The 288,358-nt window shown below is 39.2% G+C and overlaps 11 protein-coding genes, 4 long non-coding RNA genes and 2 pseudogenes across 22 annotated transcripts in view; 7 read left to right on the top strand and 10 right to left on the bottom strand.

The window, feature by feature from the left end:
* The window catches only part of ckap2l (cytoskeleton associated protein 2-like), an 8,644-nt gene extending 5,600 nt beyond the window's left edge, over window positions 1–3,044 (bottom strand). Inside the window, exons 1-4 of the mRNA XM_051423833.1 lie at window positions 2,858–3,044; window positions 1,270–1,336; window positions 973–1,027; window positions 1–818 (exon numbers count right to left, since the gene is read on the bottom strand). The exon at window positions 1–818 is cut by the window's left edge and continues 387 nt beyond it. Coding sequence (XP_051279793.1) covers window positions 1–818; window positions 973–1,027; window positions 1,270–1,336; window positions 2,858–2,897 — 980 coding nt within the window. The 5' untranslated portion in view covers window positions 2,898–3,044. The remainder of the gene's footprint in view (window positions 819–972; window positions 1,028–1,269; window positions 1,337–2,857) is intronic.
* A 1,294-nt stretch (window positions 3,045–4,338) lies between these two features.
* On the bottom strand, window positions 4,339–7,138 carry LOC127376719 (interleukin-1 beta). The gene is made up of 5 exons (XM_051423909.1): window positions 7,007–7,138; window positions 6,360–6,583; window positions 5,638–5,802; window positions 5,122–5,255; window positions 4,339–5,013 (listed from the first exon to the last, which is right to left on the bottom strand). Exons 2-5 carry the CDS (start codon window positions 6,577–6,579, stop codon window positions 4,747–4,749), a joined length of 786 nt encoding a protein of 261 aa, XP_051279869.1. The 5' UTR covers window positions 6,580–6,583; window positions 7,007–7,138; the 3' UTR covers window positions 4,339–4,746.
* Window positions 7,139–11,994: 4,856 nt separating this feature from the next.
* On the bottom strand, window positions 11,995–57,315 carry LOC127376701 (metal transporter CNNM4). 3 transcript variants are annotated; one of them, XM_051423830.1, is made up of 7 exons: window positions 55,875–57,315; window positions 41,299–41,442; window positions 40,899–41,033; window positions 38,618–38,787; window positions 25,571–25,667; window positions 18,139–18,317; window positions 11,995–17,282 (listed from the first exon to the last, which is right to left on the bottom strand). In XM_051423830.1, exons 1-7 carry the CDS (start codon window positions 57,286–57,288, stop codon window positions 17,025–17,027), a joined length of 2,397 nt encoding a protein of 798 aa, XP_051279790.1. In that variant the 5' UTR covers window positions 57,289–57,315; the 3' UTR covers window positions 11,995–17,024. The 3 variants fall into 3 exon arrangements, with proteins under 3 accessions (XP_051279790.1, XP_051279791.1, XP_051279792.1); XM_051423831.1 differs by lacking the exons at window positions 11,995–17,282; window positions 18,139–18,317 and adding exons at window positions 18,337–20,680; window positions 23,130–23,192; XM_051423832.1 differs by lacking the exons at window positions 11,995–17,282; window positions 18,139–18,317 and adding an exon at window positions 23,074–23,192.
* Window positions 57,316–59,703: 2,388 nt separating this feature from the next.
* Window positions 59,704–62,028, top strand: LOC127376709 (zinc-binding protein A33-like; annotated as a pseudogene).
* Window positions 62,029–64,029: 2,001 nt separating this feature from the next.
* Window positions 64,030–69,019, bottom strand: LOC127376727 (uncharacterized). Its single transcript, XR_007887560.1, has 2 exons — window positions 68,876–69,019; window positions 64,030–65,013 (listed from the first exon to the last, which is right to left on the bottom strand). It is a non-coding gene; the product is annotated as an uncharacterized LOC127376727 (long non-coding RNA).
* Window positions 65,523–67,852, top strand: LOC127376726 (zinc-binding protein A33-like; annotated as a pseudogene).
* Window positions 68,876–107,200, top strand: LOC127376692 (phospholipid-transporting ATPase ID). 3 transcript variants are annotated; one of them, XM_051423808.1, is made up of 28 exons: window positions 68,876–68,976; window positions 81,432–81,513; window positions 82,743–82,801; window positions 84,804–84,917; window positions 86,134–86,232; window positions 90,135–90,196; window positions 92,524–92,596; window positions 93,263–93,333; window positions 93,573–93,655; window positions 94,057–94,215; window positions 94,338–94,426; window positions 94,884–95,077; window positions 95,253–95,461; window positions 96,032–96,075; window positions 96,267–96,432; window positions 96,677–96,865; window positions 97,095–97,210; window positions 98,379–98,543; window positions 98,684–98,795; window positions 99,614–99,719; window positions 99,835–99,976; window positions 100,277–100,460; window positions 100,712–100,935; window positions 101,737–101,820; window positions 101,981–102,226; window positions 102,360–102,498; window positions 103,164–103,294; window positions 103,677–107,200. In XM_051423808.1, the coding sequence occupies exons 2-28, from the start codon at window positions 81,471–81,473 to the stop codon at window positions 104,004–104,006; spliced, it is 3,633 nt and encodes a 1,210-aa protein (XP_051279768.1). In that variant the 5' UTR covers window positions 68,876–68,976; window positions 81,432–81,470; the 3' UTR covers window positions 104,007–107,200. The 3 variants fall into 3 exon arrangements, with proteins under 3 accessions (XP_051279768.1, XP_051279770.1, XP_051279769.1); XM_051423810.1 differs by lacking the exons at window positions 68,876–68,976; window positions 81,432–81,513; window positions 82,743–82,801; window positions 84,804–84,917; window positions 86,134–86,232 and adding an exon at window positions 87,764–87,940; XM_051423809.1 differs by lacking the exons at window positions 68,876–68,976; window positions 81,432–81,513; window positions 82,743–82,801; window positions 84,804–84,917; window positions 86,134–86,232 and adding an exon at window positions 88,025–88,497.
* Window positions 70,743–71,374, bottom strand: LOC127376728 (uncharacterized). The gene is made up of 2 exons (XR_007887561.1): window positions 71,296–71,374; window positions 70,743–71,201 (listed from the first exon to the last, which is right to left on the bottom strand). It is a non-coding gene; the product is annotated as an uncharacterized LOC127376728 (long non-coding RNA).
* A 4,024-nt stretch (window positions 107,201–111,224) lies between the features above and the next one.
* dapk1 (death-associated protein kinase 1) lies at window positions 111,225–184,544 on the top strand. The gene is made up of 26 exons (XM_051423013.1): window positions 111,225–111,386; window positions 112,086–112,296; window positions 136,712–136,933; window positions 141,895–142,033; window positions 145,321–145,450; window positions 147,110–147,158; window positions 147,362–147,388; window positions 150,879–151,031; window positions 153,751–153,796; window positions 154,018–154,107; window positions 155,389–155,481; window positions 157,803–157,922; window positions 159,221–159,319; window positions 160,409–160,507; window positions 161,662–161,760; window positions 161,864–162,061; window positions 162,972–163,169; window positions 166,474–166,572; window positions 171,097–171,174; window positions 173,711–173,927; window positions 177,069–177,254; window positions 177,460–177,657; window positions 177,781–177,919; window positions 178,303–178,423; window positions 178,759–178,947; window positions 179,721–184,544. The coding sequence occupies exons 2-26, from the start codon at window positions 112,193–112,195 to the stop codon at window positions 181,014–181,016; spliced, it is 4,389 nt and encodes a 1,462-aa protein (XP_051278973.1). The 5' UTR covers window positions 111,225–111,386; window positions 112,086–112,192; the 3' UTR covers window positions 181,017–184,544.
* LOC127376296 (uncharacterized) lies at window positions 178,869–179,779 on the bottom strand. The gene is made up of 2 exons (XR_007887499.1): window positions 179,652–179,779; window positions 178,869–178,988 (listed from the first exon to the last, which is right to left on the bottom strand). It is a non-coding gene; the product is annotated as an uncharacterized LOC127376296 (long non-coding RNA).
* An 844-nt stretch (window positions 184,545–185,388) lies between the features above and the next one.
* Window positions 185,389–189,465, bottom strand: LOC127376295 (uncharacterized). Its single transcript, XR_007887498.1, has 2 exons — window positions 189,330–189,465; window positions 185,389–188,512 (listed from the first exon to the last, which is right to left on the bottom strand). It is a non-coding gene; the product is annotated as an uncharacterized LOC127376295 (long non-coding RNA).
* A 1,016-nt stretch (window positions 189,466–190,481) lies between these two features.
* On the top strand, window positions 190,482–195,388 carry ctsla (cathepsin La). The gene is made up of 8 exons (XM_051423024.1): window positions 190,482–190,601; window positions 191,571–191,705; window positions 191,813–191,935; window positions 192,312–192,464; window positions 193,502–193,726; window positions 194,250–194,418; window positions 194,545–194,662; window positions 194,961–195,388. Exons 2-8 carry the CDS (start codon window positions 191,583–191,585, stop codon window positions 195,058–195,060), a joined length of 1,011 nt encoding a protein of 336 aa, XP_051278984.1. The 5' UTR covers window positions 190,482–190,601; window positions 191,571–191,582; the 3' UTR covers window positions 195,061–195,388.
* Window positions 195,389–197,690: 2,302 nt separating this feature from the next.
* fbp2 (fructose-1,6-bisphosphatase 2) lies at window positions 197,691–209,054 on the bottom strand. Its single transcript, XM_051423023.1, has 7 exons — window positions 208,689–209,054; window positions 207,104–207,266; window positions 205,943–206,035; window positions 205,048–205,188; window positions 203,968–204,105; window positions 199,449–199,568; window positions 197,691–198,244 (listed from the first exon to the last, which is right to left on the bottom strand). The coding sequence occupies exons 1-7, from the start codon at window positions 208,859–208,861 to the stop codon at window positions 198,059–198,061; spliced, it is 1,014 nt and encodes a 337-aa protein (XP_051278983.1). The 5' UTR covers window positions 208,862–209,054; the 3' UTR covers window positions 197,691–198,058.
* A 776-nt stretch (window positions 209,055–209,830) lies between these two features.
* LOC127376291 (fructose-1,6-bisphosphatase 1) lies at window positions 209,831–215,147 on the bottom strand. The gene is made up of 7 exons (XM_051423022.1): window positions 214,883–215,147; window positions 213,864–214,026; window positions 213,218–213,310; window positions 212,835–212,975; window positions 212,596–212,733; window positions 212,400–212,519; window positions 209,831–210,611 (listed from the first exon to the last, which is right to left on the bottom strand). The coding sequence occupies exons 1-7, from the start codon at window positions 215,050–215,052 to the stop codon at window positions 210,417–210,419; spliced, it is 1,020 nt and encodes a 339-aa protein (XP_051278982.1). The 5' UTR covers window positions 215,053–215,147; the 3' UTR covers window positions 209,831–210,416.
* Window positions 215,148–220,442: 5,295 nt separating this feature from the next.
* kank1a (KN motif and ankyrin repeat domains 1a) lies at window positions 220,443–274,518 on the top strand. Of its 4 annotated transcripts, none has more exons than XM_051423014.1 (12): window positions 220,443–220,658; window positions 250,206–250,335; window positions 259,876–262,533; window positions 265,439–265,627; window positions 267,956–268,064; window positions 268,337–268,567; window positions 269,021–269,108; window positions 269,545–269,764; window positions 271,773–271,915; window positions 272,790–272,990; window positions 273,317–273,415; window positions 273,520–274,518. In XM_051423014.1, exons 2-12 carry the CDS (start codon window positions 250,299–250,301, stop codon window positions 273,580–273,582), a joined length of 4,038 nt encoding a protein of 1,345 aa, XP_051278974.1. In that variant the 5' UTR covers window positions 220,443–220,658; window positions 250,206–250,298; the 3' UTR covers window positions 273,583–274,518. The 4 variants fall into 4 exon arrangements, with proteins under 4 accessions (XP_051278974.1, XP_051278976.1, XP_051278975.1 ...); XM_051423016.1 differs by lacking the exon at window positions 220,443–220,658 and adding an exon at window positions 228,247–228,380; XM_051423015.1 differs by lacking the exon at window positions 220,443–220,658 and adding an exon at window positions 245,759–245,916.
* A 485-nt stretch (window positions 274,519–275,003) lies between these two features.
* Window positions 275,004–280,341, bottom strand: LOC127376289 (cilia- and flagella-associated protein 157-like). The gene is made up of 9 exons (XM_051423020.1): window positions 280,125–280,341; window positions 278,870–279,141; window positions 278,411–278,564; window positions 277,991–278,258; window positions 277,633–277,754; window positions 276,876–277,026; window positions 276,430–276,584; window positions 276,015–276,170; window positions 275,004–275,903 (listed from the first exon to the last, which is right to left on the bottom strand). The coding sequence occupies exons 1-9, from the start codon at window positions 280,286–280,288 to the stop codon at window positions 275,807–275,809; spliced, it is 1,539 nt and encodes a 512-aa protein (XP_051278980.1). The 5' UTR covers window positions 280,289–280,341; the 3' UTR covers window positions 275,004–275,806.
* Window positions 280,342–283,234: 2,893 nt separating this feature from the next.
* Window positions 283,235–288,358, top strand: part of dmrt1 (doublesex and mab-3 related transcription factor 1) — a 32,178-nt gene continuing 27,054 nt past the window's right edge. Inside the window, 3 exon segments of the mRNA XM_051423025.1 lie at window positions 283,235–283,453; window positions 284,906–285,080; window positions 286,703–286,860. Coding sequence (XP_051278985.1) covers window positions 283,235–283,453; window positions 284,906–285,080; window positions 286,703–286,860 — 552 coding nt within the window.

The following is a 288,358-nucleotide window of genomic DNA, read 5'->3' on the forward strand; positions in this document are numbered from 1 at the left end:
GATTGATTCGTTTTTGACATCCCAACTCTCCCCAATGGCTTAATAGGGGCAGCTGTGCAGTTGGAGTTGCTGGACATTGATTTCAGTCCACTCAATAATTGACTCTTACAGGATGGATGAGAATGTTTACTCAAAAGTGGTCTAGAGTTAGACTTGTTGTGATCTTGAACTTTAATCCCATCTCTTGCAGTCAAAGTAACAGTTGTTTTATCTATAAGAGCAGTGGTAGGTAATGTTTTTCTCTGAGCCTTGGCAGACTTCGTGGAAACAGAAACCAATAATGAGGTTTTGGACTCACACTTATTAGCTGCTTTGGTAGAGGTCTGTGTTAAGTTTTGAATTAGGCCATTTATTGGCTGGGTCACTGCCGGGATAAGTCCTGTTTTTGTTTTGACAACAGGGCCAAGACTCAATCTGGAACTAACTGTTTTTACTGGAAGTGACGAGGCAGCATTTGAGCTACTGCCAAATCTGCTATTTGATTTTGTCATAGCAGTATGAGCTAAATATGAAGAAGCTTTGCCTAAAGACTGTGCTCCTGTGTTTGGCCGCTTCTTGAGGTGGCTGGCTGCATTCAGCCTGGACTTAGAGGACACAACGGAATTCATTCTTGTGAACACAAGATTTTTATCATGGTTTGGCTGTGCTTGGCCAGTTGTTGCAGGTGGGCGATTGCTCTTACGTCCAGTCAGGATGCTATCTTTTACATTACTTTTGTTAGTGACGCCCAACGGCATTCTGGCAGGCTGCTTTGTGGTTTTTGTGGGGTCATTGCTGAAAATCTGAGCTGGAGCCTTGTTTTCTTTTCCTGTAACAACCTGTTAAAACAAAAACAACTTAAAAAAACAACTTGCACTATCATAGTTCCAGATCTCTGAATCACATAAGCAATCAAGCCTGACTGACAGGCCAACTCAGTATGACATTAATATCAACATTTCTGTATGTGCACAAATAAGGGTTCACACGCACCTTTAGTGCAGAAGTCACAGGCTTCTTAACCTGACTGTCATCCCGGAGATATGGCCTGAGAACAAAAATTTTAAACATTTTAAATCAAGTGTTTTTGTGTAGTATAGCCTCAGTTTTCTTAGAGATGAATGGTATAATGGTATTGTAACTATGCGTCCTAAAAACAATGAACAGGGCGATAAGCCCAAACCTCTCAATTTAAAAATTGTTATTTATTTAGAACATTCTGTTACTTAACATTACAAGCAACCAGACAGCTTTATAACAATATAATATTATATTATAATATTTCCTTACTTAGGGTTAGGCTGTTTCAGCTTTCCTTTTGCTGCCAGGTATTCCATCAGCTTCTGCTTACGCAGCTCTGTGACAGGAAAAAACAGAAAAAAGGAATTCAGCACTGGTCCCATGAATTACTTGATATATTATACTCAACTGTGAATTCCACATACAATATGTAATTTCTGCCACTAGAGGGTCTCCCACATGAAAACAATAACAAAAGACAAAGTATCATTATGCAGTCAGCTTCTCCCGTTTTGGATTCCTTCAGTGTTCATCGTTCAAGAGATTTCTACCAGGAGCCGAATTATCCACAGTGGTCTCTTCCTCTCCAAAACAAACGGGCCCAGTGATTAAAATAAAATAAAGCAGTTTCACCTTAAAGATCAGTGTGTCTCTTACATTGTTCAGCAGACAAAGGAGCTGTTAGCATTTGCACAAAGAGACTGGTGAAACGCACCATAACCTGAATAAAGTTACAGATTTCTCTGGCTTTGAACATTGATTAAAACATTTGGGACAATGTTAGTACACAACCACATTATATTACATACAGAACTACAGTTTAGTTCCTCTTGTTGGATGCAACAAAAAAAGAGCTCAAAAAGTTTAGTAAATCTACTGTCTACTACACTGCGAGAAACAAAACAATGAAGGTGAATATCTCTTTAATCCACATGAAACAGCAGCAGCTGTAACCAACATCTAGAATAAGAGCTCTGGTGGATGTAGACAAATCCACAGAAACTTACTGACATCTGGCTGCGGGTTGGTGACACATTTATACTCTTGTAGAGAATCTAAATAAAGTGACTGCACTAGAGTAAATGAGTAGTCAATTAATTTGTTAGTTGATCGACAAACAACAACAACAAAAGTGTTGATAACTGATTAATTGTATGAATAATAATTAATCTCAGACTTCACACATCTTTTGAAATGTGAACGTTGTTGAGTTTGTTCACTGCTTTCTGACAGTTTAATAAGAAATGAATATAGAAATGAATAGAAGAAGAATCCATGATAAAAGGAATAACTATTAACTTATTTGCAGCCCATTTCATATAGCTAATGTAGCACTTACTTTCACTGTTAACCACTAACCCTAGCGCTGTTCTTTATTATTGTTAAACAATCAGACAGAAATGCATGTTTTCAGATATAACGATTTGATCCACTCTCACCTCCAGATAATGTTACTGAAACGGACGAGGATCTTAACCATGCATTGTTTGCACTGTATTCATACTGTCATCACTGGTATGTAATGCTTATTGACACAGTAACGTAACGTAATTAATAAGAAAAAGCTGAACGCATAGCAGAAGTAAACAGCTTGCGTTACGGCATTGTTTACACCCTCTACAGTTTATACTTTGTCATTACAGCGCAGCATCAGAAGAAACAGAAAGGGAGCTTACACGAGTAACAAATCTAACTTCAGAAGAACTAATATAAAGCCTCGTCGTTAACGCTGTTACGTTATTTAATGTTAACTAGACATGAAATGTTTGCCATCAGTCACGGTTTGAACGAGCTAACCGATGCTAGCTAACGCTAACTAACTGAGCTAACTTTTATGCAACTTAACAAGCTCGCTAACCTTTTCTGGGTAGTATCGATACAGTCTCTCCTTCTTCCATCTCTGTTAGAGTTCAGTTTCTTCACTCGACGTGGTCCAGATAACCTAAATGATTTTAAAATACGCCTCGTTAAACTTCTTAGTTTACGATACGTTAAAAAGTAGCTAACAACTGGGCTCGCGCATCCGGGTTTGAAATTGCCTCCTCTTCTCTGATTGGACCATTTTAAATTCCGAAAAAACAACACGCATGCGCAAGAACAAAGCGCTGATTGGAGCAGAGAACGTAAACAAGGAACGCCGACACGCCCTGTAAGATCCGTTACTTAAAATAGTTCCTCTGTATATGTATCTATAGATATATATTATATATCTATAGATATTTATATATATATTATATATATATATATAGGTATATATATAATATATATATATAATATATATTATATATATATATATATAGATATATATAATATATATTATATATATATTATATATATAGATATATATTATATATCTATATATATTTATATATAGATATTATATATATATAGATATATATATATAATATATATAGATATATATATATAATATATAGCTATATCTATATATAGATATATAATATATATTATATATATATATAATATATATTATATATATAAATATATATAGATATATATTATATATATATATATTATATATATTATATATATATAGATATATATATAATATATATTATATATATCTATAGATACATATATATATATTATATATCTATAGATATAGATATATAATATATATCTATAGATATATTATATATATATATATATTATATATATAAATATATATATAATATATATCTATATATATTTATATATATAGATATATATCTATATAGATATAGATATATCATATATATATATATATATATATTATATATTAATATATATATAAATATATATATATATAATATATATCTATATATATATATATTATATATCTATAGATATATATTATATAATATATATCTATAGATATTATTACAAATGCATCGCTTGTTAAATGATCAAAGATTTTGTATGCAAAATTCCATTCTGCCAAGTAAGTAGAGTTGTCAAGTAAATGAAGTGGAATATTTCTCTAATAATAAGTTAAGTGTGGTGGAGTAGAAGTATAATGTAGCATAAAAGTGTACTAATAGTATACATATTTACTAATTATCATAATAGACGCATAATTTACTGCCGATTCCTAAATATTATTGTGTTTCATCAAATAACCCCCTGTCACTTAAAACTTCAGGACAGTTATGATCAGTTATGGCCTTGATAATAATAATAATAATAATAATAATAATAATAATAATAATAAGAGATAGATAAGGGTACTATAGCTCAAACTCTGTTTAAGATTACTGGCTTCAGAACTGGGCTACAACTAATGTCTGTTGTGAAGTGATCTATCCCTGTTTGAGTGAGCATATAAAACACGAATCCAAATACTGAAAATTAAAGGCTTTATTAAAGATTCATTGCACATTTAAATAATTGTTAGAAAGCAGTTTTCAAAATTGATACATATATATTAAATATTATATTAATTAGTTAATAAATAATTAAAATAAAATAAATTAATAGATAAAAGCAATAATAGCGTTTCATGTCATTCAGCACAATAAATACAAAAGGTGCTCACCAGGCAGCACAATAATGCCACCTTGTGGTGATACTTGACAATGTCAATACATTAAGCATCTTACTTTTTGTACTTGGTACATACAGTAAATAAACAATCTGTAAAACTTGCAGAAGTCGTTCTAGTCAACAGTGGTAGTGATTTAAAACAAAAATAGATATCTTTGTTGCTGATTTTTTTGAACACAATACAAAATATCTGAAGTGCAGTGTATTTTACTGTCCATTCAAAAGGGGACAAACTTGATCCTCAGTTGTTGGATCCACTTTCAGGTTGTCGATGTTGAAGGCTCGGTGGCGTCTGGCACTCTCCTGGCACATCTGCACCGGCCGGTTGTTCTCCTCTGCTGTGCTGATGTACCAGTTGCTGAAGGGGACAGACGTCAGGGTGCTGATGTTCAAACCGGAGTCCTGTTTGTAGAAGAGAAATCGCACCATGTCGCTGTCCGAGGTGATGTTCGCCAGACTGGCTTTGTCCACCACCTGAGGTGTGAAAAGATGACATGTCAGACGACCAGGTAGATCAAATCAGCAGGACTACAAAGTGTGTAATCTTTATGTGAGATTTGTGTAATGAGTCACAGTTTTTACCTCCAGATGCAAGGTTGGCTCCTCTCCATCCTTGTGGCAGGACAGGTAGTAATTTGTGCCCTTGATGCCCAGAGCCACAGTCTGAGCCTCAGCACTGGGTGTACGGTCCAAGTAGGTTGACATGTTCAGTTGGACTGAGGAGAGAAGCAGAGTATAAGGGTTCATTTTCATGAAAACTGAAAGACAATGTCAACCTCTGTCTTCTGTGCACTTCACTAAAAGTTCACATCTGTGTCTATGTAACAGAGCCAAGACAAGCTCGGTATTAGTGTTACTGTGTGTTTTCCATCCTGCAGTAGTGGTGAAAACACTGAATTTTGGGGACATTTTAGGTGTAGGCCTACATTTGAAAAATAAATAAATTATCACCATTAAACAGCTTCAGCTTAAAATCTCAAGCCAACAATTGTCAGATAAACTAAAACCAAACCTGTCAACCCTTATTGCAAACATCTACCATGACCCAGAGGATGATTTTCCAACCATCTGAGCTATCTGTCACATGCAGTTAGTTACCTTTGCATCTGTCCGAGCCTCCCTGCAGCATCACTGCGTGGAGCTCCATGCTGTTCGGGACCAGAACTAAGCTCCTCTTTTCGCTGTCGGTCACGCTGCATTGGACCTCGCGTCGCTTGCTGTACTGCGCTGTTGGAGTTGTTCCGCGCTCAAACACAATTTTCTCTGATGGGGGCAAAGAAAAATTGACATCTGTTGAGTTATGTTTTTCAGAGTATGTTTTCTTTTTTATCAACAAGCAGCAGGAATCGCAATAACAGCCATAGACTGTGTCTCTTCATGCGCAATTGATTCTTGAAGGGCCAAAAATCTGAGTAATTTACTGCTGTTTATCAACAACTTCATCACCCCACTGGAGATATACAGAATATTTTAGTTTATGGAACAGTAAAAGTCCTTTTAACAAACCCTAAACACCCACATATTAGTTACAGCAGACAACAGGACAATAATAGAGATGTATAGAGATATAGCAATATACAGTCTGACTGAGTGTGGGACATAAGGGCTTCACTCACAGGTGTTACAGTTAGTTCAATTGGTTTCCAGTTACAGAAAATAATAAACTTTAAAGTTAGACTAACAGGATCTGTAACTGAACTGTTCACTTCCCTTCAACTTCCCACAGTTCCTTTAGGAGGACTTACGGCAGGATGGGTTACAGAGAAAACAGTCCAGGGCTTTTTAATGCAATAGCGTTTAAGTCTTGTCTGTGTGATTACCTTCCACTATGCTCTCCAGCATGATGTTTAGCAGGTTTTCATCTCTGAACTCAGTGCTCATCAGTGTCTCTGAACTGAAGCCCTTCAGTCTCTCCATGGCAATGATGAGGTTGACCACGCGCCTCATTGTCAGTGGGTGGTGGGTAATCTCCAAGTCCAGTCCCTGGGGCATCTTGGATCTCCACATCTCGCTCATGTTGCATTTCATCTCAGATTCCATGTTTCTGTAGGAAGACAGAAAGCAACTTCAGGCAATGTAGCTAGATTTTCAAATTTAACTCTACCTGTTTATTAGCCTGTTTCCATTGTTATTACATTTCCTTTCCTTGAATATAATTATTTATCCTTTTACTCTCTGTTGTAAAGGCTACATCTATGTCTGCTGCTGCAGTGATTCATGACTCACTACTGTATCAGCATGTGACTGCAAGGTGCTTGTACAGCTGCCATATCATAGTAAAAAGGTTTTCATCCGACAGAATAGATCTTCTAGCAGTTTTTAATGACACAACAGGCTGTAAATGTTAAAGAAACTGTCCTGTAACAAGATTCAATCCACAACTATACTCAAAGTAACTTAAAAAAGCAAAAGATCGTGTTTAAAATCTGCTCCAGAAAAAAAGAAAACATAAGAAAAGTCATTTTACCTGTTAAGGTCAGTAGATTAGAAGTTGCTTTAGTGTGTTTGGTTAAGATCCCAACAGTTGCTCTGTCAATGTTGATCTGCCTGTCTGTGCTAACCTGCAGGGTTTTTGTACACATTACTGTCAAGAAGGGATTTCCCCAGGAAGTGGGATGGTCCTCTCTGCTGCGTACAACGTGATGATGAAATACTGCAATATCTGCTTGAAGTTTCTGCTTGAACTACCCCTTCATATACAATTAAAATAAATTACTAATAAATAATAATAAATAAATAATAATGGAAAGAAAGGTCAAACGTGCTCATAAATGTATGCAAATGGTTGATAAGAAGAGAGCAGGTTTCAGGGCTTTATATATATATATATATATATATATATATATATATAAGAATGTATAGATTGTATGCATTTTCTTGTTTAGTATGTGAAAAAAGTAGCCCTGACAATACCAGCAGTGGCCCTAAAATTTGAGTTTGAGACCCCTGGTGTAAAGGGTCTAATAATGATAAATATTACTTAAGATATTGCTTAGTCAAAAGTTTATCTCTGAAATACACAAAAATACACAAAAAGTACAGCTTGAAATGCTTATCACCTATTTCCTAATATTACGTCTTTGAAGAGGCCCTTTGGGGTTTTGTGGTTCTTTACATGGGAAAAAATTCCACCAGCCGTAGTAGACTTGCTTGTATTTTATAATTGCGTAACAGTGGCAGAATTGGATATTTCCTCACTTCCCTGTCATGCTGTGTTTCAAAGCAAAGCTACGTCACTCACAGTTGTAGTCAACCTGCTTCACAGGATGTGGATTTACACTGTCTGGAGGGGGAAGGGCTGTAGTAATGTAATGATATTCATATTATATACTGAGTAGGGATGCTCGATATTGGCTTTTCTGCCAATATCCGATATTCCGATATTGTCCAACTCTCAATTTCCGATACCGATATATGCAGGCTTTTTACACCAAAACTGTTGTTAGGCAACAACATAACATATCTCCTATTGTGGAATTAACACATTATACCTGATTTTATTGTGATGCCCCACTGGACGCATACATAAATGCAACATGGCTTTCCACATGTAAACACTGTCTGTGCAAAATAAGAGAACAACTTCAACTTTCATTGTATTAATACTGAAAAGAGCGCTAACGCTAATCGCTAGCTAAGTGTTAGTTTTGGTTAATGTGTTTAATTGTATTATTCACCTGAAGGAGTGCTAATGTAAATTCTAACCAATTGTTAGTTTGGTTAAGGAACAGCTCATAGCAGGGTAAAATATTTAAGGTGCATTGCACTTATTTTGTGTTAATATTAAAATCATTCAGCTTTAAATTGTTTGCTTGTTAGCCACGGTTAGCAACCAACCAGTCCAGCGTGTAGTTGTTGTTGTTATACGTCATCTAGCGTCTTTTTTTTTGTTTAAAAGTGTGTTTGAACTCATTGTGCCTATAGAGAGACAAAGAGATACCTTAGAAAGTGAACAGGCTTCTCTGTTGTTATTGGGTATTCAGTGTTGCTGAGTTTTAAGTTGTGTTTTTATACACTTATTACCAATTTAATTACCTTTTTAGTGTGGCCCTATTCTTTTCAAATCCTCTTCATACTTCCTTGTGTTTCTTTAACATCACGTCTTAATGACTTTTATCTCTCATATAAAACACTCAATGTCCAGAGTTTACTTCTGTTCTTCATTGTTGAAAAATCTCAAAATCAAACAATGACTTTCAAGCTTTTAGAAACGCTTATTTTTATTATCAGACTTGTTTGGGACATTCTTTCTAAATCAGGACTACTTTGTCTTCATCTGATCCAATGTAGCCGGATCAAGAGAAAAGCAGTGGAAATATTTAATTGGTATGAAGCTGCGTGTGTCCTCATACCTAATAGTGAGGGTGTGTTTTAACCACTTTAACATGTGTATTCCTCTGTGAATCACTCTCTTGTAATTGCTGTTTCCTGTGTGCATCAGGGATGAGTGTTGGAGCAGCACTTTCACATCCCATTCATTATTATTTTCTTTATTTAGCTGGAGTAAGTGAGCAAATGTAAAAAATGCCACTATGGTATTCGTGAAATAAAAAAATCTATGAAGTTGTGATATTCTTGCTGAAATGCTAAACAATAAACACGTTTCACAATTGTGTACTGCTCCTTTGGCAAAACTCCACTCTAAAAAAATCCACCTCAACATAAGCCTGGCCTGAATGATCAGAACTGTGAGCTCAATTCAGTGTCTCTTCTGTTTGGCCTTCTAATAGTTCTTCTTCTAAAGAATAATGTTTCCGTCAGTGCATTACCTCTTACGCTACCACAGTTTGCGTTTGGTGTAAAACACTAACACTAGAGTATACTTTACTACATTTCTTGACCTGCCAGATATATTCAGATAATGAATGCAATAGAGTAAAAAAAACACAGTTGTGATAAAATAAATTATGTCTTCATAGGAGAAGTTATAATTGTTGATAAGCACTGTGCAGTGCAATAATGTATTAATAGACACTTTAAAATGACCTCATATCTGCTTGCAACTACATTATGTGTAAACCCTTTATTAACTGTTTAAATACTGTTTAAAGCTAAATATGGAGGCTTAAAGTAAAGTATTACATTACTTGATTATTTTGGACACTGGGCCTATATCAATACACACAACATTGGCAGACTACCACCTACTTGTATCAAACATACAAGCAAATAGACACAGAGCAAAATTAGCACTTATTTGTGTTGTGGCCACCTGGCGAATGTAAGTCCAATATGTTTACTCTTCTTTTCGCTCTGTTTTGTTCTCCACCAACTCTTGAGAAAGAAGTCTGGCTCTTTAGTTGCAACTGTGTTGATCAGCTAGTCTCTAAGTTTGTCTGTATGCCCTTTGGTGCTGAGCAGGTACAGTGGCTTTATCAGAGCATTTGAGGCAGTAACAGCTGGACACCATGCTGAGTGTGAGAGTGGTACAAGTGAGCCAAAACAATGAGCTGAAAGATGCTAAAACACTCCATGAAGCTAAAGGTTTGTCACTATGAATGACCCCTTTCACATTACATGTAGTCATCTAATCCAATAGATAGATAGATGGCAATAGATAGGGGGGTTCACACGCTGTAGTTTCTCCTTTGTTTTTAGAAGGGGAGGATGACGCGAGGGAGTTGCAATATGCAACTACACCGATAAATGCCACTTTTGAAATTCTTATACTTTACGTGAGTATTTGGATTTTCTACAACTTCTACTTCTAATTCCAGATAGAAATATTGTACTTTTTACTTCACTTCATTGATATGACTTTGTAGTTGATCATTTTACATACAAAACGTATGATCAATTTATTAAATATAATGTATTATTATCTATTAAACTCAAAAACCAAGAACGTGAAAGTGCTTCTTACATCTTTATGCATTTATAACACTTTGACAGAGGCCATTCTGCTGTCTAATGGGTACTTTTGGTGCTTCATGGGCAACTTACTGGTAATATTTCTTTACTTCTACCAAAAAGTAGTAAAATTATGATGGCAAACGAGTATTTTAACACTGAGGTAATGCTCAATATTTATTCCTGCTGCTCTATTTGGAGGAAGGAAATGGTGGGTTGGTGGTTCTCTATCGCCCTAAATCGTCTACTGAGCCCTCTGGGGGAGTTGTGGTGGATGTAATTTAATACAATGAAAACAATGTGATGAGAGGTGTACAAATACAAAACACTTTCTGCCAAACCCTTCATTCTCTGTCTTCTAACAGCAGGTTTCTAAATTGCCCTTGCCCCAATTATTTTAAAAACAGATTCATCATATCCAGAGTAGTTAGCACACCCTTAGAACCAGTTTGACAAAAAAATTTCCAGTGATGTAAGAGGACAGTCGCAGGAGCATTGGGATTTCTCAGCTTCAAAATTCAACCCACATTCCAGTTTTACTTCCTTTTTGTGTGGCCCACAAACCTGCAACACTGGCAGCAATATACACTAAGTAGATGTTTCATCATCATGTCGTGTCATTGTCCTACTGCTTATATGATGTAATAGCAGTTAACGTTTTACTGCCTCTAAGGTGAGTCAATACTATTTCACTGTTTAAGATAAGAGGAAAGGAAATAATAGTGGATTGCTTAACATGTTTCAGGAAGAAAATATAATCTAAGAACCTGTATACGTTTTTCTAACCTCAAAAATCAGTTTGTAAAAATAAAGGGAACCTTTTACACTATTTGACATAAATTATACTTGGTATACACCAATCAGCCATATTGTTGTGAGCACTGACAGGTGAAGTGAATAACACTGATTATCTGGTTATCATGACTCCTGTCAGTGGGTGTAGTAGTCATAAACTACCAGTTTCCAAGAAGAGATATTTGCATGACTACGTTCCAACACCTTGTACTTAAGACAAAGGCACTGGTATGTATAGGCCACCGTAGTTAATTACACATCTGACGGTGATTAGATAATCATGTCCCACCATTAAGGTAACAACTAGGGTGTGGCCTATACGTACCAGTAATCACTATGATTGTTGATCTTGAATAAGGCCGGAGGGCTGAAACACCATTATCTGAATTAAAGAAAAATACATATGGAGCCAGTAATCAGCAACTCACTACGATCACAAGTGTGCATTACTTTTCAATATTAGACATTACATTATGTATAACATATTATATATTAGTTTGTCACCGCTTTGAATGGTAAATAGATGAGTTCATCAGTTCTACGTGATTAATCAAAAGAAAAACTAAACACTAGAAAAATAAAAGCGTTTAACAATCTTGTTTGATCTACTTCTATGTAACTATACTGAATAGTAAGTGAGCTTAATGTTAGTTTTAGGAAGTATGTTTTATTCATTTACATGTCATTGCTTTATTTATTGGCAAAAGGCGTAGTTTTCTTTTTTCATAAGTAAAACTTTCCATATGCTTCCAATAGGGATCACAGTGGGTTAACAAGAGTCCTCAGATAAACAAGATAATCACAAAGGTCCATAGAGAAATATATCTCAGGTTTATTAATAACTTTCTTCATCTTCAAAACTCATTAAGACAGAAATTATAAAACAGTATTTACACCTTGTTTGTCTGTTGTTGTTTTTTAAGTTACAGCATGCCAGAGAGAATGAAGGAGAATCAGTTTATTTCTTCCCCAACGCCAGTCGCTCCATTCGCTCTGTTCCCAAATTAAATTCCATGACAAATTAAAAAAAAAGATTGCGGTTTACCACAATTACTGACAGTGTTCTGAGGTACAAAAAATAGCCAGACTTGATTCACAAACATTCACACACATACATAATGAACCCAAACCCAGTACAATTTAAAACAGGTGGGGGTACACAGGCACGCACATAAACAAAAACATTAGAACAATCTCAGCCATAAAAATCTACAAAATGAACAAAAACAGTCCTTTGAAATGGGTGTGTGTGTGTGTGTGTGTGTGTGTGTGTGTGTGTGTGTGTAAAATATAATTCAGGAATGAGCACAAAAAAAAAAAAAAATCAGCAGTCATTAAAAGATAGTAGGCAAGAGAACGGTGAGTCAGTGAGTTCCTTAAGCTTTTCTTTTTGTTTCTGTACAGGCCGTAGACAGCAAAACTTTCTTTAAAACCCCCTGTGTCATGTAAAGGAGAAGAAATTATTATGAAATCCTGGTCAGTAACAGTATTGCAACAAAGTCACTGAGCCGGCAACTTTGGCAAACTTTGGTCTTTTGGGAAAAATACTTCTTTCCTTTGCTAAAGTGCTTTAATCACAGAGGAGTCTGGGCTTTTTAAATTTTCTTTGCTCACAAAACAACAATGAGGAGCTATAATCTAAAAATATAGACAGAAATATTTCTGCTTAATGCAGATAAACCCCATTAGTTCAGTTAAACATCAGTGGGTGGTGATTAAGTACCTTTAAAAAAAAAGCTATTTTCATTACATGACACTAGCTTTAACTTACCAGGATTTTCTCAAAAAGGTTTTCTTTTTCGACATTCTCAAAAGATTACACATGTTGGTGCTTTCAGTCCCTATTATACAAGATAAATGGGTATTAACTATTTAACTGGATAGTAAAATTTGACTTTTTCTTTTAAACAAAGATATTGTCAGCATTTAACAACATATCCCATGATTCTCAATACTCCATACATTTCTCAATGATGGAGTAAAAGAGAGCTGAGAGGAATAGTCAAAACAGCAGCAGATTGTATCTTGAAAGGGAGTTTCATGAACTCACAGATGTCCACAGGCTGCCCGAAATCATGCAATCTCTCCCCAAGAAGAAACTAATTTTTCCACAGACTGCACCGGACCACACAACACTTTATCCTTTGGGGAAGGTGAACATGTGTGGGATCACAAATAATACAAAATGAAAACCTGCTGCTGGATAACACATATGAAAAACAACAACAAAACACAGTGACTTTTCCCCTAAGATCTGCGTTAGGTTCACTCTGTGACTGAATCATAGAGTAACACATGGAGTTAGCATGTGCTCAAGCTTTACAGTACAGTAGATACCCATTTATCTTTAGGACATAGGAATATGGATATTTAACCTAAGAGATATTTTTCAAAGTTAAAGAAACCTCTTCACAGAAAGACACTGAGACGAGATTTTAGCTCGCTGAGCTGATGTTCCAAATTCGAACTAGCCTGAGTAATTCATGCAGGTAACTAGCCTCCTGACCTTTTTAGTGACTAGTCTAACAGACAAAGAGTTACCAGCTGCAAAAAAGCACCGTAAGCAATAGCTGACTGAAGAATTGTATTCGGCTTTGGTTTGATTTTATTCAGTGATTAATCGACTTACACATAACACACTTATACACCGATCAGCCATAACATTATGACCACCAAGGTGCCCAGGTGGTCATAATGTTATGCAGCCCCATACCAACAAACCGTGATGCATTGTTTGCCTCCTTTACTAGTAAGCTAACCAAAAATAAGAACAACAACAAAAAACCCTGTATCCTTGCCCACTGAGGTTTAACTCAACCAAATATATTTGTAAAATCCATTCTGCTGGGATTTTAGTGTTGTAGAATTCCACATTAAAATATGATTAGGGTAACTGTGAACATTTGCCAATTAAAGAAAATAAATGGGAAAGTACCACAACATATAAAAGATCAGGTAAACTGGACATCAGACTCAAACTGAAGTGATTTTAAGGCAGTGTGAGGCACACTGTGTTACAAACTCAAAGTTTAGGCTAACTGACCACTTAATAAACTGGATGTAATATAAAAGCATCTCCATGTAAAGCAACTTGTAGATAAATCGTTGGCATACTGTTGAAGAGACAAAACACCAGGACAGGCGAGCTCAGACCCATAATGCATCAGCCCATCGTGACACATTCAAACAAAGTGACATACATTTTCCTAAAATGTTTGTGATATTTTAGCTTTCTCGTGAAAAGTATGAAAAGGTCAAAATAAGATTCCTCATAATAACAAGTCATTCCAATTCATTTGAAAACAGAAATGAAAGTTGGTTTCAGATCCATGCTAAAAGTGGAAACAAACAAAAGTGTATTAACAATGTCTGTTGGAGAGAGAACACCACATAGCAACCAAAACAATGCTTCGGTAGTTTTACATAAAACAAAATGTCACACTGTTCGTTCATTGACAGAAGTGGAATTTAGTGATCTGAAAACATGTCAGTGTTGTTGATTGAGAATCTGATACTGTTGATCTCAGGAAAGCAGCAACATTAAAGGAAAAAAATCCACCTTCATAAACTAGAGGAATCTTCAATTTGTGATGATCTGTGCCTTTTGAAATTAAGTGTTGTATTTGGTGTACCCACTTCCCATTAGTGTGTATTGTCTACTCTTACTCCTGATGTCCTACGCTTCCCAGAATCCCATTTCACAACACTAAAAGAGCAGATGGATTCACCTGTGATTTAGGTGTATTGAAAAAATATGTAGCGATACTGAAGAGAGATGAAAGTGAGAGCAATGCTTACTAAAAATAAAAAAAGGCTGCATTGCATTCTGGTACATGTTGTTACAGAAATAGCCAGACAAGAAAGCAGCCCTATTTCTTTGGTTTTAAAAACAAAAACTTGATGTGTGATTTACTTTTCATGCTGTATATCACAAAAAATATATATAATTATGAAACACCAATGTGGCTCTGCTAGAAATCAGGCAAAGAAAATCCGTCACAAGATAGAGATAGATTTTTTTTTTCTCCTCAGAAGGTACAGTAAAATATAATTGGAGTGTGTGCATTGTGATAATCAGAAACTATACTGACAAAATTTGGCTGATGCCAGTGTTGAACGGTGTGTTTGGCTGCAGAAATACAAACAACAATAAATGTTAAGGTTCGCTGTTCAGTATGCTAGAGAGGCCCCCCCCAGATCTGAATTACAAAAAAGGAAACCCAAATGTAACCTCTGTACGCAAAGGATTATTTAACATGTAAAATCTCACAATGAGGCAAAATAAAAACCACATTTCTCATCCCCTCATGGACATCAACGTATCACACACACACACACACACACACACACACACACACACACACATATCGAACTCAATAAAATAAATAAAGTTTCAGATATCTAAGTATGTTCTAGTCAGAATGTGATCAAGTTTCCCTCTTTTGGTTTATGTTCCCACCAAGTCTGTTGATGGCCATTTTGGTCACATACACACACAAACACACATATGCACCCTCGCTTATAAAGTAGGAAAGGACTCGCCACGTCTCTGTGCTCTCAAATACCGTCCACCGTTTGTGAAAACTGATTCCTACGCGACCTGATTCATCTGAAACCGAAACATCACGTCTTTTCAGATCTGTCGTTTGTGAAAATCGAAGAGAAGCAAGCAAAAGATTTCACAAAGCGGAGGCTGTTCGAGAGCACCTTGGCCACAGTTAACGTACCCTACACATTTAATTTAACACATTCATAATAATCATATTGATTGTCTTAATCACGATACAGACTGGCTGTCTATCGCTGCTAAATCTCTTAACAACTCTGGGATAAAGGCTCTAGGCTACACACTGCTTCTATCAAGGAAAGAAGAAGGAAAAAAAAAAAAATATATATATATATATATATATGTGTGTATAGACATCCACCCCGAACCCCCCAAAAAAAAGAGTCAGTAGGAGTTTTGTGTGTCCGTCGCACTCTGAAGTCATCAATAAATATCTCACTATAAATTTCTACGGAACATATATTACTTTGAACTCTGCTGACATGCTCGGGTCGTCTTTGTCTTATAGCTGTATGGATGGTGAGGAGGGGATGCAGGATGCTACACATGCGGCGTGGGTTGTTTGGCGGCTTTCGACTGCACTTGCATGTATGTACGTGGGCAAAGGAGAGGAGGGTGGGGTAGGAGGGCGGAGTCTCCCTGAGTCTCTGATTAGGGACAGTGAGTTGGAAGCGATGCGTACAGACACACAGACACACACACATTTAAAAACACGCACGCACAGGAGGAGGAAGAAGAAACTCGCCTCTGAACGCCGCTAACATTGAGAGAGAGAGAGAGAGACAGAGAGAGAGAGAGAGAGGGAGGAGCTTTCTGGTCCAGACGAGCAGGTCCTTCAGATCTTCGTCATCAGTTAATACATTAAGGAGCATGTGCAAACACACACACACACACACACACACACACACACACACACACAAATACTCCTTTCTGTCGCTGAACTACCATAAATGAGTGTTGGGTTTGGCATGTTTATGATGATGGAAAAGTAGATGTGGCAAGTTCCCACAATACACTTTGGTATGTCTGTGTGTGTCTGTGTGTGGGTGTGTTTTGATAAATCCTTGCATATTTACACAATATGCATGCACATGGCTTTTCTCTTTATGCCTTGTCAGTTGTACTAAGGCATGTATCTGCATCCCCACTCACACTCACACACACACACACACACACACACACACACACACACACACACTCCTCCCCTCCACAACATACATTCGAGCGTAGTAGTGCATGCGTGCAAACGTATGGAAGGGGGGGTGGGTGGGTGTCAAATGCTGTTTTCCAACTGGCTGTGGTGGTTGGCTGTGTGCGGTGAGTTCTGCTCATTGAGGAGGAGAAGCGTTGTCTCGTCTGGTCCGTTCTCCGTAGGGGTGGAGTCCGCTCCCAGGTCCGTGATGGTGGTGTTGGCGGTGGCTGGGGGAGGGGTCTGATCCAGGCGACCCATATTGTGGCCGCTCTCCGGGGACTGGGGCGTACTGTCCAGACGAGATGCCATCAGGCCGTTTTGGTACTGGGCACGCGTGATCTAAAAGGAAAGAGGGGGTAGGGGAGATAAGATTGAGATCAAAATTGATGTTGGCGTTCTTTAGTCTTTAGTTACAGGAACAGTTTGAAATTTTAGGAGAATTGAGTTAGATAAAATCTATACCACTCTCATGTCTGAATGGACAGATATGAGAGTTGTCTCTCCGAACTCCGAAAGCGAATAAGCAGAACCGTCAAAACGTCAACCTTTAAAGGGGTGAATAATTAGTCAAATAATAATCTATCTCTGGACAAATACACAGTAACAGTAACTGTTACACATTTGCCTTAGAGGCATCTAGGGTTAAATCTCTCTATATTTGATTACAGTTTCTTAGGTGTTTTAATCTACTTATAACTTGTTTCAGCAGCATTTAAATTACATCAGTGTAAAGCAGGTCCGAACGTCATGTTGGATTTATGGCACTTTTCATTTGGTTTTTCACCGTTCTTACAATTCTAGCTCACGCCTGCCTTGCTGGTAAATAACTACTATATTGTGACAGTTGCTGGAGAAAGCAACGTTGGGACAGCCGAGACAGACAGTGAGAGAACAGTATTTGACCCACTATACTTGAAACCATATCCACTTTGACCAGACATTATAGCATTAAGATGTTTCAATAAAACACAGAGACAATAAGAGCCAATCTAACAAAGGCTTTATTCAGACTGGGGTTACAACTAACTATTTTTCAATTAATCTGCCAATTATTCTAACTCTTGATTAATTGTTTGGTCTATTCATCTATTATCACAATGTACTAGTGTGACATCTTCAAACTGCTTTTTTTGTTTGACCCAAAATCCCAAACCAAAAGTTTTAGTTCTATCAAGATTAAAAATGTGTAACCAACCTTGACGAACTGCAGGTCGGTGAGTGCTCGGACGTAGAAGTCGGGTGTATACTGCTGCAAGGGGATGCTGTTGTTGAGCTGGCTGTTGCTGCCGCTGACGGAGAGCGACTCTGTCCGGTCGGCTCCGCTCAGAGAGGATGTACGGTTCAACCCGCTTAAGTGGGACGGTGAACGAAACTCTACACACACACACACACACACACACACACACACACACACACACACACACACACACACACACACACACACACACACACACACACACACACACACACACACACACACACACACACACACACAAAAGGTTATTAACAGCTTCCTATTAGCAATTAAAAGACAGAATTGTGTGATAAAGATCTATCAGGACCGTCCTGCATATACATAAAACAGGAAACTGTTTATCACTACAGAGGGCTGCGGTGTGGGTTTTACACTGCTGTTTCAAAGCCATTCATGAATTAATGGCTCTATGATGCAAACACACATCAGTGGAAGACCTTGAGAACACAAGATGCAGGTGTAGGTTTAAATGCAGGTTAATATTAATGATATGTATGAATAAGACTAACTAGTGCACAAAATAACAACAGAAACATCTAAACAAAAGTGAAATCCAATCTGTGAGAGCAAGAGAGACAAAGGGGTGGGGTGGTTAATGTTCAGTTATTTCAAGCAAACTCATGACCGTCTCTACTGTACATAACCTGTGTTTCACTATCGTAGTGGTGCTTCTCACACCCAAAGGCGGTGACACACAAAATTTCCCAACAGCACAACAAGCAGTGACTCGATTTGCGTTTGTAAGAATGCATCACGCCAACCAAACTTGTCATACACTCACATATTCATACAATATTTTCACTGAATGTTGCGCAGTGCAGGATGCAACCTGAGGCTTCTTAACAGAGGTGGAAACAATAGCCAGCACCGCAATGCCTCAAAAGTAAATTCTGTTTATTCAGGTTATGGGAGGATAACTTACTTAAGATTTGCAAGTGACAACATGTCCAAAGAGGAGAATGAACTGTCAAAACTTGAACCTTTTACCATCCACTGTTCAGCCCTGAGACATTTGCACTATGTGGAAGTTAACTTTGTAACACCACCCGCTTTTATGAAGTGTAACATGAAGATTTGGTCATTTTCAGAAAGAATACCCAGTTTTAAAATGATCCCGGTACGAGGCACGGCACAGCCATTTTCTTTTTCATAGTTGATTAATCTACCAATTATTTTCTTGCTTAATTGTTTGGTCTATACAATATCAGAAAAATGCTGTTTACAATATCCCAGAGCTCAAGGTGACAGATTCAGATTACAAAGAAAAAAGTAAATTCCCACAAACACTCTTCTTAAAAGGACAAACCCCTGCCCACACCACCACTGGCTATAACACGTGCATGTTCATTTGAGGGGGACTTTTCTTTTTAATATATATATTTTTTTATTAGACAGGACAGCTTGAGAGATGGGAATGCCACACAGCAAAGTGCCACAGGTTGAATGCAAACCAATGGCCGCTGCAGCAGCAAGGCCTTGGTATATAGGGTGCAAGCTCTACCGGTGAGCAACTAGGACGCCCCCATATTTTGACAGTTTCTTGAAGGGATCTTGAATGAATAAGCTGCTGTATGTGATCATGGACACATCTCCAACACAGCTGTGGAAGATTATTTTATAATGGGCTGTGTCACTTTATGATTGAGCTGTTATGACAAAGCTCCTTGTGACTGAGCTCCAGGTCAACCTCTTAATGAACCAACTCAGAGGTTGTGAGTGTGTACAGGAATTTACTTTTTGTTTTTCTGATCTGGAGATATGACTCAAAAGACACCAAGCATCTGATACAACTGTCTAAAACCTAAAGTGATTCAACTTTAAATACTCCCATTAAAGAAGCCAGGAACAGCAAGTGTTTGCCATTATTGTGGTCTCAAAAGTGTCTGAAACAAATAATAAAAACAGTCGCTAGTTTAATTTTTGTCCATTGACTAATGGATGAATTGACTAATCGTTGCCGCTTTAGATTAAACAACTGAAACCGTGAAAACATGTTGTGTCCAGGGGGTTGGGTGTTAAAGGATTAAAGAGTCCAATATGAAAATTAATTCCAATATCAAGAAAATACTGAACCAAATACATTCAAAGTTAATGAATAGTACGTTTTTAGTAAAAATCAAAACAGGTGGCACTAGTTCCAGCAAGTTAAGTCTGTTACTGTAAGACTCTTAGTCATAGTTATTAACAGTTCTCGTCTCATACAACCATAATAACTGTCTCAAAGACTTCCTTAAGTACCATAGTTATTTTCCACCTCTGCTCCAACATACTGAAACCACAATGACTAACATCGAAAAACGTCATCCAGCTGGCCGCTTATCTCTTAATCTGACATGCTCAGTTCATCCAAAAGAAACAACACTTGTCACACACACGCACATGCACACACACTCACTCATGCTCTTTACCAGCTGTGTATTATTACCATTAGATGTGAATCTTCCAGCAGGGGGCCTCAGTGAGTCATAGGAAACTGTTTTACCTGGACACGTCAACTGCATTAGTGTTCAAGGAATTAAGCTAAATTAATCCTGGGTATCTACAGCTAATTTTCTGGTTAGTGGTTAGATTTCATTAAGTCATGAGGCAGTCTTTATTATGTTGATATGAAGATCCAGTAGGCATCTTTCCTTTATTTAGACCCTGTCAACAAATTCATCTACAACTTAAAAACCCTTGGCTAACCAAAGCACTTGGTACTTATTTAACTTTTTTAGCTAAAAACAGCCAACAGTAACAGATTACATCATGTAAACTTTAATAAGATGAATGAGATTTATCAAACAAACAATTTGCTGTTTACGACATTCTGAAAAACAGAGTGCAGAGTTGTTTACTTTGTGCAAAGCATGACGTAGGGTTTCTTGATGTTCCATTTTCTCAGATTCAGTCACATTGTTACCCAAACGAATTAGCGTAGTTTAGTACTCACTTTAGTAATATTTACGTAGATTTCACTGTGACCTAACATGGGGATTTCACAGTGACGATGGCTACAGCTGCAGAACCTGAACTATTTCCATTTTTAAAAAACATATTCCAGTTTTTATTTTGAAATATGGGTGGACACTGAAGTAAAGTTGAAGAACATACTCTAGTAATAAAAGTCTGTACCAAAACCGTGTGTGCATTTTCTAAAAGTATGTATATTTCATAGTTTTAAATAGTGTCTAGTGTTAAAGAACAGTGACCTACTGGATCTTCAGGTCTTTAAAAATCAGGTTTTAAAGCAACCAAACCGAGCTGGTGTTCGCAAAGGGAGTTAGTGTTTTTAAAATGAAAGTGAACGAGTGATCCCAATTCCAAACAATCCTCAGCCCTACACTAATGCCACATCTCATAATGAAAATACAATTATTAAACATTTTCATTCATAATCACAAGACTAGGATGGTAGTGGGATTACATTTGGAACTGGGCATTTGATACTAAGTAAAGCAAATATACCGGCCGCAGATTTAATGAGTTTTTAAAACTAACTGTGCTCTAAAAAAAACTACAATCTATTCCAGCAATTAATGTACTTTAGTTTTGAAAACTAGGGTTTATACTACACCATAAAAGTGAGCGATAGGACAACAATAAACAAAATAATTAAATATCTCAGGTTGCATCTCAATAGCTCCACACTCTCTCCTTAATTCTTTTTATTGATTTAACAGCTACAGTGCTCTTACACTTTAATACTGATATAAAACAAGCAGAGGAAGAAACCATCTGAAGCTATTAGGATGCATCCAAAGTTGATGCTGCACAAAGTGGACAGCTTAACCGCTCAAGGGGCTTCAAATTTCATCTGGGTGTCTCGTGATGTTGTCCTATCCTTCTCCATTTTATCTTAGAGGTGCCATGTGATCATTTTCTGTCCCCAAGTGCCCTGCCGGTTTAAGAACTGTGCTGACATTTTGGCAGATGTGCTCTTTGATCAACTCTCTTACTTTCTAAAACAACTTCCTCTCTGCTTTTGTTCTCCCATGAATATGCACATTGAGTGCATACTTTAGGCTTGTGAAGGCACTGCTACCAAACCCTGTTTACACCTGGCCATAAAATCAGGTGATCAGGTATCAGAGTATTTTGTGTGGATAAGAAAAAAAAAAACAGTGCACACGGATCGAAATCTTAGACTCAGAAAAATGTTTAGACATTTCTCTTTAAAAGATTACTTATATGATCCACACATTAGCAAAATATTTGCAGATCATCTGGATCCATCGACAGTGTGAGATTTTATAGTTAAAAAACAAAAACTTGAGTGCTCTCTTTCTAAATGACCATATATTATGACATATTTTCAACATTTTTATACTGCCATTTGTTACTGACAAACATGTAAAGAATACTGTGAACTAAACTAAAAGATATATTTATACTTCAAATTGATTTTTCTAAAGGCAGAAACCAAAAAGTAGAACATCATCACTCTGCCTTCTACTAGAGTCAAAGCTCAACATGCAAATATAATGCTGGCTCAATAAAACCAGGTGTAAACGAGGTCGTTTTGGTTGAACACAGAGCTTATTTGCCAGTAAGAGTAAATCTACACTAAATCACACAGGGAGGAAACTGTTGCTACAGTGCTGTCTGTCGGGTGGAACCTTTTCACATGTTGCACCTTTGGCCACAAGCAATCAGTGATGTCATAGTAGGTATTTTACATCACAGATTGGGGTGCACATTGAAGTGCAACTAATAATCCATTGTTTCAACCCATAAAGAGCAGTGCAAGAGCAATTTCCTTCAGTCTGTGATCAGGCGTTAAGTTACATTTAACAGATTTCTAAGGCGAGATGTACAAACATTTTAAATCCACACCTGGCAAATCAAAAGCCAGGCCTGCCCACCCAATCAAGCCCCACCCAGCAACCCACCCCACCCCCTTAACCCTGACCGTCCTCGGTGTTAAAGGACCCAGACATGCCGAAGTTTACCTGGCAACCGAGAGAACAGAGAAAACCTCTTAAAGGAGAGGTGGCGAGGACGAGGTGCAGCCACTGAGAGGAGAGAAGGGAGGGAGGGACGAGGAGGTGATCGATGAGACAGAGGGAGGACGGGGGATGGAGGGGAGGAAGGGAAAGTGAGTGAGACAGTGGGAGACAGAGAGACAAATCTGTATCCAGACTGGGATCATGCAAAACCACAGAGATATTCTGCTCCAGGAACATCACACGTCAGATTACACTGTTTGAAGGTGAATTTTTCAGGTGTGACGATTGTTCTCGTTACTGAGCTGCTTCTGAAGGTTTGATCGATTAGAAGTTTGATGAAATGGGTGAGTGAAGGTAAAGCTGGTGGGAAGGAAAGGTCGGAAATTAAGAAATAATGCTTCACAAGTCTTCCTCTCCACCCGATGGCCCTGAAAGACTAAGCTGTCGAGCGTTGACATGAAGAAGAGAATAGAAATAAAGGAAAGAGCAACGCTGGGATCAGACAAAATGTAGGGTTTTCTTCAGGTGGTCACAACTTACAAAGTTCATCAGACCGCTTTCTTTTTCTCCATGTTTAAATTTATGCACCAATTCATGCTCTTATTTTTATCATTTGAATTTTTTCTGTACTAGTGCTGATACAATACCTGAGTTTTTTATGCAGAACTCCTCTTTTATTTGACAAAAGGCATCGAACTTGTTAAATGTTAAATATCTAAACATAAGCTACTATATCAAGAACTTTCCCTGAATAGAATTCAGACTACAAAGTTGAAAATGTAGGATTCATATCAATAAATATTTATCGAATAAGTAAACAGGCTTCCGATTCTCAGTAGCCTTCAATACTTGACGTGTAGGACACATTTCAGCCTGCACCCTAACAGTGTTGTGTTTTCATAACCCAGCCCTTTTGGTCAGCGTCACAGGAGAAACAGACATGAATGGAAAGATGAAACTGACACAACAGACAAGCTGGCAGCTGAGTGTCAACAACAGGAACAACCAACACAAAATGTAGCAAAACTGGCAGAAAAAAAGAGTAAAGTTTTGTATTTACGGTAATGAAAGTGTGTGTGTGTGTGTGTGTGTGTGTGTGTGTGTGTGTGTGTGTGTGTGTGTGTGTGTGTGTGTCAAGAGGAAGGGACACAGGGGGGAGTAGGGGAGGAGTTTCAAGGTCAAAATCCATTTCCGCATCCAACACATGAGCCCTCCAAACCGTCTTCCCTTGAAACTAAAACGCTATTTTTTTAATATCACTTAGTAGAAGATCGAAGATCAGAAATTTCCTGTTGGGGCTTATTTAAATTTTATGACTGATTTCCAAAACACACTCTCTATGTAACTTTTATTATATTTATGGAAGTTATGAATTGTGTTTATATTATAAATAGTATTCAAAAATAAATTTTGCCAGTATTTGTTTTAAGCATAGACCAATTTTCCCATGTTCACCACTAGTTTAGATTCAGATTAAAATAAGTGTATCACATGGTGTTGAATTCGACCCAACGGGTAGCGCAACGCATGTACAACAATTTTAATAGTGACTTAATCTTAACTGTTTTCTGCTGCATTTTCTTCCATTTTGTTGTCTGTAAAACGTGCTGCTATTTTAGCCTGTCTCAAAAAAAAAAAAAAGAATACCCTGATCTCAATAAACTATTCTGGCAAAATGAAGGTTAAAAAAAAATCTACAACTATGGTGCTTTTTTAATATCTAGCCAAAAGACAACAGATGAAAATAAGCCTTGTAGGCTGACTTTGACCCTGTCAAATAAACCAATAAAATAAAGAAAGAAACAAGCTAAATGTATCCATGAGGAGCATTGGACTCTCCACACACAAACTCTACACACTGTTTCATGTAACCTTCACACCTATCAGCAGATAGGGCTGCAGTTGGCCTCACCAGCATTTCTCTCCACTGTCTCCTTTAATCTGCAGCTGTTCCATCTGCATTATATATCGATGAGTGATAGCTACATGTTGGCAAATTGATGTTTAAATAAATGTCCTGCAGAGAGATTATATCTTGAGGGCAGTGTATTGTAGTTATAGCTTTAACAGATGACCCTATGTAGCACTTACAGAACTCCTAAAATGATATGTTGTTCAAAAAATGAGGCTACAGCTGCAGATAAACTTCAGCATGTGCTCTCATGCTAGTGGAAGACATTTTGTTAATTAACTACTGATGCTCCTAATACAGAAAAATATGTACAAATATTTTAGTCATTTGATTTCAACCAAATATTTCACTGTCCACTTCACATTTTTAATATTGCAATAGGCTGTTGTACTCCAACATTTGTCACTAGGTGGCAGTAGAGGCATTTAAGCCTTAGGCAGTACACAGGAAATTATACAATACAAATTTAACCTTCATAGATAGATTAATAGCGTATTAATAATTTGGAGAGGAGAGGAGGTTTTTGACTCACCCAGTGTGGGAGCATTGAGTGCCATGACACCGTAGAACGAGAACGGTCCGGTCTCAAACTTCATGTTCTCATTACCGGCTTCCACCTCCACATGTCCCTGACAAAAAACAACAGAAACAAACATAAATTCCGTGTGAGAAATCACATCTGTGGCAGAAACAACATTCACTGAGTACATTTCTTATGACTCTACAAACCGCAAATCATCATTTCTGTATCAGTGCAAGCACAGTACCGTAACAGTGGTAGTGAAACAGCAGTTCTATTCATTATTATTATGTTGGCACTAAATCTTTTGTTCATGTAGTCTGTGAAGTCATCAGACTGAAAGAAATGTGGTGGTAGGAAATATCAGTAGGTAAAATCCCTTTACTTGCTCTGTTATTGCTTTAACTAACTTACCAATTGTTGGTAAGTACTACATAATACATTCACAAAGTTATTTTGCCAATCATAATTAAATCAAAGAATTGACTACAGACGTTTTGTGCAATATATTTACTTTAAAGTTGATATTGCAAAAAGTTGCAAAAGTTAGAGTTTCCAACGGTCTGTTACTCAAAGTGAAAGGCCACTGAAACATCACAAGACATATATAAAAAAAAATCCCACTTAAAGTCATGTGAATTACATTTTTGAGAAGCTTCTACAGCTCATTTAGGGTCCAGAAACTGTTGAGTTATCACATCACATCCTCCCCTCCATCATAACAGAACTAGCGGTATAACAAATGATTATTTACCTTATCAATTAATGTGCCAGTTGTTTTAAGTGTTGTCAATAAATTGCCGAGAAAATATCAAATGCCAAGTGCAAGGTGACATTTTCAAATGCCTGATCCAACCACCAGTTCAAAACCCAAAGATATTAAGTTTACTATAATGTATGACAAACAAAATCATTCATTTCTGACATTTAAGAATCTGGGACCACCCAAGTTTTTGGTAATTTTGCTTAAAAACTAAAACAATTATCACAATCTGATTCATTTTCTGTTGATCAACTAATAGATTCATCTACTAATCGTTTAAAGCTCTGAAAAGACTCCAACCACACTGAACTAGACGGTCACTAGTTCTTATAGAAAGACTGACACTGCCTTCTACTGTATATGTACTGACAATGCTTGTCACCCTGACTTTCGGTTTTTAGGAAATTACATTCTTTGGCCTCTAGAGGGTGGTACAATCACAGGTCAAAACAAGGTAGCATACAGTATTTATTAGTGATTGTCCTCTGGAGAGTCTTTGCATCATTTGTGGGAGGAAACATGTTTACTTTATTGGCCTTTATTAGACACTAGTACGCACTGAATCAGATTCACAAATTAGAAAAGAGATGTGACTGCATGGGGACGGTGTGATGCACATGAGGAGAAGAGGGAGGCAGAGCTGCTAGAGGTTCTTTGTCAAATTAAAATAAAGGTTACACTGATATGGGATGGAGAAGTTAGAGTCAAAGAGGGAGATGTGGGGGTGAGAGGCCAGAGGAGAGGCCAGAAGGGGGTTAAGGAGGCCTCTGTGTTGGTACAGTGAGCTGGCCTGAATCGGCTGGCTGGAATGTGTGAACTGCAGCAACAACACAGCACAGTTAATCCACACTGTCATCCCTCCTTCCCTCCATCCCTCCATCCTCCCATCCCCACACACGGGGACAGGGCTGATGACAGCAGAACAGGTGGTAAAAAAGGACAGGAAATGAAAAGGACAAACAAGAGTGCAGGGGGCTCACTGTATGCAACAGTGACGACTTCATTAGTAAAGGCAATTTAAGACCTTTAATTCCAAGGTGTCACTTTTAATTTAATTTAAGTTATTCCTCTGCTGAAGTTTGGCTTTGTCTGACTGGCTTTAGCGTTACAACATTATGGTGTGCTACCAAGTAGTCCTCAAACCTATATGACATACATTTATTTGAATTTTATTTAGGATTTGAAGGTTTTCTAAACATATCAAATATATCAGAATCAACAAGAGATCAATGTATTTTACATAAAGAGGACAAAAAAATCTGACTGTCATAATTTAGTTCTGTGTACATTTCCCTTTAAGACCTCCTGGAATGAGCTTATATGACAGAGAGCGAGCCTTTACCAACATAAACGATCTGATATAACCATCGCTCGTGCTATTTTAGGGTGCGTGCCAATTTAGAAACCTGACTTGGATGCTAGAGGAGAGGGAGCGAGTGTGTGTGTCACTGAAGTTACCAAGTAGGCTGCTCCCATCACAGACGCTGTGCTGAATTAAGCTCACAACATCTCCCCACGGCTCAACAGCGAGCGCTTCACAACCGATGTCAACACTGATCAGAACTAAACTCAACACTACCCTGACAATGCAGATACATTTAAAGCACAGGTTCGACTGTTTGGCAGCTTTTATTTCTCATAACAATCAATTATGTTTGTCTCATATCATCCCTCCAACAACCCTGTAAAGTTATTTCATCCACCATGCTGATGCTTACTGAGAGTGGTACTTCCTTACTTATCCTCCCTAGGGTTTCAATTTATTAATATTGTTGATTTTGTCTAACAGTCCCAAAAACATTTCATTCATGGTGATATAAAACAGACAAAGCTAGCAAATCCTCACTTCAAGAAGTTATTTTTGCTTGACTTTGCTTTGACTTTGACTTACATAATGATCGATCATCAATATCAACTTTTGAATTAATTGACTAATCACTCAGCACAGCCTCCTTGCTAACTGCAACATCCTGTCTATATACAGTATAGTGCTGTGTCCAGTGGAGCAAAATAAAGAGTTCAGTTATCAATGTAATAATAAAATATATATGTGACATGGCTGTGCACAAGAGAGTGTCCAATCATGTGTGTTCAGGTAATAAACGTCCCTTGTCATACCTTTAGGCTTGTACTTACTCTAGCTGTCCCTCCTAACATGAGCATGTAACATGCCACTCTCATCGCTGTTTGTTCTCTTTTCGGGCCACTGCTTTCTGCTTTCTGTTGTGTTTTGTGAAATGCTTTGATGTTCAAAAATAGATTTGATCCTTCAGCTGTTTTTTATGCATAAAGTGAAAACACGTCTCCTTAATGAGGACAATCCTTCCATCTATCAGCACTCAGCACTGAGCTCCCAGCGTGTGGAGATGCTTATTTTTTACCTTTATTTGAACAAAGGTAAATTCACAGGGCATGAATGCCTTTGCCGCAACGCACCAGACCGAATTCATCCAGTTCCACACATTCACACCTGCTCAATAGAACCACAGGCTTCTACCTTTGGCTGCTGAGTAATCAGAGGTCAAATGCCTTGCTCAAGGACAACCTGCTGCTGACAGGAGCAGACATTTACTGCAAAATTCTTCTTTTAATACTTTACTGTAAAGGTAGACAGAAACAAAACTAAACAATTAGATGGAGACTTTTAATTTGGCCTACTGATGTTTCTTTCATAATCTCTCCAACATCTACTCTACTGTTTTCCCCTCCAAGGTTTACGGCTGGGTGACTTCTTCATTTGACCCTTAATGCAAAGGTTAACCCTCCTTGGCTCTGTCGCCAGCTTTCTGCAACTTAAAGTATATCAGCAGATTTGGAAAGAAGTTAATCACCTCTCAACATATGGTCAACTCTGTGTATGTGAGCATCGGCTGGGGTCAAATACTTGGCCTGTAACATGTGCGCACACACACAAACAAAAAGAACTTCATACATGCCTCACGAGCATGCAGAGGGCAGACTCCGGGGCAATCTGCAGCCGTCCGCGCTGCTGCATGGCTGGTGTTTAATTCAAAGGGAGGCACAGGGGAGGGAGGAGAGAAATAATAGAACCAGATGGAGGCGGAGGCCAGGAGTGAGAGGTGTAAAGCTTGCCGGTGCTCCGGTCAGACCGGTTTTCCCAGATCTGCACTGACAGTACAGCCTGCCAAGATTGGGACGATATACTGCACCAACATTGGGCTTTTTCTATTTTAAAAAAACAGGCCATGGTCCACCACTGATACTGTGTTACAGACAATCAATGTAGATCACAGGATTTTAGCATTTCTCATTTCTCTGATATCAGTAATAACTGTGGAGTGTGCAGGAGAATTTTACTTTGCAGCCTCTGTAGTCTGCAATAAACCTCTGCCTCTGTCAGTGGTTACCAATCTTTATTCATTAAGGGAGCCTTTTTTATCATTCCTTAGACGACCCCTGACTAAGTAACACTGATGATCTGAGTTGTGAGATCGTTTGCTTGTTTTTGTTTAGGAGTTTAGTGTTATGTGATGATCTACATGTTTTTTCAAAAGGCTTTCACCTAGAATACTTTTTTAAAAAAAAACATTTTTACGACCAACCTATTATTCTGCAGTCCTAGCCGTTATGTGCTATCAAAGTCCACAGCTTTATCACACTGGAGATACATGTGCAACCTCAACACTACTAGTTTTTAAAGGGAACAGTTAAAAAAAAAAAAAAACTAAAGCCAAGCGTGGTAATAAACCTGAGACATGATACTCTGATCATTACAGTAGAGCACTGCCTTACTTATTTCTAACTCAGATCTGTGTTTCAGCTTAAAGTTCAACAGGAGTGTGAGTTTTAGCTAGAACATGTGCAGGACTGTAGGTGGGTCTTGGCCAATGTTCAAGTTGGTGCATTATGACTCAACATGCGAGAGAACTTTGTATCTCTATCCATCAAACTGACACACACTGAGGCGCTGATGTATGTTATCCTAACACCTTTCAAACACAGCGCTCTTTGTGACCTTGAGTGATCATTTATTACTGAACTGTGACTGCTCAACAGGAGGCATGCATTGGAGGAGTTTTCTATTTCAGTGATGAAACATATCAAGGTCAGTGAAGCCAGAGAGAAAGTCACAACCAAAGGATTGGGAAAGGTAGTGGAGTCAGTGACTACTATACTATATTGAGTAAAATTATAACTTATGATTATAGTTTTGGTCATTGTTTCTCTCAGTTAGGGCAATTTAATACTCACTAAACAATTGCAGGGATTGGAGACATCACTATGATGAAGTCTTACGAGGCAAGAAACATGAACAGTATTTTAGCTTGTTTATCTAAACCACTTCATTTGAAGGTGAAACTGAAAGAGGGATGTTTACAGCGACAATCTGGGTAATAATTATACTGTTTGCCTTTGTTTTCTCTTCCAATTAAGTTTAAACAGCCTGTAAGTTTGTTTACAATCTGCTCCTGTTGTCTTTTTTTGTAATGTAGCCACATTCCCCTCAGAAATGAATCTAGTTAGCACAATGTTATTATTACCAATAGAAATGATGGCCACAACTATAAAAATATGATGCCGTAATGAAGTAAAGTTCTTTGATTTCAGGTACCTTTCAACAGGCATTCAACAAGTCTGCATATACTCAATTTACATTACACATACTCACAAAGAACAACAACCAAGCAATGAACTGTCAATAACAAAAACAACACCATGGGAGGGGGCAGGCAAAGAGAAAATCATTTTTAATACGCATTCAGGTTAGTTATTGATGACATTCCCAAGAGCTATTAAAAGATGATTCACTAAAGGTGAAAATAAACATAATTAACAGCCTTGATAATAGAAATCCAACATCCTTATGTTTGTTTCCAGGCATAAAGTCTTTTTCTGTTGTCATTTGTGTGAAACTGTCACAGGTTTGTTAATAACTAATAAACCAGGAGGGGCACCCTGCCTGAAACCACACACACTGTCAGGACATGTGTGTGTGTGTGTGTGTGTGTGTGTGTGTGTGTGTGCTATGTTTAGTGGTTTGTGACCATGTGTTTTGTCATAAAAAGGGCCGCTGACTTCGGTTAATGGCTGATGTCAAACTGAACAGTTTTCTCCAACAGTTTCTGCAAAGTCACTGAGTCATTTATGCTTTGACACACACACACACACACACACACACACACACACACACACACACACACACACACACACACACACACACACACACACACACACCACAGATTTCTTCAGTGAGATGTAACAGTGTGAGTCAGTGTCAACGTAGATCAATCTAAAGCCCAGTCTGACTCTCAAGTGCCGAGGGTGTGAGGTCACTCACACACACACACACACACACACACACACACACACACACACACACACACACACACACACACACACACACACACACACACACACACACACACACACACACACACACACACACACACACACACACACACACACACACACACACACACACACACACACAAACACAAACAGAGCTGCCTCCTTTTAAGTCCAGGAATATTTCTTATTCTCACAGGACTGACATTTTTCCAGCTCTTGTCCACAACAGGAAGAGTTGCTCACAAATATGTTCTGACGTAATTATCCTGGAATGTAACTACAACAACAACAGTGATTAAATTATCAACCACATAAGGAAAACTACTAATGACAATGCTGATAACTGATTAATTAATTGTTTGGCTCCTGCTTCTTAAATACGAGTTTCTCAGTTTCATATTATTAGAAATTTAGAAACCTTTGGGGGTTTGTTTTTGTATTGGTTACACAAAATAAACAGTAGAGCTGTGCAATTTGAACCAAAATCTCAAATCCTGATATAGGTAATTTCCATTTTAGATAACGATACATACTGTATCACAATATGGCACATTTTCTGTAAGATCAATGAATAAAAAGTATTATATACAATATTTATTATATAATATAGCCTCTTGCAGTGTCTGAGTTTGTTTTGAGCACTCGACTGTACTTTTTGTGGCTCTCATCTGAAAACTCTGCCATTTGATAGGATTCTTGCATAGGAGGTACAAGAGGTTAGTGGTGTTTGAGTCTGTTGTGTGTGATTTGTGACACAACGAAATAAAGGAGTATAATATGAAACGATAGTCGTGATTCTTGCGTCACTCAATATAGATTGTTATATCGCGCAGCCCTAACAGTCAGAAAACAGAATTTTATTATTGATGATTGGTAGTGAAAAAGATCATCTTCCAGTTAAAAACTGCCTTCAGCCCTTCAATTTGTAGATTTCAGTTGTCTACACTATTTGATGCTTGGTACTAACTTGGGAATCTACTGCAGTATGACTGTCAACATGGAAACTTGAAGGAATCATTGAGGAAAATAATAAGCCTCACCAGTTCAAATACTAGCCTCCTAGTATCCCAAAAGTTTTTCCGGTTTATGACAAAATAACCACAACACAGCTAATTTAGTATGTGGGCTGAACGTCATTCCTTTTATCCAAAAAATGTTTTAAGGTCTTGAAATGACCAAGTTCAAATTTACACACATCCAGAAGCTGAATGACCCTGTGAACACAACAGTGATCTAACTGTGTCTCTGTAGACGGACTGTGTTCTGTGAGAATCACAGAGCATCTTTATAGACGCATGAATCATGCTGGTCGTAAACAAACAGCCTGTCTGCTGACAGTGAACATCTCTACCAGGAACACACACACACACACACACACACACACACACACACACAAATGTACACACACTATAAATGGAATGGAACAAGGACAGTGAATTATCTTCATCTGAGGTTTTTAGTTCTCATAAGTGTACTAGACCGCCATAGATCACACATACATACACATCATGCTACAATGCAAACAAACATATAAATACACACAACCGCACAAACAGTCAAAAGCTACATTCATTCATTCCCCTCTGTCGCTCCACCAGGTCTAAGTTTTGAGTGCCACAGCAAACCTCTGTGTCTTATTAACAGTATTTACCAGCAGAAATTCTGTTATTCTAACAGCCTTAGTCACAGCCAGAGTACTCATGGTTTCTGTTTAAAAGAATACTCCATAAATGTAGCTTTGCACTCAGTGTTGTTTTTAAAGGGTCAAAACCGATGCGGTAGAACCAGTGTTACCATCTTTATTATTCAACGCATTCTTCTCCCTTGTCAAAACTTGGTGCCTACATTACCCACAATGCAACTAAGTCACTGACAGCTAAGAGATTCTGGGGTTTTATGCTAGTTGCAGCTAGTAGTATGTAGCCTTAAGCTGCTAGCCTCAAACAGAGCTAGCCGCAACCGATGCTGACTCAAGTGACATAACTTGAGAAAAGTTATCAGACCATCTAGAGCCACAAAAGGCTTTATACAACTTTTTCACATATAGAGTATCACTCCCCAACACCTGTAAACAAACCTTATCGTTTAATACTGTACATTTGCTGCAGTAAGCAACTTAACACCTCAGGTATGTGCTTTATTATACACGCCTCAAAGTGGAGGCAGTGGGTGGTCTTTACTAGGAGCCACCTTGACAAATGTTCATATGCTTACTAAAAAACTAAAGTTTTTCCAACAAAGCAGGATAAAGATCAACATGACACCTTATTAACAATTTAACTTTAACATTTAAATGAACTTCCACATTGGGGCTATGAAGTTTAGTTTCAGTAGTTTCCTTTTTTGAGTTCTCAAACATGCAAAAAAGTTGCAAGTATACTCCCTCCACACAAGCATCAACACATCACTATTAAATCGATTTTTTCTAATCAATAAGATGTTGTCCAAAATAAGTAGTGTCAAATCAAAACTATTTCTCTGCATCTTTCTCTTTCTTCGCACTCTCCCTTCTCTCCCTGCTTCCAAATAAGCACTCCTGGAATGCGTAATTTTGTTTACAGGAAAAATATGAGCAGCACACAAACTCACACACAAGCCAGTCCAAGACTCTTCAGAGAATCTAGAAATTAATAATTCATTGAGTAGTCTGCAGTCTATCTGTAATTATTGAAATAATAGTCCTCTAAAATAATCCTCCTTCTATTCTAGGAGAGGTTAAGTTGTTGTGCAAAACCCTAAACTTAACCTTGTATTACCCGAATTAGATATTATCTAAGACGAACAAAACCCAGAGGATTTCCTACAGAGTCACACTCACTATCCAGAACTATTCACAACTACTGGCTCCAGCAGTGTCTTTCTATCAAGTATGCAACGGTGGAAAATTCCCTCCCTGGCATGCTGACACTAAATGCCGCCTTCTCCAAATAGGTCTCAGCGGATTATTCCACATGTGGGGTCTCTCCACAACATCCTCGATATCCGGCCTCCCATGGGGGAAAATCTCCACCGAGAGGAGCGGCAGGGACAAAGTCGAAAAGATCCCCTGGATTACTGGACCCGGCTAATGACTGTTTGTGGACAATGACATAACTGACATGTGGGAAATAAATGTGTGTGAAAGGGTAAGATTAAGACAATGAAGCGTAATTTTCCCACCCTGTGGGATTTGGGCACACGTGTACATGTACACAGAGCGGATACAGCAGACGTGCAAAAGCAGTGCTGTGTTTGGTGTGTTTACAGTGTGTAAGGAGGTCGAGATTCTCAGGTTGAAGTGGGTGAGTGTACTGACAGCTGAATGACAATGGTAAATGGTAAATGGACTGCACTTATGTAGTGCCTTTCTAGTCTTCTGACCACTCAAAGCGCTTTGCACCACATGCCACATTCACCGATTCTCATTCAGACATTGATGGCAAAGGCTCATGACAACAGAACTAATTCATTTTGGGGTTCAGTATCTGGCTCGTGCTCCGGGGGGAGTCGGAGATTCTTCTTATCATTGGACAACACGCTATACCACCTGACCCACAGCCACAACCTTCACTAACATCTTATATAATGGCGGTCAGTTAGTCAAGAGCATCGGACCACCACTCTCCTCTCTGTCAATCTGTCCAAGGTCACAGTTGTCTGAAACCCACTCTCCCCTTTTCAACTTCCTCCAGCCTTCACTTGAGCCCTTTTCAGACATGGAATCTGGAAGATTGCTGACTTTATCTGCAGGTTCAAGTGATGGCATTTTGTCATTCATGCAAAAGTGACTTTCACATTTCTGTTCTTACAGCTTAATTTCTTCAAAACAGCCCATTTATGGAAAAAGCTGCTTAGTAGCAGCAGGCTGCATCACTGATGGATTTTTTCGCTCATGGCGGTCATGTATCAGTTTTAGCATCTAAAATTATTAGAGTGAATTCTGCTGCCTGTTTTGAAGCATCCGACTGTGGAAAAGCATTGCATGACATTATGTTGATTTAATTCCTATTAACTCACATCCTGATGTAAAGTGTTTTGCTGGATATTCATTTATTGATCCACACAGCTGGCATGAAAGAACACTGGAAATATATAGAGTGTTTGTGCTGGTCAGATTATTGCTGAGGTTATAGTGTTTTTAATCTCTTTTGCACCAGTCACAACACAAGGGGAAAATAGTGGAGTAGAGTTTGGGCATTAGAGATGATCACTGACATTACACATTTATTACAGTGATCTTAGTGATATTTAACCTAAATCCAACCTAAATTGACGTCTTGACTTTTATGTAAAAGTGTTCAGGGCTGTTATGTTGAGACCATAATTTAAATTGCTGTCAGATAAAGGCAACGGGGTGCAAGTCTCAAATGGGATTTTTATTGTTGCTTGTCATAAACTGGAGGAGTCACTCAAGACTGGAACCAGGAGCTAAAGCAATGACTAGAGCTGCAAGTAACAATGGTTTTTATCATCTCTTATTTTCTTGATACATTTTTTGTTCAATAAGATTAAGAATAGTGAAAATGCTCTTTATAATTTCTCATAATCCAATGTGAAAGAGCACCAATAACCTTAAAACAACTGCAGCATTTTTGGCTTTTTCAGATGTCGAGTACAAATTCTACAAATTGATTTGTACAATAACTCACAGCCCACACCCACAGTATGACTACTTCTTTGTTTGTGTAACTTTCTGTGTGCATTCTTCTGTGAATCACTCACATAATCACTTGTACATTTTTAAAAGAAGTTAGATTCAAATAAGGTTAATATTTACTAAACCAAATATCATGATAATCACTGCTCCAGTAATAGAGCATGGTGGTGTTCATGCCTGATTGCTGTACAAACAGCATGAGAGCAAGAGCATGCTGTAATTCACCCTGAAGCTACGCTTCACCCAAAACGGTTTCTTTTTTTTCTTAACCATGCTCCACAACCTTTTTAAAGCCACCACTAAAGTTTAGAGGTGGAGAGTGTTTGAAAAGATTTTGAGGGGAGGCTTTAACCTCCTGCAGCCTGTCACCAAATCTGGCTCCTAAAACCCTTAAAGTAGCCGGCTAATCTCCTTGTAGAGTTGATTGACTTTGGATCAGTTGTGACCTCCAAACTGTTGCTGTTGTTGTTGTTATAGTAACACACAGACTCACACAGGGTTTTTGACATTTTCTCTCAACAGACTGTACATTAATGATAATGTAATTCCTGCTGTGTGCTTTCTTGTGCCTAATGTACGTGAGTAGTATTCTGTATCTTGAGAGTCCAAAATCAAACAACAGCTTGGTGAAAAGAGGGGCTTAAAAGCCTTAGGAGGGATTCAATTCAAGTAAATTGTAACAATATTTCGTGTGTGTTATATTGTCTTTATTTAACAGCTGTCTGTGCTCTGGCAAAGAGAGCTCAGAGGAAACGGTGAGAGGGACAGATTTAGGAGAAAAAAAGAGAAATTTGTGTCTTTTTCTTTAACTTACAACTAATGTGTCATAAGGCAGAATAATCGTTAGTGGAGGGTCTTACTTTTTCTATTCAGAATTCAGATAAAGTCAGCTGCACTGACCATTGCAGAGTTACATACATTCAAAATTAAAGATGACAGGAGTACATCGGTTTCAGGGGCGATCAAATCTTTTCTAAACCCTGCCTGGCTCCTCAGTACTAAACGCTGATCAGAAGAATCCAAAATCTTGTACCTGTAAGGCCTCGAGAGAGCACTGAGCTTTCCTTTTATCACATTGAATTTGATGCATCACAACTGACTCCATGTAGAAACTTTCAGTTAACAGTACTCTAGGAAGATCATTTTGTTTTGGTTAAGCAGCTCTTGTTCAGTGAATCAGCTTAATTCTGAATGCTTTTAAAACACACAAACACAGGCAAACACCAACACACTCTGCTTTATCAACAGTTTCGGGACCACTGTTGGGTCGGCGCTGTGAACGACGCCTACCGCCATCTGTCACAAGCTGTAGCTTAGAGCCACATTTTAACAACCAGGCAGAACGTTCAATGCCACTAAGCTCCAGAAGTACTCGTTGATGGGAGGACTCGACAGGTGGAGAGAGAGAAGAGGAGGAGGTGAGGATAAGGGTCAAATAAAGAAAGAGGAAAAGTGTGTGGGGAAGGTCAGTCTCATAATATGCACAGCTCTTATCCGGTCTGAAGCAATGGGAGTTTGACATTTAGAGGACGGGATATGTTCATGACGGTGACTCAGGGTGCTGTTATACTTAAGTATGAACCTGGTTTTTAGAAGTTATTCTGACATCAGGCAGGGAAAAGCATGTTAGTGTGTTATCATTTAAACTTGAATAACCTCATTGCATGTCCACACCAGGTCATGACAGACAGCTGTTATGTTTCTTTTGTAAATGTACATATGCCTGCCATTACTCCCTCTTTTCTTTACAGCAAGAGTTTAACTCTTCTCAAGGACCCTTTTTTTTATTTATTTAAAGACAAGAAACAAAATCAAACTCAGCTGTTAAACCAACGGGTCCTTAAAGTGATCAGTAACAATGCATATTTGAATATCTATAGTTCCGTGGCCACCAGGCAAACTCCATCTGCTGTTGAAGATCATCTGATATAATCAAAATCTTCAGAACAGCTACTAAATGACTTTCTTGACTTTCCATGGTCAAGAATGAACTTTTAAACTCAACCGATGAATCAACTTCCAAGAAGGTTCATATTTGCACACTGGAGATAAAACAACAAGACAAAATGCCAAAGAATTACTGTGGTTGAATCTGACAGTAGAAACAGAGACTATGTAAAAGTTGAAATAAAAGTATATATTCTGTGTGGGAGTTTACATTAGTGTGGGAGGATGGAAGAGCATGTGAAGAGAAAAGATTTCAAAAAGAGCCTTTCTATCGGCTTGTGAAGATCAGGCAGCAGTATGAGCAACTTTGGTATTCAGAGCTCCTATTTCACCCACACTGATGCTACAAGCAGCCGTGAACCCAAGTCAAGCTTCACACCCTCTTCCCTAAATCACTGTGTACCTGCAGGATGAGAACGAAGTAGTCGACAGGCTTGCCCCTCTGGTAGACGTAGTGATGGGACGAGCGCTTGTCGCTTTCGTTGAACTTGATCTCCTGGATCACATCGGGGTGACGCAGGATCCGCAGCAGCACCTTGTCTGAGATCTGAGACTGGCTGAACAAGCTCACCTCTGCAGGAAGACCGGAGGAAGAGACGTAAATAGTTTTACTTTTAGAACGTTATAACATTGACCATAATACATTTCTGGATATTAATATAGTTAAATACACACAGAGGTATTAAAAAAAAATCTAGAGATGCATCAACATAATTGAGTAGCAGGTCTTCTTACTGTAAACTAATTTACTGACATCACTGATACAGGTGCTTATTGAATTAGTCACTCGTGCTTTTGCTTTTAGTAAAACATGACAATAAGTTACATAATCGGTTAATATTAATAATAAACTTTGCTTTGACAACCTGAATTAATTAAAAGGATAACAAGTATCAAGTGATGGAGTAGAATTGAAAAGTACATTAAGCCTCTTTAAGTGACATAAACGGAGATTAGATTAATTAGTATTAATCAGGGCTCCCAAATGCATTCAAATGAAGATTAGTATTATTTTATTAGTTATTTCTTATATTCTGATATTGTGGTTTGCTTAAGTGTGAGACTCATGCTTGGTCTTTAAATGTTTGTAGTGGACATCAGTGAATACTTACGTATTTTTGTGTTAATACTGTATCTATTTGTTCATTTTCTTTGTCTATTGTTGCATATGTTTATGCTAATTTTTACTTTATTTAAAGCATTTTGAAATGCCTTTATGGAAGAAAGAATAATAAATATTCTTTGTTTTATTGGTATTTCTTTCTTTTTGTTTGTTCTTTTTGGTGACCTGAAAAAAGTGGGCTCTTATTGTGTGTTCACTGGCACATTTACAGTGATTTTGGTTAATGTGCATTGTCACTGTGAAAAATATAACTGTTGAAAAGTATTTGGTTTACGTGCATTCACCAACTGTCATAGGCCAGGCTGTTGCAATCAGAGCTCCACCATAAGTGCCTTCGACCCCACCCAAACTGAGAACAAAGAAACAGTGCAGTCTGCAAACAAAGCCCATGCAATACACAGTGAGAGGTGAGGCATATATATGACCAATGTTCACATTCATACTCTAAAGGGCAAACAAACTCCTTTCACCCTGGTTTACATATTAAATCGACAAGTTTGTCTGGTTTACTCAAAAAGGAAAAAAAGAACAGTGAGTTCCTTCAGTGGCTCTGATGAAATGTTACATTATTTTTTTGTATGATTTTCAAGTCAGCCAGTACATTTTATGGAGGAGATTAGCTCCCTAGAGAAGCAAAGGGCTTAAGTCAAGTTAAGTCTATGTATTTTATATCTTCCTGGTTTGTTATTGTTTTTTTCCTCAGTTCAAAAAAAATTAATCTACAGACTGGCAGAGCTTGCTGTTGTCAAATACACAAGTCATTAAACTCTTGTAATGAATCATTACATTATGGTGTTGTAATGCATTTTAAATATTCCTCATCTGGAATACATCTCTCAGTGATACTCTCCATAACAATGTCAATGGAGATCAAGCACAGCCTAAAAAGAGCTTGATAATGACCAGTAATGTGAACAGGAACAAGATAAGGAACCAGGAAACGCTAACGTCTTGGACCGAAAGCAAAACCTCTAAAAAATTAAAAATAAAAGTCCTGGGTAATAAATTAAGAAAAAAAAAAAAACAACATCCTGAGAAAGAAAACAGAAACACACCAACATTATGCCTGCAGAGGAGCAGACCCTGGTTGGCTCATGTGTCTGTGTGAGACGAGGAAGTGCTACATCATGCTAGCAGCAGCTAGCGCTAACTGTTTCTGGCAGAGCGTATCAGCTAACGCTCACTAACCGGACCCACTGCAACACGTTCTCAAGTGATTTGTAGCAGTGGCAAGTCATCGCATCCAGCTGGCCAAAGTCCAGTCTTCTTGTGGTTGTAAGCACAGGCAGGCACACTGCTTAGACCAAGTAAATAAACACATTTAAACCTCGTCCCAGCATGTATGGACCTGCCTTGCTAGTCAGATGGCAGATGGATGACAGAAACCGTCACATCCCTGACAACATGAGGATATTCATGCTGTGGTTACATATCGAAGACATGGTGTAAGTTCACATGTTTAGTTAACAAGTTATAAATGATCTACTGGCTGTGTTTAGGTGATACTGTGATGAGTGATTGTGTGTCTGTGTGTGCATGCTTGCATCAGTCCATTCCCCACCTGTAGCCAGGAAGCGATGGGCGGCCAGCAGCAGCTGAGGAGAGACCTTCACTTTTGATTCGCTCTCGTGTTTGAAGGCAGAGAAGTCTCTCTTATTCTTATTAGGTGCCACCTTTTCCCTGTGGCGGTTATCAGCTGTGAAGTTACACACACACAGCAGACAAAGTTATGTATTTAAAAAAATTACAATTAAAATCATCCCAACTTAAAGTTATATCAATGTCTAAATACCTGAAAATAGTCTGTTTACATTTATCTCAAAGAGAGAACAACAACAAACTAGATATGAATAATAAAGTAATTAAGTAAGATTGAGATGAAAACAGCTGGCAGTAAAGACAAGCTGAGTGGTAAATCAATGAATAACTAACATTTTACACAAAAGCAAGGCCAAACTTACTGTAAAGGTCTGATTCGTCCAGAATCTCTGATTTTATTATCTCCTCGATCACGTCTTCAAGGGTGACTAACCCCAACACCTCGTAGAAAGGATCTCCCTCCCCCTCGTTGTTCACCTTCTGGACAATGGCCAGGTGGGATTTTCCTAAGTGGAAGAGAGAGAACCATGAGTGGTACTTTCAGCTGATCAATTCATCCATTTAACAAGGCCTTTCCATCAAGTACACAAGACGAAATGTTTTCTGAGATAGGAAATGCATTTAACTGTATTTATTAGACCATATGGACACATGCAGTACAATTTGTTGAGAAACATTCAATGAAATAATGAATGAAACCACACAGCGGAGCTTCAGATGTTGCCATTATGTCTCTATTCTAATAGGATTAACACTGTCACCTAAAACCGAGAAATGTGGTTATAGATACTTGTTGTTTCATGATAACAAGTAAAGCACATCTACCAACAATGACATCTATTAAACAAATCAGAAGAGAACGGTGTTTCTTTCTATGAACAGATAAAGACCAATGTAAAGCTGGATGCTTTGATTTGGCTCCTGAAATTTGTTGCACCAATGCTACCGCTAACTGAGCTACAGCTATTATGAACAGAATACCAAGTGACAATGTTATATCAACATCACAGTCATGTCTTGCTCATGATGGGATGTATGGTAAAAGCTTTCTTTAGGTGCTTGTGAGCCCTCACTGTAGTCAAAATATTATTGTCTTTGCTATTTATTTATTGTTATTGTGCTATACCTGTAGAGTTACTTGGTCATAGCCACATGTCACAGAACTCATGACTGAGGCCAGGTATGTACACTCCAACATACAAACCTGGTCGAGCCCATCAATCATGACAAACAATCATATCATGATAGATTCCTATCCGATGGGAGCACATTAACTCATCGGCCCACTCCCTCTCCTTGTACCACTAATAGCCTGTTAATGTGTACAGGTCGTTACAGCTGGGGTTGGGTCTGGACTTTGGCCACGAGCGTTTCTATACAACACGAAAACACACATGTACACCAAGACACACACACACACACACAGACACCCTGCTTCAAATGACACTCTGTTCAAAGAGCACATGGACGCTGGACAGCTGCAGATTCTCAGCCCTGGTGATGCTCTGAATTATTAATTCCATTGCCAGGATATCTGGGGGTTGGTCCCCGGATGGATGATAATTTCCTCCCCCCGGCCCAGGCAAACATACAGTGCGGGAATGGGAACAGACATGAAAGCAACTGGTTTAAACCACCCTCTGTCTCACACATCCATGCACACACACACCATTAAGAGTTTGGATTTGAACAGCAGGCCAGCTAAGGCAGAGTGAGACAATTTGATTCCCAAATATAGGAGTAGCAATCTTCATTGTCAGTCACAACAGCACCTTTAAGAGCATCTGCTGTACGACACAGACACTTTGTATTCTCATCATCCCAAAAACCACTAGCGATCAAGTCTCAATAAAGGATAAAACGAGAGAAGACATGGTAGAGAGAGAGGGGGAAATCAAAAAGGTCCAACGACTGCCTCTGTTTCCAAACAGAGAGCAGCAGATCAATGGGATTTACAAAGAGCTCCTATGACCAGCAATTATAAAGAAGACCAAAGGCTATAAGTGTTTTGTCTGTGTGTGTGTGTGTGTGTGTGTGTGTGTGTGTGTCCTTGATGTCTGCCTGCATGTCCCAGCAAAGTGGGCGCTGCTGGCACGATGACACAAACACACTCCACACATTCTCAGCTTTGACCTTGCTTGGTTTCACTACATGAATAGAGCAGGGGGACATTGAGGAATCTATTTCCAACAAGTCCGGCTTTAGTGTGGGAGCCTGTGATGTCGTGAGATGTCAGGGTGGGCGGGTGATGTACTGTATATTTTGTCTGGACGCTCGTCTTGAAAAGAGGAAGCGAGGCTGGATGGCATTGCTGGCTAAGTAACAAGTTAAAAAAATGGCCCAAACTGTTCCAATCATGGCATAAAGTTTATTTATCCATTTTTTAACCTTTTAGTTAGCTTATTCTGTCTGACAAAAAGTCAAAAAGGTGTTACATTTACAACAAAAACTGTGAACAGCTTAAGTTTTTACTAAATGAATGACGTGTACGATCTAACTCATCATTCAAGCCAAACATGGTAGACTACATTTAAAGAGCTCATATGGAGCAACATGAGATTCAACTAATTTCTCAACACATATCAACAAGTAAAGACAAGAAGTCAGGGATCCAACCGGGAGGTCACTTCCTGTCATTTTGAACCGCCGTGCATCCTAGTGACGTCATGTAGATTCACTAAACTCCGAAAGCCACCAAATCTGTTATCTGCTACCTCTTTCTTCCTTATTGGCGAACAAAAAAGTCAGGTAGCAGTTTCTCATTTATAGCCGCTGCTGACTGTCACTTCTCCAGTTACAGTGACCTGCTGGAGCTGCGGGTCATATTAGCTGTCCCTAATTAACATCTACTCCATGAGTAACGTGATGACAGGCTGTTGTCAGGAGTATGCATTTATCTAGCCACTGTTTGTGTTTTATAGTTCCAGCAATACACACAGATTTTATACCTCTTATAATCAAACGATCGCTTCTCGTCAGTTTCAGGAGTTATATTCTCCCAGTTAACCTTCATAACATATCAATAATTTAAGCTGTTCAACATAATAGTGTCACAGCTACGGCTGTTATTTTAATGTACCAGATGCATACAGTATGTAGTCAACATTGCATATCTTCTGCTACTATAGATATAATAATGTAGCCTTTACTGAGCATCTCTGTCACAAACATTTCTCACAGGATAAATTAAGACCTCATGGTCAGCTGTGTCATTTAGGTAAACATAAGTACTGGATCGGGACCTTGTTAATTGTGACATGTATTTAAGTGCATGCATCTACAGCAATGCACTTCAGTGGTGCAACACCCTCGGGATGTGCTGTGCAGCGTTGCATCATTTGACACATGTAGCACGCACACGGTCCTGCAGACAGTACTAGTCAAGGTTCATGGAGTAAATGTGATTAAATTGGTGATATTCAGGAGCAATGATGCGTGTCGACACTAGGATGGTGGCATTTCCTGTCGTAATGATGTGCATCAATACGCCTAAACAATAAATGCCACTAGTGTGTGTTGCCCTTAATGCTGCACTAGTGAGGGTAACTGAAGTCCTAATAATGACATCATACATTTATGAACAGTCCTATCTTTTTTACTCTCATATCAAACCAGACTGTCCCTCTCTAGATACTTTGTTTATTTTTACTTACTGTGTCATCTCCCACCCCCAAAATCCTGTTTCATCAGAATGACATCACATAAGGGGGGGATATAATTTCAATGGGACCTTTAAGGTGTGATTTTACCATGATGGAGAGTATTAGTCAACAGTGTCCCACGGTAAAAAAGCCTCGGAGCACATTCATTAGCTGATCGTTGTTCATTCCAGGCAAAATCACTGTAGCAACGAAAATAGAGACATCATGTAATGGAAAACGCAGTGAGTGAGTGGTGTGTGTGTGTGTGTGTGTGTGTGTGTGTGTGTGTGTGTGTGTGAGAGACCTCTGCCTGTGGTGCTGAGTCAATATTTCAGAGGAAGTAGGACCCCGGGGGACATACTTACCCCCAGTTACTGGAGAGTCACTTCAGCGTCTATTGACTCCTTCAGAGCGCACACACACACACACACACACACACACACACACACACACACACACACACACACACACACACACACACACACACACACACACACACACACACACACACACACACACACACACACACACACACACACACACACACACACACACACACACACACACACACACACGGACGTCCAGCCAAGCACATGCTGCTTCATTCAGTCAGTGTATGACCTGTGTCAGCTGTGTCTACAATTAAAAAAAAAAACACAAAGTCACCCAGCTCCTGTGTGTTTGTAGCTGCTGACTTTGAGGCGAGATGCGAGTTTGTCAGTGCAGCATGCTCACCTCAGGCTCACACAGAAATACAAACAGCTGTCACTTATCAAACTGAGAATCTAACGTGACAAGAGTGTTTTTTGGTAAAAATCCTTCCCTCTACCGCTCATCCTTTCTACAGGCTGTGAGCTGAGGTGGCAGTGATTGCCGTCAGTGCTCCTTGACTTTGTAAAATGTTTAGACTGGTCACCTCTGAAGTCACTCATGAGGACTCGCATTTTTTTATATAAACCTTCAGTGTACTAACCATTTATTAACGGCTCTAAACTTATATGTATGTGTGTGTGTCTGTGTTTGAGCCTCAGGAGCAACTGGGGTTTAGTATATTGCTCAAGGACACTTCAATATCTAGACAGGAAAAGGCGGGGATCAAATCATCAAACTTGCAATTAATAGATGAAGATGATGATTACCTTCTCAGCCAAACCCCAAAGTTGATAAGGTAATCAGGTCATGTCAGACTGATTACAGGAACTGAAACTACAAACAGAAAAATAAAAATAAATTCTAAACTATGAAAGGCAGCATCTTGCTGGACCAGTACATGATCTCCTTGACTCCTACGTACTTACACAGAGTACATATATTTGGAGCCAGAGTAAGATGCTAGATTTAGTTCAGCATTTATTATTGCAATCCACCATGTTATTATTGTCATCATTTGGAGCTTCTGTTAACTTTTATAATGGGTGAACACTGAACTGTAGATAGATACATTACGCTATTGTTTTTTTGTTTTTTTTAAAGATTACTGCAGGCATTATGTGCTTCAACCAAATCAACCACAGATTTTATCTAAAGAACACACACAGCAAACTGAGAGCAGAGGAAGAAGAACAATTTGCTAAAACAGGAACCGAGAAACACATTGACCTTTGTCAACACTAAACTCTTCTGGCTGCAGTTTTTGACTTCACATTACACAACATTAACAAACAAATGAACCACACCTTTCCACACATAAACCTCAACATTTCAGGGTTCAGTCTTCTGGGTTCTCACAGGTTATAATATGAGAAGATTTGTTTTGCTTCTCCCTTTTAAATGAACATTAATTGAGCTGAATCCGCCCATCACCGGTCTTTGCCCAGCGGGACGGGTGACCTTCCAGTCTATTTCTCTGCCCTCTGGCTCTTCCGTCACCAGCCTGTGAGCCGGCCTGTTTGTTGACATGAAACATCGGCGACAAAAGGACAAGGGGGAGTGCGACGAGTCTGTATGGGAAAGGAATGCCACACACATACCGCCCACGCGCAAAATACAACTGGCCGGCCACATATCAGCAGCACCGACCACTGCCACCGACTGCAAAACATGCACGCTGTAAGGGGATGAAACAAAAATGCATGGCTGCAAATATGCACACTCATACACACACACAAACACAGACACTAAATATAGTATACACATACACAAAGTCTTGTTGTGTGGGACAGGTCAAGCTCTTCTGTTTTTCCAGCTAACAGTGCGGCCCTGTGTATATAGAGGTACTCTGACCTTAAGGGACAGAAGGGCTGGAATTGTTATATTTTGCTTTGTATATTAATTACTGGTTGTTTCAGAAGCAAAACTACTTTACTGCAACTCATGTCAACATACTTACTCCTTTGCCATGTTAAGTTAGGTTCAGATTTACAGTAGCACTGCATGAAAAGTAAAAACCTGTGAGGGTTCATTGGTGTGGATGCTGCCAAAGAGCATCAGTGAGGAGATTAAATACATAAACCATAAAGTCCAAGTTTGAAGGTTTATCAGACAGTTTAACTACCTTTGAGTCAGGATTTTACAGCTCTAGGAAGTTATTATAGCACCAATCTAGGGCTGCAACTGAAGCTCATTTTCATTATCAAAAATCTGTTGATTACATTACATGTCGATTGATTAATTGATTAGTCTATTAAATGGCCATCAAAGTTTCCAAGAGCCCAAGGTGACTTCTTTGAATGTCTCGTTTTGTCCGACCTACAGTCCAAAAACTTAAAGATATTCAGTTAACAATGATACAGAACAGCAAATGCTTACATTGGAGAAAAAGTATGGTTTGCTACATATTTGGTAATAAAAAACAAAACAAGGATTAATCAATTATTAAAATAGTTGCCAAATAATTTTCTTTTAATCAACAGATTAATGAAGTTCTTACTTTAGAACAAGCAATTAATTGAGATATAATTGTGTATTAGTTAGTAATCATAAAAATAAGTGTTAGTAGCAGACTGTTAGCTGTACATTTTCTGACCTAACTTAATTCTCTTTGTGTTTGTTGTAAAAAAAGCCAACTTTATTTAGTTAAAGCTTATACGACGCTGTCTGTGAGACAATATGAAACAATGTACGTTTTCGCAGATAATGCCTAAGTAAGTATATATAAAGTATCTTTTTGTCGTAAACCGAAACTTGGACCCCAAGCCAATCAGCCCATAAATACTAAAACGCCTCCAGCCCGACCTGCTCATCCAAAATAGCTTTTGCAGGAATCCCACTACTAAGTTTATACTAGGCCCAGTATTATGTTATACGATGTGTAGCAACACTTCCGTTCTGACAAACAGACAAGACAGCCGTGTGCACTCGTGTTTGGGACATCCAGTCATTTCTGCTGAGCTGCTCTTTCTTCATGCTGACTGATATCATTATGGCACACAGTCTGGAAGTGTTGGTGTGACACACACAAGACATGCACACTAAATTGAAGTTGAGAGGACTGCAGTTGCACCGTCAGCACTTTGAGCTACAATGGCGACACAGGAAGAGAGAGAAAAGCAGCAGGCCGCTGATAAGAACGTAGAGAGAATCAGAGAGAAAACTGGCGGATTCTGATTTTCAGCTGCTGATTGTGAGTGTTGATGACGGACTGTGTAGCTCCACCCAGCTTTGGTGTCAGAGCACATTTTTACAAAGCACTGATACATCAAGGGCGGCAAATGATGCACGTGGTGTTATATAGTAGGGGTGCATGATAATTATTGGGGCTGATCAATTATCAGCCAGTAATGGGGAAATTTATATTATTTTGATTTATCGGGATAATCAAATTACAGCCGGTAAATTATCGGTCCATAATAATAATAATACATTGATTGAATTGAATTAAATTATTATACAAAATGATGAATAGGCTTTATGTTTTATGTTGTTTATTATGTTTATGTTAAGTTTTTTGATTAAATTAACATTTCAAGAGTCAGGACTGTTGTTTGTTGTTGCTGTTGTTGTAGCTGTGCTAGCAATGGTAATGTCAGTTAGATTTGGTCAGAACAATTAAATATTAAATCATCTATCTATGCTCATCTTGCCATTAAGTGTGTAAAAAGATTTTCCATATCATGCATCCCTACTATACAGCGATAATATGATCATATTATGTAACACTTCGAAGCCAACATGGACTAAGAATACTTTAAGGACTCTATATGTGACAACTGTGTAAACACCATCTGCTGAAGATGTGTGACAATCAATCAATTCATTTGTTTTTTTAATAATTTGCTTTAAAGAATGTGCTTCTCGTAGAAAACAAATGTGCTTTAAAGCCAACACACTGCAACAAACGATGTAAGAATACATTTTCTAGGCTGGCACTGAATCCATTTAAAAGATAAAGGAATGATCTGTGTTTTAGATGAAGCAGAAGAAAGGTTGTTTTTAGATGCTGTCATATGCAAGTGCTAAAATATCTGAATCAATCATGCAAGTTTTATCTTCCACAAATGAAATCACAGAGGCATGAGGCACTACAGACGTCAGCTGACAGGAGTGTTTACTCTCTGTGACTCAGCAGAAAACCTGAGGGGTTGTCTCTTAAAAATAAAAAGTCTAATATCTTCGTTGGCACACACACACACACACACACACACACACACACACACACACACACACACACACACACACACACACACACACACACACACACACACACACACACACACACACACACACACACACACACACACACACACACACACACACACACACACACACACACACAGTGGCAGAGGATGCTTTTGAGAGCCCACTGGGATGTTAGTTGGTAGGTATTCTGTAAAGAGCTGCTTTCAAGAATTACTGCTGCTAACTTGTTTGAAAAGGACAGAACATGACACAAGATCCTATCCATCTTCCTTAAGAAACACATTTAAGGTCAAAATTCATCATGTCCTCGAACATTTTAGATAGATTCATGTCTTAACTGATGCTTAATTCAAATGATTCCTCTTTCATTTTAGAGGATGCAACTCTTTTCTCATGTCAATGTGACCCAAAGCTGGTGTTGAAAAGACAAAACAGGCACACCAAAAATATACCACACACATTTCTACACGTGTCTATCTCTGTTTGTGTCTAACACACTAACACGGCCAAAATTATGACATTCCTCAACAAAGCACCAAAAATGTCCACTTTAAGTGATCAGATCTGACTTTAAATGAGCTTAGAAGTCCTCTCCAAACTCGTTTAACTTTTAACAATTAATTAAAACAAAGCACGATGCTACAAATGGACAGCCTATATCCTGCTTTAAATGTATTCATAAACAGCTTTTAGGTAATAGTTTAGATGGGATTTGACGATGTTCAGTTATCTGGTAGATTCTTGTTTGGCAAGTCCTCCCATGTTTTCACTTTACTGGCACACCTTCAGCTCTGATGTGAACACAGTTACATAATAACTGCTCTCTGTAAAATTGTGAGTGTTTCGTGCACCAATAAAGACTATTAGTATTTTACAGCAGTGAAACTGCTCTTTCCTGGATAGTCAAAACAAAAAACAGGAGAACGAAGACAGATAGGGACAGAAACAGGATAATTGGAGGTAGAGATGGAGGGGAGAGCAAGCGAGCGAGCGAGAGAGAGAGAGAGAGACACCCATTATACAAAAGGAGGAGTGGAGATTCAGGCCTGCCCTGTGACAACCCCTTATCAGGCTGAGATTGGGTAATCTTTTACTCAAAGTTGTAAAACTGTGTGTTATTTTATACAGACAGAGTAAATACTGCTGGTCCCCGGCTTCTTAAAAGGAGTCAGGTTCACAGTTAGGATTTGGGATAAAGGTTGAGATTAGAATTGAGATTAGGTTTGGGTTAGATTAAGAGTTCACACTGGGGACTGAGGAAGGAATGTGGCCAGGTTCAAATGCATGTATATGTGTGTGCGTGTGTGTGTGTGTGTGTGTGTGTGTGTGTGTGTGTGTGTGTGTGTGTGAGTCAGGGTACAAAGGTTACTGAAAGACAATGTGTCAGAACACATGACCAAGTCAACAGTTAACGAGTGTGTTAAAGAAATAAACCAAGCTTCAAAAACTACAAATGTCAAGATTCCTCCTGACCCAAGGATATGGATTCTGGGAGATATACGAATATATATACGAAGATATACGAGTTCTTTCCTGGCCTTACTACCATCATTACATCAGTTTAACTCAGTATATAACTTGCTCCCCTTTACTATTTTGTCTACCAAACTTCTATGATTTTATGATAATTTGGGACCTCATACAGCACTTGATTGTATTTTATTTTGCTTTTCAGATGTAACTAAAGGTGAACTCAGGCAATTGTTTATTTATTTCTTTTATTTTTTACCGTACCAGGGCTGAGGGTGGGGGTTGGTGAGGGGTTCTGATTTTGTATGTCTGTTCCTTTGTTTGCCTTGTTTGTGATATTATACATATAAAAAAGGCTTCAATAAAAATATCTTTGAAAAAAAAAAAAATTTAAAATCTGCTGTGTTTTGTAGCGCTGCTCTCCTTTCAGCTCCACAGTGCGCACACACCAGAACACACACCATGGTGAGCAAAATATATGCATTTACTTAACTCCAACACGAACAAATCTGTTTTCGCTCCTCTTTCTTTCTCATTGGTAAAGCTCAGTGTACAAAACATTCAAGTAGCAGCTTCACATTTTTAGCCGCCCCTGACTGCCGCTTTCACCGGTTAATATGACAAAACGTTGTTAGCAGTAGGTCATCTCTGCTGTTGCTAATTAATGTTAATTCTGTGAGTAAATTGATGACAGGCCAAATAACACTTGTCTGTTATCTAGTTAAAGTGATTGTGAGGGAAGAAGCTCCACTCTGTAACATGCCAGAGTGTACTCTCACAACGCATAACAAAAGAGTGAAACCAATGTCAATTTCTCCCAGTTAAACTTCCAGTCACATGCCATCTGTAATTTAGGCACATAAACATAATTTAGATTATGACATTAGAGGCAAATTTAGTGGCTGCAACTATTTGAATGTGTCAGATATATATATGGACTTAGAACTGGGCCTAAAAAACACACATCAGTAACACATGTATATGATACAATAATAAATATATAAAAAGCCAAAATTGTAGAAAACTAATTTTCTGTTCATGAATTAATCCACTTTTTTTTTTTTACAACACTCATCTCACAGTCTTAGAATCAGAAGGGGGTGTTATGAACTACTTTTAAATAAATATTTGGTCTGTACAAACATTGAACCACTTGTTGCAAGCTGACTAAATTTCACTGAAACCTGTTGACAACATTCTGAGATATACTGCTACCAAACAGACAAACTGTCATTAAACCATAGCGCACATAGCCGGGTCCTAAAGGTTGGGTGGGGTGGCCAGATAAGTGCCCAAACACTGATAAACAGCAGACAATGCAGACGGTCCTGACAACCACAAACAAAACACAAGCTGCTTTATTTCCTGAGAGGCTCAAAGTGTTTAAGGTTCAACTGGAATGTTGTGTTTAGTCTTCGTCCTTCATCGGCCTTCTAACTCACATCCAATCTAATGTAGTTTCGCACTATAATAAATGCTGCAAAATAAGTGCAGTAATTAACTACAACTAAAATATCTACAAAAAAGCCATTTTGTCTTTGTCAAGGTTTGGCATATCAATATAATTCAGAATTTCTCAGATACAAGAAAAAAAAACTAATTATTTAAACGTATTCAAACTTTTACAAGGTTTGATTAAAAATGCATCAAATGGTTATGTTAAGGAATAAAATTCCAATAGAAAAGGATGTTGGCTGTCTTTTTCTTACTACAATTGCTCTGTGTTTGGGCCGTGCCTTTTTCTTTATCACTCTCAATAAGAAAAAAGTGGCAAAACTAGTAAAAAAAAAAAAAAATAAGCTTGTCTTCCATGTTTTTGTCTTGATCCTATGCTGGTAGTATTTAAGGGAGGCAGAGTCCCTGAGGCCACAATGTAGGCTAATACAAAACACTACTTGAGGGTACAACATGTGACAGTCAGTTGACAGAGTGCAACGGGCCTCCAGTGAATTCATGGTTCACTTGTGTTTGTGTGTTTTCTAAATTATGTCCATTGTCCATGAATTTAAACCTCCCTGCATGTAATGATGATTACACGAGAGGCAAAAATTGATGCTATAGATATTATAGAAAGATAGAGTAATAATAATTTTTTATAATCCACACCCTCTTAAATTAATATATACACAAATCTCTCAAAAAAAGTGAGAAAATCATATTGTAAACTCATCATGAATTGTATCAAAATGTGTCTATATATAAATATTATATCAGTACATAGTAGTTTATGGTTAGCTTCTCAACCGTATTGTACCTGTGGGGTGCTCTGGTAGCTCACCTGGTAGAGCTGGCCCCATGTAACAATGCTGAGTCATCGCTGTTGCCCAACGACTGACTCCAACCTGTGGCACTCTCTCTCTCTGTCTCTCTCTCTCTCTCTCTCTGTCTCTCTCTCTCTCTGTCTGTCTCTCTCTCTGTCTGTCTCTGTCTCTCTCTCTAACCCCCAAGAAACATAAAAAAGGGTATCTTCCTTGTTTTCTTTTTCCATATGTATGTACATTAGGAGCAACATGACACAAATACCTTGTATGTGTACACATACCTGACCAATAAAACTGACTAATACATTTATAAATAAAGTTTCCTTGCTTACATATTTTCCCTTTTATCTTTGATGTCTTCTGTTTCTATTTCCAGCAATGACAGACAGCGTATCATTAAAATTTCATCTCATCTAATAAGGTCACTTCATACACCATCTGAAAGGTCACATCATGTTGACGGAAAAGGCTGCTGAGTACACACACACACACACACGCGCACACACACACACACACACACACACACACACACACACACACACACACACACACACACACACACACACACACACACAGTGAAGGAGAAATGCCAGAATATACAGGGTTGATGAAATTCAATCAATTCAGAACTGAACATGTCCCTCACCAGATCGAATCTTGGGCTGACAGGGTACATTTGATTATGTACAGCACGACCAAAAGACACTGTTGGATGCCATCGCCGTGGTAACTGATGCCAAGCGGCAAGTGAGAGGAACTTGAGATGTGAGCGGGGGGGTCTGGTCAGAGAAGAGGCAGGGGGCCGGCGGCTAATCAACCCTGTGCGTTACCACGTCAACATGGTCACAGCGTGGAGGCCGACGTGGTAAAAGAAAAAGTGATTTGAAACTTCTTTGTAACAAAGTACTGGTTGCAATGGTTTTGCACTACTGCAGGAATCTGTCTATCAAACAGTGTCAGCAAGCAATTCTGACGATGTGGATGATCTTGTCTCTGGCTGTTTGGTTACATTGGCTGTTGCCAATTATTTATTTGAAAAAAGATCACTAAACTTCGTCGGCGGTCAGCGGAAGTGTACAAGAGGCTCAGTGAATATACAGAAGACAAATGTCAAGACAAAGATAAGATCTGCTATCACAGCTAAGAGATGTTTCAAGATTTCAAGACTCACCACAGTTGCATGTCAACCCTGTAATTTTTAGAACATCGTGCAGTCTCTCCTCTGTACATGAAGTGCCACTCAAACTTAGAGATGTGCATTTCCGGTGTTTCTGGGAGCTGAAACAAACCTAAACATTCTAGGCCTTTGCCCAAAACTTTGCAAAATGTAGCAACAACCCTTTTATTTTAGTATTATTCGGGTTAATGTGTCTTTAATAATGACTTTCAGCAATGTTAACTAAAACTTGAGTACTTGATGTCTAAATTCAGCTGAGCTTACATGGAATATAGTCGCACTCTTATTAAAGTAATCCTATATTATTGTTGTATGTGTGACTACCAGTAACGAGAGACACTGAGGGCTTTCTCCACTTCAGTGACCTTCAATCTCAACACTTTATACGCAGCAACTGAGTGTATTCTCATTACTACATACGGTAAATCTCTCTGTCAAGCTTTAAACCAATGTAGATTGTTTTCAACTATCCATGCAGCCGCCTGTGTGTGTGTGTGTGTGTGTGTGTGTGTGTGTGTGTGTGTGTGTGTGTGTGTGTGGGCACTGCAGCTTGTTGCCAAACCCTCCCACCTCACCAGCCAAGCCTACTAAAACAAGCCGCAGAGCCATTTCTCGGCCAAATGTCCCACAGCGCCGTGCACCACCACTACAGCTGAGACTGTTATTCTGTTGAGGTGCATTTAGTGAGACAAAATCATACTAGCATAAACAAAGTTCAGCAAAATGTTACCGCCCTACAGTCGGATACTGATGCTACTACAGAGACAGAAAGACAATCAGGCATTCCTCAGTGTGCTGAGATATAAACACAGTGTGTGTGCATGTGTGTGTGTGAGTGTGAGTGAGTCTACTGTCTGTGACCTTGAGACGAGATGCCTGAGAAAGGAAAAATATATTCCTGCGGGGGATGGCGTCAGTGTGTGTACGTCCTCCTGAGAGAGGGAGGGTGCGTGTGTGTGAGTGTGTGTGTGTGTGTGTGTGTGTGTGTGTAGTATGTGTGCATGTCGAAAGAGGAAAAGCAGCAGGAACGTAACAAAAGGAGAAGTAAAACCGGGAAGTGTTTCTGATATCACCAATCAAAAGTCTGACTGAGGTTACATCTGATTCCTCAACAACACTTCTCAGAAGGCAATACTCCATTGTCTTACTTTGCTAAGTGCTGTTTATACCTTGAAAATAAACCTACTTTCGTTTGGTGGGCGGAGACTGTCTCTTAATAAAATGCTTGATGCACAGAGTAACCAACCACATCATGTCAGTTTCATTGCAAGACACTTAATTTCATCCTGACACTCCCTCGCTTATCTACTATCAATAGTAAACATTTTGGGGGTTTTTCTAGGCTATGCAGGTAGGATAAATCCAGACAGGTCAAAGGTCAAGCTCAGCTATAACTTCCTTGTTTGAACACAGCATACTGAAGATCTGTGCAGCTGTCTGAATTGCCCGCATCCATCGTTAGAAATACAAAATAAGATAATCTGACAAAGGGAAAGGTTTAAATAATCAGACAGACACAGGAAAATCGTACTAGCAAAGATAAGCAGTGGACGTAACAGACACTACTACAAACAAAAGGTTCAGCCAAAACCTCTGACCGACTCATAAACAACCAAATACTATGAGCGTAGATGTCTGTTCTCTCTCTCTCTCACACACACACACACACAGATCTTGGAGGGAGTAATCCCTGGCTCTCTGGGCCCCTGCTGAACCTGTCTTTGACAATCAGAAAACTAGTGCTGGAGTTTATCCTCACCCTCTTGAGGGGTCTCTAACCTGCACACAACACCATAAGACTTCCCACAAACCTTTCTTGAACTCCTCCAGCATGGAGTCCAGCTTGGTGTCGTGAAACACAAAGTGGACCGGATGGTTGTAGAACTTGGTGATGGTCTTGAGGGTGGTGCAGTCGTCCGGGTCAACGAAGGCCAGGTCCTTGACAAACAGGATGTCCACGATGTTGGACCGCTCGTCCTCGTACACAGGTATCCTCGTGTATCCGCTCTCCATGATCTCGGACATGGTGTTGAAGTCCAACACAGCGTGGCTGTGGATCATGAAGCAGTTGCTGATCGGGGTCATGACATCCTCCACCGTCTTGGTCCTGAGCTCCAGCGCGCCTTGGATCATGTTGAGCTCCTCTTTCACCAGGTCGTTGTACGGCTCGGTGACTTTGAGCATCTCCACCAACTTCTCCCGGTTGTACACGGTGCCGATCTCCTGGCCCAGGACGTAGTCGAGGAGCTTGCTGATGGGCCACGACAGAGGGAAAGTTAACAGCATGAACAGCTTGGTGACCATGATGGTGTTGGCCCCGACTGCCAGACCGTGCCGGGAGCACAGCGCCTGCGGGACGATCTCGCCGAAAATAACGATGCCGACAGTGGAGGCGACCACAGCGCCGATCCCGGACATGGTGAGGTCGTCCAGGAGGATGGTGAGGGTGGTGTTGACCAGGACGTTTCCGAGGAGCAGCGAGCACAGCAGGTAGTTGCCCTTCCTGCGGATAGGCTCGATCTTCCGCGCGTACTTCTTCTCCTTCTCGGTGCCGCAGCTCTGCACGATGCGGAGCTCCATCGGGTCCAGCGCCATCAGCCCCAGGTTGAGCCCGCTGAACATGCCGGACAGCACAAGGAGGAAGGCGATGAGGATCACCTGAAGCCAGATGGGCAGCAAGGACTTCTTCTTCTCCACCACCCGCAGTCTGCCGTCTTTATCGTCCAGCAGGTACCACTTTGGCTCCTTCTCGTCCTGGTCTCGGACGCACAAGCCGAACACCTTCACCACCTCGCTCTTACGGAGCTGCTTGATCTTGAGGTTAACCACCCCGGAGGTGTTCTGGTTGCTTACCTCCATGGACTCCTTCACTACTATATCCTTCGTGAGCTCGGCACAAGTCCTATTGAAGGGGATCGTGACTGCGTCGAAAGCATCATCCTCTTTTTCGCTGCAGTTAAGTTCCGTGAAGCCGATGAGCTTCCAGCTGTCCGGGAACAAGTGGAGCCCGTAGAACCTGAAGAGGGTGTTGCTGCCCTCGGTCACCTGAATAACCCCTCTGTCGGTGGTCTCGGCCGGCGCGTCGCTCGTCTCCAGCCTCATGCCGAGTATCCGAGTGTCGCCCCTCGACTCCGAAACCACCGCCTCGGTCTGCCGGCCCGCAAAAACACAAGAAAAGACGAATAAAGTTAGCGTAAACCCCCGTCCGCTCGAGTCTGTCGCCATGTTTGTTTCGCTCTCTGCGAATGGGGGAACTGACGTCAGCTACTCCTTTCCACATGCCCACCCACCTCATTTGCATAACCGCATACCTCGGGAATCCAGCCAATCAGCGTCCGCTACGTCACTCAAGGAACTTCCGAGCCGAGCCCCCTCCGTTTTATTTTTAAGGTGGACTGACATTTATTGTTTTAAGGTCGTTTCATTGCCTTTTTATTCGGACTGATTTAATATATCCTGAAGGATCAACGAGGCCTGTTTCAAAAAACACAACAACACAGCAAAAGAACGAATTTTATTAGATTATTATTATTATTATTATTATTATTATTATTATTATTACGATATTAATAGTAGTAACGTTAGTAGTACTGATTTTATACTTGATTCATAAGAGCTGAACGATTTGCAATCAAAAAGAAGTTACATAAAATGATACAGTCTCTTGTTGTTGCATGTACGTGAAGAGTCAAATTTTCATTACAAAAGTACATTGAATTACGTTCAATAAATTAAATGTAAAAAAGGTTTTTCGTCTGATTTGATCAGATTAGGACACAACTGAAGGCTATATGAGTTACATGTAATGGGCAATTAGTTCAGATCCATTAGTAGGCTACAGAAAATAATAACACAACAAATCACAATAACTGAGCCTAACCCCCTGTTAGCATCTTAGATTTACAATGCAAGGTAATTCCACTTTTGTATGGCTTTCTAACCGATTACAAACGAGGAAGGAAGTGTTTGTTTGTTGTTTTGCAGCTGAAAGAGGTTCTTTCACTTTTTTTTTTTTCTCTATACATTTCTGATCATGCCTTTCAACGTGACACCACTGTGATGAAAAATATGGGACTATATGAACCTATTAATGTAAGTGTGTGTCAGAGAGAGATACAATAGAAACACACAGAAAGGAAGGCACTGGGGGAGGAAACTGATTTCATATGAGTCATTGTGTCAACTCTTGACCTGTGCATTGTCTGGAAGTCATTACACCATTTTCTTTTTTTTTTTTTTTTTTTTTTTTTGTCCAAAGACACTAAATGCTAGAAGACAAACTTTTAGAGGTTTTTCTTCAACTTGCAGACTTTTAATTAACACTGAATACCTGCTCTGTTCTGTAGCTACACCTAAAAGGAAATACACTTAACTACTGCTAAGAACTTTATATGAAAAATATTTAAAAGATGAGTTATCAGAGTGAAGAAGACACAGCAATCAAACTGCAGTGATTTTATTCTGAGTATCTTCTTTTCCTTCGGTAACAACAGTATATAAATGTCTTTACTGAGACCAGAGCTCTATCTTGTGGTCAAAGTACCACAGTGCAGCCTGATGGACAGCTGTGAAAACTGTGAAATAGATGACATTCAGATAGAAACCACCTCTACTTTCTCACATAGTGGTAATGAGGCTTAAATTGTCCTAAGGATACAGAGCCATTGATGCAGTTATTAGCGTCATTCAATGGCATAAAATAAAAATGAAAAATAAAAAGAGCACCACCATGCAGCAAATTGTGATGCATTTGGTGACACAACTAAGTCAGGGTTAGAATTAGCACCCAGAGGGCACTTTATCATAGATAGATAGATAGATAGATAGATAGATAGATAGATAGATAGATAGATAGATAGATAGATAGATAGATAGATAGATAGATAGATAGATAGATAGATAGATAGATAGATTGGTTGTAGTCTAATATTCAATATATTCCCAATAAAATATCATGGTTTACTGTGTAGAACAGACCAAACAGTGACTGCTGATGTAATAATTCACCTGTTTACTGTATGTGACATGAAACTGAAATTACTGTTGACTGTCAGACATTTATATATTATTTCACTTTCATCCAGATGAGCAAACTGAGTCACCTTCTTTATTTGTGTTTCATTGACTGCATTCTGCAGAAATTGTTTGATTGTTACATCCAGTGATATACCGGATGAACCGGTTTTAATTTCCTGTATGATATACATTTTTCATATACCACCATATGATGCATAGTCGAAACAACTGCTATAGAACATTGTTTTTTTAAATATCTCCTTGAATATTTAAATACTTTAAGTATTTTATGTTCATTTTATGCTTATAATCTTTGTACTATTTTAAAATATTTTGTTTTGAAAGGGAAGTAATGTTAAAGTTGTTGGTATGTCAACTTAAGTTCAGTTTTTACTACGTTGCAGTTTGCTCAATAAAAATCGATTACATTTGGATTCTTTCACATATTGTATCATTTTGTCTCTAATCAAAGTCTTCTGTATATACGTAATGACACAAGGAAATTGCCATTCTAAATCCAGAGGACAATGACATCCTGACACCTCCATCTGCTGGTGTGAAAATGACATGACAACATTTCTTAAAGGTAATAATTAACCCTGTGACTGGTAAAAGAAAGTGAAAGCAGAATTTGTCATTGTTGAACAGAGCTGAGGCGCCACTACAGGGTGTGAGATTTCTGCTGGAAAACACAAGTTTGGAGTATTTGAAGTAATCAAGAGACAGTAACTTGGTGAGTCCGACTGTTGAAAATATCTTCAATAACAAATGGCTGAGAGAGCTCTTTTTGAAAGTTTCCTGAACTGCCATGTGTGTTCAGAGACTTTCAGAGATCCTGTGTCTCTGAGCTGCAACCACAGATCTGTTCAAACTGCCTGAAAACATTCTGGGAACAAGCTAAAAACAAAAACTGTCCAATTTGTAAAAGAAAATCTTCAAAAGAAGATCCTGGGGTTGACTTTACACTGAAGGAGCTGGCTGACTCCTTTGCTGGGAGAAAGAAATCTGGATCATCTGAGAAAGAAAAAGGAGAGAAGAAGGTGGAGGTGGTGTGTGATAAACATCAAGAAGAGCCTAAATTGTTCTGTAAGGATGAAGATAGAGCTGTGTGTACTGTCTGTGATTTTCCTCCCCACGTCGGTCACAAGGTGCTTCCTATAGAACAAGCAGTCAGTGACCTGAAGGACCAGCTGAAATCTGACTTAAAGTCTCTACAGGACAAGAGGGACAAATACAAACAAGTGGAGAAAACATACAATGAAGTGATTCAACACTCCAAGAAGCAGCTGTTGTCCACAGAGAGGCAGATCAGAGCAGAGTTCAACAAGCTCCACCAGTTCCTGAAAGAGGAAGAGGAGTCCAGACTGGCAGCTCTGAGGGAGGAAGAGGAGCAGAAGAGAAAGACTGTCAGCAGAGCGATGAAGAGGATTGAGGAGCAGATCTCCTCTCTGTCAGACAGTATCTCTGCTGTTGAAGAAGAGCTGCAGAAACACAACGTGCCATTCCTCAGCAGTTATAAACCCACTCAGACCAGAGCCAGAGTCCAGTGCTCACTGTCAGACCCACAGCTGGTCTCAGGAGCACTGATAGATGTGGCCAAACACCTGGGCAACCTGTCCTTCAGAGTCTGGGAGAAGATGAAGGACAAGGTCCACTTCAGTCCTGTCATTCTGGACCCAAACACTGCACACCCTCGTCTCTATCTGTCTGGTGATCTGACCAGTGTGAGAAATGGAGACACAAAGCAGCAGCTTCCTGACAATCCAGAGAGAAACACTAATTATGTCAATGTTCTGGGCTCTGAGGGTTTCAGCTCAGGGAAACACAGTTGGGAGGTGGAGGTGGGAGATCATCCTCGCTGGAATATAGGTTTGGCTAAAGAGTCAGCTGACAGGAAGGGGGAGGCAGATGCTTCACCAAAATCTGGAATCTGGTGTTTATGGCATGGTGATGGAAAATACACTAATGGTCTTGGTAAGACTGTCACAGTGAAGAAGAGACTCCAGAAGATCAGAGTCCAGCTGGACTATGACGGGGGAGAGGTGTCCTTCTACGACCCTGAACACATGACTCACATCTCCACTCTCAGAGACAATTTCACTGAGAAACTCTTCCCATATTTCTGTGTTGTAGCAGCTGGTGATGCTAAAACTGCTGATATCAAAATCTGTCAAACTGATGTTTCTCTGTGAGGTTCAGGGAGGGCAGTGAGGTCTGAGTGATTTATTAGGATTATTATGATGGTGATGGTTTCTTGTCAGTTATAGACTGATATAGATTTAGTTCATTAGATGAGAATCTTGTCATTTGAAAATATATGAAGAAAATATAGAGATCCAGGTTAAAGACAAATCCGATTTGATCTCTTTCAGCAAATTACATGGAAACACATTGACTGGTTAATAATTAAAAATATATTTCCTATGAATGAGAAACTAAAGCATGGAGTGAATGTTGATGTAATAATTCACCTGCTGTTTGTTTACCATGTGTGTCATGAAACTGAGATTACTGTCAGACATTTTTGATATAGTATTTCAGTTTTATCCAGACAAACAAACTCAATCTCCTTGTTGTTTGATAATGTTAGACACAGCTTATATTTTTGATATAAATTATATAAATTAGAGTAGTACAAAACTGTAATATGATGTAATAGATCCATCAAATATTGACCTTAAGGTAATGTGGATTAAAACTGCAACTAAATACTTTCTTAAGAGTTCTTAATCTGTTGATTTTGTTTATCAATAAAATATCAGAAAATAATCATCAAATTTAAGCAAATGTTTTTTTATAAATTACTCTAACGATTAATCATTGTTCAAACTGGCACCAATATAGATTAGTTAGGATTGGTGGCAATTGATTAAACAACTTCATCCACATTATTCATGTCAGGAGTGTCATTCCCAATAATATGTATTAAAATGTTGACTGTAAAGACTTGACCTTGTCTTTGAATTGTAAATGTTGAACTTTAGAGGTTGTTAGCAGTGGTCACCTTCATCTTGATCTCATTAACATACATTTTTATCTTTATGATTTCATATCAACATTTTATTTAATTATTGGTAAGCAAATTACTGTACAAAACTGATCTTTATAGTTTGCTTCTTCACAAGAACAATACAAAATATTTTGTATGTTGGGTACAAAATATTTTAAATGCTTTCCTTTAGCTAAAAGTAAGTAGAACTACATTTATATTACAGCACTTTCAAAACCAGGGTTAATAAGTGCTTTAGAGTTACTATTAAAACTAATTTAAAAAAACCTTGGGATAAATATTTAAGACAAACAGGAACTGCTAAAGAAAAATACTCACTTCTCTCTTCATCTGCATGTTCACTTTGTTCCAAACTGTTGCTGTTTGGCCAACATATACTGTAGATAACACACAAGTCATATTTTATACAATACATTATACATTATACTGTATTCTCCTGCTCAGAGCTCAGAGGCTCCACAGTGTGTGATGTATTTATCTATATTTTATCCATAAAACTGTACAACATGCTGAGGATATATGAATAGAGAGTGAGGATGTGGATTATGCTGCAGGAATTGATTGAGATGTTTCTGTGGATACTATTGAAACTTTTCCAAGCCGACCACAGTTCTTTGTGTTTTTCATGAGGAAGGAAACAACATACTCTTACTGCAACTACATGACATGAGTATTTGAAAATGTGTTGTTAATGTTCATACTTGGTCTATTTTGACTGTTGATAAGATTATAAATAAGGTGGGCAAAATATGAAAACTCCTCTCAGTATAAAACAATGCTGTTCAACAGCACCGGCCTCTGTAATTAAAATATTTATATATATTTTATTTATATATTTATTTAACCTTAATATTGAAGATTAAAATTAAACTCTCTTTTCTGATAAACTGAAGGATTAAATGTTCCTTTATGTATTAAGAAAATTCTCCTACTCCTTAATCAAAATAAACTGTTTACAAACTGTTGAATTAGCTGGATAATGCATCGTCACTAAGCTAAAACAGGGCTGTTTCTCTGAGATCATGAAAGTTGACTTTTTAGAGATACGTGGTTCTCAAAGGACAGCGATACTACAAACTTGTTGCAGATTAAACTAACCAACAGTATCAGAATCAGAAATCAGAATCAGAAATACTTCATTGATCCCCGGGGGGAAATTTGTATATAAAGTAGTTAAAATGAGCTCAACCACAAACATCTACAGCTGTAAAATGGACCATACACATTAATGCAGCCATAATATTCATCCAAAAACATCATAAAGAACAGTAAAACACTGGCAGGGAACATTTTACTGCATACTGAGAACCAATACTTGAGGTACATTTTGTTGATAATACTTTAACTATAAGTTATATTTTGAATGCAGGACTTTTACTTGTAGCGGAGTATTTTCACAGTGCGGTATTTGTAGTAAAGGATCTGAATGAAGTTTGTACACTAATAAAGACTACTCAAACTCATTTACGCAGCTAATCAGTGGTAACTAAGTATTTACCCAAGTACTGTACAAAGTACAATTTTGAGGTATTTGTACTTTACTTTTATTATTTCAATTTTAAGACACTTTTCTACTCCACTACATTTTGGAGGGAAATATTGTTCTTTGTACTTGTTTCTGTGACAACTTTGGTTACTTACAAATATGGCATTGTGAATACAAATATGATTAGCTTATAAAACATGATGCACTACAGTAGTAGGCTAGATCTAGAATGATAAGTTGATTAATCAATAAGTGGACTGACAGAAAACTCAAAACTTGGCGCAATATTCTGGCAGTTATCTTTTTGAAAAAAAGCCAAAACATTTCATAGTTGCAGCTTCCCAAATGTAAGAATTGCTGCTTTTCCTTTTAATTATTTCAATAATTATATTTTATTTTTAATTATTTTATGTGTTCTGAAGGATCTATTTTAAAAAGAGCGTTGACAACACTGTAAAAGAACATATTTATTAGAATTTCCTATACTTAATTCATTAGAGCTGAATGATCTGAAATAAAAAAGAAGTCACATAAAATGATACAGGGTCTTGTTGCTGCATGTTGACGTCCTCCCAAGGTTCTTGTTTTTGGTGAAAATAAAAAAATCCTAAGTACATTTGTTTGCCATGGGACAAAATAACGATTACATTCACATTCCAAAAAGATTAAATTAGTCATATTTTTAAATTAATTATTTGATATTCAAAAAGGTTCAAATAAATTCAATCAAAAATAAATGAAAAGGCCTTATTGTTAACAGTTTTTTATCATGGTTCCTCTTCTGACATGTCAGATTAGGGTACAACTGAGGGCTACATGCAACGCAAAATTCAGTTCAATTAGTACTGAAGATAAGTGAGCACACAACAATGATAATCACAATAACGGACCTAACTCCCAGCTAGCACCTCAGATTCACAGTGTAACTCCATTATTGTATGTCTCTGCTGATGAAGCATGTTCTGGAGTTAAGGCTTGCTAACAGATTACAAAGGAGTGAGGAAATTGTTGGGTTTTTTTTCCTTTGGTCAGAACAGTAATGTCTTTACTGAGAACAGAGCTCCATCTTGTGGTCAAACCACTACAGTGCAGCCTGATGGGCAGCTGTGAAAACTGTGAAATAGTTTACATTCAGATAGAAACCAGGTCTCACATAGTGTTAATGAGGCTTACAGTTGTCTTCTGGATGAAGAGGGTTAGGGTCAGGATAAGGATTGGCACCCAATAGAGGACACATCATCATGTTTTCTCCACTTGAAGGGCACCCAGAGGGCACTTTTATCTACCATAGGGGCATCCAAGAGGTCACTTTTGCTGTTTTGGTTTTTTTCAAACGTGGGCACAATACTGTGTGAATCCATTCATCTATATGTGACGCTTCCTTTGTCCTTTCTAGACTTTTGCTCAGTGTTCTTCTGGTCCTGTTCTTCCCCCTTGACTGATGAAGAGAGAGAGAGAGAGAGAGAGAGAGAGAGAGAGAGAGAGAGAGAGAGAGAGAGAGATGATCAGATTGATAAGCAGGTAAAACTAAATCTCAACAAAAAAACAAACATTCCTAAGCATGTTAACGATTAAATGTTAATGAGTGTTTTAACTGGATGAAATGAACACAGTTTCCTGTTACAGTGGCTGAAAAATACAACTTGTTTACTGTTACTCAGTCTGTTAAAATGTTCAGTCTTCTTTACATTAAAAAAGTGTGTGGTTTATTTTTATTTAGTTATAGGTCTAATAGAGGGTCATAATTGTTTACATGTTGCCTTTTTGTTTGGAAAACAACTACCTGTACAGGGAATCTTTTCTGAATTAAGAGGAAAATATTAAACTTGAACGACATCCTGACACCTCCATCTGCTGGTGACAAAATGACATGACAGTGTTTACTGCTGTAACTCAAACCCACGACGGAGGTAAAAGAAAGTGAAAGTAAATTTTGACATTTAACAAATGGATGAGAGAGCTCCTCCTGAAGGTTACTTGAACTGCCATGTGTGTTCAGAGACTTTCAGAGATCCTGTGTCTCTGAGCTGCAACCACAGATTCTGTTCAAGCTGCCTGAAAACATTCTGGGAACAAGCTAAAACCAAAAACTGTCCAATTTGTAAAAGAAAATCCTGAAAAGACAATCCTGGGGTGAACTTTACACTGAAGGAGCTGGCTGACTCCTTTGCTGGGAGACAGAAATCTGGATCATCTGAGACAGAAAAAGGAGAGGAGAAGGTGGAGCATCGAAAACATCAAGAGGATCCGAAATTGTTCTGTAAGGATGAAGGTGGAAATGTGTGTACTGTCTGTTAGTTTCCTCCCCACGTCGGTCACAAGGTGGTTCCTATAGAACAAGCAGTCAGTGACCTGAAGGACCAGCTGAAATCTGACTTAAAGTCTCTACAGGACAAGAGGGACAAATACAAACAAGTGGAGGAAACATACAATGAAGTGATTCAACACTCCAAGAAGCAGCTGTTGTCCACAGAGACGCAGATCAGAGCAGAGTTCAACAAGCTCCACCAGTTCCTGAAAGAGGAAGAGGAGTCCAGACTGGCAGCTCTGAGGGAGGAAGAGGAGCAGAAGAAGAAGACTGTCAGCAGAGAGATGAAGAGGATTGAGGAGCAGCTCTCCTCTCTGTCAGACAGTATCTATGCTCTTGAAGAAGAGCTGCAGAAACACAACGTGCCATTCCTCAGCAGTTATAAACCCACTCAGACCAGAGCCAGAGTCCAGTGCTCACTGTCAGACCCACAGCTGGTCTCAGGAGCGCTGATAGATGTGGCCAAACACCTGGGCAACCTGTCCTTCAGAGTCTGGGAGAAGATGAAGGACAAGGTCCACTTCAGTCCTGTCATTCTGGACCCAAACACTGCACACCCTCGTCTCTATCTGTCTGGTGATCTGACCAGTGTGAGATATGGAGACACAAAGCAGCAGATTCCTAACACTCCAGAGAGGAACACTAAGTATGCCAATGTTCTGGGCTCTGAGGGTTTCAGCTCAGGGAAACACAGCTGGGAGGTGGAAAAAAGGTTTGGCTAAAGAGTCTTTTTTTGGCTTTTATTTGATAGGACAGCCAAAGACAGACAGGAAAGGGGGGCAGAGAGAGAGAAAGAGGGAATGACATGCAGCAAAGGGCCACAGGTCAGATTCGAACCCTGGGCCACTGCAGCAAGGACTCAGCCTAGGTACGTGGGTCGCCAGCTCTACCCACTGAGCTAACCGGGCGTCTGGCTAAAGAGTCTTTTGACAGGAATGGGGAAATATATATCACACCAAAATCTGGAATCTGCTGTTTATTGCATCGCAGTGGAAAATACCTGAATGGTCTTGGGAAGACTGTCACAGTGAAGAACAGACTCCAGAAGATCAGAGTCCAGCTGGACTATGACAGAGGAGAGGTGTCCTTCTACGACCCTGAACACATGACTCACATCTTCACTCACAGAGACACTTTCACTGAGAAACTCTTCCCATATTTCTGTGTTGGAGCAGCTGGTGATGCTAAAACTGCTGATCTCAAAATCTGTCAAACTGATATTTCTCTGTGAGGTTCAGGGAGGAAAATTGAACAAATCCATCAAATATGTAAATAAAATATCAGAAATTAATCCTCAAATTTAAGCAAATGTTTGTATATTTTTCTTGATAAATGATTTTCCAGCTAATAATTTTTCAAATTGGCACCTATATAGATTAGTTAGTATAGCTGACAGTTAATTAAACAACTTCACCCATATAACACATGTCAGAAGTCTCATTTCCAATAATATGTATTAAAATGTCCTGACCTTGTCTTTGAATTATGGATGTTGAACTTTAAAGATTGTTAGCAGTGGGCACCTTAATCTTGATCTCTAACATTAATCTTTGTGTTTATGATTTCATATCGGCATGTATTATTTTATTTATAATTCTTGAACATTCATTAAAGGTCCAGTGTGTTGGATTTAGTGGCATCTAGAGGTGTAGTTGCAGATCGCAAGTCCCTTGCACAGTGACTGTTTTATCTATTTTACAACTCAGAAATACAGAAATAAGAATGTTGGGTATACAATATTTCAAATGCTTTCCTTTAGCTAAAAGTATAAGTTAAGACACATTTTTACTTCACTACATTTTGGAGGGAAATATTGTTCTTTGTCCTTGTTTGTGTGACAGCTTTGGTTACTTACAAATTAGAAATTGTGAATATAAATATGATTATTAACCATGAAGCACTACAGTAGTAGGCTAGATCTGAAATGATAAGTTGATTCATCAAAAAGTCGATTGAAAATGTGAGAATTGCTGCTTTTCCTTTTAATTATTAAAATAATTGTATTTTATTTTTAAGGATTTTGAGGTTTGCACTGTTGGTTGTAAACAAAACAATAAACATTGTGAATGTGTCAATTTGGGCTCTGGGTTTCTCACTATTTCCAGAAAACAGTCACAGGGACATTTTTCTGGATGAGAACTTTAACACTTACTTATAACTACGGTTATGTGCATCAATGAATATGTAAGTATGCTTTATTTGTGCGTTCCTCATAAACATTGGTTAAGTAAATATTAGTGAATTAATGTGTGTAACTTGACTCACCATGTGGCTTAGCAGACAGTGCCAGTAGGAGGTTAATTAATCTGTAACTTTAAACATACAAGTTCTCACTGTAGTGCTGCTGGTTTATAATTTTTATTTTGTGACAATTTGAGATAACTATGAGTCGCTGTGTTAATCCTTAGTTAATACTACAAACAAAGGCTGTTCAATTTATCCTTTAAGAGAGTACTATATCTGTACCTTATGTTGCACTGATAGCCCGTGGACAGAATTTATAGGACTGTATAGGATTGTAATTTGTAGTATACAGAGATTATGGTTAATTGTATTGGTATGTCGGTTATTCTATAACCCACAGAACAGCCATCCAGTAAAGTACAAAACCCAACTGAAGCGTCCTCTAGTGACATTCATTAAGATACATGAAACACTAATGCAGGAAGTTGGAGCGGTTGTTTCACTTATAAGTTCTCCAACTAGGGGTCATAGTTGACTCATAAATCTTAATTAGCGCTATACTTCACGTGACTAGCTCGTTACCTTGCTTGTACTCGTGTTAAATAGTTTTTAGTAAATGTAGGTTTCCATGTTTTCATACCAATAGTTGAATTATGAGTAAACGCTGCGCCCACGGAGGAGGGGAGTGGAGCGAGAAGGAGGGAGGAGTGGAGTCAAAGGAGGGGAGAGCATGAAAGAGGGAGGGGAGCGGAGTAAGGGGAAGAGAGGCGGGTGGTAGTGGGAAGCAAGGAGGAAAACATTACATTACCTCGTTTCTTCTCGTAGTTGAGAGTTTTTCTTGGTTATTCCCGGGATCGCTGGCGAAGGCGCAGCTCAGCCAGGACGCACCGCACCGAGCCAGGACGCACGGTAAGAAGACGCGCCGCTACTCGCCTTTTTACCGACATTGGAGGGTTCACGGTGAAGCGGGGAGGGGGTTTTCATACTGAGATGGATTTTGGGGGAAGAAAGGAAAGAGATGGAGGAGGAAGATAGAAAGCCAGACAGGCGAAAAGGAAGTGTAGTGAATGGGCTGTCTGCTCTCCCTTTCGCTCTCCTTGTCTCTGCTGCCCTCCAGGGAGTCCAAGACCAAAAAAAGTAACGGAAAGAATGAACGACTGTGGCAAAGGAGGAGAAGAAAGTTGGCGATAAACTCTGCTTCACTTTCTTTTTTTCCTCTCAGACAACATGTACACTTCATTGTGGGCTCTACGGCGAGTTTAACAGAGCTGCTTATCCAGAACTTATTTTACCTAAACTCTCAGTGCGTAAGACTTTACTATAGCAGCACAGTGTGTTTTATAATTCTTGTGATGGTGCCCAACCACTGCAGCATAAAGCCTTTGCTTAGGAATGAAAGTTACAGTACTGTCTTTAATGTGCTATAGATGAAGATGACGACAGCCGCAATTGTTTGTGGGAGTAGTGACGATAAGGATGATGTTTATGAAGACAATGATTGTACAGATAATGTAGTGAAGACCATAAACTGTGCGGTTTGGCACTGGTGAATTAGGCTTTGAGTCATTTCTACATCATTATGCAGCGGAAGACTGTGAGGTACTTATTCATATCCTGTATCAGCGGTGCACATCAGTTTCAGTTCACAGTAAAGTATGAGACTGAGTTGTAGTGTTGCAGTGGTACGTGATTATCACAGTAAGATATCTGTCTCTTATCACGGTTTCAGGTATAAAGGTGTCTGTTACACAGTTGTTATTATTATCAGTTATAATAAAAGGAATAACATGTTTTTGTTGAACAATTGATTTATTATAATTTCACAAAATATTATGTCCTATATTTTTAATTACACTAATACAATAGCATTCAATATTTAGGGCCCCTGAATTGTCTAAGATATAAATCATTCAAATGTTTTTTGTTTTATTTGCCCTCATATAATGATCACTATTTTTGTGTGCTAATGACACATGTACTCCTCCTCCTCCTCCTCCTCCTACTACTACTACTACTACTACTACTACTAATAATAATAATAATAATAATAAACTTTATTTATACAAAACCTTTCAAAGCAAAGTGCCTTACATGGTTGAACTAGGGTTAAAACATCTCAGGAATGCAATGAGGCTAACAAAATCAGACAATTAAAACAACACAACAAGAGTAACAGTGATAATAAGACAATAAAACCGTTTTCTAACATTAATGAAAGTTTGAGTTTTGAGGTAGGGTGTGTCAGAGCTAAGGGGTGCTGACTGTAAAACCAGGTCTCCTGAAACCAGGATTTAGGAGCAGCTAACAGAGCACTGCCTGTAAGTCTGAGGCTCTGGCTAATAGGGGAGCAGCAATTCAGCAAACATAACCCAACATAACCCAACATAACTGGGAGCTAAACCATTAAGTTCTTTAAAGACTGTGTTTTGCACTAGACATGTAGGTGAAATATTTGGCTTTAATCCCTGAATACGGACTAAAACACAATGAGTTACAATAATCTATCTAAAATGAAATGAGTGACCTTCTCAAGATTGCCTTGATAGAGACAAGACTTGAAATTAAGATGCCCCTCTATTATTAGAAATGATGACTGTGGAATATTAAACCCTGGATTCTGGCTGCAGGTTTTACGTTTGTGGGCAGGGAGCCAAGATGTTTTTGTGAAATAGGAATGGAAAGAAAATTAGTTTTTTATTTAGCTGGGTACATTTTTGGGAACAGACAAGATAATAACATAAATCTGCATGTCATCCGCATAATAATGGACATGACATGTTAGCACTGTTTACATGTGTGTTGATATTGATGCTGTGGATTAATTTTGTTGATGAGGAATTATTTCTGAAGACAGAAAGAACATGTTATCAAATTGAGATGTTTTCCTACTAACACAACAGATACATGGAAATATTTTCTTTTTTTAAAGAAACATTATATATTATTCCTCTCTTTAACATTTAAGGGACCAGTGTGTAGGAGTTTCTGGTATCTAGAGGTGGTGTTTCAGATTGCAACTTAATGAACACCGTTGACATCTGTATTTGACGACCTGGGAATGAAACCAGGCTGTGAGGTGTGTCGAGAAACTGGCAGCGAAACTGGGCAGTGTCTGGTTTGTCCGTTCTGGGCTCCTGTAGAAAAAAGATAGATAAAACCGGCTCATTCTAAGGTAACAAAAATACAACAATTCCTATATTCATTTATTTTACACTAATAAAAACATACCTATGAATACTGTATTCCATTTCTGCCAATGAGCCTCCTCAATGTTACACTGTAGTTTCCTGACAGCTGTATCTAACTTTTTACACCTGTTATATGCACACTGACGCGTCTCAACTTGGTCAATATCTTAATGCTGTAATTTGTGCAATGTCAATGAAAATGCAGAAGTTAAGTGACAATGTGCAAATACTACTGGCCCATTTTTGGGTGAGCTAAATATGCAAGAATAGTCATGACACTGTTCCTAACAAGATGTTTATTCTTTAAAAAGTAAATAAAGAGAGAAATTATTAAGGGATCACCAAAGTTATTACAATTCATCGTCCTACCAAAATTCCAAAGTCAGGGCTTCCCTTAAAGGTTTTCCGGGGGATTTAATGTCAGAAATAATTTTGTCACCTGAAAATAAGAATCGTTGTTGATGTTTTTGTTACCTTAAAATGAATCTGCCATGTTGAACTGCCATGTTTCTACAGTAGACCAGAAGGACCAACATTTTTTGCAAGTTTCTCCTACACACTTGGAAAGTGAGCCATATTCAGTTGATTGCAATTTGCAACCTCACCTCTAAATGCCACTGAATCCAACACACTGGTCCTTTAGGTCAGTAGGAAAAACAGTAAATATGAGAAACATAAATGAGATTACAAAAGCAACCTGTTGCAAAATGAGAAAGAATGAGGTGTGTGTGTGTGTGTGTGTGTGTGTGTGTGTGTGTGTGTGTGTGTGTGTGTTTGTTACAGGAAGAAATTGAAGTAAGGTTAATTAGAAAATGCTGAGAGATGTGAATTAGAAACTTGCATGTGACTGCTCCATCTAAACTGAACTAAGATGTCTGAAAGGGTCATGTAAGGTTATTCCTTGAATTTGATCTCACTCAATAACTTTGTGCCCTGCACAAATTAATTTAATGTGGGTCAAAATCCAAGTTTGTGTCACAGCTTGAAGGTCGTTCATTGTTAGATGGATATGACGCTGCGTCTGCCAGAGTGTCTGAGTCTTTATGGTGCATGGATAAGATTATTAAGCTTAAAAGGTCAATCAAAATGTCAGGGTTTTTATCAGGTAAGATGAGAGGAGGAGTGGCTTTGTGGCCTAAGAGGTCAGGTGAATTATTCAGAGGTTGATTGTCCAGGTCTTTTGGTGCGGCGCTCGGGGCTTGATACTGTATTGTGCCCTTGTGTCATATCTGCATCTCACTTTTCCATTATTGCTTTGTTAATATTTATCATTAGTGGGAAGAAAGGTATCAACATAGGTGTACATCTGTATATACATCTCTATTCATACATGCACAGTTAAAAATCAGTTCAATTTCTCAAAGTAAAAAAATATATATATATCCTTTTTCTCAGGCCACAATTTATGAATCGGAGAGAACTGAGAGAGTTTGTAAGTGATGACTTATCCTGTGATCACAAGTTCCCATAGTAAACTACCTTGTTCACTTACAGTCAGATCTACTGAGGAAAAATTAATCAGTAACCCACAGGAACCTTGACAAAAACTGAACATCGTCAGTCTGTTACCTTTCATTTGTTTATTCAACCTAGTTGTCAGTTAGATTGAGGCTGATTCTGTGGTAACACACAAGTGACGGATAAAAGGAAAACTGATAAAGGGGAAATTAAAGGGCCAGTGTGTAACATTTAGGAGGCTCTATTGGCAGAAATTGAAGATAATATTCATAGGTATACAAACTGTAAGAGTTTGTTTATTCCTATAGGAACCTTAATTCCATGGACCCTGCCATGATGAACCACCATGTTTCTACTGTACCCCAGAAGGGACAAACTAAATGCTGGCTCTACCCACTGGTCCTTCAAACAATAGTCAAAAGTAGGCTTCACTGTGGCTGCCTGGCTGATATGTAAAAGTAAAAATACAAAAATGCAGAGGCACTCGATTAGAAGTGAAAGCCCTGCATTCAAAAGTGTACTTAAGTTATTTAAAAGAAAGTATGCGAATACGCTTCGAGGGGAAATATCTCTTTGGTGGAACAATTCATAGACATCTGGAACCTATGACAAGTGACCCCAACTAGACACTGCTTTTTTTGTAGGAGCGTGTGTTTTTTAATGTAAAATCTTAATGTAATCTTAACAGCTGCAGCTGTCAATAAATATAGGGTAAAGTAAAAAAAAAGATCTAGGATTATAAAGTAGCATAAATTGGAAACACAAAAATATGCAGCCTTGTTTCATTGATTTTAAGGGGAATCTGACTAAATACGACCCAGTGAAAGGCATTAAGAATAATTACATAGAAATAACTATAATAAGTCTTCTTGCTGATGGTCCATATGTTTATGAAGTTCATAAAGAGGCTTTCATAATAAGTTCAGACTGGTGCATAACCAGTTTAAAAATCCTTGCAGTAGGTTTAAGCAGATACTTAGTTACTCTCCACCTCCAGGAAAGTGCACCAGGCTAGAAAGCCATACTGGTCAAACCATGTAATGACAGCAATGGCAACGTAACGTGATAAACAAAAGATTTCCCATAAGGCTTCATCTGCCACTGAGCAACTTTAATAGGAAAGAATAGAGACCCACCTTCAACAATGTATCTAGTACTCCCGTAATGCAATCATTGCATCAAACACAAGCTCAGCATCTGACTGACATCATTACTCACCAGAAACTTTGCTTCTTTCTGTTATTTTTTACAGTTTGGGTATTGGGTATAGTCTGGAGTTAGCATGCACTTTGCAAAAAGTGGGTTTTTTACAACACCTACAACTGTGCAGACCTCCACCGCAGACCAATGGCTCAGAACTCAGGGAATAAGGGCGTAAGTTTCATTTCAGCTGTGGTTGAACTGTGGGCAGGTGAAATCCAGAGCAGTGAAAGTTTTCTGTATTTAATGTATGACCTAGATACACATTTAGAGTAACAATATACTGTATACCAATCAACTATAACATTATGACCACTAAAAGGTGAAGTGAATAACACTGATTATCTGGTTATAATGGATCCTGTCAGTGGGTGGGATATATTTGGCAGCAAGTGAACATTTTGTACTCAAGTTGATTAGTGTTAGAAGCAGGAAAAATGGGCAGCGTGAAGATTGGAGCGACTTTGACAAGGGCCGAATCGTTATGGCTAAACGACTGGGTCAGAGCATCTCCAAACCAGCAGCTCTTGTTGGGTTTTCCCTGTCTGCAGTGGTCAGTACCTATCAAATGTGGTCCAAGGAAGGAAAAGCAGTGAACTGGAGACAGGGTCATGGGTGGCCAAGGCTCATTGATGCATGTGGGGAGCAAAGGCTGGCTCGTGTGGTCCGATCCAACAGACGAGCTACTGTAACTCAAACTGCTGGAAAAGTTAATGCTGGTTCTGATAGAAAGGTGTCAGAACACACAGAATGTATTGGTTGAATAGAGAAATGTTCTGTTGGGAAGAGACACTTAGAATGGATTATGTGGATTGTAATAGCTTTATATAATATATTTTATTCATTAATGGAGCGAAGCCTGCAAGCTAGTTCAGGCAGGTCAACTCGAGCTGCGCTGATTACACACATGACATGCCTTATTCCATAATCACTAACCAAGCTCTCCCTTCCAATCTGGCGGTCTATTTAAACTGCACAGTTTCCCAGCTCTCCCTCTGCTCTGTCAATGCTCTGTCTGTATTGCTGCTGCTGCTGCTGCTGCTGCTCTGTAAGCTATTGCTGCCGAGTGGGGGTTAAGGTATTTGCGCATCACTCCCCAATATCTCATGTAAACATATCTGCGGGGAACGATGAGGTCGGAGCCTAGACGGCAAAATCTAAATATGCTACACTGCTTAATAAACATTCCAAACGTGAGTTGGCTGACTGAAATGTATGTTATCTGCATGAAAGCTGCATGTTGGTCTGAAAAGATGATTTCCTCTGAGTTGGCTCACAGGCCCTGTATTTAATGGCATACAAGCCTTGTTTTCCACAGAAGTAGCTGTTAATGGCAATTAGCAAGAACTTGTTATCACTCCAACTTCCTGCAATTGTGGTTAATAGATTTATTCACTGAAATCTGAAGGCTTTCAAGATATGGTGAAACAACACTGACGCCCAATTTTAAGTGTTTACAAAATCAACAGTTGCAGTTGCAGTTTTCACACATGAGCGGGGTTTGCTAATATCACCATGAATGGCATTGGCATTATTGCATTGGCCAATTATCTGGAATATTCAGTCATAATACAGGATGCACTGTGTAACACAAGGAGAGAAGCTGACTGGAAAGTTAAATAAGTATTTCTTCCCTGTGAGCCTGCAACTATTTTCAGCAGTGATTTATCTGCAGAGTATTTTCTTGATTAATTGATTGATCGGCCTATAAAACTCAAAGTGACATCATCAGATGTGTTTTTGTCCAACAAACCAAAGCCAAAGATATTTTACAAAGATAGTTTACCATGATGTAAGACCAGCAGAAGAAACAAATTCTTCCTTTTGAGAAGCATTGGTATTTTTGCTAAAAAAAACCCACTTGATTATCAAACTATCTCTTCTTCTGTCGACTTACAAATTGAATAAATCTATTAATATTCCCTCTGGAGGAGGCTTTATTGCTTTGAGTTGGCGTGCTCTGAAAAATACAGTGTGGCCTGCCAGCTATTATTAGCTAGCAACCTGATAAGACAAGTACCTGTTGATAGAGATGCAACAGAAAATGTAGGCTGGTGGATTCTAGAGTGCTGAAGACTTCAAAAAACCAAACCAGAATTTTGTAGTTTAGGATATTTTAGATATTTAAGATTTAAACAAACACATCACAGTTCCTCACAAAAAAGCATCTGCAAGGTTTCTGTAAGTTTGTTACAGTTTGTGGATGCTCCGTCAGGCAACTTTCTGTGGTTCCCTTAATCGTGGATGGATTATTGAACCAAAGGGTCTCTGGGCCAGAGGCTCTGTTTGAAGTGACATTTGTTGTTGGAAAGTTACAAAGCCCAGTTAAAAGTAAGGCTGTTCTGAATCAACCACAATCAAAATGACTAGAAAGAGATTTGAAACGATCACAAAGGGATGCAAAATGAATACAAAAGGACTCAAAACACTCAAAAAGAGACTCAAAAATGACTACAGAGACTCAAAACGACTACAAAACGACTCAAAACAACTTTTAGAAAGTTATGCCCCATTGACTCCCCTTGTCTTGACCAGTAGTCTCCTCCTACTTTAAAATAGACCCCATTTATCAAGAGCTCTGTTTGCTATTAGACAAAGCACACAGAGAGAGGAAACATGCTGAGGCCTCTGAAAACAGCAGCCATGCTCATTGGCTTATCTTTTACTATAAGTCATTATGTGATTGGCTGATCTATGGAAACTATTATGAATCAGCTCCTTTCTTTCCCCAGTTGTTTAAAAAAATTTTTGGGCTTTATTCAAGTCAAACACAACACTCAGTACATGATTGTGAGTACAACTCTGTTTCTTGCTGGGCGGGGGTGTGTGTGTTTCATGTCAGTGTACTGGTGTAATTTTTGATAAGACCAGTAGTTTGGATGTGGCTTGTACAGCGTGCTTCAAGGGCGATAGAACATAGCCATTAACGATAGTAATATGCTTAAGGACCGAATATATTAGGCCCTTAACATGCAGTTCTAAAGGAGCTTTAAAATGGTAGAATACTGTATTATTCCTCACTGTCTTGTGTAATACTAAAGCTTGTTCCAGGTCTTCACTGAAGCCCTATGATGTTTACACTGACTGAAATATTCAAACCCAAGACTCCCTGTTTTTCCAGACTGCACAAAATTGAGCCAAACATCTTTCACTGGCACTGGTTGCTGTTTGTTAACAGGGTAAATATATCTTCAGATATGGGATCAGTGGCACTTTGTGCTGGTTTGACAGGAAAAGGTACAAATGTACAGCCACTTGAAGAAAACCACTCAACCCACTCACTTAGCTTAGCATCAAGACTGGAGGCAGGGTGAAACCTGTTCTTTCCAATGTTTAAAAATTGGCCAACAAGCATCTCTAAAGTTTACTAATGAACACTTTGTATCTTGTTTTTTTATTTTTGCACAAATAGAGAAGCTAAAAAATATAATGTGTGGTTTCAGAAGGAGTTACAGTACATGTTGCATTTCTTTTCAGTGACCAATCAGGGAGCTTTAATCTGATAGGTTGTGGTCATTTTTCTGAAAGTTTTCCAAAATGTGGCAGTGTTGGTCAATAGGGTTGGTCACTATACCATAACATATACCAAAAGAAGATTTTTGTCATGACAGTTAATGTTGCAAATCATAAAGCAGAACTGACTTAATACAATACTGGATTCACAGGATTTTTGTCTTAATATGATACATTTTGCCAATACATTTCCAGAAAATGTATTACATATTATAAATGTATTATTATCACATCCTTTTTAAAACCATACAAACACAAAAGGGCTTTTCAGCCATTTGGATACACAGGCATCCACACACACACACACACACACACACACACACACACACACACACACACACACACACACACACAGAGGAAAAGCTTCTTTCTTTCAGCTGCAGTCAGTTTTGATAATAGAGCAGTGTTCAGTTGAGAAACCAGAGATCGCTAATCGGACAAGACACTCATTCATCTTTGTGACCTCTGACCCGTCAAGCCAGTCACAGGTGACTGTGACACTGGGATAATGTTACCCACCTTTGTTTGCTTGGAATAGCATTAATTCCAGTGTTTGTGGCCTGCACTTTAAAAAGTAAAAGACGTGTGTGTGTGTGTGTGTGTGTGTGTGTGTGTGTGTGTGTGTGTGTGTGTGTGTAAAACACAAACAGTTAAGTAGAACACTGGCATCACTTGGTTTCATTGGTAAGGTTTAAGTTAGACCACAATGTGCTCTCATTCAACCTCCTCCACAACCACATTTTTCCACTGAGACTAATGTGAAACTGTTTCTACCTACCTATTTAAACACCACCAACTGCATATCGGAGTTTTGATTATATTTTATTTGTATGATTTATGTATTTATTTTTGTTATTATTATTAAGTATTCAAGCTTTGGGGGTCTGCTAATTGCTTTTTTACATTGTACAGAAAATACATGGAAATCAATGGTTTCTTGGAACACAGATCAGATTTGGTAGTTGTAGTTATGTGTTTATAATGCTTTACCAGTTTAATGAGTTAAGAGGAAGAAACTATGGTGTTGTAATGAATAATGTGTTTTTATTAGTGTTTGGATGACAATGTCATCGTAACTTACTTATAGATATATCAGAATGGAAAACTCTTGTATGGTACATAGTTGGTTTTGATCATTTGTTAAATGTTTAAATAATCAATTATACTTAAAAGTCAACTAACACAGGAGATAGTATATGCAGCAGCAACTCCTCTAGAATAACTTTCTTTACTTGAGAGCTGTGTTAGTCTCTCCAGCATCTCCATAACTCATCCTCTGGAACCAGTTCAGTCTCTGGTGTTCCAGCACTGTAGTGAAGCCTGGAAAGTCAGAGAGTCTGCCAAGAGCATGAAACTCTGAAACAACTCCCCAAAACTCAACAGTCCACTTTGACATTCAAAGTTAAAGCCTTGTTAAATCTTCATGATGGCTCTAGTGAGTTTAAATGTCACCTTTTCACATGCTTGGCTCTGGAGTAAACTGGGTGGTTAATTTAGTGGGGTTTTAGAGTGAATGAATAGATGGACTGTTTGCTTTAGGGTGTTTTATGGTGAGATTTTGTCAAAAGAATGGATGTGTGGTGGGCGGTTACAAGTGTGTATTTGTGTCCTTGTGTGCATGTACTCTCTATATATAGGTATGTTTATGTGTTTGTAGGCTAATATAAGAACGCACCCTAAAACAGCTGAGGGAACATAAGGACACACGTAGAAACAATGATGTAGACAAAACACACACTGTCCTGCTCATGTGTCCTGGCACAGGGGGTGTGTTTTCCAGGGCCTTGGCATTCCTGTTAAAACACACACATTCCTCAACAAACACATGTGGTTTATATTTATAGCCCCGCTGCTGACGTCACCTTAGCAACCAATGCTGGGGGTGGGATCTCAAAAACCAAGGCTTCCTGTCTGGGAATCCTCAACATGAACAGAAGGCACAAACACACTTTTTTCCCTCACTTATGACCACATTTGCACTTCATTAAGTTCTTTTCTCTGTTGGGTTTTGTTATTACAGTTTGTGATTTTCATACAATTTTCCCGGTTTCTGAGTTAATATCACGTCTGCATAAAAGCAGAAACGCATATACAATCAACCTAAACCGTACATTATACCAAAACATTTGGCAAATAGCTTAATTGTCTTCAAATTCACCAAAAAAAACACACACAGTAGTTGAATCATCCAAGTTCGCTTTTGTTTTGCTTACAGGAGTGAGGTTTAATTGGCATTGTGAGATTTAACCGCAGTTATCACAGAGTGGCAGCCGTCAGGTTGGAACGGCTGGTTGTGAAAAATAACTTTAAACATGTTTATGAATATTTATCCTCGAGGCAGTGCCGTCCAGGAGGGAGAGGCGAAGCAACAGGGTTTATGGGAAATGTGGCGTTAACGATGAGAAACACCAGCACCAACATGCTGTGAGAAAGAAGTCATCATGGCCATCTTCATGGTGCTTTTAGAAATGTTCTTGCATCATCATCGTCTGTGAGTTTATTCAGATTTTCCCACAATAATTTTAAGATTCTTTCATGTTACAATTTTTTAGAGGCCTAAAGTGGTTAAATATTATTTAACAATTAAGAGTTAAGTTTTTTTAATCATATAATTTTATTGCTTCCTACCATGCTTCCAATCATCTGGACACTATTTACAATTCAGCTCACAACCCCTCATTAGTTGTCAACAGCTCAAAAATGGCTGATAGAAAATAACTCAGTTTTTCTCATTTGTACAAGATTCTTTTTCATATCTTATTATGCCATAATTTTTTCTCCTTATCACTATATTGTTTACAACATATCTTGTTAGTAGTTTAGCTTGCAACACCTCATGGGGGTCCTGACCCCCAGGTAGGGAGCCACTTGGTTTGGAACCGTTAATGTATTGGGGCAGTTAATGTTTCATCCTTGATCTGTGTTGGTGCATTCGGCATTTGAATGCTGATAAAGAGCCATGGTGGCAAGTGATGATTGATGGCTTGGTGTGTCAGGACTGCAAGAGAGAAGCCACTATAATAACAGTGGCATACCAACAGCCACTTTTCGGTCTCGCCATCACTCGGCCGAGACAGACCACAGGGCCAGACTCTTGATTTTGAACTCTTACTGTGAGAAGGAACAGATAGCTGGCCTGAGTGGGAGCCTCCCTCTGAGTCACTCTGCCCTACATGGGAAAAACATTAAGAGGCTCAAGAGCTGATGCAAACCTGAAGTAAGAACTGGATGAATGGGGAAGTAGGGTCAGGAGTCTCCCTCTCTCTCTCTCTCTCTCTGTCTCTGTCTCTGTCTCTCTGTCTCTCTCTCTCTCCCTCTCTCTCTCTGGCTCTCTCTCTCTCTCTCTCTCTCTCTCTCTCTCTCTCTCTCTCTCTCTCACATAGACACACACACACGCTGATACAAATGCATGCCCCTGTAGTGGAGAAAACATAGACACAAAGCTCAAAACTTATTTTCTTTACATGATTTTAAAATAATTCCTTGTGGCTATTTGTTCAGTATGTTCCCTGTATACTGACCACTTCCCTATGCAATCACACACACACACACACACACACACACACACACACACACACACACACACACACACACACACACACAGTCTGCTTTCACTACCATTCAGACCTTCTCTACTTGTTCCTCAAAAACTTTTCCAGACTGACATAAAATGTTGTTTCTTTTTGTTTTCTTTAAAACAAAAACCTAAAATCTGCTTTAACCTTAGTTTTAAAGTAGTAGGGCTGAATAATTACCTCATAGAGCACATTATGGAAAATGCCCTAATGGCAGCTGGCGGGCACTCATTCTCACTTTAACAGCGATGATGTTCTGTTTCCGGGAGTAAGCTGATGTTTGACTTGAACAGTTTTGTGTGTGTGTGTGTGTGTGTGTGTGTGTGTGTGTGTGTGTGTGTGTGTGTTTATTTCCTGGTAATGAAGATAATGAGGTGAAAGAATTATCATTTGTTGCCACAGTGTAACAGCTTTCTCTCCTTCTTCTCAGACCAGGATGATGGATAGATAGCAGAAGGAGGAAGAGAAGATGTCGTTCTTTGGCATTGACTGTGTCAGGAAGAAAGAGAAAGGTGAGCCAACAGATGGATGCTCTATATTCAGATGTCGTCAGATGTCATGATATTTAACTTCAGTAATTTCACATTTTCTGAAACATGAAACTAACAAAATAGTAGCGCCTTATAACATTTTCTTTCTGCTACAAGAAGCAAACAAAGCATTTTCGCAGTGTTGCACTTTAGCTTAAAACTACTTATGGAAAACTTAAAAAGAAAGGACCACCTGTATGTCCCAAATCCAGTACATACTGTTTTTAAGCAGGTTTTTAGTGTCTTCACACTGTAAAAGTAACAAACTAAAGTACAATCAAATCACACTACATAATGAATGTGTTGTTGATGTACAAAGGACAGAAAGGAGCAACTCACAGTTGGTGGTGCAACAGCTCAGAAACATCTTGGAAAAAACTAAAGTAATACATCTTAGGAAAAACATTTTGATGTCTCTTTGTGAAGTTGGCAGTAGCTTTCTAAAGCAGCAATTTGATTCACATCCATCAACACACATTGTATTGGAGCCTGTTTGTGTGTTGATGTGTTTGTATACTAACTGCTAAAACTGTAAAAAAAAAAAAAAAAAATGAATGTAGTATATACTGTATAGAATTAGTATGTATTATGGAGTTGGGACACTACATGAGACTGTGCTTTGAGCTAAATGCTAAGGTCAGCACGTTAACATACCCACAATGACAATGCAAACATGATGATGTTATAATGGTATAATGTTAACTATGTTCACCAGCTTAGTTGATTTTTCCTGACATTCATTTTTTTTAATATTCAAAATGAACTATTGTGGTTCTATATATAACTTTCAAAAAACACTGTTCATATTGACAATGCAGTCAGTATCATGTTGCTTGTATTAAAATTAAGAGCCCTTCAAAGTCAAAAATACTGTTTAATGAAATACTCAACACGGGTCGACCGATATGTTTTTTATTAGTCATCAAGGAGACCCATTACTAATATTTGGGAACCAATATAAATTTGCAGTCAAAGAAAATCTAAGTGTCAAAGTTTACACATTAATACTTGAAATGAGTGTGTAACATATGATTATAGTGGTCTTTTCTTTGTGGAGAATAAGCCCTACCACTGCTGGGGTTTTCTGTTCTACATCTGTACTGTGATGAGCTTTGGATAAAACTTTACATTATAGAAAATTTAGGACCACAATATCATCACACACTTGTAAAATCATGTAAATAAATAATTTTCCTGTCTTTTCAAATCAGAGCTGGAGAGGAAACTCCGTGCCAACGACCGCGAGTACAACCTCTCCTTTAAATATGCAGTAAGTATTAGTATGTGAATGTGTGTGGTTATTACTGCAATGAGTATTCCACTCACACACTGATGTGAGGTGCTATTGTCCTCCACAAATGAGACTTCTAAAATGGAGAAGGGGATGTACAGCGGATGCAGCCCATGTACCTTTTAGACAAAACAGTTCACTACCACATTTTGTCAAAACAGATACTGTATTGTATGTACAAGAAAAACCCTCCCTCGGGGTGTGTGTTGCTGTTATCAGGAGACTGGATGTCAGCCAAAGTCCAAGAGCTGAAGTTGCTTCTGGGTAAACCCAAAAATATATTCATGAATAACTTTTAGCATTTAGCAAATTGCATTTTTATGGTTTCTGATTTGTTCTAAAGGGGTTACAAACTTCAGTTCACCATACCTGCAATAAGAGGTGTGACTTATCCAATGGTGAAGTCTGCAACGTCTATATGGAGGATAATTTTATTCAGAAAGGGAAAATATAAAATAAAAAAAAGTTTTAATTATTATTTTACTCTACTACTAAGGAAAAAAGAAGAACAGGGGGAAAAAAACCATAAACCATAATGTACACCAAAATAAATACATACATAGATACATTCATTTAGTCAGTATATACCCATAAATGTACACATACTAAAGGCACATGTAATATGAAACTGAAAAACCTGAAATGGAAAATAAATCAAAGTTGAAAATGTCAATGGAAAACGTTATAATAAATACAGCTCATGGGGATAAAACTAGTGGAAAATACCAAAAAGGCTGTAAACTCTCATTTTTCCTGCTTGTGTATTTAAACGTTTACTGAACAAAGTCTGTCGGCCGTGTTGTTAGTAAAGAGATCCGGTGATAAAGTGACATAGGAGTCATAGTCTGGCTGGCCAGAGCTTTCAGCCTCCTGATAAGATCCACCTGGTGCAGAGTAAACGCCTCCCACCAGATTAAACTCTCATAAAGTCAAACATCTGCAAGGAACTCTTCTTCACATAACCTGAGAAACCTAATGTAGGGTTTTATAACAGATTAACAAAGTTATAATCCAGAAATGTATAACATGTGGGGAATTCTGAATGATTTCTTTAGGGATAGTTAGGATCCCCAAGCTGCCCTATTTGTTTTGGTCTTCAAAGTACCTCTAATTAACCTCATCTTTTTAGAGTAAGCAAATACATCCGGAGACAGCCTTTGGTCTTTTATTTACCAAGTATTCCTAGGAATTACATATCCAAGGACTATTTCATTTTCATTTACTATTTCATTTAACTTTAACTTAAACTTTTACTGACACACTTATTAGTTATCTGTACATTACGTACTAGAATAGTCACGTAAGCACCACAAAAATGAGTATGAAATAGAAACAAAGTAGATTACCAGCATGAGATTTTTATATATTTGACTAAATATTAGCAAGTCACAAAAAAAGTAAAACACTTTTAAAGCAGAGCGGGGAGACCCAAAAATTAGGTGTTAAATTGTAAAACAAGGTGGAAAGAAATACCATTATATACACCAAAATAAATATATGCAAAGATACTTATACACATAAATGTACACATACTATAGGCACATGTAATATGAAACTCAAAACCTGAAATTTATTAACCCACTGATTAACTCATTCCACTGAAACATTTATTGTGAGAATTTAACTTGAACAACAATGACAGCAACCACTAGAGTTAGAATTTTTGTTTCCTGTTTTGAAAGGTGACCTCATATTGTTACAGACAAAACCTAAATTCAGCATGTCAGCATGTTAACCACGTACACACAAGAAACTTGAGTCTAGTTTGAAGTTCCGACATTAACTCACAACCAATAAGTACCTTTGAATTTCTCACTGAAATATAGATCTTAAAATCTCTTAAAAAGGTCCATACTCGATCCAAAGATCTTCAAAGAAATCTTGTGTATTTCAACATTAATCCTTTATTGCTTTAACACTCAATGTATATATAATATATCTTTCTGTCACTTTATTCTCCCTCCTTCCACACCTCTTCCAGACGAACGCCATCAAGACCTCCAAGTACAACCTCTTCACCTTCCTACCTCTTAACCTATTTGAGCAGTTCCAGAGGATCGCCAACGCCTACTTCTTGTTTCTGCTGGTGCTCCAGGTGAGGGAAACAAGCGCACCCACACACACGTAGGCACATACAGGTAAAGCTTCCATCCAACTGCCAAACAAATTTTAGGTGAAATTTTTAAATGTCTCAGGTGATAAAATGCAAAATTAGAATTGTTGTTCTCAGGTTGGTTGAAGTCACACTGAATGTTTGACATGGAAGAAAAGATTCAGAAAGAATATTATTAAGCTGCACAAGGATTTTGACTCAAATATGGGAATGTTTATGCAGTATAATGGGTTCCTTCAATAATGTATAGTTGGATACAACAATGACGAGTCAGCTTTTGCTTCCAGTTTGTCCCAGAAGCTGACAAACCCTTTTCCCTGTAAACAATCTTTAAAAAAGACGTTTCTAAAACTGTTGAAAGAATTGCAAACAGATCAGTTATTACTCTTAAAATGAGTGTGTCAATGTAAGAAATGAACCAAGTACTATTAAATGGCTGTGGCTCAGAGGCAGAGAAGGTTGTGGGTTCGATCCCCAGCCCCTGGTGCCACATGTTGAAGTATCCTTGAGCAAGATACTGAACCCAAAATTGCTCCCGATGCCATGAATGTGTATGAATGTTAGTTTCTGTTCTGTTCAATGGACTTTGCCATCACTGAGTGAATGTGTGTGAAAGAGTGAATGTGACACGTAGTGTAAAAGCGCTTTGAGTGGTCGGAAGACTAGAAAGGCGCTATACAAGTACAGGTCCATTTAAAGTATTCTCTGGAACCATACTAAACATCCGCTGACAGACATTGTGACATTCACTGTCACATACTGTTGCAGACATACAATCCAACATTACACGTCCACAGCAAGCAACTGCCTTTTTTCACAGTGAAGCTGTATGTTAACCAAACAGGATGTGGATGAATCAAGTGCAATGAGATTAAGGAAGTGTAATATCCAGTACAGGAAATTGCCTCATCGTGTGCAAAACATTCATGTTGCACCACAGAGGTTGTCTGCAGTAGCAGCTGTCCTGACAGACAAGGTGGAACCAGAGCAGAGCAACAGAAACTCTATTAGGATTAATAATAAGAGACAACTTTAAAAAGTTCTTGGATTCACACCAAAAACTAATCACTAATGAAATTTCAGACACACAGTTTGTTCTGTATTTCCTCTCACTTTTGTCCCCAGCTGCTGTATCCAAAACTAAAACAAACTAAAGTGAACTAAAGACAGTTTTCTCTGTTGTGTGTGTGTTCTTCAGGTGATTCCTCAGATCTCCTCTCTGTCCTGGTTCACCACTGTCGTGCCTCTGGTCCTCGTGCTGTCAGTAACCGCTGCCAAGGATGCCACTGACGATATTGTAAGCACTTTTGTGCAGTATTTCACCTTTACTAAATTCTACCACTTTGGTTTTAGAGGTATTAGTAAAGTAAACAAACTAGAAAACACTGCCTCTGCCAAGGCCAAACAAATAATACTCCTATTTATTGTACTGATCAATATATATCTGAATTTAGGTCTGTATCAAAATACTCATACTGATAGAGAAGAATCATCAATCAATACATGTACTGTAATTGTTAGTTAGTTAGATGTATTACCTACATTGATCACAAAACAAGATGTTTCATGATCTGTCTGATTCAGCTCACTGAGTGACACTGACTGATTGACTGATTCATTGATCACTGTGTATGTTCTCTGCCCAGAAATTAATTAACAAAGTGAACAAAGGCTGTTTCTGTTTTTCCTAAACTTAACTAAACCTTAACTATAAAGGGACAAGATCAGAAAAGGCTTTAAAAATAAAGTTTTTGGGTCATATGACCTACTTTGTCATTTACAGTAGGTATGAGTAAGATGTTACACGGCCGACTCCTCTGGTCAGTCAGCTGAAACATAAGTAAAGATAAGATATTTTCCAGGTGATTAGGTAGTACTTTCTATCAGATCTGATGGAACATGATGATATTTAGTTTTACGTATCGGCATCGCCATATATAGTAAAAACAGACATAGAACTGTTTATTATTTCCTGTTATCTCATGTTGCTGATAATCACCATTTACTCTCTGACTGTGGGAAAAAAACTGTTTCACTAACATCAGCAGTCTCATGTACAAAACACTTTGCATTTTCATTTTCAGTGCACTTTGTCAAACATAACGCTCATTTGTTTGTTAGCACACACGTTTATCAGTCTGCTCAGCGTCAAATTAAGGTTGCTGTAGCGACCGTGTCTCTGTTTGATATTGATTCAAGCACATTTTAACCTCAGTTGACCTCAGGCTGACACTGAGTTTCCATTATGTCAAGAAACACCTTGGCAAATAGGAACCTAAAATCTGAAAAACAACACACTGCGTTCACTTTTTGAGGCGAGAGATTGGTCCGTTATTGTAAAATGGTTGCTCAACAGACAGTTTTCATCAGCCAGATAGGTAAAAATGTTGTCATGTAGTGCTCCTTTAGCAACAAAAGATTATGTCATAGTTAGTTGAGGCTGATTAAGAAACAACATAAATTCCCCTGTGTCCGTTCTCATGTCTTTATCACAGCTGACCAATACTGCATATAGGTCAGTTCATCAGGAAGTAGATTTTTTTAAGTTGGTCTGACTGTTTTCTTTTTCCCTTTTCTGTCATCATTTACGAGAACTGAAACAGAACATAATGTACCTCTGAAACAAAGAAAGAAAGAAAGGTGTCAAGTTCAACTGAACATGTGTGTGTGTGTGTGTGTGTGTGTGTGTGTGTGTTGCGCACAGTAATGTCAAACCACAAAAGGAAATTAGTGTTGTCATGGGTTAAACATTAGCTCCAGGAGGCGAACAGGAGTCTTTTTGTTTGGCAGTGCTGCCGGTCCTGAACGGTCCTCGCCGCCGGTACCCATCTGTTCCTGCAGTGTACTCACTGGCTTCAGGCTTGATTTGATCTGAGCAGGTACACAGCAACTCAAGACTGACCATCTATGGCAAGGTGGATGACCTTGCAAAACAAAGGCTGAAATAACTGTCGCTAGTGTTGGGAAAGGTGTGGTAAAAGGACAGTTTAACAAGCAACTGCGAGGTATAGTTTTTGTATTTCATATATTATACTGATGAGTGAAGATATATATATATATATATATATATATATATATATATTCTGCATTTTACATTATATAAATATATGTATATTATATATATAAAAAACAGACTTTAAGGATTTAGATTAGGCCTCACTTTCCATTAGTTTTATACCTCTTATCAGCTCCCAAATTGAGGTAAATGTGAGGGGCTGGAGATAATTAACAGAAGAGGGAAGCAGAAAAACCATTAATACTACTAACTTGGTTGTTCCTTTCCCTGAGGGCTTTAGCGGTCCAGCGTGTGACATTTAGAAAGGATCTATTGGCAGAAATAGATTAGGTATATTTGTGTATAATCACCTGGAAATAAGATTTGTTGTTTTTATCTACAGAGGATGAGGGTCCTCTTCTTCTACAGAGGCCAACATGTAGAACCACCATATTTCTACAGTAGCTCAGAAAGGACAAACCAAACACTGGCTCTAGATAGGGCCATTAGTGTTTTTCTTGAGTTTTGCAGCCACCGTAGTTTCTCCTAAATGCTTGGAACATGATGGTGAGCCAATGGGCCTTTAATTTGCAACTACACTGCTAGATTCCCCTAAATCCTACATACTGGTCCTTTAAGTCAACCAGATTTCATAGAAACAGGTTCAGATGGTTTTTCATTAATGTCACAGGTGAAAACAGAAACTCTTTGACCTGCCAGAAAGTAGAACATAAAACCCAGACAGAACAACATCAGGGTTTGACACAGGAAGTTATTTTTAAATGTTTAAATTTTAACTGTCTCTGATACTGTGTGTTACATTCATTCATGCATTTTCACTCCGCTTGTTGGCAGTCTAGACTTAAACCCTTTGGCTTCGGTACAGGAAGAAATACAAGAGAAATTCTGCTCTGGGCAAAGCTTCAATGGCTCTTTTTAATATTTGGCCTGTGCAATTGTAATGACTAAATCAGTAATGGTTAGTAAATTAAGTAGTAACTATAAGGATGAACCTAACTTGTCTGTTAGGGTAGATAAACATTAAAATAGTTTCTGAACATGGTGAAACGTTGCCCAAATTTGCACTGCCTGACTAGTTACCACCATGTCTTGCTCACAGATTAAAATAGTGATGAGAAACTTCACCAAAGATTACACAAGACAAAGGAGGCATCATCATAGTGGAGACTCATCAGTGGTTAAAAGGGGAGTAGAAGTTTCTGAAAAGGTCAAAGGTATAATTCAGCTGATGAACTGTAAGGTTCCTGTTTGATACTATAACTCATCCACTGATCTCCTCCCACACCCCACTGTCTCAGTCTGTTAGTTCAATTCAATTCAATTTTATTTTATTTGTATAGCGCCAATTCATAACAGAAGTTATCTCAGGACACTTTTCAAATAGAGCAGGTCTAGACCGAACTCTTTAACATTAATTACAGAGACCCAACAGTACCACCATGAGCAAGCACTTGGCGACAAGGGCAAGGGAAAACTGCCTGTTAAAAGGCAGAAACCTAGGACAGATCCTCCGGCTCTAGGTGGGTGGTCGTCTGTCTCGACCAGTTGGGGTGAGAGAGAGAGAGAGAGAGAGAGAGAGAGAGAGAGAGAGAGAGAGAGAGAGAGGGAGAGAGAGAGAGGGGGGGGAGAAAAAAAAAAAAAAGGGACCACAACAAAAAAAATAGAAAAAAGGGAAAAGCGCTCTGCCCCCCCCCCTTTTTTTAATAAAAAAAAAAAAAAACACCCACCCCCCAAAAAAAAAAAGTAATTTTTTAGTTAGGGGGGAAAAAATAAATAATAAAAATATAAAAAAAAAAAGGGAAAAAAAAAAAAGGAAGAAAGAAGAGAAGAAAAAAAAAAATAAAAAAAAAAAAAAAAAAAAAAAAAAAAAAAAAAAAAAAAAAAAAAAAAAAAATAATATTTTTTTTTTTTTTTCTGAAACTATTGGGGGAGAAAGAATTTAAAAAAAAAAAAGGGTTTTAAAGGAATTGGGGGGGCACCTGATAATAAAGATTGCGTAATCCTGTCTCGACCAGTTTTAGGGTTAATGAGAGAGGAGAGGTTAGAAATCGGTCTATAGTTAGCTAAAACCCCTGGGTTGGTTGGTGACCTTATCAGTATTCAGGAGTCAAATTGACTTTCATGTGACCTCTTGTTATTTAGTACTACTTCATCATGTGTTTTTGTGTGTGTCTTCTTTCCAGAATCGCCACAGGAGCGACAATCAAGTCAACAACAGAAAAGTTCAAGTTCTTATTGATAGAAAGTAAGTTGTGTAAATGCAAGTTTTTTGTTAATGTGCTATGAATCATGGGATATATATCTGTCCCTTATAAATGCAAAGTTTTACGTAACTACATCCTAGTTTTGATAGTGTAGATGCACCATCAGCCCTTTACTTTTTTGTACATGCAGGCGTTCCTCAGGGGACATTCTTAGGTGTCCTTTACCTTTATTACGAAGAAGTCCCAAAAGAAATCCTTAAAGTAGTATTTGCTTGTTTCAGCTTTAAAGGTGGAATAATGCCATCAGATGTACAAATCAAGCATTACTCACATATTTGACATAGCAGACATCAACAACAGGATACAAAACAAGTGTTCCTCACCATCCTGCAGCTGCTTCCTTTGGCTGTACTAGAGAGAGTTTTGTTATGTATCACACAAGGAATACACAGAAGGGTCGAAATACAGGAATAACATTTGACTTGAAAGTGGGCTTGAAATATGCATCTTAGACATTAGGGTTCAAACATACAGAAGCGTATTGCATTCACTTGAAAAAAAAAAAACAAGTAAGCAACAAGTGAGTAATTAATTTCCTGTTTTTCTGAGTAATACTTTTCCTGTTTTACAGAGTGATTTTTTTTCTGTTTTTTGTTGTAATTTTTTTCTGAATTATTGAGATACTTCAAACTCCCACGAGAACCTCCAATCTGCAAGTGACTCTCATGGACCTATGGTGACTCCTGCCCGCACATACATTCCCCATCTTCAACTATCTACCGTAGTAAAACTTGATTGAACTAAACAAGCCGGTCATGTTTGTTTCCGTTAAATCGAGCTCTCAATAAAGGAATAAATGTGAGAAAAAAATATTCAGAAAATCTGAAAATAATTACTCCGAAAAACAGACAAAAAAAATTACTCCGAAAAACAAACCAAAAAATAAATGTTCAAGTGAATGCAATACGCTTCCGTACAAACACAACCACACCCCATTGAGAAATATTTGACTGGGCACCAAAAACTTTTTCCTTACCTATTAAAAATGTAATTTATTTTATTTATAAGTAAATCCCAAAAGTAAAGTTCTAATGGCTGTATCAAAACTTGTCTCCACATTGCTATGTATATGACCTCAGTGTCCTCACCCAATTGATCAATCAATGATTTGCTTCAGCGTTTCTGTTCAAAAAACAGGAACAATACATATGATTACCATGTTATGATTAACATTACTGATGAGCTGAGATTAGAATTTTTGTTTTGACACTGTGTGTCCCTCAAGACCCCAACATCACCCCAATGTTTGGGATTTGATTTCCACTTCAGGCACAAACTATATTTTTAGAAATGTGTGGTTCAGTAGATAAAAATATGTGCATGTATGTGGCGTCTGTATTTCCTTTTGGTGGTGCTCTTGTTGGCTACTCCGTGCCCACTGTTTGGGGCGCCACAGGAAGCAGCTGCAGGTTTGCAGGAAGAGTCTGTTTTCTTCCTGTTGACTTAATGCCTGCTTTTTGTTAAATATGGAATGGTTGCTTGATTTGGCATGTGTTGGACCTGCAGTTCAAACACAGATTTTCTTTTCATTTTTTGTATTTTATTTAAAAGTTGTTTTTTTTTCAATGAAACGCCTTTAGGGTGAATAGACTATTTTATCATTGATTGAAGCAGATTGTTTTTTGACCCAAGAGTGTAAATGGGTATTATTATCAGAAATGCAACTTTGAGTCAATATTGATTCAGGTGTGAGGTATAAGAGCCCCATTGGAGGGAGAAATGTAGAGTTATTTCGTGTATTAATTACTTTTTCAATATAACAGGGGTGAAAAGAGTACAAAAACATTTTCCTCATACTGTATGGAATTTCAAATAAGTAGAAGTCAAATAACGAAAATCTACTGAAATGTAAATGGTGCTAAACTTTACTAAGTAAGGTCAAATTGATTGTACTAAATTGATTAAAGTAAACAATCTACTGCTCTTATTTGAATTACCGACATGAACTGAAACATGAAATGGAAATCCTTGAAAAGCATCAAATATTTGTGATCCTGCCAAGTTTTAAAAACTCTTGCTATTATTGTCAGACAGATAATACAGGAAATGGGCAGGAACATGCAGTGAAGAACATTGACTAATATTAGGATGACCTTGGTGTTCGGTGCTTATTTTTGGTCCCTCCGACAGTTTCCTGACAATCCTGAAAGAAAAGGGAAAATAATACCTTTTCTCTGAACTCTGCAGTACAATCACAAGTCTGCACACACACACACACACACACACACACACACACACACACACACACACACACACACACACACACACAATCCAAACATCCACTTACCAGCCTGTTTCCTGTTCTCAGACTGCGGAGTGAGAAATGGATGGACGTCCAGGTGGGAGACATCATCAAGCTGGAAAACAACCAGTTTGTCACTGTGAGTAATTTGGTGAAAATAATATTTTTTCTTATTCCATTTGATGCTCCATTACCCAACAGATTTCAACTATTTCCTCTCCTTTTCTTTTGGCATTGTGTTTGATTGTTTGATTATCTTGATTTATTGTTTTATGTTTTTTCACCTCACTGTCAGTGCATTCCTAATATGTGTGCGCAAAGAAAATAAAGGACTGTGTTTGCCTAAAATTTGATAAAATTGAAATGTTACATCATTATATTTTTTGGAGTTGGCAATATTCAGTGTTTGGACAACTTCTCTTTTTTGTTTTGAAACTCCACAAAGCCGTTAACATAAGCAACGTTTTTAACCACTGGTATAAGTTACAATAAATTGCTGTAGGGATTCTTTGATAGGACCTTTAATCGATAAGAGATTATTTGTTGTTATTGCCAGAAATCACTGCATTCGTCTCTTTTATTGATCCCATATTTACTATAATGCATGCAGCCAGCTGTAGCCTAATTATGTTTGACACTGTACTACAAACTATAGAATATACTTCCAGTTGCATGCTGAATAAGAAAACTGATGGCCTCAATCTGTACAAAGTATTAGGCCAGATCAGAGTTGCCTGCATATTTGATTTGTTTATCAGAATGACAAACTAACAGATTTCAGTGAGTAATCCCTTTGTAATTTCAGGCTGACCTCCTGTTGCTCTCCAGCAGTGAACCTCTCAACCTGGTGTACATCGAGACGGCAGAACTGGATGGGTTAGTCTCTTTTTTTGTGTAACATCATGACGTGGGCTTGTTTAACTTACAGATAAGTGCATCAACAGGTCTGTACACTGTTATTCATCGTCTCCCATTTTTGTACTGACTCATCTCTTCCTCCTTTTTTTTTGTCATCATCTGCCTTTGCTTCAACCTTTCCTCCTCCACCCTACCGCTTTCTCCCCTTCTCCTCTTTCTGTTTTACTTTGTCATCCTCCCCCTTCTCTCTTCATCAGAGAGACTAACCTGAAGGTGAGACAGGCCCTTACTGTGACAGGAGACCTGGGAGACGATATTGAAAAACTGGCAGACTTCAATGGTAAGACTACGACTACTACAAGCATGCACAGTATTTAACACACACAGACTGATACAAATGAAGTGCCTTTGACAAAGGCAAACAACTGGAGAAGCTGCACAGTCACAAAATAGCTGTGTTAAACTTTTTGCAAATTGAAGCATGGCAGTAAACATACAGCTCATACACAAGGCATAGCATAAAAACACTGGCCAAAATGAAAATGTACATCAATGTTAATGTGTTTATATAAATTTTAGTCCATTTTGATTATTATGATAAGAGCAAACATTTAAAAAAGAGAGTCAAATCCCACTTTATCTGGCCAGGCTTATGGTTACATTTGTATATATGCTTTAATATTTCATTTGTCATTCTGAGCACAGCTTCAAACCTATTGTGTCACCTCTCTCTCCTTCTAGGCGAGGTACGCTGTGAACCCCCCAACAACCGCCTGGACCGCTTCACAGGAACACTAACCTACGCTGGTCAGAAATACCCGCTGGACAATGAGAAGATCCTGCTGCGAGGCTGCACACTGAGGAACACAGAGTGGTGCTTTGGACTGGTGCTGTTTGGAGGTAGGAAGGACACTAGGAACTAGTGGAAACTGTTAACCTTATAACCATAGTAAGAGATATACAATACAACACAATTAGACTATACTGAGTATTGCTTATTTGCTTCTGTTCCTCTTCTGCAGGTCCAGAGACGAAGCTGATGCAGAACTGTGGAAAGAGCACGTTCAAGAGGACCAGCATAGACCGTCTGATGAATGTCCTAGTCCTTTGCGTGAGTCCTCAAGTTTCAGGACAGCCAACAGTTAATTATTTTGAAATTAGAGGTGTTGATAATTTAGCTGTCTATTTTCAGTTCAGGTTGTCATTGTGTTGAGGGCCAAATAAAGGACATTTGTCAAATACAGAAAATATAACTTCATCAAGTTATCACCAATTAACTACAACTGATCATAAATATCTATATACTGTATATATATATATATATACATATATACTGCAGCTAAACCTGTATTTACACATCCCCAACATTTCAGAGGCATCAGCAAGCATAGTAGTATAATAATAGTGTAATAGTTTAGTTATTTTCTAGTGTTAATATGTTCAATTTCAGTTTTTGGTAGTGGGTTGAACCTTTTCCTTTAACCAGGGCTCAGTTGCCTGTCTGTTTCTCTATTAGCTCTCCTTTTTTGACCCTAGACTTGCTTTGATTCTGAAAACTTTCCATGCAGATTTTTGGCTTCCTGGCGATCATGTGCACCATCCTGGCAATAGGGAACTACTTGTGGGAGCTGAACGATGGCTCAGAGTTCACAGTGTTCCTGCCCAGACAAGATGGCAATGATGCTGCCTTCTCCGCCTTCCTCACATTCTGGTCCTACGTCATCATCCTCAACACAGTGGTGCCCATTTCTCTCTATGTTAGGTAACAACGTGTGTGAAATTGTTATTTACTTTATAATATACAAAACATGGAGGTTCTAAAGGAACTTAATGACATCATTCATCTAATCAATCCAGTGCAAAAAAGTTAACAAAATGTAAATTATAATAATTATTAATTATATCAGCTTTTTCTTAATTCCTACATCTATCATCAGTGTGGAATTCATTCGGCTGGGGAACAGCTTCTACATTGACTGGGACAGGAAAATGTACTACTCACGGAACGACACCCCCGCCGAGGCTCGTACCACCACGCTGAACGAGGAGCTCGGCCAAATCAAGTACGTCTTCAGTGACAAAACGGGAACGCTCACCCAGAACATCATGATCTTCAACAAGTGCTCCATCAATGGAAAATCTTACGGTAAGATTCAAAAAATTCTCATTTAGCTCTATTTCTATAATTATGTTGCTTTCTGGGTCCATGAATGCAATGTATCTGAATGCATGCAAGTGAAGAGACAAGGAGTTTTTTGGTTCTTCTAAGATCGAGTTAGAGGCAAGAAGGATTTTTTTTCTTTCTCCGTTTTTTATTTGCACACTGTCCCTCATTTGTTCTCACTTACTCACAATAGGGCCTTGAGGAACATTAGGTGAAACACTTTTTTTAACAAATCAGTGCTGTATTACACAATGAAGCCCTGTGTTTCAAATACATACATGAAAACAGTAGTGGAAGTAATATAATACATAAAAGAGAAATTAATCCTAACAATAAAACACAATGAGTATTTAATTTCTCATCATTATTTTCTTCTTTCAAATTTCCTCCTTTTATAAAAATAATAATAATACATCTTTATTTATAAAGCACTCTCAAAATCCACATGACAAAACACAAGTCAAGTATATCTCTCATGCAACTGGTTTATTAGTGTTTTGGGGTCTACATTCAGCATTAATGAGTTTCCTCTATTCTCTTTCTTCTTTTCAGGGGATGTGTTTGACTACACAGGTCAAAGGCTAGAAATTAGTGAGGTGAGTTGGACTTGATGTGATCTAAATTCAGTCTTCTTACTGTTCTTACTGTAAATGGCAAATTAGCCGATCTATTAGTTAAAAGGCTTAATTTCACTGAATTAAGGCAATTTAAGTCAATTTTGACGGCACGTTTCTCGAACTCGTTGTCACTCCTCCTCCTTGCCCTCCTCCTCGCTCTCTCTCAACAGCACACAGAGACGGTGGACTTTTCCTTCAACTCGCTGGCTGACCCAAGTTTCATGTTCCATGACCACGCTCTGGTGGAGGCGGTGAAGCTGGAGAACCCGGAGGTCCATGCCTTCTTCAGATTGCTGGCCCTCTGCCACACCGTCATGGCCGAAGAGAAAAAAGAAGGTCAGGAGGGATAAAGTGTTTCTTCTTTGACGTTAAGAAGAGCAGAACGTTTCATCACCCAATGGATTATTGCAAATCACATTCCAGCAAAATTGCAAGTTTGGGAATTAATCAGCTGCAGTTGTAATGTTACAGCATGTTTACTAGCTTTCTAAATTGTTGTCGCTTTACTTAACTAGAACTTAGAGAAGAATTCTTCTTCCTCCACTGAGAAATAAACAAACAGACATTTTTGCTCCCTCAGGTGAGATTTTCTACCAGGCCCAGTCTCCAGATGAGGGAGCGCTGGTAACAGCAGCCAGAAATTTTGGATTTGTCTTCCGCTCACGTACACCAGAAAGCGTTTCTATTGTGGAAATGGGACAACAGCGCAGCTATGAACTCCTGGCCCTCCTGGATTTCAACAACGTCCGCAAGAGGATGTCTGTCATAGGTATATAATATACTGAAAACAGATTGCTCGGAATACATTTTCCTATTTAGTATGATTTTTAATAGACTGCAGAGCCAAACTGTGGTCAGATTTTTCCTTCTTTTTTCTTTGTTTGTTTTTGGGTGAAAATTGAGTTTGCTGCCTTTTTCTTGCTTTGAATAAATAGAACACATATTTGTTCTCATGTATGTGTATGTGTGTGTGTTTGTGTGTGTGTTTGTTTATACAGTTCGGAGTCCAGAGGGGAAGCTCTCTCTCTACTGTAAAGGCGCAGACACAATCGTCTATGAGAGGTTGCATCAGTCCTGCAGCAAGCTGATGGACGTCACTACAGAGCACCTCAATGTCAGTAATATATCGGTGATATTTGATTCTTAAACTTTATCTGAATCTTTCTTAGGCTTTTTCTGCATTTTTGCCTGGTGTTTGTCTCTGCATGCCTGTGTGTTGGATCAGTCATCGTGTGTCAAGTGTGTTTGTGCGTTTAGGTATACAAAGTTCATCCTAATGCGCATGCACTCCATCCAGCTGTGAAAATAAAGTTGAAAAAGCCTCTGGCTGCCCTGGAAGCATAAATAATGTTTGGACTTTATAACTATGATAATTATGAACCCTTAATTTGTGTAGCATTTTTGAATTTCAAAGAAAGAAGAAAGAAAACTTAATTAGTTATAATACTAAAGTTAATAAAAATACATTTTAAGATAGAAGATAGAGATAGAAGATAGAAGAATCCAAATTGGTACGAAAGCTCACAAATTAATTGTTTAACTTGACCGTGGAGTGTTTTCAAAGTAATGAGTAAAACCTTAAAATCAACTATATTTGAAGCCAATGCAAATGTGGGTTATGTGTGTGATAGCTCTTGTTTATAAAGCTGTAAGAATTCCATATTTTTCTTATCAACAAATCCCATAATGAGACCAAAACCAACAATGCATTAGTCCGTCTCGCAGCCCTTTCTGACTTTCCTACCCTGGAAGTTTGTGACACACACATTGATTCCTACTGAATAAATAAATCTTTAAAAACACGTTATATAGTTTATGAAATATCACCAAGTGCAACATTGAGGCTAAATGGACAACAAAAGAGCTCTGTGGAACAGAGGAATAATATGTATCTGGCTCTAGATGCACAGGCAAAACTAGTTTGCACTATCTATCATGTCATGCCCTTCCTTTCTCCTTCTCTTCTGAATTCTCATGCTGTTTTTTATCCGTCTATTCCCTCTCCTCTCATCTCACTTTATTTTTGTTCCTTTTCTGTTCAGTTCATGTTGTGGAAAAGAGAAACAACTGATTATCTCCTGGTTGTCTGTTTGCCTTCACTCCTCTTGGAGTTTATTGCCTAGATTGCAACATTTACACAGCCGGGCACATTATCTATAGCTTCAACTATCATCAGCTTGTGTGTGCGTTGGTTCTTCCAGGATGTGTTTGGTGTATTTATATGTGTGTATATGTGTATGTGCAGCGTTCATCCATATAAGTATGTCCTTGCTGATCTGCAGGAGTTTGCAGGGGAGGGTCTAAGGACTCTGGCTTTGGCCTATAAGGATCTGGATGAGGAGTATTTCAACCAGTGGCAGCAGCGCCACCACGAGGCCAGCACCGATCTGGACGACCGAGAAAGCAAACTGGACCAGCTGTACGAGGAGATAGAGAAGGATCTGTTGGTAGGGAAAAAAACAAGCAAAGAAAAATAACTCACTTCTCAGTACAGTTAATTCTGTAAAACCAAAACTGGATTTTTTGTCATTTCAATATTTGTCAAATACGCGACATGTTGATTATGTGTCTAAATGTGTCTGTCCAGCTGCTTGGAGCAACAGCCATAGAAGACAAGTTACAAGACGGAGTTCCTCAGACTATTGAGCAGCTGTCCAAAGCCGACATTAAAATCTGGGTTTTGACTGGTGACAAGCAAGGTATATAACATAGAATTTAATTTACAACACATTTTATATGTTTTCTTGATGGAGGGATCATGGAAACAAGTCTGAGAAATGTTTGTCTTGTGTGATAATTCAGTATTTATAGTAGTTTTGTATTTCAATTAATTATCAGACTAAATTATTATAACTTGGGTCTGAATTTTGTGTTGTGAAAGTAATTGCTGAGATATGGAAACAGGGTGAGATCAATACAACAAAGGGATCATTCATATGTGTTGCTTATATCGACTGCTATCGCTTTCCAAGGTCGTCACTGTAAATGAGAATTGGTTCTCCATTAACTTATCTAGTTAAAAAATTGTAATGGGGCGGACAAGCAAACAATTTAACAGTCAATCTGATTATGTAAAACACTTTACTTAGCGGTAAAACATAAAGTTATTAATAATCCCCGAATATAGAGGAACACTGTGTGCACACAACTTTGTTAGGTCAGGTCACAGTTGAACGAGAAAGCGTCTGTAATTTGTTTACTATTTGCCTTTGTTTCTCTTCCTCATAAGTGTGTTTTGTCTGACTGCTCTTTTGTCTTGCATCTGACTTCTTACCAATGTCCAGTCCCAAGTTTAGTTCCTCCTCAAAACACAGCATCCATTTGGCCATTAAGCATTTGTTGAAAGCTTGAAATGATATCTTAGAAACCCTTTAAATCCGACCACAGCACCCCAAATGGTTCAAATGTTCCACTGCTATACTTGTGGCCTATTCCACCTTGGCCTGTTTGAAATTGACAAAATGACCAAAGGTCAAAGGTACTGTCTGCTTACTGATGTGGATTATTTGTGTTGCAGAAACTGCAGAAAACATTGGATACTCATGCAACTTACTCAGGGAGGAGATGAACGACATCTTCATCATCTCGGGCAACTCTCCTGAGGATGTCAGACAGGAACTGAGGTCAGAGGAAGTTTTCCAAAAGCAATTACAGTTTAGACTGAACATGAGGAACAAGCTGATTATGCATGATTATTTTTGTACGCCTTCATCCATTTTTTATTTTCTTGTGGAGCAGAAATGCACGGACCTCCATGAAACAAGACACAGTGGAGGATTCGGTGTTCCTGCCAGAACAGACTCCGGGTGTAAGTCCGAAAGTGATCACAGACGAGGTGGCAAATGGAGAATACGGCCTGGTTATCAACGGTCACAGCCTGGTACGTCATAATACGTTTTATAATAACAATGCACTTGTCTTGGGTATTACTTAAAGTGATATTTTGATATTGCATAAAAAACACATTAAATATCCAAAATATGGAACATTCCTTTATGGAAGTCCATCAGATTTGTTAGTCAGTCATGATCAAGTGTACAAAAGTAACCCAACCTTTGTCAAATTGATCTTATGGAGGTATCATTAATGCCTTAATTTCAATTTGTTTTGTTAAGAATCATAACTTATTATTATTATTATTATTATTATTATTATTAATAATAATAATATGGCCCCTCAGGCGTACGCCCTCGAGTGCAGCATGGAGCTGGAGTTCCTGAAGACGGCGTGTATGTGTAAGGCAGTGATCTGCTGCAGGGTCACTCCTCTGCAGAAAGCTCAGGTGGTCGAGCTCGTCAAGAAGTACAAGCAGGCAGTCACACTGGCCATAGGAGATGGAGCCAACGATGTCAGCATGATCAAAGGTATCAGTGGGGCGACAGACAGCTTTATGGGTGGTTAAAAATTAATATGTTTTTCATTCCACGTAGGAAATCTGTATTGGAGGATTAAGAACTAAAAAAGTGTGGATGATAGTGTTAATTGTTCCAGACATTTTTCTAACAAGAGTGGCAAACATCCGCTTTCAGGGTCTTCAAATGTGAGGATGGTAACAAAACAATAAGTTTGGAGAACTAATACTGACCATTTCTGCTTCCTCTCTTTGTCTACCCAGCGGCCCATATAGGTGTGGGTATCTCAGGTCAGGAGGGTATGCAGGCTGTGCTGTCAAGCGACTACTCTTTTGCCCAGTTCCGCTTCCTACAGCGCCTCCTGCTGGTGCACGGACGCTGGTCCTACCTGCGCATGTGCAAGTTCCTGCGCTACTTCTTCTACAAGAACTTCACCTTCACCTTCGTCCACTTCTGGTACGCCTTCTTCTGCGGCTTCTCTGCACAGGTGAGAGCATGAAGAAAGAGTTGTCACATTTGTCACAGTTTCTTTGATTGCGCCACGGGAAGATGGTGTTCCCATTAGCTCCGACTGGCTGAGCACCTCAAGACACCTATTCTGGAACCAGGTTACAAATTGGCTTTAGTTCAGTTCAATAAAGATCTTTATTGTCCCACAAGAGGAAATTATTTTTGCTGCAAGGCAACTTAAAAACACAAACATAAAGCACTAAATATACACACCTAAAAACACTCAAGAAGACATTAAAGGTGTTGTGTTGTGTACATAATTCAGAATAAGAAAAATAAATTGGGTGTGGAATCAAGAGGCAGTTTATAATGTATTAGAATTAAAAGCATTTATTGCACATAAATAAATCAAAACCTGATGCACCTGTTTCTTTCACAAAGTGAGGGAATAATATATAGAAATCTTTTTTAAAGAGCAATACTGTTACAAATAGAGGTGTATTGTTTTTGAAATTCAAAAAGTTAAAAGAAAATAACTATAATAATAATAACAAATATTTTTTAAATTAAAAAAATTGTTCATACACCGATGCACAGCATCAGGAGCAATTTGGGGTTCAGTATCTTGCTCAAAGACATTTTGAAATGGAGCAGGAGGAGCTGGGATCGAACCTCTGAACCTTCTGATTAGTGGATGACCCGTTCTACCACCTGAGCCACAGCCATTCGACTATATCTGCCAGAGTAAAGTGAAAATCATCAGAATGTATTGTATTTTATTTGAGAATTAGGGTTGTGGTTGATTAAAAGATGAACTGTTTTTGACTTTGCTTTTCAGACGGTGTATGATGAGTGGTTCATAACACTATACAATCTGGTGTACACAGCGCTACCAGTACTGGGAATGAGTCTGTTTGATCAGGTAACTAAGTGATGTATGTGTATGTATTTATGTGTGTTTGTGCCAGAGAACGAAGATCTTTTTTTATACAAAGAATAGAGCTCAGCGTGTTTAAGCTGACAGAACAGAAAATATCAACACTCACACAGACCTCATGTCTTTGTCTCTCCCTGCTGGTCAGGATGTGAATGACGTGTGGAGTTTCCAGCACCCTCAGCTCTACGTCCCTGGTCAACTCAACCTGTATTTCAGCAAGAAGGCCTTCTTTAAGTGTGCCCTCCACAGCAGCTACAGCTCCCTGGTGCTCTTCTTCATCCCCTACGCAGCCATTTGCGACACTGTTAGGGACGACGGGAAGGACGTCGCCGACTACCAGTCCTTCGCCCTCCTCACCCAGACATGTCTGCTGTTTGCTGTCACCATCCAGGTATCCTCCAGCATCCTTTTCTATTTGGATAATCTTGTCTTTTGTTTGAATAAAAAGAGAGATATTTATTCATTTTCATTTACATCATATTCATTTTTTTTTTTTTAAATGTATTTTCTCTCTGTGTCCATAGTTGGGGTTGGAGATGTCTTACTGGACGGCAGTGAACACTTTCTTTGTGTTGGGAAGTCTAGCCATGTACTTTGCTGTCACATTCACCATGTACAGTAACGGCATGTTTCTCATGTTGCCGTCAGCCTTCCCTTTCATAGGTGAGTGGTGAACACACGCAGCACTGGGCAGGTGGCTGCAGTTCATTCAAATTCTGTGTACATTTCCACATTCATATTGGTTGCATCATGTCTGATCAGAAGAAAAGCTTTGTTCATTCTTTTATACAAGGTTATAGGTAGGATAAAGGTGCCAGTATAATTCAAATGAGTTGAATTATACTGCCAAATACAGTCTATGAATTGAGTGCTGTTTGCACTGGCAAAATATCTGGTTTATAACTAAACCAAATACCAAAACTGCATTCAACTAGGATCACTGTAGTGTGTGCAATAGGCTAACAACACCTTTTTTGGATAGTCTCATTCTTACCAACCAAATTGTTTCTCTACCACAGAGCATAGAAAGCTGTCAGGTACTGAAAGTTGTTACTGAATGCTTGGTCAGACTGTACTGACTGTGTTTTATTTACACTCTGTGTGCTCATATGAACACGATGAGTACACTTCAACCGCAGTTTGACATTTTACAGAACACACAAAATTCAATTCCACTTAAAGTATAGTCACTCACCACTGATAAAACTTGTCTCCTCTAACAGAACTGACTCAGGCCCATCTTCAGTGCCGTGCATATATGATTTTAGTCAATAGAAGATCCTGACATGTGTATAAATACAAACTTGTGTATATGTGTGTTTGTCCAGGAACAGCCCGAAACTCTCTGAACCAGCCAAATATTTGGCTGACAATCCTCCTCACCTCCATCCTGTGTGTCCTTCCTGTGGTTACCTACCGCTTCCTGTTGATTCAGCTCTGTCCCACCATCAATGACAAGGTACAGATGGAACTATTTTACACTTTACTATGCATGCTTGCTACAGCTGTACTTGTAATACATCAATTGCTTTTAAAGCTCACGCCTCTCTTTTTAGACATTGGATTTTTCAATCCCCCACTTCAGTGTGACTCTTTTGTTTTTCTGTATTTCGGGTGGTACTAGCTTTCTGTGAAGATATTTGCCCTACATCACCTAAGCAATCACAATTCTTTGGTTTGATTTCAGGAAAAGTCTGACTCAGTACAGTAGGTTTAGGATAGACAAACATCTGGTTTCTTGTTGACACGGCAGCTCACCAAATGAATCCCAGCGTAAATGTTTGCATAAGTGTGCCTCTATCCAACATTTTAACTTTGTCACTATCTGCCCAAACTTTCAGGTGATGTTCAAGGTAAGACAGGCCAAAGCAACACCTTCCCCTCCACCTCGACGCACTCGCATTCGCCGCACCAGTTCCCGTCGTTCAGGCTACGCCTTCTCACATGCGCAGGGCTACGGGGACCTGGTTACATCGGGACGGTTCCTACGGCGTCCCGCTGTGTCGCGTTCTTCAGGTTTCAGTCATGTGGGTCGCACCACCACAGGCTTCAGTCCCATGGGACGATCGGCTGGATACAGTCCGACAGGACGCCCCCAGAATGCCAAGGTCCCAGATGTGGAGGTGACATCACTGCAGATGTACAGGACTATCAGAGATCCTGCCCTCTGACAGTAGGATGGTGTTTGGAGAAGATCTGGGAGATAGAATAATGCCAACTGGACAGCTGTATCCCACTGGCAGTCAGAAGTGTTTAAAGCTCCCATTTGACCTTTTGTTACCATGACACACTTGTTCATGCTTTCCAGAGAACCTCACGTCAAAGATTTTTCATGATCCGTCTGCCCAATCATCCAAGACGAGGTTTGAAAAGTACATGACTTTTGCTCCAAGCATTTTATTTTGTATTAGTTTATCAAAGGGAACTACAGCTAAATGTGTAGTCACTTCTGATGGGTATACAGATCACTTTCCTTAAATTGTGAGTGTTCATGTTAAACATGCCTCATGCAGAGCCAAGAAATAAAAGGTTTGACAAATTAAATCTTTCTGACTCTAGAAACAGTAACAGGGTCATTCATAGGACTACCACAGAAGGACAAAGTGTCGCCATGTTTACAGACTACCCAGATTGTCTAACCTCTGGGAGATGCACAGCAGAGCTTTGTACAGAGGATATAACCAACAAAGCCATTTTGCTTGAGAATATTTTTATTTTGTACTTTAAGTGTCTTTTCAAAGCATTTTATTTTCCTATCTCAAAAGCTGTACAAGTTGTTAGCACTTTGGCAGCGTCACGTGTCAGCTGCCAACAAACATCTTCTCAGTGGTTCTGGGGAAGAGAAGATACAGCAAAAAAAATATTTTTTTGCAGCATCAGCATTGTTGGCCTTTTGTTGGACTTTTTTATAGTATGTTTAAATTTACAAAAAAGGAGAGGGACATTAAAATTACAATTTTCAGTACTACTATGTAACGAGACATACTTTATACTTTTCAAAGTTGAAAGTAATATTGGTTAGAAAATAATGAATTATTGATTATTGAAACGAGATAGTAGTACCACACAAAGAAAATAGCTAATAGATAAAATAAGTACAATAAAAGCTAATACATTCTTAATAAAGGAATTTTGGTTTGAAGCTCTTCAGCTTTGTAAGTGTTCAACCTGTTCTATGGATTAGTCTTCCTGTGTGATCACTTAAAGCACCAGTGACAAGACATCTATCCATCCACCATCTATACCCACTTATCCTTCTTAGGTTCACACACTCTTTGTCTTTTCAATACCTGGCAAGCCAAACATTGTTCTTTCTAATGGCTTATTCCTGATTTGTCTATCCATCAACTATTTATAACGCCATTAGTTATGACTAATGAACGATTTATAAAGAATGTCTCATTAGATAGTGGTACCAAATCTTCTATAGTGCAGCTTTATAGGATCACGGCCTAAAATGTTTCGGGTTTTACTTTAGGTTGTTTTCCAGTTATAGCAACTGAGAGTCAGGGGCCCAGTTTAAGCCGACTGTATTGTACATGCATATAGCCAGATCATGTCTTGATCCAGTTTGGATGGATTGTAGCTCAATACGTGCACCTGAATATGTCTTAAATGCACTTTGAGTGACCAATTCAAACCAGTTTTAGCATCTCCCAAAACAACGTTTCAGTTTGTTTGCACCTGAAACTAACAAAAAGGAAAAATGCACATTTGACCTCATTAAGCAGCAAGAGAGAGATGAACTGCACCGGCTGTGTAAGAACTAATCTTGAATACAGAATTCAAAATTGTTTTCTATAGGAAAATCAACCACATCTACCTGTGTCTGGGAGGTTTGTCGTACAGTAAACACACTACAAAGTTAACTGGGTGATATTTTAATCCATTAAGAAACCCAGGTGGATTCACGTGTGTCCATGTGTTCTTGAATAGCCAGTTCATGTGCAGTTTTTAGTCGGAGCAGACGGATCGCATTTTAGTGCCAACAGGGCCTAAAGAACACTGCTTAGGCAATTCCCATGGGCTTTTAATTGGGTAATAATAAACTTAATGGTGTTGTACCTCATTTTAAATTCAGTTTTAATAATATAAAAAATCATGCTTAGTAACTATTTCAAAATCTTGTATTTAGCAACAAGCTCACTATTGTATGTTTGACAATCAACTTAGTGGTTAGCAGTATTTCTACAAATTAAAAAGAACAAATTCAAAATACCATGTATTTTAGCTGTCATTTGTCTTTCTCTTTGAATGTTGAATCAGCTTACTGAAAATATGACCTGATGTAATAGTAATAGTTATATTTAGAAAAAAAAAAAAAGGAAATTCCTATCATGCAACACAATAATGACAGTCATGTGTGTTGGTTCAGTACACCCTGAGGTCTGTGGGATCAATCTTAATTTATTATGGTGTGTGAAGCTTTAAAGAATAGTCCAAATGGAATTGTTTTCATGATTGCACAAAGATTCATAAACATTTCATCCACAGCTGAATTCGAACCAATGAGACAGCTGATGGATGCCTTTGATGTCATAAACTTGTTTAAGCAACTGTAGTGTTTGTATCTCAATATCTGTTATCACAGTGTGAGTCAGTCGGTTGTTGAATTGAATGTAGTAACCCCTAACCCTGCTGGTGAACCAAAGATTTTTTCAAAGCTTTGTCCGTTATAACTGTTGCTCATCAAACCAAATCTGATGCTGGAGGTCAGTGTGGTGAAGCTGGTTTGCACCACTGACAGCAGTAAGGTGTTCTTAATGGAAATATTTCAAGGTTTGAATATACAGAAGAAACATTATTTGCTTGTTTGTAAAATGTTTGCTTTTGTTGAATCTTTTTTTTATTAATCTTGTTTCATTCTGTCTTTTCACTGTTTTAAGAAATGGTCTGGTAGCTAGTCCTGTTTTTTGTCCGATGTTATCAGTTTTATTGTACTGGGGCCCATTTGACAAAAGCAATTTCCGAGGACTGCTTACACACAGATCACAGAACTTGAGCTCCTGTTGCAAAATTTGTGAAGTTAGCCCCAATATCACATTCAGCAGAGTCGGTCTGCAGTGTTAGAATAAATTAATTGAAAATGCACTGTCCACTCATGTATTGCAAGTCTTTTTCTAGCATTTCTGTGGTACTGCCCAAAATAGCCATAATGAATACTTTGGATATTTATCAGTATATTACTAATATTATATCATGAAGACTGAAACTGAAACAACATAAGGGATTTTTGATAACTATATCTCAAATATGACAAAAGAAATCTAGTGATTCTTATCACTTCTCTTCCTGATGATATACATTTTGTATAACTTTGTACTTTAAAACATTTTTACTGAAATAAAAAGATCTAAAAGATCAATATGTCTCATCTGTGCATTTCCTCATTCACAATGTGCAATTCTCTAAAACAAAAAATATCAATTTGAGTTTTTTTCTGGGTTTGATAAATATCTGGTGGCATTAACACTGAGGCATTTTTAAACAATGTTGGTGATTTATGGAGCTCCAGTGGCATATTTATATTTCAGTAATGCTGTAAATGTATTAATACCTATTTGGTACCTCCACAAGCCATATTTTCCCCACAAAAGCTCAGTAGGCCAGAGACTGCACAGGACTACATTGGACTTAGTAAAAGCTATCTGAATGTGCTTTATACTGCAGCATAATAGCTCTGCTTTTAAAAAATGTAACCTGCACCATGGGTTTCCTTTCATAGATCTCTATAACATTTTATACAGAGTTACTTTGTGTGGTGTCTGTAAAGAGAGTGTCAGTGTGAACCCACTGGTGAATGAAGCTGTGGACAAGAATTTAACCTCTCTTTATCTGCAGTATAAATAAGCTAAAATGAAAGTCGAGCAGCACTTCACGGTTTATGGTTAACCTGCGAAATGTTGCTAAATAAACAGGTGTAAAGTGAGAAGCTGCTGTATATCTCTTCAATCTTTCAAGTATCAGGACACAGGTCTCCATTTTCTCATAACCCATCCATGTGTTTACTCTAGCAGTTGGAAAGAGGAACAAATGTGAAGTAATATTGCTAGGCCATATTTGTTCTTAGATAAATGTATCATATAGAGAGCTACTAAAGTAAAAAGAAAGTAATTAAATATGAATTTAGACTTTATTTAATAGCAGTTTGCAAGATGAGGTAAGATCAGTCCTGTACAAAAAGGACAGAAGATTAAATACTGTACTTTACATTGTATACATTAGCAGCTATGATGTTTATTTATAAAGCATAATCTTTGTCTAATAAAATGCAGAGCGAGATGCTGCTGATAAATGCTGTTTTACATGTGTGCAGCTCATCACCAGCAGATGGTGTGATAATCCTTTACACCACAGCATTAACATCAGTGCCAAACCACATAACACCAGCCTGATGTTTCCACTTATTGTGTAATACTGAAAGAATCTCATTGTGTCGGAACACAGCAACTGTGGAGATGTATTATAGTTCAAACAGTACATGTCCCATTTATTATTTACATACACAAGCAGTAATATGTGCAGTGCGTACTACAATATGATTTATGAGATTATGCTGTGCTGGTCATGACACTTACAGTGGTAGAGGTTGTTTATTATGTTGTGACTGAAAATGAGCATCATATATAACTAGAAAGCTCTGACTATGCTCAATCTGAGGACCAAAAGAGTGTGACCATAAAGAAAGTTAGAATGAAAAGAGATCTTGTGCAAAGGTGTAGCTTCATGTTGTTGTTAGACTATCTTGTACATTTTAAGACAGGGACCAACACATTGCAACTCACATCAATCTATAATTGTGTATGCATTCATTAAATGGATATTATGTAGGATATATAGAGTTTTCAAGCCAAGTTTATTTACAAAAGCACAAAGAGAAATCATGACAAGTGATAGGGAAGGGACCATTGACTGAGTATATATGGATGAGACAGGGAAGAAGATCACCAAAGCTATTCAGTTCATCTAGAGCCATTATTTTATGCACCAAATTTTCTGCAATCCATCTAATATTGTAGCTGAGATATTTCACAGGAAGTTGGAAAACTTTGACATCCTGGTGGAGCTAGAGGAAGAGGCACAGTGTGTCCTCTGGGAACCATGAAGCTCTGTATAAAATATCATGCCACTGCATCAAATAGTTGTTGACATATTTCACTCTGGACCAAATGGTGGACCGACCAACACATCCAATATATGGCCAAAAAGAAAGCAGAAAACATTTCATTTGCCTCCTCTTCAGCTGGTGGGAGTGAGTTTTGCTGATTTCTTTACTAAGTGCAAAGTGATGTAGTTCAGCTCCTCCACTAAAGCAGATGGACAAATTATTCCAACCCTAAAAGCTAAAAGCTCTGTGTGAATGTCAACACCACAGCCCCTTAAGAGCAGAGTGTGCTTACTCCCTTAAACTGACACTAATATTGGAATTAAAACAGTTATGTCATTTCAAGGTGTGAAGGTCTCCGTTGCACTGTATGTGCTTCACAACATTTCAAAGGAGAGTATTGTACTTTTCACTCCACAACAGTTCACTTTACACATCAAGGTTTTACATACGAAGCAAATGAAGAGCTTATAAAAGACGACACATCGTAGATTAAAGGTGCAGTGTGTAACAGTTCTATTGGCAGAAATGGAAGATAATATTCATAATTGTGTTTTCATTAGTGTATAATCACCTGGATATAGGAATCAATGTGTTTTTGTCATTAGAATGAGCAGCTAGTCACCTTCCTTGGAGTCTGCCATGTTGAACTGCCATGTTTCTATGGTAGCCCAGAATGGACAAATCGCTGACTGTAGATAAGGCCTTTTGTGTATTTTGCGAGTGTTGCAGTCACCATAGTCTCTCCTAAATTTTGGGATATTTTACAGACTAAATGATCTCATAAATAATTGACAGAATAATCAGTGATCAAAGTAAGTATAGCTGCAGCTCTAGCCACCATAGATCTCATATCTTTACAATGCGCCATCTGAAGGGGAGCAGACCAGATCAGATATGATGGTTGCACCATTTTACACTTCACCTTGACTGAGCATGTACAATACAAATCAAAGTCATAATGAGTCTCAGAGAGTGGAGGATCAGCAGGGGCCTCCTGCTCTAATTTGTAAAATGTGTTTCTCAGTAAATTGACCAACCTGCTTTTTTCCCCAGTGCATGCTGGGATAGGCTCCAGCCCCCTGCAGCCCTTGAAGAAAAATGGCGCAATAGATAAATGGATTGATGGTTTATCTGTGAATCGTTTATTCTCACGCTCTGAGACCATGGGGATGATATTGATTTGTTTCTCCACCAAACTATCATCATGTTTAGTCCCAGAAAGAGAAACCTGGAGCCTTATTTGGAGACTTTAAAACTAGATGCCCCCTTTACCGTTTTAAAGTTTAGTTTAAAAGTAAAGTTGCCTTTTGTATTACTCTGATGTTAGAAAGCCTATGATAAAACAAATCTAAAATCAGTTATTGAAAAGATTATTGTGTCTCTATTGTGGCAAATGTCTGTTTAATGTTGAATGCAAACATAATCTCTTCAAAGGAGTTTTATCAACAAAATAGATACTTTGTATTTAAATATCTTGTAATTTTATTGATCTAACAGGTTTTTTACATTTCATAATGTATTATATCTTTACTTAGACTGGTTTTCTTTCCTGCTTTTAGTCTCATTGTCCCTTCACTCTCTGTTGTGTTGTTTGTCATCATATCATTGTCACAGTCAAGTCAAGTTATGTTCATGAACCAATGGATAGAAAATAAGCAATCTAAGCAATACAAATATTTGATAAACATTGGTGTGATTCTTTAATTTGTGGTGATGGGAATGAATATGTCATACAACTGGGATTTGATTATTGGGTGTTCAGAGTGATTCAAGCATGTGCATTCCCTAAACTTGCCTTAGAATACTATTATTAATAATACTACTACGTTTTAATGTTTTAAAAAAGCAAACAAATTGGCTTAATTAGACAGTTTTGCTTTGAGGATATGATCTTTCTAAAAAAATTAAATAAACAAATGCATTACAATTAACATTTTAATGCCAAAAACACGTCTGTTACACACATTACACACAAATCCTCTGCTGAACTGTGATTACAATAAAAGTGAAAGCTTTGCTGCCCTCCTGCGAGCACAGCAGCTCCTCCAACAGACACACACCGGTGTGGCATTTACTGCACGCACAGATACGGTAATTTACGCTTCCTCTCTTAAAACGACCGTTTTGCTAACATTTCTGAAGACAAACAGACGACAGTTTTAATATGGAAGGACACAAGTGTTTCAATTTGTTTAGTATACGATTAAACGTAATCTATCCGAGCCGCTTCCTCTACCCGAGTCAAGTCGCTCTGACGTTTATTCCCCAAATTCCCATATAACCTGAACGCAGCAGCAGGACCAGACTGCCTTACATTGTTAACGTTGATTTCTCCCGTTCAAGCCAGCATTTTGTCTTCCGTGAGTCAAACCGGGGTCACAGGCTCCCACAAAACGCATGAAATCTCGGCTACAGTTGGCAGCGGGACCCGCACCGGCAGACTGTAAGATACTTTACAGTGTATTCATACAATTTGTCTCAGTTTTAAGGAGCAACAGAGATGCAGTGAACACGTTAATGTTCACGACTGTGAATATTTCATACTGCAGAGGAATATACTGGGGCGAGTCAGGGCTTTTAATTCATGGAGCAAGAAAGCTTAACGGTTTGGCTTTTAAATGAGGTTTTACAGGTAGGGGTGTGACTTTTTAATACGGAGTCAAAGTGGGTTCAAACACCTGTCCGGGTGAACCTCAGGTCCTTTTATTTAAAGAAGATAGGCTCGCGATATGACCACTCAGCAGTCATTTTTCTTGCTGGACTGAAAGGAGGAGGAGGAGGAGGAGTAGGCTAGCGTGTTTCCCATGGCTACACCAAGCTTTCACTGGGGTTTATTTGTATTCCTAACCAGCCGGCGGTGACATGGTTAATGGTTATATTACTATTATCTTTAAAAAACAAACACACTGGCAGCTGTTATAAGCCCAGTAATTCAAACGCGTGTCCGGATACATGAGCAGAGATAGTGGAGTGGGGGGGGGGACTCCAGGAGTCGTGACGTCGCCCTGGAGGTGCAGGTTCGTTGCTCAGTCAGTGTGGTCTCCTTTTGTTGACTGAACGCCCACCTTTCTCCCAACAACCGCAGTCAGGTTTTCACACAGTCAGGTCTAATGGTTTAATTTTCTTTATCTCCACTTGGAAGCTCTAACATGAGCTGGAGGATTGTTGGCTGTAACCCTGCCCAGACCGGAGGCTGCTGGTAGGGATGGTGCCGCTGTGAAGAGCCCCGGTGTGCCGTTTTCGGAGGACATGCCTGTGGTCGGGGGAAAAGGGAGGAAGTGCCTGGACAACATGACTGTTTTCAACCAGGAAAATGTTGAGGAATTTTATGAGATTGGAGACGAGCTAGGGAGGTAAGTTTGACTGAGATCCAATCCTTCATTCCTAATGCGTATGAACTTCCTCTTTCCGTGGTAGAGGTGTGAGAAGGAGGGTGGGAAGATACTTTATTTTAATTTGTACATTTAGATGATCTTCACATTTAGGTGCAGCATTTTAACCCATCTATCCACAGTGTTCATATGTTAGTCTTAAATGTATGTATGTCTGCCATGCTGCACCCACAACTCTGCATACAGATGGGTTTAGTCCATAAACACAAACACTAATGCACTCTCTTATTCAAGCAAGCATGCACCCATACTATGCTTGTGAGTAGTCTGCAGGACATACATCCCCCCACTGTGAGTGCATCTGATAGGCTTTGATTAATGCAGTCCATAATGCATTGTTGTCAGTGATGAAGAGGTTAGCGTCTGTTACTGTAGCTGGAGATTTATTGCAGGAGGGGGCTGACGGTGTCTTTACAGGGGAGAGGATTTACATCGTGTCACAGCCTGGTTTCACTTCATCATGACTGTGTTTGGTCAAGAGGTGACTGCTTCACAATGGGGATGAAGAGGTTGAATGTAGACAATACAATTTTGGTTCTTGGGGTTGTTTTTTGTCTGGAAAGTTGTTTAAATGACAGCAGGGTGATCACATTAAGGCTGGAGAGTGAGTGACATCCCTGATTTGCTGTGCTGTTAAATATGAAACCCCAGTGTAAGACACCGCTTAACTTTACTGCTGCTTTGATCAAAAACTACATTACATAATAGCAATGGTAGAAATAACAAGTAAGTGTGCGTTTATCCCCACAGTAGATTGCAGACACCTTCTCAGGTGACAAAAAACATGATCTAAAACATGGACAATGGATTTTGTGAGTTTCTGGTTATCAAAGGGACACATGTACTCTGTATTGGTAATAATCAGCCATGTGTTTTCTGCTCTCCAGGGCTCCTTTTAGCGCTCACCTTCCAGCACTGTAGGGGAGAGCTGAAGTTGCTCTAGCTGCTTCACTATGCTACTTTGGTAATAGAGACGATTGGGGAGCTTTGTGTAATGGGATTGAATTTCTGGCTCGAGGTAAAGAGATGACTATGTGAGTGTGATAGTCTCATTTGATTGTTGTTCCAACACCGGGATCCTTTCTCTATTGCGGTTTGATTAGGGGAGTAAAGATTTTAGATTGGGTTGTCGATCATCGTAGCGTGATCATCACAAATTCTTCAACATTTGGAGTGTTTAAATATGGTAAACGCATGCTTTTTCTTGTTAAACACCTCACTGCAGTATTAAAGGCACCCATGGAAATTTAATTTCTTTATGAGACATAAGAATTATACATGGCTCAAAGATACATCTTAATATGGAGAAAGGAATGAAGCCTACTTTAACTCTATAGATACAAGTACACCTGCTATGCAGTATCAGTCCGCCTTTATTAATACATGTGATACTCATGAGCATAAATAAATCATCTGATCGTGGGAGACACACAGATTATTTATTGCATTTTACATTGGCTAAAACCTACAGCTAGACACTGGGCCCAGTGCCAACCTCATACAAATGCATTTTCTCATAAGTGGCATGCACGAGTGATTTAAGTGAACTTGTTTGTACTTTTTCTTGTGCTTAGAATTTTCTCTTAGGTAGACTGTTCCTTCTTTATTTCCTTTACAGTATGGCTATGCTCTAATGTCAAAAAGTTGAAACTTTATGCCTATTTTCAGTTTGTTGATGGTCCTCTAATGCTGCTGCAGACACTGCTGAATTTGTTGTGTCAAGATCATGTCTTATTGATCGAGTTGAAATGAGAAATTTATGGCAGTTTTGTGCAGTTAAGACCGTTTTCTGAATCTGACTGGTGTCACTCATACTTGCAACCCTCACATACAGAAAATGTTTGATATAAAAATAAGAAAAACTTTCTTGTATGAGGCCCAATGACTCTGAATGCCGTGCTGTGTTTACAAAATTTTTTCCCCATGTTTTAACTTAGATGAACTTTGGATAAGCCAGAGTTAGTTTATGATGAAAAACTGGTGAGTCTGTCTATTCATTGGCTAGATTACAGCAGCATGACCTGCGCTGCAATTCTTTGCCTGCTCAAAGACAGAGAGGCTTTTGATCTAACTGTACACCAGGCCCGACTCTGGTTGGAATCGGAATGAGGCCCATACGGTTTGGCAAAATGGGAAAATGGAAAATCACCCAAGCAGGGATTTTATCCTTCCACTGACACCAACACTGCCTGCTTTGGTGTATATGCATGGCAGACCCGAAGGCTGGTGCAGCCAAGCATCTAACCTTCATTAGTATCTATCCACAGTGAACATGCAAGCGGTATAATGAAGAGGGGAGTGTGGAAGAAGCAATGCAGCTGCAGAATTCAGTCAGCCAGAGGAAATGTGTAGTGCTCATTTTAGGGTGTGCAGTCTGAAAAAAATTATCTAGCCACTGGAATCACCTGCTAAAGCCTTTAAAGCCTTTACTATAAGACTTGATTTAATCACTGTATGACCTGGAACGGTCTTTCTCAGCCATGTCAGTGCAGTTTGTATACATATGGGATAACTAGCTAGATTTTTACCAACCCTACACATACAGGTACAGACTCAGGTAACTGGAATTATTAGTGAAGAACAAATTGTCATTTAGAGCTCTGCTGGAGTCACAGCAGGTTATCTGTCGAGCCTCCATGTGATGCATCAAGTTGCTACCTGCAGAGCCGCAGTGAAGAAAATGTGATAACCCTAGGCAAATCCATCAGTCGTCAAGTTTTCCATTTTGAACTGTGTGCAAAAAATGGCCAGTTAGTCTGTATCCCAGCAGTGTTTTAAAGGTCTCCTGATAGAAATTGCCCACTGATGCTGGTCTCGTCTCAAACCCTTTCCTTTAATAAGTCAAGCCCTGGCCACGTCTGTGCTCGGCTGATCTCTCTAATTGCCTCACAGATTGGCAGAAAATTCTCACTTCATGCCTGAGATCAGCGGGGGAATTGCTGAAGACATTACAGCTACTGGCATCTCAAAGGATCTCCTATTTGATACCTCCTCAAAGGGATGGCTAAGTGAAGGGAGAAGCATCGTTGAAATGTTTAAGTGTTTTAAGGGTCTCACAGTGGCGACGATGTGTTGGGATTTTTTGAGAAAATACTCAGCAAATTAATCAACAACAAAAATAATAATTAGTTGCCTCCCTAATATATCCATATATATATTGTTTATCTGAGAATGTTATTGCCATGAATGCTTTAAAAAAACATCTTTATAACCATAATTTGACAGAAAAACACTAAACTGAAACCCATACTAATTAAATTCTAATGTGGCCAAGCAACTCTCAGATGACTTGATCCTGTTGTTTGGGGGTGGAGGAAATCTGGGACACTGTACAGCCTTTATAATCTAGAGAATTTTTCCATTGCTGTTAACAGAAAAGAAACCCCCATCACATCAGCAGCAGACAACATCGACTGGCTGGTATCTGATCTTTCATACGAGGTCATTATCAGTCTAGAATATCAGCAAACCTTTATAACGGTCTGACTAGAACATGCAATCACTTAGTATTACCTCAGCTTGGATCTTCAGCAGAACAGAGCAGCATTTTAGTCTGCATGAAGAAACAGAATTAGTTTGTGTCGTTTGAGTTGAATTTGTTTGGAGACGTACTGACTCAGCCACTTTCTGGCTGATTTTGGAGAGAGATGAACTAAGACATTAGCTGACTGTGGTGGAAGGCAGTTTGTGTGTGCTTTTCATCTGGTCCACAGGGCAGTTTTACACTTAGCACATTTTTGCAGTGCTCTGCCTCCATCATTAGTCTGCATTAATGTGACTGCTGTGTGGCTCTCTACGGATTGTCCCTCCTTTTGTGTCTATGGTATGTGTGTGTGTGTGTGTGGTGTGTGTGGGTGTGTGTGGGTGTGTGTGTGTCTGGGTGTGTGTCTGGGTGTGTGGTTGCCATTTGCAGAGGAGGAGGGGTCGGTGTATTTCAGCAGGGATTTTGCAATGCAAATGAACATAAAAAGCATTAAACTGGGACTGCATTTGGGTTATTCCTCAGTAAAAAATCACCCCAAAGACAATTTTCTATGAATACAAAATAGGATTATATGCAAGACATCCACATGGGCTCCTGTATTAAATGATGATATAATTTAGAATTTATTTTTCCCTCAAGAAACTGCTAGTCCTAATGCAGACCATTAAAAATAAATCTACTGAATATTCACTACAGCAAACTGTGACACCCTTTTTTCGAACACACCAGCACTGTCTAATGCCATGCACGCAGTCCATGCAGACTGTGCCCCAGCTACTGACCTAGATTTACCCTCCTAGCCTGGGTTATTGGGTGGAGGGGAAGTCTGGGTAGCAGGAGTGGCCTTGATGAGGCCTGTCACTCACTCACACACCCTAACCCGCCCCCCCTGGACCCCAGGGCGCGACAGCACTGTCGCATAGATGCAGTGTTGCCACCACTTGCATTTTGAGTTCAAGGATTTGGCTTTGAGTATATTAGTTTTTAGGTTATTCTCTTATTTATTAATAAAATCTTATAATAACTAATGTTTAACACCTTTTTGATTTGATTAATTTTATGATGATAGACAGTGGAAAAAGAGGAAATGCAGAGTTTACACAATGTGACTTAATTATGTCATAGTAGTTCCTATTTTGACCCCAGTTGAATCAAACAGTTGTAAGGGTTGTCACTTTTGATTTGATGCCTGTTTTACCCAAAACTACTGGAAATGGGTATAATACTACTACTAATAATAATAATAATAATTGTGATTTAACCTGTATCCACTGCATGAAAGCTTGTCTAATAAGTCACACTCTTTTAGGCAAATCCAAAAAAAGCTAATTGCCTCACAGGAGGTGATTAGCTATTTTGCTGTGATGCATTTGAAATGAAAGGCCATGAGTGGTGACGTTACTCAACACCTTGACAGCTGACTGTCACATGATCTCTGTGAAGAAACAACCCAGCAATTATCACCTGGTAGTGAAGGTGTCGACAACATACCTGCCCAATGTTTATTGTTGGGGTCAAACGGAGATTTGATAATATGGATGGATGCCATTTGATAACAAGACATATGTTTCTTTGGTTGCCACCTTTCTGTATTTACTCTTTAGTCATTTAGTTGACACACTTATCTACAACACCGAGTACACAGATTGCAAAAGCACACTAAGCTTCAGTCTGTATTGCCAACATTACCTAACAGTACTAAGGAGGCTATGTGTCAGAGAGGCATGATGATATTCCTGTGACTTAGAGATCATCATGTAAGAGAGAAGTGCCAGAAAAAGCAAAATATGAAAAGAGCTAAGAACAGTATACCGTTTGTTTTACTTGGAAATGAGTGAAGTAGATTATGGTGCAGATTTCGGGGCTTGTGGACAGTATTCCTGCAGGATTCAGGTTTTAAGTGGGTGATTTTCTTCCCTTATGTCTCGAAGGCCAGTCTGTCCATCTTTGCCACTGGCTTAAGCCCTGTGATTGTTCCAGTCAGACATCTTCAAACTGCGGTCAGCTTACGAGTCAAATTGAAATCGGACTCATTTGGAATCTCCTCGAGGAGCGTAATGAGTTATTCTCCATTAATCTCTGCAGTCAATGGAGGATAATTGGATCCCCGCCAACTGTGTTAGCGGGTGAATGGCAGGGGTGTCACACTCTGTGTGTGTATGTGTGTGTAATGGGGGTGGAGGGGTAGGTGCAACCCTTTGTGGTCAATTAGGAGAGATGTGCAGGCAGTGAAGCGGGGAAACTGAGGGGCTATAATCATCGGAGAAAGCCAACTTTTCCCTTTTCTGTCTTTCATCCTCCTTGTATTACTTTTGCACTCTTGCTAATAGTCTGTCACAAGATCTTCTCCCCTGCAATTAACAATAATGAATATTATGACTGTAAGTAACCTGTACATTTGCATGGAGGCTGTTTGTCCATTAACAGTACATAACTACATCTATTGAATTACATTCAAAGATGTAAATTTGTTATGTAACACTCCTTCCAATGTGTTATTTTTTTTTTTGGGAGTATCTATTCTCTTATCACACATGCTCGCCCACTTAAATTGAGACGTTTCCCTGGGAAGATGCAGCACTTGATTTCATACTATATTTACGTGCAAGCATTAAGCAGTTTCAGTGATATCAAGACCAGAGCTGTGTCTGTAGGATTTATGATGTGTACTGTGTGCGCTTATATGTATACATGCATCAGAGAATCCATGTGGGTTTGTTATGGGATGTTAAAGACAAAATATCAAAGTGGTGGTCATCTGTTAACAGTGCTGGGCCCACAAGCAAATTCACCTGTCAGTGAGTACCTGCAGGTATTCAAGACATACATAAAGGATGTGTTATCGTGTATACAGACAAGCTGAATATACTATAACACATCCTTCTGCTGTCCCATTTCATGTTTTGTTTGCCGTGTCTTTGTTTAAGTACCAACGCGGAAGATTTTTCACCCATGCAACTTTAAAGTGCATTCACTTTGACACACTGACCATTTCATTGTTAGTGGTTGTGTGCACTGTTTTCTAAAATGTGTCCACATCTTAACACTAACATAAAAAAGCCTTTTGCTGCCGCTACACACTCTGATGGATGACGCGTTCTTTTGCGTGGGTTTGTTTGCACACAAGATATTTTGAAGCGCTATCAAAATATCATCAGCCCCCAGAGGGATTAAAGATCATTGTTGAAAAATATTCTGGAGGCTTAAAGTATTGTAAACATCAATATATTAGCTAAAGCGTCAGTCTGGCTCAAGCTTGCCTGGGTGGAGCGGTGCAGACGGAATTACTAATTCTGCTTGCTGTCTGGTTGGGAAAGTTTTTGGTCGGTAACTGGGCAAAAATGGCAGCACACAATGTTGATTCTGTTGTTCAAAACTTTTTCTTTTATGTCCAGGGCAGTTTAAATTAAATATAGTCATAAAATATCAAAGGCTGTTCTTGTTTCTCATTAAAGAGCCATCAGAGCCATATTGTTTATAAAAAAAAAAAAAAAAAGCTACAATGGGGCAAAAGCCTGTTTCTATTCATGAGCTCAACACAGCAGGATCTGCACTGAGCATCAGGTTGCCAAGCCTCAGAAACATGATAAAGTTAGTTTGTGGAATTCCTGTCAGACTTAGCGTTAGTCTAGTCACATCCGCCTAATGGCCAAACGCAGTTTCTGCTCAACCTTTGACTAAACAAAAGCATGTAGTGTGTTCAGCCAACCTTGTACTGACCTACACAATAAGTTTCTCATATAATCAATTAGGAAATTGTCCTACTTCCACCCTGCCTTGCTTAAGGAAGTGCTTCTCAGATCAGCTGTGTTTTTTAAATGAGGTGGAAGTAGAGAGTCCCACCACTACCAAAGCTTTAAGACCTCGAACCTGGTCACTGCAAGCACATGGACGCAAATGACAACACCTGACCCAGCCAACGCAAATGTGACACCCGGCCAAACATACATGCGATCGTACACATCGGTGGAGGTAACAAACCTTTCTTCAAGTGGGCAATATGAAGCTAATCAGAGCATTTCCGTGACCACAGTATATTTGTTTTCAGTTGCATTGCTGTCTGAGTGACGAGGTGTCGTAAATATGCCCGTGCATACGGAAATGTTCAGCCAGAGCTTCATCAGACTGGTTAGCCATGTTTGTTTTGAGTGGAAGTGAAGCCAAACAGAAGGGGTCGGTTTCATGCTATAGTGCCCCTTGCTGCAAGACTCAGACTGCGGCTCACACTCTTGCGTAGCTCAAAGTGTCTGCGTGGCACACTTATGTGGAGCAGGTTTGGGGCCTAAAGCTGAGCAAGTGCACCATGCACCTGAGTGCTAAGACAGATTCATTGTCTTTTTAAGAGTATGATCTTTCTTGCATTCTAATTGACTCATCAGTCGGTCTTAGTGATGCTTAAATGTCACTTACACTGGATCATATCATGTATTACACAAACAGGCTTACAAATTAAATCTAGTCATATTAGAAACATTTTAAGCCATTTTTTTGTTTCTGTTAATCCATGAAAACTTGTGGCAAACATTTTCTGTTGCTTGTTTCTAGGTGGACCATTGCCGTCACTCTGAGTTGCCTTGGCAATATTCATATACACAGTCTGTTATGTTTGATTTCCTTGAAGGTGCTTTCCTTGAAGATCAGCCTTTTGTGTTGTCTGTGATGTGAGATCATGAAAAGAAAGGGCAGGGTCTTTCAAAACTCAGTTCAGTTTTAATTAATGTCGCCAAGGTCAGCCTGGAGGTGAGGAAAATCAGTTCTGTTAGTCATTACCATAAATCATTAAGTGCAGTCAGTATTTGAATGTCATCTTCTGCAGATTTGTCATTTTATAGTCTCATAACAACAGGGTCACATCAACACACTGCGTCTTTGCAAAACCTACAGAACCAGTCTGCGTGCCTGCTGACTTTCCCTGAGTCATGACAGAGTTAAGCACCTCGAAACCTGCTGAATGTCAGTTTCACCAGACATATAGGGGCCCTGTTTTAAAGAGCAAGCGCAAAATAAAACAGGAGACGATAGATGGACCAGCTGAAGCACCAGCAGCCCCCCTCCTCACCTCCTACCACCGTCTCCTTGGTTGTCAGTACAACGGTGCTGCGCCTCTCTCACAGCCTGATATCAAGTCAGTTTATGTAATTGCCTCTGTCTTTCTTAGTCCTTCTGTTACGCTAACTGAGCTCATTAGCTACAGAAGACACGTACATTAGACAGGTATATTTCGATCAGATTTTCAGGCATGCCGGCATTCATGTCAGATGGTGGGTTCACTACTTTGGTTGTTGAAATATCTCAACAACTATTGGATGGATTTGCCAATTTTGTACAAACATTAGTGGTCCCCAGAGGGTAAATCCTACTGGCTTTGGTCATCCATTGACTTTTCCACTAGTGCCACCATGAGGTTGACATTTTTGGTGTTGAGTGAACTACTGGATGGATTGCCATGACATTTGGTAGACAGTTTTGTCCTTCACAGGAGGAATTATAATAACCTTCCCATCAGCCTTGTGGGTATGCTGATGTTAGCAGTTAGCTCAGCGTCACAGAGCTGCTTCCTTGTCTGTAGACTTTCAAGCATTTTCAAGTTTCTTAAAGTAAGATATCTAAAAGAGTTTCATTTTAAGAAACATATCATATGGTAATAGTTTTGTCAACCATACCCAGGCCAAATTAGAATAATATTGGCCTGGCCGTTCAGTCTTGTCCAGATTTGAGAAAAGGTGGCAGCATGATTTTACTCAGTGACTTCATTATCAGAAGTGTGTGAAATCTGCAGTGATGTGTGCCTCACTCTGTCTAAAACAATAATGATCAGTCCTGTATGAATATTAACATGGACTTCAATAAGGATTTAGTGTTCACTTCAGCTTTCTCTTGCCAACCAAGAATATAGAGAGAGTTCTGTCATGAATAGGTTTTCTGGCATTGACATATTCAGAACATTTGCATCAATTATGAACTATAGTAAGACAGCATGGAGAGCTTTGCAGTTCACCAATTCATTCCATTGTTTTACATTCAGTGTTTTTATCAGGCTTTCCTAATTATCTCTGCATGATTAGTTGATTCTCTAGGAGCACTATTAGAGCAGGTGGCACAGTTATGACCATTGTTCATTACATTTACACATTGTCAATCTTTCTAAAAGTAGCACAGAGATCAGTAGAGGGTACCAGGATTATTATCTTCAAATCTGTTTACTGGGAAGACTGTCTGTCTGTTTTAATCCACACCTGTGTTTCTGTGATGAATTATACCAAATCAAATCCCTGGGATTTTAATAACAGTTTTTGGGCTTGAGGAATCTCTTCAGGGGCTCTTGACAGTGAAAACAGGGAACCATGGTGGCTGTAGATCATAACAACTCTGAAGATGGTAAAGGAAACCTTTCACCTCTCTTTACCTCTTAGCACAATGTATCCATTGTTGGTGCTGCTTTAAAACCTCGGAGCTGGGGGAGGTGAATGACATTCCTCTGACATGTTGAATGGCTTTTCACTGTGGCTACTAGACAAGGGCAAACACTGCCTGTCGCTCATTTAGCTTTCTGTCAGTAATCTGTCTGTCAGTGCTGTTGCTTATAGTTTTTGAAGCTGCGACTGTGACTCCTCCCTCCTGAGTTCACATTTGGCTGCCAGACCGTAAAACAGTCTATGCACCTGGAGAGAGATCTCAAGTGATAGAAAGCCTCAGCCATGTTGGAGGTCTTGACAACAATTAATGTCTCAGCCATTTCAATTTTTGAAGTAAATATTGTAAAATAATAAATGATAATAATACATGATATTGGTATTGTTTTTAGCTGGAGACATTTTACTGATACCTGTCATCACTTTTGTTGGTAGTTTGTTAGTTCGCCAGTGAGAGTTAACAGTTAATTTAACATGAAGGATACATAATGTTGCTGTGGTTACCTGCAGTGTAATATGCTTTTAACCAATGGTGTCCTGGTGACTGAGGGTGCTGACCATGTGATCTTTAGAAATGTTTTAGCTAGGTTTAGGCAAAATGTGGGACAAGCCAGCCCGAAACTAGTAGTGTCTGTAGCCAAGGCATTATTAATATTAAATAACTTGAATAAGGTTTGGGATCAGAAAAAACCCCATCAGGACATCCTGGTAAAATCCATATCTGCACACAAACACTCGCACACGCACTGTTTACGGCCACCCAGGATTATCACTCTTCCTTCCTCCAACCAGCGCTGGTTCCTCTGCTCAGTCTCTGAATCCTGTTGCTGTGGTTACCCTTCCGCTGTACACAATGGCATGGTGGTTGCATAATGTTTTTCTGCCGGTGCAGTTTGTGGCCCACACTACAGCTGAGTGGGCAGGGAGCACTTCGAGCCGCCCTCCCACACTTCGCTCCATGCTAATGAAAAGCTTGGCCTCACCAGGGAGTTTTCACACTGAATCATATCGGACAGCAGAGAGCCTCAGAGCCTGTGGTTGCTGCCCTGCTGCAGAGGCAGCGTCCTTTTCACTTCTCTGTCATTGGTTGAACCGCGGGAATGGCAGTTCGTTTGATATTCTTGTCTAAAGTTGGTGGGACTCAACTGGCGATAGTTGACCAAAACTGATGTGAAAGGTGCATGAACTGAAACTGATGGAAAACTGAGGTATCATACTGAATTGTTTCAGTAATGCGTCTTAAGGTTCCAAAGCCCATAAAAGTACACAAGAAGGTATCAACACATGCCTTCTTTTGTGCATGGACCACTATTAGCTGGAGTGATATTCAGGAGCAGTTGTTCTCAAGTTTGTTTCAAGAGTTGGACAGATGTTTTGGGAATTAATGCCAAGAATCAATATGTGTATTGTATTGTAACTGTATTTGTCAGTTGGGAATATTAAAAAGTTGCACTCAGAGGTCTCCTTTGTAGGGCACAGAATGAGACATAGACACAGATTACTGTTAATCATTTGTCAGCAGTCTGTAGTTTCTGTTCTGGTTTTTATCTGCTCCGTCATCTGTACTTACCATTTCCTTTAGCACATAACCAACCAAGAAGTGTCAAACGTAGAGGAAGAGCTCAGAGCTGTATCATCTGCTGTTCTGGAGGAGTAGACTGATGTGGTGAATTTGGGCACTGACAAAGGAAGTTCTGCACTGCTCTGGGACTTTATTCATCCCCCATGAGCCAAAGACAATTTAATTAACTGGAGAAGCAGAACTGTAATTGTAGTGACTGGGCATCTCACACAAAAACAAAGACTGTTGGTTTATTTTAATGTGAAGATGTAGATGGAAAATTACCCAGAATTCTCACTGTGGTATATTGTTGGAAATAATGCTCTTGTGATTGTTTTTAAGGGACCACATATAAAAGTTAAAGATTTTCCTGGCAAGTAAGGAAGACCAATAGTGAATAACTGGTCAAATCTGATGCACATTTAAGCGGAGCAATTTCCCACTTTCACAGTCATACTGCTCTCCTCTCACTCTCAGTCTGTCTCTAGTTTTTGCTCTCTTAAGTGCCAAGCAATTTGGCTGAGATGCAGCAAAGATGAGTTTTATCCACATGAAATATTAATCTCTCATTTGAAAGGCAAAATGCACCCTTACACAGCACATCCAAAGTTTTTCTGAATGCTGTTTTTTTGGACTTGGCAGTCCTGTTTAAACCTCAAATTCATCACCAGATCGATAAAACTTGGCAGCAGACTGAGTTGCTTCTTGTGTAAGTATGCAAACACTTAATGAATCAAGGTCATTCTCTGCAAAGTGAAAAGGCAACAAACTCATGAACAACTAATGGACTGGCTGGCCATAGCCTCTAAGTGCTAATTAAGGGCCAGTACAATTATACATTTCAGTTTACCAGAATGAGCATTCATTCATTGTTTCACTTGCGTACCCTCATTTGTTAAAGTTCTAGCATATAGCATTCATACCGTATATTTATGTTTGTTTTTAACATTCTTAGGATTGTGTATAAACCTTAAAACGCCACTTCATCTGTCCTTCACCTAATAAAACAGTCTTTTCCAGTAAGCAGTAGCTAATTTTCTTTGGAACGCATATTGATTTGCCGAGAATGGCTGCAAACTTACTGTGAGTGGGCACATTCAAGCACTTCTGCCTGAGAGAAGTTGAATAAACGCAGTGCAAGCAGTTGAAAGAGAGGTTACGTAGTGCTGTTTTATACTGTATCTCCCTGTTTTTTCCACTCACTAGGGACTCCAGGCTTTAACATAAACTGTGGAGTAATGTAAGAAAATTATGATTGTAACTCCTGCAGGATTTTGTAATGGGTCAGATCAGATGAAAAATATGCATTACACTCACTTAACCGGGGTTTACTCTGTGATAATTTTGCGAAAATGCTGCTGCACTTGATTTCTGGTGATCCCATCAGCCAGTCATCGGGCTGTATAAAAGCTGCTTTGTCACAAAGCTGACAGGGATTGAGACTCATGCCAGATTACAGCACCTCTCTTTTACAGATGGCTACATTATCCAACCTGAAACGTAGACCTGTATTTAATGACATCAAATCCTTTTCAGCACACCATCCACAGAATGTATGTCAGACTATAGAGTAGATGTATGTGAGACAGCAGTGTAGATGAGGTATTTGCCGAGATTATCACAAGAATAACAACAACGGGATGCAAAACATAGCATTAATAGGTGAAAGACAATTGAAGAGACGCTAATAGTCATTGTTGTGTTTCATTCCTTGTCAATATTCTGTCTAATACTATTTTAGTCCTGTTGGAACTTGATGAACATATGAAATATACAGAATATAGAGTGTTTTGAGGGACTTGCTTGTGCCTCTTGTACTTTTTTTCATTTGGGGAGATAATAATAAATATTTATGTTGTAGCAACGTATCAAATGTCATTGTGAAAGGGGTGGCTCGTAATGCCACTTGTTTAGAGAATTATCACCTGAATATGCAGCTCCCCTCTGCTTTACAGAGCTTAATTGCAAGTATAGTGAGCTCATTGTTTGGCTGTCTACAACTGCAAATTTACTGTTTTTGTTTGCACTGTTGTTTTCAGCGAAAAGCTCTGAAAACTCACCGAACACTACCTGCTCAGCACCAAATAGCAGACAGACAGTTAGAGACTAGCTGGTGAACATGTACAACAGATAACAGAACAGATATTTTCCACAGGAGTCGGAGGAGACCAAAAACTGAGCTACAAGAAAGTGAATATACAACATACACATTCCTCAGAATGGCCAGAAACACGACTCCAAATACATTATTGCAGGTTTAAACAATGTCATAGGAGTTCACATTATGCGTCTTGCAGTTTGTTTTGCTTGGCAGCATAAACCAAAATGAACAAAATACAACAAACGCAACAAAGCAATCTTCCACTGTGGTTCACACCAGAAGAGACCAAACTGTAGGTGAGATCACACTCATTGTGTTCATCCTCGATCAGTCCATGTGCATCGGTTTCAGATTTGACAGAGAAGCTTTGTGCGTGCGATGTGTGCCTTCCCCGAGTTCTGCTAGCCTGCCTGCTATTGTACTTAACACTTTTCAACTTTTCAGCACCCTCTTCTATTTCACAGTAGTAGTGCACAGAGCCAATCAATAGCTGGCCCATAGTAGTGAAAGGGAGATGATACACGGTGTAGTACTGGCTACTATAGCACAAGGACAATGTTTCTTATCCTTGAAACTAAATCAAATATTAGTACCTTGAAAACGCTGCTTAATTTAGGAGATTTGTTGTGTTATTTTTTTGTCGTTAAACATTAAACCAAAATGTAGTCCTCTGAACAGCAGTCAGTTGTTTATTGTGATATAGATGAGATGCAAAATGTGGAAATGAAATGAACTTTTGGGCACATTACGTTGTTGTTGTACAGTATGTACTTCTTTATAGCCGACAATGAAGCTGTGATGGATGAAATGGATTTGTGTTTTATACCATTATCTGTGAGAAACAGTGTGTATCGCACAGGGTTTAATACTCCGCTGCAAGATGGGCTTTTATTTGCTTCCCATTCATTGTGAGGGATATGTTTTTGGGGTGTGTGGGAGTGGTGGTCTTAAAATGTCATGATACACATTGCATTATACTCCCACGTGTGTAGGCTCTATTTAACAGGCTGTAATGTATAGATGGATTATGGTGAGATTGAGGGCAAGGATTAGAAGGGTGAGTATCATACTTTCCTTTTTCAGTCCAGTCTCCTTAAGAATTACTTACATATTAGATTGTTCTGCAGTAAAGGATTTACATCTAATGTTGTCTAGACAGGCATAAACTTGGTCTTGGGGAAGGCTTGGTCATACACTGTCTGGCTGGAAAAAAGTGCTATTTCTGGTAAAACACCGGGTTTATTTTCTGCAGATGCATAAAGATATCAAGTAGATTTCTCCCTGCCTCTGAGATCTTAAAGCCAGCTGGAGCATGTGCTGAAATCAGCTCTCAAGCAGGGAAAATACTGATTTTCTAGGCAGGTAGTGATGCGTGTGTGTGTGCGTGTGTGTGCGTGTGCGTGCGTGTGCGTGCGTGTGTGAGATAGAGAGGGAAAGACAGAGAGAGAGGAAAGTAGCTGTACGTGTGTCATCTTCAGCTGCTGTCAGCCCAAGCTGTGCCAGACACCCTGCGTTGACGACTTAAGCTTCAGTCTTGTTATCACCCCATTCTTACTGGGGAAGCTTCCTTTTCAACACACCCCTGAGTTTACTTCTAAAGCTAAAGATATGGTGTCACAAATAAATAAGGAATGCACATTGTACAAATTTGCTTTGATCAAATAGTGATGTAGTTAATTAGAATTTTTTTCTTTTGTTGTTTGGTGAATTTTATCATAGCGCATCAATAAAATAAAGACACAGGTCTGTTTCCCATCAGCAAGAAATTATGTATTACTGCAGTGTGTGCCAGGTTTTATTCCAACCAAACAGTTACTTGGAAGATATAATTATATACTTTCTATCTACTTTAGGTGTCAGCTAATGCTTCCTCGGTACTGGAGTGTTAAAAGAAATGATAAGCCACTGTACAAATATTGATTAGTATTTGGTGCTTTATGACCCAGAGTCACTCTCAAGCTGTCTTACAGGGAAAAACGCATGTTGCCTGTATGCTTGACATTGTTGTCTTTCCTCTGTCTTTCTTATTGGCAAAACGCAGTGACCAAAACATTCAGGTAGCAGTTTACCATTTATAGCTTTCACTGGTTAAAATGGCACCAAATTAAACTTGTCTGGTGGAAGTGATCAGCCAAAGATTATTTGTGAGGGAAGAAGCTCCACTTCTTACTTCACGTCCTTTAAACTTTTATTCACATATCTGCAATCTAACCTCATAAGTTTTTAAGTAGGACCTCCATTATTTGGATCAATAAGCTCATGAAAATTAAGGTGAGCCAAATGTACTGGGCTACATTTCAATAAATCAGATATATTTAATCAATATTTAGTTAAGTATTGGATTACAGATATCTACAGATATCTACAGGTACCTGTATTGGCAGATACGAAAAGGGCTCGGGGCATTGCTACCTCCAGGTTATTTTCTTTTTCTTTGTCTTGCTATGTGTTATCTCTAGATTCTACATCAACAGTTATTACGTTCTGGTAAAGAGCAACAGCTGCTTCTACTCCTGGGTGTGTCTGTATTTCCCATGGGGGGGGATACACAGTAAAAATGTGGACGCAGTCATGTAGAAAACATCTAGCTGCTTTTTCTCTCCACACTTTGTGTTGTGTTGTGTTGTGTTGTGTGCTTGTTAGCATCAAATGTATTCCTCACCACGCCCACTCGTACTTCACTGATTTTTTGTTTACAAGGCCTTTCTACTCCTCATTACCGCTGCACATTGTTCATTCCAGCACTGCCTCATCTTGACAAGGCCAGACTCCCAGTCAGGAAACAACCTCTAACTAAAATCATCCAAGCGAGGCCTCGCTGATGTGACAGCTCACTAGTGTCCAGTGGTCAGTCTTCTTACTGAGTGGAAACAAACTGTACTATCACAGCTCTATGCTTTGAAGCTGTTTTTATTGATTTGTACTTTAAACATTACCTAAGCTCTGGATTGCATTACATTCATTTAGCATTTGCTATTGTATAAAGCCTGATAAGTTACTTGATTCGACATGTGCAGTGTTCTCGGAAGGTCTGTCTCCAGCCAGAGCTTTGAAGCAACACTTTAAAAGACATAAAATCAAATTTGCCTTGGCTGAACTGATGCTCTTAGTCTGGCTTTTGTATGGCTGTTTGCATGTAAATTGACTAAAAGCAGGTATGTTTTAAGAAGCAGAGTCAGCTACTTCATGCTTTGTATATGCAACTGTGCTTCCTTGTGTGAACGTTCAACAGGCAGGGCTGTATATAGTAAACCTGTGATATCATTTGATGAATGTGGAGAACTGAACTGTTTCTGTCATGCAGACCTGCTGGATCGAGGTTAAAGAGAAGCATGCGGCAATAAATCTGTTAACTGCTGCAGCAGTATCTTTCCACAGATAAACGGTGTTAGGTAATACAAGGCTCTGCAAGGCAGTGTCACACACCCAGGCAGCTCTGATAGACACAAACAAACCTCTCCTCTCCTTTCCCAACCAGCTCCTCTCCTATCATCCCCTCCCCTCCAGTTGCTTTAGAGAAACAAGTAGGCCAGAAGTGGGAAGCCTTGTCTGTGCTTTAAGCACAACAAAGGGAACCGAGCAATTTGATCCTGCAGACTATCTGGGGTTTTGCACTGCACAGGGTTTAGGGGGAGAGCTGCTCTTGAAAAACAGCCTCCCTACCTCTGTTTGTCAGACGATTCCCAGAAAGGGGTTTTTCTTCTCTGCCTGCTCATTATTTCTGCCCCATCTTTGCGCTTATTCAGCAGCATTCGTGCAAGTCAGTGCTCTCCCTCGACATCCCTGGAGGATGAGAGGGATTTCCCAGCTAGCCTTTGCTAGTGCATAAGGGCTCTGTCCTATACGGGGCATCCAACACATTAACTCCTGTTAACTTGGCTCTTAGCTAGTTATTTTAGAGCTAACTTTAGCTCTCAGAAAGAGAACTCTACCAGGGAAAGGGTGTTTGATTTTCAAGGCAGTGTTGGGTTTTGGTTTCCCTCCACTACCTCACCAAGGGAAGAGAGCTCAGTTGAACCGCTGCCATTTTCCCCTTGTTTGTATGTATGTGCAGCTGGTGTTGTTAACAAAGGGTGGGCTCACTTTCTCCTCTCTTTATGTGCTTACAGTGGGAGAGCTTTGGAAATAACAGAAGTTTAGAGTTTGTGTTTGATTCCCACAGGCTTCATGCCGTCACTCTAAATATGTAGTTGTTTTCCTGATGTACTTTTTAGCTATGTTATTGTTACCTGTGAAACACAAAGACCATTTGTGACTAACTGGGTTATTGGAAACTTGCAGTTTTGTTGTCATTAGATAGGGCAGATTGTTTCCAAATAAAAGCAACCAGTATTTATTTGTTTATCATTTTTCATATTCCTTCCCAATCGCATATGGAAACTAATGCTAATTCACATACCGATAACATCTGCCAACTTATCTGCAGTTGTAAATACACATTTTATTGGGTTTTTGCAGAACTGTACATTTTGATGCGTTCGTGTGCAAAGTTTTTACGTTATTCCATTTTCAAGCTGTGTTTTACTTGCCACATCATAACTTCACATCATACATCACATCATCTTGCTGAGTAGTCAGTAAAGAAGAAGTGCAGTGTAAAGGTCAGTACATTAATATTGTCTAAACTCATCACACATGAATTATTGTATTATCAGTAATTAAATTAAAATTTACTCTTCTAGCCTTCGAAAACTGACTGCAATACAAAGTAATTATAGTCCCTCCTATATATCGTTTTTTGTTTTTACTGCATTGCTGCAATATCCCCATTCAACAAACAAACAAACAAACAAACAAAAGAGAATTTGAAGTGGCCTTGCTACAGGCCAATTATATGTTGGTTGTGAAGGGAAAAGCTGAGCATCAAATGATTCTTTGACCTTGATTTTTTTATTTCAAAGCCTCCATGTTCACACTTTAAAAGACCTGGAATGCTTTACTGCCCTGCCCTACTACACTCGTAGGGCTTTGGCTTTAAATTCAAAATAATGGCATTGCTGAGACTTGAATCTGCACTGTGTATTCCAGCCTACTCATCCTTCCCCATCATGAAGCAATCCTCCAGAGTCACTGTTGCGCTTCATTGCGGACTTTGTCAGAGCATGCTCGACCTTACATCTATTAGGTGCCTTAACATAATAATACATGTAATAAAGTACCATTATTTGTTTTGTTTTTTTCCCTTTGTTAACAGTCGTTTGAAGTTCAGGGAAATCTAGAAAAGGTTAATGTGAGATATAGCTGCAGTGAACAGTGAACTTTTTCAGTGTATAGTGTGAGTGAATTTGGGGGTGGTTTGAATTGAGCGAATTGGCTTGAATTTGTATGCGAAGGCTCCACTTGCCTATTTAATTGTCAGGCAGCATAAGAGTACTTAGAAAATATCACACAGGATATTTTCAAGTGTCTGCAATGATTCATTTTGTGTGCACAGAACTTTTCAATGTGCTGATTACTGAGCTCCAACTGTCTTACATTTCTCACACAAGATTGATCTTAATTCTTCATAATCCTTTGCCTTCAATCCAGATGCATCATGGTACATATTTTTTGTGTCACTGCAGTAGATGAAGGGTGCTCTCTGGACAAGCGAATAAAACAATTCAACCATTCTAAGGATTCAAGAGTGCTGCACTGACAGGGCAAAAAAAAACTAGAGTGTTACAGGATGACTTCAAAACTGCACAGATGGTGTATAATCAAGAGCAGGAAATCAGTTGTGTTTTCCTTTCTCATCCTCAACAGTATTTTCACACCAAGTCCCACGGCTCCACAGATCAGTTTTCCTCTACATGAACAGTGGAAAGTTTGACAGCACAAGAGCTGAAGGATGTCCTGAGCAAACGGCTTGCCTCTGTTAGTTCGTTACAGTTGGAATTTCAGTTGATTAGATGCCAGCGTCTTTCCTACCTTTCCAGTTGGTTAGCACGTGATGTTACATGTTGAGCTGTTAAACTTCTTTACTTTATGTTCACCTGGAGGTCTGTTTGTGTAACATAGGGGCGAATAATGTGACACATTTTTTATGTTTGCCAAGAATATGCACCTTTTTTCAACTTGTAGGCCTCAGATCCTCACATATAAGTACTGGCAGCTACAGGGTTGACAGTGTTAAACAACAGTAGGGTCTCCTATAGAGGTTATCATAGATGCTGGTAGCATCAGTTATATCAGAAAGAAGAGCACAGAAGAACGGCACTGAAGGCCTTTCTCGATGGGAAAATACATTTCTGTCTTCTCCTGACTGGCTTAGATAAGAGGTTGACCATGTCATACGGTTCGTGTATCTGATTAGTTGAAGTTCAGCTGTGACAGATTCAGCCAATCACCTATCAAATATTTGGCAGTGCCTACCCTTTTCCAACAATGATTTTTGTGTATTTATCTATTTCTCATCACCTTAGCTGTCAAAATTTTATTAACAGCAGCACATTTGTCATTTGTGATTATCCCCTGAGGCACGATTGCATGCATAATTCACTCACTGGCTTATTGTGGCTTCACCCGGCCAGGCATGTGCGTAACAGGTGTTCTGTCATTTGAATTGTGTGTGTGTGTGTGTGTGTGTGTGTGTGTGTGTAATATTACATATACACAGTGTGTTTGAACAGCTGTCCATTCTCTTCTGTCAATTTCTCTGAAAGAAACCGATTCAATCTTGATATTTCTGTCCCCTGTATCTTCGCAAAGGAGACCTGACTGACAGAGGTGGGAACCACAACAGGGTGAAGCTGGACTGAATGGGGGTGGAAGTGCTATTAGCATGAGAAAGCCCTCATCCTCAGCTCTCTCTTCCTCTTCACATTGTCTGCTTCGTGTCTCTGGCTCAGTCGTGGGACAAGTCACTTCCTTAAAGAGACATCATTCCCTTTAGTTAGCTTGTATTTCAGTTTGTCAGCAAACAATTTTCCAAATGTCAGAATCAAATCAGTTCCCTTCAAAATATGTCCATTTAATGTAGTTAATAATTTATACCTTTGACCTGTTTCTTGCCTCGATATAGGCCTGTGATTACTTATTTTGTGTTTCAATATAGCCAATCAACAGTATCAACATACCCTAGAAGTAATTGATAGCTTGACAGCGTTTCCTCTATGTTGATTTTGGAGCGGCGGCCCACCGCTGTGAAATTTCTGCCGCCACGGTATCAGAAATGGGGCAGACGCACAATGTGGTCACGGTTGCCTTTTAAATTATCCTGCCGACATAATGCACCCCCGTTGGCTGCCGCTCACATTGCAATTTAACAACAAGTAGAACTATTCAGAGGTTATTGGGGCTGTCCAGTTTAACTCCACATACTGTTGTGTTGATGTAGCTTATTGTCAAAACGTTTGCTTTCTTCCAAGTTGACTATTAAACTAACAGCTCCACCAAAAACGCCACCGCCGTTTTAATTGGACAACGTTCAACTTGTCTGTTGCAGCGAAGTGTCAGTTCTGTTTCATACGTAAAACGTTTGCCGGCGTGACGGGGGGGCAGTTGTTCAGACAGGCCTGCCCCCACTGCTAAAAAAAATCCTAGAGGAAACACTGCCTTTAGTTAGTTTGCCAATTGTTTAGTCCATACAATGTAATGTAATGTTTAGCTGTTGTACCTCTATATCAATGACTAGATTGTGACAGATTTTATTGAAACACAAAATAAGCAATTATAGAGAGTCAAAGGAAACTGATTCAAGCTTTAACTTGCTTTAGGGCCTTGTCTCATAAGCCTTTATAAAAGCAATTTCAGATCAAAATAATTTATTTCAAAGGGAATCAAGGCGATCAATGGATTCACTAATGGAAGTGAAGGACTTTGTGCAGTGCTTTTGTGTAGATATTAACTTTGGTGAACTGTTACATGCAACCATTTTGACTGTTTACTTTTGAGGAAACTGAACTAGAGAGTCCAAAATGGAGGAAGCTATCGCATTGGCTGTGTCGTACATTTTAATTTGAGATCGATTATTGACTAATTGTTATAGTCCTAGTGTAATCAGCAAACTTTTACGATCGTCTGAAACTGTTAACATGGATGCAGAAGTTCTAAACAGATGTATCCACGTGAATGTGGATATGGCTTCAGACGCCACTGAATCGGCCCATGGGACACACTATAGCTGCGGGCTAGAACAGGGCAATGTTTTTGTCACTGATACTCCCTGAGGGAGTTTGTTGTTGCCTTACATAATTTTTCCTTTAAAGCTCCTCTGCAGCTGGCAGTGCTGTAGTCTGGATCCTGTATTTACTCATCATATTGGGAGACACATTGTAGAGGATTAGAGTGGGAACGTATAGCTAAATCACTATACTGTTTCCTCACTACTCTGCACTCTAGTCTTGGCAGGACAGTGTAAGTCAGTATGAGTGTGGCCATTTAAAAAATAATAATTGCCAAGGCAGAGGAAGCTTTTGCCAGATAGCTTCCTCTCTGCTGTAAATCTGCATGGAAATCTAAAAAAAAAACGAGACAGAATGTAGCACTCTCTCATTTTCTCTCACTCTTCTTTCTATCACCCCCTACTCCCATGTTCTCTTCCTCCCTCTGTGGGTGTTTGGTACACTAAGTGCTTCATGATTGCCAGGGCCGTGAGGAGGCACAATCGGCGGAGGCGTCAACAGCCCTCAGCCAAGTGTCCTTGCTTCCCCAAGTGGTTTTTGTGGCGGTGTTTTGGTCGAGTGACAGTGGAGTCAGCGTTATCCAGTCAGATAGCTTGCGTTCAGTAACAATGCCACATGGCAACATGATGGAGGAATTTCCATAACAACTCCTGTGTTGTTTATATAGAGTAATTTTTCATGCCAAAATGTCACGCAGGCTCACCACATTTGGATTGCCTAGACAGTACAAGTGCTTATGTGTGCATTTCAGGTTTTTTTTTTTTTTCACCATTTATCGAGGACCATCTCTGCTGCAGCCTGTTAACACTGTAAAGGAAACAACAGCTGGACAGAATAATAGTGAAAACTCTTCAACAACTTCATAGTTGTTGTTTTCTTTTTTTTCAACCAACAGTATAAAACTCTAGTTAGTTAATAAACTTTAGTTTATTATAACAGAAGATGAAAACCATATTTAAAAAGCTAGAACCAGGGAACTTTTGTAATTTGTTTGGTTTAAAATGATCTCTTGGTCTGAATTTACACAAGTCTGTTCAAGTGGAATTTGGTTTGGATCATAGAAATCATACATATTTCACAACTTATATTTGTTGGTGAGGATGTAGGTACTTCTGTAACCGGTACATTATATAAACATAGCAATGATAAGCACTCAATCCTGTCAAAATGTACGTTTTTCAACAGGTATGGGAATTTGAACTGTGGAGGTAAAAAAAATCTGGTGTGATTTCTGTCTCATTTATCTCTTTACTGAGAATTTATTACCTTGGAAAAAACCCAGAAAATATATTGACTGTTTAGCCTCAGTCACTCCAGAGAGTTTCATTTTAAATCTTGATGGTAAACCTCTGTTACTTCATATAAAAGGAAACTTAACATATTAAACTGATAACTGTTTGTACCCAGCTAAAGTTCAAACTGTACAAAATACTAATATTCTGACAGAGACATGGTTTAAAGAACTGCATCGTAGTAAATAATGCTTTTTATAGAAGCAGTAAAGGTCTTTGCTTTCTTCTGAAACTAGTTTCTGGTGTGTGGGGCGTAGGATTACTGCTTGGACGTTTATCAGCTGTGTTGATGTTGTGCTGAGCTGTGATTCTTATCGGTGTGCTGCTGACACTGAGAGTTGTGCTGCCTGGCTATAATTTACACTCTGTTGTCAAACTGATGACGAGGGGTTGCTGAGGGTGAAGGCAGGTGTTCTTTTTGTACTCTGTAGGGATGCGCTGCATATAGTGATTCGGTCTCACTTGGCTCACTCCTTCTTCTGTAAATCAGAGACAGACTTGGGGATCAAAAGAGGAAAAAAGGATGGATGGTCACATTATATATGTAAATTGGGTTATGATATTGGAGAACGTCTCTGAAATGCCTCCAAAAGTTGATCTGATGTTGGATTTGAATGCATAGTAGTGTCTATTCAGCAGTCATTGCTATTTCAGTTTCTAGGCAGTGTTGGCCAGGATGCATCAGCCAGTTATTAATTAAAGCTGCCATTAGCTGTTTCAACTGTTTTTAATGCCTTATAATCCCAGCCACTCCTTTTTGTCTTAGATGGCTCAGTGTTTACCACTTACCAACTGATACATACAGATATGGCCAAAAGCTTTTTAGTGTATTGGTAAAGTGGTGAACCTTGTGGGAACAATTGAACCTTAGTGTCCTAGCAGCTGGCTGACTATTTTTGTGACACATCTCTATTGTCTTTTGTTCATTTTATCAGTTTGTTTTGTTTACTGTCATTATTTGCCATTATATTCTGGTTTCTGTATATATTGCATCTAGTCATTTACCTATTTTTAATGGACCTATGTGTAAACTTAGTTTGAAAATGTGTCATTTTGAAATTAATTGTAATTCTTTGCTGACATCGTTGTGTAGATGAGTGTTAGTCATGATTTCTTCACTGTCCTAACAATAATGTGACTATAACAGTAATTTAACAGATGTTAAAATGTTTAAGGAATAGTTGAGAAATTCACTTATTTACCGTCTTGCAGAGAATTACGTGACAAAAGTGATACTACTGGAAAATATGTCTCAGTAGCCAGCAGCCGGTTCGCTTAGCATTAAGACTGGAAACGGGGGGGTGGAACAGATGTAATGTATTAATTAGTGAGCTTTAGAGGTGCTTGTTGGCAGATGATTTAGTCTTGATGTTTAAAGGCTATATGCACTTTTGACAATCCCCTCTTCTCCCATCCCCAGCGGTCAGTTTGCTGTGGTCAGAAGATGTCGGCACAGGAGTCTAGGTGTGGAGTTTGCCGCCAAATTCATCAAGAAGCGGCGCAGCAAGTCGAGTCGACGAGGGGTCACGAGGGAGGACATAGAGCGTGAGGTGAACATCCTGAAGGAGATCCAGCACCCAAACATCATCATGCTCCACGAGGTCTTTGAAAACAAGGCAGAGGTCATCCTGATCCTGGAGCTGTGAGTGGTTCTTTTATTTTTTTGTACTCATTGTAAGTGGGCAAAATTTAGATTTTTTTATTCACAAAATGGTATAATAAGGTTCCTAAAATGTATTGGGAAAGAAATCATAACTTACATAAAGGATGTTGCTAATGCAAACAAACACATGTTGCCATCATGTTACCTGCTTGATACAAGACAGATGACAAAATGTCATTTAGGATTAAAGCTACTATCTGCAAATATAGTGAGACATATAAATCAGTTGAGAATAACCCTTCATTTTCTAATTATTATGGTCTTTAAAGTATGAAATTCAAAATGATCATAGTCCTATAGTCTCATCAGGGTAACTTTGTCTTACAGTTCAGTTTACAAAGTGGGCACTCCAGTGATTTAGTATTGCATTTCCATACAACTGAGAGACTTTTAAGAGCCAAATTTTAAAAAAGGATGGTCAAAATTGAAGCTGTAGAGGCGACAATATCTTGACTTTTAATTACTTGTATAGGTGTTTGAATTGGGCCTTCCTTCCTTTCTCTTAAAGATTGTAAGTCTCATGCCAGACATCAACAGGGTTGTTATTTCAAACACTGAAAAGCTCCCGTCAAAGCCTTAAAAAAAACCTACGTATAGTTTTTCAAAACTAAAATGATTGTCAGATGGCGATCACAAGTCCTCATAGAAACCAGTAGTCAGGGTAGACTGATTATAAGCTGTGACTGTAGCTGTAACCTGCTAGAGGCGTTGTGTTGCTCAAGGACACTTTTTTTTCACTAAGCACCGGTTAGACCAGTTTTACCAGGTTACATGGAACTCCGAGCACTATAAGATCATTTATGTTTACATTACAAGTATCCAGCTGACACACTTATTCAGAAAAAATAAGCACAAAAGCAGTATAGAGTACACCTCCATTAGTAGGTCACCTTACAGCCGGTAATGAGTATAATGTTGAGAGCTGCAGTTGCTGGACAACATTCCTGACCAATGATACAATTGCAAGGAAGAAATAATAAGCACAAAACCTGTTCAGGCCCATGGTACAGCTTGTGTGTGAATAATAAGTCAATGGCTCATTTCCAGCCTGATATAGTAAACTGGTAGAGCAGGTCACTGAGGCTGGAAATAATATCTAAATATTTTTAATGCTTGATTAAATGCTTCAGTAGAGAATTCTTAAACTTAAAAATAACAGTGACAACAGTCTTTAATGAACGGCATTAGCTTTTATCATTTATCTTTGTTTTACAAAATGGTAGTTTAAAGTTCTTAAAATATAATGCATAAATGATATTGATAATGCAGACTTATTATTCATTTTAATGACGTTCTCGACAACACAGAATTAAAATTTAGAAATTTTAGCAAGCTGTCCGTAAGCACATCTACAAACTTGGTGTTTTCTTTGTCTCAAACATTGTTCTAATGTTTCCTCATTCCCAAAACACAAAACAAGTGCCATTGTTCCAACTGGCATCGACATGAAGCCTTCCTGCTCCTGATTTGATTAATGCACAACTTTCTGGGCCCTTAAGTTTCAGTTTCAAACAGTAAAATCTGGTCCCATTTCATATAATAACCCAATTCAGTCAATTTTCTGCCTACATTTGTGTACAGAAATATGCTGTTCAGTTGCACAATGGTGCTTAAGTCTTTATTTTCAACGTCCAGTCTAAAATTGAAAATGTATCCAGTTAAACACACTTGCTTAAGAGCAGACAGTTTTCAGTGTCTGGTAATGCCACCGCTGGTAATCAGCCTATTAGATTATCGATTATCTTTTCTTTTAAGTTAATCAGAAGATGTAGAAGTGGATTTGTGAAGGATTCCATTTTAGATGTCAGAGAAAATGTAGCTGCGAAAAGTGCTATCACTGCTGACGTTATAACCAACAGCTGCTGGTAAGAGCAAATATTCTTCTCCCAGAACAAAGGTTAACAGGAACAAGAAAACATTCATTTCACTGAGTAATGGATTATTTGATCATTTATGAACTGTCAATGTTTTCATGTCAGATTTGTCCTGAATTGAAGCCATTAATCCTAAGAGGTTGTAACGATTATAGAAGCAGCTTGTCACTGGTTGGCGGTGATGCTCACAACAGCCGGGGGGGGATGGTGTTGGTTTATTACTACTGTTTTTTTGGGGGATGGAGTTGGGGGGGCTGTCAGACCCAAACATCTCACTTGGGACGGTCATCAATGCCTGTGTAAGAATGGCCCGTTAGCACTGCCTCTCTTCCAGCTGGCATCCATCCTTGTATTGCTCAGTTTGGCTCCATCTAACACCTCCACAGCACATACTGTATCTCACACATTCAAGCTTTGCTCTGACTGATGGTATTGCTCATTTCTACACTGCATTGTTAAAATTGTGTCAAGTTAAGTTTAAATAATAGCTTTTTGTGTAATCAACCTCTTGCTGGACCTGGCTCCGTTACACTCCCCGAGCTGTTTCATGATAGGGGGAATCGGGCCTAATATAGTGGTTCATACTCCATTTTGGTTTGAAAATGTATTACACAAGCGTGAAAGTTTGGATGATTCTGTGAGGTAAATGTCCAAAGATATCAAGCAAATATCTAATAAGCAATGAAGGAAAAAAAATTAATTATCTACAATTATCTATATTGGCTTCCATTCTGGTCTGTGGAGACTTTGACTTTCAATCTTCAGAGCGGTCTGTCACAGTGATTTAGCCCATGAATTTCCTCACTTATTCTTGTCAAGCACTCCCTGAAAGATGCAATCTGAGCCAGTGACAGCCATTTGAGAAGATTTCCTCCCAAGGAACTCTTATCACGGGATGTTTGTCATTGTCGTGTCAGTCAGGCTGTGTTTGTGTGGGCATGTTGAGATGGGGAACTGATAGAAGATGAAATATGAACCACGAAGTAAAGTTTGACTTTTATTTAAAGCCAAGACATCACACAGGCGTCCATACTTCCTGTATTGGATTGTTTGTTGTCACAGCAGACTATATTCACCTCTACCTTGATGCCTGTGAGGTAAACAGTAAATGATGACACATGCCTTTGACCGGGTATGGGTGCTTGCGCATTTTTAGTAGAACCAGGACCGACTTTTTGTAATGGATAGAAGTCCTGACGGCGGGACCCCCACTCCACTGTATTAATGGCTTAAAATCAGGGTTTATGAATTAATGGGATCATGTTTTGTTTAGGGAGTGTTATCCTATTGCAGTAGGCAGGCGATGACTCAGTGTTAAAGCCAAGCTTGTACCATTAATGCTCTATGGCTGTTGACAGTTCACACAAAAGAGGACAATGTTGAGACATTCATTAACTATTTTTTCTGCCTGAGACTTTTGTAATGGACTTGACTGAGAGTTGTGACTGAGGGGGTCTGAGTCGTCTGACACTATAACTTATAAAGTGGTAAATGCTGGGAGAATTTGTCTCTGGGGGTTATTTTATTAAAAGGTCATCTACTGGAGGAGATGATAAAAGATAAAAGTTTGCCTGCTTTATGTAGAATTTTTGAAAAGTTAATAATTTCAGTTCAGCTGTAGTTCATAGTATAAATTACAACACCAGAACATCGACTGTCTGTACATTACAGTTAGCATTCAAAGCTGGTGGTGTGACATAATGATATGTTTTAGTTTTTCCACCCCTGGGCAGGTAAAACAACAACAACAACTTACATGTGGATGCTAAAAATATCTGGCTTCATACTGTGCCCTTTTGTCCTCCACATCCTTTTCTCCTCCTACTGAACTCTGGGTAAATACAGCCGTGACAGTAACTGTCCTTTGGCGTAAAACATTGACCAACCTGTACCAAAAAAAAGGCAGAGGTGACATGTTCAGGCAGAGACCTTCTCTCCTCTCCTGTCTGTGAGTGCACGTTTACACCCGGTTAACCAATGAAGCAGATGATGAAATAAACATCCGAGATGTAGAGTGGGTGTTTGGTGGGAGGAGGGGGTGGGGATCCCAGCTGTGCAGCTGGTCGGGTGTTTCCTCCCTGAAGGAAGGAGTGGTGTGTGTGTGTGTGTGTGTGTGTGTGTGTGTGTGTGTGTGTGTGTGTCTCTGTGTGTGTGTGTGTGTCTCTGTGTGTGTGTGTGTGTGTGTGTGTGTGTGTGTGTGTCTCTGTGTGTGTGTGTCTCTGTGTGTTTCCATTTCTGCACATAGATTTGAGAAAACTTTAATTGGTGGTAATTTTTGTACAGCAACATAAAAGTAAAACATTTTCTATGTCACATGTTATATAATACATCATAATGAAATGGTAGTAACGGTTAAATAAATGGAAATTGTAATATGGAGAATTGAATACTAAAATCAAAGTAATTTAACTGTGACATATACTCACATATACTGTAAGACAAACACACGTGTGTATCGCTGAGTGAACACTTAACGACTGGATAAGAATGGCGGTAATTATAGTTATCTGCACTCTTCCTCTCTCTTCTGCTCTCTTTATCACACTTCTCCTCGCTGCAGGTTTTCACTCATGTTATCATGCTGTGACCATGACAAATCCTCCGTCTCTTCTTGTCTTTTCTCCCTTTAAGTGCTGAATCGCGCCGTGGTTTTATTGAATGGTCTTCACTTCTAAATTTGAAATGCACCCATACCGAGCTTTAGAAGTTTCAATAGATAAACTGTTGGGCAATGTCTTGACAGTGATTAGTAGCAAGCAAAGTGTTGAATCTCCTTTGCCCAAAACTAGCCAGATATTGATGCTTAAACTTTACTAATCCGAACAATATTTAGGAGGCATTATCCCTTCTCTATATCCTCCCCTTTGTTATTTTTTAGTGGAGGTTTTTCACCATTTAAACAGTGCTGGTTAAAATGTGCTTGGGATGTGTAAATTGGTCACGCTCTAATGCACCAGGATGATTAGATTACATCAGCTGAGCTCTGTTAAGCAGGGATTTGTAGCTGGCTCTGGTCTGAGACATCTCACATTTTAATTCTCTCCTTCTTTTTCTCTCCTCGTCCAGCGTGGCCGGTGGCGAGCTCTTTGACTTCCTGGCGGAGAAGGAGTCGCTGAGCGAGGAGGAAGCCACTCAGTTCCTCAAGCAGATCCTGGATGGAGTCTTCTACCTGCACTCGAAACAAATTGCTCACTTTGACCTTAAGGTATTGGATTAACTAAAGACAGTCATGTATTCCCAGCTGGCGCACAGCAAGTGTTTGAGATATTGTCCATTTCATCAGAGTGTGTTGCACACAATGATAATATACTATAAACCTCTGTCTCAATCCAATCCCACATACTAATGCTAAGCAGGTTTTGAGCGCACCGTCCTTAAAAAAAAAAAAAAAAAAGACAAATAAAAGTGTTAAACTGTCCAGCTCCAGCTTCTCAAATGTGAGGACTCACAGTTTTGGACTGATAGTAAAACAAATAATCTGAAGATGCCATGGCCTCTAGGAAATTATAATGTAATCAGTATTTTCTGATATTGACAAAATGATTGAGAAAAAACCAGCAGAATAATTTATACAGAAAGTTGTTGTCAAGTATAAGCTGAAAAGTCAGTACACATGCTTAATCTATTTGATTTTTAGTGTGCTGTTGGGGACACTGCTGTCCCACAATGTAATGCACACAGACATTTTGACTTTTCATAGTAGTAATGTTCTATTCAAGTGTCTCAGTAAACCATGAAAGAGAGCAAACTTGCACAATACTAGGACCATAAACTGAAGCAGCTACATGAAATTCAGCCGTTTTATTATTTACACCTGTGCTTTACCTGTTCTGCTATTGTGAATGTCTTTAAAGAAAGTCATTTGTTGTGCTTTCTCTTTGTAAAGTTGAATTGACAGTGGCATCCCAAGGTCGCAGTTTGAAATCTGTTGCCTGACTTTCTGTAAACAGAAGAGCACTGTGCATTGACTTCTTGTACACTAACTGCAAAAAGTTATATTGTGCAAATGAGTATGTTACATATACTAGTATTTAGTAGAGATAGAGACTAAACTTGTGCGTTTGTCGTTCATAGATCCTTTGTTTCAGCCGGGTCAACAAATGCAAATAAGACTTTTCAAGTGATTAGTCTTGATAATGTCCTCAAAATGAGAAGCAAAACAAAATAAATTTAAATTTTTAGATTCACTCTTCTGATGATTGTGAAATTTCCATGAAAACACTTAGGACACAGATGATAATGACGGCGACTCGTAACAATGTCATGTTACATTTGGACGACATAGTTGGATATTTTCTTTTAAGAGAGTCCTCTGGCACATATGCAGGATAAAAGCCCCCAAATGTGTCCCTCTTATCAGAGGTCACAGTAAAGTGCTGCCTGTTGTTCAGTCCTCATGGAGTAGTTCACAATCATTTACCTAAATGCCAGCTCACTGGAGAACTGCATTTGCAGCAATATGTTATTCTTTTTTTTTGCATCAGCTGGCCTCCATTGGACCTCTCCTTTTTATATCAGTTTCTCTTTGTATCTGTGTTTTTGGAGCCAATGTATCTGAGGCTAATTACAGTGACTAATATGTTTTTGCTTATTTTTAGATTTTCCTTTTTATCATGGAGCGTGTGTAGTTTAAAACTCCTGAAGGAAAAAGATTAAAGGTCATAGTGTACTCCCAGCCAAACAGCACAGACACACCATAAACTACAGGAAGTTCTGCCTCTGTTTGGTGTATTGTTGCATTATTTACTTAAATCTCAATCCATATCATTGATCAGTTGTCCACTTACAGCTGCACATATGGCGTCTTCAGAATAAACAGCCCAGACCGACTCCTCCACTTACAGAACAATCTTCACAGGTCATACATCTGAGTTCAGGACATTCAGCCTCCAGGTCTGCAGAAAATAATAACCTCTGTGCCCAGCCAGTCACTTCTGATCAATGCTGGAGCTTTTACTAACCACTGCAGCCTCCGCTTTGGATATTAGCTGCTGTTATTCACTGTCTAGCAGTGGCTCAGATTAAGACATCATTTGTTTTAGTTGAATTACTTTCTGCAATACTGCAGTATTTCACTCCAAAGGGTGGAAGTTCAGTGTCTTCATTTGCTATATTAACCCTTATTCTGATAACATCTTTTTTTCTCGTGTTTGACACCATTTAAAAGACACTTTTACAAGTTTCGTTCAAGATGATTTATATCACTTTTTATGTGGATATTGTGCAGCCATAAGCATACCATGACAGCATTAGTAGCCAATGACATTGAGGGTAATAATAAAATAATAATAAAAGCAACCCAAATGTTCTCTCTGACCCTTTTACACTGACATTACACAGTTAAAAATGTGACTGCCTGACTGAAAAAGGCAGTCTTCAGAAAATAATTTCCTTTTTAGAGTGAAATCAATCCTACGGAGACAGTAATATTGCCAATCAATGTACTTATTAGGCTCAAGAGCTTAATACTGTATGTGGGGCAGGACAGACTAATGATGTCTGGCTCATCACCAGTCATCTAAAATGCAATTTGTATCTGAACTGAAGGACCCAAATGATTCAAAGTCAGCTGTTTCAATGGAACACACTTGGAACAGTGTGACCTAGCTTGTAAAAATTCTTGATCTTCAGTCTTTTACTGTATCATTGTTTACTAATACTCTGATTGATGCTCTAATCCTTCTGACTGTCATTATGTCATGGAGAAATCTGTGGGGAAACATGTCTGCTGCAAACATGCTTATCGAGCTCGCAGTACAAGTGGCCATGCTTCCTCAGTGAAATTCCCACTTTTTAAAGTTATTCAATCTATCCAGACAGAGAACTAAAACAGTTTGTAACCCACACTTGATATCATGATCCTCCATTCCAGCATTAGCATAAGCATATTAATGTTTACAGAGCAGAGAACAAAACCAACGAGCTGAGCTGGAGTTTGATTGTATTTTCTCAGCGCCTCCTGTTACCACTGCTGCCCACAGCCAATCTGTTCTTGTTCCTTTCCAGACTAAATCCTCAAGCTCGGCTCATAGTCAGTCTGAAAGGATGAGGTTTGGAGGGAAGATGGCTTCGTCTAAAAGAGGCATTGTGTCCTTAGGAATGTCCGGCTTTCTGTTGTTTGGCTTTGCTTAAAGCGCATCTTTGCCGTCCTTTCCTTTCTCCCACTTCCTCGAGAGGTTTTTACTCGTGTTTTGCATGGGATTTCCATGGCTGATGAGCCTCCTTCCTGCCAGCCTGTTCCTGGATTTGTGTCTGACTCTGCCGCTCGCTGCCTTGTTTACACTTAGTTTGTGGCCTGCGTTGGGAATTTAGGGGATGTTCATCCTCTAATTCTCTGTGAGCATTATATTTGTTCCTCATTGGAATCATCATGAAAAAAAAAAGAAAGAAAGGGTCAGTAGAGTTTGGTCTCTGCCTCTGTCTCTACTGTCTATCTCCTCTTTCTATTTCCGTCTCACCTTTTTAACAGTCTCTCATTTGCTTCCTTTCTAGCCGGAGAACATCATGCTGCTGAGCCGCTCAGTGCCTCACCCGCGCATCAAGATCATTGACTTTGGGCTGGCCCACAAGATAGATTTTGGCAATGATTTTAAGAACATTTTTGGAACTCCAGAGTTTGTCGGTCAGTATTTCTTTGAAGAATCATGTCTTTCATCCTTCCTTATTTTCTTCTTCCCCGTCTAGTTTGATGTCTTGTTGAACAGATTCTGCTGCTGATGAGTTTGCACAAATATGTTCTCCATCCTTTCTCTACTGTATGTACACAAACACACACAGATTCACTGCACCACCCTGTTTCCCTGGCTTTATCCCAGGGGTTGCGTATTGTGAGAGCAGGTGCCAACTGTGCCATAGGGACTAAGTGAGAGAGACCTGATAATAGACTGGAGATTATCAGAACTGCTCCCTCTTGCCAACACAAACACACACACACATCGCTGGCTTCGTCCCATCTCCCTTCACCTACCCCTTTGCCCAGACTGCCCACCAACACTCCCAAGTCTCCCCCTGCCCAACTCTAGTGCCCACTACCAGCCTCATCCAGGCTAAAATCAGAACCTGTTCCCAGTTCAGCAGGGTGGTAGCAGTCAAACGGTCTAAATAAAGATGAAGTGGCAGAAAGCCGAAATCATGATTTGGATAGCCGATGCTGGAAAACAGTCCTTACAGCTCTGAAATTCATCAGGTACAAAAAATTTAATGATTTAGGAAATGTGCATCGTAAATTCATAGCAAATATAAATTATGAGTCTTGCTTTTTCATTTGCCTCTCCAGCATGTGGTTGAGGTACTATAAATCATTAAGTGTCAAATATCTGTAATTTGCATTGAAGCCATACTCCTTCTCTGAGCCTTTACTTAGTCAAAATTGAGGATGCAGGCATGATGCATATTTATAGATTGAGTGTGACTTGCACTTCCAGATGATATTATTGTCTCTGTTCAATGTGAATACATTTCCATGAATCTGTTTAGAAATAAAAATTGAAAAAGAGAGAGAGCAGAATGGGCCTAAGAATGATCATGTTTTTAAATTTTCTTCAGTATCATAGTAACCAAGCGATATCGTCTGTACGTACATGGGTACATTGTAAACAACTGCTTATTCGGCGTATTTTCAATGGTGCCAATTTGCTGAACTCTAGACAGATATAGGCTTAAAAATGTGCCTCAAGTTGCAGCCCACAGCTGACTCTAAGGCAATATTAAACTTGCTATTTACATCCCCCAAAGCCATCGTATAAAGGAACCCGTAGTTTCAGTACTTAAAGTCTGATAACCCCCCAAAAGACAAAGAATAATAGCAACTTAAAACTTTATGTTAGTGTCATGGGGAAAGGGGGTCCATTTTTGTCTGAGGGTCTTCTCACCAACATAATTCCTATTTCAAACCTGTTTTGTTTAAATTTCATTAGAAATGAATGTACTGATTCACTGTTAATTATTCACGTATCTGACATTAGAAAAGAAAGAGATAATCACAGTTCCTGCAGGTGTGAAACAGTGGCTTATAAAACAACAACACCTCTAAAGAAACAAAGAAATTTGTGAACCCAACAGAATGAAATAACACGCTCAAGCTAAACTTATCAAAAAGGCATTGCAGGTAGAAAAGAAGTAAATTAATTAGTAAGGGAAGGAAGAGAAAATAATGAGAGAAAATTTAATCAAAGGTAAAGTTAGTGTGTGTGTGTGTTGTGTGTTGTGTGTTGTGTGTGTGTGTTGTTGGCGTGTTGACCGGAATAGGAAAAAACTTCTGTTTTGTGCATTTGCCTCACAGCTCCAGAAGTAGTCAACTATGAACCTCTGGGCCTGGAGGCAGACATGTGGTGAGTAAATAAAAACTCTGTCTGCTCTGCAATGAGCATTGTGTACAAATGCTGTTTGCATTTGTTCCTATTTCTGAAGAGCATCTGCTGTTAAGTAAGCTTGAGTTTTCCATGATGCACTGCTGTCAAAATGCACATCTGCTCTTAATTATTTGATGTTAAAAATGTGTCGTCGTTCTCTCTTTCTCCCTGCCTCCCCTCAGGAGTGTTGGTGTGATAACCTACATCCTGTAAGTATCTGAGATGACACCAGTGATGATGTGAAATTTGAAACACGTATGAATCAAAAACACGCATCATCGCAGAGTTTTTACAACAACCTCCTTCACCTTTTCTGTTGACATGTATTTACAAACCCCAGGGCGTCGTCATTCACTCAACATGACAGTCAGTCAGAATGTTTGTTGAGACGTAAAGAGGGTTACTGGCTGCCCTTCGACCTCTCTGTCGGTCAGTTTGCTGTAATGTATGCTGTTTGTTGTGAATAATGTAATAGCCTGCAGCAAGGACTGTCAGGCATATTAAAACTGCATTTTCAGTGCATTTGAGTGTAGGCTTCATTTATAATGTTGACATTTGAATTCTAAATAAACTTCCACTGATAAAGATTAGGATACATAATATTAATAGTATTGTATATTTAAAGAATTAGATTCCAGTGGTGGTTGCAAAAGTCAAATGTTATTGAAAAATATGTAATTATTTCCATGCTTGTTAGCATTTAAGCTTTTAAAGACAACTTTTTCACTGCAGTCAAAAAACTGTTGGAGGCAGATACTTGTATTAACAGGGTGGTCTAGCAGCAATTTCACAGCACCATTAATTACATTAATTTTCCACTGCAACAATTTACAGTAAGTTCTTCTTGCAATGTTGATGGCTATGAAAATGCTTCCTGAGGTACATTTTTCAATAAAAAGCTAAAATAATTAACTCTTAAAAAGTGCACTGTTTAGGCTGCTAGAGGTTAGTGTAGCTAGCTGTCTTCTTTGATCTTGTTGGCACGTTATGCAGTTAATGAATGTGATGTGACCTCAGAACATTAGCCCTGATTATATCACAATCTGTAGCTACAACTCACTGTTTCATCAAATCAGCGATAGCCAGACTACTGCAGAGGCTCTTACACCGAGGTCTCAAAATGAATGCCATAAGTTAATATGTTTCACCTGTATGGCCAATTTTCCTGTAATTCAGTTAACAAACTGATCTTTAAAACATCTTTGTTTTCTATAGCCAAGGGCTTTCATTGAACTAGCGAGTGTTCTTGAAGCAGCCGTCTGCAGACATGTCAGCACAGTTTAATTCAGCAGCGAGAGAAAAGTTCATGCCCTTGGCGACCCACAGATCAACCGCTGTTGTTCTCTTGATGATGCTGTCCTCCTCTCTTTTATACCCGGTTTTCTGAGCTCCCACACACCGTTATCCTTCAGAGAGACACCTACACAAGGCCAAACATAAAATATGTGCACAAAACTTGTAGCACAAATGTTATCTCATCTTTACATAATACCATAAGTAACTAAGCAAGTAAAATTTTGTTTATATAGCACCTTTTTAAAACCTAGGCTACAAAGGATAAAAGGTTTAAAGAACGAATCACAAATCAAAATAGTGTACATGGCTCTTCAGCTGTGACTTAAAACACCCATGACAGGTTGCTGACATGACTCCCAGAGGGAGACCGTTCCACAGCTTGGGACCCAGGACAGTAAATGTGCAGTCCCCTTCTTGTTTTCAGTCTTGAACAAGGTATAACTAGCTGGCCTCATTCAGAGCACCTGAAGGGCCTGGCAGAGGTATAAGGCATAAGTATTTCATTAATGTATTCTGGGGCGAGATTTTTCCACAGCCAGCCTTATAGATGAGAAGGAGGATCTTAAATTGAATCCTAAATTTAATCAGAAGCCAGTGTACTGACATCTGAACTGGGGTGATTTGAGAGCAATATGCAGAGTTTTTGACTAACTGTAACCAGTTATAGTGTCTTGGCTTAGGCAGGAATAAGATCATTACATGCAGCAGGACACAAAGGCATAAACCCTTTCCCACTGCTGGAAAGTTAACAGCAGGCGTATTTGACGTGTTTATCAGTTTCAGCTGGTAGTCATTAAATTAAGTTTTTGCAACATTAGCTGCAAACATTACACTCTTCTTTTTCGAAGAGTAATATGTAGATGCTGCTAAAATGATGCATCATTCTGTCTCTACATTACATGAACACACTCTACCGTACACACACGATCTTTGTTCATGCTGTCCACCCCCACAGCTGTCACAGCTCTGCATGGCAAGGTAGAAAATAGATCGTTCACTGCCTATTATCATAGCTGAACAGTGAGGTGCACTTACTGCTCATCTCCTATTGTAAAAAAAACAATGTGATGGGGGGGAAGTGGCCAGGAATAATTAAACGATTTGGGGTGATTTTTGGGACCATCTCCAAACTCTAAATGGGAGTTTTCTGCATGAGTGATGAGCCGATTGCTTCGCTGCAATGAAAGATGCACAAAAAGCTCCATTACGAAGAATTAGCTAAAGATACTGCAGTACTGTTTCCATTTTTGAGAGTTTGAAAGACTTCACTTGTTTGAGATAATGTAACCTGAAATCATTTGGCTAAGTGTGGTGAATCAGTGAGTGACGATAATAACTACCCTAATTTGGGTTGCAGTTTGTAAGACGGGTCTGTTTCAGCATAAAAAATTGTACATACTGCATCTTTAAGTTGCATTTTGGGAATACAGGATGGATAAAATGTCACCACAGAATCCTGACTTAACACTTTCCTGCTTGCTTGGTGAATAATTGACTTAATTACTTGTTTGTTGTGAGCAGCTGCACCTTTATACAGTCGATAAATTCATACATTTCCACTCAACTTGAGCTTCAACCGCACCACCTCCATGTCTGTCCCAGCTGGCATGTTAATTAGCGGCTGGTGCTGACGAGCTGGAGTGGTTTCAGTGGAGAAGGCAAGGCCAGAGACCGGTGTTTGGTTTAACTGCCTGAGCTCTTAGAGACCTCATCAACACACATGACTGCTACAGCCCTGTGTGTGTGCTGTACTCTATCTTGGTTTATCCATTAAAACGTGCTTTTGTTTTGTGCTGGTGCGCATGTTATCCCCTCAGTACATCTGCTCATTTTTATGCACGCATTCAATTAAGAGGTGTGTTAAAATTCCTGCACCCAGCTCAAAAACCCCCTCGCATATTCAGTGGGACTGAGAGCCGGCCAACTGGCTTTCCTGTGTTTGACTAACACACCAAATACTTCAGTTTGATAGCAAGGCTTGACTAATGAGTCACTGTAATCTACACGGCTCCGTAATCACATTCCCACATCCACGAGTAGTAAGGTCCCAGTTTCGGTTTCGAGGGCCAAGGCTAATCAGTAGCGGGTGAGTTGGTGTTTGAATCAATGTATTCCCTTTCCTTGTGATTGCAAGACCCACTGATACAAGTTAGATGATGAGAGAGCGCTACTGTTGTTAAAGTGGATTAGGTTGCTGGAACTGAAGTTGTTGAGTTGATTAAAGCAGACATGTGGAGCTTAACATGCAGTCAAAAAAGAAATATATTAAATTCATATTACTTTACAGTGTGTTTATATTTTCAAAACTGTGTGTTTGACTGTGTTGTCCTCATTGTCTCTGTTAAACAACAGTCAGCGTTCACACCTCTAACCTTATTGTTAACCCTGGCCCCCATCTTGCAGTCTGAGTGGTGCGTCCCCCTTCCTGGGTGACAACAAGCAGGAGACTCTGGCCAACGTGTCGGCCGTGGATTACACGTTTGACGAGGAGTTCTTCAGCAACACCAGCGTCCTGGCCAAAGACTTCATAGCAAGGCTGCTTGTCAAAGACCCCAAGTATGTATGATCTCTCTTTCTTTTTTCTTCCATCCATTATTGTTTTTTTCGTTGTGTGTGTGTTAACTTTGGAAAGTTATACTTGATAGAGGACTTAAATGATTAATCAGTTGTCTAAATTGTTATTAAATAATGGATTAATCAACTAATATTTTTAGCACAAGATTGTGAAATCGCTATCTGAAGTTCATATTTCTGAATACATCTATATGGAACAAATGTCAACTAGGGACAGCAGCCAGATCACAACTCAAAAGTAATACAACATTATAAATAAGAAGTTCTATCTTGTACCTATCTCTACATACAATCTATAATCATATCTTTTAAAAGACATTATTGTAAATATCTGCTCTGTGATTGGTCTCATTGGTTTAGGTCTAAAAAGCTGACAAGAAAATAGAATATATGCCCCCCGCAGATGTTATAATAAATCTCCTTTGTCACTAGAGACTATTCGTTACCTAAAAATCTCTTCCTTATTACCGAGTTGCTCTAGCAACAGCTGAATGGCTGCAGCTACACTTAAAGACAGTAATGCCATCAAAACTCTTTTCCTTTCTCCTGTTTCTTCAGAACAATGGAGCGAGAGCGAGGGGGCTAATAGGGGTGAACTATTATAGGTGTGGAGATAATTTCATTTAGACAGGATAAAGTAAGAAAGAAACATGTTTCTTTAAACTGCAGTGGGAGAAAGAGGAGACTGACTTTACAAACTTGAACTAATGGGGCTTTTAAAAATCCCCGACCAAGTGCATCAAAATGGAACGGCTTTTAATTGATCTACATAGTGAGCAGACATGGATCCACTCAGCTGGCAGGAAGATTAATGAAGGCTTCCTTGAAGAAGACACACACCACTGTATACTAATGTTTACCATGACACTGGAGTGCACCAGCATAGCCACTGTATTGGAACATTTCCTCACCTAAAATGTGGAAAGACAGTATCACCCCTTAAGTTCACTGTTACCTCAGTCAGCAGTGTAAAGGTTTGTGGTACTTTGACTCAGGGGTGTGTGAGAACAGAATACCCTTTAAAATAGCCTCAGTTAGAAACAGGGATGTGGTAGACGTAGAGGAGGAAGTGATGTACTGGACTACACCAATTTCCCCAGTGGTTATGTCGGCGCACATTGAGCATAGTGAAACTTTTTTAAAACAATGTCTCGTTGTTTTCAGTGTTAGTTGACAGCAGTTGTGATACGGGATGTGGTTGTGAGGGACTAAGGGAAGTGGTGTCTGTACTTTTGACCACACCAGTTCCCTTAACGACTACCTTGGCTTCTATTGAATATCAGATGGTAATTTAATATAGATTATTGACATTCAGAGCGTTAGTGATGTTAATTAAATATAGCCTATATGTGAATGGAGTGCTTTATGTTTTGAAACATCTTCCCTAACTTAAGTATCCTCTCCGTTAAGATATATGTATCTTGGGAAGTAGTACACAAATTGATTGTCACATCAATTGCTCCGTTTACTCGGATGTTCCTGATAGTTTGTCTCAATGCGTCATTTGAGGTGTTGTTATTTGAGAAGCATGTGTTATTTGGATAGTTTCAAAAAGGAAATGAGATGTTTTAGATCAACATAGATCAATATAGCAAAAATGGGGATGAGTTAAGAAAAAATGAATGAGTTACTAATCAATTTTATAAAAGTAGTATTTTCACTTGGAGGAAAATTTTTTATATGTATGATTTGACAGTTATTGTCACAATTATAGTTTTCAGTAAGGCTGCAACTAATTATACAATTATTTTTTTATCAATTATTGGTGATTAATGATTTATTAGGCCAAAACACTGCAACAAATGTTGAACTAGGTTTTCGCCAGATGATCGTTTGTTTTTTGTGTTGTGTTACCCCAGTGGTCTTATTATAATGAATGAGAGGGCTGCATGTTTTCATGCAGTGCTAATGTCAGTCTGAACACGACTTAAGATTCACCACAGTTTGTTCCTGTTTGAGTCACACTACTAGAAGAAAAGGTTTAGAAAGAATTATGACAAATTTATATCAAGATGGGATATTAGTATTTCACAACTGTATCATAATCATTTCTTTACAGCTACATTTGAGTGACACTTTCTTATATTGATCTGCACACAGCTGTGTTTGCTGTCTGTGGTAATGTGATCTCTCGTTTAACTTGTCCACAGCTTTCATGGGCTGTTGACAGCGGTGGCATTAATACATTTAATCTAGTTTTGCACATATAATACAAACAGCAGTGTTTCTGGTGCCATTTACAACTTCTGGTGGTCTTGGAGGTGAAAAGAAATAATTTTAAAGAGAAAACAATATGTCCTCATTCATGCGTGGGACATTGCATCCAATTCCGGTTACATCTGACACATAATGACTGTGTGTCAACGCACCTTGACAAAGTCAAGTTTGTCAATGTTTGTCAGTATTTTTGCCCATATTCATTAAAGGCTTTATTTATTTTTAACCACCCACTTGAGTTCCTGGAACTGGATTTTGAATGCCACACACAACACATGGATGGGGGCATATTTTCTCCTCTTTGAAATTAAAAATAATTGACATTAATTTATAGTTTCCTGCCTCTACCTTGCTTTGACCATTAAAATGCTGTCACACCAGAAAGCACTGAATAAGGCTGTTAACTATCAACTCTGGAACTGCTAAATATCTAAAGTCTAAAATGTCTCTGTCTCCTTAATCTTTATACTTTTACTGTCCACAGAAAAAGAATGACTATTCAGGACAGCCTCCAGCACCCTTGGATCAAGGTTAGACTCTTTTGATAGCTGACTGATGTCATCTCTATTTAATTATAACATTTTTAAACCTGTAAAATTTAAGATATTTGGTTTTTATTTTGTAGTAGTAGTTGATATTGAAATAGTTTCGTTTTCTAAGATGAATATTGTGTTAAGGCTCAACCAATTGATTTTGTACTTAATGTATTAAATAATAATTTGTCTATCGAAACATGTGTTTGTGAAATTAGCCAAAAGACACTCTACAAGCACTGAGCAGAAAGGAGTCGGCTGTCAACATGGAAAAGTTCAAGAAGTTTGCAGCTCGAAGAAAATGGAAAGTAAGTGCATGTCTGTGATACTATCTCTGATTTTTACACACCGTGCTGCTTTAAAAGGTCGTCTCCTTGTCTCTTTTGGTTCACCATGGCTGACCCACCACTGCACCCAGCCTGCAAGAAATGCTGGAATCTGTGGTGGTTTGGCAGTGCTGTCACGCCATGTCTCTGTCTTCTGCTAAGAGTCTCACACACTGAACCGGCATTTCAGTAAGCTTAATTTGACTTCAGGTTTATTTATTCCCACATATAAAACTGTAGCCAAAACATGACGAAGCAGAGACATGAATATAGTCATAATTTAAGTTAAAGTGAGATTCAAAAAGTCTGTAAGGTTTATGAAATATCTCACCATATTAGCAAATTAGGAGTGAAAATAAAAAAACCCAGCTCCATTCAAGGCCAGATTCTTGTGATTCCCAGTCTGAAAGACCAAGCAAATAGAGCCCATTCAAGTCTAAGATCTAGAGTATTAAAATATGTACAAATCAATATATTTGTAAGTGAACTTATATGCTGGTTTACGTTAATTTGGCGAAAGTACAAACACTAATTGCAAGGTTAACCTCAGCTTTTAAATTACTGACAAGACACAGAGGTCCCTTCCACAGCTCCGTACAAGTCCTCAAAAAGGCACATAAGAGTACATAATCAGTTACCCCGCTGGCTTCAGTGACTGCTTTAACATAATGCCCTGATTCTCTGTTTGTAAAACAAATAGCAGGAAGTTTGGTTTTATTTCAGAAGCCTTTGGACTTGTGAAGATGTGCAAGAGCGGGTCATTTTATTGTGTGTACAGACTGATAAATGCACTTGCCCCTTTTGAACCTTTTGCTATAATGTGCCTTCGCGGCATTGGATGTCGTTGGCCAGTAACAGATGGACCACTGCCATTTATCCTTGTTTATTTCAGCTCTTTATTTTACCTTACTATATTTTGTATTTTATTTTATTTGTCTTATTTGTTTTGGCAAACTGAATTCCCTCAAATTGCTTCTTGAGGGAGCAATATAAAATATTCTGAATTAAAATTTAATTTAAGGGAGTTGTAGAGAGCAGGACTCTGTACTGTAAGGAAAAAGTAAACTCACTTAACAGTATGAAAGACAATGGGGTTATCAAAGAGTGAATCACAATGAGAAAAGCAACTGAAGTGAATTTAAACAGCAGAAAATTGCTTTATGTCCACACCTGCCTGCCTGGTCGTGTCCCCCTTAACACGACTTGACATCAACTACTTCTCGTTCTACTCATTCATAAATCTCCATTCTTCTTCTTTTCCAGCAATCCGTCCGACTTATCTCCTTATGCAACCGCCTGTCCCGCTCATTCCTGTCCAGAAGCAACATAAGTGTGGCACGCAGTGATGACACGTTGGTAAGACCTGGAGACCTCTACATATTGTGCTTAGACTGGCAGACATAACCTCTAAACAAATACAAAAAGACATTAAATTCAGGATAAGCAGGACTGTTTAACATTATTACAGCCAGGATCTTGATCCAAATTCATTCAGGTTTATTGGATGTTCAGCTATTAAAGGCATCAGGGCTTTAAAGTGCACTTGAGTAAAACATCTACAACAGAAGAACCATTACTTTCATCTCTGCAGTTCTATTCTATCTTTAATACAGGCCAAATAAACATAATTGACAGGAGACTGGCATCTTAATTAGTTTCAGATTGCTTTTATTGAAGTGCATTTTCTTATTAGGACCCCAAGGTCTCAGTTACAGCTCTGGTATTTCTAACTCGACAATCTCTCTAAGAATCTTGAGCTCCTACATGTAATTGATCGGTTCCTCATTTCCCCTCCATAGGCCCAGGTCAGGTGTTTGTCGAATTGTTGGAATTTCAGCGTGTGTGACTTTAAAACCAGGTTAAGCTTCCAGGGAATGGGCCTCCAGAGAAGGAACTGTTGTAAATGTACAAGTCAGTTTGTATGAGTTCAAACCCAAATGGTGATCTATAAGAAAGCTTTTATATCATTTGTGTGTCTTTTGATACCGACAAGCCTGTGAGATGTAAACACTGCAGCCTCAGTGAGAGGCTTAATCATTTACAAAGCATTACCAGCAGGCCAAGGCCAGGTCTGTTCCCCCATCAAAGGATTACGCTGCAACTTCCTCTTGTCACAGGTGAGCTGGCAGGTAGAACTAAACACGTTGAGGTTGCTGCGCCCCCCATAGTCCATAAACAGAAGTGCAGCAGCGTTTAATGTTTACTAGTAGACGCTTCGTAATAGATCTTTAGAAAGCAGTTCCAGGGTTAAGTGCTTTACTTAAAGACTCTACTCAGAGGTGGGCTTTAGTGCAGCCACCCCTCTGTTAATTTTCTGTGTTAGAGGCTTTGTGTCAGATGATGGAAGTAATTCAGGGAATGGGGTGTGAGAGCTGAGAAAGTATTAGTAGTAGGGCTGCAAATCATGAATATTCACTTGGGTGGAGTAAAATACTATAGTTTTGTGTTATCACCACCCATTTTTGTATTTTAACTTTATTCTAAGGAACCATGTTTGCTACGGCTACAATACTCACCAGCCTCACCGCTGTTGCTATGGAGAAGAAGCCAATCACAGATTGGAGGCCCAGAGGCTGTAGAAAATTTTAAATGCTTTGTTATTGCAAAACACAATCAGTGACTCTATGATATATCTTAGTTGCTATTGTCATCAAATGTGGCTCAACTCATTTGTGCTTGATGAATGACTTGAATGAGTTGTAACATAAATGAATAGTTAGAGAAACTCACAGAGAAACACAGAGTAACTGTAGCTTAAGATGCCCCAACAAAAGAACAAATTTTGGAGAGTTAGCTTGTCATGATAACAAGCATATAAAGTTTAGCCACTTGTACAAAACAACTCCAAAATAACTTTTTGAGGGACAGAAGAGCATCACTTATTCCCAGTGCCAATCCTAGTTGTCCCAGTCTATTTAAAAAGTTGTAACTGCCGGACATGTCCCCCTAAGACCGCATCTTTATTTTCCAGATACCAGCCTCCTTGTTACTCTTTTTAAATAATTTTTTGTGAAGACTGTTCTGCAGGACCACGTGTCACATGTGTCACATGTATCACACTGTATTCTTTTGTTGGAGGTTCTTAAGCTGTTAGCAGAGGCCTGCTCTGGGAATAGTACACTTCAAAGAGAAAATAAGGTAGATTGGTAAAAACCTCTCCATCCTGTGACATGAATTACAATTTTCAGAAGGTAAAAATCCCAACAACAGCTGTGTTGACAGCGAGTCCCCAGCAGGCGGTTTGCTGCTCATACATATTTGTGTTGTGTTTGCAGCCCTCTGAGGTGGTTTAGTCATGGCTCCCCCAGCAGGGAGGTTATGTTGAGGAATGTAGCTGGAGTATCACGCTTGGCCGAACAAACGCCACATCAGCCTCGCCTCGCCTCCCTCCCTGCCTTCCTCCTCCTCGTCTCTTTGTGCAGCAGAGCATCACAGCTGATTTCTGTGCCATCCGGCTGAAGGTTGTTGGGTCATGTGTCACAGACTTAAAAAACGTCTTTGTATGTTTTGAACCTCAGCGACAGATCCAAAAGAAAAGTATGTTTGTTTCGGTGTGTATTCATGCACGATAAAAAAGATGAAAGAGAGATTTAGGGGGCATGTGATCAAAAGAATTCACAGGATTAATGTTCATCCTGTGAACAGTAGAAGAGTAACTATCTTTCCCACCCTTCTAGGATGAGGAAGACTCTTTCGTGATGAAGGCTATCATCCATGCCATAAACGACGACAACGTGCCCGGTCTGCAGCATCTGCTCGGCTCCTTGAACAGTTACGACGTCAACCAGCCCAACAAGGTGATAGACACAGACATAGTGTACATAAAACTTGAGATTATTATATGCTTTTAGGGACCAAATGGGTCCTACAGCCAGTGCAAAAAACAACAAAAAAATAATAATAATAAAACTCCAGACAGAGATGTAGATATGTAGGCATTCTCCTATGACATAATATTACTCACAAAGAGGACGTTGCATGCTGGAAAGTCATATTCTTTGACAGTTGTTGTTTCCAGATTGACATTTTTCAGTTCTGTCTTTTCAAATTTCCCTAAAGCATAGTGAAGAGGTCAATTTCTTCAAACACTGTATGAAAACAGAAGTGGGTAGCAAATCAGCATCTGAACAGCCAGAGAGAAACAATGTGTCATCTACATTTATCTCCATGTATAAAATAGTGGATGACATTGAAATGGAAATCAGAAATATAGATGATACGAGGTGGAGCACAGGGACTGAAATTGGCCACTAAAACACAAAGAAGTGAGATTTCTCAAGAAGTAAAAATGTCAATGAGAAACAGAAACAAGTTCAAGTGTGGCAGTTCCCACTTATTTAAGATTTTTATAGAGAGAAAATTACAGAAATGAAGCCGAGTGAAGGACTCACAGTTGTATACATTTTATGAGAGTATGAATTATGAAGTGCAGAAAAGACCCAAACAGTTCCTTAGTTTTTACAACCTGGTGGTTGGGTACATATTCCGACTTAACAACTCCCTCATCGTTATTCTGCTTGCTGCTTCGATGGAGAGATGCTGTTTGTTGACAGCTGATGGGGGGGAGGGGGGGACGTGATGTTATTAAACTCAGTGAAGTGTAAAGCAAAAGAGGAGAGTATGCCAATATAGCAATATGAAAAGGAGAAGGAGAATAACACTACTGTTAGTGACAGAGCACTTGATAAAGGTTTTTAAAGAACGGCAAAAGAAAAGATTTTGAGTTTACAGCTGGTAATTCTCTCTTCTAGCTTTGTTAAGCTCAGTGACATGTTCAGAAAAGGTCATCTTGCTATTTTCTTCCATCCGCTTTCCTTCATTTCTATAAACTAAGGTTGTATTCCCATCACCATGAGACACATACGAAGCCGACACAGTCTGTAACCTGATATATGGCGATCTAATTTAATTTCCTGAGTGCCTGAACATTTGTAACAACTTGTGGGAGAAAATTGGCCTACTTCTTAGTATTCTTTATGTATAATTACGTGCTGTCAAACTGAGGTTTACAGCTCCATTGTTAGCACACGTTAAAGATACATAAACACATCATGGTCGCTGAAAACTGAAATTATAGTGTGTGTGTACATTTCAGCACGGGACTCCTCCCCTCCTGATTGCAGCCGGCTGTGGCAACATCCAGATTATCGAGGTGCTGATGAGAAAAGGTGCAGAGATCCAGGCCCATGACAAGGTAAAGACTCATCTGTTTGGTGTAAGCAGTGTGGTTCTGACAGCCAGCGGTGGAGTTTAGTAGACATGCTGTAAAGGCGCTGCAGTAATGAAGACAGAAGAATGTGACAGGCTGTCATTTGGATTATGATGGGGTAGCCATGAACTCATTGCACTCAGGTGTACTGCACAAAGTACTGTAGTACTACTACAGCATATGCTCCATTGATATGTTTTATATAGTCCCTTTAGAAAGATATATACTTGTTCTGTACCTGCAGAACAGCTTCAATATATATATTTAATTTGCAAAATAAATATAAAAAACTGAATATTTTCATGAAATAAACTTTACTGTCACTGTTTTGTGGTTTTAGCTTAAAAGCACAAGTTAAAATATTGGGGCTGGGAAATAATTCAATATTATGGTAATTCATATTTCAGTGGAATTGTATTGTGATTATATGATTTTATAGTGTTATAAATTTACAAACTTCTGTTGGCCAAATTCATTATTCTAAGTGATAACAAAATTAGTGATTTAAGTTGTTTTATACAAACAGGAAATATGGCTGCATCTAACAATTATTTTAATTATTAAATAATAAGCTGATTACTATCTCAAATAATCGATTCATTGTCAAAATGTCAAAACATATTGAAAACTGTCCATCACAAGTTCCCCAAGCCCAAGGTCATGTCTTCAAATATCTTGTTTTGTCCAAAAAAAAGAAAAAGATAATTGTTGTCTAAAAGAAATGACACAACAAAAGGTGAAATAAAGTATAAACTGTCAACAACTGGCAACAAGTCAGCACTTGTTAGACTCACCAATCTTACACTTGTTTCCTGTTTTGTTTGCTATATTGTAAATCATCACAATGCAGTCAGGATAACAAACGTCAGTGTGTTATGTGCATTTGGTTAACTGGGAAGGCAGGATGCTGACACGCCCTCTAAACAGTTCCAAGTTCTTTGTCAGACATATGCTGTGCAGTATTTAGAAGGATGTGTTCATATCATCTGGCTGCAGACGCAGTCCCAGAGAGCGTGATTTTATAGTAAAGGTCAGGGATAAATCCGTCAATTTGCTTCTCTCCTGAACCTTCAGAGTGGAGCCAACGCTATCTACTACGCAGCGAGACACGGCCACGTGGAGACCCTGAAATTCCTCCATGAAAAGAAATGCCCTCTGAATGTCCAAGATAAGGTGAATCAAGTGTCTCTTTTCCTTGCCCCACACACACACACACACACGCAGAAACACACATACATACTACAACTCACCATACTCTGTTATCTCTCAGCAATTACTCACACACTCCTACCCATCAAACCTCTTGAGAAGCGTTACTTTGATTCTCCATAATGCCCAGATACACACTCTCACACACACAAATTCGCATGTTCAAACTCACCACAGTCAGCACCTGGGGAGAAAACCAGTTATTCTGCCATTTTATCAGCTTATTTGCTGTTGCTATAGAAACAGGTCTTGCTGAGAAAGATGGTGTATGTGTGTTTGCTTTTGATGCTGGTGTAGCCTCGATCACAGAGCTCGCTCTGGCAGACGAAATCCCAAAAGCATTTTCCAATCTCCTCAATCATTTTACCCGCTGGTGATGTCCTCTTGTGTCTGTGAACAGTCAGGCAGAGAGTCCTCCTCCACCAGAGCTTATCTGCACTCCAGGCACTTTCCTGAATATCTAGTTCCTGTCTTAGGATCATTAAAGTTTCAGCTCACTTTATTACTTTATAACCCTGGAATCACAAGCTGAGGTGTCTGTGTGGAACCAAATAATCGTCTCATGAGAAAGGGAAACGCCTTTTTAACAAGGTGAATCTTTGTCTCTCTTTTGTGTTTTTATGTAAGTCCCCTAATTAAATAGATCTGCAAAGTTTTTTTCCCCCATTATAAATCCATTAGCTGCTATTTTAAGCGCTTCAATTTCCCACACAAGCGAACACAACGTCTTGGGTGTTGTTTCATATACGCAGCTTCTCTGCTAACGAGCTGCTCTGACTTGCAGCCATAAAGTTAAAGCTGATGGATCGATGTCTAACGAGTCCGATGTCTGTGCGTGCGCACACACACACACACACGACAGTCAAATCTGAATGCCTTGTTTAAGTGGAAGTTTTGGAAAGTTGTTGACTCAGAGGAAGTGGCATGACTAACAGGAATAGGCATTTCACTTGCCATAGCTCAAAGTAGGAACCACTGTATCCACCATACCATACACTCATCATTGTAAAAACTCCAATATATCTTTTTTTATTTAAAGTTGTGGTGTGTGGACATAAGTGTTATTATTTTTATTTATAGTATAACTGTTGATGTTAATTCAATGTTGTCTCCTTCAGTCTGGGGAGACTGCTCTTCATGTGGCGGCTCGGTATGGCAACGTGGATGTGGTGAGCTACCTGTGCAGCATCAAGGCCAACCCAGATTTGGCTGACAGGGTAAGCACAGGCACACAGGCAGCAAAATGACCCTAGTGGTTTTTAGAGACCTTTTTTCAACAAAAGGACCCAGGTTTTTAATTCTTTTACGTTCCATCTCCAGGAGCAGGAGACCCCGCTGCATTGCGCCGCGTGGCACGGATACTCTGCAGTAGCCAGAGCACTCTGCCAGGCAGGCTGCCATGTGGATGCAAAGAATCGTGAGGGGGAGAGTCCGCTGCTGACAGCATCTGCTCGGGGGTTTGTGGACATTGTGGAGTGCCTGGTGGAGCACAAAGCAGATCTAGAAACAACTGACAAGGTGATCAGCCCCAAACACTTCAGCACAACATACAGTAATGTAACCATGCAGAGACAATTACACAGTTTTTTAAGACACAAAGATGTCACATTGAACAGTTCATCAAACATTTTGTTCCTCGTTCGAGTCAGAAGTCTTTATTCCTGCTGTTTTTTCCGGATCCTTATTGGGGATTCTCGCATGCCTCTAGTCCAACCTAAGTCTCTCCTCCCATTTGTATGTTCCTAATGCACCTCTCACATAGGCAGCACATAACTCTATTCATTGCCAGAGGGTAAACCAGTGTGGTTACCTCTGCACTGAGGAAAACAAATGAGAAAAAACAAGTCAGACAGGTTACAACGAGCCAGTGAAAGACATATAGTGCAGTACTAAGACTTCGATACTAACATTATGGCCTCGAGCACTTCTAGCCTAAAGTTTAAAAGACTGAAACAGAGCATGCTGGTGGGCAAGGGGTTTAATACGCTGAACCATGTGATGGCAGCATCCCCAGTTTGTGTCTGGCGGGGAACCTTTGTTACTGTTACCTTTGTAACCTTTTTTATGTTTGTTGTTGCTTTCTTTCTTGTTTCCTGCCATCTGTCTTTCCTGTGTGCTATCTAGTAAAGGCAAATGCATCCAAAAAATATATGAAAAAGAAATAAAATTGGTACATTTTGATCCTCTGATTAAAGGCCAATCAAAATGGTGCACCTAAAACAAGACCAATAAAGAAAGACAATACATATGATAAAACCTAAGGGCATCATTCAGCTCTCAGGACATCACAGACTGAGACATTCTGCATTGCTTTTACCCTGCTTTTAGGTTCACACCAACCAGACACACAAACATGTTTAAAAGCACCGACGATCAATTAGGTGACGCTGAGGATTTTACTTTGTGTTTTGTGCGTGTGCCTCTCCAGGACGGTCACACAGCCCTCCACCTGGCCGTACGGAGGTGTCAGATTGAAGTGGTCCGCTGTCTCCTCAGACACCACTGCCACCTGGACCAGCAGGATCGCCATGGCAACACGCCGCTGCACATCGCCTGTAAGGACGGAAACCTGCCAGTTGTCACAGCGATCTGCAGCGCCAAGGCCAGCCTCGACCTCCCCAATAAGGTGAGGAAAACCCCTCCCCGCCACACCCCACGCTTTTTTAGAATAAGAGCAGCAATGTGGCGCCCAAATACCGGACTAATATCAACAAAATGGTTAAAGGCTCAGTTCACTAAAATTAGGGAAATAACATTCAACTGTAGTGGTATCTACCTTATCCACCTTCCAAAGTTCTGCCTCTACCCCTAAAAAAAAAAAGTTCTTTCTGTTTTTCTTTCCAATGTAATAGGAACTCTATAAAGGAAATTCCATTCACCTCCATTGTATATTGGAGTTTGGGAAGTGACATTACATTTGACAGACTTTTTTTTTTTTTTATCAAAAGCAACGTGTGTGTTATTGTGTGGAATAATTTGGGGAATAATGAAGCAAGTAAGAGCATTTTGACATGTGGACAGAAGAAATTGGGGATCAAACCACCACCATATTACTGTAGGTCTTTGCCCCTGTAGGATCCTTGAGTGCTTCCGGGTCCATTATAATATGTCACTTTTGAAATTGGGTGAACGAACACTTTTATTTTTCCTGTTGATTTTAAAATTATTTTAATTTTATGACTCAATCTACAGCTATTCAGTCAAAGTCCTTGTTTATGTTTGTGTTACTGGCATTCCTAATATCCAGATGTTATGAGAAATGCAATGACTTCCACAAAATTTGAATAGTGCATCACTGTATTAAAATATTCCTGTTTGCTCTATGAGCAATTTTGACACTCGTCTTACATAATATGCAAACACAGCTATTGTTTGTCAGCTGCCAGCTACACACTAGCAGCATTATGTGATGCATTTCACCAGCTTGATGAATCAACTCGCATTGTAAGCAGCCTGGCCAGATTACACTAGGTATCAAAAAGTGTGTGGATTCCTGTCCATTCCACACTGCTTTTGGCAAGGCCCCTTAGCTACAATCAAGGGAAATGTTTATGTATATTTTATAAGATAATATACAGATATTTTAAACAATGGTGTGCTTTCAACTTCATGGTAACAGTTTGGTTGGCACATTCCTGTTTCAGCTTGAGGCCCCATATGCCGCGACCCTGTTGATGGAGCTCAATTATGGTGTTTTGGCTGAATGGGAAATAATCTCTGCAGCCAAGATCCAAAATCTGTTGAAAAGCCTGCCCAAAAGTGTGGAAGGCTCTTAGAGCAGCAGATTAATGGTCACAACAGTCACATATGCCTTCAGTGCTCAGGTGTCCACATACTTTCGACCGCGTAGTGTAGCTGTTCCATCCGAGCTAAACTAGCACTAATCACAGGCCAAGCCGAGGGATAAATAAACACAAAGCAAACATATTATAGGGATTAAAGGGATTGCTGTAAGTGTAAATACATGCAGCCTGAGGATTTTTGCTGTGTGATCCAATCCAATGGGCTCATAAATCTAGCATTCAGTATATTTCTTTATTTAATGTATCCAATCCAATCCAACTTTATTTGTTAAGCACTTTAAAAATATCTACTCATAAACTCAAACTTATTCAACATTTATTTATTTACATTTGATTTACTGTGGAAAAAAATGGTCTCAAGTCTGATATCTTGTAATATGGCAGTTATCTTATTTGGGTGAACTGGTCCTTTAAGGCAGCTCTCACGTACCTGGTTTATATTTGAAGATCCCATCTTGCGTTCCCTCTCTGCCAGGCACAACTTCCCACACATGTTTCTGCCTTTGGTGATTTCACAATCTATTTTGACACCATCCATTTTAATGTATTCTGCGATGGGTTTGCTTTGCTTTTCTGAGACGCTGGTAGCCCCTCTCAGCCTCTTGCGCATACAAAAAATGTTTTTCCCAGAGTAGTTCAGGGAAGTGATGTGCATCAGGAGCAGACAGCGCTGCCAGAGACGTTGTGATTTATTCATTATTTTCACTTTCTGCTTGTTTTTTTAAAGCTTATCTAAAGCAGCATATCACACACAGCTGAGTCTGTGCATGTATTTGTCTTCACTGTCAGCTGTTGACGGAGAAAAATGAGAGGGCTGGAATTGAAAATGTCTCCTGTTCTGTATACAGTAGAGTAAATCAGGATGAGTCCTGCCTTATTTTTTCAAGTTGTAACAAAGAGGAATTGATTGCTTTCAATTATGCTTTTGTAGTGGATATTGATATTTTCCAAAGCTTTTCTTCTATCTTCTGGCAGAGAAATCTGTATATTGAGGTGAAAGATAGTGATGGTAATAACACATGATGATGGTAACTATGGGCACTGTGAGCCCAACACAGCGCTCCTGCTTTATTTATCATTTTATTCATTTTTCTCAACCCCATCGGAGCACCTTGTACCAGTCAAACAAAGGGAGGACAACTATAGCAGGACCAGCAAGTAGACTCCTTGTCTATCTACCTCTAGCTATTATGGATTGCTATGCTAACAGTAGGCAGTCAACTAACTCATTGCATTGGTGTATTATGCAGATTGTTCAAACCCAAAACAAAACATAGGTTGAAGCACGAGCAGTATTATTTCAGGAAAGTTTGATGAATATCATGATAATACAATTTTGATGTTTTTGACCACGTTAATTGTCAGTTCATCCATTTGTATTTGTTTTTTAACCTTTATCTGCCTTCCATTTCACTTCTATTGAAGCTTGTATGATTGCCAAATTGAAGTATTTATTTCCTGTTTCTCTACAATCGCCCCGCTTCCACTTTTTTCACTTTAAATGTACAAATGTGCACAGTCAGGCAATTGAAATTGGAAAAAGATGCATAAATGAATGCTATAAACTGTATCTTCGCTCTCATACACTGTTTACTTTTTGCAATTGCTTTCAGTATCTATTTAATGCCATCCTAGCTGCAAGGATCTGTCTAACAGCAATTTCTACCCATATCCAAGATACGCACTTGTGCAAGCCAACAAGTGTGTGAATATATTTGTATATGCAGACAAGCAACATGGGTGCAAACCCAAACTGTACTGCCCATATCCATATGACCATGTTCTTGGGCTCGTGTCCTTTTTCAATTCTATCCGGCCCTTAAAGTAGACCCTCGACACTCTTCTCCCAGCCATGTCTTATCTTGCAGGATCCTTGAACTCCACTTGTGTAAAACTTTAAAAAAGATCCTTGAGTTACAGCTGCGTCAGTTCCAGGGTTTGCTTCTTTTTTTTTTTTTTTATATGTTAGACTGTCGATTTTAAAACCAAAAGAATATTTTAAATCTTTTGTACTACATGTTTGAGGTCAGGCTGTCCAATACTCAACAATACTATGGATGCTTTTATTATCATGTCACCTGATGCTGTCTGAAAACTCTTCTTTGATATTTCTCTCTCTTTATCCAGTATGGCAGAACTCCACTCCACCTGGCTGCTAACAACGGGAGCCTCGAGGTTGTCCGCCACCTCTGCCTGGCTGGAGCCAACATTGACGTTGTCACCAATGTAAGTCATCTCACAACTTTGTTCTTCTCGCTGTTTCCCTACACTTTATACGAGCCGTAGCCTAACATATGTGATCATGCATTATGACGAGAACTTATCTCACGCCCTGCAGGTTATTGGGAAAGCTATTTTTTTCTCCACAATTTCAGTAAAATCAGTGCAGTGTCTTGATTAATTATGCTGTGTAAACTGGTTTATATGAACACTGCTGCTCTCAGTAGAGCTAAATGCATTAGTATGTAGAGAGCATTTAGCACCATGACAGGTTGTACAGTGTCTTCAGAGGGATGTTGCCATGGCCCAATGAAATGGATGACATACGTGACATAGCTCATACAGTATTCAAACCGAAAACATCTCTGTCTCTGTTTGATCCAATAATGGTTTATTTCTTGGTGAGTTGTTAATTTTCTGCTTGAGCTGCAGAGCAAGACACTGCTCACTTCATACACACATTCTTAATAAAAGCAGAAAAGCTGATGGCAGCTTTTTAACTCAAACTAGATTTAATCTGCAGAAATTCATTATCAGCACTGCCCTCCTGATACCTCCTGCATCGCCTTTTTTCTACAATCTCTTCCTCTGTGGATTCAAGGCTTAAAATTTTTAATGTGGTTCCTCTGTTTTATTATTGAAATTGATTTAACCTCTTGAACCTGACACCCACCTTAGATTTCCGTAGTTTAAGTAGCTCTAAAGTTTTGACAGAAGTATTTTTTTTCTCAGAGAGTATTAGTGGCCCATTCTGTATCTGTGTGTATGGGGAAAAAAAATGTTAGCTCCATATCCTTCATATATATTGTATGAATAAATGAAGATTAATTGATGTTTTAGGAGATACAGGGTAGAAGATCTTAGCACAGCTTGGATTTATAGATTTAAAGGGAAAAAGTTAAAAATATAAATAAAATAGTACTGTTTTGAAAAATAAAGTTTAATTAAACATTAAGTGTGCACTGACTAAAAGAGTTTTGTAGCATTTAATTTGAATTAATCAAAGGTGTTGAGCACCTTTGATTAATTCAAATGCAATGCAGCAGTTTTTCCCCTCGATCATTAGTACAAAATGACACAGTTACTTTCCAAAAATGATTGGCACGTTCGACTTTTCAGGAGAAAATATTCAGAAGATGTATTTTAAATGCAGTACATTCACTGAACTTATTAGTAGCAGTCTTATATATTACAGTAAACTTTAAGTCATCTTGAACCAAATTTACAGTGGATTTCTCTTATGCTCACAATAAAAACAAAACACTCACCGGGCCTGTCTTTATTATAAAGTACAATGAAGTAGTAAATGAGTTGTCAGTCATGAAAAACAGTATAATTACTGTGCAGAGAAGAGACTCTTACATGACTTTACTGAGTTGTTTCTGCAGAGACTGAACACTAGGTAAGGTGTTGAGTGCTCCGACAGCCTCAGGCTGAGAGCTTTTATCAAACTATTGAGGATCAAATAGAGAGCAGACTTGGTGCGAGGAGTCAGAGACCTGATTCACTCATTTTATCTGGATGCAAGTGTGTTCGACCTCTGAGGTGGGTAGGAGTTCAACTCCAATGATTTTTTTTAGATGCTGCACATAAAACACTTTTCTTTCCCGCTGCACCATGCTCTCCCCTCTGCTGTAATGGAGAATTTAATGGTGTTCCTAACCTCAGCACTGTCAGCTGATATTTCTGCAGGCGTTTTGAAAATCTGTAACCCCAAATCAGGATTTAATTGTACTCATGTTCAAAGAGCACATAGATTATCGTTTGTTTTTTATCTCTCCTCTTCGTATAAAGGAATTTTATTATAAACGAGCAAGGCAGCAACTAATACTGAATTTATTAAGCTGATCTGGTATCAGACCAACCCACATTAAATACTGTTTCTTTGTCAGTGTCAGTGAAGTAGAGCTGAAATGTTTTGTTTCAGTTTTTCAAATGCGACTGATGCTTTTGTTTGTCTTGTATGGTAACAATTTGATCATCTTCAGGGTTTGGACTGTTGGTCAGATTAAACTCCACATTTGAAGATGTTAACATCTATTTTAGGAAACGGTGATGGGCGTTTTTCACTTTTCACTTACGTTTTATTGACAAATACTCAGCAGATTAATGGATAATGAAAATAATTGTAAGTTGCATCCCTAAAATATTAAATATACTGTAGGAAATAAAGAGCACTGATATCACATACATGATATGATACAAGAAAAACAGACAGGAGAGAAAAAAGGCATTAGATTAACTAACAGTCTGGCACTGGATTTACTGATTGTTCAATAAAATCTTTGTCTTTTTATGTTTTAACTCGTGATCAACCTGTAATTCTTCTCAAAATCTAAATGTACTCCTCTGAATCTCCTCAGACAGATCAGATAATCTGAAGTTAGAAGGCATGTAAAAAATGAAAACATTTTTCCAGAGGCTGCACTGCCAGATGTCCCACACTGAGGTTTCCTTTTCTGTCTCTGCATTTTCTGGCTGTTAATATTGTATGACAGCTGATGTGCTATGCATGTTTAATCTGGAAAGCGCATACTGAGATGTATAATTCATTGTCCAGTGGCCTGCGGTCAGTGGTTAGTTGTGGAGCCACTGAAGGAGGAATACAGTTAGCTCAAGACTCTATGGTTGGCTCTGTTTTAACGTGTCACTGGATAGTGAAAGAACACATTTGTTGCTTAGTAGGGTCGGTTACAGGGAACTAATTCATAGCTTTTGGACAAACGGTCCAAATCCATTTCAGCAGATATTTAATCTAAAGCGAAGATACTACCAATGATCTAATATTCCTCTCTAGTTTTGTGGCAAACACATAACACCAGCCGTTCACATCATCTGTCAGTTGCCAAGCAGCGATAGTAATGGTCGTAACACCCTGCCATCTGTAAGAGCAAGTCCCATGAATTTGCAAGTGAATCTCACTAAGTGGTCATTTTTTGGTGCAAGCTGCACTTCATTTACATTCACATCTTTGACATTTAGCTGATCCAAGCAACTTAAAGGTCAGTCCTCTCAGTGCACAGGTGACCTTATCAGAGAGGCACTGTGGGAAAGAAATACTAAAACTAAGAAGAGAATTAAGACAGAAAATGTACTAGTAAGACTTCAGGTTAAAATTCTTTATTGATATTTCCAGATAAAACAATCGGTAATCAATATCTTTTCATAAAAGATACAGTTAAAGATCTTTTGCCGTAATGTTGTGTAAAAGAAGGAAGCGCTCTGTGGGCGTTTCAGGCTGTCAATGCAGTTTTTCCCTGTGGAGCAGCAGCCAGAGCCGGACAGTGACAGATGGCAGCGTTAGTGAAAGACACATGAAACTTGTCGGGTCCGTGGTGTTTCTGTGTCAGTGTTTTCAGGGGAAAATGAAGAGAGTAACAAATTAGGGCAGTTCTGGAGCTAGACGGAGGGAAAGAATGAGACTGCACATACTGTGTGTGTGTGTGTGTGTGTGTGTGTGTGTGTGTGTGTGTGTGTGTGTGTGTGTGTGTGTGTGTGTGTGTGTGTGTGTGTGCGTGTGTGTGTGTGTGTGTGTGTGCGTGCGGGTGTGTGCGTGCGGGTGTGTGCGTGCGGGTGCGTGCGTGCGTGCGTGCGTGCGTGCGTGCGTGCGTGTAGACTCTGCAGCTGTACTTAATCTGCTGGAATCAACTGTGAGAGTGCAGTGCTTAAGGAGGACCTCCACCAATTTTACACATCCAAGACTGTTTACATGTGTTTGAGAGTACTCCTGCATGTCAGATTGTGTTTTTTATTGTATAAAGACTTTTGTGGCTCCAGAGGGTCTGATAAATTGCTTCAAGTGATGTCACTTGAGTCAGCATCTGTTGGTTGTTAAGACTACAGGTTTGAAATGAAAAAATCAGTGGGTGTGGCATTAGTAAGTAGTGATCTTAGCAGGCCTTTGTTGCCCTCTAAATTTTCCTCCACTAGCATGACACATCCGAATCATGTTATCCGAGGTCAGTTTAGTAATGTTGAGAGTAAATATCCAGGTAGCTCGGGAAACAAAGCACCTCCTGCACTGCAGTGAACACCTCACGGTAGTGGCTAAAAATGGAGGACTTTGAGAAGACAGAACAGGTCAGAACAACCAGCATGACTTGTCCTCATTTCAAATTTTTCTGGTTGTCTCTTAAGTCTCTTGAAATCAGTGTCCTCTCTCGTGATCTGGCGAAGCCTCTTGAATCTCACATGACACACAGCTTGAGCCATAATATTGTCAAAACTGTGTTTGGTTTGGTCTCAAAAAATCTGATGTTTGAATGATTAAACAGCACAACACAGTAAGATATTTCCATTTTTCTAACGTACTGTATGTCCAAAGGGCTGCTTCCTCCAGTGGCAGTGTGTGTGTAGCACAACATAAATTACTTTTTTCTAAAATTAATGAAAAACAATGAGATGTTCAGCATCCTAAATTAAATGTCAACACAAATGTACAAATTAAATATGAGGGATTATCTGTTTGATCATAATTTCTCACACATTATTTATTTATTTCTTTTTCTCTGTTTTTTCTTTCTCTCTCAGGATGGGAAGACTGCAGAGGATCTGGCTTACGCTGACCAACACAAGCTCATCGTTTCTTTGTTGGGCAAGCTTAAAAAGGTAAAAAGTGACACACACACATACTTAAGCCTATCAAGAAATGTGAAACCGGTGAATTCTTCAGTTCACTGTTTAAATGGAAAGAAGTGGAAAGAAAATACCTAAACTCTGTATGACGCAAAACCAGGTTTCACAAACACTCATCACACTTTCAGGTCTATTTCAGTGCAGAGGTGTGGAGAGAGATGGCTCCAACTAGAAGGTGTCAGATTTTAGTATTCCACCCCATCCCTTTAGCACACTGTGTGGCAGTGCATTACACAACACATACAGGTATATTAGATTGTTGTATTTGATTTGTTAGTTGCTATATTTGATAAAAAACACAACTAGAGACATAAAACCTTACAAGGCTTTGTGGATGTTTTCGTGGTACATTTTAGCCATTTTTATTCAGAATGTGCAAAGGCACTTCAACGCAACAGGACACATGCCACCTTCTAGTTACATGATATTAAGCTTTTCTACACTGGTTTGTTCCAGAGGTGTATGGGGAGTTCAGTCCAGTGTTCCCAGTCTGACTCGTGTCACATCTACCACAGCGCACCTAAATCTAAATGTTACCGACTTCTCCTCCAGTCCATTTTTCCAGAAAACCTGCTGAGATTCAGTGCAGAGCGTGAAAACATGACAGCAGCAACTGTGAAAACAGTCATCCTCTGCATATGCTGGGATAATTTAAGACACTTTGGCACATTGATGCCACTTTTGAAAGAAAAGCTGACTTCCCAAGAACCCAGAGAGAGAAAAAAACAGTCCTGTTCCTCTAACTTTAAAAGAGTACATGTGTAGTTCAACGTAACTTATTTCAAAAAGAGAAGTTATATTCTGCTCAGATGTGAATCACACTTATTGAAATTAGAAGCTTTTTTTTATTGAATGTGTTAACATAACCCAGGTGGGAGTAGGGAGTGCTTTCAGATCCCACACAGCCACTCACAGTATTTGAGGCCTCTTCTGATATATGACTCATCTATTGGATGATTAAAAAAGTGTGTCACATGTTAACAAATGTTATCTGTTGAATTGGCAGATTCACAGCATGGTACAGAGGAGCCATCCATCTTTGGAAATGGCTTTCAATGTTTATGTGCCTGAGTGTACAGGATGCCCTATTTCTTTACACAGAGAAATGTTGTATATTAGTGGGTTGATCCTTTCAGATAACATTAGAGGGTTATTTGAATGTCAAAAAATAAAACTAATTTACTGTGGCTCTATAAGGTGATTTACGCACAGCATACATTATGGTTGTTCAGCTTTAACAAATAACAGTCACATGTTGCACTTGCCTGCCTATACCCTTCACACCAAGGTGTTTCACTACATTGGAATGACTCCAAATTGCATTTTTAATAGTCTGTATTATCAAATAATTTCAGTCTAAATCAAGCAAATTTAGAATTCCAATAGTGAAACCCTGATCATCCTACAGCCTGTTACATTTTTAAAAATATCAGTCCACATGTATTAATCGACAACAGCAAGACACATACGGTGGTTCCCAACCCTTAGGATGTGGACTAGTTCCAGGCCATTAACCTTTGCTCCCAGGCTGTGTTGAACCAGTATACCAGTATAGGTTTTTTAGCCATGCTAGTGGCTGTAAGGATGGTAATGTTGGTCGGTCGTCGGGTGGGTGGTCTGGTTCGCAACTTTGGTCCAGACTAAAATATCTTAACAATTATGGGATGGATTTCCATGAAATGTAGTACAGAATTCATGGTGACCAAAGGATAATTCCTAATTACGTTGGCGATACCTTGACTTTTCCATCAAGTGTGATTCTCAAACACCCCAACAACTATGGATGGATTACCATGAAATTTGGCACTGACATTCAAGTTCCTTTCAGGATCATTTGTAATAACTTTGGTAATCCCTTTACTTTCCAAAATGCAGGTACCTGCAAAAGTAATGACATCAACCTCAACTATACTTAAGCTCTATTTTGCAAACGTTAGCATGTTAACATGTTAAACTAACTAACTCTTAGTCTTGTTTTGTGGTAGTTACTTTTAACTTGACACAGTTTGTCTGTGCTGCATCTTTCATTATCATTCCCTGTCATGCCCCCAAAACAGAAGGCTGATTTTGAGCTGGTGTGTCATCATTACCCAAGGTAATCAATGCCCACAGCTACTTGATTACAGTGAGAGTTCTGTGGTGCAAAAACATTGGGAACCCCTGATCTAATACATATACACCCTACTGGGATGGTACAATTCAAACAGCCATCTACAGTCTGTGTTCCCGATGTCTGAAAACCTCCCACAGCTGCTGGTTCACTGTTGTTGGTTGCAATGTATGAAAAACATAGTAGGAGTTCTGCTACTACAGTATCTCTGGTGTGTTTGGAAGTTTCTCAAAAGAAAGATGCAGTATGTGGAACAAAATCTGATAAATTGAAGTCTGTCATGAAATGAAAACATGTGGGAGTTCATGCCATACAGGAGATAATGGTGTATCTCAATGTGACCTGAACTGTCAGTGGTTTTTTGATAAATCTGTGTGGGTGGGTTCTTTTTTGGGTCAGGACAACCACAAACTGAGCTACATCCAGCAGCTGCGGCCCACTCAGACCGTCCAGCCAAGGATCAAGCTGAAGCTGTTTGGACACTCCGGAGCCGGGAAGAGCAGCCTGCTGGAGTCTCTGAAATGTGGCATCCTGCGTAGCTTCTTCAGGAGAAGGAGGACACGCATGACCAACACGGCCCGCCACCCCAACTCCCCCATCAACTCCAAACCTGCTGGTAGGTGACAGACGGCTCTGGTGAAGATAAAATAATCCTTGACAAGATTAAGCTTTCACCTGCCAAGAACCAGACTGATTTGTTCTGCCAAAACAGGCTAGAATTAATAATTTGCCGTTCTGTTTAGTGCATAGCAACAGTGTTTAGTCAATGCTTGTTCCTCTTTTCAGACATTCAGACGTTCATGATTCATCAAGTTCATCTTGACATACAGTTTTCACATTTTCTTTCACATGGAAGCATGAAAACCATAATTCCAGTATGCCACAACTTGATTTTTTAAGTTTGTGGGTTTGACCATCTGTTATTTTTCACATTAAAAAAAAAAAAAAAAAGAGCTAAAAAGATTACAGATGGGGCTAGTTAGTGAGTACAGTTTTGTCATAACCAATAGAAACAATGGGCAAAGACACCAGATAGATAGGATAGCTTTCTATTCTGTCACATTATATTGTCATTGATCATATAGCATTTTGGTCACTTTGAGAAATAAAAAATGTCAACAATTCCTGCAGTTAATCCACATAGTTATATTTTTAGTGGTTTGCAATTCTTTTTTAAACTGTCTACATTAGTGGTTGCATTTCAGAAAGTTTTCCAATAATTGTTCCTGTTAGCTGTACACGTATTTCCAGGAACTATCTGCTATTCGTCGTCCAGTTTAGTGTCCCTGTGTTTGTCTAAGCTTTGTGTGTAGACACATAGGATTTTTTATATAGAATGTCTGACATTAGTGACCCATAGTGAGAGTGTCAAAAAAGATGGTGTGGCAGTTTCACTTCCTCTTTTCACATATCTAATCCATGTTTCTGAAAACAAAACAGAGAGCACCCATGTTCACCAGGATGTCTCATTTCCCTACAAACAAAACTAGTCAAAAATAACACCACACAATCAATGAAAAGCACCAACACAAACATCACCCTGCTTCTCACCTTGTTCACTTAACATCTAACCCAGTAACCCTTAACCACAATTCCAGTAACCCTTAATATTAACCCCATTACTGCAGGAACCTTAACTGGAATCTTAATGTAAAAAAGGTCTCTCCTTTTTACTGCTGCTGGTCTGCAGAAAAGCTTGTTTGCAGAGGTCAGTCCTGCACACAGCGACAGGTCTGTGGTAAGACTCCCTGACATGTTCAGTGTAGTGTAAAAAAACACGACTGAGCACACACTCACACACACTTTGTGTTCAATCTTTCTGCATTTGCACTCTATCTGCCCTCTCTCACACACACATACATACCATTGTGTTTTCGTTAAGCGCTCTATTTTGTTGCGCTCTGAGCCATTACCTCCCAGACAGACGTGATGCTCACTCAGATAATGGTCAGTTACGTGAGCCGTATAGTGTTACCGATCCCATCCTCTATACTATCTGGAAATCTGTTGCCTGTGTCAGAGCTGAAAGGAGTTTGAAAGAGCTTTTTCTTGTTTCTTTCAATTCTAGCTGAATTCAGTAACGGTCTTTATCGACTCTGTGTTATATCTGCAGCAATACGTGACATGAGTCCACAGTGAAACACAAAGAAGCAGGACTGAGAGGGAACAAGTGCCATCATGATGTCCATTTGTCTAGTTTTTAGATTTCTATAAAAGCAAACGTAATAAAGGCATCAATTATGTACTTTTGTAAGCCTGTCGAAAGTCAAAGTGTGGCACGTTAAATGCATATTTACCTTTGTCTAGTGTCAATATTTGTAACTTTATGATGCCGTTGGCCACAAAACTCAACTTGACACCTGAAATGGCTTTCAGGCTGTTCATGCTTCAGTTGTTTGAGAGAGACTGATCTTCTTTTATTCATTCACTCACACAGAACAACACTGAAGAAAGATTGTTAATACAGCTTGAGGTTTTTATTCTTTGTCCGTTATGAATCATGCTCTCTTGTAAGACACTTAGGACTGTCATAAAGAGAAAAGGTGTTGACACAGACATATGAACAGCTTTGCATCCCTGAAGTCCAAACCTGCCGCAGATGTTATTATTAAAAACACTGTCTGACCTAAAACCAGACAACCAATATGGCATCAAGTCCATATTTCATGTACTGTAACATTTTTCTCACACTTTTTGTTGTTGATGCATAAAGATGTCTCAGAAGTGGCCTTTACTTCACTTGACATTTTGTCATTTGATGCTTTGTTTTTATGATGTAACCAGTTCCGTTCTGCAGTGCAGTATTGTTGCCAGTGTTACAGCTGAATATTTGTATTATTATTATTATTATTATTATTATGATTATTATGTTTTGTCATGGGGGTGCAATTACACCAAGCATGCCTGGAACAATTCAACATGTGTTTTCTTTTAATTCTGTTTGTTTGACCTGGTAAGAAGCTCCCTGATTGGTTAAGGCCGAGAAAATCAACTGGCTGCAAGAAATAGAACATTTTGCAGATGGATTTCAACCAGACGTTTCTCAAGCTTGGAAAGCTTTAGTGACAGGTTACTAAACAGTAACCAGTAGACTTAGCTGTGGATCCATGTGACTTTTGTTTACAGCCTTTGTCAAAATGAGGCAGTATGGACCCAAACAAATACAAAACTGCAGCAAAAAAAGACCTTTTGTCACTGTGGTTCAAAACCAACTGTAGGTGTGGTCCTGCAGAGTGTCAAAGAAATCCAAATGTTGTCTGCATAGTGGATTTATTTGTAATAAAACAGCACCCCCATGTGGTAGCAAGTGTGCATTTATTGGGTGAAAAATAACTGAGGATCATCAGTGGATAATCTAGACAGACATAGTTCTAAAGGCCTCGGTTTGTTCCACAATAAAATAACCTGGAATATTTCAACATTCAAATGTTTATTAACATACAGATTGACATTATACATACATTATATAATATACTTTGATTATATTGGACCAGTTGAACATTTATAAAATATCTACTACTACAACTTTATCTAAATTCTTTTTCCTCATGTTGTAGTGTTATATTGCACTACTTTAGTCATCTATGTGATGTTTCTCCTACTGAAGAAAGCTGTTTTTGAATAAAAAATAAAAAATTGTAGTTTGAAATGCATAATGCATCAAATTCCCTGCTCCTCATTTAAAATATATACTCAAGTTCTCCAAAATCTAACCCTACTGTTTCCCTTCTCTGTGTCTCTTTTCCTCTGTGTTTAGTGTCAGTGAGCATTTCTAACTTGTACCCGGGCTGTGAGAATGTGAGTGTGCGGAGTCGCAGCATGATGTTTGAGCCCAGCCTGACCAAAGGTGTCTTGGAGGTCTTCTCCCCCGTCCACAACGCTCTGTCCACGGCTGATGAACAGGCCACAAAGGCCATCGACATCCAGCACGCCAACATCCACGGTGAGAGCCCAACTCACTTAGATTTAACCAAAACTGGAACATTAAATGTCAAGGTTAAATGTACACTTTCAAAATAAAATAACCTTTATTTACTGCGATGAATAAGATATTGCTTAGTACAGAGATGTGCTAAAGGCAGTGATAAATAATGACCTCAACAACAATATTAACATGCTGTTCATGTCACTTATTTCACTCTCCGTAGGTGTGGGGGATTTCAGCGTGTGGGAGTTTTCTGGGAACCCGGTCTATTACTGCTCCTACGACTACTTTGCAGCCAACGACGCCACAGCGATCCACCTGGTCCTGTTCAGCCTGGAGGAGCCGTATGAGACCCAACTTGGCCACATCACCTACTGGCTGAACTTGCTGAAAGGCCTCACACTGCCACAGGACAACATCGGTGAGGACGGGGAGGGTTTGAATGATGTCCATGACTGCGTTATTAGTGCTTTTCATTGGACTGAGCATAATCTTAATAGTAGATCCTTGCCTAACTTCTATCATGTTGTGTGTGTTTCTCCAGCTTTCGGGGGTCGGATCCAGCAGCCTCTGATGGTCGTCCTGGTGGCGACACACGCTGACCTTGCGGCCGTCCCCAGAGCTTTCTCTGGAGAGTTCACCTACGACAAGGAGAAAGTGCTGCTCAAGGAAGTCAGAAACAGGTTGGGACTCGAACACACGGCACAGAGGAGGATTGCCTTTATATATTTGTTGTTGTTTGTTTTAGTTGGATGATTTTATTGACCAGATGGCACCTCTTGCAATGCAGAGGCAAATTATTCTGTATTAAACTGACAAGCAAAGTGTTTTCGCTAAATACTACAGTACCCATGAGCCTCAGCGACCATTGCTATGGACAACCAAATAAGACACCATAGCTGCTGAGATAACATGACCTAAATGTTACTAGTGGTAATTACACCTCTGTTACAGTTCAAAATGTTGGCATCAGAACGTTTAGGTGTAACACTTCTTCATATATTTCAGTACACCTACAAATAGATTTAAATTATTAAAATAGTGGTGTTGTGTTTTTTGTTTTCAGGTTTGGGGTGGACCTGCAGATCAGTGACAAGTTGTTTTTGATGGACGCTGGAGCCTCAAACTCCAGAGACTTGAAGCTGCTGAGGAGTCACCTGCAAGAACTTCGCGCCAACATCATCTCTGTGAGCTCTACAAACACACACACACACACACACACACACACACACACACACACACACACACACACACACACAAAATGTCTTTCCCACCCTGATTTGTGTTTTTATTTTAAACCATGTGCACACAATACAATTAATATATAAATTTATCAAAAAACATATAAAGGTATATGTTTCAGTCGAGTATCTTTATGGGGACAACACTGAATTTGTCATGTGAATTAACAACTAGGATACTGAATTAAAGCATCAGAATCTGTTTTTGTCAGTCAATCTTAAGAAATGATAACATACAGTAAATCCACTTATGTACTGCTCTTACTTCTCCATCGTTGCAGAGTTGCAGTCCCATGACGCTGCTGTCTGAGCGTTTGCTGACCACTCTGCCGGCCTGGAGGAAGCTGAGTGGACCCAACCAACTGACATCGTGGCAGCAGTTTGTCAGCGACGTCCAGGAGCACATCAACCCTCTGGTCAGCCAGGACCATCTCCGCACACTAGCCCTGCAGCTCCACAGCATGGGGGAGGTGGGTGTTTGTTCATCTGCTTCAAAGCAGACTGTGTGTAGCTACAGGATAATAGAATTATAATTATGTTGTTTTTTGAAAAGCTTTAGAAATCACACAACCTGCGTATATAATCCCACATATAACAATAACAAAAAATATATATCTATTATAATAGCAAGACGAAGAAAGAAACCTATATCAGTTTTCTGATTCCTTTTTTTGTTTTTATGGTTGCTGTGAGATTAATTTAAAGGTTTTGTTCTCTCGCCTGATTTACTCATCAAAGTTCGTCTTCAGCAGCTGATTGTCAGTTCACCAGAGTACCACCAGGGTGCGCTTTTTGTTCATGAATGAATAAAACCAAAACTTTGTTGTCATCAGTAAGCAATTACTCAGAATGACTCTGCAGCAGGAACATGTTGATTCTCTGTTTATTTACTATAATGATTCAGCTCAGGAACTCAGATGAGGAACCATACTGAGTTTTGAAAAGTGCTTTTTTATGAATTTGCTGTTTTAAATTAAGCACACTAGGTGTCATATCTTACTATGATTGCAGCAACTTTGCATCCTTTTTTGGGGATCTTATTTTCTTATGCATCTTTGTCGATATGTTTCACGACATTTAATTTTCTTCACATTTTCCTGAATATGTTTAATCCATACCTATTTCCCTCTGTTTCTCCAAACCTTTTCTGACTTATATTTTGCTGTCAACTCACTCCTTGTTTCCTGTCCTCTTCCTCTCTCACCATCTTTCCTCCTCATTCATTTCCTTCCTCCTCCCACAGATCAACATCATGCAGAGCGAGACGGTGCAGGATGTTGTTCTGCTGGAGCCTCGTTGGCTCTGCAGCAATGTCCTCGGGAAGCTGCTCTCTGTGGAGACACCCAAGGCCATCCACCATTACAGGGGGCGCTACAGGCTGGAGGAGGTGCAGGCTCTGGCTCCGGAAAGTGACGTGGACGAGTTGCTGCAGATCCTGGATGCCATGGACGTCTGCGCCCGTGACGCCACCAACCCCTCCATGGTGGATGTCCCCGCTCTCATCAAGACAAACGGCCTCCACCGCTCCTGGACCGAAGAGGAGGAGGAGGAGTCTCTGATCTACGGTGGGGTACGACTTGTCCCTGCAGAGCACCTTACCCCCTTCCCCTGCGGCCTCTTTCACAAACTGCAGGTGAATCTGTGTCGCTGGAGTCACCAGCAGAAGCCCGAGGAGGAGGGTGGGGAGGATTTCGATGGAGATATCCACCTGTGGACCAACGGAGCCAAGGTGAGCCAGGCAGGCGTGGAGGCCATGATCCTGCTGGTCAACCACGGCCAGGGGGTGGAAATTCAGGTGCGCGGGCACGAATCAGAGCGGGCCAAGTGTTACACCCTGTTGGACACCGTCTGTAGTATAACGGAGAACCTGCTGGCCTCCACACTTCCCGGACTGCTCACAGCCAAATATTACCTGAGTCCTCAGCAGCTCCGGGAACACCACGCCCCCATCATGATCTACCAACCCAAAGATTTCTTCAGGGCCCAAGTCCAGCGGGAAACCTCGCTCACTAATACCATGGGCGGCTACCGAGAGAGCTTCAGCAGTATTCTGTCTTTTGGCTGCGCTGAAGTGTACCAGCACGGGACTCTGGGAACGGACATCCACATATCAGACGTCCCCCTGTTGGCACGCAGGAAGCTCTGCCGCATGCTGGACCCTCCTGACGCTCTGGGGAAAGACTGGTGCCTGCTGGCCATGAACCTCGGACTCACAGAGTTGGTGGCCAGACACAGCAACGGGACTCCAAATGGCACCCCTGAGTTGGACTCGGATCCGGACTCCCAGCAGAACACGCTGCAGCCCAGCCCGACAGCGGCGCTCCTGCAGGAGTGGAGCGGGCGAGCAGACAGCACAGTGGGTGTGCTGATGGCCAAACTGAGGGAGCTCGGCCGGCGAGATGCCGCCGACTTCCTGCTCAAAGCTTCTCCTGTTTTCAGGGTCAACATGGAGGCATTAGCAGGGGCAGCCAACGGCTACCCCCCCACCTGTAACGGCGGCACATCGTACAACTCCATCAGCTCCGTAATATCCCGCTGAACTGAACAGGGCCGGCTTTCTGTCCTCACCAAACGTCAGATAGTCTGATGTGACATTTCCCCCGAAACAGGACAGTCACAGACTTGTGTGTGAATGAACATGAAGTGCAATCGTTACCAGAGAGTCCAGCTGCTCGTTCCTTGATCTCTCCATTAAGTTGGCGAATGAACCAGATGTTGTGTTTGTGCTCTCCACACCTGTACAGCTGACCTTTCCTTCCACTATGAATGTTGTGAAAGAGGTGATTGTCCTGAGCTCCAAAGAGGAATCCTTTATTCTGTTCTTAATCTTGTTGTGCTGCTTCTACTCTACTGCAAGTCTCACTCATCTTACAGCTAAAAGACAGAAAAGATACATTTTTAAACAACTTGACAACATGAAAAGATTGGACGTGGTTAAAAAGATGGCGGCCTCATGTTTGGACCTTTTACATATCCATCCTCAAGTGAAAAACTGAGGACTTAATTGTATCAGTATACATGTTAGAGGCTGCCATCTTCACTCACTCCATCCATCACAGTTTCATATGACATTATCTTCCCTCCTTGCTTCTGTTTTACTGATGTGACGTTTGGCCATTCAGCTTAGTGTTTAATAAATTAACAGCATTTTTCAGAGTGCCTTTGTGGCCTTCTACCTCCCTAAAGAGCACAAATAGTCTTATTATAAAAACAGTAGTTCTTTCCAAACATTTGAAGAACTGTGCCTTGTTGATACTAATAGTAAAATAAATTTCAATCTATTGAGCAAGTTACATTTTAGACAAAGAAAAAGTTAATGAAGAAAGAACACGGAAAAAAAAAATGAAAGCTTGGCTCATGTTACAAAGTTTTGAAAGTTACATTTTACTAACACAAAGCTGAAATCAGTGATCAGATTTCTGCTGTGTTCTGTTAAGTGTCTGAGAGTCAGTGCTAGAGATAAAACATGTTCAATCTTCTTTCGTATTCGAGTCAGAGTGGAGTCGATGTGTTGCTCTGTGGGAGTCAAACGGAAACGTCATTCATGTTTAATTGGTGTATTTGTGGGCTTATACACATTATTTCTTCATTAATCCAACAACAGAAATCTCATGATCTTTGATTCATTTACAGTGACACTTTATTTTACGGGTCCGGTAATTTTCTAGTGACAGTAGAGACAATGTCACAGCATTAGCAGCTGCAGCAGAACCCACTGAGAATTATTACCCGGCTCTGCAGACATTTTGGATCATTGATTGAACTCTTTTCTAATCGACCCCTCTGCCACCATCAGGGGGCAGCTGTTGTTAGTGGATAAACACATGGTATACTAGCAGCCGGGCACCAAACAGCTGGACCGAGAATGATCATGTTTGTTGGTGAAAATGGTGGAGCAAAACAGACTTACATTAAGAAACACGTCTCCCGATAAATGCTAATGTTGCTTTGTGTCTGCTGTTTGTGAACAAGTTCATTATATCAACCTTTATAATGTGATAATATTGTTTTCAGCTTGTTCTGCTGCCCCCAAAACAATCTAATAATGCAGCTTTAATTGTAAGTATACCAATTTGAAGCCCAAGTACATGTTACATATATGTTACATTTTATAGTCGTTATATAGTATGTTTAGCAGTTAGTATACAAGAAATCAATGTAATTTACCATTTGATACCACCAGTTAAACTAAAAGTCTCAGTTTTATAATTATTACTAAATCACAAGACTTCCCTTTCCAGGAACTTCTCAAAGACTTTACAGTTACATATCAGATTCTTTCTTGGAAATTTTAGCCAACTATGGGACCTCTAAAATAAAGTCAGACTTTTAAGTGATAATATTTATAGTAAATTTACTCAATTTTGATTCACACAAAAGGACCTTTAGCCATTTGAACAAAGTTTTTTCCACAAAGTACAGTGTCTTATTGAAGGATGTGGATTCTTTCAGCAGAACGTATTTGCTGTAGAGGGTCACAGAGATAAAATCATCATGGGAGACAGGATGGAGCTCATACTGCTGAGCTTCAGGGTCCAACGGAGACCCCCAAACTGTGCACTCATGCTAATTACTTTGAATAGAAAGTGCCACCAAAAATGATTAAAAAAAACAACATAAAGAACATTTTTAACATTTTCTACTAAACTAAAAGGTTAGTTTTATCCAGAGCCATCTGACGCTGCACCTTTTTTAATGTTTCCTCAACAGGGGGATCAGTGAAAAAATAAGACGTCAAAAAATCAAGTTACCGTCCACAGTGTCAGATTTTTACACCGTGGCATCGACGCCGCTTCTGTCGAGCTAAATTTGAGCTTCTGTCAGTGTTGGTCGGCCATGAGTGGCTTCACATCTTCTTTCAGTTTGTCTTTTTATATCACGAAGCTGCAGCCCGGCTCGGTCAGCAAAAGCAGGGAAAAAGATGGCGTGAAGTTAGTATTGTTAGCTGAATAAAAGGCCAAAGGCTGCTGATGACAGAAATGTTCCTAGAAAAGCATTTTCACTTTGTGTAAGCTGGTACTTTATAATGTGTGTGAACCTGAATGAATGCTCTTTTTATCAGTGCATGTGTTGATGTTGGGAAAGAGTCTTTCATTCCTAAAAGGTTGGACTTTGTGGATGTAAAGGGCCCTTTTCAGGATGCAGTTTGATAGAAAACGATGAGCTCTGTGCCAGAGTGCAGTATTTCCTGTCTGCTTTACTTCCCCAGTGTTACCATCTGTTCACAGAGATACAACTTTGAAGACTATTTCACATTCTATACTTCTCTCACTTTTTTCGTCTCAGCCTGAACTTGCCAATCGACACAGCAGACTTCTAGCTGTGGTGTAAATACTCGAGGCCCATTTCCTCAACTTCATGCTCACTTTTCTGTTCTGCTCAATTTAAGCTTTTTTTGCCCAAATATGTTGATTCCAACAAGGCAGAATGAATGTACTACACATATTTCCTAAGAATATGGTTATAGGTAAAAAAACAAAAAAACAAAGATATGGTGATAAAACATGATGAAATGAAATGTCCCAAACTGGTCAGATACATCATTTTATTTTCCTTGTTTTATTGAAGCTTTTGTTGAAGTTGTGTATAATCATTGCCAATGTCGTGTGCCCAAAACACACTCGTTCATTCCTATATTATCGCCTTGTACAGTACACAGGTTCACAAGTGATGTTTCAGAAAGGGAAGTGAATATTATGTTTCTCTTGTTTCAGAAAAAGAGGCAGATTTCTGTAAAAGTTGGGAATCACTTATATTATTATCAAATTTGTCACTGTTTGGTGTCTTTTTTTCCGGACGTTCCGACTGCGAGTCTGACCGAAACAAGTGGATTTAAAGGTGTTCTCAAAAATATTTTCTGTTTGTTTTTGTTCGGTGAGGAAAGATGTACTCAATATTACTGTTGAGTGAATTTTTCCCCTCTTAGACTCTGGTCTAATCGCCACATTGCACAGTCTTTTTTGTTGCTATTTATGTTACATTATTTTAGCATGTCTTGGAATGCCATGTTCTTAGTACTTCTGACACTTTATAGTGTAACACATTTTATAATAAATTCTTTACCTAATACCATTGTATCTGTCCTCATTGAAGACACACTATTAGATGTTTTAAAAAGATTCCTGAGATAGCACATAATCGTTACTTTATTGATTTTAGACATTAGTAAACAATAACAGCCATATAAAGAGGATTGAAAGACTTGCACTAAGTTAAGGTTACACACAAAACTCTGTTGGCTTTACGGCAGTAAAGGGTTCTCCAGATGACGAAAAGGACAAAAACAAAACATTTCTGCTACATAAAATTGTAAATCTTTTCAGGCTTTCTTCCAATATTAGCTTTTTTCTTACAAATTACTGCTAATACATATAAAAGCTATTGGTCACTGGTCACGATACATGGATACAAGCAACTGGTTAATGTTGGGAATTCTTGCTTTACGGCCCAACAACAGGAAGAGGGTGATGTTCTTCTATTATGAACAACTAGCTTTTTACAGAGCAGGCGTCGGTAACAAAGGTCAGGAGAAAAATCAATTCCCACACTTAATTCTCCTTATCAAAGGCAGACAAACATGATAGGAGGGTGAGGGACATGACAAACTCTTGCTTTTTGCTGTACTAATGAGATTTTGGGAAATGTGGTCTTCATTTTTTTGAAACATGAGCACTTAAAACATCACTGCAGTGAATGGATATCATTGTTGACTGTGGTGTTACAGCTATTTGTTAATGCTTAAAAAAACTACAGTGTATAATTGAATAAAAAACATTATTACATGACACAAACTTCCAGTGTTTGGTGTTGATTGTTGTGCTGAGGTGCTGTAGTAACAAGTCAACTGTGTGTATTTTATTTTTTTCTGTAAACAAGCAAATTGTGACATTGAGGTGAGATCAACGCTCCAATGCAGTTTGTATTTTTTAGTTTATTTTATACAAATCAGTGTCATTATCTTGAATCAGGATTGTCGGAAACGGGTGAATGTATCTTATCTACCAACATAGATTTGTTAATTATTTAAGAAATAATATTTCTCTGTGATTTTTCTTTTTGTTGTTTTGTACTTTTTCAGATCCAGTAAACTGCGTTCATATGTTTGGGTTCAATTATCAAGTAAACATGAAGCAGGGTCTGAGTAATCCTGAGAATCTTACCTGAAATCAAGTCAAAGAGAGAGAAAAGACACAAAGCAGGATTTTTAAAAGCACCAAAAGATGCAGATCTTTTTTTGGTGTGATACCTGCATGGCACTAAATCTTCAGACTGTGTGATGTATAGCAGAAAGCTACTAATCCTTCTGACTTATTAACTTAACCAAGATAAGATTAAAACGTTATACACCAGTGTTAGTTTAAAGGACGGCCTCACCAATTCAATCTCTGATAAATCAGGGACAGAATAATGTCTTTTGGGTGTTTGTCCTCTACCAGATTCCAGGTTGTTATTCACACGTCTCTGGGCTCATTGTGGAGCTGCAGAGCTGCAGGGACCAACCACCCACACACTCACATGACCTACTGCTGCCTGAAGCACTCTGCATTTGTCTTAACTTGTTCCCAACTGCTCACGTGTTGACTGTCATTCAAAGATATTTGTACAGAGAGAGATTAATGGAGCGCAACTCATGATGTTTAAATCACGTGGTTCTTATTTTGCTAAACATGAACTTGGTGAATTGGGTTAATTCGAATCAAATACACTGTATGTCTGGTGTCTTCACCATCAAAGTGACCTGTAGTTGATTCCACATTTAACATTTGTTGTTTGGATGCATTTTCAACTGAAATAAGTTCATAAATACCTAAATGAATATATCAAAATCTAAAGACAGTAGCCTCAACTAACTTCTGAAAACAAGTTTGTTGCTAAATCCTTGGAAGTTTGTCTCAGAAAACACAGCTTGAACTTTTAATCATCAAGACAATGCATTCATTTTCAAGCTGTGCCTTAAAATAACAGTTTCAGTGTGAGCACAAGCTCAAACATCTGTTGGAATCAGTTCTGCCTACAAACATAAATAGCAGTCCACAGATACAGTAAAAAATGAAGATATACAGCATAGTCAATAGAGCAGACTACATTACACAAACACCAGCATAAAGGATCAATAAATAATCGATCATTAACAACAGCATGTAACTAAAAGCTCTAACATGTTCTCTTATTCATTGCTTCTTCCAGGTCTACAACAAAAACATCCAAGTACATGTACAGTACATACCATGAATACATTCATCAAACTTCTGTCACAACACGAGGGGACGCAAATAATTGTCAGTGTATAGACGAACAGGTTGAGGTTCATTCTTCTCTGTGCACCTGTGAGGAACTTTGTTGACAACACAAGAAGAGACTTTTACCAGTAATTACCTTACATACATTTCCTTACTGTTAATATTTACACTGACATATTTTCATATGTTTAAAGTCTAAGCTCTAATCATGGTTTTACTACCTGTTACTAGTCCAGCTGATAACAAAGCCTGATAAACTGAATATAGGATTGTCGAGAAAATACAGCAAGGGAGCTGTTCTGGAGCTTTCAATCACATCACATGATCTTCATCGGCTTTTGAAATATGACAAACATTATTGTTGATCTTGAAAACAACAGTTGAGAACTTAATCTCACCACAATGTCCTTAATAGGGCCTAGCTATTCCTGCACTTTTAATCTAACCACATGATCTTCGTCATCTTTTAAGAACACAGTGTTAAACTGCATTACGTTACATTTTTACCCCTCTAGTGCTGTAGAATCTTTCTGTTTTGTAATGAGTATTACAGCCTGACAGGACTGCTAGCGGGGCTACCTTTAGTGTTGTTGTATCATATAATCCAATACCTCCTGGATCAATAATGTTAACAAACAATTGAGGCTGTTATTTAAAAAACAACGTGGTGATAGTGACCCCAGTTTGGGGACGTGTTCATCAGTTTGGGTCTGTTAACCTTTGTGTCTGGATGGGAAGACCAGCCGCTGATAACCTTTTTGTTGTGTTGACTGAGCAGCGTGCTAATCTGAGGAATGTAATGTTCACACAGTACTCCAATGAAGATACACCGAATATTCATCAAATTACAGACAGCAGGAAATCCTTTAAATGCACAAACGTGTTACCAGAGGCCTTACGATGGACTGTATCTTAATTTCACACAGGCTATAAATAAAGACATTTAAAGGAATAGTTTGACATTAACACCACTGCTGTATCTGTACGGCAAATGTAAAGCTACCCAGCGGCAGGTTAGCTTAGCTTAGCACAAAGACTGTAAACAAGGGGAAACAGCCTGGCACAGTCCAAAGTAAACAAAATACGTCCATAACAGCACCTATAAACGTGTTGTATGGGGGTCATGTGTCAACAGCGCTGATGAGATATAATGTGTTAATTGGTGAGCTTTAGAAGTGCTCGTAGCCAGTTAGCTTAGCAATGCTTAGCTTAGCTTAATGACTGGAAACAGTGGGAAACAGCTAACCTGTCATGTAAACTACACGTAAAACTTGTTTTTTGTACAAATTAAACTAAGTAAATATAAAACATTGAGTTTTAGATGTGCTATAAGTTGGATGTTGTTGCTTTCAGGGCTAGGCTACCTGTTTCCCCCTGTTTCCAGTCTTTGTGTTAAGCTAAGCTAACCGCTGCTGGCAGTAGCTCATAAGGGTGGTGTTGATCTTCTCATCAAACTCGTGCCAAGAAAGTGAATATTTTAAAACAGAAACAATAAGCATGTTCTGTCATTTGCATACCATCCGATTCATGTCAAACCTAATTTTCATTTTGCTGATAAAGCTTTGGCATTTTTATATTTTGCTACTTTTTGTGAATACTTCCACTCCTTCTGACAATATTCATTCATCAGACAAATCCAACTGCAGTTATCTTCTTTTTAGGTGACTTTAAAAGACGCATGAGGTGACTGACCAGACTTGCTCATACAGGAAGTTTTCAGTCATATGTCGCTCTGCTTGAGCAACATGATCCCATTACACATGAGCTGCTGAGGACGCAGTCTGCTTTCTGATTTCTGCAAATGCAAGGAAAGGATGTGTTTTTTACCACAATGTAAATTAAGATGCCATGTTAACATTACGCAGAGTTGCACCAAAAAACATTTGGAACATCATGCATCCTTCATGTGACAACATAAAGACATGATGCATCGGACAGATGTGGATGAATCATGTCACATTACATCACTGTTAAGCATTTAATGTTAGCATTGTGTATGTGTATGATTTATATTTAGTATCTTGGTTTTAGCAGCCTGGATTTGTGGGGGTGTATTTAAATAGTTATTATTTAGTGTATTCAAAGCAGCTGTTTGGCATTATGTACACTTATTTGTTTTCTTGACAAGAGTAAGATGAAAAGATTGATACTATGTTTGGTCTGACAGTGGTATCAATTTTCTCATTTAATTATTGACTAGAAACCCAGTCGTGCCCAAAATGTCATACCATTGTTATAAATTTGAAACTTTGAGACAAAATGTAAAAAAAGAAATGAGCTGGGTCTACACTTCAGCCTGTGTGAACCACAAGAATAAAAATACTGGTAGTATTTTCATCCCTTGTGGTTCAGACAGTAGTGGAAGTACTCAAATGATTTACGTAAGTAAAAATACAGAACACTGTAAAGTATCACAGTAAATGTACTCTAATGTATAATGCAAAATAGCTCCTGCTGTCATATATTATTTATTAATCGTTGGTTTTGTGTATAAAATCTGAACCTGACAAGTAGCTGAAACTATAGATAAATATTCAAAAATAATGCCCCCCAGAAATGCGGGGCAATGGGAGTATAAAGTAACTTTAAAAATAAATATTCAAGTAGCCTACCCATAAACCCGTACTTGAGCAGAGTAGATGAGTAAATGTACTCGGTTTACTGTCCACCGCTGGTGTCAGACTATCATCATCACAAATAAGCAGCGTTAGGAAGTTCAAAAAGAAAAGGTTTTGTTCTAAATGCATAAACAACTGTGTCTGTTCACAGTCTTATCAATCACATGAGCATCGACCCTGATTAACTCAGACTTTGTGCCAGCAGTTCCTGGAAGACCTGCTGCACATTCGTAACCTCCCACAACCTTGATGATGAAAGCATTGACTGATAGTATCATACATCTAATATCCTTTATAGAGATCACTAGTCAACCAAAAGCAAAACAATCTTCTCTTTTCACACTGTAGGAGCAGATGTCATATTTTTGATGGCATGCTCCATTTCAAGATAGGACAGTTTAGAAAATGTTGGGCCGAAGGTTTCACTCTCTCTGTTATCTCCTCGTCTACAGACAAAACAAAAACAAATATGCCCTCATGTCGGTGTTCCCTTGCGTTCTTAGTATAGTATTATAGTAAACCTGAAGAGGATTACTTTAATTTCCCTGATAGGCTTCAATACCACAGCTAAGAGGCAGAATCAAACAGATAATGGGTTGCTGTGCAATGCATGGATTTTGAGCATTGTCAACTTTAAAGTGCTGGTGTTGGTTGAGAACTCCACATGAACTCAGAGAAGTTTCCTATCACTTATTTTATTGTAGGTGCTCTGTAGTGCGTGTATGCACATATGTAAGATAAAAATACAATAAATATCAGGTTGAACTCTGTATTGGTAGATACTCAATCGATCTAGAGCAAAAGATTCTTCACTTTTAGATCTCTTTGATTGTCCAACAAGAAATGTTAATTACAGTAATTTAATACAGAGGTCTCTGGCTTGAGAACCCTAACCCTAAAAAAATGTCTATCTTCTCTTTTAATCAGCTGAACAGCATTGTAAGTTACTATGGACATCTTTACGGGGTCCTTAACATGAAACAAGTTAAAACAATCAACCCCGAGTTAATAAAATGTCTGTTTCCCCTGTTTTAGCTGCAACAATCCTTCAAGAAACACAATGTCCTCTTCCCGACACCATTCCAGAGGGAGGGAATCACGTGCTGCCATGGTGACACATCGGGGGCGGGGCCTCTGTGCAATAAACAAGGAATGGACCAATCAGAGAGCGCGGTGGGGCGTTATTCTGCTGCCATACGGGCCTTTATAAACTTTGTCTACCTCGACCCAGGAGTTATTTTCTCCTCCTTCGTCTCCAACAATACAGTAAGTCCTGAAATGTTTCATCTTATCTGCTTTATGAAAGAAAAATATCTAAACTTGACGCATAAATTCAGTGTACAAAGCAACACTATTGATATATCTGTGCGTTTTCTTCGGGTTTTGTTTTTAATAAACAACGTCCCAGCGTCCGTTTAAAAAAATGTATACCTCAGTCAATGTTTATTTTAAATTTATTTGGAGAGTCAAAAATTCCCTTTTTTTTAAATTGTTATTTGCAATCTTTAGCCATCTTGTTTCATTCGGCTGCCTTTGTCGTCGTCTCCCCTCCTTTAGCAGAAAGCAGCCATTGCTATTTTCTCTCTTTCCTTCGGCTTAAATTAAGCAACAACATCCACCAGCAGTGGGTCCATTTAAAAATGCCGCTATCTGGTAGCGGTTAACATTAAGGTTTTGTTTTCGGTTTCCTAGTTGTAGTTTCAATGTCCAGGTCGGTTTCTTGGCTCTCCGCCGCCTCCACAGCAGATCCCGTGACTACGAACAAAACACAAACAGGCTCGGGTTATTGTCGACTTTCTGCTCAGCAACTTACAGGCAAACAGCCACAAACAAAAACAATCGAGGCCTCCCGTTTTCAAATCAGACATCAATGTATTATAGTGTGCAGGATCCTGTGCTGTTATTTCGCCTATTTGTGCCGTGTGATCGGGAACTGGCTGTACTGTCGGGAATGGGATTTACTGCTTTAATGCGGATCCCATTTTTTTTGTATGAATCACGGGAGTCGACGAGCTGCATTATTGGATTTGGTTGCATGACAAATATCTCGATGGCGAAACATGCGAGAAGGAATTTCGATGGTAAACTTGCATGACTAAGCGTTTTCCCCAAATAAATGACTGTCTTTTGTAACGGAGTCTGTTTGCCCAGTCAGGACTAGAGGCCGCTCTGTCAGTGATTAACCCACTTCGTCGGAAACCGAGTCCTAACTTGTGTGTTTTTGTTGTTTTCCAGTAGGAAGCAACAATGCTGCCTCTAGCAGTGTTAGCCGTGTGCCTGAGTGCAGCCCTCTCAGCCCCCAGCCTGGACCCACAGCTGGACGACCACTGGGACCTGTGGAAGAGCTGGCATACAAAGAAGTATCATGAGGTGATGTGTTGTTGTTTTTCTTCCAGTAAGCTGTTCATACTGCATTAAAAAAAAAAAAAAAAAAAATGTTTAAGTCTGACTGGTGGTTTTGTTTGTGTTTTTTGTAGAAGGAGGAGGGCTGGAGGAGAATGGTGTGGGAGAAGAACCTGAAGAAGATTGAGCTGCACAACCTGGAGCACTCCATGGGCAAACACACCTACCGTCTGGGCATGAACCACTTTGGAGACATGGTGAGTCCGCAATGATCCATATCTCACTTGGAAACACATATCAGGGTTCTTTATAAAAGGCCTGGAAACCAAAGAAAGCAAAGGAAAATAGATTTGATAGCTGGCAGAGTAGACAAGAGTGCACTAAGGTTTGGAAAAAGAGTCACAAACCTTCAAACAAAGGATAGATGAATCGAGAACTTGAATAGATTCTGGTTTGGGGCATGGACGTAAGAAAACACAAACAAATAAATAACAACAATAATAAATAACCTCAGTCATAAACGACAGCTGCTCTCTGCCTTTCTTTTGTCTCCAAGTCTCATTAGATTATCTGTGAAATGGTCTAATTCACATCGGCGGTGTGATTTACTCACTCTGCTTTGTCTCTCCACAGACTCACGAGGAGTTCAGGCAGCTCATGAACGGCTACAAGCTCAAAGCAGCGAGGAAGTTCAGTGGGTCTCTGTTCATGGAGCCCAACTTCCTGGAGGCCCCCCGTTCTGTGGACTGGAGGGATAACGGCTACGTCACTCCCGTTAAGGACCAGGTAACAAACGTTTATTATCTCTCGTGTGACCTCGGGGCTCCCCGACCTGGCGAATTATCAAGGTGTGGTTAATTCCTGTAATGAGGCGTACCATAAAATGTAGACAGGAGTTGGCAGTCACAGTGTAGGGAGAAGACATTGAAGACATTTTTAGGATGTTTCATAAACATCTTTTTAAGGACAGATCTGATGACTCATGGTAACATGCATGAGCACTTATAAATAACTAGCATGTAAAATTGATTCCAAAAAGCACATAAAACACACAAACAATCCTCTGTTCTCCAGTGTTGTAGTGTTTGAGTCTTTATTGTGAAGAAGTGTTGTTACTGTCAGTGTTGTTGTTCCAGTGACAGGCACTCTGCTGGTGTAAACAAAGTTACCACAAGCTCTTATTTTTAATGTTCGCATGACAGGAGAGCCAGAAGCATGAGCTAATATCAGCTGTCGAAGAAACTCTAAACACTATTACGTAATGTACAACTTGAACAGTTGCATCGCTACAAATTCACTTATTTGAAGCAGCGAGGTCACGTTGTCCACTGAAGTGAGAGTTTTGCTTGAGCAGAAAGATAAGATGGCCGCTTGCAGGTTGTTTTTGTTATCTACGTGGTCCACACACACTCCTCCCTGTGTGCACAGTCTGGTCTCTCCACCCCCATGGCGTGCTGTACATTGACACCCTGTAAGCTAAAACCGGTCTCGCGACTGACTGTAAACCAGGGCAGGGCAGAGCAGTATACATTAGTTCAAAGTGTCCAACGTCCAATGTGACTTTTATTTATGCCACTTTATACAAACAGAAAAACTATTAGTCTGTACAGAAGGTATAAATGTATAAAATGTTTTTGAGGCAGCATTTAAAAATGGTACCAGCACAACAGACAGAAGTAATGGAAACAAAATGGCCGACATCAGAAGAACCTGGGGAAAAACTGTAAATCTTAAAAAAATAAATGAATGAAATTTAACTCTCTTTCTTTTTTCACTGTCATCCAGTCTTAACACAACCTTCAACCCCCCGGTGTCTCTCTCAGGGTCAGTGTGGCTCTTGCTGGGCCTTCAGCACCACCGGAGCTCTGGAGGGTCAGCACTTCAGGAAGAGCGGCAAACTGGTGTCGCTGAGTGAGCAGAACCTGGTGGACTGCTCCAGGCCCGAGGGCAATGAGGGTTGCAACGGAGGTCTGATGGACCAGGCCTTCCAGTACGTGAAGGACAACCAGGGCCTGGACTCTGAGGACTCTTATCCTTACCTGGGAACAGTACGTATCTGACGGGAGGAGGGACAAAGTCAAGTAGACACGTGGAAAATGGGTTTTATATAGTTAATAGAGGCTGTTTTACTGATCTTAGAACGTGTTTAAAATTCCTACATTTAAGTTTTAATAGTCTTGAATTTAGGTTTGTAAAACAATGGCTGCAATTAATGTTTTTTTCCCATTATTATTGATTTATTATTTTCTCAATTGTTTTTTTTTTTTTTGGAAAAACACCAGAAAACCTAGAGCACAAGGTTCAGCTTCAAGTGTCTTTTGTCCAACAGAGTCCAAAAACACTCACTTTTCTGTAATCAAATGTTTTGCTTGACACGATTGATGGATATTCAGAATAGTTCCAAATTAATCCCATTGATCAAGTAATTGTTAAATCCACTAATCAATCATTGAAGCTCCTCAATAAACCGTTTGGGCAGTGTTTAAATGGGATGAAAAAGCTAAGTAGAATACTTTGGATTAGGAGGTTTGTGTTGGCGCTCACCCTCTTCTTCTATGTGTGTTCCTTCAGGATGACCAGCCATGTCACTACGACCCCAACTATAACTCTGCCAACGACACTGGATTCGTCGACATCCCCAGCGGCAAGGAGCACGCTCTGATGAAGGCAGTGGCCGCCGTGGGACCCGTCTCAGTTGCCATTGATGCCGGGCACGAATCCTTCCAGTTCTACCAGTCAGGTCAGTTCGGAACTTTTGAAAAAGAAACGCGATTAAAGCTTCTTTTTTGCTAGTATCTGTTTTTTTAGGATGCCATGTATGTAACTGAGTGAGATTTTATTTATTTATTGTTGGTTTGTTTTTTAGGAATCTACTATGAGAAGGAGTGCAGCAGCGAGGAGCTGGACCATGGTGTGCTGGTGGTCGGTTATGGCTTCGAGGGACAGGATGTGGACGGCAAGAAATACTGGATTGTGAAGAACAGGTCAGTGTGAAATATTGGAATTTGAGCACTTTACATTTTACAAACATTTTGGTTGATTTAATTTTACTACTGCATTGACCTACAACTCCTGAAATGAACTTCTCAGCCTAACATGCAACAGGGTGCTCGATGTATAGGACATTCATTATGGGGGTAACGGTTCAGAGGAACGTTGTTACAGAAGTAATTCAACAAGCTCACGTCCTTTTGATTTTTATACTGCAGATTCTCTGTCAAAGAATCTAAATCAAATCTATTGCACTCATTTCCTGACCCTTTGTTTGTTCTCGCTTTGCAGCTGGAGTGAAAAGTGGGGCGACAAAGGCTACATCTACATGGCTAAAGACAGAAAGAACCACTGTGGAATTGCGACAGCAGCCAGTTATCCTCTCGTCTAACTTTTGCACAGTTCCACTAGTTAGCACCATAGTGTTTTTTTATTGCAATAGTTCGGCTGAAGAGGAGGAACGAGGCTTCGTTCAGCGCGACACGTTGAGAGGAGATTCTGTGATGTCTGAGAAAAACACTGTTGTTTTTAGGGAAATGGCGCCATTTTGTTTTGGCTGGTTGTATGCCACTTTATGAAAAGATTTTAGTTTTAGTGTGTTTTATTCCTTGTAAATATATGTATGCTACTTGGTAAGTGATATGTTAACACTTGCTTCGGTCATTGTAAATGATTTTTTTTCTACTTTTACTGTGATCAATTAAAGTTGTGAAACACTAGTTTGATGTTTGCAGTATTTTATTGTAGCTGTCCTGTGAATGCCACGTACGTCAAACAGGTTTACGTTCAGCTCCATTACTGTGTGTTTTTCAGACAGTCCAGTGGGTGTTAAGCTGAAGTCATTATTTTTTTATATATATATATATATATATATATATATACACTATATAAAACAACATTTCAGTTTATCTGGAAAATTTCAAAATCACCGAATGTGGAGATGCACACATTTCACAGTGACAGTGTACATAAAACACTATAGTGCAGCTTTTGTATTTCTGTTTCTCCTAAAATAAACAACCATCAAATTATATCTAATAACATAAGTCATGGAAAAATAAATTTCTAAAGTAAAGTTATGATAGCTGTGGAAGCTGCGTAACAAACATTAAGTAATCAGTCACCTCTGTTGATCTTGTTGCTAACTGCTACAGACTCACTGATAAAAGAACAAACAGAGGGGTGTTTGTTTTCATTGATACATTTGGTGATCAGTGTCACTGTATTAGCTGTTACAGATAAATAGAATTGATCACATAATCACTGGTTTTTAATCTTGTGACTAAACCAAACAGTTCATGTTTAATTGGGATGTTCATGGCACTAAATGAGGTGTCAGCTGTATTCTGTTGGTAATCACACATGCTAGTTTGACATGCAGAGCAAAGACTGAGTCATATGATCATATGTAAAAGCTGCTGTGCTCCCTGTTGATTGGTACTGGGTTCTTATAGGATTATTGATTCTATAACAATGGTGGTGATTCATAAGCAAAGTGGTCATAAATGTAATGTTAGGATATCTATCTCTTAGTATATTTCTATGCTGGTAACGCAGCACTTTTTATTTGTGATACTTCACCTCAGAGTTCTCTCCACTCTGATATGCTGACAGCGAGAGCAGCTGGAGGAATGTGTTGTTGTTGTTATGCAACCTAAGTAAATGGAGCCAGAGGGAGAGAGAGTGATTAAAGGGTCAGTTCACTAATCGCAACAAAAACCTAAACATATTCTCTCACTTACCCATGGTGGTGTCCAGCCTTAGTTTTATGTTCTGACATTTTGAGATATCTACCTCTGAAACCTTTTCCACTGTGAATGGAATTACGTTTGTAATGTTCACAGCAGTGAAAAACAAGTTCACAGAAACAGTTTCCTGGTTAAAGTCCATTACCATTAAGGACACAGTGTCTCCGTCTGCGCCTCTTTGTTTTCTCTGTGAATATTTTGGGGTTTTAGTAACTTTAAAACTCAGCACATGGTGTAAATCTTACAGTCCGATTCCAGTAGTTTTAGATTTAACTTATTTAAACTTAAAACATTAATAAGTTATTAATAATATTTTAATTATATATCAATATGAATATATTTTCCCACCAAATGTTTAACCTGGTATTTCATTATATTTACAGACAGTGTAATTGTACAGGAAACTGAATAAATAAAAAATAAAAGGGTACTTGTCGAGGGTACTTGGACTTTATTTTTTATTTTTTACTTAATGTGTATTATTTTTATTATGTCATTCATTTCTTAATTATTTATTTATTTACCCAAGTAAAGGAAACTAAAGAAGACAGGAAACAAGGAAGAAAGAAGGAAAGATGGAATGACATTTTCCGTCACTTTCCACCAAAATAAACAGATTTGATCTGATCTGAGCTACGGCTCATTGGGCCAACAAGAGGAAATCCTACATGGCAATAAACCTAATCCTCTTGTGGCACCATATAAATATAAACTCTTGATCCAATAACAGCAGTTCATTCACACTTGAACTCTGAAAAGTCTCCCATTGACTCTCATTAACACCCCCTGAAAATTAGTATTTGTTTTATTCCAAATCTGACTCCAGAGCCAGACAGAGTTTCATGTAGAGGCACTTTAACTGTAATTTGTGACAAAAATCCTGTTATATTCACAATCAGGATATACTGAATACATAACTATTACCACTGATTCTTAAAAAGAGTGAATAAGATATGAAAAATATGTAGATTAAATTCTGTTTCTTTTAATTGTGCATTAGTTGAGAAACTGCAGGTAAAAGAGAAACAACCTTTATCAGCAGCTCAAAATGAGAATCTCAGTGCAGCTCTTCCCAGAGTCAGTAAGATTCAAAAATACATCATTAGTGAATAAGAAACAGATTCTTCCTCTTTCTTCTTATAGTAAATACCTATTGTGCAAACCAAGAATAAATGCTGTGATTCAGGTCATTTAGAAACATTTAGCAGTATTAATACATCTTTATCATGTTGCTGTAACTTCAAAAACATTTGACTGAACAAAACAAAAATCATTTGTTTTGAAAAATGTTAGTTTAATGTCTTTTTAATGTAGAAGTACATGAGATTTAGTTCTAAAAGAGGTGCGAGGAGAAGCTGAAGTCTATGTTATCTAATCTGGTTTTGATTGAATTATTTGGATGAGGAATTCATTTTATATTAAGATTACTTAGTGATATGTGACCATGAGATATGACAACTCATACATTTACAGAAAAATGACTGAATAATTATCTTCTGATCTCAGGAACACACACATTAAGATCCAAAAATAACTTTCTTGGCGTTGTGAGAAAACAAGATTTATTCCTTCTGTCCTGTCTGCCTCTCATTCACAGAAACAACAGAAATAATCCTAATCTTAAAGTAAACTGTCGCAGCTTTACTGGTACTTCTTGACGAAGGACAGGTACTCGTTGACGTCATCAGGGGAGCCGACCACAAAGGGCACCCGCTGGTGGAGTGCTTCAGGCTGAACGTCCAGTATCCTCTGAGTGCCGGTGGTGGCGAGGCCTCCCGCCTGCTCGATGAGGAAAGCAATGGGGTTGCACTCGTACAACAACCGCAGCTTCGGAGAGAAGATTTAAAGAAAAACAGTGTCAATGTGTTGTTTTTTGTACTTAAAAGCTTTGTACGCCGGCTTTTTTCACACAGTATATTACAGAAGAAAATATTTCCTCTTTAATGAGCACAAAGAATACATTTTCTCCATTTTGTCTGAGTCATTAGATGTTATCCAACTGTTAAAAAAAGCTGTTTCAAAGTAGCATATCCTGCTATCAGGTACCATATCTATACAATGTGAAAACATTTATAGATTCTGAGACCATGTACATGTGATAGGTACACATTGAAATTTAAAAGGAACAGTGGGTTTCATATGACTCTGTTTACACCTATATTTGATCTTTTTCCAGCTTTGGTTTTACCATTTACAAACCCTAATCCCTTATTAATGCTTTAATTGTGTTTTGGTTTTTATTCTTAGGTCTTATTCTTACTTGTTTTATGCAATTTGTAAAGCACTTTAAACTGCCAATGTACTTAAAATGTGCTAAATAAATAACCTGCCTTGCCTACATTCAGTATGTAATACATAAAGTTAATAGTCAGTAATTAGGATCTGGGTCATTATGAGACAAACTATGCTGTAATGTTTTCAGGAGCATTAAGGTCAAAGACACCATCAGAAGCTGTTCCACTTCACTTAATCACACGCCGTTATTAAAGTCAAAATTAGAATGTTATTTGAATGTTTTGTTTTGTAATGTGAGCACATGAATAATAAAATACAGTTAGATATGTAAATAATGGCAGTATGTCCTGGATAAATGGGTGAGAGGTTGTCATTTATCTTTATGACCAGCCTCGACGGTCTCTGAGCTTTATTTATCACAGGACGAGAATAACACCTCCAGCCTCAGGTTACAGTACTGCCAGAGCCACTGTACTGTTTGTCAACAAGGGCCTGAAGCTGTGAGGTACCTACAACCAGTGCCCTGTGCTGTGGAGGTTCAGAATCAGTGGCACACTGGAAATATGGACATGAAGTTCGTACTAGTTTTGAGTTAGAGTCAGATCATCTCACAGTTGGGCTGATCATGCTTAATGCTCATGATTTAATAGGAACTATATAGTTGTTATAAGTTTTTGTAGGCCACTCTGAGTCAAACATTTAGAGCCAGTACAGCCCCGTTAATAACTGGCATTGTTTAAGAGGCTTATGAGGAAATCCCAAACTCTGATGGTTTGAGGTGAGGGTCAATGTGTACCTTTCCTTTGGGGCTCTTCTCGTTGGCGGGGTACATGAAGATCCCTCCGTAGGCGATGGTGCGGTGAATATCAGAGACCATAGAGCCCACATAACGTGCTCCGTAGGGGGCGCTGCCATCCTGCAGAAAACAAAGGTACATTTTAAATATTAGCACATGACTGTAGCAAGAGTCTAGTCTGTGTCTCTGCTTAATATAACTTTTATGTATTATAGGTGATATTCCTTTCAGTATGTCCCTCTACTGGCTTGAACGTTGGTTGTTTTCTCCTTCATAGCGAAGAGCAGCTGTGGTTCATGTGATTGGAATCCAGTGATAAAGCATTACCCACAGAATATGCCTGTATAAAGAATTTTACACCTAAATTAAAAACCTCGCTGTATGTGTTGGAGTAGTGAAGATCCACTCAAAGCCTTTCTGTGAACTCAGTGTTCCCTTCTCAAGTCACTGTGATAATTGATTTTTTAAAGGCTGCTGTCTACAACACTTTTTATAGATACACATGACTGCAGGTTATCTCTATTCTCTGAAGCTCACCAGACAAACACAATGCAGACAGTCACTTCTAAACAACAAAGTTACATAAAGTTGTTTTGTGTTTTGACTGCTTAACTTGATAACATGCTCTCCAATTTCCTTCGTAATTCTTATGAAAACAGTCGACTCCACACAATACAGACAGACACTTATATGGACATGTCTCTTGTTTTGACTACTTAGATAACCTGCCTTTTATTTGCCTTCTTACTTTCCATGAAAGCAGAGCCATCAGTCGGCTTTAAAGGTCCAGTGTGTAGGATTTAGTGGCATCTAGCTGTGAAGCTGCAGATTGCAACCAACTGAGTACCTCTCGCGTCACTATTTGACGACCTGGGATTGAGAACTGGTTGTGAAGCATGTAGGAGAAAATACACTGGCCATTAACAAAAACCATAGGCTATATCTAGAGCCAGTGTTTGGTTTGTCCGTGGCGGTTCATCATGGCGGCCTCCGTGGAAGAGGATCCACTTCTTCTGCAGGTAAAAACGGCTCATTCTAAGGTGACGAAAACATTATGATTCTTATTTTCAGGTGATTACACACTAATGAAACATTACACATGGTCTATACCAGTTTGGTCACAAACACTGGACATGGACACTGTGGTTTTACTGACAATTAAGACTTCAATTTCAGCCTGACAGGTCGAAATAAACCGGTACCTTTTATAGGAACTGTTTGGTACAAACAATGTTAACTCTAGACAAGTGTTTTACAAGAAAGAATTACCATTCTACATGTAAAAGGGAAGGCTGGAGCTTCGCTTACAGGGCTCTTTCTCTGTTGACAAAGACAAACTGAATTATTTGCTCACTGATAGAGAACTAAATGATCAACAACAGTCTTTTTTGAGGGATCAGTTACAAAGCAGTTTTGCAGAGTGAGACAGGACATAAAATATTTGGTATGAGAGAAAACTGGTTTGGTTACATGCATTCTGTGCATTGTTGTTGTATAGTTACACCACTGTTTCATTATAAAGGGTGATGTATAAAAAGGTCAGGCGGCTGAAAGTTGCAGCTTCAGCAGATCTGCATTTGTTCAGAGATCATGAGCCGTTCTGACCTACTGCTGAGGAAAAACAGCAAACAACAGACGGGTCAAAGTCCATCTGCAGCAGCTGGAACATACATTAAAGAAGGGACTCACTGCATTACACACAACTCATTCCTACTACAAAGACAGGCTGTTTCAAGTGGACTTTCCGAATATGAAACGTTCAGTGTTTGATCAGTTTTATTTGTGGAAAGTGGATCTATTTCCACCAAGTTTAATGCACCAAAGTCAAAGTGAGCAAAGCGCACTAAAACAGCAGTCTGTGTGAAGTAGAACATGAGTTGAGACTGACGGGAGCTTCGTGTTCAGACCCGCACAGCGTGATGCAGAGTCATGTGCTTGCTGAGTCACATCCCAGTCATCCTGAGTGTGTGTGTGTGTAAGTGTGTTTGCATAGTATTTCTCAAAAACATACCCACCCAAACTATGCAACACTCACAAACACAAAAAACACATCCAGCTGGCAACAGTTGAGACAACATGAAAGTTCCTTAAATAATTGAAGTGAAAATGAAAAGGAAAGAGTAGAGGAAGTAGCAAAAGAGCATGGGGACGTTGTTAATGGAAAGATGTGCATAGAAATGAACCTCAGCCAGAGTGCACTGATCAGGTGGTGTTAACCTGACTTTGCAAGCAGGAGTTTGCAACCAAGTGTGAGTGTGAACCAGGTGTCAGTATTATACATCTAGTGTTAAAATCATCTGCTTGTGGCTCACACACTTACATCTGATTCATCATTTTACTTGTTTTTAAATGGAAATCCAACCCAGAATGATACATTATCTTATTTTACATTAATGTTGTATCCATGGCGGATGGTTTAGGAAGTTATCAAAAGATTTGTGGACTAATCAGATCCGATTTCCCAGATTTCAACCTTGAAAATCGTTCAGGATTTACAACCTGTGATAGCGAGTTGCCAACTGCAGAATTTTGTTTCAGCAGGTGGAAGTCCCTGTCTTTAAGCACACCTGGTTTAGAAAAGAGAAGAGAGGATTGATTCTAATGTTGAGATGTTTCACAAGGAGAAAGGTCACCACCTTTAAACTAGTTTTAAACTTCCTTACGGGTCTTTCCAGCAACTTCTGCATTTTTAAGTTCAACCTCGTGCAACAGGTGTTTGCTGTGTCATAATACAACATGCGTACGACAGTGAGTAACACTGGTCACTGCTGCATTGTGCTGGGTCATGATGGTTATGTGTGACATGATGATGAGTGTTCAACCAGTGTTTAACTGGTGGAAGATGTCCTTTCGTGTCGACACTTTCGACAAAATGTACTTTCAGGAAAGGTGACTCATTGATAACCGCACGAAAACTTACATTTGCAGAAAAAAATACTGAACCACTAAATTAACTAATAATATACAAATAACCCTAATGTTTGTATTTTATTCTAGCATTAAATTAATAGCTGTAAAAGAATAAAAGGCAAAGCAAGTTTATTTCAAAAACAAGGCAATGCAAAGTGCTTTACACATATAAGACAAACACATGACAAAATAAAAAGACACATTAAAACTTTCTTTTGTACCAGATATGTGGTGCATAAAAACTGAATGCTGCTTCTCCAACACTCTGCAACCAATATCAGCGAGCGCAGCTGCAACATGTAAACACATATAAACAGCTATCCGTTATAATGACAAGCGGAGGCTGTGTATTATGTCATAGTTTGGTGGAAGTGCTTGAAACATACTCATAAACAGACAGACAGACAGACAAATAGTATCAAATAAATTTATCAGATTTTTGAGTTGGACGGACATTTTAGCTGATATTTCATTAAAGTGCGGTTTATCAGTGAACACATTACTGATGAAAAGGATGCTGATGACGAAACTAACTTTGCACTCATGTTTGTGACCATGATGGAGAAGTGCTGAGTGTGCATGTGTGTGAAGATCAGAGTTTCCAGATGAGACGCTGCAGTTTCCTGAGGAACACGTTGTTTCCTGCACTGTGTCACCATTCTGCAGCTCAGCTGACCGAGCTGACACCCTTCATCCTGTCTGACCCAAGTGTCACGCTCCACTGACTGTTAATCACATGTCTGGGTTAGGATGGTTACTCTTTGCCCACTCTACCTGCGGTACCTGGATGCATGAAGCATCTTTACTTTTACTTTTAAAACTCATGATTTTCAACTAAAATGTCATCTTGCATTTCCTTACATTGGTTTATTAAATAAAGCTATATGACATATTTAAACTGTGTCTTTTTTAGCTAGTGCGCTATGCTATCATAACTTTCTGCCATTTTATTTGAACATGTAATTGTAAAGAGCAAAGATTACCCCTAAAACAACTGCAAACTGCTAATAATTAGTAATTGATCTTGCTGTCACTCAGTCTGTTTGAGCTGCAGCGAACCATACCATCAGCCAACAAGGGCAAATTATTTAACATCACTATTCACTTTCACAATAAAATCAAAGGAGGAGAAAGTGAAGGAGGCCAATTCCTAGCTTAAAAAGGACAGTTCCTTCGAGGAAAAGTTAAAAAGTATTTTTTCATTTGGAGGTTAACAGGATTTTATATTATTTCTGCAGTTGAGAAACATTAAAAGAAGTCCAATCTGCTGATACCCTTTGAAACAAACAGCTTTTTTTTGTTCTGCAAGCCAAAAGTCCTCATGTAAACTCATTCTACCGGAGCAAACGCTTGGTCAGGATTCACATGATGAGTGCGAGAGGCCGCTGGTGTTTGAAATCCTGCCTCAGGGTTGAGCATGAGTGTCGCTGTGTGTCAGCAAAATAGATGAGGCTCATTTCTACTGTACAGCTTTGGTTAAAGATATCAGATTCAAAACCACAAACACAAAGTAGAACTGATCAATGTCAAAACTCAAAGTTAAGGTGGGAATTTTTTATGTTTGTGTGGTACTTTTTATATGGTGTTACATTTTGTAATACGCTCTCACCTCTGGGTACTTCTTGTGCTTGAGGTACTCGTTGATGGAGGGGTGGAAGTACTTGGCGTAGCCCTCATTTATACTGTAGATCTTCCCCTTCTGCTTAATCTTCACGTTCCTCTCAGTCAGGATGAACTCACCGATGGCCTGAGGAACACCAATGTACATTGTGTTTATTTTACTGTGTAAGAGGAGACCTCTCTGGATTCTGAGGATACTGAGGCATCACATTTTACTCTGATGTTTCCAGGGAAAGAAAATGTGTCGTATTTTGCTGTCCATTACAAAATGCTAGAAGTGTGTAAAGATAGATGTTCTGTATTATAACAAAGGTCTTGTGGTTTGTAAATTGTATGCTTGGAAACAGTAAAACACAGGTTTCTGGATGCATAACAACATTACTACGGTGAACCTTTTCATCCTGTAATAACTAAAGCTGCTTTTCCAAAGACAAATTCCCAATGATTGGCTGTTGCCTCTGTGCAAAAGAAAAAATGTTTTCCTTGTAGATTTCTATTTGCTGGTAAATCTCAATCTGGAATAAGATGAAGAATATAATATGGGTAAGTGTGAAAGGTGATACAATGGTTTTACTGACTGAAAAGATGACTAAAAAGTGATTAAATATTATGTGAAAATGAAAAAAGATGACCTCCAGTCAGATACTGAAAATGGAAACAACCACCAATACATACAAATAAGGCTGATATCCTTAAACCAGTCTTAAATGTATGCACCTTTTTTTCCCTTGAAGACCTATATACTGCATCATATGAGTTATACTTTATACAAGGATAGTTAAGGTGGCACACTTTCTGCCACATAAAAAGGGATTTATGTGTTTACAGTCCCTGCATCCCTGGGTAGACGGGCAGCATGGAGGCATGATCGACAGGATAATAAGTGTTTTCTCAAATAAAAGCAGCTATATAGAGCAATAAGAGCATATAACAGTAAACAGTGAGAATAATGAAAGAAGACAGCAGTGGATATCTGAGGGTACCTCACTTCCTCTCAGTTCAACCATCACAGAGCACTACTGACACGCAGGTCTCCACAGAAAACAGGGAGGGAGTATGAAATACTCACAGGGTCCAACATGAAGAAGTTGAGGCCAGCGCCGGTGCTGAGGGCCACCAGGGTGGCACTGCCGTACAGAGTGTAGCCTGCACACACAATGTTGTTTCCTTGCTGCAGGGCATCTTTGTCAGTGGGCTCCCCGTCTGTTACCTGAACCACCCGGGGGGATATAAACCAACAAAGAAGAAAACATCAACAGTGGAATCATTTAGTTTCTCAATTGCCACTAACCTAGGAGTGTTTGTTTCAAGGACTGTATTAAAACAGCAAAAAGTGTTCAATCAACAACTATAATGAGGGTGCTAAATGGAAACAACAGTCTGTGAGTTATGATATACCCAACTAGATGTGAATATACTGTCTGAGAAAGTCACATTCGTAAACCAGACTGCAACTGTGCAAAGGACTCCCTTTGGCTGCAGTGTAGGAGCAGATAACTGGATTAGCTGGACAGCAGTGCCCACTTGTGTCTGCAGAGCATTACTGCACGTTCAGCTGTGTATTTAAATATCCTGATGTATCGTCACCATGAAACTATTCACACTCACTCACATACTCATGTTTCATAAAATGTGATGAATATCATTATTATTTGAAAAAAGCTTATCTACATATTTTTGTTATGTAAAGAGAGTTTTGCTGCAGGGATTTTGTATCCTCTCCTAGTACATTACATGCTTTATCTGATCTGATTTACTCTATCTGGAACGTCTCATGAACTCTAAGTCCATGTTACATAATCTAAAAAATGGGGCATTCGCACTGTCGCAATGTCATTCTTTTTCTTATTCCTGAAAATCTTTTTTTACTAAACAACAGTAAATATGAACACTTTGTGATATGAGAATTTTCTTTTCAGTGCCTGCGTGCTTTGTGTATCTTCTCAGAGGTCAGTCAGACTCACCCGTTTGTAGATGGCAAATATAGTGCCGATAGAAGCCAAACAGTCGATGTTACTGGAGCCATCCAGAGGGTCAAAACAGACCACGTACTTTCCCTGTGACGAAATAAAATCAGGCCACGAAGTTATGAAGAATTAGGGAAAACACTCCTATTAAATTGAAATCAGAATCAGAAAACAGTAAGGTTTTGATTTACTACTTCTGATCTTTTATTTCTGTAACCTGCACATCACTAATGGCCTCTGCCCAGGGACCACAGATGAAAATGAGCTTTTAGCTATATTTGGCACTTTACATGTATTGAACATTGTCCCTGATAAATAAACAATGAATAACCAAATAAACATTTATTTCACACTCTTTTTTAAATGACAAATAATGATCACTGCCAGGCTCAACATAGGGATAACAAAGTCACAAGAAGACCTAAACAGCACTGAGTTGTTAGTTGTTGATATTAATTTTGATACTATATTCAAGACTAAACACTCACAATATTCAGTGTGTGATGAATTACCCTAAAATAAGCACAAACTAAGGGTAAAGGTTGAAAATACACAGGTATGATCAGTAATCCAGAACAAGCAGTTCCACCAGACTCAAAGCCACTGAATGGTCGGTCCATCCTCCAAAACTTTATTGTATACTTACCTGTATAAATAACCTCAGTTGTCATATTATCTCACACGTGGAATCTCTGGACATTTTCAGGAAAAATCCAGGATAATAAGCAATACTTAGATATAACTAATACACAATAAAAATATATGCTGAAATATTTTGTTCACTGTAGTGGGTCCACCTACAGGCCTACAGGCTACCATGCAGAGTTTTGTAAGTTGCATCTTGTAAATTCCCACTTTCGTGGCACCAAGTGGAAACATGACGTAACTGTTTCAATTTCTGAAAGACTAAAGGACCGAGGATCATCTGGAACATTTTTCTCTTCTCAGATGTGCCAAACTTTCTCACTTTAGCACTCACTGATATTAGTTAATATATGAGTGTGGAGAATATTTCCCTTCTCCTTCTCATTGACTCAACTTGTGAATTATAGGACAGGTCTATTCCTACACAACATGTCTGCCTAATGCAACTTCAAACATGAAAATCTCCTAGTATCCATCATCATCCAGTGTTATTGCATCGTGTTCTCCTCTCACCCTCTTATCTTTGGGAGTGATGATGAGCTCCTTGTTCTCCTCAGACACCATGCAGCAGGTGCTGTAGGAGGCCTGCAGCATGTTGATGACCAGGTCGTTAGACAGCACGTCCAGCTTCTTCACATCGTCCCCCGTCACATTCACTGAGCCTGCCAAGCCCTGCCTGTGCGGACCAATGAACCAAAGCTTCAGTCTCACACACATAGAACTGAGAGGCAACATGTTAGCATGTCAGCTACTTGTAGGAGCTAGAAGAGCTGGTAGAAACAAAACTCTCATCACGACTCATGGAATGACAACAAAGACAAAATGGATCATGATCAACTTTCTTTTTCTTTCAGTTAAATCAAAAAAGCCAGTGTAGCAGTCAAATGTAAAATATGGATCTAGCCAGCTTGTGAGCATTAATTATCTTCATTTGGTTTCAAACAATGTTGATTTGTTTTTGGTTACGTAACTTCAATGTGTGTGAATAATGATTCATTCTTCTTGAGTTGGCACTGTTTCAGTAATTATCTTTCATATTGAATATTTTCTAGGCAACACTTCACGTAAAACCCCCCATTTAGCATTTAAAGGAAGTATACAAGCATTTAATAGACAGCTCATAACAGTATAATATAGTTGTAAGCAGACGTACGTGTTTATTAAACCATTTGTCAACAACTAACTCTTCCTGTGGGCACATATTACAGGAGGTTGCTGTATAACCAGCTAAGAATAGTTAAATTATTAATTTATAATTGACTTAAGTTTGATGGTACATAATGGTCTATAGGGGCTGGTGCCTTTAAGGGCTGAGCATTTACACTCAGGCTGTGTATCCCTCTCAACAAGCTCCAAAAATCAGGCTAAGATTAGAGACAGGGACGTGCTTAGATGTAAAGATTTGTATGCAGCCTAAAGGGCAGACTCGCCTCACAACCACAGCCAGAAATTGACCCTCTTAATGAATTCATATAACCCTGCAGTACACCGGCTTCTCTCCAGGGCCAATTCCTGTCATAAATAACTTGTTATTGTGTCACTTTTCAACAAATAAAAAATGTTGTGCAATCACAATTTTATCATTTTATCTCCTGCTCGACAAAGCTGCAGTCTTCTATCACTTCCAGATTAGAGTGTTGAAATGCAGCTAAAATCAAACAAAGCTCACTGTCTTGCTTACAATACAGCAGCACTACACAATCAATCATATCAGCACTACTGTGTCTCTCCACTGCTTCTATGGTTGAGTGTTGAAATCAGACAACTTTTAAATTCTCAAGTAGGAACACAGCCTCCCCACTAGTCACTCTTGGCTAAATCTACTGTGGGAGTGAAGCGAAATGTCAAACGGCCAGCTTTAGCAAGTCACCAAATTCCTGAACCTGCTGTTCTGCAGCTGACCTTGACCTCTGACCTCTCTGTGGAGGGATGCAAACAACACACGTCTTACAAAGTTCAATAAGGTATCATAACATTATTATTTCTTATAAAAGATCCGATCTGCACATTAGTCTTTGTTTACTCACGCACACTATGATAATGTAATGGTGCATATCAATGGTTCACAACAAGCCTATTGCAGTACCTCAGTACTTACAGGTGGGCAAGGCCTGCCTTGCGTACAGCAGAGGAAATGGCTTTGATGGCGGTCAGAATGGCATTAATGAGCTGGGTCAGCTCACCGGTCGCCCCCTTAGCCTGGCGGCCGGTCTCGATGACGAACCGGGTCAAGGTCCATACGTCTGTGTCAAACGCTGACTGGTCCGACATGCTGGGTTCTGGTCCTTCTGTCCCTCCTGGTGGGCAGCAGATCGGGCCGACGACGGCGAGAAAGTGAGGAACCTCATTACCAGCCAAGTCCTTTTCATACCCAGAGCCATGAAGGCAAGCCAGGGGATCTATTTGTGTGTGCAGTCGAGTGGAAGAGAGAGTGGGTGGGTGTGTGTGTGTGTGTGTGTGTGGTGTGTGTGTGTGTATTTGGAGATGGGAGAGGGGGTGTCCAGTGTCAGCTGTAGAGATTGGCACAGTTTAATCCTGCACAAGACAAGCACCGTTCGTTTAAGTCAAAAGGCTTGCAACATGTAACATAACACTTGTGTAACATGAGAGCTATGAAGTAAATTCTCGGTATTTTAACCACATTTCTTTGCAAATGAACCTGAGAACAGCCTGTGACAATAGAGGAACAAATTTCTATATATCCAAGTTCATTTGGTTACTAATGCTAAAGCATCACGCTGGCATGTACATAATATCCTGTAATCTATTTATTCCATATGCTTAATTTAACCTACTAACTAAAAACAACTTCTATCATTTAGGTGTTTTAATTCAGTATTTTATGTTTCTGGGCTACAACGCACTTTGGTTAAAGAGTGAAGAAGAAAGAGATGTGAATTTAAAATTATTAGAGTAGAAGAAGACTCATCACAACGGCAGCTCAAGTGAGCTTTAAATGTCATCAGGGCTACATGAGGTTCCACTGACCTTTAGCTTAAAGGTCAACTGCTCTGGATAAAGTATCTCATAACTTTTGTAGACAGTACATATTCTTCCTTTTTACATTTATTTATTTAGTCTCCCATTCAGTATTTCCATCCACATATGTAAAAGGCTGCGTGTTTCTTGGAATACTTACATTTCTTTAAAATACAAGGATTGCATCTGTAACCGTCATTGAATACACTCTACATGTTAGTGAAAGGGTGAGTTAGTAAGATGACACTTTACAAACACAGATTTTTCTTCTCATTTAAATTTATTGAAACTTCATCATACCACAGTAATTGTTCACATAACAAAAAAGCATCCAGTTTTGTTGCATAGAGGTTTGTGTTTGGTCCTTCACGCATGTAAAATGCATGTTCATTCTAATAAGGCACAACTGGAGGTAAATTGAGGAAAAGTCTTCAGGTTTTATTTATTCAAAGTGCATTTGTCTGTTTTTTTGGCACATTTTCGGTCTTTGGTATTTGTTTTGTGGAATGTGTGTGAGTTAATGTGCGTTTATATTAAGCTTATAAGCCAGAGCTTCCATGTTTCCACTGAACCACCTTCTGTCTATCATCCGTCAGCTTAATAAAACATAAATATTGCTGGTATGACATGAAAACCTTGTAACTCCAACTTTGGTTATTTTTGTGTTTTAACTGAGAACACCCCAAAATGTTTTAATCCATTTCAAACTCCATAAGACATTATCAAAAATACATTTACATCAAGCTCAAAGGAGGCCGACATCCTGAGTCCTGTGAAAGCAGACATTGTGGAGATACAAGGTTTTTTTGCTGGATAGTGAAGGTTGTGAGAGTGAGTCGGTGCACTCTCACTTCTTCTTGGCATGTTTCTTGTAGATGGCGATGTACTCCAGGACGTCCTCGGGGGAGCCCATAGCCACGGGAGCCCGCTGATGGATGTCATCAGGCTGGATGTCCAGGATGGTCTCGAGGCCGGTGGAGGCCATGCCGCCCGCCTGCTCAATGATGTAGGCCATGGGGTTGCCTTCGTACAGCAGCCGCAGCTGTGAGGAAGGGGTGGAGTTTAGTTTCTGGTCCTAATGTCAAACTCTCCAATGGGAATATTCTAATTTAAAGTGTTATTATTAGTTTACAATGCTCTGAAGGATTTAGCTCTTTCATACATAGTCGACTGGCTCTCCCCTCATATGATGCTATACTTCTGTAACAGTTTAAGTCTTAAAACAATAATCAGGTTCCTGTGAGAGAAAGTTAAAACAGGTTTTTCTTTCTCCAATAATTTCTCATGTTCATACTGGCCATGAAGATCTCTCTTCCTACTGCCCTCCAATGTAAAATATGGGGGACATGATCTGCAGTCCCATTGAATGTATATTTTAAAGTTTATCTGAAGCTAATATAAGGCTTCAGCAGTCAGTTAGACAAGTCAAGTAGAGATCTAACGGTATAATGTTAGTATAAACTGTTCTCTCTTTGTCACTATCCCTCCAAGGTAACATCTAAAATGCATTAGAAAGAGATCTCTTAATGGCCTGTATGAACAGGAAGAATGACTACAGCAAACTAAGCCTGTTTCAACATTCACATGGGCAGCTGTCTATTGTTTTACGACAGATTTTCCAGAAATAAACAAAAATCATATCTTTTAAATCTTTAGTTATTTTTTGTTGGCTTGACTATTTTATTTTCTACTAGTTTTATTGTATTTAAAATAAAATCTGTAAATTTGAGATAAATCTAATGTCAGTCGTGATCATAATAAATTGCATATTTTACGTTATTTTTTTTATTTCATCATTATGCCCTCTCTCAGTCTCTCTCAAGTCAGCTGCTTGCCATCTTTTAAAAATGTGACAACATCTTGTTAGGCTCAGTCTTGCAAACACTGGGAGGATGTGGAGAGTGAAGACACAACATTGTGACACTTTCTTCAGTATGGTCTCATGTTACAAGTGACAAACTGTTTTTGGTGGAAGTCTCCCCTGAAAATGTCTCAAAGCATCAATATCACAGCAAGTGGGTTTTTTTTTAAAATAGCTTTTGGTTATGTTATTCAAGGTTAAATCTGGTGGTATTCTCCACTTTTGTTAATATCAACAAAGCCCATGAAAAGACACAAACCAACAATGAAATCATCCTATTAAGTTTTGTCTGTTTAACCAAAGCCTGATATATCTAATTTTTCTGTGTCATAGACCTTTGTTAAACACATCAATGAGCCACACTGTTGCACTGGGAGACATGCTCATTCATTATGATGAACATAGACACTGTAGTTTATTTTGAGTCTACCCCATATACATTGTACTGCAGCTGTAAAAACTTGCTAGCATACCAAACCCGGGGTTGAATATAGGCCAACATTCAAGGTCCAGTTTAAGCCATCCATAAATATATGAAAATGACAACAAACACACTATTTACACCTGTCTGAGTAACATTTGCTAAAAACTACAGTGCCAGTGCTAAGAAATTATTTGACCCCATTTTTAAAAATGAAGCAGTGCATTCATCCACCTCCTGTATTTAATAATGTACGTCTTCAGTAGGAACCAATGGCCTTTGGGTGGGAGCAACGCACAGATTTGATTTGTCGATGAACAAACCTTTCATGGGATGTACCAACAATAACAAAAACATGGAATATGGATAATGTACAAGTTTTACCAGCCACTCAACAGATTACCATTGTTTTGTTTTGTTGCTTGATGAGGAAATCTACTGGACACTTGTATATTTTGCCATTTAGCTGGTGCTAATTTTGTGCCCAGCTCTCAACAGTTTAATACGTGAGGGAGCAGGAGCAGGAGAAAGCAGCAATGAGACCTTACCTTTCCTTTGGGGTTCTTCAAATTTCCTGGGTATAAAAAGATGCCCCCATACATCAGCGTCCGGTGGACGTCTGCCACCATGGAACCGATGTAACGGGCGTTGTAGGGCTCAGTGCCATCCTACAGTCATTTAAAATGTTGCGTTAGTACAAACTCCAACTGCTCCAGTAAAGCAGTATATTTGGTTGAGTGTTACCTGAGGAAACTTCTTCTTCTGCAGGTACTCTGTTACAGCGGGTTCAAAGTGCATTGCGTAACCCTCATTCAAGCTGTAAATCTTGCCTCGCTTCTTGATCTTCACGTCCCGATCAACCAGTATAAATTCACCGATTGCCTGATGAGCAAAAAGCAGAAAATGTTATGAATAACCTCAGAACCGCGTGCTTTGTACAAAATCAATTTGTAAGGCACAAAGGCCTTCAAGAGAGTACTAACTGGGTCGAGCATGAAGCAGTTGACTCCGTTGCCGGTGGAGATCACCATCATGGTGGCGCTGCCGTAAAGGGCGTAGCCTGCCGCCACGAGGTTCCTTCCAGGCTGCAGGGCGTCCTTCTCACAGGGCTCATCATCTGTGTTCTGATGGAAACAATATGAACTAATGTCATGATTCATTTATCATCAGTGTAACATTTTTGGCATGATATTGGCCAAAAGTGAAGACAGTGACTATCTTCAGTCTAAGTGACATGTCTTGGCCTAAAATCTTAGACTAATTCAAATATAAAAGCTCATTTAAAAATGGTAAAATTATATCATTCTGCTTGTAAATCAAGGATACAAACACTCTTCATTATGGGAACTTTAACCTGTGTTAGTACCTTTTTGTAGATGGCAAAGATGGTTCCGATGGAGACGAGACAGTCGATGTTGGAGGAGCCGTCCAAAGGATCAAAGCACACAATGTATTTACCCTGGAAGACAAAGAAGAGTGGTAGAAATAATCGTGATTTCATGTCTGTCATTAAAAGGTGCCCTGTAGAGTTTTCTTGTAAACAAACAAAAGTTATGTTTACATTCAGTTACTGTGTCTTCAAATACTGTCCCACAAGCGGGTTACATATTCACAGGAAACATTTAAGTGTACCCCCCCCCCGTGACAATGAGTCACAAGTTTGATCCCTGTTGTGCAAGGGGACTGTCTGAAAGTAGTTTCATATAACAATTATTTTGGCAGAAACTGAAACCCAATCACTTTTTTGACTGAACCGGTTTAACTTAAAAAACACATTTGATTTGACATTTTGATTAAGGCAAAAACAGGAAAAAACTGGATGATCCTGTTTAAGGGTGCTGACGGGTCACACCAGGGTTGAGATCCCAAATAAATGAAAGCAGGTTTTCCAGGCTCAGCAATAACCTTAAATGTTAATCTCACTCACACGCCTTCAGGAGTAGCAAAGACCCCTGGTTTAACATTCAAATGAAAAGACAGTTTTTCTCCACCAGCCACCCAGACCCACTTACCCTCATTTCTGGCTCTACAATGATGGCGTTTTCATTCTCTTCAGAAATAAGCACACAGGTGGTAAAAGATGACTTGATCATGTTGATGAACAGATCATTGGACAGAATATCCAGCTTCTTCACCTGGTCACCGGTAACATTGGTGCTGCCAGCAATGCCATAGCTGATGTAAAGACATAAAAAGATAAAAACAGGGAGAGTGAAGGTGAAAACTAATGAAACTGAAAGCTGGCTGAAATGACTTTCACTGACAGAAGAAATGTCACTTATCTAAACACATGATACCAGATCAATTCTACTTTTGTGAAACCTTTATTATATAAAGATATTTTAAACACAAACAGCTCTTCAGTTTTGTACTGGGATGAGTTTGATTGGATTACAAATCATGGTAACTACAGATTCCAGTGTAGATGTAAACAATAAAAAAAAAACTGCAAATGATGCATGACTTTTAACTTTTAACTGCAGATGTTAGTTGGTGATGGAGTAAAATCCTGCATCAACCCCCGAGAGTGAAGTCTGAATCAGACTCAGTCTCATCAGCCACAAAAGGTTTAGCACATACAGATTTCTGCTCATGTATGTCGCATGAGCAGAAATCCACCACAACAAATACAAACACTAGATTGTATATATTTACTAATAGATACTTCATTTAAACATTAAGTAAACATTGCATGGGTTTCTCTTGCACATGCTTTTCGAATGGATCCTGGTAATAAGGATGCAAATAACCGACACTATATAGATAGATATACATAGTGGAAATAAATAAAAAATAAATACATTGCATGCAGCCTAAATCATATAAAAGTGGGCGTGAAGGTCTCAGGTATGCGTTTCCTGATTGGCGCAGAGAAAACCTGAATCTCCTGCTCAGTGTGTGCCAACGTGGATGCATGGGACTGAAGCTTCTGTCCGTGGTACTTATGAGCACTAAAAGAGCTGTGCACGACGTGCTACCACTGTTATATTATAACCGTACATCTTCTGCTCAGTGGCGATTGTTTACTCACAGGTGGGCGATCCCAGCTTTGCGCACAGCGCAGGAGATGGCCTTCACCGCCGTGCACATTGAGTTCAGCAGCGTTGTAAGCTCTCCGGTGCCTTTCGCCTTCCTGCCCTCCTCCATGACGAACCGGGTCATGGTGACCACGTTGGTGTCGAAGGCTTCTCGGTCGGACATGATGACAGACGATCTCCTGAAGCCTGAGAGTAGAAGTTGGAGGAAATGCTGCAGGACTTAAATGCTCTGCAACGCGGAACTCAGTGGAGGGAGTGAAGAGAGAAGGGCCAATCCAGAGCGACGGGAGAGGTGTGGCCCCCGCTGGAAACACTATCCGCTCTGTACAAACTCAACTGGGTAGTGAAGTGATGAAATGATAACGTTACCAATAGAGGGATGTGACCAGAATAATAGACGCTGTGCATGCCTGAACTTAAACTGTCGCTGCGCAATGCGGGTCGTGTACTTTCCAGCAGGTTTGAAAACGATAGTTTGTATGAACAGTTTCATCATTTTAACTCCTGATAGTGCGCATTCACATTTGTTCTTGCTCTGGGACAGATTGACTTTTCAGATTTCAGGTATTGTTGTGTCCCACATTTTCTTTTTTGGTCCCAATCCTCTGTCTGTCTGTCTGTCTGTCGTGCACCCTTGTCCATGATGCTACAGCATACAGTTACATGAATAACCAATACTAATGCATGTTTTGGTGCTTCCAACCTTGTGTTAAGTTTGTGTTAGGCCCTTCCCTTGTTTCAACATGACAGTGACCTTCCTGCACAAAACCAGGTTAAATCTTTTCCCCATTTTGGTGTAGAAGAACCTGATCCGACATCAACCCCATCCAGCACCTTTGGGAAGAACTGAAATTGCCAATGTTCAATGTTGTGGAAAGACTTCTTTAGAGGAGTGGAGACTGTCATAGCAGCACAATAATACCAATAATTTTGGAATGAGATGCTCAATAATTACACATTTTTGGGTGTCCACATGCGTCTATCTTCTTAACTACACATCCATCCATCTATCAGACAGACCTCTTTTTCTTTCCTGCACATGTATGCTTCTTACTGCCCTCTTAGGCTTGTCTCTAAGGAAAAAGAAAACTTAATCTCAATGAAACTTTGACCTGATTAGATAAATAAAAAGTATAGAGGAGAGTCTAAGCAAAACACAGGCTATAGCTTTTAAACTGGCTTAAAGGCTCACGTTAATCTGTCACATAACCCACTATGCCTTTTAATGCAAAAATACAAAGCCACATTCAGTCCAGCTGATTGTCGCTACCAATCTCTTTGTTAATAAAGTCAAGGGCAAGTTGAACATATTTTGTAGGTGTAATTTATTTGAATAACACAATATATACTCAAAGAGCGTATGCCTTTTCAATTACTGTTTTGATAAATATTAGGTTGTATTCAGAGGTGGAAGAAGTACTTAGATCTTGTACTTTACTGAGAGTGATAATACCACAGTGTAGAAATACCCTGTTAAAAGTAAAAGTCATGCAAGGTGCAAAGTACAAACGTATCATTATCATAATACAGCCTATTTTAAGTAGCAAACATTTTCATTATGCAGAATTGCCCATTTCAGAATAATGCACATTATCATTTAAGTGCAGTACTGGAGTAAATACCTCCCACCACTGCTTATAATAAAGTCAAACCACAAATAGGCTTTAAATTAATCATGCTGTTAAACCGCCACAAGATGGCGGTGTAGGCCAGTCACCCTCACTGACTCCGCTCTGTCCCAAACACTGTAGGTGAGGTGTGTTTTGGTAGCCTAGAATTACGATTAATCTTAGAAATATTAACTGTATAGCTTTACATTTAATGTAATATTGTGGTTTTACGGTTTCACCAGATATTTGAAGACATCTAACAGGTGGAGCCATCCCAGAAACCCATAAAATGAGCACTTCTGTGCAACATTACCATTAAGAAACATTCATATTAATACGCCAAAAGAAAATTATCCCATTAAAGACGTTACACATTCCAAGAACTATATTGTTCCGCGGAAGGTAAACGACAAGCTAACGATAGGTTAGGTGGCACCAAAAGTCACAAGATATTAAACATTACTAAGTTAGTTCAACATCGGCACATACCAATTATTACAAGTTAACATTATTGTCAGTTGATAATTGCGACAAGTTTCTCAAAGTCTTGCTGAAGTGCTCGATAAAATGTCAAATAACGTCGACCAGCAGCTGTCCTTAGGTTAGATTAACGTTAATTAACAGCTAACGTTAGCTTACTCGTTATAAAACATATATCATCAGGAATTCAACAATAATGGTTTTATTTTCACTCCAGTTGAGGCTTCACGGGCCACTACTTTAAAGCAATTTAAAAAAAAAAATAAACCTTTTTTCCGCTAATAACCTAAAAATAATAGAAATGATTTAATAAAAGAAAAATAAAAAAAAAAAAAATATCTAAAAAAATATCTTTGGTTAAAAAAAAAAATAAATAAAAATATAAAAAACAACTACTTCCTCTTATAAAAAGAATAAATTCATGCAAATTATTAAATCTTAAGAAGAAAAAAAAATAAAAAAAATAAAAAAAAAAAAAAATTAAAAAAATAATTTTACATTAAAAAAAAAAAAATAAAAAAAAATTAATTTAAAAAAAACAAAAAAAATAAATTGAAACAAAAAAATATTTTTAATTTAAAAAAAAAAAATATCAAAAAACACATAATTATAAATAATAACAATTTAAAAAAAAAAAAAAAAATAAAAAAAGAAATAAAACAAAAAAAAAAAAAAAAATATTATAAAAAAAAAAAAATAAAATAATTGTAAAAAAAAAATATAAATTTTAAACAAAATTCAACCAAAAAATTGAAAAAAACAAAAAAAAAATAAAATTTAATTTAAAAACAAAAAAACAAATAAAATAATTTTAAATAAAAACAAATTAAAAAACACAAAACCAATTGGAAAAAAAAAAAAAAAAAAAAAAAATAAAACTAAAAAAAAAAAAAAAAAATTAATAAAAAAATTATAAAATACTAAAAAAAAAAAAATAAAAAATTAAATTTAAAATTATTATAAATAGAAAAACACACTAAAAAAAAAAAAAAAAAATTTAAAATAAGTGGTATACCTAAATTTTTTTCCAAAATGAAAAAAAAACATAAAATTTTTTTTCTAAAAGTAAAAACAATAACTAAAAAAAAAATTATTTTTAGTATTTTAAAATGGTACAAAAAAAATTTTTTTCAAAATGGGAAAATAAAAAAAAAAAATTATATTTTTTTTTTTTGATATAACAAAAACAAAAATAAAAAAAAAAAATTAAAATAATTTTAAGAAGGTAAAATATAATAATGTGCCACTTGGAGGTAAAAATAAGGACTTTTATTGTTGAATTTCTCCAAATTGCTACAGTAAAAGTGCTTGATATTGAGTATGTGTGTAGTGTTAGATGTGTAGAAGTCAGATATACCATCCTTAGCCATGAAATATTGAGCAATATTATTTTACAGTAGCTCAAATATGGTGAAATATGCCACTTGGAGGTACAAATATGGACTTTTATTGTTGAATTTCTCCAAATTGCTGCAGTAAAAGTGCTTGATATTGAGTATATGTGTAGTGTTAGATGTGTAGAAGTCAGATATACCATCCTTAGCCATGAAATATTGAGCAATATTATTTTACAGTAGCTCAAATATGGTGAAATATGCCACTTGGAGGTAAAAATAAGGACTTTTATAGTTGAATTTCTCCAAATTGCTACAGTAAAAGTGCTTGATATTGAGTATATGTGTAGTGTTAGATGTGTAGAAGTCAGATATACCATCCATAGCCATGAAATATTGAGCAATATTATTTTACAGTAGCTCAAATATGGTAAAGTGTGCCACTTGGAGGTAAAAATAAGGACTTTTATAGTTGAATTTCTCCAAATTGCTACAGTAAAAATGCTTGATATTGAGTGTGTGTGTAGTCTTAGATGTGTAGAAGTCAGATATACCATCCATAGCCATGAAATATTGAGCAATATTATTTTACAGTAGCTCAAATGTGGTCAAATATGCCACCATGCTTATAATAAGGTCAAACCACAAATAGGACTTTATTTAATTAATTCATGCTGTTAAAGCGCCACAAGATGGCGGTGTAAGTTTTTAGATTTAAAGCCAGATACACCATCACTTATGCTCTGAAATATTGTAGGTAAGGTGTGTTTTACAGTAGCCTAGAATTACGATTAATATCCTTAGTACAAATATGAACTTATTGTTCTTACATTTCTCCAAATTGTTGCATTTAAGTGTAATATTGTGGTTTTACGGTTTCAGCCAGATATTTGAAGACATCTAACAGGTGGATTTTATTGTTGCCATCCATTGTAAAGTCAGAAATGCCATGAAATATATGAGAATTTGTTTTACATTTCTCCAAATTGCTGCAGTAAAAGTGCTTGATATTGAGTATATGTGTAGTGTTAGATGTGTAGAAGTCAGATATACCATCCATAGCCATGAAATATTGAGCAATATTATTTTACAGTAGCTCAAACATGGTCAAGTGTGCCACTTGGAGGTAAAAAAAAGGATTATTATAGTTGAATTTCTCCAAATTGCTACAGTAAAAATTGATATTGATAGAGAAAAGTTATACATCCATTAAAGACGTGTAGACATTTCCAAATTAGTAAAACTTATATTGAGTATATGTATAAAAAAATCCATAGCCATGAAATATTGAGCAATATTATTTTACAGTAGCTCAAATAGGTAAATATGCCACTTGGAGGTAAAAATATGAACTTTTTTTTTAAATTTCTGCAAATTGCTGCAGTAAAAGTGCTTGATATTGAGTGTGTAGTGTTAGATGTGTGGAAGTCAGATATACCATCCATAGCCATGAAATATTGAGCAATATTATTTTACAGTAGTCAAATATGGTAAAGTATGCATTGGAGGTAAAAATATGAACTTTTGTTTTCTTCAAATTGCTACAGTAAAAATGCTTGATATTGAGTATGTTAAGTGTTAGGTAGAATCAGTACATCGGCACATAGCCATGAATTATTGAGCAATATTAGTTAACATTATTGTCAAGTTGATAATTGCCACTTGGGTACATTTATTTTGAATTTCTCCAAATCTTGCTGCAGTAAAAGTGCTTGATATTGAGTATATGTGTAGTTTAGACGTGTGAAGTAGAAATTATACAGTAGCTCAAATAGTGCTACAAATATGACTTTTTTCGATTACCAAAATGCTCAGAATAACATTGAATTTGACGAGCGGCTGTCCTTAGGTAGTTAGATTAACGTTACACAGCCATAGCCTTTTAAGAGTATTGAGCAATATTATTTTATAAAAAAAAAAAAAAAAAAACAGTACTTTACTGGAGTAAAACCTTTCACCAGGAAGGCTATAGAGTAAAACATTGTGGTCGTTCAGCCCTCTGTACGCTCGGACAGTAAAAGTAGGCCAACCTTTCCGCAGGTAAGCTACACCTGTAGCGCTGACTGACCTTCATATCAGCGCCGAGCAGACTGAGCTTGTGCAGGCACCCAGTGCGCATGACCGCGGGTTAACAACTTGCTGCTGAAGTACAAAGAGGCTGCTGGTGGTGCGGACGGGACGCGTCGTGTACCACGGGGGTTGAAGTATAACGTCGTGGAGTTTGAGTAGAGTTTATCCGGATGATTTACTCTCCAATAATTTGACTCCGAGGACAAGCAGTTGATTAAAAGCGAGGAGGGGTTGCATTCAAGTCCAGAAACAGCTCGGGAGACACTTGGCGTCGGGTAAGTTGAACGCTGTGCAGTCGCAGGGAGCTTCTGATAAACGCAAGGGATGTATCAATTAAATTGTCTTTGAAGTAGTTTAGATTTTAGGTATATGTCTGTGCTCATACAAGCATGCACCAGCCTTTGTTTTAATTCCTTGAATGAGTTCAGTGTGTCTTCGTTACATGTTCTGGGTCAGGTGGTCCTGCAGCGACCAGACCAGACAATCCCATGAAGCGCTGCTGGTTAAGCAGGATTATGTTTAAAGTCATATGGTGTTTGTTGTACCTGCTAGTTGTGCTAATCTGGTGTTTTTCTTTTCCTCCGACCAAACAAATCCTGTTCGCGCCAGACAGGTGTCATGGAAGTGCTGGGAGTATCTCACATGTTGCAGTAAGAGGTTGAACTTTGAGCTCCAAGTGCAGGGAAATGTGGTGGCTGCATTACTGGAGGGAAAACGTTAATTCATTAAAGATTTAACTTGTGAGCCTTATTGTGGTGGCTCCTCTGTTTGTTTGTTTTTTGTTTTTTGAAACAGCTTTCAGAAACTGACCATTTTCTCTCTCATGTGATTTAGTAATCCTTCACCATTACATGATGCATCACTCATCTTTGCCCTGCATTTAACAGCTTAAATCAGGTTTCGCCACAGATTTGCACGTCCCAAACATCCTCATCTCAAGTCCCTAAAGGAGACTATACAAATCTTCTCTCTTTCTTGTAGCCTGAAATGCGTTACAATACTTAACTCTTAACAAAAGTGGCTTTATGAGCAGCGGAAAGGGTCTGTCATCAGCTTTGTTGTGTACAGTGTAAATGAAGCCACTGTTGGTCATATCTGGTATTCAGTCTCCAAACTGTACGGCAGAGTTAAATACGCCACTACTTATTTTCTCATTGTCGGAGGTTGAAGTAGGCAGATGAAAGCTCTGCTAAAGTTGTGGTGGGGAGCTAAAGCATTTTAGGATCTGAATAAAGGGGATGTAGACCTGTGTGGTGGTCCCTATTGTACTGGTGAAGAGCTGGGGTCAAATAGAGGGCCCTTCATCTTCTGCTGGCCTCAGAGGCTTTTCCACTTTTTCTTCAGAGATAAAGCACTGAATTGATATGTCAAGGGGAAGAATATGAGCGCTGTGACGGCAGTTTAATGAAATTCTTAGGCTTCCAGTGTGGCACTTTTGGCATATCCCTGAATCCATTTTTCTACACTTGGGTATAATAAGAATACAGATTGGTGGCCAAACAAAGCCTTCCTTCAGACATAAAAGTACCAAGCTGGTGTGTGGCTTTGGTGAACCTGATGATCTTTTGTACAGTCACTTTGGGGAATATAAATTACTCTAAAAATTATTCATTTTATGATTTTCCCAGCTGTGTTCAACTAAATTATAATTTAGTGCTGCTTATTGCAATTTAGCTGCTTTCTCTTGTATAACAATGGTTATATGACAGTAGTTTAAGGTTAAAAAGTTGTGTTAAGTAGCCTAAGTGATGGACTTAAAATCTTGGCTGGAAAGTTTTCTTTTCCAGCTCACCAGTCCTTGGAAGTAGAGCAAAAAAAGTTTGTTTTGAACACTGCAACCAGCAGCTCAAGCTGGTTTTTGTGTTGCCACCATGGTAAACAGTATATGGGACATTGTGTCTTCAAGGTGTCTGCACATTCTGGAGAATCAATAACATGAAAACAACACAGACGAGATGATTTGAGTAATTTCTGACATGAAATATGCTGATGCTGACTTCATCTATCTGTTAAAATAATGTTTTTTTCTTGCAGGATAATTCTATATAATAAAGATTGTATAAATAAAATGATTATTAATGCCACTTATCACAATATCTGCAATTTAATGGACCATTTAGGTCTTATGGTGGCTTTTTATCACACATAGATTTTAGTGTGTAGGTAGCTCACGTGCTACATGTTTATTTCACTGACATTTCTGAGCTCAGTCTTGTTCGTACTGTTACAAGCTTAGTGTTAAATCTGTACATTGTTCATGTCCTCCATCAACACGCAGAGCATTCCACAGCCTCTCACTGGTTTCCCACCAACACATTTAAGCAGATCTGGTGGAAGTACGGCCTGGTGTTGCTTGGTACATCAGGCTTAGCGGCGCTCTGGGCCCACATCATAAGGCTGGCCAGTCAGCCTTTGTGGACATATGGCAGAGGTCTCTCAATTAACACCTTAGTGGGACGACCCTTCTGTCCACATGATCAAAGCTGGGCCTCCTCCCGCTCAGATGTGTCACCCCCAGCCTCCACCTCCCTGTGATTATGACTCTTATCCATCCCGTGTTTGTTTAGAGGAAATGACTTCCACTCCACTGCCCCGTCTGAGCGGGTTGCACGTCAAAATGTGGTCCTACTTTTCTTGCAGCGGTGCAGTTTTTGTGGAATCCTTGCCGCGGTGTTTCCTCTGTAATTTTATGCTGAGGGGGTGTGGAATTTTGGTCGAACATCTGTGCACGCTTCTGTCCCACTTGTGCTGGTTGTGCATTTTTTTAGTGCTTAAAATAATCTTTTTGGCTTGAAAAGATGAATTTTTCTTTACCCATCTCATCTTTTTTTTTTTCTGTAAGAGCTTAACCCTGAAGAAACCACTCTTACTGGTCTCAGTGTCTGACTGTGGAGGTGAAGGAGTTGTCACAGCTGTTCAGGTCTTTAAGTGTGGGATGAAGACCTACATGAGCCTAAGGGACTGCCCTGTTATTACAAGATCAAACCTACTTTGAATAGTAGATCCACTGAATGCCATCAGCTCTCCCCTGCAAAAACCAAACCTGTCTTAAAACTGTAAAAAAGTACATATGTTAGGGTCAAAAAGGCATAAATGTGTAGGCCAGCACTACAGGTTTTAAATGGAGAACTTGTATGTATGTTGAATGTAATAAAAACAAAAGAGAAAAGTCAAGCTTCAGGGAATCCTCCTAAAAGATTTCCAGGGGCATGTGGCAGCTGCCAGGCTAGCCCCACATTGTTTGCAAATTTGCTAGGAAGTCATTATTGGAGTGATCAAAGCTTTGGCAGAACTGCTTGAAAATCCGTTTAAATCAGTGCTTGCTGGATTTAGTGGCTTAACAGAGTTCGAGATGGCCTGAGATGGATTGGTAGACGTTTGTGTTGGCTGGGTTTGTATTTTTCCTGCACTCATTGATCACAAATATATCCTGTAGAGTGTTGTAAGGCATATTATACAAACATTTAAGGTGCAGTGTGTAATCATGATATAAAGGTCAGATATAGATCTTTTTTTGTCGTGGCAGTGTGTAAAGATTATCATTTTGAATGCTTGATCATTGGACATAGTTGATTTGATTGTTGATTTGGTTTCCCGTTCTTTCAATAGATACCACATGAGTCATCCATAGTATATCCATAGACAGGAGTACTAGCACGGAAGCTAAGCAATGCACTGCAGTCGATGGGGGCAGCAACCAAATGTATTTTAGCTACACAAAAAAGCGCACCTTAAAAAAAATTATAATATTCCGAGTCCTTTACCCTGTCGTCCGACAGCCATTTACGCAGGACTCATGTGCCCCGTAACTGTTCCAAAATCTACTTTTTCCTAGGTAAAATGAATGTTTAAAAATGACTTGGAGAGAGCGATATAACTGCTGTTGGACTGTAAGGAAAAGCAATGAAAATATTCTGTAATTTAGCAAACACTTATGCTCCCCTCACCTACAGCATTGCTTAGCTTCTGTGCCGGTACTCCTGTCTGCTTCTCCAAACTGGGGGGTGTGCTGACCGCCATCTACAAGTAGAGGTACATCATATAACCCCACTTAAAAAAAAAAAAAAAAATTCTCTAACTTTTTCATTTAGTGCCAATATGACCTTTACTAGTGCCACCTTCAGGTCCCTTCTTATAAATGTTTTACCCCACTCATGGTAACAATATAAAAGTAGCAAGGTTTTCTCTCCCACAGGCCACAATGTGGCTTTGTTACAAGTATTGCCACGGTTCACATTTTCTTTTTTCTTTTTTTTTTAAATACAGAAATATACATTTTAAGAACCCAACTTTCAAGCTGCCCAACTTTCGCTCTCACTTGTTAAATAGCTCTGCTGCTCCTTTGTGTCCAAAAATAGCTTGATGAGAGGAAGCTGTTGTCTTGCTGATGGTAGACTTGATAAAGTCTTTTGCCTTAAAGGCCTGTAGAGCTGAAGTCCCGGTCAGTGGCATCTGCTGAGGTCATGAACTGGGTTAATTGAAATTCTTGCAAACTTGCCTCTCAGCTATCGCATCGCTTACCGTCACCAAGTAATTACTAAAGAACAAACAGGCACATATGCACAACTCTAAGCTCACAAACTGTCCCATTAAATATCACAATATTCTTGACTGAAATGTTCCTCCCTCGTGACCCCGGGAGGCTTTTCATCTAGGTGAGGATCTAATCTTTTTAACCATATGGAGAATTGTTAGATGAGTCAGTCCTGCCTGCTTCAACTTGTGTGAGATTTCTGTCGGGAGGAAAATTGTGGCGGTGAACATGAATGAGTGAAGGTATTTCTCTGTGTAGCTGGGATTAACCCTGGCTAAACCTTGAAGTGTGTTTCACAAAGATGTTTTGTTTGCTGGTATGTTAATCCCTTTCTTTCATTCATGCCTCCTCTCAGTCATCACATGCTCTTTGTATCAGAGATGATCAGTAGGGGTCATTGACGAATTAATTTAGTTTAAATGAGTCATGAATTGAAGATTTTGTTTTCTGATCTAATCTGAATCTCTTCAGCCATTTCCCTATTTTTTTGCAAACCCCATTCCTCACTAATACCTACTGAGTGTTTGGCTAGTTAGTAGATATTATTTTGACTAAACCTTTCTTAAACATGTTACTGAACCACTTTGACCACACCCAGCATCAAAATATATTTGCTACCAGTATGAAATGGATATAAGTCAATGTTTGTTTGGAGTTGGTTTCTGTTTTAATCTTTCCTGGTCTCTGCTTGAGCTAATGGGTTCATCCTGTGAATTAAATTAATTACACACCTAGAAGATGCCTAGCAGTAAAGGCACAGTGCCTGACGAGGCTTGCTGTAAATAATTGTTTTGATATTTGACCACAATGGGAGGAGTGGCAGAATTAAAAACAGAATGTGGTGAGGCAGGAACCCCCAAACACTCAATTATCTTTCACTGCCTTATCCATGCTTCGAGGAAATCCAGATTATTTTCACTTTTCTAAACTGTCACGATGTATGGAACATGTGATAAAAATCACTGTATCTTATTAATTTTAAAAAATGCAAATTAGTTATTTTCCAGTTTGTGCAAATAACTAAAACTTGCTAATAGAGAACCGATAAAGTGTTTGCTCAAGCCAGGGTAAAAGCAGACGGTGCGGTCTGATTTTCTTTGCCGTGTTTGTGGGTTTACTGAATGATTTGTGCATGGAAAAACCCAAATAATGTCTATAGATCTGGGTGACTATATTCCTTCATTGTGTTGAACACGGCAAGTGTAGATAATCTCACTTTGTTAGAGATTAAACATGCAGTCACAGACTTCAATTATAAACTACTCTGGAAATGTTGAAGGTGTCACCCAATTTATTTATTTTTAATAGTTTTTGACATTTTAGAGTCATTTTTACGTGATGATCGCTAAAAACAAAACTGTCCAAATGCTTCACAAAGTGAGATTCATGGACCAGCTGCATCAGGTGATGCGAGCTGTTAGCCTGACAATGATATAGACTATCTGTCACACCAGGCAGGGATTAAAACAGCAGTCCTGGTGTTACTCCTCCAACCAAAAGACAACCACTATACTCGCAGCTTTCTTGTGGTGCCTTTCATACACCGAGCCACCTCAGGGGGATCTGAAGTGCTGCAGAAAGAATGGAGATCTTCAAAACCTTCAGTGCTTGTATTTACAAAACTCCCATGGCTGCCGAGAAAGAAGTGTCAGTTTGTAGAAGCAGCTTGTCATTATCCCTTCAGAGCTACTTGTGAATGAAATGTAAGTCGTCTGAAAGGGAGGAGTGAAAAATCCCGCCTGCTTCTTGTACGTTAAGCAGGACAAGGCAGGTGCAAAGGGAATTCAGGGCTGAATTGATACTGTGATAATCCCTCAGCTATGCAGGCATGCACAGACTTTGCCTGTCAAGTTGAAGCATTCCACAAGAAGCAGGCTGGGTAGTCTCACTCAATTTAGCCAGAACTCAAACATTATCAGGAGAGCTAACCAGCCGTTAACGGGTGGCATGCTAGCCCTGTTTACCAAAAACCATATTCTATTTATGAAATATGTTTCCATACAAGATTTCTTTTTTCTTCTCTTTATACTTGAGATATACACACAAAATGTTGAGTGCAGAGAGAGACCTCACTAGCTGCTGTTGGGCAGAACATTTGATGATTTGTTTAGTCCCCTTCAGTGTCCCTTTTGGTGTGTATAGAATTTGAGCCCATGCGTAGATGAATCTGTGGTGTCTTTGATTAAGAGATTAGCCACTGTTCATCCATTTGGGCTTAAGAGGTAGCTTTGAAAGGTTTGCTTCTTCTCAGAGAACATAAGCTGTGAGCAGCTTGTATTCATGTCTGTTCTAGCCATTCCTGCAATTTTTTAATAATTTGATGATTTGGGCATCATGTTAATTTTTCTGATGTCCGGCTATGTCCATCCTGCAGGAATGTATTTCGCTTGAATTCCTTTTGTAGTTTATTCATTAGTTCCTGTGCATGTCTCTCAATTTTCTTCTATAAACAAAACACTTTCTTTACTTAACGCACAGACATGCGATTGATATCGGTACTTTTGTCTCACTCTTAAATAGAAAGCAGGTAAGTGTTTCCCAAAATGCTGAATTACTCATTAAACATTAATCTTATGGGGTGTCCTGAGCTGGTGTCCAGTGTACTAAGACTGAGTCCTTGCTGCAGTGGCCATGGGTTCAACTCCTCATCACAGCTCCCACTTTCCTTCACTCCTAAGCTATCGCTATTGATTAAAGGCAATAAAAGCCCAAAACATAAATAATTTTTTATTAGAGCTGCAGGTGGTAATCAGCAAGTTTGATGATTGATTAATTATATTAGTCATTTTTAAGTGCAAAATAAGCAATTTGAATAAGAAGATAGACAACCTCAGGCTTTTCGGTTTGATCATGTTTTATAGATCAAATGATTAATTGAGAAAATAATTGGCGGATTAAATGCCACTATTGAAATCCTTTCAATCCGCTGTAAATCAAACAGTACCGTTGAACCTTGAGGGCGGTGTGTTTCATTCTCAAAAGATACATTTTGGGTGGAGTATCACTTTAATGAGCGGTAAGGCGTACTTGCACATGAAAATCTTGCCTTGTGCTGCTTTTTACCCACAGGCAATTGGAAACGCCCCCAATTTCCCCACACATCCATTATTCTCCACACCACAGAGAGAGCTGTTGAATTTGTCTCCTGCCAGGGATGCCACTGTTTACGGCTGAGAGAACCCCAGAGCCTCGGCCCGCTGGTCACCAGGCTGCTCATATTACAGTCTCCCTCACTGGCTGGTATTGTCAGGTTACAATGTGTGTGTGTTTGGTGTCTGAGCGGCTGTGTTGTGATTGGCTCGTGCTCTGCCGTGTGAGACAGTGCCGGGTGACGTCTCCATGTTAATCCCTCATTTCTCTCTGGGATGTTTCCTCTCTGGTTGCACTGGGAGCTGTCTGTGAGTTGCAGCTGAAGGAAATGCATACACAAAATTACTTTTGAGACTTTTGAGACCAGAGGAAGGTGAGTGCAACATATGTTTTGGAGTTAGTAAGGCAAGTCTACAGTTGATGATACCGTCTTCATTTTTCGTGTTGCATATTTGAATTTATATAACCAGCCGGTGCCAGCATGTTTTTGTTTTTATTCATAGTTTGCATGCTCAGTGCCACCGCTGAATGCAGCATTGGACTCTTATCTCTTCGCCAAAGATAATTGCGAACTTCCAGAGAACACAGGAAAAATGCACTTACTGCATAGATTACACATCTTGTTTTTAATGATGTGCCATAATGTTATCCACTGTGAACATGGGTGTATTGAAACTGGGTTTTTATGCAGTTGTAAAACTTTACTCGTAGCTTGTTAAATGGAAAGACATGTTAGTATTGATCTGATTTCTGATAGTCTAAGATCAGGGGGAAATACTGATGAGCCAGAGCCAAACCGTTTATCTGCGAGATGTGTGTATGTGTGAACTGGTTTCAGGGTCTTGTCAGGGTTTGGGGCGTGAAGGGAGTCTGTTGTGTCTACAGCTGCTGCTCTACACATTCCCAGTGAAGATCCAGTCATTGTGACCTCAAGGCTGGTTGGAGCTCCACGTTTTAGGTCGGGATGTGTAGTTGTGCAAAATGTTGTTGTGGACTTTTTAACAAAGATACTGGCTGATATTACTGTTTTTTAGAGGTGCTTTCACACCTAACCTGTTTGTTGTGCAATTATCTTTGCATCTTTGCTTCGGTGTGTTCAGGTTGGCGTGAAAGCTCTCAGTTGAGCTCCGGTTCCAAAACAGCTGGACCAAAACCCATCATTTCAAGTGGTGTCTGTCCGTTTCTGAGTAGACTGTGGCGCTGTTCATTTGCAAAATGGACCAACCAGTAGATGGATAGTAGATATGTGATTTTAAAGCAGTTCAAAAGCTAAACTACTATTATTAAGCCTGCCATAGTATTATGGAACAACACGCCTCTTTTTCATCCTGTTTCTACCAGTCATTATCCATAACCTGTGGTTGAGTTGCAGTTTGGACTAAAAGAGCTCATACTCATTTATTTCAGCGACACAAGAGAACATAAGTGAACATAAGATACAGTCAAATGCTGCATGATCGGCTGTCAGTCAACAGAATTTGAGTTCACCACGTGAGTCCATTTACAGGTGATGATGCAGAATCAACCTCCAGGTACAAATAAAGTAACCAAACCAAAATTATGAAAGAGTTATGGTCAGTACCTATGGCTTCAACAAACACAATTGCTTTAAACAAATCCTCAAAATGTTAGTGTACACTTTGGATTTACACACGTATACACCACACATTAAATTACTTATTAAGCAACTCAAAATGACCAAAATTGATAATGATAAATAAAGAAGTGTTGCTCAATTAGCAATTGTGACTTTCTGATACTAGAATATATAAAACAGTAACCTTCAATAATGCTGCACATCATTTTACAGCCTTTGAATTTCTTTTACAGCCTATACATGGAGCTAAGAATTAGTACTATGAAGGTTTTATTGACGCAAAACAACTGAGCACCTGTGATATATTGTTCTCGCTTTGTTTACCAAGCATGAAATACTTGAATACTTTGGGAAACTTTACCGATCTGGCTGCTTTTTTTCGTCTTATGCTGCTTTTAATGTACTCTTTCGCTGAGACATGAGACAGTTGTTTCCTTTAATTAAAGTAAATCTCTCATTTCCACTGGTCATGTAACAAACCTGTAGGAAAATACTTAAGCCAGGTGAAGACAACAGCACTCTGAAGTGGTCCTCAGACCAGTTTTTCCAGTCAAAGGTCTTTCATAAAACCTGTTTGCGGCCACATGCCTTTTGATTTGGTGTATAAACATCTTCCTGAAGAAGGTCGGGCGTTTCTCAGTAAACTGTTAAACTTCAGCAGTAAATTATTTCCTCTTGCGGTCAGTGGGGCTTTGTTTACAGTGGAGATTGACTCCCTGGTGACACCATTGATCTTATCTGCTGTGGTTAAAGCTACTGTGCACATGAAGGCCTGCTGTCAGCACACCACATGGGGAGCATTTTTAATATGAGGCTGCGTTTGCAGGAGGCCATATTTTAACATCCCACGTTAATTATAGTGAGAAAATACTTGTGTGATCTTAAATCAACGCGTGGATGGTTGAATGAATGTGCAACAATTTGCTGTTTTAGCGTGCTAAAAGTTTTTGTTGATTTTTTCATGTGTTTTTTATTTTATATATATATATATATATATATATATATATATTATGAAAATTTGCTCTTAATAAATTCAACGATGTCCCTAGTGTTTGGCTGTGTGACTTTAGTCCTCATCACTGTGTCGTGTTGGAGTCAGCTTGACAATGGCGCTGCACCCTCTCAGGTTTCAGTTTCCACAAAGTGAGGGGCAGATCACCATGGCAACACCGTCCACAGGTTCCCCGACTTATCCCATGGATCTGCCCGAAGGCCGCTTCCTCTGCCCGAAGGCCAAGACAAATTTTCACAACAATTGTTTTAGCTCTAGTGCTAAAATGCTACAACTCCCTACTATGCTGGAGGAGATTCAGACATTTTTTCTTTTTGGTTGAACAGATGAGGTCCAATTTTATTCCATACTGCAGTCTACACTGTCTGAGTAAAGCTGTCCTTATATTTGACAAAAGGGGTTAACAAAATCCAGCTGTAGATACTTATATCAGCACCGCCGATCAGACTGTGTTATGCTTTAATGTATCGCTTTCAGTACCTGTTCTTTTATTTACTTTGTATTATAGAGCGTACTTGGAGTTACGTTCTGGTAATTTAGAAAGTAATTTCGCTTTGTCTCATAGACGAAAAGGATAGTGCTGCTGTACAACTGTTGTTTCTATGTTCGGTTATTAACAGTGCATTGGGGCCAGACGTGTAGCTGCTATAGCTGCATCATAAGCCCTTAAAGGTCCTGTGTGTACCATAAAGAGGATCTACTGGCAGGAGTGGAATATAATATTCATAGATAAGTTTTCATCTTCCGTGTTTTTTGTGGCTACCGTTGTTTCTCCTACACATTTGGAAGGCAAAAGTTATTCAGTTGGTTGCAATCTGCACCTTCACCACTAGATGCCCCTAAATCCTGGTCCTTTTTAATATAAAACTGTAAATCAAGCTTAATGGCTCATGTTTCACCCAAAACTGCGAGCTAAAGTTTTGATAGTGTGTGTTTTAATGGAGGTATTTCATAATTATATGTAACTGCAATATAAACCTGGAAGGATGACATAACCAATGATATTGCCTTGTTGTAAAGGTTTTATCAAAGCAGTTACGTAATTGGGATTTAGTTGTATTATGTTTATTGGTGCATATATTATCTCTCTTATCTTGTCATTTTATTGACTGGAAAGTCTGATTACTGTTTGTTGTTCAATAATGTGACACTGAATCTGGATGGATCAAAAGGAGCCTGCCTGCCACTGAGACGCCTTTCCATCACACCAGTTTAACAGGCTGTTGAAAGTCAGTCTTTGTTTATTTGTTTATTCAAATTAGAGATGACGCTTGATAGCTATTAATAACTAGGTTTAACATTTGAGTTGTTAGGAAGCAAGGCAGCAGTACGATTTGCATTTGAGCTACTGTAACAGGTGGTACATTTGGTTCTGATGTGATGTAATGACATAAAATGATCATATTGTTCAATACAGAAATGTATATGACCAGATCCCTACCCAGTGACCTCCATATGTCATATTGACCCTGCCTCTTTTAGCAGGCTCAGTAACTGCTACCAAACTTAATAAAAAACCTACAGTGCCAAAGGAGCTAATTTTGAATTAGCCAAGAAGCTGCTAAAATATGTAGCCTCTCTTTTTAGTTATGTAGCTCAACTAGGAAAATGTTGTTACCTAGCTAACAAGCTAACAAGCTAACTTGGCTTGTTTACTTTTCTCTCTTCTCTTGCTCAGCTAACAGGAACTAGCTAGTTAGCAGACAGGAACTGGGAGAAGGCCTCTATGAAATAAACGTTTAAAAAGAGTCTTTTTAAAATAAGAATAGTTATAATTACATTAAAATACAATGTCAACACTAATAGATCCCTGTTGTGAGGGGAAAAAGAATCTTTTTCTATGTGTTGTTGTCTCTGGCTGAAATTAAAATCCTGAATAAAGAATTAATTTATTTAATATTTTACAGTTGCAGAGTGAGGGGGATCTTTTTTCCAATGAGCTCATATTTGGAAGACATGTTAAACATAAACAGGGCATGGTGGTATGATGTTTCCTTGCCAGGTTTTAACCACAGATTAAGTAAATGATGTTGGTCACAGTACTAGTTTATCAGTTGTCCATTGTTGATACAGCTACCCTCCCTTCCTCTCTCGTCTAGCTGTTTTACATATTCAGGGACATCTGCCACCAAACCTCTCCACCAGCAAATGTTGATTGTCCCTGCCCTCCAGCGTCGCTGAAATAATAGCAGAGCACGGGTCACCACTCGAGTCAATATTTGTTCGTGGACAGCGCCTTCTGGGCAGGGGCTGTTTATTAGAGACGGTTAGGGATGTTAGAATTCATAATAAAGACTCATCAGGCTGACTGGAAGCCAAGTTTTAAGTGTTAACCTATCCACACACACTCCAGTAGCCCCTGTGAAAAGAAGAAATGTGAGGGTAAACGCATAAATTAAAAACAAAGTAATAGTATCTCCAGGTTGGCTCTTTGTTTACAATGCTACAACTAAAATATTACTATTTCTTGGCTAAACTTTTTTTTTATCTTCAAAATATTTGACAAATAAAGTTGAATTTTCTTTAAGACAAACTGAAGTTTAGTTGAGAATGGGCATTATGTTGCTTTATTGTATTACTAAATCCACATGACAGAAGCTTGCCAGTAGTTCAAGTCGCGTGCTAAAATTGTAATGAAGCTCTGACATTCACTGGTGCATTGTTTACACATGTTGTTTATTTCGTAATTGCAGTGATTTTCTTTTCCCTCTGGCTATTAAAATAAATCTAATTTTGATCTACTACTTAAAGGACCAGTGTGTAGGATTTAGTGGCATCTAGTGGTGAAGCTGCAGATTGCAACCAACTGAACACCTGTCGCCTCTGTATATGAAGACCTGTGAATAAGAAATAAGAACGGGCTGTGAAGTGTTTAGGAGAAACTACAAAGACCCAACCTGGACCCAGTGTTTGACTTGTCCGTTCTGGGCTACTGTAGAAACATGGCGGTTTAATATGGCGGACTTCTCAGGAGGTAGATAAAAACAGCTCATTCTAAGGTAACAAACGCAACAATTCTTACATTCAGGAGATTATACACTAATAAAACATACCAAACATGAGTATTATATTCCATTTCTGCCAATGGAGCCTCTTAAATGGACACAAGTTTTCATTTAAAAAAATAAATGCACAATTCTTCTGCCAAGTGAATTCTCCACACAGCTGTTGTAGAGAAGTAATACTTGGTCACCATGGGGAAATTGGCTGAAACAAGCCAAAAAACGAATGATGGCAGAAAATGTCCAAAAAACAAGCTTAAAATACTGTTGTTAAAGTGTGGGAATCTGGTGCTCTGAGAATATTTAGTCAGAGCTGTCAATACAAGCTTAAAAAAACATTTTTGGCTAACAAAACATCAGTTTTCATGAGAGATTATAGCAATGCTGAATAATTTTGACAGCACTGAAAGAATTGTTTTTCCCCATATGAATCATTCCCATAGGTGACATTGAAAATTCCCAGAATACCCTGGGAGTTAATCCCTTTGTTCGTCAGGAGAATCCCCACTTCCACCAAAACAGAGGGCAGCCATAATGCCTCAGTGTTTCCACTGGAATGTTGCTGCTATTGTTGACCAGGATGACTCCCACTGGGAAGACAACCCCTCTCCTCACCCCCTCACCCCCTTACCGCTAACACAATACAATGTGTTGCATTCTACCGATGAAGGCATGCTACTGTTTTCATAGCCTATGACCCTGTGACCGCGAACCGAGGCCAAGATAATGAAAAGGATGACACGGAAGTCATTAGTTAGTCCCACAGTTAATACAGCTTCCTTTGCTCAACGACGGCTGGGAATCCTCACTTTCATACTTTTATACTCTCTGCCTAAACATACTGGAGCAAGTATTTAGAGCATTGTAGGAGTAAAAAACTATGAAGCTATAGTGTCATATTAACAAATGTCCATTACATACTCTAATTATTGAAAATCCCTATTGGAGTTATTGGCAGGGATATGTAAGGGTTTTTATCGAATATTGTACAGTTTAGTTAGATGATCGCTTAAACAATACCCAGGCTCCATTTTAAATATACCATTTGCTGTGTATGTTTATGTATGGCGTCAGCAGAAGTGGTGCTTTTAACAAGATGACCTCTAAAGCATCACAGGAAACCTTGAATGGACAATTTATCATCATATCATCATTATGTACCTATGTGGTATGTCACAAATGTTATTTTAACACCTCTTTCTTTTGTCTTTCTGTGCCTGGAGTAGCTTGGCCTCTCTCTGAGCCAAACACCCATTTGCTGCTTTAATGACTTCCTGGAGCTGTTGAAGTTTACTGTATGAAGACTGCGAGTCTCTTTGTTGTCATTCTTGGAGAATGGAAACTGCCTAAGTGTCTGTCAGGCTGTCAGCATTGAAGGACACACCTCTCAGAGATTGCTTTACCATGTGTATTTGCAAGGCTTGGTATTATACCTTTCTGTACTGACAGAAGTGTGCCAGTAGTATGGAAAACTATCAAGTACCAAAAGCTGCAAAAAGACACCTAGATTTAAACTGAAGTGTAAGAGGACCCCTCAGTACTACTAGTTCCCTCCTTCTCAGCCAGTTTTAAAAATGCATCAGAGACAGGCAAAGGACAGTGACTTTAGGGGACCTCGACGCCACTGGAGTGAGCGACAGACTGGCCACAGCAGTGCAGCAGGTACAGTGGGCTAGTAGTCAGAGCTAACCATGCTAACCATGCAGCTAACCAGCCATGAGAAGCTGCAGTCAGACTCTTTGTCCGCACTAGAAAGCGAGAGAGTCTGCTAGAGCTTTAACAGTTACTCGAAGCACATTCACAGCCTTTTGTAAGAGTTTCTGTGTGGTATTTGTGTTGTAGCCAAGCAAGCGTCTCAGAGAGGCCAACTCCTCAGTTTGTGGGTCTGGGAATCATCATCATGGGAAATACTTAAGTGCGGTAAAGTAGAGGGTAAGAGGTCAGTGTGTTTGTGGGGGGACTGCTAAAGCACAAGTCTGAAACAATGCGCCAAAATCGAAAAATTGCTTTAACTCCTGTGAATGATTCGTCTCAGTCAGTAAACGTTTGAGCGCAGCAGTTTCACAGACTCCTTTTAAATACAGAGGCAGAACTCTCTAAGGATTGGTCTCATAAGGGTTAGAATGATTTAAAACGGTAGAGGGCATGTTGAGATTTTCATAAATTTTGAGACTGTCAGTATTAACACCAGCATTGATCTGTTTATCACAGTGTAGTCATATAATTTAGTTTAGAGTTAAAAAAAAAACAGTGTGCAGTACCTCTTTTGCCAATTGTAGACAAATTTGGACCGTTTGTGTTTGGACAGAACATGTAACTTTACCATTACATTTAATAAAAAAAAGGGTTTTTCTCAAAATGTATCAAACACTTTTTTTCTTTTTGGAAAACTCAAATTTTTATTTTTAAAACCCAACTCTTTGTTTGGCTTATATCTTCTTGCACTGGACATTGTTAGCAATGTCGTCCTTGTTTTAATCTTGTTAATCATATGTTATATATGTTTTTAGTCTTAGATTGTGGCTCATGGTTTGGGGGCTGAATTTAGCATCTCTATCCAATCTTCTCTCTCTTTGTTCTTTCCTTGTTGCTTCCCCCATGGGAATAAATTAGATTTTAAAATTTGGGGCTAAAGTGGCGTGTGGACAGCTTTGAGCGCTGTCAGTGACAGCCCGGGGATGCTAAACAGGGGAGAAGAAGAGAAGGGTTTCCTTTTTGGAAGAGGTTTGTGCCTCTTTGCTACTGTCACCCCCAAAAAGACCCCCACCTCCCTTCCTTCCCCATACACACCTTTTTATCTCCCTTCTCCCAGTGGAACAAATCATTTAGCTGCCACCCTAATGGGATTAGGCCTCACTCTCTGCCTCCCTCCCTCCCTCCCTTCCTTCCTCTCTTGTCTTCTTTCTTTTCTTTCACATGTTGGAGTCCATCCTGCAGCTCGTCTCTTTTGGGGCACTGCCTCTGGAAAAACACAAGTGGTTCATCTCAATGGAAAAACCTTGAGGGAGGGGAAATTGGGAATTAGTGAGGAGTAAATGGAGGATTTTAGAGCTTCAGTCACCTGTTTACTGAATTTGTTGCTAATATTTCAATTGGTGTGATTTTTATGGATGTGATGACCTTTATCTGCACTGAATACCACATAAACTCCAAATAAACTCTTTATCGCTGCAGTTTGGTTGCTTTATCACCACAAGGCGTCCCAGCGACTGAGCAGAGATAACAGTGAGTCCCCCAGATTAGCATGCTTGATATCCCTGATGACAAATGACATTGAACCCTTTTAATCAGGCCTAACCACTGATGTCACCACATTAAGCAGTACGGTTCTGACGTCGCCACGATAAACAATGAGGCCAGCTGAGAGCACGCTGAGAGGATCACAAAAGCCAGCCAGCGTCAGGGCCAGCTGGGGACGAGGTGCTCAACAGATGGACATGAATATATTTTACATTAAATTTTAATGAGAGGTTTTTCTCCTGAGGTTTACAGAACACTCTGTGATAAAAGCAGTAGCAAATACACTACATAACAATTAAAGGACAAAGGCCCAGTCACACCTGAAAGTGGCACACCTGCTCTGAGGAAGGGCTGTGGCCAAAACTCGCCAGCTTCATCAGCATAGGCTAGCTGATGAGTTAACTACTGTAGCAGGCGAGGTTATGGCTAATGCACCAGTTAGCCACAATAAGTCACAATAGCACTCTGAGCTTCTATTTTCTCAGTGCTGCGCTGCTTTCTGCTCATTTCATTTGTTCTCACATAAGTTCATTCAATAAAAGCTAGTTTGCGAACTAGCTAAGTTACGTTCGCGTCTTCAATTTTAAATTCAACGGCTCTTTGTTGTAGATTTGTGAGTCCATTGATTGTGGTAATTCAGTTTGAAAGAACCGATTTCTCTGAGTAGTACCATGTTGCACCTTTTTTTAATAACCTTTAGTATGTGTATGCTCTATTTATGATTTAAAACAGTTTTCTACAAGTGTCTACAGGGCTCCCATAGCTTTTCACATTGTACAACACCCTCAGTCACCTGTTGGTCACACCGTCAGTAGCTGCCTTCTGTTCGTGTCTTGGTGAGATTTCGATCAATTCAAATTGCAACTGCTTTCAGAATTCCAAGCCGTTTAATGATCGAGATAAAACGTATAATGGAAAACATCTTATCTTTTTTGCGCAGCCTGATGCTCGGCCATCTTTTGTTCCCAGGACCTGAACCATGGCACAGCTGGGACTGCGGCCTCTAGAGATGAAACACTGGCTCCTGAGGGAGTGCTGGTTGATTTTTAAAAGAAAGCTCCATAAAAACATCCCCTGATTCTGTTTTATTTTTAGAAATTAGGTTTTAACGTTTCCGTGATTGTTGCTCTACTTCCTCATGAAAGATTGATGCCAATTATTTATTTTCATCTAACAATAACAATTGAGGCAAGAAGGGGAGAGAAATCCTGCTGCTGAAGTGCTCATGAGCTCCTCTGAAACTGAATTTAAAGACCACAAGGAGAGACAATGTCTATAATACAGCATCACTTTGTGATAGATTTGTTTATAGATACATTGGTCAGCTGGGGAAAGCGTGTGAAAACTAACTAGGCAAAGGAAAAGTGCTTGGTTGTAGTTCAGTTATCAAAGTTATTGTGACCCTGAAAACGGTCTTATTTTATCTGTACAAGCTGTAGTTTCTTTCATCTCATTTCCAAAGAACCACCGATTGTACATTTTAGAAGTGTTGACTCTTAGTGAGCTGTGTCCAAACACAAAAGTTTCTGTAGTGGAACAAAAAAAGTTCTAACCAGAGCACATACACTACATTTTGCTACGATATGTAACACTTTGCTCTTCTAACACCTAGATTCAGTTACTGAGTACTGATCTGATGCAAGTGCTAGTTTTATTTTTCAATATAACACCTGTAAACCTCACTGTGTGGAAGAGTGGATCATTATTTGTTTTGTGTAAAATTAATGACACTACATGCAGCAAGTCACACTTGAGCTATAAGTGTAATTTCAAGTGTCAAACAAATATAGTTAAGTTAAAATGTGTAGCGGAGTAGAAGTCTAAAGTAGCAGAAGAATGAAATACTCAAGTACAAGAGTAAATGTAGTTAGGTACAATTATTTGCACCACTCTCAATTTACTACTCACCCACAACTTTCCTATAGAGTATCTTTCACTGTAGTTGTACCTGAAAGTGCTTTACCTTGATTTCCCAGCATTGACAGCTGCGGCACACAGCTGTATGTATGCAGTACAAAAGTATACCTCTATATTAGGATATTAGGTTGCATGCTTGCGTGACAACTTGGTGCAAACGGACGTGTCCTCCCATTTAAATGACTTCCCCCTCCCATCACGTCTATGCAGCTTTTGATCATTATGGGTCCCAGACCAGCGTCTCTATACGTCAGCGCAACCCTCCCACCGCCACCGCTACTCCGCCTACCTCTGGCAGTAATCCAGCACAGCGTGGCCCATGACTCATTAATACCAGCAGCTCATGTGTTCATGGCAGGCCAAAAAAAAAAAAAAAAAAAGTCTAATCAAGACAGACAAGGTTTGTTAGGCTCCAAAATCATTCCTGACATAGTTATCTGTTCGACCAGCAGGCTGCCAGCGTTACAGATGTGTAACTGTCAATCGCTGCTGTCATCAAATACCAATCTAACAGAATATAAAGGTGAAAGTGTAGCTAGACTTACCTAGACTGTTGTTAATCCCCTGTTGTTGTATGAACCTGTAGTTTCTGTTTAAGTTTTTAATAAAAAAAAATTTGGGGGGAGCTTTAGGCTCTGTTAGGTGTCTGTTGCTAAAGTTTAGTGAAAGAGTTTCTCTTTGCTGCTTCATGCTGTCATCAGTTTAATTAGCTTGTTGTTCATTGTCTGGCTGCTGTCAGAGGAGAAGGGCAGCGGAGGACGCAGCGGTGGATCTCATTGGTCTGTCTCCAAAAGGTCAGCAGAGTGGGCTCACTTGGCACAAAAGCAAACATGGGAGCACTTAAGATGGGGAATTTCTCCCACAATACCTCTTTGAGAAAGCTGACAGCAGGAGTGAAAGGTTTGGGAGTGACATGCTCCTTTAAACAGCCTGTTGAAGGCGGGAATGTTGCGCCGTTATTCAACCTCGCAGTTCTGTATAAAACGTACAAACATGGAATAGGAGGGCATTGTTGTGAGGCAGCAGCGGAGGTAGTAACAAGTTGAATCGACCTCTGTGTAGAGCGGGTTAGATAGATATGATGTTCTTTGCCGGTGATTACAGGAAACATGGGGGAGAGAGAGAGAGAGGCAGTGGTGGAAAGTAACTGAGACGTTTACAGTACATTTACTACTGTACAATTTTGAGGTACTTGTGATTTATATCCACACCACTAGTACTCTGAACTCTGTGAGTTCTGCTCAACATGACATTCTGCAGAGACATTGTGAGTCCAGTTTGCACGGTGCCCCATTGAGGAGGGTCCCCTGCATTGGGACGACGAGTGGTGGGTGGTGTTCACCAACCCATGGCTCCCCTCCTCCGCCTTAGTGACTCCACTCAAGAGCTAAACAAATATGTGGCTCCAGCCTGTCCTTGGTCAAGTGCGGGCTGCACAGAGGAGGGTGGGGGATGGGGCAGAGGGGTGAGGGATGGGGGGGTAGAGAGAGGGTAGCAGCACTGAGCACGTTGGAAACTTCAAAGTGGTCCAAACCAGACTGAACAAGTCATTCAGGGAGGATGATGGAGAGAGGCAAAATAACTAAAGGGTTTTAATCCCCAGAGGTTGTTTTATGTTTATGATTCTGCTCTTTGGACACCAGCTCAAACTTCCACTGTGTCGGTAAGAGAGGATGCCTAAAATTAAGGATGCCTGTGTTGGGACCCTTTTAAAAAGTTTTGATGTTTTGAAGGTCCATATTTGATGTGTTGATAATTTTCAGACATGTTGAGGACAGTGACTGTGAACATTTCTTTTCTGGACTGGAGCTTAAATCTTATGTTTGACTGACAGGAAATTACGCTTTATTGCAAAGTAGTTTGGGCAGAAATGCCAGATGTGATGATTTGCTTCGTTTCTCTGTTTTTATGTGATTGTGAATTCATTATCTCTGGGGGGGTTTTTGGACCTGTTCCGACAAACAAGCATTTTGAAGATGTAATCATGTGCACTGGGAAAATGTAATGAGCATTTTGTACTGTTATTGACCAAACAGATGAATAAATGAAGTGAGAAAATATTCAGCAGAAGACTCGATATAGAAAATAATCTATAGCTGCAGTCCCAATCTGCACTCAAAAGATAAATATGGGTATTTTACAATTGTTATATCTTATTTGAAAAGAGTTAAGATTGTGAAGAGTTTTCAGAGTAAATGTGATTTTTAAAGAAATACATTGCATTTATAGAATCTTAATTTTCCACTTTTCTGTGTTTGCTATTGTTGGGAGTTTCAGTTTTAAAGCTTTTATAACAGTCACATGTTATCTGGAATCTGAGCCATCTGCTTCCTCTAGGGGGCACTGTTGTCAGCAGAACTAAATTACTGTGTTTAGGGGGGAAAAGGTCTCGGAAGAGTTGTGTGGATAAGTGGATGAAGTCCTAAATCACGGCTCAAGGCAACTTTATGCTGCAGTGAGCTGAATAGGCTGATTAATGATATACCACATAGTCTCTGGGAGTAAAGGGTGAAGTTATTATTTTTAGAGTCAGGTGTTTAAGGGAACAGGGAGTGAGAAAGTTAAATACAAGCCTCGGACGTCTGAGGATTGATAATTACCTCATTGCCAGAGCAGCAGGCAATTTTTTTTCAGTCACAAACTGCAGTAAATGATACATTTTTAAGGTTGTTTTTTGTGCACACAGATCCAAAAGTTGCTCCTGTTTTGTTCTTTGCAAATTAGGTGTTATTACCACAAACAAGCTGAAGGTTAAATCTAAATGAACCAATAAAATATGTCAAACTGTTTGGAACTTTAGGTGTAACATTTCAAAAAATGTGCCCAGAAGCAAAAAAAATAGAAATAAATCTCAGAGTAATAAGTCGTAGGTGGAGAAAAGTGCTGGAGAGCATCTGCCAGATTTTTATTCCACCAGCCTCCTCAGACTGTCATCCAGCAGAATAAATCATATGTCAGGGTAATCACAACCACATCTTCAAAGAGCTCTGCACAAAAATACTCTGGAATCTAGCACTGTGAGATACTGATGATTTTTTTTCTTTTCTTTCTTTTCGTATTTTTTTTATTGTAGTCTTTGAAGTCTTACTTTCAGTTGTTCAAACCTTGCTGAGGAGAAGATGGAGGGTGAATCCTGTTAAATTTGCAGTTGCAGTTCTTATGATGGGACACTGAACCTCTGGAGAGCAGCTGTCAAGATAAATGGTTGAACCAGATAAAGCGCATTCCTAAAATAGAGCAATCAAAAACACCTTTCTGAAGTGTGGTGCCCTCTCTTGGTGTATTAAGGGGGAGGAAAACAGCAGTGTTTATTGTTTGTATTTTTGTAAAGACACAGGTGAAGCGAGTCTCTCTTAATGGACAGCTTTATATAATAGCATTTATAGTTTATTCTATTTTGTAGCACTTAGGCTTTTATATGAAAAATAAGATAATGAAGCTGCAAAACAAATTTAAAGCATTTTCTGCTTTAAATGTGTTGCAGTGAAAATGTACAGTGTGTGAATGATTGGCAAACTTGGTCATCATTTCACATGTTTTTCAAATTTAAATGGGAATTATAGACCTTCACATAATTGCAGAGTCACAGTTATTTTCCAAAATCCAGGGAAAAGATGCCTGATTTAGGAATTGGAATTATTCTTCCCAGTCTCCTATGTGTTGGTAAATCTCCTGGTTGAAATGAAAGGAGAAAAAGGAGATCTGATCTGATGTGAGAGGATCTGTCAGAACAACTGCACCTTTTTGAGTGTTTGCACAACTTCCCATCACTGCCACAACTTACGCTTGATGAGTTATTTTGTGATGCGAACAAAGGACTGCTGTCATTTCCAGAACTGGCTGTATTACGTTCCTGTATGTGTTGTGAAACTTACCTGCACAGATAGAGCAACTTGTCTGTAAACCTCTGGCACATTTTCACGTGTTCTCCTTGCTGAATGGAGCTTATCTGTGCATAAATGTGCTGTGATTTAAGAGTGTTTTTGGCATAGACTGTAGTTTTAGAGCTGCCGGCCTTGTTGTCTCTTATGATGTCTGTTTGTTAAGTACAGCCTTAAACCTGCCACGAACAAACACTTGAATAAATGACCGGCTTTTGCCTTTTCTCTAAATCCCACATTTGCAAAGCATCTGAACCGCCTCTACAATAAGCTGTAGATTTAGATTCAGCTGGGGTTTGGATATCTCTGCATGTGTCTCACAGATGGTCCAAACCGTCGGTCTGTAATTTTAAACCCTCGTTCCAGAAGTAATTTTTATGCTCAGATGCTCCGATTCTGAAGCCTGTTCCTATCTTGAAATAACAAGGATCCATTTTCATCTTCGTCTGGATGCACACACTGAACAAGTTTTCTGAAGGCGATATTATGAGGTAGAACTGGTCAGACAGAGGAATGAACTTAATGACGGGGGGCCACATGTGTAATTTTCTTTCATTTCCAAAGTTTGCAGTCTTAATTGAGCAAACGCTCGTCATTCTCGGACGCTATGTTTATCCTCGTGCACAAGGCCTGCGGCTGCGCCAGAGGAAGAATAGCAGGGAGTTGAAAGTGATAGCACAGAAATAACTTTATGTGTGATTATACAGCAACAGGCCTGACTGAAGGTTGACTCATCCTCTAACTTTATAAACCAGTGTACCCTTTGTGTTTCGTGGTCTTCGTGACTAAACACTCATGTTTTTTGACCACGTCGGGTAGATTTGGGTCAAGATTTCACTTGTGGAGAGCTGTTGGTTGTTTTTCTATTTTTATTTTTATTTTTTTTATTGATAGGACGGCAAAATAGACAGGAAAGGGGAAGAGAGAGAGGCGGGGTGACACGTAGCAAAGGGCCACAGGTTGGATTCAAACCCTGGGCCGCTGCACCAAGGACTCAGCCTTTGGTACATGGGGTACCAGCTCTAACAGGTGAGCTATCTGGGTGCCCTGGCTTTTAATTCTTTTAGGCTTGTTGTTTTTTGTCCATAAGTCATCCTCTTTTTCATGAATTTCCTCCAACTTTCTTAAATGCATAGTCTCCATACAGTAGAGTAGAAGGTTTTCTATTAGCCTAAGTTCTATTTATCTTCAGAAAAAGCTTCCTCATCCTCCTGAAGATGGGAAGTCTTTACTTTTAGCCACTTGGATGTAGCTGGAAGTGTTCCCCCCCCCGACCTTGTGACAGTAGACCAATAAAGCAGAAGACAAAAATCCCTTTGGCCGACTTTTCATTCCTGTAAGTTCCTCCCTCCTTGCTGGGATAATTGAAAGGCTTTAAGGAAGGCTCTCCAGACTTTAACTCAGCAGGCTCACGCAGGACATCAAAGGGAAACGAACCGTTGGACAGCACAAGCTGGGGTCAATACCGCGGCAAACGCCTGCCAATTGGTAGTGAATGTCAGCGTTGAGGCCTCCTCGCCGGGCCCGCGCCTTCTCCATAGTCGGCACAGCGGCTTCTCCTGCAAAGCTTCAAAGGCATTTCCTAATGAGGGCCAGATGCAGAGCTGAGACGACAAGTAGCCAGTGCTTGTTCTGCAATTATGCCGACACACACATACATGTACACTTGAGCCACTTGTCTGTTCTTACCACCACATACAGTATTCTGTCTAGTTCTTTGGTTGTCTTTTTCTGTTCTTACAGTGATGCTCTGAATAGAAATGTCTCAGTTTCTCTCGAGGCTTTTTCCCTCCATTAAAGCTGTAGCCTCAGCTTTTATTAGGGGAAAAACAAGCCTGTTGAATATTCAGCGCAGCGGGTTTGCTGTTTACTGTTGACACACAAGTTACTAAACCTTAGCTTTTGCAGTGGAAAATGTGAACTCTCACACCACATCCTGTCAAGACTTAAGTTGGTCACTTTATATGCTAAACAAACGGGTCTAGACACACTGCATGACATTTAGGCCTGCATGAATGGTTTGACAATTACAGTTCTGATCGTTTGACTGAATAGTGGAATAGTTTTTGGATCTTGATTTGATTTTGAAGAAACATTATCGAACCTTTGCGACGTTATCTTAACCTTGATTTCAGTGCAGCTTAAAATTTGAAGGTGAATCTGTCATTTTTCATCTTGTTGTTTAAAGGTTAAGTCTGAGATGACATTGATCCGCTATTAGCAACCATAAATTCTGACTCAGGTGAAGTGTTTTATTTAATATGCAGCAGCATTTCAGAAACTCAAAAGTTTGTGTTTATATTCCTCTCTGTTTTCACTTTGTTGTGGTGAGTGACGTAATATATCTCATTGTACAGTAAAAGAACTGGATTTAACACTTAATAACATTTAAATGTCAAGTTTTATGGAGCCTGGCAGGTATACCTTTTTGATCATTTATTCCCTCTAATTAATGTGTAAGGTAATTTCTATTTGCAGAATTAATGTTTTTACCTATTATAGCATTTTAGAAACTAGTCAAGTTATATTTAATTGCCCGCTCCATCTGTCTGATCAGGCACACACTTTCCTTCAGTATAGAGCAGCAAATAACCTTAATAATAATTTTAATGGTCAGTTAATCTGATTATATGATTAATTGTCTATAAAACGTAATTTTAATGTCAATTAGGACACTTAATTTAGGAAATCCTAACAATTGGGAATTAGGTAATGTTTACTTGAAAACATAAATGATTAATAGATTATAATAGTGGGCAATGATTTAGAATAATCAATGAACTTATTACCTTGAAGCTGACTTATGAACTAGTTGATTTAACAACCCTGTATCACTGGGTTCTGTGATTTTTACCATTTTGCCATGAAAACAGAAAAGCCTGATATACGACTGTGTGATTGTCAGGTTGCATCTGTTTTTGTTTGTCTTGGCTGTCGAATCTCTCATGTGACAGTAAATCATTTAGATGGCATGTCTTTTGAACACAGACACACGCCTCCCTGTGAAGAGGAACCTGACCTAAGTCACTGTAAATCAGTTGACATGCACCTGCAACTGCTGTCACACCTCTGCACTCTGTAGCTGTACGCGTTTCGTCTTCCATATTTATGTAAGAGCTGAGGAGGGACAAAACGAGTAGTTCTGGTTTGCTCACGTCGTTGCCCTGTTCTTAATTTCAATTCTTCACTCGTGTCACGCTTGTGAGTCCTACTTGGATCAGATCAGTCTACTTAATCATCTGTTTCTCTTGTTCAGAATGGTGAGTTTTTTCTTGTCTTTGTTCGAACTCAGCCTTACTTATAGGATTTAATGCCTCTTAAGAACTATAAGTTGAGTTAAAAAAATTGTTTACATAAACATAAAATGTGAGTTTTCATATATGTGTTCTCACCTAGGCCACTTGCTCTACAAGGTGAGAACTACATGGTGATCCATTGTTGATGGGTTTATAGGTAGGCAGATATTGGTAGTTTACTTCTACTTGGCATTACATAACATTACCTTTTTGGTTGGGTGAAAATACATTTGGTGCATTTACAGACTTTTTGGTGTCACTCTGCATTCGATTGTTTAAAAACTGCAAAAGCCTTTGATTCTTATGGATGATACTACCATGGTTTTCTTGTATTCAGTAACTGGTGAGCAAATATAATGACTTGAATTGTACTTCAGCAAGCAATATGAAGGCATTTAATCAGCTAATATGATTAAGCTGAGAACAAGAAAAATGGTTTTAATTAATGTTGCATCTAATGATTAGTTTTTCTATTTATTAATCATTTAGTCATTTTAGTCTTTGAAAAGTAAAAGAGAAATGTGAGAATTTTCCATCACGAATTCTGAGAGCCTAACAATTGTTTTCAGTCAGAAAACCCTCAAAATTTTATTTACGATTAAATAAAACAGAAAAGCATCAAATTCTCACATTTAGAAGCTGGAACCAGGGAATATCTTGGATTTTTGGTTGATTTAAATGATACGATTAATCAATATTCAAAATTGTTACCAATTGATTAATTGACCAATTGTTTAAGCTCTAATTCATAAGGGTTATGTAATTGGGTATCTGTATGATTAATCTGTAACCTAATATCCAAATGTCTTGTTAAACATTTACTTTTAACACAAGTACAAAACCAATTCACACTGTTATATGGCTCAAGTGCAGTGTAATCTTATTATTGCTACCATGAAGATCTCCTAATAGACCTCATTAGCACATCTTTTATTTTGAAAGCTCATCTCAGATTGTCCCAAAGGCGTCCTTGGCTCAGTTTGGTTAAGATTTGTGATATCGGCCTTTTGTTTATTGTCTGTCTTCACCTTCAGCTGCTGTGGACCGAAGGGAAAACGCTGCTGTGCTGGTTAATATGTAACAGCTCATGAAAGGGCTTTCCATTACGCTCCATTGTCTGCCTCATTAACTGTTTTTCAGCCACGAGTTGAAGGTCGGCACTGGCCGAAGAGTGACCAGGGGTTGTTGACCACATTAGCTCGCCATGCGCTTTACCTGGAGGCCCAGCGGAGGGGTCGGTTCTACCCAAACAGCCTAAAGTCCTGTTTCCTCTTATAGGACACAGATCGTTTGGCTGTCATCTGAGGAAGTTGTCTAATCTTAGCAGTGAAACTTATCCCTCTCGCTCGGAGGTCTGCTGGGTATAGGCTAGTTGTCGGGGGGCTTGTTGATTCAGTCGTGTTTGCTACCTGCGTGCGGTGGGAGGAAGTTAGAATGAGAGTTACAGGTAAGCTGCATGAGCAAATTGATAGAATAGCAGATCTTAGTGTTGCTGGAGGTTAACATGTAACAACCAAACAAATATGTGACCACATAGCTGTTGGTGTATTGCTTGCTGTAGGTGTGGCAGTGCATCCCGCAGCATTACTCTGTTCAACAGCCCACAATAACACCTTGCTTTCACTCACTACCTCACATGATCCCAAGGGACACAAAGTGCTGAAAAACATGGTCTGTTGGAGTCACTTCTTCAAACATCTGTTGGATTAAAAAGTCCAGAAATGTAATGTGATAAGCCTCAATGCCTGTTTTTAAACTAGGAACTCACGCATGTCTTTAAAAAGTTTACTTTCAAGTGAGCCCACCCAGTTTTATTGAGTTATTATGCAACAGTCTGGAAGCTCATGTTTTCTTGAGGGTATTTTAACAGTCAGCAGAGTTATAAATTATGAGTAGAAACATGAGTTCCTCAATTTATTGATCATTAACTGAATGTGATGTTGCTGTGTAGCAGAAATTAGATGGATCAAGTACAAAACAACTTCACAATCTTCTTTTTAAATGACTTTTATGAAATGCAGTATTTACTCTTTGCCAATTCAAGAATTTACAAGACAAATGGTGATGGCCATAAACGCAAAACATGCAATATTGCAACCAAATTTCTTAAATATTATTTTGTTTTAATAAATTTAATGGACAGCTTGATTTAATATTTTATCCACAAAGGCAATAATGGTAAAAATGTGTTCAAATAACATAAAACAACATGATGTTTCGGTCATGTAGCCTTCATCTGTCAGCTTCTTACAGACTTGCTGAGGATGACATGATCAAAGTTCGTTGCTTTTTCTATTTTCTATGCTTCACGGCATATCTGAGGATTTCCTGCTCCTTCCTCCAGGTTTGCGTTCTTGCAGCTCATGGAATCGGACACTTGGGAGATGTTTGGTCAGTCTGTTTTTGTTCATATTGTGTTCGCATGAAGTTGGCAAGAAGAGCTAGTATTTTGGGTTGAGGTCTGGTCTTTGAGTTAACATGTCTTTTTAAAAGCTGTAAAGATGGGTTTGTGGGGCGCCCTGGTATCTCACCTGGTAGAGCCAGCACACCATGTGCCAAGGCTGAGTCCTCTCTGCAGTGGCCATGGGTTCGACTCTGACCTGTGGTCCTTTTGCTTCGTGGGTTTGTGCTCGTAGTTGGTCGCACTCAAGGCATCTTGACTCTTTGGAGCTCGAGACTTTTTAGCAGCAGGCCTGTGATTACTGTTTATTTGGGTGTTGGACCAGTGCAGTGTGCTCAGTTCTCTGTATCGGTTTCGTCTGTGTATCAGATCTAAAATCGGTCCTGGGGATGACAGACAGTGAGCCTAATGACATAGCCACGTTGCTCTATTTGGGAGCGCACTGTAAACAAGGAATTACATGTGCTGTAGATGAGCGAAAGCTCGCCTGCAAAGTAACTTCTGACAGAGCGAGCTGTCAGATATTACCTCAGAAGACTGCTATTGATCTTCGGTCAGTTTGGCTCTCAGATAGTATAGCAACATCTCAAATTGCATACCTGTGTACGTACTATAGACCTGTTTCTATTGGGGGTATCTACATCTTTCTTTTTATGAGGCCATTGTGGGCAATGTAGATCAATGAGTGGGACTGTTCAATGGCCATATTGGAGTTACAGGTTTTGTGCATCAACCTGATGAAGTACTTTTCTTATTTGTAATAGTTTATTAGGTACACCTACCTAAAACTATTACAGTCTGAGTGTATATATATTCTCTCAGAGAAGAGGCTAACAAAACCTCCCTAGTATATTTTGAAGATATGACATGGGAATACATTTTTACCCAGTTTTTACTGATTTTGATAAAATAATAATAATAAAAAGATTTAAAGATGTAAAAAATCACTGATCCCTGAGGTTCTCAGACCACTGACAAGCTCATATTGTAAATAGAAAAATATTGGACATGCAAATGAGCTGATCATTTGGCACCACATTCCCATTAAATAAATAAAAAACAATCAACTGTTAAACTACAATGTGTGAACTGTAGAATGACTTCTTTAACATGGTTGAATAAAATATTGCCAGTAGTGAAACTGAATCCTGTCTTATTGCTGAGGACCCTTAAGGACCTTCTTAAAGACCACTAGGGGGCCTAGATACCACTTTGGGAGGCTAGTTGATCCGAGGTCAGTAGTCCTGCTGGTAAATAGAGTCTGAGGTCATAGTGTCTAAAAGGGCCTGGGTCTATCTGAGCCAACCTTGCCTGCATCTTTACTCCTCCAGATGCTCATTTAACAAACCAGCCCTCTCTGTAGCCCATGAAGTCGAATTTTCCCCTTGTGTTGGCTCCTTTTTTATTAGAGGAGAATAGCTCTTTTGTTCCTGCTCATAATGTATCCATTGATAATGACCAGGCCGGCGCACACAGGACCTCTTATGTTCATAAATGTCAGATGCCAACATACCTGTGAAAAAGCAGAGGTCAATGCCGTCGATCACATTAAGTGGGCTTCAGCTTTCATCAAAAAAGGCCTTTGTGCAACGGAACATGTAATACATGTTGGATGTGGACCTCTTGTGTACTCTTTGGAAAAGTTATACTTTTAGTTTCTAAGCTGATGGAACCAGAATGTAATGTCCAATCGTCAGTGCCTTTTAAGGTTGTCATGCTATGTTTAAGGACAAATTAGTTGTCTTTTTCTGGTGTTTATATTGAAGTTTCATGTTGGGATGATATTGCTAATTGCTGCTTACCTGTCCGCATGTGGCTAACTTCATATGTTTTCTTTTGTGTTTTGTCTCAGTTTGCAGGTTGCATGGTAATCTGGACTTGATGCATGGCAGTTGCATGACCGCAGTAGGTCTTGTTGTGGGACTGAGAGCACACAGCAGCAGCCATGGCTCAAACCATGCACGTGAATGGCAATGGCCCAGGTAACCAACCCTTTCTGTTACATTATTTTTAGCTTATGTATGTGCATGTGTTGGTGATGCTGTAGCATGTTCTTTTTTTTGTTTTGTTTATCAAACTCAGTTGTCACAGTCATATAATTGATGGTGAGATGGAGGTGGTTCAAGTTGGTTGCACAGCATGACAAAAGTTAGTTTCGTGCAGTAGAGTGTTTGATAACGATAATACACTTTCACATGTCAACTGATTCCTGGCTGCCTCATTAATAATATGTGCTCATTCTTACTAAATTAAACTTAGCTGGATAAAGATACAATGGGGCTAAATGTAGATTAGGTGTCCAGTTTCAGGCTTATGCCAGGCCTGTATATTTAACTGGTCAGCTCCTGCATCACGTCTGTCTCTGTTTTAACACGATACATAATACATAAGTCAAAGCTATCCATGCTTACTTTAAAAGATATTATTTTTTTACCGGAAGTCATTCAGTAACTTTTTTCTGCATTTGAATAGTTTAAATCAGTGACATGATAAAATCGGGACATGTAGGACAGTATTGTAGCATTTCACATACTTGCAGGAATGTTACACATTAGCTTACAGCAGACCAAATAAAACAACAACCTTTTAGTCCAAACTTGTTAGTGATTTCTGCACCTCCTGCTTCTGAAACACACTGAGGCTTGTGTGCGTTCACACGGCGCACACGTAGAGAAGATTTCCACGCTTCAGTGTGAAATAAACGCTGTCAGCCGAGGCGTAGCTACAAACACGCACCTGCAGACAGCTCACATTCCTGGCCAGACTAACAGGAGAGAGTGAAGCTTCTTACTTCCAAATCCCTCCAGGAATGCACAGCATGCAGGACAGATGCTTTCAGGGCACTTGCACGCCGTCCTCAGCGTCAGTCTGCCAACACCATGTATACGACTGAGATGTGTTTTTTTTTCGTTGTTTTTTTTAGTATGTAGATTTTGTCAAGAAAAGTGTGGATTCACTTTAATGTCTACAACCCAGCAGAGTTTTAGGGTCTGTTTTTACAGATTGTGAGAACTTCTGAGGAATGCTACGTTAACACTGCTAACCTCCTCCCCCTGCAAACTGTAAAAATAGCTTCTCTGCAGTGTTGGCAGTTAACATGCCAACGTGGTCACCTGCTGCACCAGAAGAATTTCAAGAAGAGAGCAAAACTTAACCTTTAGTCCTCCAGTGTAGTGGCCAGTGCTCAAAAATGGGTAATATTCACTCTAAATGATGAAGTTGGCCACTGAGATGGCCTGATACCATGAGGAAAAACTATTGTGACATAGATTTCTCTGCATCTGTGCTGTTGGTTTTAGAAGCAGAAATATTACAGATTGTGAAGTTTGTTTTGTTTGCAGTATCCACTTGTTTTAAAGGGACATTTCACCAAAGTCTGAGGAAATAACACAAAAAACCCCATTTTGGTTGTAGTGGTCTGCCAACTTTATGAAAGTGCAATTCTAAATTGGGCTCTTTTATATAAATATTACATTTACTTGCAGATAAATAATCATAATCATTGGTAATCTGCACGTGCACTGCAGTTGCATTTGTGTAAGCGTTGAATAAGCTACAATCGAATTTCAGTGGCTCTAATAAGGTTTCTTTGGGTTATTGGTCCATTAGTGTAAATCATTTTGTCAATGGCATCTCTGCACAATTGCCATAATAATAACTAGTCCCCACATCTAAAATACAACATTTACTTCTGTCACTCACAGAAAAAAGGGGGTAAATGAGCTCAGTTGATCCATGTTCGGTTATGGAACAATATTCTAGTTGTTTGAGCCTCCACACAAAACAATACTATTCCCTGCTTTAGTTAGCAAGTCTCTGCAGTAAGGCTCCTCTCAGATGAAATAACTGTGGGATGTGGGATGCCTCAGTACATTGAGCAACAAAGCAATAAGCACATATTTCAAATAAACCCTCAGTTGATCCCAATTTAACTTAATATTCACTATATTCAGCTGCAGGACTGATGCCATACTATAATAAATAAAGCCATAAAATAATATTCCAAAAATATTTTACTTTTTCTTTGTCATACTTCAAAGTTTTACTCCAGTGGAGTATCATAAGTAGCAGTGATCATTATGCTAATAACCCTCACAATGTTGACATTTTGGCAAGACAGTTACAAATTATGACTGATCTGAAATACGATTCTTGCGTGTAAATTTTTTGTCTGCTGCCAAATCAACATTTAAAAAAGGAAAAACCCCACTGCACCACAACCATGCTCCCTCGTGCAGTGAAGTCGAGCCTGAGTCATGGTACAGAGCAGACCGTGATGGCTTTGGCCTAAATTGAATGCCACCATTCTGTCGTGGACACAAAACCCGGAGAGCAGCGGTCAGAGTCGCGGTGATGGCTCAGCCCCCACCGCCACCACCACCCTGCAGCTCATTCAAACCCACTGAAGTGGTTTTGTTTCAGACCCAGCTGCCACTTAAAATACCCCTTGGTACGGTTTTCTTACTGTGACCCATCAGTCACTTTCCCATTGTGTTTGTGTGTGTTTATGTGTGAGCTTATAATAACATGTGCCAAAGGGGCAGGGCACCATGTCTTTGTACACCAAACAGGATAATTAGTTTTATTCATTATTTTGGACTCTTAGCATCTTTACACAACAGGGTTTTTATGAATAGACGTACAACTGGTTTGTTTAATTGGGACTGTATCTCAGTGTTCATTAATCCTTTCTTTGTCAGTGTAAGGTGCCTTGTGTAGCCAATAGGGCTGAACAGTGTATTATTATAGCATTAACAATGTATGTACACTGAAGTTGTCACACTGCAAGGGATGTAGTCAAGCGAATAAGGCCCACCAGAGTTGACTATATAAACCATTGTACTGCTCCATTGAAAATTAACATGGGTCACTTTTATAATGAGTCCAGTCCATCAGATGAATTCCATAATTTAGCCTGAATGATCAGTAACAAGTTGGCTCTTGGTATTGCATTCACACTCATTGCCTGCACTGCAAATCAGAGGGAAAAAAGACTAGCATCTTGTGTTTTTGCATGAAACCGCTTCTTAGCTTTGCTTAGCTTAGTTTAGCTTAGCAGCTAGCCTGGCCCTGTCCAAAGGTAACAAAATCCACCTACCAGCATCTCACTAATTAACGCTTAATGTCTTGTTTGTTTGTTTAATCTGTACAAGACTTTTTATATTGAACGGTTTTGTAGATGGTGAGTGTTCCAGTGTGTGAGCAGAAGCACGTAGCTTGTAGCTTAACCCTACCTCTCACCAAAGTTTCTTCTAAGTTTTGTCTTTAAGGACAATCTGCAGCAGTTTTGCTTTGATGCATCAAGTGTTTTAACACTAAACACACAGCTGTAGTCTGAGGTTGAGGGACCACCATTCATGAAAAGCAGTAGAGGCGTCCGCAAAGCCAGTGGCGGACACTGCTTCATAGCCACACCTCATCTAACTGTAACCCCTGAACATCCAATAAAATGAAACACCTAGTGAATATACAACATGTTGTTGTGTTGTGTGGTTTGTTTTTATTCATGATATTACATTTTCCCATGTTGCAGATCTTTTCACTAAAAATATACCAGCCAGCATCCTTGACATCTCTTGATTGTTTTGCTTGACCATCTACGAGAAAAGACCAAGATGGGCAAAGGTTTTCAAACTGCCTCAATGTTTGCAGAGGAAGCCCAAACATTTCCTCCGGTCTACATCATCATGTACAGAGTTAAGTTGTTGAATTTGGCAGCGTTTGGAAGTCTGGCACAGCCCTGTGAGTTTCTAGAAGAAGGTAATAGATCACAGTCAGGGGCTCTGCTCTGTCTGTCCAGCCTGGGTTCAATTTGGAAAGGGCAGGAATGTGCAGCTTTAATGCACTTATTGTGTTTTTGTTTTGTTTCCTGTTTTTTTATGTGAACGGATGTGTCTCGCTGTTTCTGGTGTTGAGCTGCAGTGGTATGAGGTGTTGATCAAACGTTGGCTCTACTTTTCTTATGAGTAATTAGGCGTATAGAGCTCACAGTCAGAGCCAGGAAATACCAGGCTTTGTGTGTGTGTCTGTGTCTGTGTGTGTGTGTGTGTGTGTGTCTGTGTCTCAGGCCACTAGAGTCCCCTCCACCCAGCAGGCACTTGCATCATGCTTTGCTCTCCCTCAGTATAATGCACCAAGTGTAAGCACAGTGTATTACTCTGCAGCTGCGTGTATGAGACCAGTGCAACTGTTTAATATATCCAATGAGTTTGTACAATTGTAAGGAAATATCTGTTGATAATCTCTGCTCAGAGATGCAGTTTTTCAGTATTTACTGTTGTAGATGAGTTTAATGAAAAATACAGAGAAGATTATGGAACCCTGTAAGGTTGTGGCCCACTATGAGCCTCCAGAACAACTTCAGCTGTTCTTCCAAAAGCTATTTCCTCATTTGGTTTTTAGATGATGGTGTTCAAGATCTGTGTATAACATGTAGATCCCATAGGTGTTCAACTGGGTTAAGATCTGGTGACTGTGAAGGCCATAACATGAGATTTACATCATTTTTGTACTCATTAGGGATGCTTTGTGTCTTGTATGCAATTGTCTAGATTTTTTAAATTTCTGCACTAATTTATTTATGTAGGTCTAATTTGTTTGTGTGTTGTTAAATAGGATTGTTAATGTAAGATGTATTAAAAAAACACAACAGAAAAAACATAGTATATATTTACTTGGCACATCTATAATAGGGGCAGTCAAAGCACATTTGATTTACAATTAATTTATCGTTTTGTCTATAGAAAATTACAAAATAGAGAAAAATAGCCCAAGATTTTTAATATCCAACCAAAAGTCCAAAACCCCAATATATCCAATTTACAGTCATATAAAACCTTGTCTTGATAGACTAAAGGGTTAATGTGCTCCGCAGTTACCAAAATGATGTAAAACTAAAGAAGCTGGGTAGAAAACTTTTCTTGTTTTCTCTTGTCTTATCGCATGAAGACAAAAAAATATAACTTTAAAGAACTCAAGGTGTGCAGTGAGAACCAAATAATGAATGTAATGTCAACATTTTACACTGAACAACAATGGCCATGAGTACATTATAAGTTGTGATTAAGTGAGTAATTTAGTTTTCTAAATAATATATATACAAAATAAGTAAGTCTGTATTTCTGTGCACTGGTTGGATAACAAACAACTGGTAGACAGATTTAGACCAGTAACCTAATTTATTCTGTCTCTGAGGACACTGTGGATGTTAAAAGGCTTTTGTCAGCTCTAATTTTAAACCTTTACAGAGCCAGTGCAAAATAAGCCCAGCCCTGCTTGTATATTTTCCCTTACAGATTAACATCAAGACCCAAGTTGGCCTTCAGCACAATATTTTAAGAGCAAACACAGGGAGAGGGTTCGGGGGCCGAATGTAACTGAAAGGATTTCAGGTGGTGCAGCAAATAGTGCCAAAAAATACACAAAAAGCCAAACAAAATATCTTTATTGCTCAAGTACAGAGAGGTTACAAGCAGACCCCAAAGCATGGATGTATTTAAAGGGATTTTACAGAGCACACACGTCTGTTAAACTGGAAATGGCTCAAACATGTGCCACCCACTCATGTCACATCAGTGTATGTTAAGCTTAGTGTAGGTAATAAGACTGTGGCCTCTTTGGATATCAATGTATTTGACTTCATTCAAAGAGCAGCTGTGTTCAGTTGCCACATGGTTTCTGTTAGAGCTTCTGACCTGGGACTCATCTGTGAAAGACATGCAAGTAGCTTCTGGAAACAAGCGAGTGAGAACTTTTAACAGCCACTTTTCTTGGCTTCCACTTTACAGCTTAAGCAGAATATGTTGTTGGAATGAATCTACAGCTAATGTTGGATGATTGGGCTGAAATATGTTAATATCCCAGCTGAGAGAAGTAGCACAGGGTCAGGAAGCTGTGTGCCAAGCTCTGAATGCTATTTTTAAGTTGTTGACTTGGCACTTGCATCATGTTTTGTTCAGTAAATAAAAAAAAAAAACCTCTGTTGATCGGTTTCCTCGGCTCATGTTGACCAAGTAAGGAAATCGCTTCTTTTGTATTGAGCTACGTCAGCAACTAATACGCTTGTTATCGATTCGTCTGTTTAGTTTTACTTTTTTAGTTGAGTTTTTGTTTAGTCTACAAAATGAAATTCTTTACATTTCTTGTTTTGTCCAACCAACAGTCCAAAACCCAAACATATTTGATTCGCAATGATATGAAATGGGGAAAAACTACTACATTTTCACATTAGACAAGCTGGAACCAGCGGGTTTACAGTTTTAGTGCAAAATATAAATAATGTATATAATAATGAATATATTTTTATTTTTTACCTCAAAGTTTTTTATCTGCATGAAACTAGCAATTGTTTCACCAAATTCTTCAGGCAGGAGTTGAGACCTCTGATAGTTCAAGATGTTCATAGCTCGTAACCTTTAATTCCACAGTCTGACATTAAATATGTGCAAACAAAAGTTAGTGATGAAATGAAGTTAATATTGTGATGCATTTTTCATCATGTTGCATATTGTCACATATTTGTATTAGGATATATTGTTGGGTATTATTGCAATATAATATGTGCTAAAGTATATTAAATATTATTACACCCCAAGAGCTCAGCTCATCTCTTCTATTTATACATGAAAACCTTTTTAAGGCTCTTAGATGTGAGAGAGTAGTCGTGCAGTTGAAGCTTAACTAAGTTTTAAGTTAAAACCAACCAATGTCTCACCAGTTTGTTACCCTTTCATATAGCACAGAGCCAAGTAAAGAGGTGGAGGTCCTTTTCTAAGTTTCCTTTTTAAAACGAGCAGTGTTTAGCCATGTTAGTGGAGCTCAATGTGCTTGGGAAGGTTTCAGGATATGACTTCATCTAGAAAAAATGTGTCATTTGCTGGCTGTGCGAACGGTTTAAGGTAGGAATGATTGTAGAAGAAGACTGGGAAATGTTTAAAATATCACATCTCATATTCAGCAACAAACAAGAGGTGTAAAAAAGAGAGCTGTTCTCTAACTGAGGAAAGAACTGAGTGCTGCCTCACACTGCTGGCTGTCTAACTGTTGTGTAATCCCTGTCAAATTGACAATGTAACAGCTGTTGATAACTGGAGCAGACTCCCGGGCTTCTAGTGTCACTGTTGGCTCCCTGTCACTGGAGCGTGACCCCTTCAGTTGTCCCGTGTTGATGAGGTCATCGCTCAGCTGTTTGGGGTCTCTGCAGTACCAGGGGGCTGCTTGTCACTCCTTTCTCTGTGTGTGTGTGTGTGTGTGTGTGTCATGGCTGGTCAGCGCTCAGTAACTCGTGCCAGGGAGAGTCGTCAAAACCAGACAGCACAAGACCGTGACTGTGCTGCCTCACAGAGATTATTTATACCTGACAAAAAACAGGATGTGCTTATTTCAGGGCAGTATGGGAGAAAACACAACCCAGGCTTTGTATAAGAAGTGTATTTGGTGGAACCCTTGATAAAAAAAAATTGAAGGTTACTTCCTTTTAAAATAAAGGAAAATAACTTTCTTCACGCACAAACTGGCATTTATTACTGTATTGCATTGTTGTAAAAGCTGAAATTAACTTCTCGTTAGTAATATAGTAGGTAGTAATAGTAGGTTAAAGCTGCAGCTAATGATTATTTTCTGCAGATTATTTTTTAGATTTTTTTCTCCTATAAAATGTCCGAAAATACAGAAAATGTGCTAGAGCCCAAGGCAATGTCTTCAAATATCTTTTTGTTTTGTCTTGACCAAGTATAAGACCAAAAAATATTCAAAAAAGAAAAGTAGCAAATCACATAAATAAGTATATTTTTTAAATAATTATTATTGATTAACCTAACCTTGAAACTACATAGTGGAAAGTAAAAGAGAAGTTCTTAGTAATTAGTAAGTAATTAGTGCATCAAATAATACAATGGGGAATTTTGATTACTGATTGTCATTCATCAAGAAAAAAATGATTATTTTCATTATCAGTTCATCTGTTGATTGTCATTGATTGAGTTGTAATTGACTTGTAAATGACACGATTTGGTGAAAGTGAACGCTGCAAAGTTTAACCAAAGTATTTAAGCTTGACATGTACCGTTACTAAGCTATTCGTCTGAACAACGGGCTGTTATTGAGTTCACCTCCCCTCTGCTGAATAACAGGACTCTTATTTGGGTAGGGAAGCACTGGGCTCAGAGCCTCACAGGATTGGAGGAGGCAGCTGTCCAATAGTGCACCAGAGCAGTGCTGTGCTTAGTTTACACCAATAGTGGAACTTTTTCCCCCCTTATGGAGAGAGGATTGAGAAATAGTTCACAGAGTGAGGAGAAACAGCACGTCTGTAGCTCAAACAGCCTGATCTCAGCACAGTTACATCCAGTCCTCTTAGACAGCCAGCAGAGACGGAGTGAAGAAGAAAAATGTAGAAATGGAGAGAGTGCTGTTGGTCTGAGGTGAGTGACGCTTGAACAGCAAGCCGGTGAGGTTTTAGCAGCAGGCTTAGTCTTGTAATTCCCTCCTCTGTTTTAGCTAAATGGAAAGGATTGACGGGAGAAGTTGCCGGAGCTGGGTGGACTGGAAAGGAAGAGCAGGGCTGTTTATTTCAAGCCTGTGTTTGCTTTAGTTGGTGAGAGTTCCAGGCATACCAAGAACAAGACGCTGTATTTAGCCAACACAGTGTGACTGTAGTGGAGTTTCCTAATGGCCTGGAAAGCTGACTGGCTCTATAGACCCGGATCTCTCTGACAGGGTGCATTTCAGCTGGATATGTGGAGTTTGGACTTTGTACAGTTGAATTAAAGCTGCTTAAATCAAAGTGTATGAACTTAAGAAATTAATTGTAGCTTGTTTTTTTTATTTCTGTCTTTATAATGTATGTATGTATGCTTAAAATGTGATAGTTTATGGTTCGTTTTGTCAGTAGAAACTGATGAATGAGGGATGGATTTTGGCCTAGAAAATATTGACATTGTCTGTTTTTTTTGGTCTCACTGACCCCTTTGGCTCTTCTCTTATCCCAGCTTTGTAAACAACAGCCTGTTTATCTGTCACAAGAGTTGCACATTTTGATTTCCACAAACCTCAGCAGGCTAGATTATACAAGGATAACCAGCTTTTGGGTTTTTTGTTGTTGTTTTTTAAATGAACTATGCCCCTTGTTTTTTTGGTTGGCTTCCCATAGTTGGATCTCACATAGTTTTGTGCTGACTTAAAACACCCCTTGCCAAAATGATTATCACTCATGCTTTTCCAGCAGGGATGTGTGAAACTTGAGACATGTTTGTACTTGCACTGTCAAATTATGGCGATTGTCAGCGGCCGAGGAAAACACTTAACACTTTAACTGACACTCAAGCTGTTTCAGGGCCTTCAAAAGAGTCGCTTTTGACAACAAATATATCTTATTTTAAATTCAAGGGATTCATTACAAATTACCTACCTTATGTTACGTTTGTAGACATGAAACATTTGCTATGTAGCAATTTTTTTTGGTCTTTATACCAACACTAAAATCAGAAGTCGTAACTAATATGTTCTTGATGTCTCTATTTCAGAAAAAGGACAAAGATGCCCAAGCACAGAAGACGAGAAGGACTCTGTGGCCCCCTATTATGTTGAAACGCCCTATGGTTACCAGCTAGACCTGGACTTCCTCAAATATGTTGATGACATTGAGAGGGGTAACACCATTAAGAAGCTGAGTATCCAGAGGAAGCCCAAAGTGGCCAAACCCTTGTCGGTGCCCCGGGGCAGCACTGGCGGGGGCAGCACTCAGGCTGAATGGACCTCCACAGACTCCCTGTCCTCCTCCAATAGCGACGACAAGCAGTCCCCAGTCTTCATCAACTCCAGGCCCCAGGTCTCTGCGCCGCTGACCCCCACTCTCTCCAGGGCAACCTGTGAAGTCCCCCTGCAACAGTCCTACTTAAACATCACAGAGCAGAAACAGCTCCTGCCACCTCCTTCACCCAGGTTTGCCCCTCGTCACAACCCCCAAGTGGAGAGGACCCTCATGGAGACGCGTCTTCGGCTCGAACAGGAGCGTCTGCTCATGCAGCCACACAGCGAACCTCCAATGCCCCGCCGCCGTCTCGCCAGCTTCGGCGGCATGGGCTCCAGCAGCTCGTTGTCCTCATACTCAGGCTCCATGGCCCCAAGCCAGATCTCTCCCGGCACCCATCAGCCTCTCCTAATCAACGGTCACCTCTCCAATGGAGAGTATAACCCCTACTACCCACCATCCATTGGAAGCTCCATCCGACACAGTCCCATGAGCTCTGGCATGGCCACACCCGTGACAAATGTCAGCCCATTACACCTTCAACAAATTCGGGAGCAGATGGTTGTGGCCCTCAAGAAGCTGAAAGAGCTAGAGGAGCAGGTGAAAACCATTCCTATCTTACAGGTTAAGATTGCTGTTCTTCAGGAAGAGAAAAGACAATTGGCTGCTCAGTCCAAAAATCAAGGTCCTGGTGGCTTTCGTAAACGCTCCTACAGTGTAGGCAGTGCTGACCAGATGGAGAACCCGGGCCCCATCCAAAAGGAAACTGAGCTGCACATCATGGAGCCTGAAGCCCAGGAACAGAGCGCTCAACGCCTGGAGGAGTTCAGACGTCTTGCTGCTGAGGTCCAAGCTCTGGAGAAGACGTCCCAGGACAATAATATAACTGAAATTCAGCCTCATAAGCTCACGCAAAACCAGTCCCACCAAAAGTCCATTGGCATAGTTACTGATGAAAACATGAACAACCTTCCTGTCTCTCAGAGGAAGTTGACAAATGAGAATTGTTTCCGGGATGCAGGAGTGTCAACGGAGCGGCAGGAAATGCGCAGCGTTTCGGTTGGCGTGACCGAGGCCATGCTGGGCATGACCAGTGAGGCTGAGAAAGAGCTTGAGCTCCAGCAGCAGACCATAGAAGCACTGAAAGAGAAAATCTACCGCTTGGAGGTGCAGCTGAAAGAAACTACTCACGAAATAGAGATGGGAAAGCTAAAACTGGAGCTTCAAGCAGCCGGTGGGTCAAACAAGAAAAAAGCGGACAAAGGTTCAATGGCCAGGCCTGAGATGTACAATGCCTGTGTGGAGGCCAAAGTCCAGATGCGCAGCCAGGGAGTGGGTGACCATCTGGAATTCAGCCATGCTAATACAGCTAACACTCTACAAAGCCACACTATAGGAGTGTCCTGTGAACCTAGTGTGCAGAGTGTTGCCACGGGCCCAGAGATCCCTATGGACCGATGGGTGGTGCGTGAGCGTGTGGAGGTACATGACCAGTGTGTAGGGAGATGGGTGGAGACATGTCACCAGCAGGTAGGCATGGAGCTTAATGTTTGTGAGGTGGGAATTAACACGGAGGAATCAGTAGACAGCTTGGCTCTCTGCAAACCCATGACAGAGTTGAGCAAAGAGTCGAGATCAGTTGGTTGTGGAGATTGTTCGGTGGATGTGATTGTTAGTCCTATCAAGACGCTGGTGTCACAAGGAACTGACCCAGATTTTGTCAGCAAAGTGGATTCTGGTGTCATGGCTGCTCCTGAGTCAGCAACTCAGCAGACCAATACTGAGATAGAGGTTGTGAGCAAATCCACCAACACAAAAACAACTTGCCTTACTGACTCTTTCACTGATATGGCATTGGTAACTTGTGACAGGCACACCAACACGACTGTGACTGAAACAAGGACGGTTGCTGCTGGGGAAGGACTTGTGAAAGATGTTCACTCAACAGCAAAGATGCGTTCGATTGCTGTTGGAACAACCACAGATGTGGAGTCCTTACTTGGCAAATCATGCTCTACTAAAACCAAAGAATGTGGGGTGGGACCAGTTAGCATCCATGAGAACTTCCTGGTTGGCTTAAAAACCAGGAACATAGCATGTGGCCCCTTCCAGCCAACTGAATCTGTCACAAGCAGCAGCAAAGAGACTGTGGAGGTTGAGACTGAGAGTGCACCACTGCAAGCTCAGGCAGAGGGCGGCGCTGGACTGGACCATTACATCGAGAGAGTGCAGAAGCTGCTGCAGGAGCAACAAATGCTGCTAGCAGAGAACTACAGCGAGCTTGCAGAAGCTTTTGGACAGCCCCAGTCCCAGTTTGGATCCATCAACAGTCAGCTGGTCAGCACACTCTCGTCCATCAACTCAGTCATGAAGTGTGGAAGCACTGAGGACATCCTCAAGCTGCAGTCTGACTCTGCTAACTTAAACACAGGTGAGAGGTCCAGTAGGTATTGCAAAAACATAAATGGTTCTTGTGATTATTGCCTCAAAGTGTAGTCAGAGGCGATCAAAGCAGACAACAGAAAATGTATCTACAGACACACACATGCACAGTGTCTTGCTCAAGAAAAATAACTGGCAAACAGGCAGTCATGTATTTAGTACTGAAGGGGGCATTGAGAGATTGGTTTTCTTGTTTCTCTTCCATGGTTTATTACACAATGGCTTAAACAAGTTTCATATGTCTGGCTCTTATAATACAATTGACCATTTTCAAGTTATACAGCAAGTTAAGACACAAGACGAATTATTCTGTTTTAGTGATAACAAATCAGTTATTGAATTTCAGCACACTTACCGTCTGATAAGAACCTTTTTAGAGTTTTGGGAGAGCATTCAGTTTCCCTGTGGAGTTACCTTGCAAACAAAGTTATATTTTAGTTAAGTTTTTTAAATTATTTTATGTACTAGCTTGTCAGCTTTTTTTGACATGTGCTGCGTATTACTGCCACCTGTTGAATGGTGAAATAATGTGAAACCGCAGGCAGGAGTGTGTCCCCCTCACATGCACTAGACAAACAAAGCAGAACGTTAAAAAAAACAAAGGGTTCATAGCGCTACCAGAGGCCAAAAAACTCCTACCTTTTTAAGCAGGCCGAAAGAAACTACAACACAAACAGAAAAATGCAAGGAGGTGAACCATGCAATTTACAAACTGGAGATGATAACCCATAGGATCAGGAATTCAGTTATTAATGACTAGTTATTTGTATTAGGTGTAAAAAAAGATAAGAAAAACAGATGTTACACTGTGTACCAGGTGAAAGACGCTAAGTTCTTATAATCAAGATTCTTCTTCTTTCTATCAGTGTAAAGAGGAATGAGGTTACGAGAGAGAGATTTTCCTGTGATAAATCTGTTTTTATTTTTGGTATAAAGTGTTTTGATTTGAGGGATGTAAGGACACTGATTTTCTTGGATTGCTTTGGGAAGAAATTATTGCAATAAATATAAACTGTAAAGAGAGTATACAAATATGTTGGAGCTGGCCTTAGTCCTTTTATGAAATGTGAAATAAATTAATTTCAGTTTAGCAGGGCTGTTCAGAGGATAATAAGACTGCTGTACGATGTAGAGATGATGTAGCAACAAAAGTAAGATGTCGTTTAGGACTGAATGCCAGCACAGTTTTAGCTGTACTGTGGAGGATCTGGTCTGGGGTTAAGGGGGGCTTTCACACACTGTTTAAAGAGAATCCTGATGGGATCGGACAGGCCAAAGTTATCTCTGACCCTGAAAAATGCGGCAGGGGCTTTGGACATGAACCAACAATGAGCTCATTTCTTTTTGGGAACAAGTAACGTCGCACCAATCGGCCACTTGTTGTTTTTGTGGGCCGCCCTGCCTTCACTAGCACCTCACCGTTGATGCTGATTCATGGCTCCTTCTGAGTTACATAACATGCATTCATGCTGGCTGGCACATGAATGCAGGGTGATTGTCTGATTTGTGTGCGAGCTTGTTTCTGGTCGGTTGCTGGCCTCTTTTGGAATGTAGGCTCACTAAACAGACGTAATTCCTGTTCACGTAACTTATGTCAGTGTAATCACAGTGTGTGTTAAGACGCTGATGGCAGTGGCTGTTGGATTTCTGTGTGTGAGAAGTTATAGATAAGTTCAGAAAAAAAGTTTAAGCAACTTTCTCAGAGTCAGTTTCTTCTTTTGGGATTCAGATGGTTGTAGTTGCATTTTATTGTCACTTTGTTGAGGCTGTTGTAGGTCAATAACCTGAAGTTATTGGCAGTTAGTGGTTTTAAAGCTTTTGTTGTCTTAACAAAAATCTGCTTTGAATTCTTGCTGATTTTCCTTTTTTAAGTGGTTTTAGGGAATAATGGAAGTAGTTGAAGGGACAGTACAGAGTTCTGCAAGTGTTAGAAGAATGATTTTGTTAAGATTCGCTTTTTCTTGAAGAACTTGTTATATTGTATTCTCTATACTTCATACACATTCTCTTATAAAAACTTTTACAAAGCATCGTTTACATCAGCTAATGCATTCCTGTCGATGTGAAATTGTATGAAAGTCATAATACTTTAATTGTACAGACATGGCCAGATATAAATTCCATTTGTATTTACCAACACATCGGCTCAGTTGACATGCAGGTTCTAGATGATTTTTTCAGGAAGTGAGAGGATTCTAAATTACAACATTAAAAGTATTGGCTAATTTAGCTCAATTAGCATAACTGATAAATATTTTGGGATCAGAATATCTTTAAAAAGACAGGCTCCTTTAGTAGCATTCTCAAACTTTCAGGGGCGTTAGGATTTGTCTTATCAATGTACTAGGCAGGGCTTATTTGTTATATATTCATGATTAAATAGCCAACAATCCCTGGGTATTATGTACTAAGAGTTTAACACTTACAAAATCAGCTAATCTGCCACATCATCATCATGTGTGTCTTTATCAGGTTTGATCAAACCATAACCAGTCACCTGACAACATTCAAACAAACCCACAGCTGTCATGATTCTTGCTAGGCTCTAATTTGTGGACAGGAATACACTACAACTCTCCTATGTGAAATGACCAAAACGTTGAGTTCGTGTCAGACCTCATCACTGACAGTCGTAAGCTGATTGAGAAAATAGGATTTAGAATAGAATGCAAATGACTCCCCTCACCCAGATGCTTGTAGCATGCATGTCCATCCTTTCAGTTTCAAACGACATAGGGTCCTTCTCCTTCTAACATTTCTGCACAGAACCTTTAGTGGTTAGAAACTTCCTTAAAGCTTTTTTAACTGTATTAAACTGTCATTGCATAACTGAGCAGTCCAGCCGTACGTCTCCATTTGGAAACTGACTTTGGTTTACTTCTCCTCCTTTTCAGAGAGCAATCAGCAGCTCTGCAGCCAGTCGCTGTCCGTCCGGACAGAGCAGTCACAGATAGAGAAGACTTCATCAGGCCTGACACCCACAGATAAACCTGCCAACACACCTGCACAGCAGCAGCAGCTGCAGATCAGTGCGGCGGAGCAGAAGAGCCGCATGGACCTGCAGATGTCTACAGCGCTACATGGTACAGCTGCCTTCACACACCTGCCTTAAAACAACTCACGCATTGTTGTTGTGTCACACATTTTTCACACAGTCCCGTTTGGCTCCATCCAGCAAGGATCTGGCTGTGTGAAAACCTGTATATTAAGAAAGAGACTCATACTTTGAGGATGTAGGTCACTCCAGTTTAGGATGGTATCTGTCTCCAAATTTAGGTCGTCATCCCTACTTGTAACCTTTCTGATCCCAAAGAGTAAGAGTTTCAGCTCGGGGGGAGTCACAGTTGAGTTAAAGCCCTTAATAGACACACTACAGTCAGACAGTACTGAGACAGTGACGTGTTTTTTTTTGTTTTTTGGCTCTGCACTCAAGCACATTAGATCTCATTGACTATGAAGTGAAAGAGCCAAATAAGATGAACTGTGCATCCCCTTTTATGCAGTATATAGTCCTTCAAAGACAGAAAGTTATTGGACATGTCAACAAACTAAGATAAATTCATTGTTTATTAGATATTTGGTCTAATATTGTTATATAGTATATTTATATATAGTCAGTGACTATCTGATATATTTGACCCAGAGACATTTGCAGTCAGCACTCTATTACAGGCTGCAAACAGACCAACGTTTCTACACCACTATGTCCTAATCAGAGTCTCTATGGACGAAGACATGTATAGTCTACCTAGAACAGACGCACATTTGTAATTTGATAGCTGGTTCAGCCGGATTTCAAATCTATTGGATGATGGACTGTAATCTCATTACGAACAAAATAGCAGAGATATATTGTAGGATTACAAAAATCAAGTTCAAACTACTGCATCCATCAAGTATTATCAATTACAGGAAACATGACACTGTATCTTCCACACCAGGCCTGCAGCCATCTCTGCTTGTCTGGAGGGATTTCTGCCTTCAGTCGGGTCCTCAGCAGTGAAACACACGATCAGTTGGATTGAGATCAGATAACTGATGGTTTTTATGGCCACTTTTTGGCCATAAGAAACCACTTTAGGATAATTGTCCTGCTGCATTATCGTAAAAGTGCTCATTGTTAGAGTTTTGGCAGAACCAAAAAATGATAAACACCGACTGGGCTGAAAAGCTACAGTATGTTAGTGTTTAAATCTGATGTTTTTGCAGAAAGGGAGTGATAGTTATCTAACTACCTCACAAGGCCATGGATAGCTTGCTAAAAATTTTCCCTCTAAACACCGAATTGATTCTTCAGTGGTGAAGTGATAATATTACCGTTGGTTTAGAAATAGCAGGAACTTTTCATGGCTATTTATGTCCAAAATATGTCTACCTGAATGCCATTGTCCTTATGGGTTTCACACATACTTCATACATAAACCAGGCAACTGGCGGAAAACATGACCGCAAACATCATCATCCTCCTCCTGGATTCCTCCTGACGAGCTGCTCACGCTCCCACCTGTCAAAATACAGGAGACCTGCTGAATGACTCTGTTGCTACTGAGCACGCACACGCCAGTGTATACAGTACGCAACTGCATACATGTTGATACACGAACACAGACACTCTCCCGCACACACACACACACACACACACACACACACACACACACACAAACACACACACACACACACTCCCAGCTGTCCCCCGGAGCAGTGAAAGAGGCCCCTCCATCGGGCAAGTCTTGGCAGATGTGCTGAGTGTTCTGGCTCTCGGCTGGTATTTTGGTTTTGGAGCTCTGTATTTAAAATGACTGAGATACTTCAGGGTTTGGAGAAACTTCCAGTGTCTCGCTGACAGATTGCTTTGGAAAGAACATGAGGCGGACACTTAATGGCTACTTCCCGCTTTGCCAAAGCTCTTGATCATGTCAGAGGCCTTTAGTGGATCATTCGGGCGTTATTATCAGCCATTTGTAATGAACTGACCCGGCTTGTTTGTTAAGTTGTTTTGCTGTTGACTGCAGGATACTTTGAATGTTGCAAAGGGAGTTATAAGATTAATTATTGTTTATAATAAAAAATATTGAAATAAAATGAGAAATAAACTACAGGAAAAGAGAAGAAAAACAAGCCGTTTATAGAAAGTATATTGTTCTAAGATACATTATTTACGTGGACATTCACAGTTTATATTTTAGATAGATTTTACATATAGGAATGAACTAAATCAACAACTGTCTGAAAAGCATCTGTTGAACCCTCATTAAGGGCATTATAGAAGCTACGGACATATCTAAAAGTAAAAGAAAATTTAAGTTGTTAAGATCTATAAACTCATGCTTTGGTGTTGGCACACTGTGATCAACTACATTGATAGAATTCTGTCTAATTTATTCTGCCGTGTTCACTTTTCTCTCCTTCAGGGCAGCCTTGCAGCCAGAACACCCTGAAATCCATCATGAAGAAGAAAGATGGCCGACCCGACTCCAACGGCACCAAGAAGAACCTGCAGTTTGTCGGGGTGAACGGAGGGTGAGTCTAAAAATATATTCATTAGCTTGAAATTGTATTTTGTCAATGTAATTAATATTTAAATAGATTATATTTTACTTTGCATTTTTAGGACACGTTAGATGTTTTTATCATGGTGACTTTGTGAGGTTAAAGGTGCTGTCGTTTTACATTTACGAGGCTGCTGTGTTGACGTTCTTTGCTCTTAAATGTGGACTTGTTAACTTCCGTGCGGCGTTCTGGACGAGCCTTCAAGTTTCTGAGTTTCTGTCGCCCCCCCTTGTTGCCCAAAGGTATGAGACTACGTCGAGCGACGACTCCAGCTCAGAGGACAGCAGCTCCTCTGGGTCGGACGAAGAGGAAGAGGAAGAGGATGAGGATGAGGAGAAGGAGTATGGAGGAAAGGAGGAATATAAGAACGTGGAGGGAAAGAACACCAGGGAGGATTTCCAGCCGGAGGGAGCCCAGGATGTGGATAAGAAGGACGAAGAGGAAAGTTCAGAGAAGCAGGAGACGAGAGAGAGGTGCATTAAAGAAACTGACTATTAAACTGACTGTTCTCAAATAACCTACTGTTGGTGAATTAGATTTGATATGAGATAGATAAAGGTTAGGTTCATCAGGAGTCATGCTCAATTTGTTTTATTTGTTTGCCAAATGACAAATAAACCACCAGAAACTACAACATCTGTATAGACAACAGACCTCTTTTACCTGCGTACAGTTTCAACCCGAGGTGCATCAGTTGGCATTCAATTATCAAATGTTTGTTTTTTGCTTTTTTTCTTGTGAAAGAGAAACAATATTATTATTATTATTGTCCAACCAGAGCTGAGAATGTGTCTCCAGTCTCACCTCAGACACAGTACATAACTACCAGAATAATGATGATACATACAGTTGCAGTTAGATTTCAGTAATGCTGTAGCAAATGGGATAATTGAATGTTAAAGTAATAACTTCTGCTCTCTCTGAAGGTACGAGCTAAGTGAGAAGATGCTGGCTGCGTGCAACGTTCTCAAAACTCACCTCAGTGACCCGAAGGCTGTGAGCAGTAAAGATGTGGTGAGGAGTTTTTGTGGTCTTTTTATACTACAAGAAGCTGTGGAATTTTCAGTTAATAACATCTAATACGGTGATCCCGTGGAAAATGACTGCTCTCTACCTGTGTGTAGCTATAGTTGTTGGGAAATGTTGAATTCCCACATAGTAACTGGTGTTTTAATATTTTTATTGCAACCCAACTCTTTATATTGTATTTTTGACCCTAAAAGTCTATGAATCGCAATGATGGACATGTTCAAGAAGATGGAATATTCTATTGTTTGTATAACGCTTTCGTAGTCAGGTACATTTTATGTGATTCTAGCATTTGTCAGCAGCCTGCACTACAGCATGTTTAGCATATTATTTTCAGATTCTTTTGCATGTTAACATCCCCGCACAGCTCTACACAGATACTGTGTATAATCACTAACGAGACCCCCTCCTGCCTCCTCAGAGAGCCTGTCTGAACACGGTGCAGCACGAGTGGTTTCGTGTGTCCAGCCAGAAGGCGGCGGTGGCAGCCATGGTGGAGGACTACCTGACGGCCTTCGGGGGCGTCTCGTCGCCCGTGCTGCGGCACATAGTCAACATGGCTGACGGCAACGGCAACACGGCGCTGCACTACAGCGTGTCACACTCCAACTTTCAGGTGGTGAAGAAGCTGCTGGATGCAGGTGAGAGTCAGCAGAATGATTCTGTAAATCTGAAATAAGTAAAGCAACATGTCAGCATCGAGGACAATTGTAAAAATTCTGTTTTAAAAAGCATCTTTTCATCTTCACGTGGCTACAAGTTCAGTGCATAATATCAACATTTTCATCAGGCCTCCTATGTTTAGTGTTCGTGTTGAGTAGTAGGTTGAAAGGAATTCCTGTTGTCTTGTTACAATGTTTCAAAGCCTTCCTAATCCATCAAACCCCTGAGATTATCTTTGTTTTCCTTAAAATGCAGCCGGAGTTTTGTGTTCCTGAGCTTTCCACACTGCTCAGCACTCAGCTCCTCCTTTTTTCCTCCCTCCTCTTGCTTCTTTCCATCCTTATCTTCCTCTTTAAGATATCAGGTTGCTGCAGAAAGCTAGCATTAACTTGCATACTTAAAGGCATGTAACTACACTGATTTCCTCTCTTTGTCAGCTGCTCACTGATCCAGAGTGATCCATTGCAGATTGGTGCAATTTACTCAACACTAACATGCATACTGCCAGAATCAGCACTTACTCTTTATAGTAATACACTATATGGCTGTAAGTGGTGGTAAATCTGCTCACAAGTCAGAGACAAAAAGACACTCCTTATAACTAGACAGATACAGCTGACAGGACTTCTTCTGTCTTCACACACAGGGTCAGTTCCATGAAAAGTGTTCTATAAATATAACGTATTACTGCACAGCACTTACGTAGTTGTGGAATGTAACTGAGTACATGTACTTAGTTCCATTCCACAAGTACAAATTTATACTTGTACTTTACTTTTCATACCCTTTTTCTACTATCACACATCTCAGAGAGAAATATTGTACTTTTTCTTCACTACAATTATTTATATTATTGCTTTATTTAAAATTAGGATTTCTGCATACAAAACATATGGAGAACTTATAAAAATATGTTTTATTATAAATTAAACTACCCAACAGTTTATACTAGTACTATTTTGTAAAAACATTTCATGGTTCCAGCTTCACAAATTTAAGGAATTTGCTGCTTTTCCTTGTAATTATTTTAATTATTCAAATATATTTTAAAATCATTTTCAGGTTTGGACTTTTGGTTAGACAAAACAAACATTGTGAAGATGTCACTATGCGCTGGTTGATATTGACGGCAAATTTTCCCTATTTTCAGAATTTTTACAAACAAAACAATCAGCAGTTTAATCCATAATGAAAATAATCATTAGTTGCAGTAGCAAACAGAATAGTTCAATATGAGCTTCAACATGAATGCATGAGTAATAATCATCTAATGATATAATAGTATTTTCCTGATTATACCGGCATACTTTTACTTAAGTAACTTTTTCGATGCACAACTGTTAGTTGTAAAGTATTTTTACAGTGTGGTTTAAGTACTTTTAATTAAGTAAAGGATCTGAATACTTCCTCCACCGCTGCGCTGCAGCAATCTCTCTGAAGGCTCAATAGACTGTGATGAGGTCCCGGCCACTCGCGCCTCTAAAAGCCTTTTGTCTCCTCTGCCTTTTGTGTCCTTGTGCCCTGTGACAGCACATCCACCCCCCTGTCCCCATTGTAGCCTTTGTCCTCACACCGTCCCAGTTCCTTAGACCCCCCCTCCCCTCAGTGGCGGGGCAGCCACTCTCATAGCCGCCTTCACTCCTGTCCAAGCTCTGATGTCTTGTCTCTTTGAAAGGCTTCGGGCCTGAAAAGGCAGCTTGCAGAAAAGAGAACAGGATGAGTTCTTGAAGGTTCAGACAATGCGTCCTGGTTCTAAGGAGAAATGGCACAAGTCGTTGTACATTAGTGTGTTGTTGACTGACAGGCAGCGACAGTGACAAGTCAATCACAGATAGCCATCGTATATGAGGGTTTGATTCCCACTGAGACCACCCACACTGGAAAAGTCTGCCATCAAGTTACTGCAGACTAAAGCTTTAAACATGGTGTGTGTGTGTGTGTGTTTGTGTGTGTGTGCGTGTGCGCGTGCGCGTGCGTGTGTTTCAGATGTGTGTAACGTGAACCAGCAGAACAAGGCGGGATACACACCCATCATGCTGGCCGCACTGGCCGCTGTGGAGACACCCAAGGACATGCGTATTGTTGAGGAGCTCTTCAGCAAGGGCGACGTCAATGCTCGAGCCAGCCAGGTCAGTGACTGGAGGTCAAAGGTCAGAAGGCAGCAGCAGGGCACCACACATGGTTTATTTGTCAGTGAGCAGGGAAATGAAGGATTGACTCTTGGTCTATAAAGTAACTGTGTTAAAGCTAACGAAAGGCAGAAATTAAGATTGTTTGACTGATGTAATGTATTAAAAAAAGTTATTCAAATGGCTTCAGATTAGCTATTTTAGTCTTTTTGTGATTCATTAATAAATCAGAAGCACACAAACTGAGTCTCAGTTGAAAGTCTAAAGACAAAATATTTTATCAGTTTAATTTTAGATGTACTTTGACTGTAGTTGGAAAAATTGTACTTTGGTGACACCAAGTGGTAAAGAAAGGTAAGTATTTGGATTTTTGAAACGTTTACAGATTTAGTGTAACACTGTAGAACTGAACGGAAGCCTTTATTTGCTCATATTTACAGTAGATAGTTTGTATTTGTATTTTAAGTCTGGGTCTGTGAAGATTACCTGCCAGAATTTAATGTGGTAAACTCATTGAATGTCAATCAGTGTGCGTCAGACACATCATTTGTGATTTTGTTTTGTAATTTAATTCTATAAAACAAATGATACATATACGTCACATAGTTACAGTATTTATCAACATGATCTTGATCCCAACCAATAACGTGTCTTTTTTTTTTTTTTATATCTCTTATTATTAACAAGGCTGTGGGTGGGATTTATTACATGGGGAACTGACAGCCTCTTGCCCTGAGATGTGTGTTAAATGTTTAACAGAAAGATTTTACTAAAGTTTTAAGGATTCTAATTGTATGCATTGATTATTTAAAAGCCTATCCTAACTCCAGTCTTAACCCTGAACGAGCTACATGTGCGGTTGTCCCCTTTTCAGGCTGGTCAGACGGGGCTGATGCTGGCGGTCAGCCATGGCAGGATGGACATGGTTCGGGCCCTGCTGGGTCACGGGGCCGACGTCAACATCCAGGACGACGAGGGCTCCACGGCACTGATGTGCGCCAGCGAACACGGACACGTTGAGATCGTCAAACTGCTGCTGGCTCAACCCGGCTGTGACGCCACGCTGAGTGACAGCGTGAGTAATGACGGGGGGTTGGGAATACTCAAGTACTGTACTGTAATATTGTACTTCACTACAGTTATTTGACAGCTTTAGTTTCTTTAGAAATTAAATTTTTGCATAAAAAACATGAAGAGCTTATAAAATGTGATGTTTTGTTATATATTAAACCATACAGCTAGCGACTATTTTCGTTGTCATGCATGAATGCCAAACATTTCATGCATTTAATTTAATTTGAATAGTTATTAATAATTTGGTCATTGTGACAGCATTTCTCGCTGTTTTCTCCTCTTGCTTTTTGTCTCTTGATCCTTACCGTCTTCTTCCCTTCCCTTCAGGATGAGAGCAATGCCCTGTCCATCGCTCTGGAAGCAGGACACAAGGACATTGCAGTGTTGCTTTATGCACATGTCAACTTCTCCAAAGCCCAGTCACCGGTACGTCCCCATCACTCCCTCCATTCAAACCACCACCGTTCTTTCTTTTCAAGTCACATCTTCCATTAACTGTCCACACGTATCTGTGTTTGTCTGTATTCTAGGGGACCCCTCGACTCGGCAGAAAGACGTCACCAAGTCCAACTCGGAGGGGCATGTTTGATTAGAGGCCCGCCGCTCCCCACAAACCCTGCGCTGCTATTGGTTCACGCTGAACGATGCCTTACCCACAGCTGGATGGAGGGACTTGACCCCAAGCACCAACCAACCAATGAGATTCCTGGAAGTGTTTTTTATTTATGTGCACACTTTGCTTCCATGATGAGCCCAAAGTGCCCTTTGAATATGAATGTAACCAGCTGGTGCTTCAAGTCCCATCACATTCAGGCTGAAACGTCTCAAATAATCAGCAAACCAACATGGACACAAATTTAACTACTAAATGCCATTTTTGTTCCTTCTTTTCTTTCATTTAATTTTTTTTATTTTTCACAATTTGACAACCTTTTTTTTTTATTTCTAAAGCTCAATGTTGATCATTCAAGAGCACCAAAACATCTTCATTTGTGATTCTTTTTTTTTTTTTTGAGCGCGTCAGAGTAAGAGACAGATGGAGAATAATCCACCCACATGTTAGAGGAAATATTTCCTGTATATATTGCTTGCCTCAACTTCCCGGTCTCATACATGTGCGCCCAGCTCTACAGTACATGTACAACTCATGTGGATGAATGCATCAATGGTAGACGTGACCTAGACTGGAGAAATTGTACTTTTATACAAATCCTTTGTATCTATTTAAAAAGAAGAATCACAGTATTTTGAATATTTCCTATTACTACTTAACGACCCATGAAGTTATATATTTATCAAAGTATAGTTTTTAATGCAGATATATGTATTTCATTGTACATACGGTGGTCATTAGAGTTTAGTTATTCTCCTTTTTTGTCTTTGTGTCCAGTTTCTTTCTCTCTGTCTTCATGTGTAATATAAGCTGTCTGTCTCCTCTAGTATTCATCAAGGTACTGACTTTCATCCTCAAATGAGAATTGAAGTGCCTGAGACTTTGCCATATAACAATAAACATCAATTAAAGCATATAGATCTGTGTCTTCTTTGACGACCCACAAAGCTTAGTTAACTGAGCATTACATTTAAGGGAAATTAAACTGCACTGAGGACCAGTCTTTCCAGTTGTGTGATCTTCTATGGAAATAAAGAGTGTTAGGATCCAAACCCCCATACGCTTAACTCATTTACACCAGAAGACCTTTCTTATAAGACATGCAAGGTACACACAGATCATATGGTCTCTCACAATGAGGTTATCTATTATTATTATTATTATTATTATTATTAAGCACATCTTAGGTGATGGGAGACACATTCTTACATTACCAGCATGCTCCCAGCTGTATATTCATCTTTGTGTTTATAAGAAACGATGGCAATAAAAAAAAATAATATAAATGTAGTATTTCACCCGGAGACAACATGTCTCAACATGTCCCACAAGAACCAGTTACAACCTTACATAATACCCAGTTTACTTACACTTTTACTACCTGAAGAAAATTCTAACAAATTAATGGATGGCATATTTTTATTTAAAAATCAAAAAGTCAATGGTTTTGCACAACTTTTTTCACAGATTCATAATAATATAAAATATAATCAACAAGTAAATTATGATGTATTATAGATTTTTTGGATCCCCAGTGAAAATTCACAAACTATCCAGCAATATATAGAGTAGCTAAAATAAGCTCCACTTTTACCACTGTCAACATTGAAGTGACATTTAGACATATAATATACACATGATGCATCAATAATCCATTAATGTAATATAAATTCTGAAATGGCCGTTATGCATAATGCATACTTTTGGTACTTTAGGTATAACTTGATGCTAATACTTTTGTACTATTTTGATTGCAGGACTTGTAACAGAGTATTTCTACACTTGCTACTAAATGACCTGAGTACTTCTTCCACCACTGTCTTTAAGGGAGACAATGGGACTTTTTGAAGAAAGAAATGGCGCAGTCATTCTTTGATTAATGAAGTCTTGAAACCATTGAACCCTATGGGGTTTTTCCGCTACTTGGTATGACCAATAGCCTCTGGTGGCTAAGGTTACCAAATGTCATTTAGTATTATAACAGACAAATGGAGTTTATTGACTCCTCAATGACTCTTTTATACTTATTATTTATATACTCATTTTTCATGTATCGCTATTTGTATCTTTGTAAGACTTTTATAGCACAAAATAAATATGAATTTGAGCACTTTGCAAAGGACAGAAGGTAAATGGAGTTATCAAGAGATTGGATCTTCTCTCTATATGAAGGGTTTTCTCTAACAGTATATGAGTTTTGTAAGTTATTTGAGTTTAGTGAAAGAGGTTCTGGAGTTGAAATGTTTGACAGTTGAATCAGTCGGGTTAATGGAGCCAGCTGTTTTCTGACCGGAGGATTTCCTGAGGGATGGAAAAGAACAGAAGTACAATATGTTAGTAGAGTTACATTAAAGCGTGTGACGCAGGACTTCCTACAGATCCAGTAGGTGAATTCCGAGATCCAAAACAAACCTGTGCAGAGGCACATGGGTGCTGCTGGACCCAGCTCCCGTCCTGGAGAGCATGTGTTTGTGTTTCAGTGTGGGACGGGGTTCAAGGCCGAGATCGCCTGGCCTGTTGTAGGGCAGCACGAACTGGAGACTCAAAGATGGATTAAGGGTCCTTGCTCTGTAAAGACACAGGAATGGATGGTGTTGACAAAGCAGCAGAGCTCAGTGATTTGAAAAGTGTTATTTCTTTGTTGTGATTGGCTCATCAAAATGTATCCAAAAGAAATACGCTTAAACATGCCATCGAGCATATTAAAGTCATAGATTTTTCTACATGTAGTTGATGGATATTGCAGTCTCAAAATGTGATTCACAAACAGCCACTCACAGACCTTAAAAACAACAGACATTATCCAGAGAGAGAGAGATTTTATAACCTGGCTGCTGCAGCGTCATAGGTCTTCAGCTCATTCAGCTGGTCGGTCTCTGTGGTAGAGTTAGTGAGTGTGGGCCTGTCCAAGGCCACCAGCAGCCTCTGCATCAGCGGCTTCCAATGGACGTCCACATCCAGGTCCTGCTCGGCCGCTGCCTCCTGCAGGGGGCAGAGCCAGCATCAGGGCTGAAACAATCTCATTGCTTTAGACAAAAATCAGTGTGTGTTTTTCATGTTACTATGTAATGTTGCTAATTGCTTATATTGCTCAGTGCATCATTCTACCTAATTAACAGTGGTGTGAACCTTACACTTTGCTAGGACATAATTTAATTTCAATCTGCAAGCGGTAAATTCACAGTTGTACATATTAACGGCACTATGATGCACTGTCATAAGACTCCTCAATAATATATACGATTAACAAAGCATCAGGACTTTCTGGTTTACCATTAGGGCTTGTCTGAGAGTGATGGCTGCGTCATTCATGATGCTCTTCATCCGGTTCTTCCTCTTTCTTTCCTCCTGTAGCTCCGCCTCCAGCCGACTCACCTTGGCTCTGTTTTTACTGCACTGCTCAGACAGAGAGACCCGGTCCTGCCTGAAAACACAACACTGACAGTGACGCTGCATTCAGGGTGTATCTGACTGTACATCAAAAGGTCTCTCAGTTCATCTACCATCATTTTGTATGTTTAATTTGACTACATTTTTATTTTTAAATTTTATTTAAAAGGGTAAGATACTAAAGGGTCTTTTGTCAAAACGTTCAGTTAAAAACTAAATTACTATATATATATTTTGGTTCTGTTTCAGTGTCACCTGCTGGATATTTTAATGGTCAGAGCTGCAGTCAGATGCATTGTATTAAGACCAATTCATCTTTTTAGTTAAGAGCATGCTTCAGTGTTCCTGTATGTTCTAGGCGTTTGTTGTTCGTAGTGTTTGTGTGTGCAACAAAGTCTAATTAATTGGTATTTTGTGACACAATTACTCACGAGTCAATTAGCTTGTAAACTATTGATTTTAGTTTGTATCTGTCAGTTTAAGATAAAAAAAAGTGTATTTATTTTTTCCTTTGTTGTTTTATTTGTTTTGTTTTTTACAGAAATTTTGTGTATTTTCATTTTGAGCTAGTCTTTGTAATAGCTCTTAACACTGAAATTAATGTGAATTTGGACAGAGTAGAGACAGAGTAAACTTTGACCTGAGAGCCTCCATCTCGGCCAGGACCCCTGTGTGTTCGGTCTGAAGCGGCTCAAGTTCTTTCCTACAGTCATTCAGCTCCGTCCGCAGCTGCTGACACTTTTCTGTAAGCTGCTCCACCACCTGATGGACGGAAGATGTCAAATGTTTTTAGTGAATGAGATTCTGATCTGTCCTCACAAAAAATGTAGTTCTATGTGACTGGAGTGAAATAACATCAAGATATTTATCTCTAATCTAAAACTGCAACACCGGCTAGATCCAATCCTCCATTGGGCCCATAATAGATGAATAGATAGGTAATGTATGTGTGTGTGTATTGGTGTAAAGCTCTATCATCCAGGAGGTCTTTCTCTTACCCTCTTGCGGATACAGCTCTGGCGGGACGTCTCGCTGAGCATTTGCTCCAGGATGTCCACATCGACACTGAGCTTACACTTACGGCCCCGCAGGGCAGAGTTCTCCACCACCAGGACCTGCGTCTGCTCTGACAGCTGGCTGAACAGAGCCTTAACCTCTGTGTTCTCCTGAAGGGCCAACCTGGTCGTCTCCGGGACCTTCTGGTTCACCAGGTGCTGCACTTCTGCCGTCATGGCCGCCATGTGGCTCTGCATCTCTTTTTCCAACCTTTTGACAGGGAACAGGAGTAAGGAGAGTGAGAGAGTGAGAGAGTAAATCATGGTGTTTGGACGGGCCTGCCGCCGCTGCTAAAAAAAATGCTAGAGGAAACACTGCTATAATTGCAGATGTAATGCTGTCAGTGAATCAGCAGTCTCGACCTGTTCTTTTCCAGCAGTGCCTTCATCTCCAGACTGTGAATTTCAGCTTTGTGTTCCTCTTTCTGACCAGCCAGCTGCTTCTCCAGAGACTCCATGTTGGACATCAGCTGCTCCTTCTGCTTCTGAAACTCCTCCAGACCAGCAAGTCTTGCCACTTGAAGGAGAGGAGAGGAGAGGAGAGGAGAGGAGAGGAGAGGAGAGAGTTAAACATCAGTGGTTCCCCTCACTGAGCTCTCAGCCAATTAGTTTGTTTGGGCCTTTCAGTGTGTAAAAGAATTCTTTACATTTCTTTAGATAATGATTATTTTCTCAATTGTGTCTCATTTTTGTGGAAAAACATCAAACCAAACAAACAAAAACAAAAGTCACCATTTCAAAACCATTTCATGGCACCTTCAACATGCCACAGTAAGCACTGAACTCAACCCTGGTTTAACCCACAGGGATAAACAGTCTCACCCAGTGTGGTGTTTTCTGCAGTGAGTTCTTCAATCCGCTGTTGAAGCTCTTGCCTCAGCTGACCGTGCTGCAGCTGGAGGAGATCTCTGTCCTTCTCGGCAGCTTGCTGCTGACTCTCCAGGCGCTCTGTCAGCTCGTCCACCTCATCCTCCTTTTCCAGCAGCGAGTGTTTCAGATAGTCAACAATGTCCTTCTTTTCCTTCTCCAGTGTGCTGCACTGAGAGTTTAAGTCCTTCTTCTGCCTCTCTAGTTGATCACATTTCAGCTGATATCTGGAAGAGGAAGAGGAGGAAGAGAATCATGCAGGGGTTAAGGACAAAATGATTCTTGTTGTGCATATAAGTATGGTGATGTGTATCTTCTTCTTACTCTCACTTCAAGATTGTGATAATTCAGATTTTCCTATATTTGGGGTGGGTCGCTAAAGAAATGGGGGGACGACAGCATTTTTTCTTCCCAGGGGCCACCAGGGCAGGTGATTTGTCTCATTCTATAGGCTTTAAAATCATTATGGATTCAATTCAGTTATGTGCAGTGGTAAAAGTATTCAGAGTCTTTACTTAAGTAAAAATGGAAGAATACTCCAGGTACAGGCCCTGCATTCAAAAACGTACAAGTAAAAGTACTCATAATGCAGAAACATGGCCCCTGTGAGTGTAATTCATATGTGTTATATTATTTTGTAATTTTAATCCATAACTATGCTTTGTATTATATAAATTTTGCATGTTTGTCATTTTTAATCGGAAAAGTCATTAGAAACTATAGATATTAAATGAATGTGGTGGAGTAAAAAGTATTTCCCTCTGAAAGCAGTAGAGGAGTGGAGTAGAAGTATAAAGTAACATTAAATGGAAACTCAAGTAAGTTAAAGTACAAATATCTCAAAACTGGGAAGTACTTTCCACCAGTGGTTATGGCTACGTGTCTACAATACTGGTGTATTCACTTTTATAAAGAAGCTAATTTCAAAGTAATAACAATGACATGCTAGCATCGTATACAACAGCGACGAAAGTAAGTTAACGTTACAACGGAAATAACGTAACGTAACGTAACGTTAGTGTTAGCGTTACAAGTTGCGCCGAGGTGATTTAAAGTTTAAGAAAAAACGCTAACAATGTTACAAAGAACAATGTACAAAGCATTTACCGGCACAAACAAACATATTATCACATTATTCCTATTAAAATAAGTTAAACTGACTCATTACCCTGAACGGACAGTCGCTTTTTGTCGTGTAAAACAGCCTCACCTCTCCAGCTGCTCGTTCAAATATCGTATTTGAATCAAGTATAAATCCTTCTCTTTGTCAACAGGAGCGGGTTTATCCGCAGGAGTTGCGGTACGGTCCTTTTTCTGTGTTTTCTTGTCTTCGTCTTGTTTGTCGCCGCTTTTCTTATCCTTCTTTTTCGGCATTGTGTATGAGAAAAGTTGACCAAAACTTTACGCTGAGAGCCTGTGGAGTCACTAAACTAACGTTACGTTGTTGCTAGGCAATGCTGCCTTCAGGGACTCCTCCATACATTTCAGTCTTCACATGGTTCCGGTTCAGATTGGGCACTGATACTTTTATCTGTCTTTAAACAAATATTGGCACAAATATTTATTACAGTTAGAGTATTTAAACTATAAATTCTTTGATCGGTGTTTTAGATCATATTTTTGAGTGATTCGTGTTCTCAGGTTAATTTAATATCCCTAAATCTGATACAGCCACTAATGTGGCCATTTGACAAACAGAATCAGAATCAGACATAACGTTACTTTAATAATCCCAGGTGGAAATTACTTTCGTTACATACTCCATATGTAATAGACATAGCCAACATATATTTTATATATATAGTATAATTTAATACAATTGCCTGATAAATGATTTTTCCTAAATTAATAAGAAATTATTAAATACAAAATATCAAATATCTAGTAAATAATGCAAACACACTTAAAAACACACAAACAAACAAACGTTTCATAGGCTACAGTTTAAAGGCTTGTTTGTAACTTCAGTTCTTGGTTGCTTGTGTTAAAGGTATCCAAAATTTAAAGAAAATATATATTATCAGAACAGGCAACATAATCACCTCCACAAGCCTTTCATCTGTCACAGTAAAATTGATTCACCTGCCTGGCCATGACCTCTAGCCCTCCTCTACCCATGTCATCATTCCTAACTCAGTGGCTCCCCTGGGTGGTGTGAGCCAGTACTGCATGAAAAAATGCCTTCTTTGCCTGACACAGAACAGTGTGCATGTAGGAAATGCTACAATTTGTAGTGCAAGTTTTCTGTTTCCAGATTTTCCTTCACGCCAGTAAATATCAGCTGTTGCTGGATGAACAACCTCATCTTTCCATCTGGAACACTGACCTCGCTGCTGCTTCACACTACAGCCTGTTACTGGATGACCCACAGAGCAGTTATACTAATAGAAAGGTTAAATGTTTTAAATCACATATTTTATTACAGTATTATAATCTATCATTATTACCATATGCTGTAGAGGCAATTAAACTCAGTGTTGTAACCCTGCTTTCAGTTACCGTACAGCACAAGGACGTCAGCCAGTGAAGTGTAGCAGTTATTTATCTGGAGCGGGTGATTCAGCGCTGTGTAAATGCCTGCTTTTTAATTGGTAACTTTTCATCCCTCCTCCATTTGGCCGCATTGGGATTTTAATTGGGTGCCTGTGTGTTTCACCTCACTTCACTCCCTGCCTATAAATCCACTTGGTTGACTGACTGACCAGTGTGGAGGTTAATTCAGTTTCAGCTCTGTCAAGCCTTTAAATTAATAAGAGATTATTAACCACGTTGCACATAAGCCGTCATGGAAAAAAAAAAAGAGCTACAGTAAATATATTTTAGTAAGATGCTACTCAGATATTACAGCCTAATCACAAGTCCAGTGGGAGTATCACAGTAATACCGAAAGCTATTATAAATGGAGGACAATAGACACAATACAAGCTGCTGTACAGAGGTACAGTGATATTTAACAGCATCAGTTACAGTTCAGTCAAACCAATTAATTAAATTATTTCTTCGCCAAGTAATTTAGTCAGGAATGTATCTCAGCAGCTGCACACATAGGTTATTGTGTTTTCATCTTTGGATACAATTCAATTTGGCTTTGTTAGCTCTAATGTAATTTAGCTGTATAAACTCTCGTAGAAATCCTATGAGATTTAATGGGATCTGTAAAGATTTACAAGCATCCTATTCAGCATTTGTCAAACTTGCAAGTTGTTTACAACCATTTTAACTCCTGTTAAGCCATTTAACACTGGATGGTTGGATGTCAGTCTGCCAGTTTTGTTAATAGTAGGTTTGTGAATATTGTTTGTGATAAAATCAAAATCATCTAGAGCTACTACCAGAGGAGATTGTAAAAAAGTGGTCTGTGGTAGTGGTTATGTGATTGTTTTTATTATTTGCCTTTGCTTATGTGCTCTTGTACACTTTCTTTTGATGTTTTTTATATGCCGTTAACCTGCCAGGGACTGCAGATGAACATCAGCCTGTATGGCAAATTTATATGATGATGTGCATTGTCTATTCTTAAATGAAATAAACATAAACATAACCCAGCTGATGCACAGACCTGCTTAGGTAAGGTCTCTAAAAATAGAGAATGTGGTGTGTGCTGTGATTGATCTCAAATCTTGAGCTAAAGGGACTTTTAGTTTTAACTAGAAAAAGTCTGCGAGGTTTCAGATTGAGAATTCAGAGCTCACAAGAGATTTATCTCTATGTTCATGTTTGTAATATTGTACTTTTTACTTTACAATATTTAGTTACTTTGCTGATTCAGATTAACAATACAAAATATAATCAACATAAATTAGGATGTAATATTAGCCTATAGATTAAGATAAGACTTTATTGATCCCAGAAGACAAATTCACAAGCTACCCAGTAGATAAAGTAGTTCAGATTAGCTCCAGCTTCAACATTAAAGTGATGCACACATTAATGCATTAAATAATCCAATAATATAACATCTGAAACGAGCCATTCTGCATGATGAGAACTTTTATTTTTAATATTTCAAGTATATTTTTGACGCCAATACTTTTACCTAAGTGTAACTGAGAGTGGGTGCATGCCACTGCTCTGCCAGTTCTCTCCCCCGCTTCCAGCTCGTTTCCTCCCACAAGTCGCAGCAGCAGCAGCAGCAGCAGCAGCAGCAGCAGCGGCAGGGCGGGGCAGGACGGTGACCTTATAGCCTCCAGCCTGGCACCACTGCGAGCTTTAACCAGCCGAGCCTGCTGGGACAAACTCTAACATAGTAGCTAAAGTCTGACCGCTGTCGTCTACCAGTTAGTGCACCAGACTTGTGTTGCAGTTTTATTTCCAGCAGCCATGAGCAAGGACAAGCAGAGCAAGCAGGTGCCAGAGTCCACCGGACCTCTGTCCCCGTCCAAAGGCCAGAAACCCCCCAGGATGCCCAAGTGCTCCCGCTGTAGGAACCACGGCTATGTGTCTCCTCTGAAGGGACACAAGCGCTTTTGCAACTGGAGGGACTGTCAGTGTCCCAAATGTAAACTGATAGCTGAGCGGCAGAGAGTCATGGCGGCCCAGGTAACCGTTGACCGTTACTTTACTGGTTAGCGCGGCTAGCTTGAGCGGAAAATATTTGCTTCTGCAACGAGCAGGTTAACGCTGAAAACAAAGTGTTTCTGCGGGCTGGAACAGGAAATGCAACTTGAAATTGTTTAGATAAATATTTTTTGATTATGTTTGTATACTTTTTAACCGCTGTGGACAAGTTTACTTGAGTTGTTTTTTTTAATTTGTGTACTAACGTGCCAAAGCTAGCTAGCTTATTGCTACACTTGTTGCTGACAGCATGCTTGTTTATAAATATAAATAATCGTACAGGTAGGCTACAGTATATAGAGTTTTATTAACATATTCTGTGGTAATTTACTTTGTAACATTGTACTTTGTAGCCTGAAGGAACATTTTATGGATTTTTTGATAATGAATGAATGATGATTCATTGATAATTACCGTATGTTTTGAGATTAAGTAACACTAAGTTACATTTTAAAACAGTATTATCAAGCAAACACACAGATAAATAGACAGACAGATAAATAAACACACAGATAAATAGACAGACAGATAAATAAACACACAGATAGATAGACAGATAGTCAGATAGATAGAAATTTGACAGCAGCACAGTTACATCAGCCACAGAACAAACTAAAAAAAACACATTTTAAACTCAATCTTTATCTAAAGATGTGGATTATTTTCATCATCCTTTAATCTAAAAATGTTTTTAATTAACTGATTAAACACTGAATTTACAATGAGGTGAGATAGATGAAAGCGGTACATTCTCAAATTTAAGAAGCTGGTATCCTATGTGGATGGTTTAAAACATGTTTAATCAATAACTTAACATATTTGCTGATAAATTGACTGTCAATGAAGTAATTGATGAATGGTTTCAGCTCTAGACCTAACTTTAACAGTACATACAATAATGGGGTCTGGCAATAAGCTGTACATTGGTAATACAAGTTAAAGTAGAGCTTGTACATTTATGTCTGGTATTGGTATGGCTGCAAATAAGTATGGTAACACTTTATTTGGATAGTCCCGTTTACAAATAGTTTAGAGTATTATTTTTGTGCCTAAACTTAAGCAAACAATAATGGTATCTCAATAATCTCAACTAATTAAGGGGGTTGTTTCAAATAGATATAAACTATCTGTAGGCGGACTGAGCATTTTGTTACTGTAAGTATTAACTTCAATATATATTTTAGTTTCACATTGATAATTAATACATTTTAATCTGCAGTGTAGACACAGCAATAACATGACTATGAATATGGCATCAGTCCTATTGTGTGTGGACTGTATTATAACACATTTAAGGCTAAACACAAAAATTAGACTAAACAGACGGCTTATTATTATATTATTATTTTTTAGCTATATCTTTGCATTATCAAGCGAGTTTATTCTGTGAAGTCCCTAGATAATGTTTTGTTTTATTTCCTCTCCCCTCTCCAGGTTGCCCTGAGACGGCAGCAGGCTCAGGAGGAGGAGCTTGGGATTTGTAGTCCGGTGGCTCTGTCCGGTCCTGAGGTGATGGTGAAGAATGAAGCCGGAGCAGACTGCTTGTTCTCTGTGGAGGGTCAATCCCCAACTCCTACCAGTACCTCCACTTCTTCTCTTCCTGTCACAGGTGACATATTGCCACTTACTGTCATGTTTTACACTAATGTAGCAGCTGATTATGCAGCCATACATGTGAGTCACTGTTTCTGAATACCAGCTCCACAAAGTATGGAAAAATTATTTGGTGATGCCAGAATCTTTATAAATAAAGTATAGTGGGTATGGCCATGATTGCAAACATGCAAAAGTCACAGCTCATATATTTAGGCATTAGTCCTTTTTTAAATATCAATTGTCTCCATAATTTGTTTCAGGGTTTGTTTTGATACACACACAACATAACAGTATAATATAACATAATTGTTCTAACATCTTAGTGGTGGTGATTTCCCTTATCTTATGTGATAATGAAATAATTATGTTTAGGCTTTAGACTTATGAACAAACTTTGAGAAGAAATTCAGAGTATTGTTTTTATCAGTTGGCTTTCTATAGATTATATTAACATTGACAGTTTCACATCAAAATTTAAATGACTGTACTAAAGCTGAATTCTGATCTCTCTGTTATTTTGTGTATATCAATTCACTTTGATATGAAAGAGTTATTTTCTTTTTCTGTCAATCAGGCTCAAATCGACTGAATTTAATCCACTCGTAATTAACACAGTAAAAGAATAAAACACGAAAATGTCCACAGGATAAGAATACTTTTATAAGCACTGTTGAAACAATCAGTAAAAGACACTTTCATTGAAAATAAATGAAAAGTTTATTTGGTGGCAGCAGCATGAAAGGGGATCCTTGATCTCTTGGCGGTGGTGTGGAGGCAGCAAAGATACCGTGTTCTTTGTCAGCCTGATAGTGAATTTTAGGAGTTGTAATATGACTGTGGTCAAGGCTGCTCATGTCTTGCTCTGGTGTGTTTATGTGAAACTGAACTTTGCGGCTTGGCTACAGAGAGGAAAGACTGAGCTGGAAAAAGGAGTTGTGCACTCTGTCAACAAATGTCATTATCTTTGGCTTCAGTGGTGCACAGTGTCTTCATTGTATAAGGCCAAAAGCTCAGGGTCTGCCTGAGAAGAATGTGGCCTTGTTGATAAGGAAAGAACAACGGATAATGAGTAATGATGATTTGATGGTCAAATTCATCCTGATAGGACAACCCAAAGTTCTGTATTGTGATGGTGTGTTGTGTTAGGTCTGTTAATTTCATGTCAAAAACACTTGTCACCTGCAGATGGTGCTGTTGATAGCAATTTGAGTGAAGGGTGGAATGACCAGAAAGAGCTTGTAAAGTTCAAGTATTATGTCTGCTTTTCCTGTTAAATGATAGATCAAAAGATCTACTGCAAGCCTAGATCTGTATAACTTGAATACATCTCATTGACGATTGTTTTCATTGTTCAATCCTCCGTTTCAGCGTCAGTAAAGACTCTGCTGAGGAAATAAAAACCTAAAAGTCAGTTTGGCTGCATAATTCATAAAAATAAGGTTGGTTTTACAAATTGACTTATTAATCCGGGTTAAAAAACAACTAAAACTTGTACATGAATGCATAAATCCTTAGAACCATATTTCAAATGTAATAATGATCTGAAAATACTGAAATCCTGCCACAAACATCATACTTTAGGATCTGAACCGATCTTTGTCTTACGTGTTGTGTCCTCTGTAAATGTTTGACCAGGGAGTCGCTCTACGCCATCCTCCAGCCCGTCGGCTGGTGCCCGGGCTCATGCTGAGGGACCATCTGACCTGCTGCTGGAAACCTCCTATTACAACTTCTACCAGCCTTCACGCTACTCCACCTACTACGGCAACCTTTACAACTACCAGCAATACCAGGTGACTGACAACAACTATTCTGCTGTACTCCTCTTTGAGGCCTTTTTAAGGTCTCATAAAAGGTATTTCACTACAGTGTACATGTGAACACCCCTCTCCTCTCTTTAAGTTTGTGCGTTAATGTTACCACAAACTTCATGTGGGGCTAAACTGTTCTGGGTTTTTCAAGGTCAGTATATTGCATTTTGTATCTAATACCTGACTGAATAAAATATTTAATTTTATGTAATTTCTAGAGAAAATTCTGAATAACTATTGTTGTTCATGATTATGGGACAATAAAACACCGAAACCAGCTTACAGTACTACATTTAAATGAAAAAGTAGTTTACAAAAATATAACTCAGTATTAACATAAAAACTAAACATGTACAGAAAGTGAATACAGAATTTCTGCAACTTTTCCACCCTGCTTTTCCATAGCTGTTCTCAGTAAGAACCCTCCCATCATAATGAAAGTTTGATTGGTAGAGATTTGAACCCACACCTAACTACCCTTACCAGCCAGCACTGGGACATGTTTGCTAATATAGTCCTTGCCGTATGAAGTAATGTATGTACGACGCTGAATTTTGTTATTGTCTTTGTGTTTAATATCATAAGTCCTGTCGCAGAGAGGTGGCACATTATAATATGTATACTGATTATAGCTCTTACACCGAAAGGTTTAGGATTCAGCCAGTCACAAGAAAATCTGTCTTCTCTGTGTTAAAAGAGACATATTGGGCATGCAGGAAGAGATGGATTGGTGTGTGTGTGTGTGTGTGTGTGTGTGTGTGTGTGTGTGTGTGTGTGTGTGTGTGTATCATGTGTATTGGAGGAGGAACTTCACATCTTAGCTGCTTCATGCTACAGAAACATGAGATAAGCTGCTTGGCTACGAATCACCTCAGCAGGAGCAAGGCTTACTGTCTATTACCTCATCACGTAACTGTCACAATAATATGAAACCCATGTCAGTCAGTGAACACACAGCTGGATGAGTTGAAAGTAGAATTTTGAGAAGGGTGGAATGAGTTTAGCAAGATTTTGTGAAAAGAAAAAAGTCATTTTGAGTATTCATCCACCTCTGTAAAGTTAGAGTAGCAGGCTTGTTACCTGAAGATGCCGCTTCATTGATTGATAACTGGGCCTCAACAACTTCAGCAATGACTGTCGAATAGCCCGTTAGCAAAGCGCTGCTCTCCATACAGTACACAATTGTTGTTGTACCTGGTAGCTTATCAGTGTAAGTATGAAACTGTTATAGTCCATTCACAGTTTACCCAAATACGTCTTGTTAATGCTGCATACCAGTTAACTCTCACCATTTCAACACTTCTAGCCATACACTGAAGTGACGTTGCAAAACCTTTACATTAAAATGATTGCCATCTGAGTTTCTTTGCATGTGAACCCCCTCACTCTCTCTCCATGTTTCCCATCTGTCTCTGCTGTCAATGGCAAAAATGTCTAAAAAAGACTATTTATACACAGTTTGGGATGCAAGTAACAGTTA

This window comes from Dicentrarchus labrax, unplaced genomic scaffold, assembly GCF_905237075.1.
Source record: "Dicentrarchus labrax unplaced genomic scaffold, dlabrax2021, whole genome shotgun sequence".
Classification (NCBI taxonomy): domain Eukaryota; kingdom Metazoa; phylum Chordata; class Actinopteri; family Moronidae; genus Dicentrarchus; species Dicentrarchus labrax.

Coding starts and splice junctions, on each gene's coding strand:
- LOC127376719 (XM_051423909.1), bottom strand. CDS start 6,579: ATGGAATCTGAGATGAAATGCAACATGAGCGAGATGTGGAGATCCAAG. Junction 5,803..6,359: donor GCTGGAGAGCATAGTGGAAG/GTAATCACACAG, acceptor TGCCCCCATCAG/AGAAAATTGTGTTTGAGCGC. Junction 5,256..5,637: donor AGGCTCGGACAGATGCAAAG/GTAACTAACTGC, acceptor TTCTCTCCTCAG/TCCAACTGAACATGTCAACC.
- LOC127376701 (XM_051423830.1), bottom strand. CDS start 57,288: ATGGCGACAGACTCGAGCGGACGGGGGTTTACGCTAACTTTATTCGTC. Junction 18,318..25,570: donor ACTCAATGCTCCCACACTGG/GTGAGTCAAAAA, acceptor GTGTGTGTGTAG/AGTTTCGTTCACCGTCCCAC. Junction 17,283..18,138: donor CCGACCTGCAGTTCGTCAAG/GTTGGTTACACA, acceptor CTTTCCTTTTAG/ATCACGCGTGCCCAGTACCA.
- LOC127376692 (XM_051423808.1), top strand. CDS start 81,471: ATGTCGTTCTTTGGCATTGACTGTGTCAGGAAGAAAGAGAAAG. Junction 94,216..94,337: donor TGGACTGGTGCTGTTTGGAG/GTAGGAAGGACA, acceptor CCTCTTCTGCAG/GTCCAGAGACGAAGCTGATG. Junction 97,211..98,378: donor TCACTACAGAGCACCTCAAT/GTCAGTAATATA, acceptor GCTGATCTGCAG/GAGTTTGCAGGGGAGGGTCT.
- dapk1 (XM_051423013.1), top strand. CDS start 112,193: ATGCCTGTGGTCGGGGGAAAAGGGAGGAAGTGCCTGGACAACATGACT. Junction 154,108..155,388: donor CAGCTCGAAGAAAATGGAAA/GTAAGTGCATGT, acceptor CTTCTTTTCCAG/CAATCCGTCCGACTTATCTC. Junction 178,424..178,758: donor TTCGCGCCAACATCATCTCT/GTGAGCTCTACA, acceptor CCATCGTTGCAG/AGTTGCAGTCCCATGACGCT.
- ctsla (XM_051423024.1), top strand. CDS start 191,583: ATGCTGCCTCTAGCAGTGTTAGCCGTGTGCCTGAGTGCAGCCCTCTCA. Junction 192,465..193,501: donor TCACTCCCGTTAAGGACCAG/GTAACAAACGTT, acceptor TGTCTCTCTCAG/GGTCAGTGTGGCTCTTGCTG. Junction 193,727..194,249: donor CTTATCCTTACCTGGGAACA/GTACGTATCTGA, acceptor GTGTTCCTTCAG/GATGACCAGCCATGTCACTA.
- fbp2 (XM_051423023.1), bottom strand. CDS start 208,861: ATGTCGGACCAGTCAGCGTTTGACACAGACGTATGGACCTTGACCCGG. Junction 207,267..208,688: donor AAGGCAGGCCTTGCCCACCT/GTAAGTACTGAG, acceptor TGGTCCGCACAG/GCAGGGCTTGGCAGGCTCAG. Junction 204,106..205,047: donor ACTTCTTCATGTTGGACCCT/GTGAGTATTTCA, acceptor GGTGTTCCTCAG/GCCATCGGTGAGTTCATCCT.
- LOC127376291 (XM_051423022.1), bottom strand. CDS start 215,052: ATGTCCGACCGAGAAGCCTTCGACACCAACGTGGTCACCATGACCCGG. Junction 214,027..214,882: donor AAAGCTGGGATCGCCCACCT/GTGAGTAAACAA, acceptor TCTTTACATCAG/CTATGGCATTGCTGGCAGCA. Junction 212,976..213,217: donor TCTTTGCCATCTACAAAAAG/GTACTAACACAG, acceptor TGTTTCCATCAG/AACACAGATGATGAGCCCTG.
- kank1a (XM_051423014.1), top strand. CDS start 250,299: ATGGCTCAAACCATGCACGTGAATGGCAATGGCCCAG. Junction 269,109..269,544: donor CTGTGAGCAGTAAAGATGTG/GTGAGGAGTTTT, acceptor CTGCCTCCTCAG/AGAGCCTGTCTGAACACGGT. Junction 269,765..271,772: donor GAAGAAGCTGCTGGATGCAG/GTGAGAGTCAGC, acceptor CGTGTGTTTCAG/ATGTGTGTAACGTGAACCAG.
- LOC127376289 (XM_051423020.1), bottom strand. CDS start 280,288: ATGCCGAAAAAGAAGGATAAGAAAAGCGGCGACAAACAAGACGAAGAC. Junction 276,585..276,875: donor CTCTCAGACAAGCCCTAATG/GTAAACCAGAAA, acceptor TGCCCCCTGCAG/GAGGCAGCGGCCGAGCAGGA. Junction 276,171..276,429: donor TATGACGCTGCAGCAGCCAG/GTTATAAAATCT, acceptor GTGTCTTTACAG/AGCAAGGACCCTTAATCCAT.